This window comes from Homo sapiens, chromosome X (assembly GCF_000001405.40).
Source record: "Homo sapiens chromosome X, GRCh38.p14 Primary Assembly".
Taxonomy (NCBI): Eukaryota; Metazoa; Chordata; class Mammalia; order Primates; family Hominidae; genus Homo; species Homo sapiens.
This window is the reverse complement of record NC_000023.11, coordinates 144,120,750-144,409,107: the sequence shown is the minus strand read 5'-3', so window position 1 is coordinate 144,409,107 and position 288,358 is coordinate 144,120,750. Positions and strand designations below refer to the sequence as shown.

Here is a 288,358-nt window from a genome sequence, read left to right as displayed (position 1 = left end):
AAACTCTCAGATCTTGTGAGAACTCACTCACTATCATGAGAACAGCATGGGGGAAACCACCCCCATGATCCAATTACCTCTCTCTGGGTCCCTCCCTCTATACATGAAGATTATGGGGATTACAATTCAAGATGAGATTTGTGTGGGGACACAGCCAAACCATATCACTGTACTTCTGGGGGAAGATCAACAATGTTTATTTTACCACTTCAGTTTTTTTTGTAAACAATTCATTTTACAGATAAATGTAAAATTTCAGAACCTAGAAATAAGCATCCTAAGTATGTTTATTAGTTGGATGCTAATTACTGTATCTTGAAATAATACACTCATATAGGGGTCTTACTTGGTTTATTATCAGCAGCAATATCAGTATCACTACTTAATATATTGTATACTACACAGTAATTAAGGCCAAGGCCAAATTCCTCCTGAAAGGAATCTATTTGATGTGGTACTTCAGAGCTTTGGTGAGGATTCTGCTGCCTCAGTTATTTTTCTGGTTGCAGGTATCTTGATTATTGTAAGCCCAAGACTCATTCCGGTAATCTCTGCTTAAGAGCACAATATTCCCAGACAACTTTTATAAGCAGCATCAAGAAATGCTGACTAAACTCATTCATAGCGTTGGCAGCATGGAGGAAAGTTCCTGAGTTGCTTACATTGAAAAAAATCTTTGCAATTTACAGTTCTGTTAATTATTAGATAGGTCAAATATTTGCTGGTACTAAGAAAAAAATTCTTCAAAATATGAATTGGATGTGGCCTAGATCCAGAGGCTTAGGGTTATATGAATCAAATATGACAACATTGCAAAAAAACAAGTTAATAGGGTCCCTGCTCTCCAGGGCTATATAAACTAGTCCTTCAAGTTCCTAACTTGGCTTCCTTGAGACAATGATAAACTTTTTTTCTAGTTCTTTGAACACTTATTCACTAGCTCTTTCTGTTCACGCTACTTTCCAACTGGGAACATACCCAAACCTCAAACTCTGATTATCTCTCTGTCTCTGTATCATCTCTTTTGGTTGTCACCTCTCTGGTGGTGACTACTTTGTTTAGATAACATTTTAGCAAACATCTGCTTTGTGATCCATACTGTACTATAATATGTAGTTCTGTAAAGGTGATTAAAACCAGGTGTCTGCCCTTATGGTGTATGCAAGCTGGTGAATGATTAAAATTAGTAAGAAATACAGGTAATGTGGCATAGTGGAAGCAAAGGTACTTGATTAGAATTGAAACAAACATATATTCAAGTCTCAGGTTGATTACTAATTTACTGTGTATTCTTGATAAAAAAACATCTTCTCTTCTCTGTGCTTGATTTCCCCTATTGATGAAGTGAGTGGGTTAGACTAGAATTATCTCAATGTTCTTTAAACTGTAACCATCAACAGACTCAATATGATTTTTAGAGCAATAATCAAATAAACCAGGATTAATTTATTTCATTTTGCGCAAAGTTCCACTGGCAACACTGGCAACAAAATAAATTTCTTGTCTAGAGAAAGGACTTCTGGGGAGCCTCAAAGCAGACAATAACTTTCAACAGGTGCATACCCTCTGTCTCTTATCTCATAAGACACACTCCTTTCCCAGGGTACAGAGAAAGGGAGCAAGTATCTAAAGAAAAATGTTAGGATTCTTTTCCTGGCATATGGGGAATCTCATTTGAAGGACATTTTTTTTTTTTTAGTTATACCTCTGGAAGTGAGTTGTAGGTTCAAAGTGTTTGTAGATTTTAAATAATTTTAATATTAAAAATTGCCCTCTAGAAAGTTTCTACAAATTTTCATCCCCTTGCCAACATTTACTTATATTGTGTTTGGTCTATTTCTTTGATCTTTGCCACACTGGTAGTTTAAACCATCTTTTGCTTTTTATGACAGTGCTGATAATCACTGTAAGCTTTCTCTGCTCCAAGTAAGCCCAGCTCTGTTTGAGGGGTGGGTAAAAATATGTTATTAAAGCTTTATAGTTTATTTTGAAATCAGGTAATGTGACGCTTCCAGCTTTGTCCTTTTTGCTTAAGATTGCTTTGGCTATTCAAGCTCTTTCATGGTTTCACGGAAATGTTAGGATTTAAAAAATTCTGCGAAGAAAGGCACTAGTATTTTGACAGGAATTGCATTGAACCTGTAGATTATTTTTAGTAGTATTGACATGGACAATATTAATATTAATTAATTAATATTGTTCTGGTATTAATTGTTTCAATTCAGGAACATGTGATATCTTCCCATTTATTTGTGTCTTTGATCTCTTTCCTCAATGTTTTGTAGTTTTCAGTATACAGGTCTTTTACCTTCTTGGTTATGTGCCTATATCATTTTAAACCTGAAATGTATGTGGCTGCTTCTAAGGCAGCCTTTTTTTTTTCCAGAAACAAATGATTTTTGACAGCTAAATAAATTCTATGTTGTAACTTATTTGATTTTCTTCAGAGGTTTAGATAATTATATGTACCAGATGCTTCAATAATGTAGACATATTTCATATTTTTATGGACAAAACTTTTATATCTTTTGATGTTTATTTATTATCAATCTTATGATAGCTTTTACTATCTAAAGATCTATATGACTCAACAATGTGAACGTATTAACTACTTAACAGGGTGGTAATTTTTTATTGAGATTTTACTAACAAAACACTAATCCAAATGCAAGATTTTTCTTATTGTACAAAGGCTATAATTAAAAAGTAAAGTAAGTTTTGAAACAGAGGGAGGGAATTTACCAATTACATTTTGTGTCATGCTCTTTATTATTATTATTATTATTTTTTATTATTATTATTATACTTTAAGTTTTAGGGTACATGTGCACAATGTGCAGGTTAGTTACAAATGTATACATGTGCCATGCTGGTGTGCTGCACCCATTAACTCATCATTTAGCATTAGGTATATCTCCTAATGCTATCCCTCCCCCCTCCCCCCACCCCACAACAGTCCCCAGAGTGGGATGTTCCCCTTCCTGTGTCCATGTGTTCTCATTGTTCGATTCCCACCTATGAGTGAGAATATGCAGTGTTTGGTTTTTTGTCCTTGTGATAGTTTACTGAGAATGATGATTTCCAATTTCATCCATGTCCCTACAAAGGACATGAACTCATCATTTTTTATGGCTGCATAGTATTCCATGGTGTATATGTGCCACATTTTCTTAATCCAGTCTATCATTGTTGGACATTTGGGTTGGTTCCAAGTCTTTGCTATTGTGAATGGTGCCGCAATAAACATATGTGTGCATGTGTCTTTATAGCAGCATGATTTATAGTCCTTTGGGTATATACCCAGTAATGGGATGGCTGGGTCAAATGGTATTTCTAGTTCTAGATCCCCGAGGAATCGCCACACTGACTTCCACAATGGTTGAACTAGTTTACAGTCCCACCAACAGTGTAAAAGTGTTCCTATTTCTCCACATCCTCTCCAGCACCTGTTGTTTCCTGACTTTTTAATGATTGCCATTCTAACTGGTGTGAGATGGTATCTCATTGTGGTTTTGATTTGCATTTCTCTGATGGCCAGGGATGGTGAGCATTTTTTCATGTGTTTTTTGGCTGCATAAATGTCTTCTTTTGAGAAGTGTCTGTTCATGTCCTTCACTCACTTTTTGATGGGGTTGTTTGTTTTTTTCTTGTAAATTTGTTTGAGTTCACTGTAGATTCTGGATATTAGCCCTTTGTCAGATGAGTAGGTTGTGAAAATTTTCTCCCATTTTGTAGGTTGCCTGTTCACTCTGATGGTAGTTTCTTTTGCTGTGCAGAAGCTCTTTAGTTTAATTAGATCCCATTTGTCAATTTTGTCTTTTGTTGCCATTGCTTTTGGTGTTTTAGACATGAAGTCCTTGCCCATGCCTATGTCCTGAATGGTAATGTCTAGGTTTTCTTCTAGGGTTTTTATGGTTTTAGGTCTAACATTTAAGTCTTTAATCCATCTTGAATTAATTTTTGTATAAGGTGTAAGGAAGGGATCCAGTTTCAGCTTTCTACATATGGCTAGCCAGTTTTCCCAGCACCATTTATTAAATAGGGAATCCTTTCCCCATTGCTTGTTTTTCTCAGGTTTGTCAAAGATCAGATAGTTGTAGATATGCAGCGTTATTTCTGAGGGCTCTGTTCTGTTCCATTGATCTATATCTCTGTTTTGGTACCAGTACCATGCTGTTTTGGTACCAGTACCATGCTGTTTTGGTTACTGTAGCTTTGTAGTATAGTTTGAAGTCAGGTAGCATGATGCCTCCAGCTTTGTTCTTTTGGCTTAGGATTGACTTGGCGATGCGGGCTCTTTTTTGGTTCCATATGAACTTTAAAGTAGTTTTTTCCAATTCTGTGAAGAAAGTCATTGGTAGCTTGATGGGGATGGCATTGAATCTATAAATTACCTTGGGCAGTATGGCCATTTTCACGATATTGATTCTTCCTACCCATGAGCATGGAATGTTCTTCCATTTGTTTGTATCCTCTTTTATTTCATTGAGCAGTGGTTTATAGTTCTCCTTGAAGAGGCCCTTCATGTCCCTTGTAAGCTGGATTCCTAGGTATTTTTGGTTTTGCCTTTTGTGTGATGATCAGCTGATTATATTGAATTGGGTGCTAGCACATTTTCTTGGTGACATACTCAGTGTGAATTCTGAATTGAACTTCAACCCAGAGTCCAAAAGACAGGGTGAGGAAATAACTGGCCAATTTGGAATTCTCAAGAACAAGTGAAGTATGCCGAAGCTGTTCATCTGGAGGCCATGCTTACAGCAGTACTGGTGAAGGAGGGAGAAGAAGCAGATAAAGTTATTATAATAAGAGCAAAACATTAACTGGCTGAAAGGAGGAGCCAGATGAAGAAACACAATTTTAAATCCATCCTATATTTCTAAAACTTAAGTTTTAAAAGAAATGTTATGTGTTTACAGAATTATTTCTTTGGAATAACTTTCCTAACTTTATTTAAGGGGAATTCTATCCCCAAGGGAGAGAAAGTACAACTGCCATGTGATCATATGACTTTTCAATGCTTCCTTATTAGAAGAGAGTTACTATTATAAGGTCCCTGCCATGGATTTGTGAAAAATCCTCCTCATTCTAGAAAAGCAACTCTGAGCTCATATATTATTGAGAATGAATAAGCAGTAGAATTTTTATATACCAAACTGATCATTATCAATGTAGTTATTCAAATGTAGCTTTTCTTTTCAATGTTTGAGGTTAAAATGTCTTTTACATACAGTAGGGCATTGGACATACACATGCATTCATACATGCCCACGCACATAGCCCACACCCTCTATTATGAGAAGTGCATCAATCCAAGCCATCAGATGCACAACATAGCATTTGAAGGTCAGGTCTCAACTATAATGTCACCCTTGAAATCTTCCATTGAATGATACTTTTAATGATTATAGTGACATGTATGATATTTAAGCAATGACTAACCACAGCCTCCTAAGAACAATTAAAAGTCCCAAAGGCAAATTTAAAATGAATGTTATTAGAGGTCACTGCTAAGTAATGAGGGTTTGTTAATGATTTCATTCATTGACCTTGAGTTGTAGTCAAATTTTTTTAAATACACGTTTCAAAAATTTATAATCTCTAGTTAAGTTCTCATTATCTCATTAGTGTTGCTAAAATATTCAGAGGATAAAATGTTGATTGCAAGTGGGTTATTCTGATATCCAGTGAAATGAAAGGATTAGCCATTTTTGAAGGAATGCATGTTTTGGTTTGTACTTCTAAAAATAACTTTACCTTATGGATCAATTTTACCAAAAAGAAAAAGAAAAAAGACAGAAAAAAAGACTCACTGCTTATTTGAGGATGAACATTTGGTTATTTATTTTAAGTAACTAATTCTGAAAATTCAACTTCTGCATTTGTCCAATTTCACTTGTTATAAAAAAAATTGAATGGGAGAGCCAGAAGCTATATTTATGGACATGCAACAGAACAAAGAAATATGGGTATCAAACCAGCCAGTCTAAAATCTGGTTTTAAATAAGAATATTTATCAAACATTCTAAACTTTATGTTTTTGTTAATTTTATTCTTTTTAAAACCAATCAAATAACAAACATTGATGATCTATAATATATTTAGTAAGAGTAATAATGGGATCTGATATTTGTTGAATGCCTACTAAGCAAGATTCTATTGAAATTACTTCTGTTGATGATTTTTAAAAATTATAACATGAAAATAATGCAGTTATTAGCATTTTTATGTTTTACAATTGAGAAAACTGGGGTTTACAGGTTGTGAAGTAATTTGCCCAAAGGCATACAGCTAATTGCTAGCTAAGTCAGAATTCAAACTTTGGTTTGAAGTCCAAACCACAAAGTTAATACAAATAATGGCCTTTGTTCTAAAGTGTCTGATAATCTAATTAGTCTTCCTACATGTATTTCCTGTGCAAAACTGTTTAAAAATGATCTGTGTGGTGAGTTTCATTAATGATGATAATGATTAAAAGCATATATGTGCTTACTATGTGCTACACACCCTACTGATTGCTTTACTTACATTAGCTCATTAAACCTTCAAAAATAGATTTTTCAGGTAAGGAGGCTGAGGCACATGAAGATTAAGTGAGTTTGTCAATGTCGGATATCTAGTATATGATATAGTCATAATCAAAACTCGGGTCTATAATACTCCAGATTCTAAAATCTTAACACCTGTACTCTACTATGGATTACTAATGTAACCTGAGAAGGTAAAGATTACATCTTTCCTGTGTTAGAAGAGGGGAAATATGTTTTCACTAAGATTAAGTGGCCAGAGCGGCTCATGCCAGTAATCTCAGCACTTTGGGAGGCCAAGGTGGGTGGATCACCTGATGTCAGAAGTTCAAGAGCACCCTGGCCAACATGGTGAAACCCCGTCTCTACTAAAAATACAAAAATTAGCTAGGAGTGGTGGCGGCACCTGTAACCCCTGCTACTCAGGAGGCTGAGTAGGATAATAGCTTGAACCTGAGAGACAGAGGCTGCAGTGAGCTGAGATTGTGCCACTGCACTTCAACCTGGGTGACAGAGTGAAACTCTGTCAAAAAAAAAAAAAAAAAAAAAAGGACAGAAGGTGTTGATAGACACTTAGGTTGCTTTCAAATCTTGGCTATTGTGAACAGTGCTGCAACAACTATGGAAGTGCAGATATCTCTTTGATATATTGATGTCCTTTCTTTAGTGTATGCACACAGCAGTGAGATTGCTGGATTGTATGGTAGCTCTATTATTAGTTTTTTGAGGAACCTCCAAACTGTTTACCTTAGAGGTTGTACTAATTTACATTCCCACCAATAGTGTACAAGAGTTCCTTTTCACAACATCCTTGTCAGCATTTGTTATTTCCTGTCTTCTGGATATAAGACATTTTAACTGAGGTGAAATGATATCTCAGTGTAGTTTTGATTTGCATTTCTCTGATGATCAATGATGTTGAGGACCCTTTCATGTGGATCTTTGTCATTTATATGTCTTTAGAGAAATGTCTATTCAAAAATTTTGCCCATTTTTTGATTGAATTATTTGATTTTTTTCTACAGGGTTGTTTGAGCTCCTGATATATTCTGGTTATTAATCCTTTATCAAGTGGGTAGTTTGCTAATATTGTCTTCTATTCTGTGGAATGTCTCTTCACTTTTTTGATTTTTTTTTCTGTGCAGAAGCTTTGTAACTTGATCTGAACTAATTTGTTCATTTTGCTTTGGTTGCCTATGCTTGTGCAGTATTACTCAAGATATTTTTGTCCAGATCAATGTCCTGGAGAGTTTCCTCAATGTTGTCATGTAGTAGTTTCATAGGTCGAGATCTTAGATTTAACCCTTCAATCGATTTTGATTTGATTTTTGTAAATGGAAAGTGATAGAGGTCTAGTTTCATTGTTCTTTGTATGAATAGTTTTCACAGTACAATTTATTGAAGAGACTGTGCTTTCTTCATTGTGTGTTCTTGGCAACTTTGTCAAAAATGAGTTCATTTATGGCTGTGTGGGTTTCTTTCTGAGCTCACTATCTCATTCCATTGGCATATGTGTCTGTTTTTATGTCAGTACCATGCTGTTTTGGTTACTATACCTCTGTAGTATAATTTGAAACCAGGTAATGTGATTCCTCCAGTTTTGTTCTTTTTGCTCAGGATAGCTATGCCTATTTTGGATCTTTTGTGATTCCATATTAACTTTAGGATGGCATTTTTCTATTTCTGTGAAGAATGTTGTTTGTATTTTAATAGGGATTACATCAAATCTATAGATTGCTTTAGGTAGTATGGACATTTTAACAGTACTGATTCTTCCAATCCATGAACATAGAATGTACTTTTAATTTGTTGTGACCTCTTCAATTTTTTTCATCAGTATTTTAAAGTTTTCATTATGGGGATCTTCCACATCTTTGCTTAAGTCAATTCCTGCTTATTTGTAGCTATTGTAGATGGCATTACATTTTTTATTTCTTTTTCAGATTGTTCACTGATGGCTTATAAGAATGCTACAGGTTTTTATAGAATTATTTTGTATCCTGCAAATTTCCTGGATTTGTTCATTAGTTCTAGTAGTTTTCTGGTGGACTCTTTAGATTTTTCCAAATATAAGATCATATCAGCCACAAATAAGGTTAATTTGACTTCTTTGATTGCAATTTGTATGTCCTTTATTTCTTTCTCTTGTCTGATTGCCCTAGCTAGGACTTTCCAGGACTATGTTCAGCAACAGTGGTGAAAGTGGGTATACTTGCTGTGTTTCAGATCTTAGAGGAATGACTTTCTGTTTTTCCCAATTCATTATGACACTAACAGAGGCGAAAATGTACAACATTTTGTTATACATGGCCTTTGTTAGGTTGAGTTATGTTTCTTCTCTACCCAGATTTTGAAGAGTTTCATCATCAATAAATGTCAAACCATTTGAAATGAACATACATTTTTTGTCCTTCATTGTGTTGAGATGATGTATCAAATTGATTGATTTGCATATGTTGAACAATCCTTGCATCACAGGGATAAATCTCACTTTGTCATGATAAATAATATTTGTAATGCATTGTTGAATTTAGTTTGTTAGTATATTCTTGAGGATTTTTGCATCAATATTCATCAGAGATATAGGTCTTTTGTATTTTTTTGATGTGCCTTTGTCTGGTGTTTATATCAGGGTAATACTGTCCTTATACATGAGTTTGGAAATATTCTCAACTCTTTTATTTTTTGGGATAATTTAACTAGGGTTGGTATTAGTTCTTCTTTAAATGTTTGGTAGAATTCAGCAGTGAGGTCATCGGATGCCATGCTTTTCTATACTGGGAAACTTTTTGTTATGACTTTGATCTTACTACTTGTTAGTAGTCTGTTCAAGTTATTATTTTTTTTACTAGTGATATGATTTAGTTTCTAGCTTTTATTTTTTGTGTAGCCATTGTATGTTTTTTGGTTTCAGGTTACCATGACATTGCAAACACTATCTTCTAACTCATTATTTCAATATGATTACAAATTAACAGTTTGTATGAACAAACAAGCATGCAAGCCAGAAAAAAAACAAAAAACCTAATCAAACTAAAAAACTAAGCAAAAACGAAATCTTAACTTCATCTCCTGGCTTTTTAACTGTATATATTATTTTGCTATTTATGTCTTGAAAGTTGTTGTATTTGTTATTTTTTATTGATTCATCATTTAGTCTTTCTACTTAAGAATAGTTTACACACCACAGTTACCATGTTATAATATTCTGTGTTTTTCCGTGTAGTTATTATTACCAGTGAGTTTTGTACCTTCAGATGATTTCTTATTGATCATTAATGTCCTTTTCTTACTGATTGAAATACTTCCTTTAGTGTTTCTTGTAGAATAGGACTGGTGACAATGAAATCCCTCAGCCTTTGTTTTTCTGGAAAAGTTTTTATTTCAACTTCATGTTTAAGAAATCTTTTTACTAGTTATATTATTGTTGCCAAACATATTTGAGCTCCATTTTATGTTATTTTTTTTTTCTCTTGCTGCTTTTAGGATTCCTTCATTATCCTTCATCTCTGGGAATTTTGTTCATAAATGCTTTGGGATACTCTTCTTTGGATTAAATCTGCTTGGTGTTCTATAATCTTGTACAGGATACTGATATCTCCTTTAGATTGGGAAGTTCTCTGTTATTATCTTTTTGAATAAACTTTCTACCATTATCTTGTCCTCTACCTCCTCTTTAAGGCCAGTAACTCTTAGATTTGCCATTTGAAGCTATTTTCTTGGGTCCTGTAGGCATGCTTTATTGTTTTATGTTCTTTATTCTTTTGTCTTTTCTGACTATATTTTGAAATTGTCTTTAAGATGACTAATTCTTCTGTTTGATCAATGCTGCTAATAAAAGGCTCTGATGCATTTTTCAGAATGTCAATTGCATTTTCGTCTTTGAAATTTCTGCTTGATTTTGAAAAATTATTTCAATCTATTTGTTAAATTTATCTGATAGAATTCTGAGTTCTTTTTCTGTATTATATTGAATTTATTTGAGTTTCCTCAAGATATCTATTTTGAATTCTTCATTTGAAAGGTCATGTAGCTCTGTTTCTCCAGGAATGGTCCCTGGTGCCTTGTTTAGTTCATTTGGTGAGGTCATGTTTTACTGGTGTTTTGATACCTGCAGGGGTTCATCTGTGTCTGGGAAGTGAAGATTTAGGTATTCATTGCATTTTTCACAGTCTGGGCTTGTTTGTACTTGTCCTTCTTTGGAAGGCTTTCCAGATATTCAAAAGTACTTGAATATTGTGATCAAAGCTGTATCTCCTTTAGGTGGCACCTCAAGCCCAGTAATGCTGTGGTTCTTGCAGACATTTGAAGATAGCACCTTGATAATCTTGGACAAGATCTGGGAGAATTCTCTGGACTACCAAGCAAGGACTCTTTTTCTCTTCTTTTACTTTCTCCCAAACAGAGTCTCTCTCCCTTTCTGTTTTTGAGCCCCCTGAAGTGTAGGGTGATGTGACATAACCACCTATGCGACCAGCCCCACTATGGCTGTTCTGGGTCAGACCTAAAGTGAGCACAACACTGGGTCTTGCTTAATGTTTGCTTGAACTATTATTTGGCTATTGTGTACATTTGCCCACAGCCCTGAGGCTCTAATTTCAGCAGGTGACACAGCCAGACAGGCTTATGTCCTTCCCTTCAGGGTGGTGAGTTTCCCCAGGCACAGGGTAGTTCCAGAGGTGCTGTCCAGGAGCCAGGGACTCATGTCAAAAACCTTAGAAGTCTACTTGGTGTTCTATGGTACTGCAGCTGAGCTGGAACTCAAACCACAAGATGCAGTTCTTCCTACTCTTCCCTCCCTGTTCCAAAGGCTTAGGAGCCTCATCTGTGGCCACCGCCACCACAGGCTCATGGGTAGTCTTGTCAGACCACCACTGATGGTCCCGTAAGGCCTATGGGCCCTCCACTCGGCTTATGGTAAATGTTACCTGGTCTGTGACTCACCCTTCAGGGCAATGGGCTCCCCTCTGGCCCAGTGCAGGACCAGAAGTGCTATCCAAGAGCCAAATCCTGAAATCAGGCACCTGAAGAGCCCACTTGGTTCTCTACCACCCTGTGGCCAAGCTGGTACTTAAAGTGCACCACAAATTCTCCTTTACTTTCTCCTCTGCTTTTCTCAACTATGGGGCAGATGGAGTCTTGCCCCATAGTTAACAGAGATAGGAAGGTTCTGAGTTTCACCTGAAGCCAACAAGTCTCAGGATCTCTTCGTGGCCCTCCACGTAGTACCTGGGTATCACTGCTGGTTATTCAGTGTCCAAAGTATCTTCAGTTAGCAAGAGATGAATACTGCCAGAAATGGGTACTTCCTTTCAATACACCAGGTTCCCTCTGGCCTATGGTGTATCTAGAAATGTCATCCTGGAGCTAGGGCCTTGAGAGGGGTTCCCACAACTCTGACCATTTTTCTATCCTGCAGTGGCTGAGCTGGTATCTAGGATGCAAGACAAAGTCCTCCCTACTCTTTCCTCTCATCTCCTCAAATGGAAAGATTAGGTCTCTTTTGGAGCCAAGGGCTCTGCGACTTTGTGTTAGGAGAGAGGTGATGTAAGCATTTCCTTAGCCACCCCCGCTGGTGTCTCAGTAGGTTACACCCCACCCCCCACTCCAAGTCCCCTGGATCTGGACCCAGTTCAGCAGTAGGACTCACTTGGAGTCGCAACCTACACTATCTTTCATGTTTATTTAGAGACCCAGAGCACTTTAGCCCATGATGGCAAAGCTTGCAGGAACTCAAAATCCAACTGCTGGAATTGGTAATTTCCCTCTGGCTAGGGTTGGTTTAAATGCTCCTTCCATGGGTGGGAATAGGCTGAGTTTAGTCTGGTTTTCCTTTCTGCTATAACAGGACAGCATTGAGTTTAATGCCTCATGATTGCTGCACTTTCCCTCCCCCAGCACACAGAAACGCTCTCTGCTCCATGCCCCTGCTATAGGGTCCTGGGTGAGGGATGATGTTGGTGCTTCAAGGCTGTTTTTTTTTTTTAACCTCTTCAGTGACTTTTCAGTGATATAAATTTAAAACAAGGTACTGTGAGTTCTTATCTGATATTTGGTTATCATAAAGGTGCTTTTTTGTGTAGACAGTTTTTTAATTGGTGTCTTTGTGGGGACAGGTATGATCAGTGAAGCCTCCTATTATGCCATCTTGCTCAGCCTCCTCCTCTCAATGTATTTAATAATAATACATATTTTCTCTCTTAAATTTGAAGAGATCTAGTTTCTAGATGCAGATATGTCTACAGGATAAGCAAATTTGCACAATCTAATTTCTGTATCTCAGTTTTCTCATGTGTTAAATGTAGTTTTATGATACACCAAAAGATCACTAAATTATTTTTCACTTATAAGTGCTAATGTTTGATCTTGTGTTTTGATGTAATTTGAATTAGACACTAACCCACAGGTTTTGTACTTTATTCTAAATCAAAATTACTTGAGGAATATTATTAATATGTAGATTCTTGAAACCCATTCCTAGAGATTCTGATTCTCTAGGTCTGGGTGAAGCCCAGAGTTCTACATTTTAACAAGCACTTCCAATAACTATGTTGTTGATAATCCTAGATTGCCCTAGATTATAAACTCTTTGAGGGCAAGGAATATATATTATGTAACATTGTAAATACAGAGTAGCTACTTTATAATTTGCTGAGTGAATACATGGATTAATATGTTTTACTAGTATGGTAACAAGATAATCAAAACAACATTGAGTTACAGTTGGTTTTAAAATATAAATATATACATATATTCAATAAATATGTATAGACAAATTTATGGCCTTACACAACATAATGAATATCGTTGATATGTGTGAAAAAAATAAATGTCTGTAAAAGTTAATTTATTCAATAAGGAGATCTCAGTAACAAAGATTGAAGGGATGCATAAAATCATTAAAAAAAAAAACCTAAGTGTACTTTTAAGCCATTAGAGTACTGAGTGCCTGATTACAAGGAGCTGTGGAGAGGTGCTTCCAGTTTCCATCCCTGAAATGTCATGGCTCTCTCCAGGTTTGGAGGCGAGAAAAGATGTCCCGCGTGTTTATAACCAAAAGCTGTAAATGGCAACTGTGAAAATGTAGAGCTTAGAAGTATTGGCCATAAAAACAATTTTGCAAAGCATGATAACACTACCTATGTGATAGCTGGAGAAATCACCAATATTAAATTGAATTTTGTTTCAAGTAAAACTATAGAACAACAGAATATCAACAAATAGATAAAAGCTGTGGAAACCAGCAAAGAGCTTGTAGTCAGGAAGGATGGTATTCAAATTGTAGTCTTGCCAAATGTGTAACTTTAGATATTTTACTTCATTACCTTGAACTTCTGCCATCTCATCTTTCAAATTAGCATATGAATATCTCTCTCAAAGAATTGTTAGGAATCTTGGAAATTAAATGAGATATGTTTACCAATACCTGATATGAAATAATAATAATATAGTTTGAATGTGTGTCCCCACCCAAATCTCATGATGAATTATAATCCCCAGTGTGGGAGGTGGGGCCTGGTGGGAAGAGATTAAATCATGGAGCAGGTTTCTCATTAATGGTTTAGCACCATTCCCATGGTGCTGTCCTCATAATAGTGAGTGAGTTCTCAGGAGATCTGGTCATTTAAAAGTGTGTGACACCTTCCCCATCTCCCTCATGATCCTGCTCTGGCCATGTGACATGCCTGCTTTGCTTCACCTTTTCCCATGATTGTAAGCTTCCTAGAGCCTCTTCAGAAGCTGAGCAGATACCAGCATCATGCTTCCTGTACAGTCTACTAAATGGTGAGGCAATTAAAATATTTTCATTGTAAATTACACAGTCTCAGGTGTTTCTTTATAACAATATGAGAATAACCTAACACGAATAGTTAGAGGAAGAAAAAGAAGAAGAAGAACAAGGAGGAGGAGGAGGAGGAGAAGGAAGAGAGGAAGAGGCAGAGGAAAAAAAATTTATTGAGCATTTACCACATCTGAAATATGCTTTCTATGTGTATGACACCTGCTCTCTAAATTAAAACAATGGTCCTGCAAGGCAGGTATTTTATTTTTATTTTTGAGACAGACTCTCACTCTGTCACTCAAGTTGGAGTGCAGTGGTGCTAACTCAGCTCACTGCAACCTCTGCCTCCCGGGTTCAAGTGGTTCTCCTGCCTCAGTCTCCCAAGTAGCTGAAATTATAGGCGCCCACCACCACCCCCAGCTATTTTTTTTTTTTTGTAGTTTTAGTAGAGATGGGGTTTCACCACATTGGCCAGGCTGGTCTTGAACTCCTGACCTCAAGGGATCCACCCACCTCCACCTCCTAAAGTGCTGGGATTACAGGCGTGAGACACTGTGCCCGGCCAGGTGTTATTTTTATAATCATTGTTTTGCAAAATTAAAGACTGGATGTACAGAAAGGGCAATTAGCCAAAGGTCAGACATCTACTAAATGGCAGAGGCAGGATTTAACCCTGAGGAGATATACTACAGAGCCTGAGTTCTTATTCTACACAACCTCTTGGTACTTTACAACTATAATAACTGCTCATTTAGTAAACGTACCTGATTAAGCTTGGTGAAAATTCAATGTAGTAGACTCTATTTATGTTCATCAATATCCAGTGTCTCCCTCTCTGGAAAGATTATACATTCCTACCCTATTGAACTCAGAAGTGGTCATATCATCAGTTGATGTGGCCAATGGAATGTGAGTAGAAGCAATGTTTTCCACTTTAATGTAGAAGCTTTAAAAACAGTATTAGCTGTGCTATGATAAAGCAAAGTTTGTGTTTTCTTCTGTCATTGATAACCGCAATGCTCAAAATGACGATTTTGCCATTAGCCTGTCCTCTGATTAATAATGACATTGATACAACATAGAGGATCAGAATGCTATATTTAACCCTCTAGAGATACATTGCGCGAGTGATAAATAAACATTTTCTGATGTAAGCCATTTAGATTTTGGGGTGGGAATGTTTGCTACTAAAGCATAACCTAGTATATTATGACACATATATCCAGAAAGGTTGAAAAAATAGTAAAAAATAGAAAATGAGCCAGTGCCAGAAAAAATGTAAAATGCAATTACAGAGACAGGATTTTGTACAAGATGACATGATGAAATAAAGCTTCATATACACTGTGTTCTTACGTTTATGGAGAAATCAACTATTCATAGACTAACAGTCTATGCTGACTATGAAGTATATAAGGATAGTCAGGGCAACTTTTAATTTCTACTTGTTCTTTTTTTTGACAGTACCATTTTCATAATTATATTTGTGAGAACATTGTGCCAGTATCGTGACAGATTAGGCTTAAGAAAACAAATGCAGGAGCAAAAACTGGTTCCTCCTGAACTTTCAAACTTGTGGTTATCTGTTCTTAATGCTGCAGCTGCTTTGAATTGTTATGGTGTTATAATCACCAATCAAAGCTGTTTTGTTTTTGCACAAGTGAAAACATAGACTTAATTTCAATCTAGTAGCATCCTCTCAACATAACAGTTGAGGTATCTAATTATCTATCATATTACAGTTCTTTTTTAAGGTCATGAGGGTCTAACTTATTGACAAATTCAAATGTCACTTTTATACCTTACTCTTCTTACTACTAATAGTGGATTCAGTAAAACTTGACATCTAAGATTATGAGCTTCTTGAGGTTAGGGACTGTGTCCTGTACATCTTGGAGAACCTACTGTTAGTATTATTTTGGTAAATACTTATTGAATACCTGAAATTTGCCAGCCAATATACTAGCACTGGGAAATGATAATGAGGAAAAGAAGACAGGCTTGTTGCCATCATGGATTCTACAGACTAGTGGTAGCGGCAGATATTAATCATATTGTTTAATAAATACATAATTAGAAATTGGCATAAGTGATTTGCAGTAAAACAGCAAGATTTCATAAGGTCATACATGATTGAGAAGAAGTAGATCACAGTGCTTGGTACAGTATAGTTAATAGTTTTTGGATGATTTGAACTTCTTATACAATTTGATTGGTTTTGACATATGTATACAAAATTATCACTACAATCAAAATGACCAATATTTGCACACCACTAAAATTTTCCTCAAGTCTGTTTGTATTCCATGTCTCCGTCCACTCCCACCTCAAGGCTGTCACTGACCTGTTGTCACTATAAATTACTTTCTCAAATTTATATAAATTTAATTCCATAAGTACATATAAATTTAATATTGCAGTATGTACTTTTTTTTGTCTTGTTTGTCGTGTTTTTTTAGTTGTTTAAAGTGAGAGGACAAAGCTGATCCCTGTTACTACATTATGGCCAAAGCAGAAATTCCTATTTCTAAAATTTCAGTGTTGCTCTTAAGTTTTTATTTAATCAAAGTAACATAGCAAAAAATCAAAAAAGGGCAAAAAGATTTTTGACATAGACATAAAACAACTCTTCCCTATTTCTCAGTTTTATTCCCCAAAGTTGACATTTTAATTTTTAAAATATATTTTGAAATGATTTAAAATAGGTAGAAAATTAATGTTATAAAGTTGAATACTTCGTTTCTCTCTTTTTTCCCAATTTCCCTCTTTCCATGAGATAACCATACTCTTACGATGTGTCTATCTAATCCATGTCTTTATCATTGTATAACATATTGTACCTTTATAGACAATATAAAGTATTATGATTTATTTTACATATATACATATTTATTTTACTTATATACATATTTACATATGTTCCAAAACTTGCTTCTCACATTCAATATAATTGTTGAGGTATATTTATGTTGATACACACATATACACATACATATATATACACATACATATGAGAGAGACAGAGAGATTTTTGTTTCAATCACTATGTAGTATTTAACTGTAAATGCATACCACAGTTTATTCAATGTCTTACTGAAAGCCATTTGTTTTTGGTACTTTTTGTTAGCATAAACAATAGTGCAATAAACATTGATCTGCCTGTCTTGTGTACTAGTGTGAGACACTAATGGTTGATAGGATATGCATATTTCCAAATATACTAGCTATCACCAAATTCCTCTCTAAAGCGTAAACAACACCAGCATGGCATGGATAATTTTATTTTCCTACATTCTTGGCAACACACTCAAACACTTCATAAAAAAGCCATCATATTTCACCTAATGTAGTATGTGTGAATATTATATTACTGTTGCTTAATTTTTATTTCCATGATTATTAGTGAACACTAGACTTTTTCATATGTTTAGTAGCTCTATGTGTTTTCTTTTGTAGTGTTGTATGAATTTCATGCCCATGTCCTTTAGGCATTTGCCTGTTGGATTTATTGTCTTATTCTATGTGATTTGTAGAAGATTTTTATATGGTTTGAGTGCTGATATTTCCTTGGTTATATGAGTACACTCTCCAAGACTATTGTTTTTTTTTTTAACTAACTTTGCTATGGTGTCCATTATCATACATAAATATAGTTATATTAAATGTAAGACACATCAATATTTTCTTTCTAGTTGACAGATAAAATTGTACGTGATTACTGTGTACAACATGATTTTTGAAATATATATGTACACAAATGCATACATTGTAGAATGGCTAAATTTACTTAATTAACATATACACCACTTCACGAAATTATTTTAGTGGTGAGAACACCTGAAATCTACTCTCTTAGTGATTTTCAAGAATACAGTACAATGTTATTAACTATAGTCACCGTGTTGTAGAAAGATCTCTTGAACTTATTCTTCTTATCTAACTGAAGCTTTGTATCCTTTGACCAACAGCTCCCCAACACTCCCCATCCCTCACTACCCCAGTTCCTGAAGGACCATTCTACTCTCTATCGTGGATATATTTTCTTGATGTTTTTGCATTTTATTTAACTCTTCCTTTCGTATTATAAAGTTTGATATTTGCTATTTTTTAAAAGATTCATTTCTAATGTTTACATTTTAATCCACCTTGATTAGAGCTCTAATTTATGGAAAGCTTATTTTTGTAAAAGCATTAGTTTAATCATTCTGTTTCCATTGATTTTTCATAATAGAAATAATAAAAAACAACCATCATAATAAATAATAACCATTTAATAAATACCCGACACCGTTTTAAATACTTTATATATTATTGACAATAATACATTAGATAGATGCTACCATTATTTCCATTATGTAGTTGAGTAAACTAAAGCACAGAAGAGAAACTAAGTAGCCTCAAACTACATAGTTATTAAATGGCAGAGTTGATATTGAAAACAAAGCAGTTTGGTTGCAGAATCCGTTATGTTTAGCCTCTATGTCATACAATTTTTCTATCAAAATACCATTTATGTTTAGACGTATTATTTCTAACTTATGTTTTTGTTGTACTGTGTGTTCTTTTTCTTTATTTATATACCAATACCATTGTGTCTCAATCATTTATAGTTATACGATGTATGTTATATATCCCAAACCTGACAGAAACAATCTCTCCATTTTTTTTTTAGAATCGTCTCAGCTATCCTTGAACTGTTCCTCTTCCATAGAAGTTGGGAATCAGTGAGTAGCACCAGAAATTTGTTTTTGGAATGTTGGTTGGAATTAAATTGAATTTGTAGATTAATTTAGGGAAAATATATATCTTTGTGATATTATTTCATTCTATCTTTCTATTAATGTATGTCTTTTAATGTACTTAGTACTTTCATGATATAAATGTATTTATCTTATAAATAATATATATGTAACTATAGGTATTTAATATTAAATCAATTTGCATTAAATTTAAATGTAATATACAAGCAGATAGATACATAAAACATATGTGCAAATTAACATGCAGTTATAAAGTGAATATAAATGGAGCTAAATGATGACAACACATGGACACACAGAGGGGGGAAAATACACACTAGGGCTTATTGGAGGGTGGAGCATAGGAGGAGGGAGAGTATCAGGAAAAATGACTAATGTGTACTAGGCTTAATACCTTGGTGATTAAATAATCTGTACAACAAACCCCCATTACACAAGTTTACCTATATAACAAGCCTGCACATATACTCCTGAACTTAAAATAAAAGTTAAAAAAATACAGTTATAAAGTGCAAATCTATTTAAGCTCTACCCTGGTCAAGAAAGGGAACATTGGTAGTATATCACAACACTCTGCATGTCTCTCCATCATTACAATCCAATCCCCCAGTCCTAGAAAATAACTGTGATCCTAACTTTTCTGATGTTGTCCAAAAGACCACTAGGATGGCTAAGTAATAGAAAGGAGAGTTGTACTCATGATAATCAGCTTGCAAACTGGAAACTCAGCTTGCAAACTGGAAACTAAGTCTCTGGTGTGTGCCAAAGATGTTCTGTCTTGGAAGTAAATGGCAGGTCAGGTTCTATGCCTCACAGGGCCTGTATCATGCAATAGAGTCATACATATTCAACAGGTTTTATGGAAAGGCTATATATATTTATGAGGGTGGTCAAGTGCATGTGCAATGGGCAAACATATATGTAATATATATCCAATATTCAGTTTGAGGTGGGGTTTTAGCATTGAAATGAGGTGGAATTTGGCTCTTTACACCAAAAGATGAACTAGAGGACACAGACAGTTTGTGCACAGTCTCTATGAGCTGGTTGAAACTGGCTTGAGGTCTGCAAGCTGCTTATCAGAAAAGAATGTAAGGCTGGTTGCCTGTTTAAGTACAGTTATAGCAGTCTGGGTTGTAAGTTGGAGTGAGGAGGTGTCTGATAATTTGCCTGACAGTTCCAATTGTTAGAGAGTTTAGCAAGAGTGTAGGTTTTCTTGCAGCAGTAAGAGTTTAGGGAGTTGCCATGCCAGCCAAGCCTTGAACCATTTAATCTTAGGTAACGTTTTTTCCCTTAACATTAGGGTAAGTCTTAATTAATAAAGGGACATCTATTTTGGTCTCTCAAATCACAGTGTTTAATTAGTTCCCTGCTTCTTCTAACTTTTTAACTAACTATTTTTTTCAAACATCTTAAAATACAGTTTAGTTTTAGCTAGTTTTACTTTTTATATAAACGAAATTATAATTTTCTGTTGTTTTTCTTTCAGTGTTGCTCGTGAGATTGAAACATATTACTACTTATAGCTGTAGTTAATTCATTTTCATCTCTATATGATATTTTAATTACAAATATGTAACTGTTTATCCATATTATGGATATGTGGGTTGTTTTCAAATTAGGGGCATTAAAAATGTGTTGCTATAAGTGTAACTGTATGTACTTGCTAGTGCGGGAATGCATGAATTTTGTGAAAATTTATACTGAGATGCTTTGCATGGTGCTAAAGATTTAGAGTTAGATTTTTTAGTTGAAAATACACTAATATGTGTTGCAATCTTAATTAAAATTGCATCAAATATTTAGGTTAATTGAGAGATAATGTTGATAAAATTGAGTCTTCCGATTCAAGAATATAGTGGATCTCTCCTTTAAGTCTTCATTCAATAAGATATAAGATTCCTAATATTACCTAGAGTTTTGCACATCTTTTTCTAGATTTATTCCAAGGCACTTTATATGTTTGATGTCTTTTAATAGTTACATTTTAAAAACTGATTTGTTAACAGTTTGTGCCAGATATGAAAAATACAATTGATTTTGTAAATTGCTAATCTAATCTACCAAACTTGCTATATGTACTTGTTAAATGTACAAATATAGTTGTAGAGTATTTTGGGTTTTCTATGTAGACAAAAATGTCATTTACAAGTGATTAACTTTTTTAAAAAAATTGGAATTCTTATACTATTTTTCCTTACTTTACCATGTTGACTAATGATATCATTTGGTTGTGTCCCCACCCAAATCTCATCTTGAATTCCCGCATGTTGTGGGAGGGAGCTGGTGTGAGGTAATTGATTCATGGGGGCAAGATTTTCCCATGCTGTTCTGGTGATAGTGAATAAGCCTCATGAGATCTGATGATTTTATAAAGAGTAGTTCCCCTGCGCAAGCTCTGTCTCTCTTTGCCTCCTGCCATCCATCTAAGACGTGACTTGCCTCTCCTTGCCTTCTGCCATAATCATGAGGTCTCCCCAGCCCCGTGGAACTGTAAGTCCATTAAACTTTTTTTAAATGTAAATTGTCCAGTCTCAGGTATGTCTTTATCAGCAGCATGAAAACGAATTACTACAGCTAATGACTCTAAGATAATGTTGAATATAAATAATTGTGGTGGGCATGCTTGTCTTGTTCTTGATGTCAAGGGAAAGCTTTCAACATTTAACCATTGAATTTAATATTTATCTTTAGGTTTGTATAGATACCCTTTATTAAATTAAGGCAGTTCTTTTTCATTATTAGGTTATTAAGAATTTTTTTGTACTTACCACAAATGGGTTAAAATCATACATTTATCTCTATCTTTGAGGTAATCAAATTTTTACATTTGTACTGGTTAGTATGATGAATATTATTTAATGTTAAACCAAATTGTTTCCTGGAATTAATCTAACTAAGTCATGATATATTTTATTTTTCTATTGCTGTTTTGGTATGCTATTTTAAAATAATTTTTAGATCTATGAGCATGAATGTCATTGGCCTATATTTTTCTTTTCTAAAATATCATTGTTAGATTTTGGTTTCAAGATTTTCTTAGGCATATAAAATGAAATAGAGAATATATCTGTCATTATTCTCTTCTTATTAAAATTGGCGCATGAGTTGCTATAAAATTGCAAACCTTTACCATAAAGTGTCTGATCCAGAAGGCACAACTGCATAATTCTATCAAATATATGAAAAATAATACCACTTTACACAAACGCTTCCATTACATAAAGAAAAAAATCCAATTTGTTATACAGAGGCCAGTGTACCCTAATACCAAACCTGAAGGTAATAGTACAAGAAAAGAAAATTACTGACTCATATCTCTTGTGACAACAGTTGCAAAAATATTTAACAAAATATTAGTAAACCAAATATAACAATACAAAAAAGGATAATGAGTTATGACCAAGCGAGCTTATCCCAAGAATTTAAAGTTAATGTAACATGTGAAAATTAAACGGGCCAGGCACGGTGGCCCACGCCTGTAATCCCAGCACTTTGGGAGGCCGAGGCGTCTGGGTCACGAGGTCAAGAGATCGAGACTATCCTAGCCAACATGATGAAACCCCGTCTCTACTAAAAATACAAAAAATTAGCCGGGCGTGGTAGCGGGCGCCTGTAGTCCCAGCTACTCGGGAGGCTGAGGCAGGAGAATGGCGTGAACCGGGGAAGCGGAGCTTGCAGTGAGCTGAGATCGTGCCACTGCACTCCAGCCTGGGGGACAGAGCGAGACTCCGTCTCGAAAAAAAAAAAAAAAAAGAAAAAGAAAAAGAAAAAGAAAATTAAACAATGTGATTAATAGCATTAACAAAATTAATGAGAAATAGTATATGATTATAGCAATAGATGCAAAAATTTATTCATAATATCCAATACCTTTTTATGAAAAAGCACTCAGTAATATAGGAACAGCAGAGGATTCCCTCAGCCTTCCAAAGAGCATCCATTATAAAGCCTACTGCAGACACCAATGTCAATGAATATTCTCATATATCTATTAAAAATTGTACCGAAGGTCCTTACCTAAATAACAAGGAAATAATAAAAATAAAAAAGGCATGATTATTGAGCAAGATAATGTAAACCTGTCACTATCCACAGACAATATGATTGTGTGTATAGAAAATTCAAAAGATGATACCTATCACATGAACTCAGCAAGGTTTCAGGATACAGGATCAGTATATAAACATAGCGTGCATTTCTTTTTTACTAACAGTAAAACAAATATTAATGATCTTTTAAAATGTAATTTATAATAGCATCAAAAAATAATGAACTTAGGGATAAATATGACAAAAATGTGCAAGACCTCTACCCAAAAACTTCAACAACCTGAACAGAAAAATAAATCTACATAAACACATTAGAGGTTCATCTTTAACATGTTAATTTCCCCCAAATTCATCTATAAATTGAAATCAATGACAATCCAAACCCCAATATCTATTGTTTTATAGAAATTTCCAAGAATATGCTAAAATTGCTGTGCAAATGTAGAAGTTCTAGAATAGAAAACACAATCTTGGAAGATTACAACCTTGGAAAATTACAACCTTGGAGGAATTTTGCTACCTGATTTTAAGATTACACTTACTATAAGGCAATAGTAGTTAAAAAAAATAGCAATAGTAGTAGCTATACGCTGACATCAAGGACAAATAGATAGATAAGTAAAAGAGAAAGAAAAGTCCAAAAAGAGACCCTCACATATATGGATAAGTCGTTTCTGACAAAGGCACTAAAGCAATTCAATAGGGAGAGGGAAGTATTTTCAAGGAATGGCTTAGGAAGAGCTGATATTCATAAGAAAAATATATCACTCATATGTCAGGCCACACACAAAAATTAACTAGAAATTAATTCTAGACATAATTAAGGTAAAAGTTACATTATAAAGTTCCTACAAGTAAATTTTAAGATAACATTTTGCTACTTTGGTTAATAAAATATTTATTAGACAGAATACAACAATAATTACAAATGAATAAGAGATTATAAGCTGGACGTTACAAAATTTAGAAGTTCTATTATTCACCATTAAGAAAATGAAAAGGAGGTAAGCCAAAGACTGGGATGAAATATTCCAAATGACTTATTTTAACAAGTGTTGGCCAGGATGTGAGGCACCTGTAATTATCATACTTTTCTGGTGGGAATGTGGAATAGTACACCTACTTTAGGATATAGTCTGGAAGCTTATTTTAAAACTAAGCACACAGCTACTTTTTGAGCCCAGCACTTCTATTCTTAGACATTTAACTCAAATATATGAAAACATATATCTGAAGAAAGCCTTTTATCCGAATGTTTATAGCAGCATTATGTATAATAGGCCCAAACTGGAACATCCCAATGCCCATTGGAGAATGGATAAATAAACATTGGTGTATCTATACAATAGAGTACTACTAATCAATTTTAAGGAATAAGCTACTGACACAAACAACAATATTAATTACTCTTAGTTTTATCCTGAAAGAAAGAAGCCAGACACAAAAGAGTACATTCTGCAAAAAATAAATTACATGAATTTGAAGACTAGGCAAAACTAATCTAGGGATTGGAGGAATAGAAATAAGGAAAGTGGTTTCCTGTTTGCCTCTGTGGTGGTGGTTAGGAGAATGGAAAGTAGACATCACAACACACCTTATGGTGTGTGTGTGCATGTGTATCATCTTTTTAGGAATGTTATATGTGTATGAAGTCTATCTGTCTATTATCTATATCACTCAAATTGTAGCATAGATCACATGTCATTTTGCAGCATCATTTTGTAAATGACAGAATAAATGTGTGAATGAATCCTTGTACATACAACTTTGTATACTTATTGTGGTACATAATGGCAAAATAAGTTTGATAAATATACCTACTGACCTGTTTACGGGGTGATTGTAAGAACTGAATGAAATAGTCATAGGAATAATGAGATAGCGATAACCATTCACTGAAACTTTAGTATTTGAAACATATACAGCAGGGCCCAAACAAATGTTTATGTTCTTTTCTCTCTTACACTAGAGTCATGATTAAAAGCACTTATAGAAATTTCATGGTGGCTTCTGGCTGCTTAAGTAATTAATAGTTTTATCTGTTTTATGCTCCTTCAGAGGTATAGTTTATCCCTGTTCTGATTTGTAACTAAAGCTCAAAAACGTTTACTGCCATTAAAGCAGGTATATACGTTTTGCCTAAGTCTTATTCTACCCCATCTTAATTTAGAAGTAAATGGCAATGGGAATCTGTTCTAAGCCCAGTGAGAAGTACTTTGTTCTTGGTAGCTCATACTACAACATATTCAATCTACATGCTATTCAGAGGAGAAGTAATACTGACATATTAATTCAATTGGCCTGAATTTATACTGTATTTTTCAAACTGAAAGGCTGAAGCTCAGGAACCAAGATATAAAATAGGTGGTCCAGTAAAACACTGTACATTTTCATAAATAATGTACAGACCAGCTTGCAGTTTTTAAAAAGGTTCTTCTAAGGAAATTTTGCTGCTTGAAGTGGAACATTTACCTTTCCCTGACACCCACTGTAGCACCTGATTATTAGATTGAATGCACTTTGCTGGAAGTATATGAATTTATTTGTGTATGGGGATAAAAAAGGTGCTGCTGGCCACATTACTGAGGAATCTGGTAAACATCTGTACTGCTTCTCTCTAGTGTCAGTCAGGACTGAATGTGGAGCTGAAAAGCAGCAGTGGATTGTATCACTGTTTTCCCCTCCCTCATATCTTGACTAGCATAATTAGATGATACTGTCTTTTCAGACAGACACCCTTACATTTGCCTTTAGTAATGTTTACTCTGCATTTCCTTTGAACAAAATAATGAATTTCATTTCCTTTTAGTCATATTCAGTTTGATCCATTTAGTTCTTTGAAGACCGTCAGTGCAGCTACATAGAAAAGTGGTCTGCCGGGATGAGTTTAGGTTTTTTGACATGAATCTTTTAGGCATATTCATCTTTAACAAATGAGACTTTTGAATATTTCTCACCTCTTTGTATCTGTTTAACACTGATAAGTATTCAATTCTTAGCTTTCTTTCATTGCTGTGTATGTTGATGATCTGTTAGTATAATATTTCTAAACGGACAGTGTGTATGTTTGTTATAGGCAAGCTATAAATGAAAGTTTCCTTCATGTTGATATTTTAAATATATCCTTAAATTTACAAAACATTCTATTCCAGGTAAACTAAAAACTGTGAGCAACAATGACAAAATATTTTTAAATAAGGTTATAATAATTTAGTTATTACGATTGAAGGGATAATAACGGTAGCCTATAGATAAACTGAGACAAGCATTTCTGCCAGTCCTGTAGTCCCCAGTTGATTGGGCAGATATCTGTATGTAGGTACATCTAATGTTTTTGTTTGTCTGTTGTCCTCTGGAGCACTGGGTTGACAACAGAGCCAACCTGAGAGAAGTTTCTAACTGGCTAACTTATACTGCTGTAAGACTCCCTTCAGATGGAACTAAATGGAACTGCCCAACCCTCCTTGTAATCTAGCCAAGTTCTGGATAGGGTAAGTCAGGAACTTATTTAAGACAATGGCATTGATCACACAGGCAGGAGCAATGTTGAAGACAGTGACTTGCTATCAGACTGTAGTTGGAAGACAGATATTAACTCATTTATTTTCCAACTAACTCTCTGTAAAAGTCAACACTATAGGGAAAGGACAGTTTGAGATTCACTTTTCAAAATCTGTTTCAAATCTCCTTTACTTATCTAAGGTCATACCTGCCTGGCCAGTGCCAATGATCTGTCAAATATAGCCCCAGAAATTGTTGATTTAATACAATGTTAGATTAATAACAGAGTGATTTTCCATGGTGAAGCTTGAAAATATTCCCTGAATCACATGGCTGGAAAATATGTATTTATGATTAGCTAAATTTTGCAGATAAGTTAAACTTGCCCTATTAAGTGTCAATAATTTGTTTTAACTACTTCACAGAATTTTAAGAAATAAATTTTATAATATTTATTCTTGCCTTATTAAATAGATGAGTCAAAACATAAGAACTCTTGAAGTCATTGATGGGTCTGCTACTAATCTTATGGGTAACCCTTATCTCAGATTTTGTAACTGTATTAGTCTGTTCTCATTCTGCTAAAAAAAAAAACATATCTGAGACTGGGTAATTGATAACGGAAAGAGGTTTAATAGACTCGCAGTTTCACATGGCTAGGGAGTCCTCACAATCATGGCAAAGGTCAATGGGGAGCAAAGTCACATCTTACATGGCAGCAGGCAAGAGAGCTTGTGCAGGGGAACTCCCATTTATCAAATCATCAGATCTTGCGACACTTATTCACCACCATGAGAACAGTATGGGGGAAACCACCCACATGATTCAGTTATCTCCACCTAGCCCCACCATTGATACATGGAGATTATTACAATTCAAGGTGAGACTTGGGTAGAGACACAGCCAAAACATATTATTCCACTCCTGGCCCCTCCCAAATCTCATGACTTCACATTTCAAAACCAATCATGCCTTCCCAACAGTCCTCCAAAGTCTTAACCTATATTAGCATTAACTCAAAAGTCCACAGTCCAAAGTCTCATCTGAGACAAGGCATGTCCCTTCGCCTATGATCCTGTAAAATCAAAAACAAGTTAGTTACTACCTAGATACAATGAGGGTATAGGCATTGGGTGAATGCACCTGTTTCAAATGGGAGAAATTGTCCAAAACTAAGGAACTACAGGCCCAATGCAAGTCCAAAATCTAGCAGGGCAGTCAAATCCTAAAGCTCCAAAATGATCTCCTTTGACTCCAATTCTCACATCCAGGTCATGCTGATACAAGAGGTGGGTTCTCATAGTGTTGGGAAGTTATGCCCCTGTGGCTTTGCAGGGTACAGCCCTCCTCCTGGCTGCTTTCACTGGCTGGCATTGAGTGTCTGTGGCTTTTCCAGGTGCACAGATCTACCATTATAGATCTACTATAATAGTAGCAAGCTGTTGGTGGATCTACCATTCTGGTGTCTTGAGGACAGTGGCCCTCTTCTCACAGCTCCACTAGGCAGTGTTCCAGTGGGGACTGTATGTGGAGGCTTGTACCCCACATTTACCTTCTGCACTGCCCTAACAGAGATGGTAAAATGAGGGCTCTGCCTTTGCAGCAGAATTCTGCCTAGACATATAGGCATTTCCATATGTCCTCTGAAATCTAGGCGGAGCTTCCCAAACCTCAATTTTTGACTTCTGTGTACCCACAGGCCCAATACCAAGTGTAAGCTGCCAAAGCTTGGGCCTTGCACCCTCGGAAGCAACGGCCTGAGCTCTACATTGGCCCCTTTTAGCTATGGCTGGGACACAGGGCACCAAGTCCCGAGACTGCACAAAGCAGCAAGGCCATGGGCTCAGCCCTCGAAACCATTTTTTCCTTCTATACCTCCTAGCTTGTGATTAGAGGGATGGCCTGGAAGACCTCTGAGTGCCCTGGAGATATTTTCCCCATTGTCTTGGCAATTAATGCTTGGCTCCTAGTTACTTATGCAAATTTCTGTAGCTCTCTTGAATTTGTCCTCAGATAATGGGTTTTTCTTTTCTATTGCATTGTCAGGTTGCCAATTTTCTAAACTTTTATGCTCTGCTTCCCTTCTAAACATAAGTTTCAATTCCAAACCACATCTTCGTGAATACATAAAACCGAATGCTTATAACAGTACCCAAGTCACCTCTTCAATGCTATGCTGCTTAGAAAATTCTTCTGACAGATGCCATAAATTATTTCTTTCAAGTTCAAATTTCCATAAATATCTGGAGCAGGGGCAAAATGCCCCCAGTCTCTTTGCTAAAACATAGCAAGAGTCATCTTTGCTCCAGTTCCCAAAAAGTTCCTCATCTCCATCCAAGACCACCTCAGCCTGGACTTTATTGTCCATATCACTATCAGCATTTTGGCCAAAGCCATTCAACAAGTCTTTAGGAAGTTCCAAACTTTCCTACATTTTCCTGCCCTCTTCTGAGCCCTCCAAACTGTTCCAACCTCTGCCTGTTACCCAGTTCCAAAGTCACTTCCAGCAGCATCCCACTTTACCCATACCAATTTACTGTATTAGTCTGTTTTCGCACTGCTAATAAAGACGCAGCCAAAACTGGGTAATTTATAAAGGAAAGAGCTTTAATTGACCCACTGTTACGCATGACTGGGGAGGCCTCACAATCATGGTGGATGGCACATAAGGAGCAAAGTCATGTCTTACATGGAGGCAGGCAAGAGAGCTTGTGCAGGGGAACTCCCATTTATAAAACCATCAGATCTTGTGAGACTTAATTACTACCATGAGTACAGTATGGGGGAAACTGCCCCCATGATTCAATTATCTCCACCTGGCCCCACTGTTGCCATGTCAGAATTATTGCAATTTAAGGTGTGGTTGGGCAGGGGTACATCCAAACCATATTAGTAACTTATTAAAAAACTGAGTAGTCTTATTATGAATTGTTTTTTCAAAACATGGAGTTTGGCCATGTTGAATTTGTGCTGCCTCCATTGCTCCTGTGAACACCTGTGCAGAGACAGGAACTCCAGCATCTGCTAGCACCCTGCTGCAGCCAATGAGTGTGCACTCTGCCACAATGATGCTGCCACTGCTGCTGGCGTGTGTGAACAAGAACAAAGGCAGGCACAAAGGCCACCAGAACTGCCCCCGCCAATGTCTCCACCCAGTGCCAACACTGCAGCCAAAGTGAAACTAGACAAAGAAAACAATGGAACCTCCCCTATCCTGGGCTGTCACCCTTGCCTGCATAAATATTCACAGAGGATGCACACAGATCTGCATTTGCCAGTGACCTGCTCCAGTACTAACACCACCACAAGCACACAGAACGCACAGTCACCAATAGGAGTCCCCACTGCCTCCCCCCAGCTGTGTTGCCTCCATTGCTGTTTTGAACACCTGCACAGAGGCAGGAACCCCAGCATCTGCTCAACTCTGCTGCAGCCAATGAGCATGCACCCTGCCACTGTGAGGCTGTCACTGCTGCTGGCATGTGTGAACAAGGACCAATCCTGCTACCACCACCCTACAAAATTCTTTGCCCAGCACAACCCATCAGAGTGCTTGACCAGAAGTCTGACAGCTCTTCAGCATCCCCATCACAGTGGGTTTCTAAACTCAGGGAGCCAGAAAAAAAAATTGGAGCCCAATACAAGTTTCCAGAGTCAGAGCATGCAGCACACGGTTATGTCCTGAGCCATAGCTGCCTAAAATCTTCCAGAAATGAAGCCAGTCAACTGAATACACCTTATATCACAATAAAATTCTCAAGGTCATAAAATGGACATAACATATTCAAAGGACAGCAACTTCACAGATTTAAGGAACATCAACCTACAGAGATGAGAGAGAACCAGCATAAGAACTCTGAAAACTCAAAAAGCCAGCATTACTTCTTTCCTCCCAATGACAGCACCACTTCTCCAGAAAGGGTTCTGAAGCAGGCTGAGATGGCTGAAATGACAGAAATAGAAATCCGAATATGGATAAAAATGAAGAACACTATTCCTATTCAACATAGTATTGGAAGTCTTGCACAGAGTAATCAGGTAAAAGAAAAAAAAATTAATGGCATCTGAATAGGAAGCTACTAAGTCACACTATATCCCTTTCCAGACAACATTATTCTATATATAGAAAATCCCATAGTCTTGGCCCAAAATCTCCTTCCGCTGATAACTTAAGCTAAGTCTCAGGGGAGAAAATCAACCTATAAAAATGACTAGCACTCCTATACGCCAACAACAGTCAAGCTGAGATCCAAATCAGGAAAACAATTCCATTCACAACTGCCATAAAAACAAAAAATACCCAGGAATACAGCTAACCAGGAAGGTGAAAGATCTCTACAATCAGAACTACAAACCATTGCTCAAAGAAATCAGAGATGCCACAAACAAATTAAAAAACATTCCATGCTCGTGGATAGGAAGAATCAATATTGTAATAATGGCCATACTTCCCAAAGCAATTTATAGATTCAATGCCATTCTTATTAAACTACAATTGAGATTCTTCACAGTACTAGAAAAAGAAATTAAATTCATATGGAACCAAAAAAGAGTCCAAATAGTGAAGGCAATTCTAAGCAAAAAGAATAAAGCTGGAGACAGTGCACTACCTGACTTCACACTATATTCCAGGACTACAGTAACCAAAAGAGCATGATACTGCTACAAAAACAGACGCATAGAACAATGTAACCGAACAGAGAGCCCAGATATAAGGCTGCATACCTACAACCATCTGATCTTCTACAAAGCTGACAAAAACAAGCAATGGGGAAATGACACTCTATTAAATAAATGGTGCTAGGATAACTGGTTAGCCATATGCAGAAGATTGAAACTGGACCACTTCCTTACACTATATACAAAAATCAACCCACATTGGATCAAAGACTTAAACGTAAAACACAAAACTATAAGAACCCTGAAGACAACTTAAGCAATACCATTCTGGACATAGGAACAGGCAAAGATTTCATGACAAAGATAACAAAAGCAATCCAACAAAAGCAAAAATTAACAAATGGGATTTAATTAAACTAAAGAGCTTCTGCACAACAAAAGAAACTATCAAAAGAATAAACAGACAACCCATAGAATGGGAAATTTTTCTTTCAAACTATGCATCTGACAAAGGTCTAATATTCAGCATCTGTAAGGAACTTAAACAAATTTATAAGAGAAAGGACAAGCAACCCCCGATATGATTTGGCTCCGTGTCCCCACCCAAATCTCATCTCAAATTATAATCCCTATGTCAAGGGAGGGACCTGGTGGGATGTGATTGGATAATGGGGTTGGTTTCTGCCATGCTGTTTTCATGATAGTGAGTGAGTTCTCACAAGATCTGATGGTTTAAAAGTGGCACTTCCCCCTTAGTGCTCTCTCTCTCCTGACACCATGTAAGATGTGCCTGGCTTCCCCTTTGCCTTCCACCTGATTGGAAGTTTCCTGAGGCCTCCCAAGCCCTCTGGAACTGCATGTGAATTAAAACTTTTTTCTTCATAAATTACCCAGGCTCTGGTCATTGTTTATAGCAGTGTAAAAAGCAACTAATACAACCCTCTTAAAAAGTGGGCAGTGGACATAAACAAATATTTTTCAAAACAAGACATATATGTGGCCAACGAACATCTTAAGAAAAAGCTCAACATCGCTGATCATTAGAGAAACGCAAAGAAAAACCACGATGAGATACCATCTCAAACCAGTCAAAATGGCTATTACTGAAAAGTCAAACAATGACAGGTGCTAGCATGGTTGTGGAGAAAAAGGACCACTTAAACACTGTTGCTAGTAGTGTAAATTAGTAAAACCATTGTGAAAAGTAGTGTGGCAATTCCTCAAAACCTAAAAACAGAACTACTTTTTGACCCAGGAATCCCATTACTGGGTATTTAGCCAAAGGAATATAAATTGTTCAATTATAAAGACACATGCATGCGTATGTTCATTGCAGCACTATTTGCAATGGCAAAGACATAAAAGAAACCTAAATGCTCATCAGTGGGGACTGAATAAAGAAAATGTGATACATATACACCATGGAATACTATGTAGTCACAAAAGAAGAATAAGATCATGTCCTTTGCAGGAACATGGATTGAGCTGCAGGCCATTATCCCTAGCAAACTGACACAGGAACAGAAAACAAAGTGCCACATGTTCTCACTTATAAGTTGGAGCTAAATAATGAGAACACATGGACACACAGAGGTAATAACTGACACTGTGGCCTAACGCAGGATGGGGGTGAGAGGAGGGAGGTGATCAGGAAAAATAACTAATGGCTACTAGGCTTCATACCTCGGTGATGAAATAGTCTGTACAATAAAGCCCCATGACATGACTTTACCTATAAAACAAACCTGCACTCAAACCCTTAAACTTACAATGAAAATTAAAAAAGTAAAACAATAGAAATATAATAAAATGATACTGACAAATGTCATGTAGAAGAGGGCCATATAAAAATGTCTTCACATTTTAATATTATTCTGTAACTACTATAAGGCTTATTTACTAACTTTTGGCTCTTGCCTGTGTTCCAGAGCATTGAACTTGTTAGATAAGGGGTTTCTAGGGAAGTAAAGTGCTCTTATGCTTGTTATGAGCTGTATCACCCTCTGCAATTTTCTTTTTTGTTTTTTTTTTTAGACGGAGTTTTGCTCTTTTTGCCCAGGCTGGAGCGCGATGGCGCCATCTTGGCTCACCGCAACCTCCACCTCCGGGGTTCAAGCGATTCTCCTGCCTCAGCCTCCCGAGTAGCTGGGATTACAGGCATGTGCCACCATGCCTGGCTAATTTTGCTGCAATTTTCAAAATTCCATTTTTGTTTGCCTGAATAAATTAAAAAACCCTCAAATCAACTGATTTCCTATAGGAAGGGGATAGTACTATGATCTGAATGTTTGTGATTCTCCCAAATTCTCATGTTAAATTCCTTACCTTTGAGTTGGAGCCTTTCGGAGATGATTAGGTCATGAGGGAGGAGTCCTCATGAATGGGATTAGTGCCTTCATAAAGGAGACCTCAGAGAGCTCCCTCTCCCCTTTCACTATGTGAAGACACAGCAAGAAGGGGCTATCTATGAATCAGCAAGTACGCTCTCACCAGGCACCCAACCATCAGGCACTTTAATTGTGAATTTCACAGCCTCTAGATTTGTGAGAAATAAATGTACTGTTTATAAGCCACCAACTCTGTGGTATTCTGTTATAGCAGCTCAAATAGATTAAGACACATAGTAAAAAGAAATACACATTTATTGACACTCTCTATGTGCTAGATATTTTCATACATTCTTGTATTTAATATGTGTAAAATCCTTGTGAGGAGTGCAACTATGCCTATTTTATCAATGAGTTCACTGACGTTTAGAAAGGTCAAGTACTTCAGAGTAAGGACTTCAAGATAAGGCAAACCTGATCTTAAGATGTAATGCAATCATTTACTTTGGACAATTTACCTCACTTTTTGAGCCTATTTTCTCATCTTAAAATTGAGTAACACCAATTTTATAGATTTTCTGTGGGGAATAAGTAAATTGACACAAGTTAAACAGTCTTACATATGGTTGGCACAGAGGTTGTTTGCAATAAGTTGCTATTATTGTTTTCAACAGTAAAAAAAAAAAAAAAAAAAAGAAAGAAAGAAAAGGAAAAGAGAGGTAACCAGAACTGGATACCTGCTCAAGTTACAAGCAAATAAATTACAAGGTTAGACATAATCCCAAGCCAGGCTTATCTGCTAGCATGCTCTTTCCATAATACTAAAGTGTCTCTCCTCAAGTACACAACATTTTCTGCCAAAAATTTCTCTATTAATAAATAAAGTAATTGTATATAAGTATATATGCCTAGAAATTCATGTGGTAAAAGTAAAAAAAATCTACTAGATAATTTTGGGAGAAATATTGAAATATGTATGTGTGCCTATAACCTATATGATGATTCCCAGTGACAACAGCCCAAAAAACTTGGGAGTTAATATATGGAATCTCTTTATTTATAAAACTAGCTTTAAATTACTTTATCTGCCTGCAATTTCACCAACAACAGCAAATTTAGTCTTGACACTTTCAGGTGTACTTCATCTTACCCGATAGGAAGAGGAATTGAACATTCATGCTGGGACCTAGAGGTCTCTGTTACACAGTCATGATGAACTTATAGTCGTTTATCTTCACAAAAGCACCGTAGGCTGGATATTTTAAGTGGCACTGGGTAATATGTGGATAGTAAACAGAACTCTTGGAGGATGTCCTTTAATGGATGATCTTTTAAAAACACAGCTGTTTTCTATTTCTTAATGCCGAACAAGAGGCCTATTCACATCTCTATGATGTTTTGAGGGCTGACACTCCTAGCTAAAGACTACTGCCTGCTTATTATTTCAAAATGAGCTCTCTAAGGAACTGGAGAGGAAGCCGGATTTTTCCCTGTAAATTAAGTGTATAACTTCCTCAGCTTTCTGTTGACTTCCCCATACGTTAATGTAATAGAGAGTTTCTTAGGGCTACTCTTTCACACACTACAGCCATGCGATAAATTAGTAACAGTTAATTTGATTAGTAAAGAAATTAGCAATAAGGATCTATACCTCTGATCCCTCAAACTTCGCTGGAATACCATCTGTCTTTCCTTCTCACTCTACAGCCATCACTTCTTTTGAAGGGGAAGGAAAAAAAAATGCTAAAAGGCATTGCAGTTTTTCTTCTGTTTATCTTAAAAATACTGTATTTCCTACTTTTCAGCTTATATATTTTCTCTTCTCAGTTCACATCTCCCTCTCTCTCTCTGTTTCTAATTCTCATAATCAGATATGTTCTCTGAATCTAGAAATTTAAAACCTACCTTCTTTTTTCTTCCCTATCCAAGTGGAAGTGTTTGTAGGGAAGGGAAAAAAGAACACAGTTTCAAGTTAATGTTTGAAGCAAATAAACACAGCACATGCCTGTTATATTTGCTTGATCAGGTATTTCAACATGGTACATTCATCCAGTAGATTTAGACTCAAGGCACATCAATAAAAATGAGTGAATATATATATATATATATATATATATATATATGTGTATATATATATATATGTGTGTGTATATATATATATATATATATATTCCAGCTTTAAATTTTGTATGCCTTTTTTATGAGTTATATATATTTCCATCTTATTGTAGGAATCTTTACCAATATGATTACTACAGGGCTCAGAATGACAGCTATATAGTTGGGCGGAAGGCATGAAATTTGTTCTTAATTATGAGATCCACCTGTACAGAACTAATTAAGTGTTGGGCTAATTTATTCACATTGTCATGTTAATGCTTTCAAGAATACTATTGTCTTTGAAATAAGCTAATAATAGCTACAGCTCAAGAGTTAAAAACTGTGGAAATGCAGTTCTATTAATAAAAATATCTGAGTCAAATTGGGATATGTGAAGTTTTCAGATTGAAGTTTATCCATACCATGTCATTTTATTCTTCAGCTTTCTGTCACGCAACTTGGGGGAGTTTACAGAATGTTCATTTTCTTCTCTAACAATATTCCTAGTGAGCACAGAAGAATTTGAGAAGAAAGAATCAACAAACTTGAAGATAGTTAATTGAGATTACTCAGACTGAGATACAATAGAAAGAAAAAAAAGAAGATAAATAAATAGAGCCTCAGAAAGCTTTGGTATACCATCAGACATGCAAACATATTTAAAATTAGAATTCAGAAAAGACAAGATAGAGAAGAGAGAGACTATTTGAGGAAGTAATGACAAAATCTTACCAGATTGAATCCAGATTGAATGACAAACATTATTCTACACACTCAACAAGCTCAATATACTCCAAGTAGAATGAATATAAAAAGATCCACACACAGACATATCATAGTAAAAGTGCCAATAGCCAAAAACAAGGAGAAAATCTTTGAAGTAGCTGGAGAAAAATTATTCTTTACTTACAGAGAAACCTTGATAATTTTAACACTTGATTCTTCAGCAGAGAGAGAGAGCAGAAGGATGCAGTGGGATAACTAATTCAAAGTGCTTAAATAAAAGCAAACAGAAAATGTCAACCAAAAATCCCATATCTAGGAATGATATATTTTAAAAATCTATTTTAAGGTTTATACAGTTTAAAAGACCAGTTATATGACAATAACAGCCCAAAGATGGAGGGAATGAAGATATTTAAGAGCTATGGTTTTGAATTCTCTAAAAAGATAGTTTCACTGGTGAATTCTATTAAAAGTTTTTAAAAATTAACACGAATCCTTCCCAATTATTCCAAAAAATAGGAGAAGAAGCATTTCCAAGCTGATTACCTGAAATACAGATAGTGTTACATTTTTCTTTTCCATCTGGATGCTTCTTTTGCTTGCCTAATTGTCCTGGCCAAAACCACTAGTAAAATGTTGAATAGAAATGGCAGAGGTGAGCATCCTGATATTAGGGTGAAATCTAATCTAATCTTTGGTATTAGCCTGATACCAAAACCAAAGAAATCATAAGAAAAGAAACTCAGGGGTTTCTGCCAGTATCCTTAATCTGTATAGACATAAAATTTGTCAGAAAATACTAGCAAATGAAATCCAGCAAACATATAAAACAGATTATTTATCATGAGCAAATGGGACTTATCACAGAAATGCATGCCGGTTCAACACATAAAAATGAATCAATATAATAAAATATACTAATAGAAAAAAATCACATGTTCCTCTAACTGCAGAAACATTTTTTAAATTCAACAGCATTCTATAGTGGAACAATTAACATATTATGAATAGAAAAACATACTTTGTCAGCTGGAGCAAAGTGCATCTATGCAAAACTCACAGCTCACTTCATTCTTAATGTTCAAAGACTGAAAGATTTCTCCCTAAGATCAGGATGCCCACCTTTGCCATTTCTATTCAACATTTTACTAGCGGTTTTAGTCAGGACAATTAGGCAAGCAAAAGAAGCATCCAGATGGAAAAGAAAGATGTAACGCTATCTGTATTTCAGGTGAAATAATCTTATATATAGAAAATCACTGGAAACCCATGCACATTAAACCCACTCACATGCATATAGGCATGTATGCATGTTTACAGACATATTGCATGGGACTTCATCAAATTTTAAAACATTTTGCTTCCAAGAATACTATCAAGAAAGTGAAAAGATGACTCACATAATTGGTGGAAATTTTTGCAAATCATATATCTGATAAGGGATTACTATCTAAAATGTAAAGAACACTTAGAAATCAATAATAAAAGGACTACCCAAATAAAAACAGGCAGAATATTTGAATAGACATTTCTCCAGGGAGATATACAAATGGACAGTAAGCACATGAAAAGATACTTAACATCATTAGTCATTAGGGGCATGAAAAGCAAATCCACAATGAGGATAATACTTCATATCCACATGTCTGGTTATAACAAAACAAAAAACAAAAACGTAATTTCAGAAGTGTTTGCATGTAAGAAAATTAGAAGCCTCATACATTGCAGGTAGAAATGGAAACTGGTACAGCTGCTGTAGAAAACAGTGTGACCACTCTTCAAAAAGTCAAACATAAAGCTACCATATAATCTAGAAATTCCACTCCTAGGCATATACCCTAGAGAAATGAAAGCATATGCCCATATAAAACCTTGTACAAAAGTATTCACAGCAGCATTATCCATACTCTATAAAGTATAAAAAGCTCACATGTATGCCTTCAATGGAATATCATTTAAATGTCAAAAAGACTAAAGTACTAGTATATTTTACAACATGAGTGAATTTTGAAAATGTTATGCTAAGTGAAAGAAACCAAACACAAATGGTCACATATCGCACAATTCTATTTATTTCAAATGTCAACACTAGGCAAATCCACAGAGTCAGAAAACAGATTAGCGGTTGCTAGGGACTGAGCAGCGGTGGGGTACATGCAGGAATGGAAAGTGACTACTAATATGTGCAGGGTTTCCTTTGGTGGTGAAAATATTCTGGAATTAGATAATGTTGATGGTTACATAACTTTTTGAGTACATGAAAAACCACCAAATTGTACACTTTAAATAGGTGAATTTTATGATATGTTAATTATATGTCAGTTTTACAAAAGAGACATTTAAAAAAGAATCCGTAATTAGGAATCTTCCCACAAAGGAAACAGCAGACACAGACATTCTAAAACAGCTTTCTTCCAAATAATCAGAGAAAGAAAGTAATCCCATTCTTACACGATTTCAAAATATAGAAAAAGGGAATACACCCTATTTAATTTTATAAAACTTGATAAACAAATCAAACACAGATCTTAATAAAGAGGAAAATGAGTGCTATATCACTTAGAAACATAGCTGCAAATATTCAAAATAAAAAATTTGTAATAATCAAAGAATATCTTCTCCCATATTAGATTAATTTGGCCCCCAATCAACCACACCACAGCCTAGTAAGGTCTTAATTGCTCCCCTCTCACTTAGTCTTATATTTATTAGCATTTTACTCTTGGTATAAATTTGTTTTTTCTCTTTTCAGCTCTCTAGATTGAACCTATAGAAACCACCTCCTTACATGATCTTTATTTTAGTTTATAGAAAACCAGACTTAAGCTTCAGTCACAGAAATGTAACAGAGATCAATGGTCAAATAATCAGAATTGCAGGGTGCTTTGTTTTCAGAGGAAAAATTATCTTATTGAGGTAGGAAAAAAACACAGTAGAATAATTATAACCCTAATCCTCATAAGGAAATTGAAAAGATTTGGAAATATTAAAGTTCTTCATCAATGAATCTTTTTTGGATTAGGGGCATGGCTACCAGAAAAATGGTGGGCTTGTATCTGATGCAGCTACTGGATCCTATACACTAACTTAGCAGGCTAGAAAAGACTTTACATTAATGTACCCATTGAATATGAATACTGAGCCAGTAGATAGCTTGGAACATAAGGCAGAAACCAAGAAACCTGGTTCTATTACTCTTATTATCGTTCATGAGAGAATATAGAATGTAACAGAGAAAACTTTTTCCATACCACCCCAAAGTCAAAGCCTTGTAAAGAACTCAGGAAATAATCCATAAAATTTAACTTCACAGGTTTTCTTCCCATTGAACGTCAATTCAACTAATACTTGATTATCAATGAGAAAAGCTTGGCAAAGCTTAAGACATTCTGGGGTACATTTATCTATTTGCTCCAGTCTGTAAGGAAAACCATAACATGGAAATGTTTTAGTTTTCTTTTTTTTTTTTCTTTTTTTTTCTGACATGCCTGTAGAATCCTTGTCTGCTTGATAAATGCCTGGTCATCTGTGATTTGCTGAAATAAAAGTAATCATTCCATACTCTGTGTATGTCTCTCCTCTCATACTTAGCCCATTGTTGTGAGTTCTTCAAACTAGATCGTTAGCCATTTGAAGGCAGATACCACATTGTATACTTCTAGTGGGGAAAGGTAATACAGAGATGAAGACTCAGTTAGACTTGGTTTCAAAGTTTTTGTATCCCATTGCCTGGCTGCATGGCCTTGAGCAAATTATTTAACTTTTCTGTTCCTCCATTTTCTTATTTGTGAAATTGCCCTGCATAATAGTACATTCTCCACAGGATTGCGTGCTTTTAAATGACAAAGCTACAGCACACTGTTTCCATGTGTGTGTATATTTCCTTTTAGTACTCTTCAAAGTTTTTTGTTTCCCTAAATGGATATCAAATTATTTGAATGCTATTTATTGTATGCGCCTTTACCCCTAAATATTTGTATAATCAGACTTATTAAGTTGTTTATTTCTAAATATATATGGAATTTGGGGTCTTAGTTCTGCAACGTGGATAGATTATTTGTTTCTTCCTTTGCCAATACACTGACCTACCAGTTTTGATATCTGGTTGCTGAGGTCCTTCCTTATTCTTTTTTCATGAAATATTCTTATAAGTTCTGAAACATTTAATGGTTCTGATTATATTTTTAAAGAATTGCAATAATAGTATATGCAATTATTCTCATTATAGATAGCTTTAACGGTGCAAAAATATTCAAAATGAAATGTAAAATAACCATTTAAGTTTGAATCCATCTTCTAGCCCAATTCCTATGCGTTTACATGAATCTATACATATTGTTATTCATGTGAGTTTATCCGATAAAATATAACAAGATACATATGGTGATGTGACTTTTGCTGTTCCCATGACACTTAAAAGTAAAGACCAACACTGGGAACAAAGGGCAGGCTTGGAAAACCCACTTTCCAATGAGAACTCTTAAAAATTAGGACCCAATTCCCTCCATGTACACCCTGGGGTTGAAAGGGGATTTGGAGACCTTGGCCTTAAAAATGTACATGTGTGATTGAGAGGCTTTTCCCTGCTCTTGGGGTGATTTTTAAAATATAATGGGATTTAAATCTAAAAGAACATAATAAATTACAGAAACTGCATAAGTTGGTATGCTTACAAAGAATTTCACTAAACACATATTTCTGCAAAGAAATATATGCCAAGTTATATCTAAAGTGATGAACAAATCATTTCCTCATAACATTTAGGACCAACGGCTTTACTGCTACTTATTTCTCTCATTAGCTACATTTATCAGTGTCTTGCCTTGCCTCTGTGTTTCTTTGTCTTTTCTTTTTCTCCTATTTGTTCTCCCTCTTTTTTTTTTTTTTTCTGAGATGGAGTCTCCATGTGTCACCCAGGCTGGAGTGCAGTGGCACGATCTCAGCTCACTGCGTCCTCTGCCTCCCGGATTCAAGCGATTCTCCTGCCTCAGCCTCCTGAGTAGCTGGGATTACAGGCGCCTGCCACCACGCCCGAGTAATTTTTGTATTTTTAGTAGAGACAGTGTTTTACCATGTTGGCCGGGCTGGTCCTGAACTCCTGACCCCAAATGATTGGCCTGCCTCAGCCTCCCAAAGTGCTGGGATTACAGGAGTGAGTCTACACACCCAGCCTGTTCTCCCTCTTCCTAATACTTCATTACTATGCAGAACTCATGCATAATTCCTTCTGGCTGTGTGGAAATCAACACAGGATATTACATATTTATTTCCTTGTCTTCTGATATGGCTAGACCTCATTTTGATATATAGGACCTCAGCACACAGCATACAGAAAAGCAGCATGGATCACGAGTAGATGCTTGAATAGAGAGCTTGAGGCTGGGTTGAGAACACTTAATCAAAGATGTCTCCACAAACTTACAGATGAATACACATCGACTTCCATTAATAGACATTCAGTTATTTTGGCTAAGCATTGCTCTCTCCCCCGACTTCCTATTCTAAAGTGCAAATTGCCCTGGCAGAGATTTTATTAATGATATCTTAACGTGTTTTTCTCATTCACAGAAAAAAGTATTGTGAATTCTGTGAACTCTGTGTTGAAATCATGGCCACATAGAAAAGGGTGAGAAAGAAATTCCTAGAGGGAACTGATTCTATTAGGAATTTAATATATGCCTGATACTATGCTGAGATTTTGTATATATTAACTCATTTAATCCCCAAGAGAGTATTCTGTGGTAGTTTTCCAAAATTGATAGATGAATATACTGAGGCTTAGGTGTTATGTGTTAAATATCTGTTTCCCAACAAAAATTCATGTTGCCACCCTAACCCCTGAGGTGATGATATTAGGAAGTGATTTTTTAGGATATCATTAGGTCATGAGGGTGGGGCCCTCATGACTGAGATCAGTGCCTTTGTGAAAAGGAACTCCAGAAAGATCTCTCACTCTCCTGCCACGTGATGTTATAAGAAGTTGGCAATAAGCAACTTAAAAGGGGCTCCTCATCAGAACCTGTCCATGCTAGCATCCTGATCTTGAACTCTCAGTTTCCAGAACTGTGAGAAGTCAATCTTGGTTATTTGTAAGCCATGAAATGTATAGTATTTTGTTATGACAGCCTGAACTAAGACATTAGGGTTTCAATTATATATAATTGCAGGGAAGTCCTTATTGACAAAGTGACATTTGAGCAAGGCTCTGAAGAAGGTAAGAAAGTGAGCTAAAGATAGCTATAAAATAAATGCACCAATTGACCTAATAATAATATCCAATTATTTCCCTTTCTATCTTATTTGTTTGAAAATTTAACCTTGGTTTTCCATCTCAGCGATTGTTATTTTTCCTTTCCTGAACTGAATAATCTAACATATATTTTTCAATTATATGAAATTGAGGTTCTCTTCCACCCGCTAGAACCCTATGAAGATACTATCTTTAAGATCTACAAAATGCTTTCAATTCTTACTTCCAACATCTAGATTTTGCTGATATGGTTAATAATTTTAGTCACAAATTAACAATTTTCACAGTTCCGATATGCACAATTTTTGGTTATCATGGTTTTATTTAAATAATTCTAGTTCCCCAACAACATAGTTCAAATATCAGTCACCATGATATACTAACTGAAAGTAATTGCATAAAATACTCCACTAATAACCCTTCAGTCCACAAATCATTACATAAATACAAAGTCGTGCATAATAAACAGTCGTGAATTATGTCACTTCTTTCAAGTTTGTCAGTGGTCGCTCACTGGACAGCTGTTCGTGTACAGACAGAAAAGTGTGTGGTTGTGTTGCCTCCTTATCACTCAGGGATAAATGTGACATTATAGATAATTGAAGGAGGAATTGGCCCTCAAAATAGAAATTGCAGCAAAGAAAGGAAAAGTGTTAAACACTGGAAATGAAATTAGAACCAAATGCATAAGCACGTCTATATGTATATGTGTATGCACATTGTGTGTGACTATATATGAATGTGTGTATATATATGTATGTATACACATATATATGTAAATTTTAGATTACGTATAAACTAAAAGGTTCTAGTGGGTGGAATATAAACTTATTTTCATATAATTGACAATCACAATTTCATCTTTGCTTCATCTTCTTCTACCCTGATAATTCTTGTTTTTAATTTGTCTGTCATTTGTTTGTTTAGACTAGGAGTCAGAAAATATTTTGTATAGGGCCAGACACTAAATATCTTAGATTTTGTGGGCCATGTGGTCTCTGTTGCAACTGTTTGGCTATGCAGTTGTATTGTGAAAGTAGCCATATGGAAACAAATGGATGTGGCTGTGTTCCAATGAAAGTTTATTAACAAAAGCAGATGGCTGGCCCAATTGTGCCCACAGGCCAGTTTGGATTAGAGTAATTTCTCATGTATTTTTCTCAAAAAATTTATTTATGTGATATATTCTCTGAATCACTAAAGTGATCTACAAATATTTCTGAATGATTAAAATCCTATAAATATCTATCTATAACCCCAATTGGTGAGTGGAAATCTCAGCTGAATACAAGATTCTTGGGTTGTAATGTTTTTTTCTTAGCAGTATATACATCTTATTCCAATTGTTTTCTTAGACGTACTCTGTCCTCTGTCAGTGTTGCTGATGACAAGTCTGGTGCTAGTTTGATTTCTTTTTTTTTTCTCCTTTTGAAGAGCTGTACGATTTCATCTTTATTCCTGAAATTGAGACATATTATTCTAGTATTCAAAAGTCTATTTGTGTGAGTGTTTTAATCAATTCTTCACTCAGTGACGTTCTTCAATTTGCCAGTTAAGGCTTTTATTTGCTTCCAGCAAATAAAAAAAATAAATAAAGTGATTTTTCTTGCAATATAATTTATTTTCTTGCCTTTTATTTTGTGTATCCTTTGTTTGTGTTTTGGTTTGAGATGACCTTGAGGCTTGAAAATGCTATCTTATAACGAATTTTTTTTAGCTGGTAACAACAGCTTGATTTGCTTGTTTGTTGCAAAAACAAGCAAGCAAAAAGAACACTAACACAAATTCTACACCTTAACATCATATCCCACTTTTTAACATTTCATTGTTTCTATGTATATTGCATTGCATTGTCTATGTCTTGATATGTTGTTATAGATATAATTTTTGATTGGTTTACCCTTTAGTCATGGTACTTAGTATAAGAGTAGTATACACATCACAGTTTCAGTGTTATAACATTTTGTGTTTTTCTGTGTATGTATTATAACCAGTGACTTTTGTACCTTCAGGCAATTACTCCTTGCTCATTAATGTTCTTGTCTTTCTGATTGAAGAACTCCCTTTAGCATTGCTTGTAGGACAGGTCTGGTGTTGATTAAATCTCTCAGCTTTTGTTTCTCTGGGAAAATCTTTATTTCTCCTTCACGTTTTGAGGATGTTTTCCCTAGGTATACTGTTCCAAGGTAAAAGTTTTTTTCCTTCAGTACTTTAAATATGTCATGGCACTCTCTTCTGTCCTGTTAAGACTTCCACTGAAAAGTCTGCTGCCAGCTGTATTGGAGTTCCATTGTATGCTCTTTGTTTCTTTTCCCTTGCTGCTTTTAGTATCCTATTTTTATCTCTTATATTTGGGAGTTTGACTATTAAATGACTTGATATAGTCTTCCTTGGGTTCATTCCGCTTGGTGTTCTATTACCTTCTTGTACTTGAATATTAATATATTTCCTTAGGTTTAGGAAATTATATATTATTATCCTTTTCAATAAACTTCCTACCCCTATCTCTTTCTCTATCACCTCTTTGAGGCCAATAACTCTTAGATTTGCCCCTTTGAGGCTATTTTCTAGATTCTGTATGTGTGTTTCATTGTTTTCTATTCTTGTTTTCTTTTGTCTCCTCTGACTGTGGATTTTCAAATACCTATCTTGAAGCTCACTAATCCTTTCTTCTGCTTGATCAATTCTGCTATTAAAGGACCCAGAGATGCATTCTTCAGTATGCCTGCTGCATTTTTCATCTCCAGAATTTCTGCTTGATTCTTTTAAATTATTTAATCTTTTTGTTAAATTTATTTGATATAATTCTGAATTCCTTCTGTGTGTTATCCTGAATTTCTTTGCATTTCCTCAGGACATCTACTTTGAATTATCTGTCGGAAAGAGCACTTATCTCTATTTTTCCAGGATTGGTCCCTACTGCCTTATTTAGTTCATTTGGTAAGGTCATGTTTTCCTGGATTCTCTTGATACTTGTAGATGTATGTCCATGTCTGGAAATTGAGGAGTCAGGCATTTTTTGGACTCTTCACAGTTTGGCCTTATTTGTAGTATTTGTGGTCGCTTTCTTGGGAATACTTTCCAGATATTGCTAAGGACTTGAATAATGTCACCAAATGTAAGCCTGACGCTAGTATAGTATCACATGACAACAGGCCCTGAAAGAAATCAAATTATTTTACCCTCAAATATATTTATTTGACATATTTTTTAAATGACCCTGCAAAGTTGTCTCTTGTGGGGAAAATGTACATTCAGTAGATAATCTCTTTCCTTTTCCAGGTCTCTTCCCTGATCCAGGAGAGAATTAAATTAAGAGTCTGGAATCTTGTTAAGTCTGATAAGAAACATTTACAATCTATTCTCTCTGAAGCTGGCTCGCTGGAGGCTTCATCTGCATAATAAGTACCTTGATCTCCAAACCCCTTTATCTCAACCAAGACACTCTTTTCTATGGATTCCAGGTATTTAGATAAACATTTTCAACCAGTAGCCAATTGGAAAATCTTTGAATCCACCAATGACCTGTAAGCCCTCCCACTCTGAGTTGTCCCACTTATCTGGACGGAACCAGTGAATATCTTCTGTGAATTGATTGATGTCTTATGTTTCATCAAAATACATAAAACCAAGCTGTAGCCTGACCACCTTGAATATACATCATCAGGACCTTCTGTGACTGTCATGGGCATGTCCTTAACCTTGGAAAAATAAACTTCTAAATTGACTAGGACCTGTTTCAGTTTTTTGTTTTTTTTTTTTTTTTTTTTTTTTGGTTTACAATTGTCATTTTTGCTTTAAAATGGTAACCAAATGCCTGGATTTTGTCATTATATTTTCTCTTTAAATTACGAACAACCATCCAGATCCATGCTTTTTTATAATTACTATTTCTCCTAAATGCCAGAGATATTGTCAGAGACAATGCATTTTCTTCCACCTTTATCTTTACCTTGTTTACAACAGGTGAAAGTCCTAACAATTGCACTGCTACCACATGGCAGCAACTAACAGTACTCCACTTACCACCAGTGATGACGTTCTTAGTGCCAGCCAAACAAGCAGTGATCCAGCACTAGAATCCCATCCTTAATGTCTTCCCAGGACAAATTAGAGTACCATCTGTCTTAGGATGAGAGTGCCTAGAAGGAGCACCTGGGATAGAATCGTGTGTACTGATTTACTGGGGGAGAGCTCTCAGGAAAACAAGAATGAGAAAGCAGGAGAGGGCAGAAGAAAGAGCTAAGTGAGAATGCAATCTCAATTGGAGTTTCCCTTTCAATGATTCAGTGGGAATCTCTAAGTCAAAATTGTGCCACGGAATTGGCCCTACCTTATGTCCATGGGGAAGGCTTTTGTACCCCAAGTCACCCAGGCTTTTGCTGAGGGCTCCTCCTCAAGTATCGGTGGTAGTGGTGATTACAGGTGCCTAATCTACTGGAAAAAAGCAGCTTCTATCCACCTGAAAGCATTTCTCTGGGGAAAGGAAGTAGCTGGGAGAGGTAGCAACTGAAACAGCAGTGAGATCATGGAGCCACCAGTCAGGTAAAGGGGATCTGTGAGGATCCCTTTTTTGTTTGTAGTGATTTTTTTTTTGCACTGATGTCTATTTCATCTGATATTAATACAGCTACTCTCACTTGTGTGATTAATATGTTTATATGCTATATCATTGTCATCCCTTTACGTTCAACCCAACTAGATTGTTTAATTTGCTGTGAGTTTCTTTTTAACAGCATGTAGTTGCGTGGTAGTTCTTGTTTTAAATCCACTCTATCGATTTCTGCCTTTCAATTATTGTATTTAGACCACTTACATTTAAGGTAATTATATTTTAGGGCTTAATTCTGCCATTTTATGTTTGTTTTATGTTTTTCCTCTCTTTATTATTGTTCTTTTATTTTCTTGCTCACCTATGGGTTATTTGAGCATTTTTAAGGGTTCCATCTAGATTTTTCGGCGTGTTTTTGAGTGTGGCTTTCATACTGGTTGCTGCATGTATTATAATATACATATGTGGCTTATCACAATCTAATAGTATCAACATTTTACCACCTTGAGTGAAGTGTGAAAATCTTACCTCCACTTAGGCCCTTGCACCTTTCCTACTTTTAAATATTGATGTCTTTATTATAAGATGATGTTATAATTTTTATTTCAATCATCAAATATAATTCAAAAACACTACGTATATTTCTCATCTTTCCATTGTCCTTTTTTCCTTTCTGATTCTGCAAGATGCCTTCCTTTACATTCCCCTTCTCATTGAAGAATTTCCTTTAGGCATTCCTTGGGGTAGATGTACTAGTGACAAATTATTTCAATCCCTAATAGTCACCTCTTATTAATTGAAATATTTGGCCCTCTATAATATTCAGAACTCCAGTCTTTAATATTAAAGCTTCTCCCTTCCTCAAGGATAGACTGGCTTATGGCTGGATGTTTTAAGTAATAATCAGAGGAGAATAATCTACTTGTTTCTTGTTTTGACTCTGCTGATTCTTTTTCTTCCCTGCTCTGACAAGTCCTCATTATATATTTCAATTTTTGATCACTCTAGGTTTGGAGGAAGAGGAGAGAGAAGAGGTAAGAAGAGATAAACATCATTAATGTAATCTGATAATATTTTCCTCTGGTTATAACACACGTTTAAAGCATCTCTGTGGATTTGGAGGGCGATCAAAGCTACCTTTATGTTTTAGGTATATTGGTTATTGGTATGTTTTTCCAAAATGTCAAGTTTGAATATTTGCCTGAATTTTCTGAGAACCAGGCCAAATACATGCAAAAAAAAAGCGTGTGTGAGTGTATGTGTATGAGTACGTGTGCGTATTTGGCTGGCCATTTGTGTTTTATCTGCAGCCCCCAGAACTCCTGAAAAGCACCTTGTCCCTTCAGGAAGTCTTTTTAGGGAGAAGCTGAAATGTCTTCAGGCTATTTGTCTCGCTTACATGACCCACATTGGGTCTAAGAGAAAACTTTACACATTATTGACCCAACCATAGGTTGAAATACAGCTCCTAATGTGGTTTTGCTAAATTCCTAACACCTCAAGTGGCTGATCACAGCCTCTCACCTTTAGATTTTCTTGGCCTGTGTTGAAAACTGATCTCCTGTGCTCTTCAGTATCCAGAGGATGTATATACAGTTCTCTGAAGCTCCCCTTACAAGGCTTATGGTGACAGAGAAGCAGCCCTTGACTGACTCCCCCCATGACACAGTTCAGGGGCAGGACATTCACTTCCTTTTATTGTCAACTCTACTTTCAGCCTCTCAAGTTCCAATACATTGGAGATAGGTGGCCAGCTAATGGTTGCGAAGCTGGGTTTTAGGTACCCCTTTGTATGTTCTTTATTGGTACTTGAGCATCTCACTTTGTAAAGTGAAAAATAATGACATTTTAAAATCTTGTAACAAACTTATGCATTCCTGGATTTCTTTGATACCTTCAGGATGTAACTCTTTCCCTTCATGTTTCTAACAAACTAAGGGTTTGCATATGATGGCCATTATTTTATGGGGCAGAAAAATATGAGCTGAGCTTCAGTATATACTAGTAAAAGTTATGTACTAAACAACTTAATTTATTGTTCTTATGGTCTATAGTCTACATAGTCTACATAGTAACAACTCATAGTCCAAAAAGATGTTGAATTGGAAATAAAGGAAAGCCATGCGTATATCAGAGAGAGAAAAAGGCTAGAAGGCAAGATGTTTGTGTTTACTATCATGTCTTCCATGAAACTTTAGAGTAACGTGAGAAAAACAATTTATTTGCATAAAGTTTCTTATTTCAAGAGTGGGAATGATAGATACAACCTATTATATAGGAAATATGTGCATGCATATATATGCATATATATGTGTGTGTGTGTATATATATATATATTTCTCGAAATTATGAATGCTATACACCAGAAGCTAATATAATATTTGTAAGTACTTGGAACATACAAAGAATTTTAATGAGAGCCACATTGTAACCCTAGGAAATAGGTACTATCCTTGTCTGTACTTTCAAATAAAATGTCAGTTACCATTTATAAAATGGAAACAGTGTGGCACAGAGACGTTCACTGGATTGTCCTCTGGCTGGCTAGTAAGGTTCAAAAGCAGAATTTGATCCAAACTAGTCTGGTCCTTGAGTCTACGCTTATAACCACTACACCATACTGCTTGAAAACAAAGAGAAAGAACGACTTTTTCTTTTCCCGTGAAGACTTTGCCGTAGTCTCCTCCCACAGTCAGAGTGAATGTGACACCTCAGACTTACTTTCTAAGTGGTCTTTCAGTAGGAAGGATAGTTTGCATCTCCCATATAGAACCCTATAGTCAACTACAATCAGTTAATAATCAACTTATTGAAAACTAGGAATAATCTAAATATGGAGACGCTGGCTATGGAAGAACTTTGTAAGTTTATATATTCCTATATCCTTCCCATGGAGGTGCTGATTTACTAGGTCAAGGAAGTGGTATGGGAATGTCTTTCTTTCTTTTCTTTTTTTTTTTTTTTTTTTTTTTTTGAGACGGAGTCTTGCTCTGTCGCCCAGGCTGGAGTGCAGTGGCGCGATCCCGGCTCACTGCAAGCTCCACCTCCCGGGTTCACGCCATTCTTCTGCCTCAGCCTCCTGAGTAGCTGGGACTACAGGCGCCCACCACCACGTCCGGCTAATTTTTTTTGTATTTTAAGTAGAGACAGGGTTTCACCGTGGTCTCGATCTCCTGACCTCGTGATCCACCCTCCTCGGCCTCCCAAAGTGCTGGGATTAACAGGCGTGAGCCACCGCGCCTGGCCGAGAATGTCTTTCTTAAAAGTGCCTCAGGTGATTTGGTGAGATATTTGTGTAGATGCTAAAGTTAACTAAACTTGGGACTGTATCCAGTGTATAAGTCTCCCTTTCACCTTAATCGAGCTATTGAGCTAAATGCCTTAGATGATATTACTGTTCAATAAAAGTTCAACAAAAAGTCTTACCTTGACTTTTAAAAACTAGAAAGCATTCTAACTGCACTTATTGAGCAATTACTGTGAAAATTTACTCTATGTTCTTACCATGATCACAATATTTTCCTATAGATTACAGAATGTCATGCCACTAAATGTTAACAATACATTTTGGGTATAAACATAGATTTGGATGTTCTAAATGAAGATGTCAGAATCTGGCAGGTTTTTTAAATTTAATTCTTTCAGTATCTTGAAATAGGCACAGGTTTTCTTCTCCAGCAATTTGGCTGTTATTAAAGATCACAAATGCATATTTAGAGACAGTTCTTAGGGCAAAGTGTCAAAGCTGTGGTTGTCACTGACTACAGAATGGCCCTGGGCAAGACACTAACCCATTTCTGGCTATCTCATTCATTATCTGGAACCACAGAATTTATTTTAAGGGAATGTGCTATTAATTCATTGGATACATAAAATCTGTACTTTCAAATAAAATGTTAGCTCTTATTATTATCTACTTAAATAAATAACACAATGCTTTTTCCTTGTTGCTTAAAATTTTTTTGTCAAATAAAGCGGTAGAAAGAGACATTAACTCCAACCACAACTTCCATTACAAGTTGTTTCAAACGATATATTATGTTAGTGACCAGAACAATGAGCTATAATGTAAGGGTCAGTTAGAGAGTTTCTACAAGTCTAGTTACCAAGCACTGATTGACTCTTGACTATCAAGATAACATGTTACATTCTCTGGTAAAGAAGCAAATTCTGAAATTGCCATGGTTTCCTTGGTCTTGCTGTCTGGTCCCTAGCATCTGACTTCATTCCTCAGGCAGGACCACCACCGCCACTCCAGTTCAGTAATTTATACTTGACATGATTCAAGTGCTCTTTTGAACTTGAGTCATTGGAAAGATAACAAAAGAAACCAACCAACCAATGAAACAAACAAACAAAAACCTTATAATACGAAGAGGAAAAAGGCCACTGTAGAATAAAAACTCTATTCAGTTTAAAATATACACTTACATGCCACAAACTCAACAACTGGTAGATAGACAAGTTCTCTTTGTCACCTACAACTCCTTCTGATTAAGCGATTGCTAATAATTTTAACTAGGTTGGCTGTGGAAAGACTTCTGTTAGAGACTGCATCTTTATTTAAGTGTCTTGTATTGCACTTATATCCTGTGGTTTGCTATTCCTATCATGCCTTTAAGAGAGAAAACTCAAAGTCTTTGCATAGGTATTTTTAAACATATATCCTTTATTTTCAGAGTTTTTGGCAATATTTAACTTACAAAAATAGCCTTGCTTTTTCAAATATTTTCTTTGTAGCACTGGAAATCACTACACATTGCTGCAGGCTTTTCTCTACAGCCACAACATTGTGTGTCTTCTCTCCATCAAGATCAGCATCTGGTTTAATGGTGTGCTAATGGATAGATATTTTACACCACTATTTTGGAGTATATACACTTCTCACATCCAAACTGATGCAAGGTTTCTTTTGTAAGTAAGGAAATATTTGACATTAAAAAGTAATCACTTTATTCCCCAAACTATGTATGTCACAATAATACTTTTCTAGGCACTATGTACAAAAGTAAAAAGAATCTCAAAACATCAAAGAGATCTGAGTACAGTTGAGGAAATATAATGCACATTCATCTCAGTGGGGGAAAAAGGACAGGAATAAAGGTAACAAGTTAAGGGGTACTATAGGTAGTATTTTAAACTTCGTCTCTTCTACTTACTAAGTGAGGCTTTGGACAAGTGGCTTAATCTCTTCATGCTTCAGTCTCTTCATCTGCAAAGTGGGAACACAAGTAGTACCTTTCCAATACAATCACTTTGAGGAATAAATGAATTAATGTACTGAATTAATGTACTGAAATTATGTATGTAGCCATATCTCATTTTATTGTGCTTTGCATTATGATGCTTCTCGCATGTCACATTTTTTTTACAAATTGAATGTTTTCAGTAATTCTACCCTGAGCAAGGAAGGCTATGGGCACCATTTTCCCAACAGAATATGCTCACTTCATGTCTCTGTGTCACATTTTGGTAATTCTCATAATATTTGAAAGATTTTTATTATTATTATATCTGTTATGGTGATCTGTGATCAGTGATCTTTAATGTTACTTTTATAGTTGTTTTGGAGCATCATGAACTGCGCCCATATAAGCAGCAAACTTAATAAATGTTGTGTGCTCTGGCTGCTCAGCTGACCATTCTCCGTATCTCTCCCTCTCCTTGGGCCTCCCTGTTTTCTGAAACACAACAATATTTAAATTAAGCCAACTAATAACCCTATAATGGTCTCTAAGTGTTCAAGTGAAAAGAAAAAGTCAAACATGTCTCATTTAAAATACAAAATGAGAAATTATTAGGCTTAGAAGCAGGCATCTTGAAAGTCAAGATAGGCCCAAAGCTGGGCCTGTGGCACCAAATAGCTAGGCAAGTTGTGAATGCAAAGGGAAAGTTCTTGAAGAAAATTGGAAGTCCTACTTCAGCAAACATAAATGATAAAAAAGCAAAGCAGCCTTATTGCTGATATGGAGAAAGTTTGAGTGGTCTGAATAAAAGTTCAAATGAGCCACAACATACCCATAAGCCAAAGCCCAATTCACAGTAAGGCTCTAAGGCTCTTCAATTCTATGAAAACTGAGAGACGTGAGGAAGCTGCAAAAGAAAGCTTTGAAACCAGCAGGCTTTTTTTTTCAGAAGTTTAAGGAAAGAATCTGTCTTCATAACATTAAAGCGCAAGGTGACCTAACAAGTGCTGAGGTGGAAGCTGCAACAAGTTATCCAGAAGATCTAGCTAACATCACTGACAACAGTTGCTACAACAGACAAAAGATTTTCCATGTAGATGAAACAACTTTCTGCTAGAGGAAGATGCCATCTAGGACTTTCATAGCTAGAGAGAAGTCAATGCATGGCTTTAAAGCCTCAAAAGACAAGGTGACTCTCTTATAAGAGGCTTATGAAGCTGGTGACTTTAAGTTGAAGCCAATTTTTGTTTACCATTCTAAAAATCCTAGGCCATTAAGAATTATGCTAAATCTACTCTGACCGTGCTCTATAAATGGAACAAAAAATGTTCATGGCACATCTGTATAAAGTGTGGTTTTATGGATATTTTAAGCCCACTGTTGAGACCTACTGCTCAGAACAAAAGAATCCTTTCACAATATCACTGATCATTGACGATGTATCTGGTCACCCAATACCTCTCATGGAGATGTATGAGGAGATTAAAGTTGTTTTAATGTCTGCTACACAGCATCCATTCTGATCAAGGAGTAATTCTGAATTTCAAGGCTTATTACTTAAGAAATACATTTCATAAGGCTACAGCTGCCACAGATAGTGTTATTATGATGGATCTGGTCAAAGTAAATTGAAAATCTTCTGGAAAGAGTTCATCATTCTAGATGCCATTAATAGCAATTGTGATTCATGAGAGGAGGTCAAAATATCAATGTTAACAGGAGTTTTGAAGAAATTGACTCCAATCCTCATGGATGACTGAGGAATTAAAGACATAGTAGAAGTAGTAATGCCAGTTGTGGTGAAAATAGCAAGAGAACTAGAATTAGAAGTGGAGCCTGAAAATTTGACTGAATTGCTCTAATCTCATGGTAAAACTTGAACAGATGAGAAGTTGCTTTGTGTGAAGGAGCAAAGAAAGCAGTTTATTGAGGTAAAATATATTCCTGGTGAATATGCTATGAACATTGTTAAAATGACAATGGAAGATTAAGAATATTATATAAACTTAGTTAATTAAGCAATAGCAGGGTTTGAGAGGATTGACTCCAATTTTGAAAGAAGTTTTACTGTGGGTAAAATGCTTCAAACAAGACCACATGCTATGAATAAATCTTTCATAAATAGAAGCGTCAGTCAATGTGGGAAACTTTATTTTTATCATAATTTTCATAATTGCTACAGCCATTCCAACCTTCATCAACCACCACCCTGATCAGTCAGCAGCCATCAACGTCAGGGCAAGACCCTCCACCAGCAAAATGATTATGACTTGCAAAACGCCCAGATGATCTTTAGCATTTTTAAACAAGGAAGTATTTTTTATTTAAAGTATATACATTGCATTCTAGACATGATGCTATTACATACTTAATTGACTAGAGTATGGTATAAACATAGCTTTTATATTAACTGGGAAGCCAAAAAATTTGTCTGACTAAATTTATTGTGATATTCACTTTATCATGGTGGTCTGACACTGAACCTGTAATATCTCTGAGCTATGCCTATAAGAGTGCCTGGTTGGAAATGCTTTATGAATATTACATATTTCATTAATTGTAAGGAGTTCAAAGAAGAGAAAAGCCTAATGCCCCTCTTCTGTACTGTAAATGGAACTGTGCTTGTTCCACATACTTGAAACACATGGATAATAGAACAGTATAGAAGTTGATTTAAGCAGTGTGTGTTGCACAAAAGCTGCTAGTACTAAAATTATGGTACTTAGCCAATAGTGTGAGGAAAACATCATAATCCCTGACAATAATCTAAAGGGTTTGTCAGGGTGTACTACAGCTGTTTATTTGCATCATTTTTAGCTTCCAACATCATCCATGTCCTTGGGAATTGAATCAGGAAGCAGTTCAATAGCAGACTCTATTTTGCAGGCACAGGCTCTTCCCACCTCTTGAAAGGTATATTAAGAGAATAAGTAACAAATGGAAGCATTTTCTCTTGCTGGGAGAGCACACCTGGACTTTGCTATTTAATTCAGGAACATTCCCTGCAAGATATCTTTCAATATAATCATGAAAGATGTAAAGTCAGTGCCCACAGTATTGTGGTTTGTTAACCATCAGATCCCCTTAATCATTCAATAAAGCCACCCTGAACAAGAGCAAAATGTGTATTTCCGAGTTATAAAAATTAAATTTACCTTTCTGTTGTAATTTTAACCATTTATGTTGCATTTTCCCTCTTTTAGAATAATTGTTTTTGAGTAAATGGTAAAATAAGTGCCTCTTTAGAGAGCCAGAATGCCTTCCTTCAACATTTTTCTCTTCAACCGGTAAGAATGGCAAGCTTGATTTGTTAGAAACCTTGTATGGAAGCCATCTGTTCTCTTTTAGCTGTGGGACAAATGGTACACCAACTTCCTGTCTTCCATTGTGAATAATTAACAGTGAATCTTAAGGAGATCCTTCTCTCTGTCTTCCAAACAGGTGCATTTTGGTATGTTAACACTCTTAAACCACTGCTTTTCTTCTCCCAGCTGGCAATTTTGTACCTTGAACCAACTCAGAAGATTTATATTCATGAAGCATGTGTTTTTCAAGCTACAACTTATTTCATAGACCACATCAGGTCTTGGTTAAGGCAGCTTGGGATGTGACACAGAGTATTGTCAAAATTAGACTATCAATACATCATGGTAGGGTGTCTTACTTAGATGGGCATTAAATTAAGAAAATACAGGAGTTGCTTCAGGCAAGAGGTGTCTAGAGGTCAACATTAGAAGGGCATGAGTTAAGGCAAAGAGACAGAAGGTCATGACCAAAGTCTCAGGTATGTGGTCTACCAGTTTAAGGAAAGATGTGCACAGCTCAACATACTCAACATACATCCTGGGGAAAATTTTTTTTCTAAGAGATTCTAAAGGCAACTGAAGGTTTTCATCCACAGAACCATTTTGATTGACTTCTCATTCTAATATGATACGGCATGACAGATGGTCTTCAGAGTCACTTTGAGGCTGAGCTAAACCTTTTGAGAAGTTGGTAAATTAATCTCATTTAATTGATTTCCATGTGCTCAGTGTGTAGATCCACCCTTTTTTTCAATGAATCACTTCTCTATGAGACAGTCACGAATAAATAAATGAAACAGATAGTATCATCTTCCAGCTTAAAAATTTTCTTTAAAAAACATAAAACATATTTTGTTTTTAATTGACACATAATTATGCACATTTATTGGGAACAGTGTGATATTTCAATACATGTGTACATTGTGTAATGATCAAATCATTATATTTGGTGCATCTATCACTTCAAACATTTATCATTTCCTTGTGGTTCTCAAGTCCTGATTAAAATTCTGAAATGATTTTCCCTTTGTTCTCAGGATAGCATTCAGAACTTTATCCACGTACAAAGTCCTTTATAATCTCAGACTGCCAACTTCTCCAACCTCATAGCCTGACACTTTCTCTGCTTGCTCTCTGTGCTTCAGTCAGAAGGAAGGGACCAAGCGCATGGTCTCCCAGTAGCTCCATGCACTCTTTTAACCCCAGGCCTGTGCACTGCTCTTTCCTCAGGAGCCAGGTTTTCTATCTTGCTGGCCTGTGTAACTCCCAATTCATCCTCCAGGTCCAGCTTAGATGGCACATTTCCCAGGAAGCCTTCCATGACTTCTCCAGTCTAGATTAAGTTACCTTGTTTTCATGTGCTCTAACAGTACCCTGTATTCCCCTACAGTAGCATTCCTCACATCTGATTTTAAGTATTTACTTATAAGTAAGAAGTTTTTCTCTTCCACTAATTTGATAGTTTACTCAAGAAATACTTTTCTTTGATGTATCTCACTCTCTCCAACATGTAGTTCAAAAATTGGTACATAACAAGTAGCCTACTACTTGCCATGAATAAATGCATGGCAAAATGAATTAGCAAATGAAGAAAAGAAGAAATTTATCTAGAAGCTTTTAATCTTTTGTTGAGTGATACATTAATATGGGCTAACTTGACCTAGAATTCCAAAGAGATGTTCATCTCTTTCAAGAGTCTTCATTGAACTATTGCCACTCGGGCTTCTCTGTCTCCTAGGGTAAGAGAAAGGGACCTTGGTCCTATAAAGCTGTTTTATTGTGTCCTTACTATGTTCATTCTACAACAGGGCTCAGTAAAATGTATGACCTTGAATAACTGTACAGGTTAAGCCTAGCCAATAAACACTACATGCAAGTTTAAATCATAACTCTGGGAGAAAAACAGCACCAAGTGAAAGTTGAGACTCCTGGATGACAACCCTGGACCCAGAGCCTGAGAGACCTTACTTCCCTGAAGGGAAGGACACAGGCCAGGCTGGCTTTGCCAGCGGCTGATTGTAGAACCCCCAGATACTTAAGTGAACATAGGCAGTAGCCAAGGAGTGGTTACAACAGGTCTTGGGTGAGACCCAATGCTGTGTTGGATTCAGGTCTAACCCAACACAACTATGCTGGTGGCGGCCACAACGGTGCTTGTGGCACTCCACCCCCGGGTTTAGGTGGCTCATAACAGAGAGACAGAGGTTGTTTGCTTGGGAGAAAGTAAGAAAACAGAACATGGGTCTTTGACTGGTAATCCAGAGAATTCTGAATCTTATTCAACCAAGTGGTACCTCTACAAAAATATAAAAACTACAGCATTACTGAACATCGGGTGCTGTGATGGTTAATACCGAGTGTCAACTTGACTGTATTGAAGAAAACAAAGTATTGATCATGGGTGTGTCTGTGAGGGTGTCGCCAAAAGAAATTAACATTTGAGTCAGTGTGCTGGGTTTAATCTGGGTGGGCAGAATCTAATCAGCTGCCAGCACCACTAGAATATAAGCAGGCAGAAAAATGTGAAAAGCGAGACTGGCCTAGCTTCCCCAAGGTACATCTATCTCCCTTGCTGGATGTTTCCTGCCCTCGAATATTGAACTCCAAGTTCTTCAGTTTTGGAACTCGGACTGCCTCTCCTTAATCCTCAGCCTACAGATGGCCTATTGTGAAACCTTGTGATCATGTGAGTTAATACTTAAATGTAGATAGATGATAGATAGATAGATAGATAGATAGATAGATAGATAGATAGATAATAGATAGATAGATAGATAGATAGGAGGCCTACTGCATTCCTACTTAATTTATACAAGCAGAAAACTTCTAGGTCGGATGTAAAAAACACTAATTTGAATTATAAAAACAGAGACTCACAGCCCCTCAATCAATTTCCAGACTTGAGCCAGTTTACAGACCCAGAACCCCTTGAATGAAGGGGAGGCCAGGTCGCCCTGAGGAAGGACCTCACTACATTACCGATAATTTATGCGGTGAATCTTTCTCCCATTCTTCTCCAAGGAGACTTTCAGCCCTTTACCAGAGCAACTGTGCATTGGAGAAAGGGAAATGATCAAACATTTTGGGGACTACTGAACACCCCCTCTAAGCTGACATTGATTCCAGGGGACAGAAAACTCACTGTGGGCCTCCAGTTAAAATAGGAGCCTATGGAGGCCAGGTAATTAATAGATTTTTAGCTCAGGTCTGACATACAGTGGGTCCAGTGTGTCCCCAGACTCATTGTGTGGTCATTTCCCCGGTGCCAGAATGCAAAATTGGCATAGACATACGTAGAGCAGGCAGAACCCCCACATTGGCTCCCTGACTGGTAGGTGAGGACTTTTATGGTGGGAAAGGCCAAATGGAAGCCATTAGAGCTGCCTCTACCTTAGAAAAATAGTAAACCAAAACAATATTGCACCCCTGGAGCCATTGCAGAAATTAGTGCCACCATCAAGGCCTTGAGAGATGCGGGGGTGGTGATTCCATTGTACCCCAGTTAAACTCTTCAATTTGGCCTTTACAGAAGACAGATAAATCTTGGAGAATGACAGTGGATTATTGTAAGCTTAACCAAGTGGTGACTCCAATTGCAGCTGCTCTACCAGATGTGGTTTAAGTGCTTGAGCAAATTCACTCATCTCCTGGTACCTAGTATGCAGCTATTGACTTGGAAAATATCTTTTTCTCTATTCCTGTCCATGAGGCCTACCAGAATCAATGTGCCTTCAGCTGGCCAGGCCAGCAATATACCTTTACTATCCTACTTCAGGGGTATATCAGCTCTCCGGCTTTGTGTCATAATCTTATTTGGAGAGACCTTGATCACCGCTTGCTTCTGCAAGATATGACACTTGTCCATTACATTGATGAAATTATGCTGATTGGTTCCAGTGAGCAAGACGTAGCAAACAAACTGGACTTATTGGTAGGCATTTGCATGCAAGATAATCAAACATAAATTCAACGAAAATTCGGGGACCATCTACCTCAGTAAGATTTCTAGGGGTTCAGTGGTGTGGGGCCTGTCAAGATATACCTTCTAATGTGAACAATAAGTTGCTGCATGTGGCCCCTCCTACAACCAAGAAACAAGTACAACACCTAGTGGGCCTATTTGGATTGTGGAGGCAACACATTCTTTAATTGAGTGTGTTTCTCTGGCCCATTTATTGAGTGACCTGAAGGCTGCCAGTTTTGAGTGGGGTCCAGAACAGGAGAAGGTTGTGCAGCAAGTCCAGGCTGCCATGCAAGCTGCTCGGGCACTTGGGCAATGTGACCAAGCAGATTCAATGGTGCTTAAGGTTTCAGTGGCAGATAGGGATGTTGTTTGGAGCCCTTGTCAGTCCCCAATAGGTGAATCACAGCGGAGGCCTCAAGGATTTTGGAGCAAGGCCCTGCTATCTTCTTCAGATACCTAATCTCCTTTTGAGAAACAGCTCTTGGCCTGTTACTGGGCTTTGGTGGAAACTGAACATTTGAGTATGAGTCATCAAGTCACCACGTGACCTGAACTGCCTATCATGAACTAGTTGCTTTCTGACCCATCTAGCTATAAAGTGGGTCGTGCACAGCAGCTTTCCATCGTCAAATGGAAGTGGTATACACGTGACTGTGCTCGAGCAGGTATGAAGGCACAAGTAAGTTACATGAGGAAGTGGATCAAATGCCCATGGTCTCCACTCCTGCCACCCTGCCTTCTCTCTGCCAGCCTGCAGCAATGCCCTCATGAGGAGTTCCCTACGATCAATTGAAAGAGGAAGAGAGCCTGATTCACAGATGGTTCTGCATGATTCGCTGGCATCACCCGAAAGTGGAAAGCTGCAGCATTACAGCCTCTTTCTAGGACATCCCTGAAGGACAGCAGTGAAGGGAAGTCTTCCCAGTGGGCAGAATTTCAAACAGCGCACCTGGTTTGCAGTTTGCATGGAAGGAGAAATGACCAGATGTGCAATTATATACTGATTCATTGCCTATAACCAATGGTTTGGCTGGATGGTCAGGGCCTTGGAAGAAGCATGATTGGAAAATTGGTGACAAAAATTTTAAGGAAGAGGTATGTGGCTGGACATCTCTGGTCAAAAACAGCAAAGATAGTTGTAGTTCATGTGAGTACCCACCAAAAAATGACATCAGCAGAGAAGAGGATTTTAATAGTCAATTGGATAGGATTACCCATTCTGTGGATACCACTCAGCCTATTTTTCCAGCCACCACTGTCATCACCCAATGAGCCCATGAACAAAGCGACCATGGTGGCAAGGATGCAGGTTATGTATGGGCTTAGCAACATGGACTTCCACTTACCAAGGCTGACCTGGCTACGGCCATCACTGAGTGCCCGATTTGACAGCAGCAGAGACCAACACTGAGCCCTTGATATGGCATGATTCCTCAGGGTGATCAGCCGGCTACCTGGTGGCGGGTTGATTATATTGGACTTCTTCCATCATGGAAAGGGCAGAGGTTTATCCTGACTGGAATAGACACTTACTCCAGATATAAGTTTGCCTATCCTGCATGCAATGCTTCTGTCAAGACTGCCATCCATGGACTCACAGAATGCCTTATCTACCATCATAGTATTCCACACAGAATTGCCTCTGACCAAGGCACTTAGTTTACAGCTAAAGAAGTTCACCAGTGGGCTCATGCTCATGGAATTCACTGGTCTTCCAATGTTCCCCATCATCCTTAAGCGGCTGGATTGAGACAATGGTGGAATGGCTTTTTGAAGTCACAATTACAATGCCAACAAGGTGACAATTCTTTGCAAGTCTGGGGCAATGTTCTCTAGAAGGCCATGTATGCTCTGAATTAGCATCCAATATATGGTACCATTTTTCCCATAGCCAGGAGTTATGGTTCCAGGAATCAAGGGGTGGAAGTGGAAATGGCACCACTCACCATCTCCCCTAGTGATCCACTAGTAAAATTTTTGCTTCTTGTTTCCACTAAATTAAGTTCTGCTGGCCTAGAGATCTGAGTTCCAGAGGGAGGAATGCTGCCACCAGGAGACAAAACAATTCCATTAAACTGGAAGTTAAGATAAGATTGCCACCTGGACACTTTGGGCTTCTCCTACCTTTAAGCCAACCCGTTAAGAAGGGTGTTACAGTGTTGGCTGGGATAATTGACTCGGACTTACAAGATGAAATCAGTCCACTACTAAGACAGTAACAGAGTTAAAGAAGAGTATGCATGGAATACAGAAGGTCTATTAGGGCTTCTCTTAGTATTGCCATGCCCTGTGATTAAGGTTAGTGGGAAATTACAACAGCCCAATCCAGGCAGGACTACAAATGACTCAGACCCTTCAAGAATAAAGGTTTGTGTCACTCCACCAGGAAAAATAAAAAATAAAAACAGGACCCGATGAAATGCTTGCCAAAGGCAAAGGGAATACAGAATGGGTAGTAGAAGAAAGTAGTCATCAATACTAGCTACAACCACATGAGGAGCTGCAGAAATGAGGATGGTAATTGTCATGAGTATTTCCTTCTTTTTTTGTTAAAAACATGTTCGTGCATGTATACATTTGTACTAAAAAAAAATCTTCATTTTGTTTCCTTTCTCCTTTATCATGTGACATAAGATTTATTGACTTCACATTAGCATTTAAGAATCGTTAGCTTTGTGTAATATTATTTGGGTTGGGGATTGGTGCATTTCCGCTTGTACAAAAGATAGTTGTATTATGTTAGGCATAATTATGACCTTATTATTGTCTTTATTTGAAGACTATGTATGATGTCAGGAGATATGTATGGGTTCAAGTTGACAAGGGGTGGATTTGTGATGGTTAATACTGAGTCTCAACTTGATTGGATTGAAGGATACAAAGTATAGATCCTGGGTGTGTCTGTGAGGGTGTTGCCAAAGGAGATTAACGTCAAAGTCAGTGGGCTGGGAAAGGCAGATCCACCCTTAATCTAGGTGGGCACAATCTAATAAGCTGCCAGCGTGGCCAGAATATGAGCAGGCAGAAAAATGTGAAAAGAGAGATTGGCCTAGCCTCCCAGCCTACATCTTTTTTCCATGCTGGATGCTTCCTGTCCTTGAACATCAGACTCCAAGTTCTTCAGTATTGAAACTCAGACTGGCTCTCCTTGCTCCTCAGCCTGCCGTCAGCCTATTGTGAAACCTTGTGATTGTGTGAGTTAATACTTAATAAACTCTCATATATATATATGAGGCCTTTCTCATATAGAGAAAGTTCTTTCCCTCTAGATAACCCTGACTAATACAGGTGCCCCATAAAGCACTCAAGCTAAGAGCACAACATCAAAGTCATTTCAAATACCTGGAAAGCCTTCTTAAAAAAGATGGGTATAAACGAGGCCAGACAATGCTGACTACAATGACTCTTCAATCCCCAGACAATGAAGAATATCTACTAGTATCAACATGATCCAGGAAAAGATGACCTCACCAAAAAAAAAAAAAAAAAAAAAAAAAAAGTGGCACCAGCAACCAGTCCTTGAGAAACAGATATGGGACCTTTGGGAGAGATAATTCCAAATAGCTATATAGCTATGTGGAGAATACTCAAAGAAATTTAAGATAGGACAGAGAAGAAAATCATAATTATATCAGATAAATTTAGCAAAGAGATTGCAATAATTAAAAAGAATGAAGCAGGAATTTTGGAGCTCAAAGACGCAGCTGGCTTATTGAAGAATGTACCAATGTCCTTTAATAGCAGAACTGATCAAAAGGAAGAAAGAATTACTGAGCTTGAAGACAGGATGTTTGAAAATATACAGTCAGATGAGACAAAATAAAAAATAATAAACAATAAAGCACATATACAGGATCTAGAAAATAGCCTCAAAAGGGCAAATGTATGAGTTATTAACCTCAAAGTGGAGGTAGAGAGAGAGATAATAGTAGAAAATTTATTGAAAGGAATAATAGCAGAGAAATTTTCAAAGGCAGAGAAAGATATCAATATCCAAGTACAAGAAGGTTATACTAAGCACATTTAAACCAAAGAAGACTATCTGAAGACATTTAATAATAAAACTCAAAATAGTCAAGTATAAAGAAAGAATCTTAAAGGCAGAAAAAGAAAAGAAACAAATAACTTACAATGGAACTTCAAAATATCTGGCTGCAGAGTTTTCACTGAAAACCTTTCAGGCCAGGAGAGAGTGGCATGAATATTTTAAAGTGCTGAAGAAAAAACAAACAAACAAACAAACAAACAAAAACTAAAACACTACAAAACTTTTATTCTACAATAGTATCCAGTGAAAATATTCTTCAAATATGAAGGAGAAGAAAAGGCTTTTCCAGAGAAACAAAAGCTTAGAAATTTTATTAATGCCAGACCTGTCCTATAAGAAATGCTAAAAGGGAGTACTTCAATCAGAAATAAAGGATATCAGTGAGCAATAAGTAATCATCTGGAAGTACAAAACTTACCGGTAATATTATGTACACTGAAAAAGACAGAATATTATAACATTTTAATTGTGGTGTGTAAACTATTCTTATCCCAAGTAGAAAGATTAAACAATGAACCAATCAAAAATAGTAACTACAACTTTTTTCAAGACATATTTAGTACAATGAGGTATAAATAGAAACAACAAAGAGTTAAAAAGCATGGTGACAAAGGTAAGGCGTAGTGTTTTTATTCGTTTTCTTTTTGCTTCTTTTTTTGTTTATGCAAACTGTGTTAAGTTGTTATCAGGTTTAAATAATAGGATTTAGAATATTATTTGTAAGCCTCATGGTTACTTCAAACCAAAACACATACAATTGGTCCACAAAAAATAAAAATCAAGAAACTAAGGATATAATAAAAATTATTTTCACTAAAGAAAGACAGGAAAGAAGAAAGACAAGACCATAAAACGACTATAAAACACATAACAAAATGCAAGAGTAAGTCCTTACCTATCAATAATAACATTACATGTAAATGGACTAAACTTCCCAATCAAAAGACACAGAGTACCTACATGTTTAAATAAAAAAGACTCATTGATACTTTGCCCACAAAAAGCACACTTTACCTATAAAAACACAGATAAACTGAAAATAAAGAGATAGAAAAATATCTTATATACCAATGGAAACCAAAAAGGAGCAGGAGTCCCTGTACTCATATCAGACAAAATAGATTATAAAACCAAAATTATGAGAAGAGACACTGTATCATGGTAAAGGTCACTGTATAATGGTAAAGGGGTCAATTCAGCAAGAGGATCTAACAATTTCAAATATATATTCACCCAATGCTGGAGTACCCAGATAAATAAAGCAAATATTATCAGAGCTAAAGAAGGAGATTGGCTTCAATACAATAGGAACTGGAGACCTCAACACCCCACTTTCAGCATTGTACAGATCTTCCAGACAGAAAATAAAGAAACATCAGACTTTATCTGGACTATAGACCCGATGAATCTAATAGATATCTACAGAACATTTCATTCAATGGCTGCAGAATACACATTTTCTTCTTCAGTACATGCATCATTCTAAAAGGTACTCCATATGGCAGGTAACAAAATAAGTCATAACATATTCAAAAAACTAAAATAATATCAAGCACCTTCTCTGACAGAAATATAATAAAACTAGAATTTAATAACAAGTAATTTTGGAAGCCATACAAATACAGAAAAATTAAACAATATGCTTCTTAATGACCAATTGGTCAATAAATTAAGAAGGAAACTGAAAAAGTTCTTGAAAAGAATGATAATAAAAACACAACATACTGAAACTTATGGGTCACAGCAAAGGAAGTAAAAGGTAAGATTCTAGCTATAAATGCCTACATCCAAAAAGAGAAAAAGCTTCAAATAAACAGTTTAACAATGCATCTTAAAGAACTAGAAAGGCAAGAGAAAACCAAACTAGAAGAAAACAACAATAAAGATTAGAGTAGAAATAAATGAAATAAAAATGAAAAAAATACAAAAGATTAATGAAACACTTTTTTTTTTTTTTTTTAGATGGAGTCTTGCTCCATCACCCAGGCTGGAGTGCAGTGGTGTGATCTCGGCTCACTGCAATCTCTGCCTCCCGGATTCAAGCAATTCTCCTGTCTCAGCCTCCTGAGTAGCTGGGATACAGGTGCACGCTGCCACACCCAGCTAATTTTTTGTATTTTTAGTAGAGATGGTGTTTCACCATGTTGGTCAGGCTGGTCTCAAACTCCTGACCTCAGGTGATCCGCCCACCTCGGCCTCCCAAAGTGCTGGGATTACAGGCGTGAGCCACGGCGCCCAGCCCTTTTTTTTTTTTTTTTGGAAAAGCTTTGCAAAATTGACAAACCTTTAGCCAGACTAACTAAGGAAAAATGAGAGAAGATTCAAATAAATAAAATAAAAATAAAAAGAGACATTGCAACTCATACTGCAGAAATTCAGAGTCCTTAGTGGCTACTATGAGCAACTATATGCCAATAAATTGGAAAATCTCAAAAAAATGGATAAATTCTTAGACATATGCAACCTACCAAGAATAAACCAGGATGAAATCCAAAACCTGAACAGACCAATGCAAAGCATAGTGATCATAGTTACAATAAAAAGTCTTGCAAAAAAAGAAATATCTGGGACCCAATTGAATCCCTGCTGGATTCCATCAAACATTTAAATAATAAGTAATACCAATCCTACTCAGACTATTCTAAATAAAAGAGGAGAAGGAACTATCTCCAAATTCATTCTACACAGCCAGTATCACCCTGATGCCCAAACCAAAGACACAACAACAAAGAAAACTATAGGCCAAAATCTCTGATAAATGTGAATGCAAATACAGTCCACAAAATACTAGCAAACTGAATGCAATAAAACATTAAACAAGATTACTCATCATGACTTAGTGGGATTCATACCAGAGATGCAAATATGGTTCAACATATGTAAATCAATGAGATACATGACATCAACAGTATGAAGGGCAAAAATCATATGATTATCATCTCAATTGATGCTGAGAAAGCATTTGATAAAATTCAACATTCCTTCATTATAAAAACACTAAAAACTAAATATAGAATGAACATGCCTCAGCATAATAAAGACATATATAACAGACCCAAATCTAGTATCATACTGAATGGGGAAAAACTGAAAGTCATTTCACTAAGATTTGGAACATGATAAGAATGCTTACTTTCACCACCATTATTCAACATAGTACTGTAATTCCTACTTTGTCTATATATTATTTTGTTTATTTAGGTAGCTTTTCTCTTGTTATTCTAACTAGAAGATTTTTTTATATATACTTTCAAAAACAAACTTTTTGTTCTATTGATCTTTTATATTGTGCTTTTAGTCTCTATTTTAATAAGTTATTCTTTGATCTTGTGTTTCTCTTCTATTAATCTGATGTTTAAAAAATTATTGAGACTTTTTTGTGTCATAACATATGTTTTATCCTGGAGAATGTTTCATGTGCTGATGAAAATAATGTGTGGATAAAATGTTCTGTGAAGGTTTGTTAGATTGATTTAGTCTAATTTGCAATTTAAATCCAATATTTCTACATTAATTTTCTGTCTAGATGATGTGATTAATGCTGAGAGTAGGGTGTTAAACTTCCCAACTACTACTGTCTTAGCGTCTACCTCCACCTTTAGATCTAATAATATTTGCTGTTTTTTTTTAATTTTAATTTTTTTTGAGATAGTGTCTCACTCTTTTGCCCAGGCTGGAGTGCAGTGGCATGATCTCGGCTCACTGTATCCTCCACCTCCCAGGTTCAAGCTATTTTCCCATCTCAGCCTCCTTAGTAGCTAGGACTAAGGCATGTGCTGCCATGCTCAGCTAATAATTTTTTTTAATTTTTTTTTTTTTTTTTTTTTTTTTTTTTTTTTTTTTTTGGTAGAGATGGGGTTTTACCATGTTTCCCAGGCTCATCTCAAACTTCTGGGATCAAGTAATTTGCCTGCCTCGGCCACCCAAAGTGCTGGGATTACAGGTATGAGCTACCATGCCCGGCCTAATATTTGCTTTTCATATCTTCTGCTACAGTGTTGGGAACATATGTGTTTATAATCATATTTTCTTGCAAAATTGATCCCTTTATCATTATATAATGAGATTTCTTATGTCTGTTTGTACTGTTTTTTTACTTGAAAGCAGTCTTATGTGCTATCAGTATACCTATTCTTACTCACTTTGCTTTCCATTTGCACATAATGTCTTTTCTATTTCTTTCAGTCTGTGTGTGTGTGTGTGTGTGTGTGTGTGTGTGTGTTTCAAAGGAGGTGAGTTTCATATTTTTGGTATGTTGTGCTTCCATTTTAGTTTTCCTCAAGGTATTTTTTATTATTTATTTCATTTTTTTTGTCCCAATAATTGTTCAGAAACATACTGCTTAATTTCCACATATGTGTATTTTTTATTTTTTTTCTGTTAGTGATTTCTATTTTCATACCATTGTTGTCAGAAAAGATACTTGAGATGGTTTTGATTTTAAATTTGTTAAGACTTTTTGGCCTAACATATGATCTGTCATGGAGAATGATCCCTATGCACATAGAAGAATATGTATTCTGTTGCTGTTGGATAAAGTGTTCTGTATATGTCTGTTAGTTTCATTTGGTCTAAAGTGAAGTTCACATTCACTGTATTTTTATTAATTTTCTGTCTGGATGATGTGTCTATGATTGCAAGTAGGGTATTGGAGTACCCTATCCAAGTTATTGCGTTGCAGTCTATGTCTCTCTTCAGATATCTTAATGTTTGTTTTATATATTTAGGTTCTATGATGTTGGGTGCATATATGTTTACAATTGTATTTTCTTAATGAATTTACCACTTTATTGCAGTAGAAAATACCTTATTTATCTCTTGCTACAATTTTTGACTTAAGGTTTATTTTGCCTAAAATCATTATAACTATCTCTAATCTCATTTGGTTTTCATCTGCACGGAATATCATTTTCTATCTCTTTGGTTGCAGTGTATGGGTCTTTTAAGGTGAACTGAGTCTCTTGTAGGTAGAATATAGTTGGGTCGTGTTTTTTTTTTTTTTTTTCATTCAGGCACTCTGGGTTTGAGTGAATAATGTAATCCATTTACATTTGAAGTAATTGTTCATAGGTGAGGATACTCTTCTGCCATTTTAAAAATTGTTTTCTGGGTTTTGTTTTTGAACGCTGTTTCTTTCTTCTTCTGTTGCTTTCTTCCTTTGTGGTTTGATGACTTTCTGTAGTTATAATACTTTGAATATTTTAATAATTATTTGTGTATATTATAGGCTTTTGCTTATAATAGATGATAATGATATCATAGTTATCTAATTATAATTATAATAGTGGTTACCCTGAGGTTTACATAAAAGACATTGAGAGAAATTAGCTAGCTTGCCTTAGGTAGACAGCAAGCAAAGGGTCTCTGGAGAGCCCCTGACCCATGAGTCAGTGCCTCTTTCCCATATAACATAAAAAGCAGCCCAGGAAAAAAATCAAGCTGTGGCATTGATAAGGGAAGTAACACAGGGTGTTGTGCCTGGAGACATGCCTGTGGCTGCACAGATAGGAGAACCTCCAGCCCACTCAGATAAAAACTTGCACAAACCTCCAGCTCATTCAGGTAAGGGAACAAGGCCTGACACACAAATGCTTTTGTCCTTTGTGTAATCAGGAAGCCGCCAGGAACAAATTTATTTTTCTTTTCTGGGCATGAACACTGTGGGCTCTGGTGGGTTCTGGTAGGCACTTGTCCTTTTTGTTTGTTTGTTTTTTGGACTGTGAGCCCAGCCTTTATGAATTATCCCTTCAGCTCCTAATTGGTCCTGGGCCAAGCTTTCACTTCAGCTCCTGATAGGTACTGGGCCAAGCTGAGTAGCCCCTATGAATCATTACTTCAGCTCCTAATTGGTCCTGGGCCAAGGTCCTGGACCAAGCTAAATCATGCTTTCTCCAAAACAGCCCATGGACTACGCGTCTTTCTTCCACTTCCCAAGCCATAAAATCCCCAGAACCCAACCTCATGAAGGGCAACCCATTCAGGCCCCCCTCTCTACTGGCAGAGAGCCTTCTTCTTTCACTTATTAAACTTTTGCCCCAACCTCACCATTGTGTCCATGCTCCTTAATCATCTTGAATGTAAGAAAAAGAATTCTGAGTATTATCTCAGACAATGAGAGACTGCTATAGTGTGGTGCATTGGCGAGACAACAGTATTGTACTTATAATGGGCTATTTTGATTTAATAACTTTAATTTCGGTTGCTTATATAAACTCTACAATTTTATTCCAGCATCACCCTCATTTTATATTTTTTATTTCATACATTACATCTTTTTGTACATTTTATCCCTTAACAAATTATTATAGCTTCAGTTGTATTTAATAGTTTTGCCTTTTAACCATGATATTAGAGATAGAATTAATTTACCCACTAATGTTACAGTATCAAAGTACTCAAATTTAACAACGTACTTTTGTTTTTCAGTTAGCTTTATACTTTCATGTGCTTTTATGTTACCAAATAGCGTCCTCTTTATTCAGCTTTAAGAACTTCCTTTATCATCTTTCGCAGTTCTTGTAATGTAGGTCCAGTGGCTATAAACTGTTTCAGATTTTATTTGTTTCAGAAAATTTTTATTACTTCATTTTGTAAATACAGTATCAATGGGCACAGTATTTTTCGTTGGCAGGCTATTTTTCTTTCAGGATTTTGAATATAACATTCATCTCCTGGCTGGCAAGGTTTCTGCTGAGAAACCCATTATAGTTGTATAGATTTCCACTTATATGTGATGATTTACCATTCCTTTCTCACTATAAACACTCTCTGTCTTTAACTTGGACAAATAGATTATAATGTGCCTTAGTGTGGGGCTATTTGCATTCATCTTACTTGGTTTCCTTTTAGCTTCCTGGATTTGGCTTTTTACCTTCTTCTTCAAGTTTGACGTTTTTTGCCACTATTTCTTTGAATATATTTTCTGTTCTTTTTTATCTCTTTTCTCCTTCAGGCAAGCTGATAATGTGTAAATTGTTCTTCTTGATGGTGTACCAAATGCTATCTTCTCTCTTATTTTTTTTTTCTTTTCACTCCCCATGTTGGATGACTTCAGTGATTTGCCCTTGAGGTCACTAGTTCTTTCTTCTGCTTGTTCTAGTCTGCTGTTGTATATCTTTATTGCATTTTTTAGTTCAATTATAATATTCTTCAAATCTATGGTTTCTGTTTGGTGCTTTTTTATACTCTCTGTTTTTTTGTTCAGGGTGTTAATTTGTTTTTGCACTGCTTCCCTAACCTCACTGAGCATCCTTATGTTCATTAGTTTAAATTTTCCATCAGATAAGTCACATATCTCAAACTTACTCAGGTTGGTTTCTGTGGATTTATCTTTTTGTTTTATTTGGAATATATTTCTCTGTCTCTTAATGTTTGTTGACTCTGTGTGTTGGTTTCTTCTAAAAAATATAGTAGCCACCTCTCCCAGTCTTTTCAGATTATCCTGGTACAGGAGAATAATCTTGCCAATACACTTGGCCAGAGATTTTAAGATGCTTCTCAAATCATTCTGGTTGTTCAGACTGCTGTCTATATTTCTGTGGCCCCTTGAAGATTAAGATATGTTATGTACTCTCAGAACACTGTAACTAGTAAGGCAGAAAACAGATGCTCTAGATGTAGCTGGAAATCTTGAGGTGTTAGATTTTAGTTCCTTCTATCCTCATGTTGAAACTGAGTGTGGGTATTATTTTCCTACTTTCTCTGCACTTAGCCAGGGAGAGCATCTGTGACAAGTATCTGTGGTCACTTCTGTGCTGGACCCTTTCATTTTGGAAAATTGCTGCTGGAAGTGGACCCATTGTATGTTGACCTCATTGTTTTATGTGGTTTAAGGAGTCAGGAATAATTGGCTCTTAAAGTTAGGTCTTCAAAGATACAATTCATTGGATGGGAGATATAGAAGTTGTGGCATTTGGTGCATGGGCAAACTCCTTTGTAAAAAATGCGTAAACCTGTATTGATCACCAAATGAGCTGGAGGAAAAGGGTAAGGACATGCCAAGTTCCTGCTCAGATTGCCTCCGGGCTGCTGTTTGTCTTCAACATTAGCTCTCTGATGGAAGTCTGTTAAAGGCCTGGCTACCAAGTAGCCACTGGAAGTGTATGCAGTAAAACTTTTCTGGAATGAAAATGGGAACAGTTCATCCCAGTCTCTTTTCGACACTGTTCTTAAAATGTGTGGCTCCTGGAAGTGTTTGTGCATCTGTTTAAAACCACATCTTTTTCTATGATTTAAGGAGGCTCACACATGCCTAGTCCCTTTTGCTCTCCAGATATGAGGTTTGGAATGCTGTCCCTCAGGTGGATGCTATAAAAGTTGAGATATTCCGTGAATGGACGAACACCTTCCAGAAGTGATTGGTGAGCCAGAAGTTATTTCTCCGCTGATCTGAGAGAAAGAGCTTAAGAGTGCTGAGTTACTGCTCAGGCTGCAGAAGACTATATTTTGATTACCTTTTAAAGTCTCTGATGCTGATTAGTTAGAAGGCGGGCCATCAAGCAGCCACTGAAAGAGTGTGCCATAAACCCCTTCTGAGGAGATATGGGGAGCTTCCTTTTTAAGGCCATTCTCTGCGTTGCTCCAGTTGGGGGTGGGGATGTAACCCCTATGAGTACTTGCTTACTTTTTAAAAATTACACTATGTTCTGTAATCTAAGGAGATACACACATGCCCAGTGTCTTCTTCTCTTATAGCTAAGAGGTTTAGCATGCAGTTCCTCAAGTGTAAGCGATAAAAGTTAGGGTGCTCAATGCCTGGAAAAACTTCTTCCAGGAGAGCTTAATAAACCTGGGAACTATCACTAGGGTAAGTTAGGGTAGAAATCTTTGGAAGTGCTAGTCGGCTTATCAGGCTGGCAGCAGGGTAATGTTCCAATGCCTCTTTAACTCTCTGATGCATGTTAGTTAAAACTGCAGCCTTCAAGTAGTCATTGGGAGTCTGTCATAAACATCTTCTGGGGTAAAACAGGGAGCTGCATTTTTAAAGCCCGTTCTCTGCAGTGCTCCTGGGGGAAGAAGCCTCTGGAAGTACTTCTGATATGGAAAGGGGGCAAGGAAGTGCTGGGAAGGGAAGGGCATGGTCCCCGGCTAGGGCTCCACCCTCGGGCCTGTATCCAAGAACCTAGGTGAGGACAGGCATTTCTGTTTTCCTACCCAAACATTGCATTTCCCAAGACCACCCTGGCCTGCCCTGTCCCCATCTTGTGCCTATAAAATCCCCTGAGGCCCTAGTGTGCAGAGACAAAAGTGGCTGGACGTCGAGAGAAACACATCAGAGGAAGAACACACAAGTGGCTGGATGTCAAGAGGACGTCGAGGGGAGCATGCTGACGGAAGAGCACAGTGACAGATGCCGGCAGGATGGCAGGCCATTGGCTGGCAGAATGATGTGGAGTTTGGCCGGGGAGGTCAGAGAAGAGCCTGGGCCACTGAAGGACCCAACTCCAAGGGAAAACCGCCTTCTCACTCCATCTCCCTTCTGGCTCCCTCATCTGCTGAGAGCTACTTTCACTCAGTAAAACCTTGCACTCATTCTCCAAGCCCACGTGTGATGCGATTCTTCTGGTACACCAAGACAAGAACCCCAGGATACAGAAAGCCCTCCGTCCTTGCAATAAGGCAGAAGGTCTAACTGAGCTGACTAACACAAGCCAACCTAAGAGAGCCATCTGTAACACATGCCCACTGGGGCTTCAGCTGTAAACATTCACCCCTAGCCACTGCAGTGGAGTCAGGGCCCCACAACCTGCCTGTCTGCATGCTCCCCCTAGAGGTTTGAGGAGCAGGGCACGCAAGAGGCGAGCCACACTCCATGCACATGCCCTGCCAGAGGGATAAGGGAAGTTTTCCTGTTTTAACTGGGCCCTCGCCAGGATCTCCAAAGGTGAGTGTGAGTGAATGTGAAACTGTTAGGTCTGCCTCTCTTCCTAAAACCTGCCACCTCTCTCTCTTTCCCGTCAGTAAGGGTTCTGTTTCCTTTTGCAGTGTTTCGAAAACTCCGCCCTAACCCAGCGGGTCAAAACCCCCAGACTTCAGCTCTTTTCTCTCTCACATACTTTGAAATGGCTCTTATCGCTTTCTTTATAATGTTAAGAGTTTTGCTACAGGCTGTGGCAATGTTACTAAATAAAATGAGCATTTGGCTCAACTGCCAAAGATGCAAATCAGAAGAACTGTTCTTAGAGGTATGGTCCATGCCTCCATCTTGACAGCCACAGGCACGCATGACTCAGGGCACCTCCTGTTATCCTTTTTCCTCCCAGCTGAGGTTCCTGGGATTGCCCGCAGCAGGCAAAGGCCACACCCAACAGCTGAAGAAGGGGGGAGGGGTGGAGGGGGGAGGGGTGGAGGGGGGGGTGGGTGGAGGCGGGAGAAAGCTGCAGCAGTAGCCAAGACCCCACAGGGATAATGGATGGGTGCTTCTCACAGCACCAATGGAACGTTTCTCCCCTAGCCAAAGAATCCAATCAGATCTGAATCGGAAGAAAGATATAAAGATTAGAAAGGCGCACTTGCACTAACCAAGCTATTATTCCCCCAGGATCTCCCCTTTTTGCCCCTTAAACTATGTTTCTCTTTTTTCCCTTTTCTAAGTGAGAGCCACCCCCCGCCCCACCCCCAGCTCTGTTTCTGATAGGAAAGTTAGTGATGGAGCGACCCCTGCCGGCTGATAACTGCAAATTCAGCAGGGCTTATTTGAGACACTCTAAACAGATATAAACAGCCTTTAAAATAGCTTTTGAGGCCGGGCGCGGTGGCTCACGCTTGTAATCCCAGCACTTTGGGAAGCCGAGGCGGGCGGATCACAAGGTCAGGAGATGGAGACCATCCTGGCTAACATGGTGAAACCCCGTCTCTACTAAAAATACAAAAATTAGCAGGGCGTGGCGGTGGGAGCCTGTAGTCCCAGCTACTCGGGAGGCTGAGGCAGCAGAATGGCGTGAACCCGGGAGGCGGAGCTTGCAGTGAGCCGAGATCGTGCCACTGCACTCCAGCCTGGGCCACAGAGCGAGACTCCCTCTCAAAAAAATAAAAATAAAATAAAATAACATAAGCTTTTGAGTCCCAAATTCGATTTGAAGCTTCAGGCTGGGGCCCTAGAAAGAAAGACGAGGTCAAAGGAATCCAAAGCCAGGCAACAGGTACAATGTAAATGGGCAAAACTAATTCCTGCCAACTAAACCCCCCCACCCCATGGAAGGAGGCCATGCTTGATGGCATAAACAGGCCCAGAGAACTCAGTCTGCTGACAGCTGGGAGAAAGGAAGGCAGAGGCGAGGGCGGTTAATTCCTATTCTCCAGGTTTTCCTTGCTTCATGTGTACATACCGCATTAGTACCTATGGCCAGCACCTGTCAAGGTTGCCGGGGCTAAGGGATAAGAGGTGGAAAGTGAAGAAAGGACTCTCGCTTTCTCTCTCCATCTCACTGTGAGTTTTCACTGAAAGAAAGAAGGGAATGAGAGACGCCTCTATTCCTTGTCTTTCAGAATGGGCAACCAGTTCTCTTCACCACCCCCAGCTTATACTCCTCTGGAGTGTATCTTGAAACATTGGAACTGCTTAGACCCTCAGAATCTAGAGGAAACGTGCCTCATTGCTCTCTGTGCAAAGGTTTCGCCAAATTATGATTTACAGGAAGGACTGGCTTGGCCTCAGGAAGGAGCCACTTATTTCCATGCTATATGGCAGTTGGAACTTTTCTGTAGACATGAGGACAGATGGTCTGAGACCCCATACGTGCAGGCTTTCTATAACTTGCAAAGCAATTTACATTTTTGCTGACAATGTAGAATTGATCCAGCCCTTCTGTTTGCAATCTCAAAGAAGGCTTTGCAAGGGACAAGCCCAGGGAATTAAAGATGTGAGTCCCAGACCAATCCTCTGATTCCGCAGCAGAGGAGCCAGATCTCTCCAGCCCAGCTCCTCTGAGTCCACCCCAACCTCCCTGTCCAGCTTCAGCCTCTCACTTGCCCTCTCCTAGAAGTCCTCGCCCTAAACAAGCCCCAGTTTATTGTTGCTCCTCCAACAGATGCCCAGTGAATTTGGACCCAGTAAGGTCCGGGTTCCTTTTCTCCCTATAGAACTTAAAGAAAATTAAGGGGGACCTTGGCAAGTGTTCAGATGACCCTCATAGATATATAGAGGCCTTCCAGAATTTCACCAAGATATTTGAATTCTCCTGGAGATACGTTATTTTGCTTTTGAATCAGAACCTGATGGACACTGAGAAACAGGCCACTCTGCAAGCAGCAGAGAGATTTGGGAATGAGTTTTGTATCACGTATAGCATCAGGGAAGGGGGTGACTATTATCCATCTGGAAGAGAAGGAGTACCAGTGAGTAACTCTAAACGGGATCCCAATGACGAGATGGAAGACTGGAAAAGGAGACACTTTCAGGTGTGCATAATGGAGGGTTTATGTAGGACCAAGACCAAGCCTCTCAATTATGCTAAGTTGTCCATTATTGACCAGGGATTTGATGACAATTCTACTGCTTATCTGGAAAGCTTAAGAGAGGACTTGGTAAAGCGCACCTCTCTGTCTCCTGATTCAGTCAAGGGACACCTAATTCTAAAGGAAAAATTTATTACTCGGGCAGCTCCTGACATCAGGAAGAAGTTGCAGAAATTGGCCCTAGGACCAGATAGCACATTAGAGGACGCTCCTGAAAGTGGTCACCTTGGTCTTTTTTTTTTTTTTTCTTTTTTTTTTAATGAGACAGCGCTTCACTCTTGTTGCCCAGGCTGGAGTGCAATGGCGCAATCTCAGATCACTGCAACCTCTACTTCCTGGGTTCAAGTGATTCTCCTGCCTCAGCCCCCTGAGTAGCTGGGATTACAGGCCACGTGCCACCATGCCCGGCTAATTTTGTATTTTTAGTGAGATGGGGTTTCTCCATGTTGATCAGGCTGGTCTCGAACTCCTGACCTCAGGTGATCCGCCTGCCTTGGCCTCCCAAAGTGCTGGGATTACAGGCTTGAGCCACCATGCCTGGCCCTCAGTCTTTTATAATAGAGACAGGGAGGCCCAGGAACGAGAGAGGAAATACAGGAAAGAGACAGAAGCTTTAGTGGCCATCATGAAAGCCCACAAACCCCAGAATTCCCAGGGTGCACCTGTTAACTGCTAAAGACATGTCAAGAACAGTTATCTCATTCTAAAAGTTTATCTGCTCCCATGCAAGGTTTACTTTCTTTCACCGGGTTGAAACAGCTCGGGGTACAATGTTATTGTTAGTATATTTTACTTCTTAGCTCTGTAACCTTCGGCACTAGATTATTTCCTTTTATAATACATATGTTTAACCCATGCATACTTAGCCTTGTAAAACGTGGTTTTTCTCTGACACCTAGAAGCCATCAAACTCCAAACTCTCAGACCACGGGAGCCTCAGACAATGGCTCCCCTTTGCTAGGAACCCTTAGATAGACCTCTGGGAGGGCCAATTTCAATAAAACAGTGCCTCCTGTCAGCAGGAAGTAGCTAAGACCAGTCATCCATATTCTAATGGCAGCTAAATATACCTCTTCAGAGGGAGAAAATAATATGTAAGGGGGGCAGGGCAGGGAAGTGCTGGGAAGGGAAGGGCCTGGTCCCTGGCTAGGGCTCCACCACCACATCTGTGCCCACAGACCTAGGTGAGGACAAGCATTTCTATTTTCCTGCCCAAATGTTGCATTTCCCAAGACCACCCTGGCCTGCCACACCCCCATCCTGTGCCTATAAGAACACCAAGACCCTAGCAGGCAGAGACACAAGCAGCTGGAAGTTGAGAGGAACACATCAGTGGAAGAAGACACAGTGGCTGGACATCAAGAGGACACCTGCGGAAGAGCTCACCGACAGGCCATTGATAGGAGGAATGACATGGAGTTTGGCTGGGGCAGACGGAGGAGAGACTGGACCACTGAGCAGCCCGATTCCAAAAGAATAGCACCTTCCCGCTCCATCTCCCTTCTGGCTCCCCCGTCTGCTGAGAGCTACCTCCACTCAATAAAACCTTGCACTCATTCTCCAAGCCCACTTGTCCTCTGATTCTCCTGATACACCAAGGCAAGAAACCCTGGGATACAGAAAGCCCTCTGTCCTTGCGATAAGGCAGGGTGTCTCATTGAGCTGACTAACACAAGCCCCCTATAGATGGCTAAACTGAAAAAGCACCCTTGTAACGCATACACACTGGGGCCTCAGGACCTATAGGCATTTACCCAGATGCAAATGTGGGGCCAGAGCCCCACAACCTGCTGGTCTGCATGCTCCTCCTAGAGGTTTCATTAGCAGGGCACCAAAGAAGCAAGCCACATCCCCAACACTCCTTCTGTGAAGGGGACAAGGGAACTTTTCCTGTTTCACTTTCATGCCCACACAAAAACATCATGTTTCCCCTTTGTCCTAAAGAGACTTGTATATACCTAAAGCTCTTTTTTCCCAGATTTCGGAAGTTAGAAATGTAGTCCCTCAGTTGGAAGCTGTACAAGTTGGGGCAATCAATGTGTGAACAACTCCTTTAGGGAGGAATTAATAGAGCTTGGGTTATTGCTGGAGTGAGCTGGATGAGGTGTCTCAGGAAGTGCAAGTCCATGCCTACGTGTGCCTCAGCTTTTCCCAACCATTAGATGTAAATATTTGATCAGTTTCCTGGTAGGTAAGAGTTTTGCAAATGATTTCTGACTTTCTCTTAGACATCATGCCTTAAAATTTCATCATTACGGGCTAACTTTTGTGAAAAGTATAAGGTCTGTATCTAGATTCATTTTTCCTATGGCATGGGTTTGTGAATTTCCACTTGTACCAGCACCATTCATTGAAAAGGCCATCCTTTCTCCATTGAATTGTAATTTTCACTTTTGGTAAAGATCAGTTGACTGTTTTTAGATCTAATTTTATATTATAAGGAAATTTATTATTCATCACAAAACTGAAACCATTGAAAAAATTCCAAGAACCACAGAGGCAGTCTTGTATACCAGAACTTGGCCATCATCTCAATGTTTCTTTTTATATATAAAAAAAAATTTAAATAACTCTGTTTACCCTATGATTCAAGGTACTTTACAATATGTTATTCAAGTCTATCTTTCCAGATTTATACTGACTCTTCCTCCTTGTAATTCTTTTCTCATCACATGGGCAACTCTTTTCACTCTAAATATACCCTATACTTTTCCACGTGCATAATTTGTCTTATGTTATTACATTTGATAGAATTCTCTGCTATCCCAAAATTCTACTTGAAGGATTCTATCCGCTCTTGAGACCTATTTATTTTTATTTTTTTATGTTTTAGATGGAGTTTCGCTCTTGTTGCCCAGGCTGGAGTGCAATGGCGTGATCTCGGCTCACTGCAACTCCTGCCTCCCGGGTTCAAGCGATTATCCTGCCTCAGTCTCCTGAGGAGCTGGGATTACAGGCATGCGCAACAATGCTCAGCTAATTTTTATATTTTTTAGTAGAGACGGTGTTTCGCCATGTTGGTCAGGCTGGCCTCGAACTCCTGACCTCAGGTGATCCACCTGCCTCAGCCTCCCAAAGTGTTGGGATTACAGGTTTGAGCCACCGCGCCCAGCGGAATCCTAATTCTTCTATAAAACAATTCCTGACTACCATGATATGTCTTATTTTGCCTTTGAACCCTCAGAAAGTGATGTTTTTACCTTTTCCAAATGTATATTTATCTCATACGTACATAAATTGTTTAAATTTAATTTTAAAATCTTTTGCTTTCAATGTGTCTCATATATCCCCTTCTTTTTTTCTGTGAAGTAAAATGTATGAGTCATTTATTTATTCATAGCTAAGGATCTCCAAATCTTCTGTTTCAGTAGTTTCTCTTGATTTGTACAGTGATTGAATTACTATGCCCAATTTTTTATCTATAATGTCCCTTGCTCTGATTTAATTACAACATAAGCTTATCACTTCTCCCATTTGGTGGCTATGTACATACTCTTAAATGAGGGGGAACTAAACATTACGATAACCATCCAGTCAGGAGCAAGGTACAGGGAAGTAAATGGGTTAAACTAAGAATTCTAATGTAGACACCACTTAAAAACACACACACACACACACACACACACACACACACACATTACATAGTAAACCCAATGAGCTTCCATTCTCCCAAAGGATCTAGGTGATTTTATTTTGTATTCTCTAATATTTTCTTATATATTATAAGAATAATATCTTCTCTACCATCTAGGCAATTTCAAGCTCATTTTAGGTGTTCAGCTATTTAGCAAAATATTTAATTGTTATAGTAAAACAATGTTTTATAATCCTGAACATGAGTTCATGGATTTATTATCTTTAATATTGTCTGTATTAACCAAATAACCTTTGTATATTTTGTTTGTTATTTTGATTCTAAAGTATGCTTAACCCTTTAGTAGCCATTAAATAAACATTTGTTGAATGAATGAATGAGTCAGACCTGAAACATTAATATTTTCTTGAGTGTTAGTAAAGACTTAAAAACTAAATTGCATCTGTATCTCTGAAGTTAAACATTTGGAATTGACTTTTTTTTTTTACATTTGATCTATTTGAGTATGCATTCTCATTTTTATGTTAATAAAAATATAGATATGATCTATAGAGAAGAAAAGTAACAGAAAGACTATGTCAGGACATGACCAGAAAGCTATATATCAATTTACAGTCTCTCTCAGAGCTATTCCTTCAAATAAATGCGCTCAGAGAACAAATTGGTTTTATTTAGGGTTCAGGTGATGCACATAATTCTGATAATCACACTGGTCCCAAGTGCAGGTCTGATGGAGACTACCTCCTAAAGGTTGGAGTTTGATTTCTGAATCAAAACAAGTAGAAAAAGATAGATTTTAAGGAACTTGATATACGTGTATGTGAATTGGGTATGTGTGTCACTGAATTGTCGTATCTTCCAGAGACACTGTTGCCTCTTCATTGTTACTGAATGTTTTTTAGAAGCTTGGGATCAGAATGGCTGCAAGCACCTGGGTGTCTCTAAAGGAGCAGTTTCTATGTTGTGGGTGGGAGCTAATGCCAAACTGATTTCAGTTACCCCTCTAAATCTTACCTAAGCTCCTTATGACATGAGCGCCTTTGCTAGAAATAACAGAAAAGAGAGAAAGATTAGCATAGCAATGCTCATGTTTTGCAGAATGAATCATGACAAACCTTATTTTGAACCTGTTAACTAAGATTTATGGAAATAATGTGAATTTGATCGTCAACTCTGAATTATTAACATTAATTATTAGTTATTTAATATGTTTCACATTACTGCAAACAAAAACTAAAGCAACTGGACCTAAACATGTAGATTGCTATAGCTTTATTATTCTTGACTGTGAGATATTTGGAACAGCAGTATTCCGTAGATTTTCTTAGTTTATCCATATTCATCTAATAACAAAAGCAAGACATGTAAACCAAATTTTAAGATAAATGATAATCAATATATTATCCTGTTTAAGTGGGGCTTAATCAATTCAAGATTTTACTACCTGCTGGCCAATAAAACAGAGAAAAGCAATTTTAATGGACTTTTCTCACAACGCTTCTTTTTTTTTTAAATAATCTCTCCAGCTATTGTTTACACAACCTTCTCGATTTTCTCTGTATGTAAAACTTATACGGGCTGTGACCAAAGACAAAACCATCTTCTTTTATGATCCCCAAACCACAGTCACTCAGAGACCCAAAATAGAAAGTAATTTTAGTGAGCTCATCCAAGCTTTAGCCTACGCAGTTTCTTTTTTGCACAAAATGACTTGGCTAACATTCCAACCAAGGACCATAAACCAGCAGTGTGCATAGACACTGAGAATAAAGATATATTTAGATAGGTTGCATGGATTAAAGAGGCCTAAACCATCTGTCTTTAACACAGGAGAATGTCATTTTCTTTAGTCAAGGGCCTGGGTTTTCCAGCAATATTCCAACATTTAAGGATGCAAAGAGGTGTTTTAACAATTAGATGTGTATATCGTCTACAGCGAAGTTGTATACATCTGTTTCTCTTATTATTACAGACTGTTATAAACTCAGAACATCTTAGTTATGGTTTCAGAAACAATTTGTTATGGGCTTTTTTTTTTTTTCTTTCATGCTTCCTCAGAAACTGTTACTCTCTGCTATTCTAAGCATACTGTTTTGTAAGAATTTGTTTACAGGTTTACCTCCTTCCCTGGATAGTGAGCTTCTCCAGGGTGGGGAGTGGGCCTTATTTACCGTGTGACCCCAGTGCCCAGTACTTAGTAAGTGATCTATCAGTTTATGTAGATGTGTATTGAATAAACTGCTTATTGTAGAGCCCATGGTGAATAAGGATTGTGTGCCTCAGGGGAGTGATGTAAGGAATAATTCAGGTGGCTTGGCAGCCTCTCATGAGCTAAGATACAATTCTTTAACAGATGCCCCATCTTATAGCAATAGAATTGCCAGATAAAATATAGGACACCAAGTTAAAGTTGAATTTCAAGTAAATAAATATTTTAAAATAAAAGTGTATACCACATATTAAGTCCCAAAAATGGCATCCAAATAGTGCGTATCTTCTTTTTTTTTTTTCTTTAATTTCCTCATTCATTTATTCAAAAATATTTATCAAGTGAAACACTATTATAAAAATATAAAAACTTTGTTTTAATAAATGATTTTTTTTTTATTATACTCTAAGTTTTAGGGTACATGTGCACATTGTGCAGGTTAGTTACATATGTATACATGTGCCATGCTGGTGTGCTGCACCCACTAATGTGTCATCTAGCATTAGGTATATCTCCCAATGCTATCCCTCCCCCCTCCCCTGACCCCACCACAGTCCCCAGAGTGTGATATTCCCCTTCCTGTGTCCATGTGATCTCATTGTTCAATTCCCACCTATGAGTGAGAATATGCGGTGTTTGGTTTTTTGTTCTTGCGATAGTTTACTGAGAATGATGGTTTCCAATTTCATCCATGTCCCTACAAAGGATATGAACTCATCATTTTTTATGGCTGCATAGTATTCCATGGTGTATATGTGCCACATTTTCTCAATCCAGTCTATCATTGTTGGACATTTGGGTTGGTTCCAAGTCTTTGCTATTGTGAATAGTGCCGCAATAAACATACGTGTGCATGTGTCTTTATAGCAGCATGATTTATAGTCCTTTGGGTATATACCCAGTAATGGGATGGCTGGGTCAAATGGTATTTCTAGTTCTAGATCCCTGAGGAATCGCCACACTGACTTCCACAATGGTTGAACTAGTTTACAGTCCCACCAACAGTGTAAAAGTGTTCCTATTTCTCCACATCCTCTCCAGCACCTGTTGTTTCCTGACTTTTTAATGATTGCCATTCTAACTGGTGTGAGATGATATCTCATAGTGGTTTTGATTTGCATTTCTCTGATGGCCAGTGATGATGAGCATTTCTTCATGTGTTTTTTGGCTGCATAAATGTCTTCTTTTGAGAAGTGTCTGTTCATGTCCTTCGCCCACTTTTTGATGGGGTTGTTTGTTTTTTTCTTGTAAATTTGTTTGAGTTCATTGTAGATTCTGGATATTAGCCCTTTGTCAGATGAGTAGGTTGCGAAAATTTTCTCCCATGTTGTAGGTTGCCTGTTCACTCTGATGGTAGTTTCTTTTGCTGTGCAGAAGCTCTTTAGTTTAACTAGATCCCATTTGTCAATTTTGGCTTTGGTTGCCATTGCTTTTGGTGTTTTGGACGTGAAGTCCTTGCCCACGCCTATCTCCTGAATGGTAATGCCTAGGTTTTCTTCTAGGGTTTTTATGGTTTTAGGTCTAACGTTTAAATCTTTAATCCATCTTGAATTGATTTTTGTATAAGGTGTAAGGAAGGGATCCAGTTTCAGCTTTCTACATATGGCTAGCCAGTTTTCCCAGCACCATTTATTAAATAGGGAATCCTTTCCCCATTGCTTGTTTTTCTCAGGTTTGTCAAAGATCAGATAGTTGTAGATATGCGGCATTATTTCTGAGGGCTCTGTTCTGTTCCATTGATCTATATCTCTGTTTTGGTACCAGTACCATGCTGTTTTGGTTACTGTAGCCTTGTGGTATAGTTTGAAGTCAGGTAGTGTGATGCCTCCAGCTTTGTTCTTTTGGCTTAGGATTGACTTGGCAATGCGGGCTCTTTTTTGGTTCCATATGAACTTTAAAGTAGTTTTTTCCAATTCTGTGAAGAAAGTCATTGGTAGCTTGATGGGGATGGCATTGAATCTGTAAATTACCTTGGGCAGTATGGCCATTTTCACGATATTGATTCTTCCTACCCATGAGCATGGAATGTTCTTCCATTTGTTTGTGTCCTCTTTTATTTCCTTGAGCAGTGGTTTGTAGTTCTCCTTGAAGAGGTCCTTCACATCCCTTGTAAGTTGGATTCCTAGGTATTTTATTCTCTTTGAAGCAATTGTGAATGGGAGTTCACCCATGATTTGGCTCTCTGTTTGTCTGTTGTTGGTGTATAAGAATGCTTGTGATTTTTGTACATTGATTTTGTATCCTGAGACTTTGCTGAAGTTGCTTATCAGCTTAAGGAGATTTTGGGCTGAGACGATGGGGTTTTCTAGATAAACAATCATGTCATCTGCAAACAGGGACAATTTGACTTCCTCTTTTCCTAATTGAATACCCTTTATTTCCTTCTCCTGCCTGATTGCCCTGGCCAGAACTTCCAACACTATGTTGAATAGGAGCGGTGAGAGAGGGCATCCCTGTCTTGTGCCAGTTTTCAAAGGGAATGCTTCCAGTTTTTGCCCATTCAGTATGATATTGGCTGTGGGTTTGTCATAGATAGCTCTTATTATTTTGAAATACGTCCCATCAATACCTAATTTATTGAGAGTTTTTAGCATGAAGGGTTGTTGAATTTTGTCAAAGGCTTTTTCTGCATCTATTGAGAATATCATGTGGTTTTTGTCTTTGGCTCTGTTTATATGCTGGATTACATTTATTGATTTGCGTATATTGAACCAGCCTTGCATCCCAGGGATGAAGCCCACTTGATCATGTTGGATAAGCTTTTTGATGTGCTGCTGGATTCGGTTTGCCAGTATTTTATTGAGGATTTTTGCATCAATGTTCATCAAGGATATTGGTCTAAAACTCTCTTTTTTGGTTGTGTCTCTGCCAGGCTTTGGTATCAGAATGATGCTGGCCTCATAAAATGAGTTAGGGAGGATTCCCTCTTTTTCTATTGATTGGAATAGTTTCAGAAGGAATGGTACCAGTTCCTCCTTGTACCTCTGGTAGAATTCGGCTGTGAATCCATCTGGTCCTGGACTCTTTTTGGTTGGTAAACTATTGATTATTGCCACAATTTCAGAGCCTGTTATTGGTCTATTCAGAGATTCAACTTCTTCCTGGTTTAGTCTTGGGAGGGTGTATGTGTCGAGGAATGTATCCATTTCTTCTAGATTTTCTAGTTTATTTGCGTAGAGGTGTTTGTAGTATTCTCTGATGGTAGTTTGTATTTCTGTGGGATCGGTGGTGATATCCCCTTTATCATTTTTTATTGTGTCTATTTGATTCTTCTCTCTTTTTTTCTTCTTATTTGTTGTTTATCTGAAATTTAAATGTTTCTGGGCATCCTGTATGTTTACTTGCCAAATCTGGCAACTCTGTCAATAAGGGTGGATTGCCCAATAGAGCATGGGGTCTGAGACAGTACCCTCACTCAAATGAACTGATATATTTTCCTGTGCAAGTAGAACATATTAATTCAAAGCCTTCATGCCTATGATCTTGGTGATATTCAGTCTGATTAGAATTTCTTTAAAGAAATTAAAAGGTGATAAATATTTTGAAATCTCCCTAATCTGATCTAATAATTTTCTAAGAAGAACTGTACTCTCTGCTAAAAAAAAAAAAAAAAAAAAAAAGAAAAAGGAAAAAGGAAAAAGGAAAAAAAAAAAAGCTATTGACTAGAGAACTCTTAAAATACCTATAGACCTTTAAAGGGTAGAGATATGCAAGACATTGTCAGAAAGAAGAAATATTTAGAGTCACATGATGTGAGTGACACTGAACAAAACAGATTTAGCTAACGTAATAACAGTCAGTTCACGATTTTGCCTTAAGAACCCTTAAGGCCGGGTGCGGTGGCTCACGCCTGTAATCCCAGCACTTTGGGAGGCCGAGGCGGGTGGATCACGAGGTCAGGAGGTCGAGACCATCCTGGCTAACACGGTGAAACCCCGTCTCTGCTAAAAATACAAAAATCAGCCGGGCGTGGTGGTGGGCACCTGTAGTCCCAGCTACTCGGGAGGCTGAGGCAGGAGAATGGCATGAACCCGGGAGGCGGTGCTTGCAGTGAGCTGAGATCCTGCCACTGCACTCCAGCCTGGGCGACAGAGCGAGACTCTGTCTCAAAAAAGAAAAAAAAGCCAAAAAAAAAAAAAAAAACCCTTAAAAAGTGTGCAGCACATTTCAGGTAAGCTTTTTTGGGAGAGGCAGTGGGGAGTATGAGGCAGAAACATAAAGAATTTTCACAAATAACACAATAAATAAGTACATAAGAAATGGCATTTTTGCCATTTGATTTCAAGGGAAGGATATACTCATTTAGTCAATCCAACAGTTTCTAGTCAGCATATGTCATGTGGAATACATTTGAGTTGTGTATCATATTTGGATGAACCTAAAAACTTTTACTTGGTGTAGGCATACCACATGAGTGGGATGAAAATATAGCATATTTTGTTATTCTTTAGTCTATTGTGCACATTAACTATTTCCATGGAATTGAAAGTGCCCCCATGTTCAACCTCCATTTCAACCTAAAATGTTATTCTATATTGTAACTTTATTTTTAATACAATTATAGTGCAAGAATACTATAAATTCCCAAATGTTTGAAAACTTGGTGAATAAATAGCACAGGAAAAAAATAAAATGAATGAGAAAAGCTTTAGGCATTAAGTAAAATATGGTTGTGATGAAGAGGCTTGAAAAGATGTGGAAAGAAAATATTTACCTCTCTTTGGGATTAGCTCACCCTACTGGGTATAAGAAGATATTAAATGCCTACCTGAAGGTCAGTCATCTGAGTTCTCACCACTTTCTAAAGACATATTGTGCCTCTCCTTCTCAACCAATCACCACCCACTATCACGTCTTTTCTTCTTCCCTTGGTGAGTATAGTAAATCCTCACTGCATCACACTTAACGTATAAAATCTTCATTTAAATTGAAATTTGTATGCATTACTTACATGAACTTGAATTTCATTGCTCAGCTTTTATTTATTCTGTGATAAATGTTGAGATATTTTTGGCTGGCGTAGAATGCATAATTATTTTACTATTTAAATTAATACTATTTTAGAAATTCAATGGTTTTTCATGTAGATGCATGGTTTCCAGGAGTATATTATATTTATCAAAAAAGCTTATATGAAACCCATTAGATAAAGGACTTAGCAATGCAGATGATGAAAGGTTATTAAATCATGAATGTGTTTTAATGGTAGAGTTACCAGGTGTATTAGTTTACTAGGACTAGTGTAACAGAGTACCATAAAGTGGGAGGCTTAAAACAAACAAAATTATTGTCTCACAGTTCTGGAGGCTACCAGTCCAAAACCAAGGTGTCAGAAGCCATGGTACTTTTTTTTTTAATACTTTAAATTTTAGGGTACGTGTGCACAACGTGCACGTTTGTTACATATGTACACATGTGCCATGTTGGTGTGCTGCACCCAGTAACTCGTCATTTAACATTAGGTATGTCTCCTAATGCTATCTCTCCCCTCTCCCCCCACCCCACAACAGGCCCTGGTGTGTGATGTTCCCCTTCCTGTGTCCATGTGTTCTCATTGTTCAATTCCCACCTATGAGTGAGAACACGCCGTGTTTGGATTTTGTCCTTGCAATAGTTTGCTGAGAATGATGGTTTCCAGCTTCACCCATGTCCCTACAAAGGACATGAACTCATCATTTTTTATGGCCGCATAGTATTCCATGGTGTATATATGCCACATTTTCTTAATCCAGTCTATCATTGTTGGACATTTGGGTTGGTTGGTTCCAAGTCTTTGCTATTGTGAATAGTGCCGCAATAAACATACGTGTGCTTGTGTCTTTATAGCAGCATGATCTGTAATCCTTTGGGTATATACCCAGTAACGGGATGGCTGGGTCAAATGGTATTTCTAGTTCTATATCCCTGAGGAATCGCCACACACTTTTTAAACAATGGGGATTTTTCCTTCCGTCTCTGGTTTTAGTCTCTGGTAGTTTGCTGGCAAATTTTGATGTTTCTTTGCTTGCAGTTATATAACTCCCATATCTGTTTTTATCAACACATAGCATTCTCTTTGTGTATGTCTGTGTCTTCACACGGCAGTCTTTTTATGAGGAAGTCAGTCATTTTAGATTATGGGCCATCTCTACTCCAGTAAGACCTCATCTTAACTAATAATACTTAAACAGATCCTCTTTTTAAATAAGCTCACATTCTGAAGTACTAGGAGTGAGTTATGACTTCACCATATCATTTTTGGGCAGATACAATGCAACCCATAGAACCAAGTTTCCCTAACAATCTGACAAAAAATTGGAGAAAAGTAGGCAACCTCCATATTTTGTTTATCTAGTCTATCGTTGATGGACATTTATGTTGATTCCACGTCTTTGCTATTGTGAATAGTGTTGCAGTGAATATGTGCATGCATGTGTCCTTGTAATAGAATGATTTCTATTTCTTTGGGTATATACTCAGTAATGGGGTTTCTGTGTTTTTTTTTTAAATTATACTTTACGTTCTGGGATACATATGCAGAACGTGCAGGTTTGTTACATAGGTATACACGTGCCATGGTGGTTTGCTGCACTAATCAACCTGTCATCTACCTTAGGTATTTCTCCTAATGCTATCCCTCCCCCAGACCCCCACCCCCCAACAGGCCCCGGTGGGTGATGTTCCCCTCCCTGTGTCCATGTGTTCTCATTGTTCAACTTCCACTTATGAGTGAGAACATGTGGTGTTTGGTTTTCTGTTCCTGTGTTAGTTTGCTGAGTATGATGGTTTCCAACTTCATCTATGTCCCTGAAAAGGACATGAACTCTTCCTGATTTACTGTAGCCTTGACATCCCAGGCTCAGGTGATCCTCCCACCTCAGCCTCCTGAGTAGCTGGGAGGACTACAGGAAAGTGCCACCACACCTGGGTTATTTTTTGGTTGGTTGGTTGTTTTTCTGTGTTTGTAGTGATGGGGTTTTGCCATGTTGGCAAGGCTAGTCTGGAACTCCTGGGCTCAAGTGGTCTGCCCACCTTGGCCTCCCAAAATGCTGAGATTATAAGCATGAGCCAATGTGCCTGGCCTTTTTTTTCAATCTTTGACTTCTCTAATTTGCACCCTCATGCTGATCCTCATTACCACACACCTTGACTATAACAATTGTCTATTTTCTTTCCTTGCCTTAACTATTTCTGCCCCATAATTCCCTGCATCTGGCACATATTAGGCACCTGACAAGTATTTGGTTAATTAAATCCAATTAAAACTATTAGCCACCACATATTGTGATATTCCCACTTCAGAAGTCACATCTCTATTGTTCAGTATCTGACCCTATATTTTCTAAATCCGGTTTTATTTACCTGTACTCTTCTTAGTGGACTTTAATAGAGTTGCCTAGTCTTCTATTCCATGTATATTTTATGCAACTCTCAGTTCCTTTATACCCAAACAAGACACACTATTAAAGCCTAATAAAGTGCTACTTTTTTTGAAATATTCTTTTAGCTTCTCAGATGACAGAATTTTTGTCCACATCTGACCTCCACAGTGTTGTATTCATGCCACAATGGTGCGCTGTGATGTAAGTATTGGTGTACACAGTTGGGTCACATGTTAAACCAAATAAGCTTCCTGAGGTCAGGGCCCACATTTTACACTATTTTATTTTCCCTGAAGTACCTATCACTGAAATTTGAAGAACTGTTTTATAATTGAGTAAATGGCCTATTAGGATATGAGATATGAATCCTTGCATAAGCTTATTTATCATAAAATTGTTTTTTCTTCTGAGTGGTTGTGGCCAATTCAGAGCTAAGTAGGCCAACTTATTAAATTCTAATCACTTGGCTGAACAAAAGCTGATTTCATAAATCATAGTTTAATAGCCTGTCTGTAATTTCTTTAGGGTTTTTCAGCTGTACAGTAATGCTTGTTTAGCCAGTCAGTTCAATAATTGAAATTATACAGCCAGTAGTAAAGGTAGTAAATAGCCTGTTCGGTTTGGGTCATCAAGCCTTATACTAGAGATTTCTGTGCTGAGATTTCTTGGATAACCACCGTATCTAATGCTATTCTCCATGTACACTAATATCAAACACATTATTTGTTGTTTCTATAAAGGAAGGGAATCCAGGCATGTGATCTTCCTAATGTGCCTTCATATTTTTGGACTTGCAGTCAGATTAGAGATCTTTCTATTCTGCTTCCCATAAATTCACTTAGTTTGAAGAATGTCTGACTCCTCTAAATAATATATCCCTATTTCTTTATCAGAGGCTGCATATGGAGAAAATAAAACCATAGTATTTAAAATTAACTGTAGGGTTTATATTATGACCCTAAATTTTTACTAATAAATCTAAGGACAGATATTATTACACTCTCTCTCCCCCACTCCACATGTGTCCATTTGTGGTAAACTCTTGGTAAGTAATTTCTGAGAAAAATTCCCAATCTTAGGTCACGAACCCTACAGGACAACACACACACACACACACACACACACACACACACACACACACACACATACACACACACACACTGGAGTCAAAACTTTCATTCTTTGGTCATTGTGTCACTAGGCTATTTTCTAGAGTAATTACATCATCTACTTCTAAGATATAACATTGGTGAATGCAACTTAGTCGAATCAAACAATTTGAATTTAGAATGTAATATTGTGGTTAAAATGTAAATGTCTGGTTAGAATCTAGCTCTGTGTATTTAGAGAACTGGTGAGCTATTTTTGCCTATTGTGGCTCAATCCTTGGATGTCTGGCCATGAGGATATGCTTGGAAATTACAAGCGGGTCATAATCAGAATAATTTGTCTGCTCTTTTTCTTTCTCCCCTTTCTATTTTCAACAAGAGGACTACATTCAACTGACTTTATAAGAAGTTGAGACCTCAGTGGCATACTCTCTTGTTTTTCTTTAGGCAGTAAGACAGACACAAGGCTTGTGCTGATGTTAGTACAAATGTTCATATCTCGTATCAGAAATGCTGGCTCTCATTTGGCCAAAGAAGAAAACATCCAAGACTTTTTATAAGAAAACAGATCCCCATGTCTGTAATCCTAGCACTTTGGGAGGCCGAGGCGGGCTGATCACCTGAGGTCAGGAGTTCAAGACCAGCCTAGCCAACATGGCGAAACCCCGTCTCTACTAAAAATGCAAAAATTAACTGGGCGTGGTGGTGCGTGCCTGTAGTCCCAGCTATATGGGAGGCTGAGGCAGGAGAAAAGCTTGAACACAGGTGGCAGAGGTCGCAGTGAGATCACGCCACTGCACTCCAGCCTGGGCGACAGAGCAAGACTCCACCTCAAAAAGAAAGAAAACACATCCCAATATCTACAATATATATCATGTACTCTGTGGAGAGGTAGTGTGCTTTGGGTTGCGGCTCTTACCCACTGGGTTTTGAAAAGATATTAGCAATAGTTCTAAAGCTTATTTTGTCTTTATACTGTGAACCTGTGCCTCTGTATAAAGATCAACTAGTCTAGGGAAGCAAAACATTAAATGATTTTACTTTCACCTTAAACTGGAAAAACTAACCATTTTTCAACCAATAGAGTTATTTAATAAAATATTTTTGGATGTATACCTGGGAGTATTATTATTGGGTTACATGGTAACTCTATGTGTAACTTTTTGAGGAACTGCCAAACTGTTTTTCATGGTGGCTGTGTGATTTTACATCCACACCAGCAGTGTATGAGGGTTCCAGTTTCTTCACATCCTCATCAATATTTTAATTTTAATGTCTACTTTTAATTACAGCCATCCTAGTAGTGTGACGGTCTTGACTTTCATTTCTTTAACAGCTGATAACGTGAAGCATTTTTAATATGCTTATTGACAATTTCTTGACAGAAATGTCTACTCAGATACATTCCTTATTTTTTAATTGGTTATTTTTTGTCTATTTAACATTGAGCTATAAGAGTTCTTAGCAGATATATCTTTGCAAGCATACTCTCTCATTCTGTGGGTTGTCTTCTCATTTTCTTGATGATGTTTTCTGAAAGAAATATGTTTTTACTATTTATAATGTCCAATTCAATTCATCTATGATTTTGCTTGTGCTTTTGGGATCATATCTAATAAGTCTTTGCCTAATTTATGGTCATGAAGATTTACACTTATGTTAATTTCTAAGGATTTCATAGTTTTAGTTCTTACATTCGGTTTCTTATCCATTTTGAGTTTTTTTTTTTTTTTTTTGGCAGAGTCACTCTGTTACCCAGGCTAGAGTGCAGTGGCTCAATCTCAGCTCCCTGCAACCTCCACCTCCCAGGTTCAAGCAATTCTCCTGCCTCAGCCTCCCGAGTAGCTGGGATCACAGGCACCCGCCACCATGGCCCACTAATTTTTTGTATTTTTAGTAGAGATGGGGTTTCACCATGTTGGCCAGGCTGGTCTCGAACTCCCGACCTCAAGTGATCCATCCACATCAGCCTCCCAAAGTGCTGGGATTACAGGCATGAGCCACTGCACCTGGCCTTGAGTTATTTTTTATATGGTTTGAGGTAAAGGTCTAAATTCATTCTTTTGCATTTGGATATTCACTTGCTATAATACTATTTATTGAAGATAATATTTTTCCCATTAAATTATCTTGGCATTTTTATTAAAATTCAGTTTACTATAAATGTGAGATTTTATTTCTGGACACTAAATTCTATTCAGTTGATTATACATGTATATGTATATGTATATCTGTATTGAAACTTCTTATGCTAGTACTGCAATATCTTGATTACTGTAGTTTTATAATAACTTTTGAAATGAGGAAGTATGAGTCCTCTATGTTTGTTACTCTTTTTGAAGATTCTTTTGGCTTTTATGGATTGCTTACATGTTTATATGATTTTTAAGATCAGCTTATCATTTTCTGAAAAAAAAAAAAAAGCCAGCTCGGGTTTTGATATGGATTGTGTTAAATGTGTAGATCCACTGGAAGAGTATTGCCATGTGAATAATATTAAATCTTCTGGACCATGCACATGGAATATTTTTCTATTCAAAGTTACCCTCTTCAATTTATTTTAATGATGTTTTATAGTTTTCAGTGTATAGGCTTTACACTTCTCTTGTTAAGTTTATTTTAGGTATTTGATTGTAAATAAAATTATTTCTTAATTTCATTTTTTACATTTTTACTGGTATAGAGAAATATCATTGGTTTTTCTACATCAATCTTGTTTTCTGCAACCTGGTTGAACTGCTTCTTTTTGGATTGCTAAGGATTTTTTATATACAGCTCATGTCATATGTAAATTAAAAGATATTTGCAATTACTACTTTCCAATACGGGTACCTTTTATATTTTTAAATATTCCTGGCTATTATTTCCAGTACAATTTTGAATAGAAGTGGTGAACACAAACATCTTCATTTTTTCCTTGTTTTTAGGGGAAAAAACTTGCATTCTTTCATCATTAGGTATGATGTTATATTTGAGTTTTTTGTAGATTCCCTTTGTTAGGTTGAGGAAGTTTCTTTCTATTCCTAGTTTGTTTAGTATTTTTTAAACAAAAAATGGATATCATTAAATATATTTTTTACATCTATTGAGATGATGATATAATTCCTGTTCTTTGTTCTTTTAATATGCTGTATTACACTATTTGAATTATGGATATTAAACCAACCTTGAATTTCTGGGCTAAATCTTACTTGGTCACTATACATAATTATTTTTATTTATTGCTGAATGTAGTTTGCTACTGTGTAATTTAGGATTTGTTACACATATTCAAAATGGATATTCATCTCAAGTTTTCTTTTCTTTTGATGTCTTCATCTGGCTTTGGTATCAAAATAACATTGGCCTCATGGAGTGAGAAGTGTTCCATGTTCTATTTTTTGGAAAAGTTTTTGAAGAATTGGTATTAGATGTTCTTTAAGTGTTTGGAATAATTCACTCATTTCTGGTCTTTTCTTTGTTGAAATTTACCTGATTTTAATTTACATATAATTTTTAAGCTATCTAATAACAGTACGCCTTCTGGTATCTATTGCTATCCCCTTTACTGCCTTGAAACTTGAATGGGCATAAATCCTTGTCTCAATTTACCAGTGTTATAGCTAAGACCAGATTATAATATTTAACAATATCTACTGCAGAACTGAGTATAACACAAATAAATTACTCTTCATAAACTGTCCTAAAACTGCATGTTACCTATATTTGCTCATAGAGTCCAGCCAAGTAATCTTACGTTCCTCTTCTCATCTTATCCCCTGGCCTGCCAACATTTTCCTGTAGGTCTTATTATGGTTCGCCTACTTTACTAACCTCGTCCCAAATCCTCGAGATTAGATATAATCAATTTAGTTTTATGAGCTGCATAGATGTTACCTTGCTATTTCTGTATTATCCAGACACTTTGGCATTCCATTTTATAATGAGATCTAGTTTTAATTTTGCAAAACTAAAAGGATCATTCATTTTTTTATCTTACCCTAGAACAAAGATATTTCCTTCTCTCAAAGGAGAATCCATGTCACCATCTCTAGAGAAAAAGGAAATAACAAAGAAATAAAAACATAGTGCTAGTCTAGTCATTTAGATTTTTTAAAACTGTGATCCTGTCATTCTAAGACACATTGGGCCCTATTCATTTAAATCATATCATCATGGAATGTTTAGAAGAAGAAATCTTAGCAATATTTGGATAACTGGCCAGGAGTTCAAGACCAGCCTGGTCAACATAGAGAAACCCTGTCTCTACTAGAAATACAAACAATTAGCTAAGCATGGTGGTGCATGTCTGTAATCCCAACTACTCGCAAGGCTAAGGCAGGTGAACTGCTTGAACCTAGGAGGTGGAGGCTGCAGTGAGCCGAGATCGTGCCATTGCACTTCAGCCTGGGCAAGGGAGTGAGACTCTGTCAAAAACAAACAAACAAAAACAAAAAACCCGAAATACTTAGATAACTGATAATAATTAGGTCAATTAATTACATTGTTGAATAAATTGATACTCATAGAGGTTAAGAATTAAAGTGACTTGCCTAAAATATTGTGGATAACATCAGGTACTTACTAGAACTCAAGATATACACAAATATCCTCACAGACAGTCACACAGACTCCCCATTCAACATATTAAAACTATTTATCGTACCTGAATTAAAAATAATATTTGATTAATGCTGAAAGAAAGGGTGCAAATAACAGAAGCCTTTTTCTTTTTCCTTGGGGTTAACTTTAACTTTTTTATTCTTCTTAACCTACACACTCTTGCCTTTTGCAGTTAATATCTGCTTGTTGGAGCTGTACTACAGTACCTATTCCAAAGTTAAATAACTAAACTCAGCAATATTTGCAAGTTTTATGCTGAATAGAAATATAAAATGATAGTTATCATTTTCAACACATAAGCCTTACAACAACACTTTGAGGTAAGAAATATTATTTCTTGATTATTAACTTTTATATTTATGCATTCATATTAGTTGTACATATTTATGAGGTACATGGGATATTTTGATGTAGTCATACAATATGTAATATCAAATCAGGGTTACTGAGATATGAATCACTTTAAACATTTATCACTTATTTTTGTTAGATACATTCCAATCCCATTTGTCTATTTATTTTTAAATGTATGATAAATGATTGTTAACTATAGTCACCCTATTGTGCTACCAAACATTATATCTTATTCCTTCTATCTAACTGTATCTTTGTATCCATTAACCAACCACTCTTTATCCTCCATTACCTACCACTCTTCCCAGCTCCAGTAACCATTATTTCATCCTCTATCTCCATGAGTTCGTTTTTTTAAATCTCCCATGTATGAATGAGAACATGCAATATTTGTCTTTCTGTGCCAGACTTATTTCACTTAACATAATGACTGCCAGTACTGTTCATGTATTTGCAAATGACAGGATTATATTATTTTTATTATCATCTTGTTATGTATCATTTTATGGCTGAATGATGTTCATATATATATATATATATATATATATATATATATGTATGTATGTATGTATAGATATAACATTTTCTTCATCCATTCATCCATCGGTGAATGCTTAGTTTGCTTTCATTATCTTAGCTATTGTGAATAATGCCACAACAGACATGAGAGTACAGATACCTTTTCAATATATTGATTTCATCTAGGCATATACCTAGCAGTAGGACTGCTGAATCATATGTTTTTGTTGTTGTTGTTGTTGTTGTTTGTTTTTTTTGCTTTTTTTTTTTTTTTTTTTTTGAGACGCAGTCTTACTGTGTCGCCCAGGTTGGAGTGCAGTGGCACACTCTCGGCTCACTGCAAGCTCCGCCTCCCGGGTTCACGCCATTCTCCTGTCTCAGCCTCCCGAGTAGCTGGGACTACAGGTGCCCGCCACCACGCCCGGCTAACTTTTTTGTATTTTTAGTAGGGATGGGGTTTCATCGTGTTAGCCAGGATGGTCTCGATCTCCTGACCTTGTGATCAGCCCGCCTCGGCCTCCCAAAGTGCTGGGATTACAGGCGTGAGCCATCGTGCCTGGCCCATATGGTTTTCTTTTTAGTTTTTTGCGAAACCTGCATATTGTTTTCCATAGTGGCTGTACTAATTTACATTCCTGCTAACAGTATATGAGGATTCCCTTTTCTCTACATCCTCTCCAGCTTTTGTTATTGCCTGATTTTCTAAAGGTTAGCCCATTTATTTTACCACGAAGATCTTTTTCACACAATAAGCAGTAGCAACAGTCAATAGCTTTTGATGATTTTGAGAATGTGTTTTTTAATTTTCTATTTTTTGTAAATTTGTTATTTATAATTTGTGTGGGTACCTAGTAGATGTATATATTTATGGGGTATATAAGATGTATTGATATAGCCATGCAGCGCATTATAATCACATCATGGAAGATTGGGCATTCACACCCTCAAGCATTTATCCTTTGTGTTACAAGCAATCTAATTGCAAACTTTAAGTTAATTTAAAATGTACAATTAAGCTATTAATGACTGTAGTCACTCTGTTTTGCTATCAGATAGTAGGTGTTTTTCATCCTATCTAACTATTTTTTTGTACTCATTAACAGCCCCCACTACCCTTCCCAGCCTCTGGTAGCCATCCTTCTACTCTCTATCTCCATGAGTTCAATAGTTTTTTTTTTTTTTTAGACCCCACAAGTAACTGAGAACATCCAACATTTGTCTTTCTGTACCTGGCTTATTTAACTTAACATAATGATATCCAATGCCATCCATGTTGTTGTAAATAACTGGATCTCATTCTTTTCTGTGGCTGAATAGTACTCCATTGTGTATATGTACCACATTTTCTTTATCCATTCATCATCTGTTGATGGAGACTTTGGTTGCTTTCAAATCTTGGCTATTTTGAACAGTGCTGCAACCAACACAGGAGTGCGGATATCTTTTCAATATACTGATTTCCTTTCTTTTGGGTATATACCCAGCAGTGGGATTTCAGGATCATACGATAGCTCTAGTTTTATTATTTTGAGGAACCTCCAAAGTGTCCTTCATAGTGGTTGTACTAATTTACATTCCCACCAATAGTGTACGAGGTTTCCCTTTTCTCCCCATCCTCACCAGCATCTGTTATTGCCTTTGTGATAAAAGCCATTTTAACTAGAGTGACAGGATATCTCGTTGTAGCACTTCTCTGATGATTAGTGATCTTGAACATTTTTATATACCTTTTCACCATTTCTATGTTCTTTATTGATAAATGCTTCTTCAGATCTTTTACCTATTTTTAATCAGATTTGTTTTCTTTTTTTGTAATGAGTTGTTTGAGTTCCTTATATGTTCTGGTAATTAATTCTTTGTCAGATGTGTTGTTTGCAAATATTTTCTCCCATTCTGTGTGTTGTCTCTTCATTTTGCTTATTGTTTCCTTGCCTTTGCAGACACTTTTTAACTTGATGTGATCCCATTTGTCCAGTTTTGCTTCAATTTCCTGTACTTGTGAGGTCTTAAAAAATATTTGCCCAGCCCAGACCAATGGTCTCTAGAAATTTTCATGCTACAAATCCTCACCATGATGTTCTACCACCTGAAACAAATAGATGAGGCTTCTGAAGAGGATGATATACTCTGGATGAATAGTAATCCATCAAATCTTGGCTACTGTGAACAGTGCCACAACTAACATGAGAGTACAGATATCTCTTCAGTATACTGATTTCCTGTGTTTTTCTGTTTCTTTTTTTTAATTCTCGGAATTTTACCTCCATTTTAGCTGTCTTACAGTGTAACAGCTGAAATTATTTCTATGGCACATCAAAAGTATCCTTGAAGGTCAAACCACATCTGTGGGATGGTAATTTTGTATCATTCTTTCACATGCTGTTGTTGTTACTGCTTCACTGCTCATACACTCATATGCAACATTTCTACTGTGAGCTCTTGGTTTTCTCTTTTAACTGTCTCTTGATTTGATATGTTGTCAATGACAAACTCTACTGGGCTTGGTTATGGTCTCAACTTTTTGTTTAATCTTTCTGCTATTTTCGTCATACCCAGATGTATCATCTGACTCTGGCTCATGATGTGGATCAGTTAACACTCATGAATTACAGCAAAGCCTAGGGCACATACTCTTGTTTATTGTCTGATTCGTTAATACATTCATGAATTCCTGCACATTCAGTTTCATTTTACAAGCGTTTTACAAATCATTTAATGATTATCTTCCTTTGCACTGTAAAGGTAATGATGAGAGAACCCAAGTATTATCTTGAATCAAACCCCAGAAATTTCCTGCCCAATAAGATCCTTCCCCCAACTTGGCTATTACAAGTAATTGCAATACTATTCTTCTAATAATTCAGTCCAAACTCCTGGGAGGCATTCATATTTGATTTCATTCTTTCTTTAGTATCTCACATCTAATCCATCAGCTGATTTTATTGTCTCTGGCTTCAAATCATATACATAATATGGCCACTTATCATCATCTCCACTGTTACCAGCCTAGACCAAGACACTATCCTCTCTTTCTTGGATTATTGCAATAGCATCTCTAATGTCACCCTGCTTCTGTACTTAAAACTCTCTCCAATGTCTATTCTCAGCACATTAGCCAGGTGATCCTTTACAAATGAACATACGTTCATGTAATTCTTCTGCTCAGATTTCTCTTCTGGCTACCCATCTCAACAAAATAACCAAAGTTTTCTACAATAGCTTTTAAGGCCCTTAGAATTTTGCCATAAATTTTTCACTGTCCATATCCCTTACAGCTTCCCACTTCATCCCCACTCAGCATAAGACACAATGGCCTTCTTGCTATTTATTGAAATGACCAGTCAAACCTTTGTCTGGAGACACCACTTGCTGTTCCCTCTGTTAAAAACACTCTTCCTCCCTTAGATATTATTCAAATTGTTGACTCTCTCACATTCTTTAAGTCATTGCCCAAATATTTTCTACTCAAGAAGGCATTACTGACTAACTTTAAAACACACCCACTCAGGCAAGCAAAGTAACAGTGTAAACCCTCATCACTGCTAATAAGTTCATTGGAAAATGTGAGGCCAGGCATCAGTCCTTGTTTCTTGAGCCAGAATATCAATGCAAAAGAACCAGAAAAGAAGGTGCTTTCCACCAGGGCAAAGGCTGCATGCAACACGTTCTCCATGGGTAACGTCTTTGTTCCCAATCCAACACAAGACCCAACCTGCCTTCTTCTTGACACAGGCATCGTTTCAATGGCACTGAAGAGAAATTCCCTTTCTTTGTTATCTTTAATATGTGTCAATAAGGAGATTATTTATTTCAGAATGTATGTTTTCTATAGCAATTTGGAAGCCATAGAAGCAGAAGGTTTCTGTAATCTGAACTTCTTGAACAAATTGTTCCACCAAGTTTTCATCTATTATCCCATCACATGCTGCAAAGAAAGCCAGAATATGGGATATAAAATATCTTTACTCAGGCTTCAGGGCTTCCCAGTGCCAAATGTCCTTGGACAGGTCCACCTCCTGGGCCATCCAGAAAGAAACCTCTACTTTCTTTTACATTTTCCAAATATCATGACAGACCATCAAAGCAGATAGTAAAGTAAGTAATTATCAAAGCTGCTAGGATAGAACATGAGTTCCTCACTGAGGACTTGCCAGTGAAGCTCATTAGGATGAACTGCACTTTAATGAAGTAATACATTGAGTTTGTGGCCGACAGACTTATGTTGGAACTGGGTTTTAAGACTTAATGGAGAGTATTTCACTGCAAGGAAAGATTAAGTTCTTTGAGAAGAGAGTAGGTGAGTATCAAAAGATGACAGTGATATCAAGTGCGATAGATAATTCTTTTACTTTGGATGCCGACTTCTAAATAAGCTTAATATATGCTGTTATTTTGCTGATTTTTTTTCCTCTAATCGAAAAGAAAACAGCTGAAGTGTATCAACTCGCTACACCATCAATTGTCCATAGTGTTCATTAACAGCATCTTAAAACTGTATAGTTACCTCACAATCAATACCGTTGATTTATAATGCTAGTGGTATCACCTAGAAAGAGAGAAATTTTAAGACAAAAGCTACTCAAATTCTTTTAAAAGAGCTTGTCCAGTTTTCGCTTTTGTGGGATTGCAGTGACAGTGGTAGTCTTGGCTTTAAAGTGAGTGGCAACCCTCTAGTGAGCTTGGGCCAGTAGGATTAAACATTCACATCCTAGCGCAGGCAGTTGAAAGATGCAGCCCACTGCTCCAAACAGATTTTAAAGTTTACTTAACTAATTTGTATATAAAATTTTTGCTTTACAACCACAAACATTGTTTGTCCTGTCAAGGTACTAGCCTAGTTTATTTGGTTTCTACACCAAATACAAAGTATTCTATTGACCACCAACGGGAATTAATTTGAAATTTACTAAATAACTAAAGTAATTAAACTCGTGTAGACTAAGCATGTAATTTCTAAGTTTTACTTTCTTTAATGAATTGAAATACTGTTTTTTCAACTTTAAAATCAATCCTGTGCATACTTAGGTATTAGTCGGGTGGTACCACATAAAAGACAGGTTGTTATTTATTTATCCTGTAGTCTAGGTAGAGTGTCATGAGATTCCATGCCCCACATGAGGTAGAGTACTATGGGTAAGAGTTGGATAAAAGATAAAGGGGTATCTTTCAGGGCAAGAAGATTCTAACTTACATCATTGGAAATTTAGGCTTGTTCGGCCAGGCGCAGTGGCTCACGCCTGTAATCCCAGCACTTTGGGAGACTGAGGCGGGCGTATCACGAGGTCAGGAGATCAAGACCATCCTGGCTAACACGGTGAAACCCCATCTCTACTAAAAATATAAAAAATTAGCCGGGTGTGGTGGTGGGCGCCTGTAGGAGCTTGCAGTGAGCCAAGATTAAGCCACTATACTCCAGCCTGGGCAACAGAGTGAGACTCCGTCTAAAAAAAATAAATTAAATAAAAAATATAAAAAAATGGAAATTTAGGCATGTTCTGGGTCTTAGTATGTGTGAGGGGCCCTATCATCATTTTATTTCTCATATTTTGTTTTCCCCGACTTCTAGTTCATATGAAAAAACCCTTGAAGTGTGTTTTATACGTGGGAGCTAAGGTGGTATTGTAAATTTTCAAGTCATCCTTGAACAAAATGAACCAGCTAAGATCTTGCTTCTGTTAAATGGTAAAATCAGGACTGAAGTTGTATCTTCTGAAGGTTGTTTTTTCTTGTTTTGTTTAATTTATGTGTAAGTAGGTACTATTGAGTTAATTCATTTATATTTACTACATCATTTTTAGAAAACATTTTTTATTATTTATTTCTTTTTAGATTTTACCTGTAGTTTATCCTTTGAAATACTCACCAGGTAGTGTGTTATAATTCTAGCATTTGTCTAAATGTGAGCATCACATGGTGGAGTCGTGAACTTCAGTAGTATAGTCTACAAGTTATTAATATATTTTCCATCCAAATATTAATTTCAGAAGGAAGTATGAACTAATATATATTCTTAAGAGGGCTAATTTGAATTAATCTGGCTTTATGTTTGGAAAAAAATGCTGAGACATTGCATGAAAGAATTAAATTTTGATCACCTTTGTTAATTGATTGTATTGTATACTGGTTGTTTAACATTTGACCTGTTCTATTGTCAGTTTTCTTCGTTATTTATTTTGTAGTCAATTTTAAAATTCCCATGAGACCTTTTTTTTATTTTTATTTTTCTTGGAGATGGAGTCTTGCTCTGTCGCCCAGGTTGGAGTGCAGTGGAGCGATCTTGGCTCACTGCAACTTCCGCCTCCCAGGTTCAAGCAATTCTCCTGCCTCAGCCTCCTGAGTAGCTGGGACTACAGGCGCACACAACCACGCCCGGCTAACTTTTTGTATTTGAGTAGAGAGGAGGTTTCACTGTGTGGCCCAGGCTGGTCTCCAGCTCCTGAGCTCAGGCAATCTTCCCGTCTCGGCCTCCCGAAGTGCTAGGATTACAGGCGTGATCCACCACGCCTGGCCTTCTATTTTTTAATTGTTACTTAAAGTTAATAAAACCAAATTATATGGTCAAAAGATTCCTCAGGGATGTAGAACTAGAAATACCATTTGACCCAGCCATCCCATTACTGGGCATATACCCAAAGGATTATAAATCATGCTGCTATAAAGACACATGCACACGTATGTTTATTGCGGCATCATTCACAATAGCAAAGACTTGGAACCAACCCAAATGTCCAACAATGATAGACCGGATTAAGAAAATGTGGCACATATACACCATGGAATACTATGCAGCCATAAAAAATGATGAGTTCATGTCCTTTGTAGGGACATGGATGAAATTGGAAACCATCATTCTCAGTAAACTATGGCAAGAACAAAAAACCAAACACCGCATATTCTCACTCATAGGTGGGAATTGAACAATGAGATCACATGGACACAGGAAGGGGAACATCACACTCTGGGGACTGTTGTGGGGTGGGGGGAGGGATAGCATTGGGAGATATACCTAATGCTAGATGACGAGTTAGTGGGTGCAGCACACCAGCATGGCACATGTATACTTATGTAACTAACCTGCACAATGTGCACATGTACCCTAAAACTTAAAGTATAATAATAAAAAAAAATAAAAAAATGAAAAAAAATAAAAAAAATAAAATAAAATAAAAAATAAAACACTCCCACTCTCACCAACATCCTTCCCGCCTCCCCGAACACAAACGCACACCTGCCACTTCTATCCCTCTTCCCTTTTTCTTGCTCCTTGAAGCATATCATTGTACATGCACTGTACACACACCCTGTTTTACCTATTCATTGAATATATTTTTCTGAACCTTACTAGAATATAAGCTCCACGAAGGTAAGCTGCACATATTTTCTTTTTATTTTGTTCACTGCTGTATCTATACCACCCACAAAAGTATCTGGTACAACATAGAAGTCACTGACTATTAAATGAATGAATGTGTGATTATATGAGTATAATTAATTTTCAAAAAGCAATTACATTTAGAGTACCTTTATAAAGAGAAAATATATACAAATCCATTGGAACATCTGGGAATAAATTTAGGATTTACATGAAGAAACTCAAAATGCTTCCTTGGCATATAAAAGGTGACTTGATTAAAAGGATGTTCCAGTGGGGTTGTTCTCATGTTCCAATGTGGAAAGCCTAAATAATAAAAAAGGCAATATAATTTAAAAATTAATTTACATATTTAAAATAATGAAATTATATTTCCTGATACATCCCAGCACCTAAAACAATTTTTGTCACCTCAATAAATATGTGTTAATAAATGACCCCTGCTTTCAAGGAGCTCACATTCTAGTGAGGTGCATAGAAGTGAACAGGTCAAGGCATGTAAACAAAAAAAAGCAACACGTAAACAAGATAGACAATCTCTCTCTCTTCTGTGTCTCCATAATGATGAATACCTTACTTTGTTGTAATGATATGCACACATATATGTCCTCTATTATGCTTAAATCCGTTTTTATTGAAACTATCCCTTTATCATTTATATCGCTTTTCTTATCATGGAACTTTAAACATAACAGAAACTAAAAAAAAAAAAATGCATATTGCTTTGTCTCCTATCACTTCTTAATGTAACTTTTATTGTGGCCATAATAGATGTCTCTCTCCCCACCCACCATGCACTGATATACATCTAAGTATAATTGTTTCTTAATTCCCCACCCTGTGAAATTCTAACCTTCAGAGGCCCAATCTAAATCATCTCTTGCTTTTTGAAATATCCTCTAGTCTCTCAGGAAGATTTAATCACCTCTTCACCTCTTTGTTTCTGTAAAATTTGTTCATAATGTTGTCAATTACAAAGATGAAGGCAACTTCCTAAGTATGTGAAAGCCACAGGATTTAATGATCCTGGTTCCTTGACACTAAAGAATACCACACACGCGTACCAGTCCTGACAATTTAATGGAGCAGAGCTAGGACACCAGCCCACACATTCAATTCAGAAAGAAATAAACAACTATCTTATTTGGGATCTTTGCTACCCTCATCCAAATATACAGCTTGAGATTTTTAAAATATTTATCAGATCATATCTCATCAACACTTTGTTCACAGTAAAATACAATCTCCTAAGCAGCTTACAAAGCCCTGCATGATCTGGCCCCTGGCAATCTTCCTTACCTTTTTCTATCAACATGCCCTCACTGACTCCTCTGCTTTCGCCATAGTGTCCTTATTGTTGTTGCTCAACACACGAAGCTTATTCCCATTTTAGGGTTTATGCACATGAAGGTCTTTCTCTGGCTAAAGCACCTCTCCCAGATACTCCATTGGCTCACTTTGTCACTTCATTTATAACTCTGTTCAAATGTCATCTCCTTAGAAGCCTATGCTGACCATACAATCCAAAATGTTCTTATAGCACCGAGACCTTTACCCTTATTTAGTTTCTTCATGGCACTTATCACTGCCTGGAATTATATTTTATATATGGTTGTTTATTGTCTGTTTCCATTGCTAGAATGTTAGCTCTATCAAGGCAGCATCTTGGTCTGCTTTATTTACTGTTGCATCACTAGGGCCTAGTATTGTACTAGTCACATTGGAGATTATAAAATTGTTTTTGAATGAATGAATAGATGTATGGACTTGGATAAGCTCAGATTGCTCAAGTATTCTTACTTTGTTGACTAAATCTGCCTCATATTTGTTTTTGTCTTAAATGTAATAGCTTTCCCTATTTTTGTTTTGTTTCGTTTCATTTTATTATTTATTTTAATTATCCAACAACCCTGTGAGGGAGAAAGGCATGCTCACTTTTTTAATTTAATTTATAGATTAAGAAACTAATCTAACTTAAAGTAAGTTTAGTAATTTATCTCAATTATGACAGCTAATAATAGTAGAAGCAGGAATTCATGTCTGACTGGTTCTGGAGGCCATGCCCTTTTGCATACACAACTCTACATTTTTGGAAAAACCCTCAACACATCTATTATTTTTCCACATAATGCCTCTTGAATATTGATAATAATAATCACCCTTACTTATACTTGTTCACAGTATATTTGTTCATTTTCTTTAACCGTTTCCCTTATAATTTCCCAATTACACAGTATCCTGGCTTTTCTCATCTAGATGCACTCCAATATGTACATGCCCTTTAAAAGGCAGAGCTCAGGTATAAACAGTCTTTGAACTGTGGCCTGACTAGTCACAATAACAGAAGAATTATTAATTTAATACTCTGAGATCTGACTTTTTATTATTGTAGCAGCTACTTGCATTGGATGCTAAGAAGACAACTGGAGAACACCACTGGATATTGTGATTAACTTTGTCAGACAAAGAGTTTCCTCCATTTCACCTTATAGTCATTGATTGAAAATCTATTTCGTGTAAGCAATCTAAATATAAAAAAATTAATTTATTATTCTTAGAATTTATCTTGTTTATTTTATTCAGCCTATCAGTCCAGGTTGTTAGGATCATTATGGATCTTGGTTTTTGTCTTCACTCTATTCTGTAAACCATCACGGAATCATCTCTAAAATAACTCCCTTTTAAATATCATTTGCTCAGTCAAAATATGTAAAATCATTATATTTGACTTACTTAACTTGACATTTAAGTATAGTTGATCCCATTGCCCAAGTCAGATTTGTAGTCCCAGAATGTCCCCTCTGCCTAGTCAGAATATTAACTTCCAGTCCCATTTTCACCAACAAATAAGACTATGTCTATTTTTCTTTGGTCACTTTGAATGTAGGCACCATTTCACATTATTTAGCTCTTAACTTTTATTTTAGTTTTGTATTCAAAGGTGGTTTCTAAGCAGCAGATGGACAAGGACTAAGTCTTATGATTATGTATGTACCCATGATACAACCATAGATCTAGATGTATTGCAGATGCCCTGCAAATATTTTGTTTATGAGCAATCCTTTAGAGTGTCAATGATCAATCCATATTAACCTGCAAGTTCTAGGATATATGGGAATATAAATCTGCTTTTGCTTGCAATTGTATCCTCAGTGCTAAATGTAGAACGTGGTAAATAGCATATGATCAGTCAGTGTTTGGCGAATTAGTAAATGGAGGTAGAAAGAACAGCATGGGTGAACACTCTAATCAAGGTCACGTTTTAAAAGCCAGAATTCATCTCAGCATCCATCCAATCATTTACCAAGCATTTACCGAGTGTCTATGTGCCAGGTACTCTTTTTGGCCTTCAAACAACTTACTTTCTAGTTGAGAGAGATACAATAATGGACTAAGAATCAAATAAAATTATTCAGATAAAGACATGTGCCCAGGAAGAGTATAGGACAGGGTGATTATCTTGATGTGACAAAAATTGACATGGGGATTACTCAACAATTAATTTTCTTTGCAAAGAAGAGTATTTATGAAATGATAGCCAGGTTCTTAGAGCCCACTCCTGGAACTTCCAAGAAACAAATGCTATAGGAATCCTTCACTTGAGGCCTTCTCTCCTTTAATTATCTGAGCTGTCTATAGTGGTTTGATTAGTGTTTCCCCAGAATTTGTTCATCGGGATTAGGGTGGGCCCTAATCAACTGACTAGTGTCTATTAGAAGAGGGAAATTGGGATACAGACACACACAGAGGAAAATGCCATATGAAGACACCGAGACACACAGGTGGAAGAAGATGTGATAACTAAGGCAAAGACTAGAGTGATACAACTGCAGGTCAAGGAATGCTAAGGATTACCAGCAATCGCGAGAGCTAACAAGAGGTAAAAAATAATCCTTCCCTAGGACCTTTCAGAGGAAAGAGGACCCAATCCATCCATTGGCTTCAGACTTCTATCCTTCAAAACAATAAGAGAGTAGATTTCTGTTGTTTTAACCCACCCAGTTTGTAATACTTTGTTATGGCAGCCCTAGTAAGCGATTATGTTGCCACAGCTCTGGAAGTGTTTTCCTTTGAAGTATATACTTCATACTAATTGCTAGGCAGGATTTTGGCTTAGAAAACTAGGAAGCATGGCTGTTATTTGCATGTTTAAGTATTTCTGCCGTAGATAGTACTCTTTGGTAAAATTTGTGTGCCTGACCTTTCATTAATGCAATTGAAGGACTTCCCACAGATAAAAGTTAAGGAGTTAAAACAAACCTAGGTCAAATCTTAGAGCATAAAGCATCAAAGGAAATAAGAACATTATTTGCCATTCATGATTTATACCTTTACAGTCAAGAAAGGCTAGAAATTTTAGCATAAATTAATAAAATTGTATAAAGCCCCGTTCAAAGTCATCCCAAATGCACAAATGTAAGGAGGAAGCAACACGATACCTTGGCTTTGGAAATGAACAGTCCAGGCTTGAATCTTGAATCTTATTTCCTCTATGTTCTCACATCTGATCTTGGTCAAGGCACTTAATAGCTCTGAGCCTCAATTTTCCAAGCTATAAAATAGGAATAATGACAGCTTTCCTTCAGTAATTTTATGAAAAATAGAGAGAATGTAAAAAAGTGCGTGTTAAAGTCCCTGACAAATGTTATGTCCTCCATAAACAGTAGCTATTATTAAACTAGGTTAAACGAAAATTGAGAAGTATAGGAATACCTGTTTCAGAGATATAAACTAGATTTGGGAAATTATTTGGGTTATAAAATGCAAAGGAAAAATTAATTATGTTCAGTTTTGATTTAATTCCATCCACAAAATTAAACTTTCAGAGTCTTTTCTTCCGTCTGGTCTTCAAGTTTCTTATACTATTAATTGATTGATTTTTTCCCATTAGCTCTGCTGAATGTTTAACGCTTATTTGATCCAGTTTTGTTTTAAATCTAATATATTCATGAAGTCTCTTATAGTATTTTATTGCACATTGTCAATTCCCTAGCTTTGATATTAGCCATAGCTAAAGAGAAAATTCCTCAATTTAGTGGTGAGCATTTGTAGTAAAGTTTGAGACTGAATCTACTGCAAAGCTAAAAGTGGTGATTGATTCAGACTTATTTCAAATGTCAGAGTTTTCTCTTTAACTTTATCCAATGGTAGGGTACAAGAGCAGATTAGGAAAAAAGCAGCAGAAAAGACTTCAGATGGGTTAAGGTGTTCTGACATCATTGCCAACTGTAGTGTTCTGGTTTCTTTTTACCCATCCCAATGACACCATGTCCCAGTGCATAAGTATCGTGGCATTTTGCAAAAACGTTTCAAGTCGAAGTTTCTTTAGTTGCCATATTCGTCTTGCTATCTTCTTCCCACAGATGCTCTCCTCACACTGTGTTCCCTTTGAAGTAAGGTAGCCAGAAATCTTCAGCAGGGAGGGAGCAAGCAAATTGCAAGAGTTCGAACAGTTTGTTTTGCTTACTGTCTGCTCATTTGGGAGCTTTTAGATCTGTCAGGCTGCAAAACAAGTTCTGCATTCAAACACTTCACCAGAGATTTGGGGAGTAACTTAGCAATAATTGTCTTGAAGCTGAAGAAGAAATATTAGCACAATTAATATTACACCAGCATCAAACATTAATATCAAGAGACAGTATAGTGTAGGATATCTGTTTTCAAAGTGTGGTCTAGAGGTGACTGGTGGTCCCTGAGATCTTTCTAAAGGATCTACGAAATCAAAGCTTTTCCATAACACTAAAATCTCCCATGCCTTTTGCATTCTTTTTCTTTAACAAGTGTAAAGTGTTTCAAATGCTCCATGGCATGTGACATCGCAATAGGCTGAATGTAGAAGCAGATATGAGGGTCCGACCATCTATCAAACAGGGCCTTAAAGAGATTTGTGATAATGTGAAGCCATAGCACTTTTCTCAATAATTTATTTTTGGAGAATGTAATTTTTCCATTAAAATGTTCTGCATGTGTGGATGTAATGGTTTTGTTATAGCTATTTTAATTAAGACTTTTACTTTTAGATGATTTATTGTATATTCACATGAAAGGAGTTGTAAGAAATAATGAAGGAAGATGATGTGTATGCTTTACCTCATTTACCTTGATGATCTGGCAAAACTGTAGTATCATATCACAGCCAGGATATTGACATGGATTCAATCAAGATGTAGGATATGCAGAACCACAAAAATGGAGATCTTTTTATAGCCACACCCATTTCCCTTCCTCTGCTGTAGCTCCTGGCAACCTGAATCGGTTCTCAATTTCTGAGAACCAATTCAGAAATTAACACAAATAACAGTATTTCTGCTAATTCAATGAATTAATAAATAAGCATAGCTCCTGGCAACCTGAATCTGTTCTCAATTTCAGTGAGTTAATAAATAAGCATTTTTATTTCAGTTTAATTTTTCATGTGGAAATGATTGGTGGGCATAACTCACAATAATAAAAGGTCCTTGGGACATTCACATATTTTTGTCAGTGAACTGAGATGCTGAGACCAAAAAGTCTGAGAAATGCCAGAGGTACAGTTAGGAGGAGCACAGACTCTCAAGACAGACTATATGGGCTTGACTCCCAGCTCTACCACTTTCTAGTTGTTAATTGGGCATGTTATTAGCCTCTATATCTATCAGTTTAATGATCAGATTAGATCATTAGGATTCAATGAGTTTGCCATTTAGGTGACCTAGAACAATGTTTGGTAGGTAATGACTATGAAAGTGTTAGAAGTTATTTCTTTATTAGGTGCCCAAGGTCTAGCCTTGGTCATGGGTGGGTTTGCCAACTAAAAGGCAGCAATGCACCCCTACCCAACCCCAAGTACTTGGAATAATTTCCTTTCTTTTCTGTTCATGTTCAAATCCTACCAATTTTAAATGATAGGGCAAATTATACTTCTTTCACTCGCTGTTTCTTGAAATCCTTTGCACTCTATGAAAACCCAGGTCACTCATTGTGGTTCTTACCCAAGATTGTATTTAATTACGTACTATGCTAGGTGAGTCTTGAACTATTTCACATGTGGGTCTGTCTTGACAGCACAACTAGATTGTAAGAGTCTGAGACTCTTAGAGGTTTTCCTTTATTCTCCTTATTGCCCTACATGCAATCAATGCCTAGGATATCCCTTTTGAATGAATGAAACATGTCAAAAAATAACTATATTAATTTTGAACCTAAACTTTCTATTTGATAAAGAATTCCAAGATTGAGGAATCTACCAAACTCAGTCCTTTATAAAATAATCTTTGAAAATATTTACTAAGCAAGGTCCAAGTTAATTATTGAATTGTGTTGGGAACAATTATTTAATTTTATATCACAAAGAAATTATAGTTTTACAACAGGTAAAAAGAATGAAAAAATGTGAAGAAAAATTATAAGGTTAAACTGATGTAAACTCATTTCTCAATATCTATTAGAAATAAGAATATTCTCTCTCTGTATGTATGTGTATATATATTTCACTACAAAAACAGAGTTGTGTTACTAAGCTACCACATTCAAAAATATGTGGGCTGTTTCTGTTCATTAAATGTATAAACGTACCCATATAAGGCTACACATACACAAATAACAAAAGAAAAATGTCAATCTAAGTCATATCCTGATTCGTGGGTAAACCTCACAGAGAGTAACAACATCCTTACACAATGCACATGCTTTATTCCTGTATGTGAGAATGTTTTACACATGAAAAATGGAAAAGTAAAACAACAATGTAGAATACAAGCTCAACATAAACCGAGAATAACCCAAAATGTCTGATAGAGTAACAACCTTAACTTGTAGGAGAAATACATATGCTAAGACCCTGGGGAGTAGAAGGCTTTTGGGCCTGGTGCCAGGGTTAAAACTGATATTATGGGTGATCATACAGCTTGGTGGCTCATTTTAGTCAGTCTTTAACACCACAGACCTCCCAACTCCAATGCTTCCAATGTTAAACTGTAATAACACCACAATAGCCTAGGAATGTCAATTACATATCAATAAAATCACATGACTATGTTTATGCTGTCCTTCTATCTAAGCCACAAGAATAATACCCTTGGAAACTTACTAAAATTTTACACTTGTGTTCAATGTTGATAGAATAATGCTCTCTCTATTTTCCCCTTTTTCTACTCATTCAGTAATACTTGAATATTGTCTTGTTAATGCTCCCTCATATAGCACCAGCCATAAATCTTTATTATGGCATGTGTCACATTAGTCTACTTATTAGTTTCTATGTGTCCTTTCCCCCAAGACTGAGTTCTTAGCCCTATCTGATGTCACAGAAACCTTTAAAAGTCCCATTAAAGTTCTGGATTCAAGCCACAGGCAGTGCAGGAGTAGCATACAGCAGTAGTTTAAGTGTGTAGACTCTAGAGACGCACTGCCTGAATTTGAAACCCAGCTCTGCCAGGACACTATGACCTTGAGGAAGTTACTTCATCTCTCTGCAATTCAGTTACCTCATTTGCAATAGAAGCATAATAAAAATGGTGCAAACGTAACAGAGTTTTTGTGAAGATGAACTGAGTTAATGTATGTTAAGCATTTAGAATAGGGTGGAGCCTATATTGAAAATAAATGAATGAATCATACCTATGTCATTCTGCATAGCATTTTACAGTGTTTGTAGACTCTGTGGTCATATATGGACCCATAAGACTTGGAGGGTCACAGAGATAAACATGAGAGAAAAATATACTTGTATTTTATTTTAACCACTGTTTTTGTTTTGCTCTTTGAAATAGGCAATAAGATGCCACATTTTACAGACTGGCAAGCTAAAATTTATTGAGATCCAATGACTTGTCCAAGATCACACCCAACTAGTAGGTAACCAACCTGATGTTCAAAGACAGGTATGTCATACTCCAAACCCTATTACCTTTATATTATACCACACTATCTATCTCACATTACTACTTGATTTGAGGCTTTATCCCTGACCTACTGAGTGAGACTATGGGTTGGATATGACCACCTACTCATATGCTGAAAAACCTCACCAATTATTTTGATGAGCAATCAGAATAACTTTTGTAAAAAAAAAAAAAATAGTGCTTAGTACCATTAAAAATAATTTAGTAAAAAATACCTAGGTGATTTTCCTTTGCTTTATATACTTGCTAGTAATTGATCCATTTTTAGTTATTACAATTACTGATATTTCAAACCTATATTTCCTTCTGCATTTCCTTCTTCTGCGTAGCTCACTACAGCATTTGTTGTTGTGTGCTGGCGGTGGTCATGGTGATACAGCTATTCTCTTGTCTTTTTGGCTTTTGCTCTTCTCTCTGATGAACTGACTGACAGATTATGGTTAAGGGAAAGGTGGAAACTACCAGGGGTAATAACTTGAGTTTAGAGGCCAGAAGAATCAGTACCTAGTCCAATTCAAGAAAGTTATCTGAGGCAAAATGGAGTGAAAGCAAACTGATTGTGAAAGCGGGATTCAAGACAGAATCAAACAGAACCGATAGCTTTGAACTAAGATCTTTAACAATATCTTGGCAATTCTCCTGAGAGCCTACACCTTAAAAAAAAAAGTCTGATATTGCTTGTTGCTCAGGAATTCTCTAGTGAAATCTATGCAAAGGCCATGACAGTGCTAGACTGATCTCTAGCACAGAAAGCTGACACATATCATATCCAAAACCCTCGGGGACTGTGATCATAGGCTCATGCCTTCCATCTGGGTCCCAGATGGGATTTTTTGGAACACTGGTGAATTTGGCAGGATTTGAAGCTCTTCCTCACTAGAGCTAACACAGGGGTCTTGGCATCAGAGAATTTGATAACTGTTCTTTCCATTGAGACTGGTGTAAGAGAGATCCTCACAAAGGTATCAGGTTTTAAGACATTCTTTAATATAAAAACATATTTATGGCATTAATTTCTACATAATGCTGTCTCTGCCAAAATAAAGGCATTTGTTGCAGATGTTTGAGTAAAAGCAAATTTAACTGCAAACTGGATTCAAGGTCAAGGGCTTAGGGCTTTCATGTTAAGAGTGAACGTCTAGAGAGAGGATGTTTCAGAAATCAGGTGGACAGGCAAGATAACAAAGTCAAGTGAGGAGTCAAAAACTTAGGCAGTCAAAAATGTTAACATTTGTAGAAACAGAAGAGGCACAGAAATGTAGATATTTAATAATCTAGTCAAATATTTGGGAATGGGATGGGCAGAAAATGTCTGTATACTAAATATTAGCAGCAGGAAACATCTAAGTTCACAGATCAAGACGTTTATGAGTCTCACTTAAGAATAAATCCATTCCTTTGGGGTTTTCCCAGAGCCTGTTGAGAGAAAATAGGTAATTGGGATCATCTGATTGAGGTCAAAAGTTATGTTATTGGATGAAATAAATGGCTTTATACAGATAAAATATAATTTTGCATACATTTAAATCAACATTTATTAAGGTCTTCTGGGCTGGACCTCATTCTCGTTCATGACGGAATATATATAAATAAGTTGTAGTCCTTCTTCTTTATAATTCACTGTCTTTTATGGAGAAAAAATGTCTGTCATCAACAGTTAGACTACAATATTTTATGAAAAATGACATAATGATGTACAGGTTGTTATGGAAGTCCAGAGAAAGGTAGATAGATCAGAGAAGACTTCATGGAAGAAGTGTAACCTGGGCTGAGGTTTAGTCAGGTGAAGAACTGGATAGAGGCAAAATATAATATAAGCTGAGGGAAAAATAAAAAGGCATGAAAATTTGAAAGATATGGCTGTTTTGAGGATTTATTTATTAAGTATTTACTGAGCACTGAAATTGTGCCAAGAACAGATCTAGGTATTAAGAATATAGTTAAAGTTGAGACAGACAAGATATTTAACTCATGAATCTTGCAGTCTATTGAGAGAGACAGACAGCTAAATGGAAATTTAATACAGTGTGATAAGCACTTTGGAATGGAAATAGCAGAGTACCAAAAGAGCACAGAAGGAGGATATTTTCTGAAGAATGGGGGAGAAGGAAGGAGGCAAAATGTCTAGGAAAGCAACCCTTAGAATGCAACTGAGTCTTGAAGGATGAGTATGAATTAACCAGGAAAAAATTTGGAGAAGTACCAACAGTGGAAATAACAAAGACAAAGAAAATAAGGCAAAGGAAAACCTAGAGTCTTCAGGCAACTGTGAATATTTTTGGCATCTGAAAATTTTTGTAGGAGAGTTGTTTGAGTGATTGACCATGAAGTCTAGGTTGGAAAGAGAAAGTCTTTAAACTCAGAGTAAATGAAAATAAAAGGCAGAAAGGTTTTCTAAACTTTCTAAACAAAGGAGTAAAGGGCCGGGTGCGGTGGCTCACGCCTGTAATCCCAGCACTTTGGGAGGCTGAGATGGGCAAATCACAAGGTCAGGAGATCGAGACCACCCTGGCTAACATGGTGAAACCCTGTCTCTACTAAAAAAAATACAAAAAATTAGCCGAGCGTGGTGGCGGATGCCTGTAGTCCCAGGTACTCAGGAGGCTGAGGCAGTAGAATGGCGTGAACCTGGGAGACCGAGCTTGCAGTGAGCTGAGATGGCACCACTGCACTTCAGCCTGGGCGACAGAGTGAGATTCTGTCAAAAAAAAAAAGAGAGAAAAGAAACAAAGTAGTAAAGAAACTAGAAATATGGTTGGTTGGAATTAGTGTGTGGAGAATATGATTCTATTATAAAAGGATAAAAGGTAGAGATATTCTGGTTGAAGACAATAATCTGACTGTGACAAGAGAGTGTAGAGGACGTGAAAGTCACTAGAGATGAGTAAGAATCCTAGAGGTCTATGCATTGGATATATTTTACACATAGATGTGGAGTCACATAGATAAGTGACAGGATTTGGAATAAGGAGAAGGCCAGGTACCCAAGTCTTTAGCCCACAGAATCCATAGATAATAGCAACACAGAAGAATACAACGTGGTGTATATAGAACACATGAGATTTTACAAGAGGATGGAAATGACATTGGAAATGGAAATAAATACAGATTTCACTTGCTATCCTGGCGGCACATCATGCTGTAGGACGTGCAGATGGACTCAATGGACAGCTGGTTTTCAGTTAAGACAGAAGATAAAGAAATGCATAATTAAGGGGTTAAACTTGCAAAGCAATTCAACTGTCAAGAGCACAAAGAAAGAATTTCTGGGAGAAGGAAGCAGAGGTTAGTCAAGGGGGATGAAGGGTCATAGCAGGACGGGGAGAATGTGATGGAACAGGTTGAAAGAATACCTGCACAGGGAGCAGTATACAGCTTGGCAAAGACGAGAAGTCTGGTGGGTTTAACTAGATTTACTATTCAAAAGGGGAGGCTGAATGCATCTGGATCAGACCCAGTGTAGGCTGTGGGAGTCATTGCCCCAGCAGCAATATGCATCTGCTGAACACTGGCCAACTGCAACACTGCGTCATCCCAATTTCCTCTTCTGTTTGTTAGTCTCTCTTTCCTGCCTGACAAGTTCAGGCCAACTTAACACAAGGTTGAGTTTTCTAATGAACCTCATTTCTTCTGTAAGGGATCTTTACTGACATTCAGTAGGCTGCTTCTCACAACACCTGCTACAAACCCTTTTAAGTGTAGATTCTAAGCAAAACCCACAAGAAAAAAACCCAAAGCTCTAACTGCTTCACAACTGCTCAATCCTTCTCTAGAGAATGAGGCCAGAGTGACTTAAAACACATTTATGCCTTCTCCAAATTTCTGCGTCTCAGTGGGATCTATGTCTCATATACAGCATACAGCTGCTTTGCAGGGAAACTCCTCACAAGCCCAAGAGTCCAAAATTGTGAGTGAATCCTGTGTTCCCAAGTTGCTCTTTCTCCCTACTTAGTTGTGTACATTCATATTTCTTATTTATCTTTCATCTTAAAACTTAGATGCCTTTACATTATATACAATTGATTTCTAATTTTCAGCTTGGATTTGCTAAACAATGCCCAAGATAGATGTTAATATGCATTCATTTTTCATGTTTCAATTTGTAGAGATCCCAATAGCGCTTTACATTTACAGATTTTTTTTTTCTCCTAAATGCTTAAGGCACTTAACAAGAAACTATTTACCAACCTCATAACGTCCTTGGAGATAGACATATGATACCTAACTGCTGCACCCTCAAAAACGCATTTTCACTTAGAATAACCTTTATTGAAAACAATATCTGAGCAACTATCAGCTGAATTTTCTGGATTTATGTACAGTAATTTAGCCTATCTCTAAATCTTCAGTATACCTTCCATGTCCACAATGAAGTTATTTATGAGTTTGAGGCTTGGTTTGCACCATGTTTTTAAATTAAATAATCTTATCCTTTTCATATCCAATGTTGATAACAGAGCTAGAGAAGATTTTCAAAACACAGAGTTGACATAACATGGAGACTTTAGATTTTGTTATTTTAGGAGACAGTATGCAAAAAGAGCACACTAGTATGGTAGAAAGAACATGGCCCCATGCACCAAAAACTTTGACCAATTTAATTTAATACATATTCATTTGTTGTCTGTATCCATAAGGATTGGCTTGACTGCAATTAACAGGAAAATCCCAAAGGAACAGTAATATAAATACTGCAGACCTTTTTTCCATATAAAAGTCCGAGGGGAAGGCAGTCCTGGCTTGACCTGTCACCTGTGCTCCATTAGGTCCACAGGAACTCAATTTTATTCCAGTTCAATACTCTGCCTTTCTGTACCTTCATAGATCAAGATGATAGTTGTATTCCAAGCAACAGGAAAAAGGAAGACATAAAGAACAAGGACAGACTGGGTGTTTCAGCCATTTCTTACAGGAAGTTCTTAAGAACAGCCACAAAATATGACATTTTTATATACTCGCTGTTGTCCAGAACATCATCACATTATCACATCTAACTATTAGGGAGTTTGGAAAATTTAATCAATCAATTGGAGCAGCCATGTGCTCAGACAAAAGTTCTATTACTATAGAAAAAGGGAGAACAGATGTTAGAAGCAAACTAACAGCCCATTGCAATAATGGTTACCTGAAATCTCTACAGTGAGAGTGTTTGCTTTTTCACTAAGCTGCTCTTTGACCATGGGCAAGCCAATTTTTATTTTTGGACCATAATTTTCACTGCCATGTAAGAGAATTGTACTGAATGGTCTTCAAACTCTCTTCTGTTTCTAATAGTCTGTGGATAAATAAGTGAATGGCCAGATGAATAAATAAATGATATCAAAGTGGCTTAAGAATCTTCAGAAAGAGTCCAATAGGCTCAACAAGTACATTAGATCCATGCTCTGGGACTCTGACTTAATTACTGTGGACTTAAGCAGGTCTCAAGGCAATGAATGACTCTTTTTAATCAATAGGTATTTAATTCCTTAGTTATACAATATATGTATTTAGAAATGTACAAAACACAAATTTATACTTTAATAAATAGCTATTTTTAAAATCACGTGTAGTCTTATCTCAAGCCAAAAAATATATAATGCATTGCCAGCACCTCAATAGTCTCTCATGTGTCCCTAGTAGATTACAAACCTCTCCTTTCCTGAAAGGTTCTAAAGCTTAGAGATAATGTTATCATAATTATTGTGATTAGCTTCCTTATTTTCTTCACAGTTCTACTACCTAAGTATGTATCTTTAATTATTATAATTTAGTTATTTTTACTTTTGAAACAGAAGACCAAAATAATTTTGTGTATCTAGTGATACAGATCTGAATTTCAAATTATGTTTGTGAGATCCATACACATTGCTGTGTATAGCTTTATTCCGCTCACTTTGATTGCTAATTGGTTGTATTAGTCCATTCTCAGACAGCTATAAAGAACTATCTGAGACTGGATAATTTATGAAGAAAAAGGTTTAACTGACTCACAGTTCTGCAGATTTAAAAGAAAGCATGACTAGGAGGCCTCAGGAAACTTACAATCATGGTGGAAGGTGAAAGGGAAGCAAGCATGTCTTACCATGGCAGATCAAGAGACAGAAAGGGCAAAGTGGAAAGTTCCACACACTGTCAAACAACCAGAACTCATGAGAACTCACTCACCATATGAGAAAAGCAAAGAGGAAGTCCATCCCCACGATTAAGTCACCTCCCACCGGGCCCCTCCCCAACCCATGGGGATTACAGTTCAAGATGAGATTTGAGTATGGACATAGAGCCAACCATATTATTCTTACCCAGCTCCTCCAAAATGTCATTTTTTTTCACATTGCAAAGCCAATCATGCCTTCCCAACAGTCCTCCAAAGCCTTAACTCATTCCAGCATTACCTCAAAAGTCCAACAGGCCCCATGCAATTCCAAAATCCATCAATGCAGTCATTAAATCTTAAAGCTCCAAAATAATCTCCTTTGACTCTGTATCTCATATCCAGGGCACGCTGCTGCAAGTGGTGGGCTCAACAGCCTTGGGAAACTCTGTACCTGTGGCTCTGAATGGAATGGCCCACGCAGCTGCTTTCATGGGCTGGCATTGCATTCTTGTGTCTTTTCCAGGTACACGGTGCAAGCTGTCGGTATATCTATCATTCTGGTATCTGGAAGATGGTGGCCCTCTTTTCACAACTCCACTAGGCAGTGCCCCAGTGGGGAATCTTTGTGGGAGTTCCAACCCCACATTTCCCCTATGCACTGCCCTAGTAGAGGTTCTTCATGAGGGCTCCACCCCTGCATCAGACTTCTTCCTGGACATCCAGGAATCTTCTGAAATATAGGCAGAGTTTCCTAAACTCTTGCCTTCTGTGCACCTGCAGGCCCAACACCATGTGGAAGCCACCAAGGCTTGGGGTTTGCACCCTCTGAAGCAACAACCTGAGCTCTACCTTGACCCCTCTTAGCCACAGTTGAAGCTGGAGCAGCTGGGATGCAGGGCACCATGTCCTGAGGCTGCACAGAGCAGTGGGGCCCTGGGCCTGGCCCAGGAAACCATTATTTCCTCCTAGGCCTCTGGGTCTGTGATGGGAGGGGTTTCCACAAAGGCCTCTGACATGCCCTGGAGACATTTTCCCCATTTTCTTGGCTAATAACAATAGACTCATTTTTACTTACGTAAATGTACGCAGCCAGCTTGAATTTCTCCCCAGAAAATGTTTTTGTTGTTGTTGTTGTTGTTGTTGTTGTTGTTGTTGTTGTTTTTTCCCACTGCTCGGTCAGGCTACACATTTTCCAAACTTTTATGCTCTGCTTTCCTCTTAAAATATAAGTTTTAATTTTAGGGCAGGGGCAAAATGCCACCAGTCTCTTTGCATAGCAAGAATGACCTTTACTGCAGTTCTTAACAAGTTCCTCATCTCCATTTGAGACCACCTCAGCCTGGACTTCATTGTCCATATCACTACAAGCATTTTGGTCAGAATCATTCAACAAGTCTCCAGGAAGTTCCAATCTTTCCCTCATCTTCCTATCTTCTTCTGAGCCATCCAAATTTTTCCAGCCTCTGCCTGTTACCCAGTTCCAAAGTGGCTTCTGCATGTTCAGGTATCTTTATAGCAATGCCCTACTTTCCTGGTACTAATTTTCTTTATTAGTCCACTGTCACAGTGCTATAAAGAACTACCTGAGACTGAGTAATTTATGAAGAAAAAAGGTTTAATTTACTCACAGTTCTGAAGGCTTAATGAGAAGCATGACTGGGAGGCTTCAGGAAACTTACAATCCTGGTGGAACCTGAAGGGGCAGCAAGCAAATCTTACCATGGCAGAGTAGGAGAGAGAGAGAGGGAGAGAGTGAAGGGGGAGGTGCCACACACTTTCAAACAACTAGATCTCATGAGAACTCATTCACTATCACAAGAACAGCGAGAGGGGAGTCTGCCCCCATTATTCAGTCTCCTCCCACCAGGCCCCTCACCCAACACGTGGGGATTACAATTGGAGATTGGATTCAGGTGGGGACCCAGAGGAAAACCATATCATTGGTATTCTATTGTATGGTACATGCTACAATTTATCTATTCTTTCAATGTTGATGACATTTGAATTGTTTGAAAATTTTCACTCATATGAACAGTGCTGCTTTTAATATATTTATGCATGTTTTGTAGTGTGCTTATGTAACATTTCTCTACAGTAGAAATTCCTAACCAGGATTCATTGGACACCAAATAAGTTGCTTGGTCACAGGATTAGAAACTTACGATTTTCATAGTAGTTTTAGCAATTTACATTCCATTCAGCAATAATTTGTGATTTCCTGTTGCTCATCCATTCTGTCTAGCCGTTGATATTGACAGACTTACTAATATAGTCCATCTATAAATGTGAGCCTTATCAACTAGGACCGGTCTGATTTTAGGAAAGACATTAGCAGTATATGTAGCCTTAATTAATATGGAAGCAAACGAGTAGAAAGAAGAGTAGCATTTCTACAATAAGGATTCTTAAACTTTAGTGTGCAAAATATGATGTCACTGGTATATTCATTCATTTATTCATTCATGCAATCAAAAATATTAAGTACCTACTAAGTGGCAGGTATTATGCCTGATGTCATAAAGCTTAGAGCCTTGATGGGAAGAGAGACAACCAAATAATCACATGGATTGACACTAAGTGCTTGAAGTAATGTGCTTCTACAAGAGCACATAAGAAAAGTATAAACTAGGGGAAAGAGTAATATGGCAGAAGAATAGTCCCCACCAATCATCTCCTTCACAAGAACACCAGGTTTTAACAACTATCTACACACAGAAAACAGTGTTAAAAGAACCAAAAATCAGGTAAGCAATAACAGTACCTGGTTTTAACTTTATATCCCTAAAAGAGGTATTAAAGAGAGTTTGAAAGACAGTCTTAAATAGCTGATGCCAATCCTCCCCCATCCCCCAGAAGAGGATGAGAAGCACAAACAGTCTGCCAACCTGGGAGAGGGAGAGCACAGCAAGTGAGGGACTTTAAATTGGACTAAGTGCTGCCCTGTTACAGTTGAGAGAAGTCATGCTGTTATCAGCCAATGCCTGCACATGAAGGGAGCATTTGGAGCTGACTTAGCCAGAGGGGAATCACTCAACCCAACAGTCAGAACTTCAGTCTCTTGGCAATCCTCATCATTGTAGCCAAAGTGCTCTGGGATCCTGGGTAAACTTGAAAAGCTGCCTAACACACAAAAATTGCAATTCCCAGGCAACTCCTCGCACTGGGCTAGGCTCAGAGTCAGTGGACTAGGATGACACGTGACCTAGGCAGACATCAGCTAGAGTGGCTAAGGGAGTGCTTGCAACACTCCTCCCCTAACCACAGGTAGCGCAGCTCACAGCAATGAATGTAGCTCCTAACTTCTGCTTAAAGAGAGGAGAGTGAAGAGTAAAGAGTTCTTTGCCTTGCACCTTGGATACTAGCTCAGCCATCATAGGATAGGGTACCAGGCAGAGTCATGAGGACCCCCATTCCAGGACCAAGCTGCCAAATGGTATTTCTAGACACACCCTGGGCCAAAAGAGAGCCTACCGCGTTGAAGGGAAGGACCCAGTCCTGGAAGGATTTATCACCTGCTGAGCCCTTGGGCCCTGAATAACCAATAACAATACCCAGGGAATACACCATAAGCCTTGGGCTCTGAGATGTGCTGACTGCAGGTATGACCTAGCATACTCCCAGCTGTAGTGGCTACAGTGAAAGACTCCTTTTTTTTTTTTTTTTGAGAAAAACAGAGAGACAAGTAAAGGGGACTTTGTCTTGCACCTTAAGTAGAGGCTCAGCCACAGTGAGGTAGAGAAACAAGCAGGCTCTTGGGGTCCCTGAGTCCAGGCCTAGGCTCTTGGACAGCATTTCTGGACCTACCCTGGGACAGAGGGGAGCCCACCGTCCTGAAGGATGAGTCCTAGGCATGGAAGCATTCACCACAGGCTAACAGAAGAGCCCTTGGGCTTTAAGTGAACATCACTGGTGGCCAGTGGTGTCGGTGGTGGTCGCAGGGAGAGGCTCCTCTGCATGTGAAAACAAAAGAAAGAGTGTGAAGGACTTCGTGTGGTGCTTGTGCACCAGCTTAGTCACAGTAAAATATAAAATAAGATAAATTTCAAAAGTGTTTTACTTAAATTCCTGGAACTCAGACTGCATCTCTGAACCTGCCCAGGACCAGGGGGAGCTCACTGCACTGAAGGGAAGAAAACGAACCTGGCTGGCTTTGCCACCTGCTAATCATAGAGCCCTAGCGTCTTGAGGAAGCATTGGCAGTAGCCAGGTAGTGGTTACAGGTTACAGCGGTCTTGGCAAGACTCAGTGATGTGCTGGCTTCCGGTCTGACCGAGTGCAGTCCCAGTGATGGTGGTTACAGGGAATCTTGCATCACCACGCTCCCAGTTCTAAGCAGTTCAGAAAAGAGAGAGATTGAAAGAGAGAGAGAGAAAGAGAGAGAGAGATACCATTTGTTTGCCAGAAAGTAAGGGAAAAGAATGAGAGTCTCTGACTGGTAATCTAGAGAATTCTTTTGGATCTTATCCATGGCCATCAAGGTGGTACTTCTATGAGTCTGCAAAAACCAAAGCATTACTGGGCTGTGGCCCAAGTCCCTTCTAATACCTGAAAATTTTTTTGAATATCTGGAATGCCTTCTCAAAAAAAAAAAAAAAAAAAAAAACAGGTACAAACAAGCCCAGAGTGTGAAGACTATAATAAATACCCAACTTTTCAATGCCTGGACACTGAAGAACCTCTACAAGCATCAAGACCACCCAGGAAAACACAACCTCACCAAATGAACCAAATAAGGCACAAAGGATAAATTCTGGAAAAACAGAGACTGGTGACCTTTCAGATAATTCAAAATAGCTGTTTTGAGGAAACTCAAAGAAATTCAAGATAACACAGAGAAGAAATTCATAATTCTATCAGATAAATTTAACAAAGAATTGAAGTAATTTAAAAGAATCAAGCAGAAATTTTGGAATTAATAAATGGAATGTATATACTGAAGAATACATTAGAGCCTCTTAATAGCAGAACTGACCAAGCTGAAGAAAGAATTAGTGAACTTGAAGACTGGATATTTTAAAATACACAGTCAGAGGAGACAAAAAAGAATAAAAATAATGAAGTACACCTACAAGATCTAGGAAATAGCCTTAAAAGGGTAAATCTAAGAATTATTTGCCTTAAAGCGGAGGTAGAGAAAGAGATAGCAGTAGAAAGGTTACTCATGGGATAAGACAAGAAGAGATAAGACAAAAGAAGACACAAAGAATGTCATTACATAATGATAAAGTTGTCCCTTCAACAAGACAATATAACAATTGTAAATGTGTATGTACCTAATACTGGAGCGCACAGATATATAAAGCAAATATTATTAGCGCCAGAAAAAGAGACAGGCATCAATACTATAATAGCTGGCATCTTCATCACCACACATTCCGCATTGCACAGATCTCCAAAACAGAAAATCAACAAAGAAACATCAGGCATCATCTGCACTGTCGAACAAATGGACCTAATAGAGATTAACAGAACATTTCATCCACTGGGTATAAAAGACACATTATTCTCCTCAGCATGTGGATTATTCTCAGGGATAGACCTTATTTTAGGTCACAAAACAAGTATCAAAACATTTAATAAATGGAAATAATATCAAGCATCTTCTCCAACCACAGTGGAATAAAACCAGAAATCAATAGCAAACGGAATTTTGGAAACTTTCCAAACACATGGAAATAAAACAATATGCTTCTTAATTACCAAGTTAAGAAATTAAGAAGGAAATTGAAAAAATTCTTGAAACAAATGATAATGGAAGCACAACATACCAAAACCTATGAGATACAGCAAAGCAGCATAAAAAGGGAAATTTATAGCTATAAATGCCTACATAGAAAAGAAGAAAAACATCAAATAAAGAACTTAAGCATGACTCTTAAAGAACTAGAAGATCTAGAGCAAACCAAACCTGAAATTAGTAGAAGAAAATAAATATTAAAGATTGGAGCAGAGACGAATGAATTTGAAATGAACAAAACCATGCAAAAGATCAAATAAAACAAAAAAAGTGATTTATTTCTATTTCTACTTTTTTAATAGAGACAGGATTTTGCCAGGTTGGCCGAGCTGGACTCAAACTTCTCACCTCAAGTGACCTCCCAAAAAGTGCTGGGATTACAGGCGTGAGCCACCATCCCTAGCCCCCAAAAGTTGATTTTTGAGAAGATAAACAAAATAGATAAACCTTTACCCAAACTAACTTAAAAAAAGGGGAGAAACAAAAGATAAATAAAATCATGGATAAAAAAAAGAGACATTACAACTGACACTGCAGAAATTCAAAGGATTATTAGTGGCTAACTTGAGCAATGATATGCCAATAAATTAGAAAATCCATAAAAAAGAATACATTTCTAGAAACATACAACCAACCAAGATTGAACCATGGAGAAATCCAAAACCTCAATAAACCAATAACAAGTAAGATTGAAGCCATAAGAAAAAGTCTTCCAGTAAAGAAAAGCCAGGGGCACAATGGCTTCACTGTTGCTACCAAACATTAAAAATAGAATGTATACCAATCCTACCCAAACTATCCTCAAAGATAGAGGAGCAGGTAAAAATTTCAAACTAATTCTACAAAGCCAGTCTTACCTTGACACCAAAACCAAAGACACATTAAAAAAAACTATAGGCCAATATCTCTGATGAATATTGACATCAAAATTCTCAACAGAATACTAGTAAATTAAATTCAACAATACAATAAAAATATCCTTCATTATGATCAAGTGGGATTTATTTCTGGGATGCATGTGCGGTTCAACATACATAAGTCAATCAATGTGACACATCATATTAACAGAATGAAGGACAAAAACTATATGATGATCTCAATTGATGCTGAAAAAGTATTTGATATATTCCATCATCTCTTAATGATAAAAACACTACAAATGGGTATAGAAGGAACATATTCAACATAATAAAAGCTATATATGACAGACTCACAGTTAGTATCATACTAAATAGGGGAAAATGACAGCACTTCCTCTAAGATCTGAAATATGGCAAGGATGCCCACTTTACCACTGTTAGGAAACATGGTAATGTAAGTCTTAGCTAGAGCAATAGGACAACCAAAAGAAATAAAAGGCAGGCATTCATATTAGAAAATAAGAAGTAAAATTGTATTTGTTTGCAGTTGATATGATCTTATTTTTGGAAATACCTAAAAACACCACACAAAGTTATTATTAATAGAACTGATAAACAAATTGAGTAAGGTTGATGGATACAGAATCTATATACAAAAATCAGTAGCATTACTATATACCAACAGTGTACAACCTGAAAAGAATTCAAAAAGTAATCTCATTACAGTAGCCATAAATAAAATTAAATAACTAGAAATTAACTTATAAAAAGTTAAAGATCTCTACAATGAAAACTATAAAACACTGATGCAGGAAATTGAAGAGGACAACAAAATGGAAAGATATGTCATATCCAGGAATTGAAATAATCAACATTCTTGATATGTCCATACCACCCAAAGCAATGTATCATTTCAATGCTGTTTTTGTTAAAATACCAATGACATTCTTCAAAGAATTAGAAAAAAATTTTTAAAGCTTATACGAACAAAAAGATGAACACTGGCAAGAATCACATTACCTGACTTCAAATTATACTACAGAGCCGTAATAGAGTATGGTGCTGGAATAAAAATAAACATATAGACCAATGGAACAGAATACAGATATCCCAGAATCAAATCCACAAATCTGCAGTGAACTCATTTTCAACAAACTTGCCAAGAACATACACTAGGGAAATCATAGTCTATTCAATAAATGGTCCAGAGAAAACTGGATATCCATATGCAGAAGAATGAAACTAGACCCCTATCTCTCACTGTATACAAAAATAAAATCAAAATGGATTAAAGTCTTAAATCTAAGACTTCAAAATATGAAACTACTACAAGAAAACTTTGAGAAAATCTCCAGAACATTGAGCTGGGCAAAAATTTCTTGCACAGACAACCAAAGCAAAAATAAGCAAATGAAATCATCATATCAAGTTAAAAATCTTCTGCACAGCAAAGGAAACAATCAAAAAAGTGAAAACACAACCCACAGAATGGAAGAATATTTGCAAACCACCCATCTGACAAGGGATTAATAACCAGAATATATAAGGAGCTCAAACAACTCTTTAGGAAAAAAATCTAATAATTCAATGTTAAAATGGGCAAAAAATCAGAATAAACATTTCTCAAAAGAAGACATACAAATGGCAAACAGGCATATGAAAAGGTGTTCAATGTCACTGATAATGACAGTAATGCAAATCAAAGCCAAAGTGAGATATCACCTCACCCCAATTTAAATGGCTTTTATTCAATAGACAGGCAATAACAAATATTGGTGAGAATGTGGAGGAAAAGGAATCCTCATACACTGTTGGTCGGAATATAAATTAGTACAACAGCTACAGAGAATAGTCTGGAGGCCTCAGAAAACCAAAAATTGAGCTACCATATGATCCAGCAATCCCACTGCTGGATATACGCCAAAAAAAAAAGGAAATCCGTATGTTGAAGAGATATCTGCACATCCGTGTTTTTTGTTGTTGTTGTTGTTGTTGTTTTTTGTTTTGTTTTGTTTTGTTTTGCAGCACTATTTACAGTAACCAAGATTTGGAAGCAACCTAAGTGTCCACCAACAGATGAATACATCAGAAAAAATGTGGTTCTTATACACAATGGAGTGTCGTTCAGCCAGAGGAAAAAAATGAGATTCTGTCATTTGGAGCAACATGGATAGAACTGGAGATCATTCTGTTAAGCAGAATAAGCCAGGCTAAGAAAGACAAACATCAGATATTCTCACTCATTTGTGGGATCTTAGAAACAAAACATGGAACTCACGAAGATAGAGAATAAAAGTACGGTTAACAGAGGATGAGAAGGGTAGCGGAGATATGGCGGGGAGGTGGAGATGGTTAATGTGTACAAAAAAAATAGAAAGTATGAATAAGCCCTACTATTTGACCACACAACAGGGTGACTATTATCAATAATAACTTAATTGTACATCTAAAAATAACTAAAAGCATGTATGATTGTATTGTCTGTAACACAAAGGACAAATGCTTAATAGGATAGATACCACATTCTCCATGATGCGATTATTAGAAATTTCATGCCTGTATCAAAATATGTCATGTAACCCATAAATATATGCACCTACTATGTACCCACAAAAATTAAAAAGAAAAAAATAAAAAAGAAACCCAAAAGTGTAAACTCATACTGGGAGATGAGAGAAGTGACTACAGCTGAGAAATGATAAATGAGGCAGGGTTAACAGATAAACGTTGGAGTGAAAAGAGCCTTGTATATGAGCCTAAGGGCGTGGACTAGGAAAAAATAAATAAAACTTTTTCAAGAGTCCACTGTGTATGAGAGGCACTCAGACACCGCCAGTGTGGCTAACTGCAGAGTGAAGGTGAGAGATAAATGAAAGTGAAGGAAGGAATCAGGATATACAGAGACCTAAAGATCATATTAAGAAATGTATTGGCCGGGCGCGGTGGCTCACGCCTGTAATCCCAGCACTTTGGGAGGCCGAGGCGGGCGGATCACGAGGTCAGGAGATCGAGACCATCCTGGCTAACACGGTGAAACCCCGTCTCTACTAAAAATAAAAAAAACATTAGCCGGGCGTGGTGGTGGGCGCCTGTAGTCCCAGCTACTCGGGAGGCTGAGGCAGGAGAATGGCGTGAACCCGGGAGGCAGAGCTTGCAGTGAGCCGAGATCACGTCACTGCACTCCAACCTGGGCGACAGAGCAAGACTCTGTATCAAAAAAAAAAAAAAAAAAAAAAAAAGAAAAAGAAAAGAAATGTATTCTAATTTATAATCTAATTTAGAATCTCTGTAGTGATTCAATTTTTGGGGTGTCACATGATCAGATTTTTATTTTGCAAAGAACAATCTGCAAAAGTGAAGAAAAGAGGCCATGGTAACTTGGTCTTGAATTGTGGTGGAAGATGAATAAAGATAGATAGATACATGATAGTTAGATGATAGATTGATAGAGTGATAGGTAGATAGATAGATACATAGATAGAACAATTTTGTAATTACCTAGTAGGTATAATCAAAAGGATTTGGTGTTACATAGGTGATAGGAAGTGAGAGTGAAAATATCAGAGTTGACATTTCCATTTCTGGCTTTCACACCTGGTTAAATGGAGTCAACATGAACAGAGAAAAAGGAACACTGGAAAAGAACAGGTGCTGGGAAGGGGAGATCATATTTCATCTTGGACATATTGAGTTTAAAGTACCTTTGATACTTGAGTAGGGTTCTGCAACAGACTGCCTGAATTTGAATTTAAGGGTAGCCACTTGTGTAACCCAGGGAAGGTATTTAACACTGTTGTGCCTTAGGTTCTTGATATGTAAAACATAAATAATAATTAATAGTAACCTCATATAACTATTGTAAGGAATAAATACAAAGTGCACAGAGGAGAGCTGGTACTTGCTATGTATTCAAAACATATTAGCTGTTTTTATTTCTGTTGACTATTATTATCTAAGAGGAGATGTAAATTAAGTAGTTGCATATAGCAAGGTTCAGCTGAGAAAAAGCAATGTAGCTATTTACTCTTATTTTATATTACGAAAATTTCCAAATATTTACAAAAGTAGACAGAAAACTAGAATAAGCAACTTGTATGCATGCTGCATCTTCAACAAAGATCAGTTCATAATCAGTTTTATTTTATCTATATGCCCACATACTGTATCTCTATCCAGAATCATTTTGAAGCAAATTCCAGATATCATATCATCTAGTCTATCAAGGTACTAGTATATATGACGATATGCTTTTGAGTGTCAGTTGCATATAGAAAGGCAACTGAAATCCAGGGAGTGGACATGATTGCCAGAAGGGCAAGTGTAGGGTGAGAAGACAAGAAAGCCTTGAGACATTCCAACGTTGGATGGCTGAACAGAAGAGAGTGGGACTACAAGGAAGCAGAGGAACTGCTTATAAATATTTTATTGGTTTCCTTTTTCCGCAGACTGCTATCCTGATTACCCACTTTTGTATCCACATACTGCTGCGCTGCATACACTCCCATGCAGAGGCATCCTATAGGTTATGCAGGATTCTAGCTGATTAGCTCTAAATTCACACTTTTTGGCTTATTACAGAAAAATCATACTATACTTCCCTGGCCAATTCAGCCTTCCCTTCTTCTATATTTCATTCATTTCTCTCTCTCCTCACACCTCCAAAATTTCCTCCTCCTCCTCCAATTTCATGCTCAGATGATGACTGTCTTCATACCTCACTGGAAAACTAAGTCAGTCAGAAGAAAACTTTCCTAGATGTGCTGCACCGTATTCACTCAGCTGCTTATCGTCTTTGAAGAATGTGGTCCTGGGTATTAGGTTTTTGCCATTACTTTTAATGGCAAAAACAGCAGTTACTTTTGCACCAACCTAATATCTCACCATTTGACTATTAGATGCCACATGTTTCATTTCAGTGCACCATCAATATCCGCCTCTCTACAGAATTATTCACATCAGCACAAGAACATTATTTTTTAAGTTTCTTCCATCTCAATCCACAAACAGGCAAAAAAATAAAATGCTTTTCCTGATCCTCCTGCAGTTACTGTCGCATGTCCTTTTTATTGTTTGCAGGAAAACCTCTTGTAAGAAATATCTATATTCACTGTCTCCAATTCTTCACCTCCTATTGCTTCTCAAACCCACTTCACTCAGGCCTTTGTTCCCAGCATTCCACTAAAACTGCTCTCACCAAAATCACCAATGACCTCAACATTTCTAGAATCACTAATAATTTCTCTACTTCACCTTACTTGACTCATCAGCAACATCTGACTCATTTGATCACTCTCTCCTTTTTAAATATGCTGTCTTCACTTATTCTCCAGGATGCTACACACTCTTCATTTTCATTTTATATCACTGAATGCTCTTTCTTGGTCTCTTTTTGGGAAGTTTTGCTTGTCTTCAGCCTTTTAATGTAACACTGCCTCAGGGCCCAGTCCTTGGTCTTTGATACTCAGTTGCTTGGTGATCTCATCCAGTCTCATGTATAAATCAGATGCTTCATAGGCAGCTTGAACCTGACAAGTTTTAGGAAAAAATCTTGGTTTCCACTCCCTAAATCTATTACTCTCATTGTCTTTTATGTCTCAAAAAAAATGGCAGATCCATTTTTCTAGCAGCTCGGGCCACCCACATGGAGGTTATTTTGACTCCTGTCTTCTTCCCATGCCACACATCCAATCCATTAGTAAATTCTGCTGGCTCTACCTTCAATTATATCCAGAATCCTACCACTTCTCTCCATCTGAACTGTTACTGCCCTGCTCTGAGAAACCATTACCTCTCAGTTAAATCACTGGATTAGTTTTCAACGGCTTGCAGCAATATTATATTAGATTTGGGGAGGGGCATACCTCTTCTGACCTTATGCCTGGGTTCCATGTTAGGATTAGTCAGTCTCTGTATGTGGGCTTGCATTTGAGTAAGAATCATATATGGGGAACACTGAAATCAAGGTAGAAATTGTGCACTCAGGGTAGGGATTGCTACTAAGCCAATAACGAAGAGGCAAACCTCAAATCCTTGATTAATTCAGGCAGAGAATTCCAACTGACGGCGTAAAGAGGATGAGTGAGAGCTTATAATAAGTGACAAGAACAAGGCCTGAGTGAAGGGTGCCCTATTTGGGGGTAAGGAACATGTATGCTTGGGGAGAGCCCCGCCCAAAGGAATTCCTGTGCAGAAAAGAGTAAAAATCTGGGTTGGCATTTGTGGTGACTTATGAATAAGACAAGGCAGAAGTAAATAATATCCTGTTATGATTGGAGGAATGATAGAAATTCTTTAATGAGGCAAGAGCAGAGTCATTTAGGACCAGCTGGGGGTAGGGGATTCCTTTGAGATTGCATGCATCTTCTTTGCAACTGGCCATTTGGGTCACGCTTAGAGACCTGCCATTGAAATCCTGATAGTATCTTTATTTATTTATTTATTTATTTATTTATTTTTTTTGAGATACTTTTTTTTTATTATTATACTTTAAGTGTTAGGGTACATGTGCACATTGTGCAGGTTAGTTACATATGTATACATGTGCCATGCTGGTGCACTGCACCCACTAACTCGTCATCTAGCATTAGGTATATCTCCCAATGCTATCCCTCCCCCCTTCCCCCACCCCACAACAGTCCCCAGAGTGTGATATTCCCCTTCCTGTGTCCATGTGATCTCATTGTTCAATTCCCACCTATGAGTGAGAATATGCGGTGTTTGGTTTTTTGTTCTTGCGATAGTTTACTGAGAATGATGTATCTTTAAACATATCCCTAGGAAGCACAAAGACTGAAGGAAAAAAGCTCAGTGTATTTAAGAGTAATTTATTTTCTTTATTTAGACTATTGTCTCTTTATAGAACTACTAATGTAGCACTCTTTCCAGCAAAATTTGAGGGTATGAGAATTCTGATACCAAATTTTGCCCTTTAGGTCTGCATGACTCCACAGGGCAAAGAGAATGGATCTAGATTCCAAGACATGTTTTTGCAGAGGTTAGGAGCTACCGTTGGATCCTGCACTGATTGTTTTTTCCAAACAGAGTTAATCATGACAGCTTTCTCCATTAAACTATGGCTGGAGGCACTGAACAATGCCTGCTGTGCTGGAATGCTCCAAGAAAGCCCACTGAGAGCACTAGCAATGAACAAGTAATAGTATTTGGGCCAATTCTGTTGCACTCTGTAGAAAATTACAAGGACAAAGTTGTCTTGTTGGCATTTTGAATGAGTGTAGGCAGTGATACAAAGTCTTTTCCTAGAATTAATATTCACAAAAACTTGTTAACAATTTAACTATCTTCCTTAATAGCCAAACTAATTAAAAGTGAGCCTTTTCCTTCATATGATGAATTAGTCATCCAAGGTAAGATAATAATGTTGATTACATTTACAGATAATTCTATCACCAGTGGGGAGAAGAAAAGCTAAATATCAATTCTTCAAAATGTGACAGAAGTAAACAACTTTTAGTCACAAACGTTAGTGTTCATATTTTTCATATTTCTAAATATATTTCTCAAATTATATGAAATTTTCAGAGAATGTAATTTATTCTTCAACAAGTATATTTTATGTACTCTTCAACAAGTATATTTTATTTACACATTATACATATTTTTCTTTTAGATTGTACTAAAATGTTTGTTACTATACTAGTTTAATAAAACCAATAAATTATTATGAATAAGGAAAGAGAGAAAGAAATATGAAACATGCACCAGTTAATGAAGCCTTATAGGCAATATGTTTCTTCTTGTGAAATTGGCTTTGTTGTAATATGATTTCTCATAATTAAAGTGTTAATTGTATTTGTAATAACTTTTTGAGATAGTCATCATTAAACCCATTTTATAACTGGAAGAATTGAGGTATGAAAAATTTGATTTTTTCACAATGTCACAACAAAGTTAAAGTTGTAGCCTCAGGAATAGAACCTCAAGATATTGATGTCTTGCTTCCATATAGCAACACACTATGGTATGTGTTTGTATGAATTTGTGTTTGTGTCTTGGGGGTTATTTCCCAATATTGTAACTTTAACTAATTTTACCCTTTAGGAAGGAGAAAAATAACGTCCTACCTCTTTTTATATTCTGGGACCCAGTATGTGACTATATGTATGATAAGAGTAGATATTCCCATAATAAGTTGGCAGAAGATCCTGGGAAATAATTGTTTCAAGAGTTTTTCCAAGGACAGGATCCAGCGCCTTCTCAAAGGAACAGTGTGTCCAAATAAATCTCATTGTACTGATTATCTTAAGTTTTAGTCCCAGGGCGAATGTCCTAGCTGTGTCAATAACTTGCTCTGTAACTTTGGGTAACTCACTGAATCTCTATGCTTCCTTTTAGCACAAAAATCAGAGAATATTTAGATTCTATGCAATGGAAAGTTACATTACACAATGCTGGCTTGAAGGTATACTGATGGTTAATCTGAATAATTAGTTTTATTTTAATTGTTCTGGGATCTTAAACCAATACACTTTCTTCCTCTGCCTTGCTGCTTCTCCTTGCGTAAATTTATTTAGATTACCTCAGGGTTCATGACCCACACAATCCTGATCAGTCTAGAAATATTTACTCCTATGTTTGCTTAGCTGCGGCATTTACCTTTCTAGACACTTTGCAATTAGTGGTGGTTCCTCCTGTGGTTGATAATGTTATTGCCACATATAGAAGCACTGAGAGAATATTGGAAGGCAGCCCAGTGATTTAGTCCACTTGAATCCATTATCAAGTGCTTTTAGGGGTTATATAACCCAGTTCCTCCTAGTTATAGTCCCCTGTTACAAATTAACCATCTGGCTTGGTAGAAGCTGCCTTTTAACTGTTTTTCATTTGGCCTTCGTGCCAAATGTTGGTTCCCATGGAAATGATTTAAAACATGCATTAAAATCTGGGAATGGCTGTGTTTTCTTCATCTGAGGGCTTCCATTGTCTTTATAACATCCAAGTTTTTTCTTTTATTGATAGTTACATAATTGTCACCTGTTCAAGTCACTCCCAGAATAGGCAGGGATGTAGGGGCATGAATCCACTATCATAATTTCTACCTTCCAGGATTATAAGTGTATAATTATGGAGCAAATATATAGAACAAAATAGTTTGCCTGTTACAATTAATGAGTAAAATATTTACAAACTGTTCATAAAAACACGATATTTTATAAGCAAATATTTTAGGGGAAATTCTGAAAGACTAAAATCCCCCATACTCTTAGAAAAATTACTTGAGCAGAGCTGTCTAAGGTGAAATATATTATTTTTCATTGACCAAACATCTGTTTTTCAAACGGTCATGCCCCTTAGCTTTCATACTAGTAGGTGTTAGTGCTCTAGTACCCTTACCCTTTTCAGCAAGTAGCTTTTCTGGAAAAAAAAAAAGTGTATGTGAAACCCTAATTAAGGTATCAGAATATCTTCTACACTTGACATACGAATATATTTTCAAACTCAACTGGTGGAAGCCCTCTAGTAAGCTAGAGCAGCAGATCAATTCCACTATCATACCAGTACCCATGTTCAGGAAAGTTACTGGAATTAAAAAGCAAACATTTAATAACTAATAAAGGTTTAACTATAATTCATTCTGTATGCAGTCAGATGATCTGCAAATTAAGAGCAAAAGAGAAAAAAATGAAAGTGTACGGGGGATAAAAATGGTTTCATGTGGGACATAGACCTGTTTTAGTTAATATACGCATGTGAGAGAGAGTACTCATTTATCAAGAGTTTGAGGGATATGAACTAGTCTATAAATATATTTTTCATAAAAAATGAAATCCATGATTTAATAATGGTATTGACAGTAGCATTTTAGGCTTTTACCGTGTTTGAGTTATTGTGGCAAGCACCGGCCATACATTAATTTATTTAATTCTAATAACGTACCTATGAGGTAGGTAATATCACTATCTCAATTTTACAGATGAAGAAACAAGCAGGGAGAGTTTTGGTGTCTTGTTAAATATCCCTTGTCTAGGTGTATGGTGGCAGTGATAAACCTGGAGTCTAGCATTTCTCTCATTATGCTGACTCTCATAGAGCTAGCATCTCCATGTGTAGCCATTTTGAACAGAACCAGAACATTCTTCCTAACCTTCCTTAAGAGCATCACCAAACATTACTTAACTTTTCTCTGATGGCTGAGAAATGACTTTTTCTGAGAGACCATCCAGACTAATCCAAACGTTCCCTCTAATCCATGTTTACCCTACTCATTACCGCGTGCCTAAATTCCCCAGACATTTATCTCCATGTAGCTTTGTACATAATTTAATCTTACCCAATGCCCATCCTCTGATCTTCCAAAATGTTCCACTGTGCAACTGAAACTCACAGTCCTCATTCAAATTTTCACTACAATTTATCTCTTTATATATTTTCTTCATCTTCTTGGTCTAAATGAAAGCTGGCTTTCTACTGACAATGCAGACTCCCTGCATCCCCTCTCAACTGGTGAGTGATTTTTGCTTTCTTCTTGTCATTTCCTTTCATACTTTGTAGATTTTAACAGTTGATGTTATGAACTGTCACCCAAAAAACTCACTCATTTGTTGAAGCCTTACTCCCTAATGTAATATTTGGAGGTGAGTCATTTGAAAATAAATGTTCATTTTTTCATAAGGGTGGAGCCCACATGATGGGCTTGGTGTCCATTAGTGTCCAAGAGGAAGAGGCTGGCATGCTGGTATCTGTAGTCCCAGCTTCTGGAGAGTCTGAGAAGGGAGGATTGCTTGAACCCAGGAGTCTGAGACTATACTACACTATAATCACACTTGTGAATGTGAATAGCCACTGCACTGGAATCTGGGCAGCATAGTGAGGCTGGTTCTATAAAGAAAATAAAATTAGAGGAATACACGCCAGATTTATTTCTGTTTCTTTCTTCATCATGTAGAAATACAGCAAAAAGGCAGTGGCTGTCTGAAAGTCAGGAAGAAGGGTCTCAAAGGGAATTTGAATCAGGCAACACCTTGATTTTGAACTTCTCAGTCTCTAAAACTCTGAGAAATAAATGTCTGTTGTTTAAGCCATCCAGGCTATGGTATTTGGTTATGACAGTCTGTCTTAGTCTGTTTGGGCTGCAATAACAATCCACCCCATACTAGGTAATTTATCAATAGTATACGTTTATTTTTCAAGTTCTGGAGGCTGGAAGTTCAAAGTCGAGGCACTAGCAGTTTCACTGTCTAGTAAGGGCTTGATCTCTGCTTCCAAGGTGGCACCTTGACTGTTGTGGCCTCACATGGCTGATGCAATGGAGGACAAAAAGGGGCCGAGCTAAGTCTCTCCAGCCCTTTCATAAGATTGCTAATCCCATTCACAAAGTCTCCTTCCTCATGACTTAATCACCTCCTAAAGGCCCCACCTTTTATTATCACCTTGTCTTTTAAGTTCCAATATATGAATTTTGGAAGAAAACATATATTTGAACCATAAATCAAACTTGAGTTAAGACATCTGGATTTCTGATTTATTTTTATGTCTACCGTACCTTCTGTCAACAATCTCAGTATAGATCATACATCCTTGATATCTAGAGTATTTCCATTGGTATTTTATTCCACCTCACTCCAACTACACAATACCATAGAAACTCTCCAGGTCTTGTCATTAGAGATAACAGCCTCAAAGCCCAGACCTCTATTTCAGGCCCCCTCTTTCTGAACAATGCTACCATCTTTTTAGCTCACTTGTAGTACCTCCAGCACCACTTATTTTAAACCAACATGACTTTTAATTGATTGATTATACCACATTTTGTTTCATTGCTCATTCTCAATCTCATGCCACAATTTCCCTTCTTACCCAGTTTATATAGTATGCTAATTCATTAAAATCACTCTCTTACATGTGCCCTTCACTCCCTTATACCTCTGTACTCTGTCTTTCTTGCCAGTTTCCCACAAACCATGAACCTGCCCCTGAGCAGCTCAGTGTTGCCAGAGGAAAGCACATAATTGGGCACTCGACACTGCCTGGTAATCATGATGCCTTTCCCAATGTATTTATTCTCTCGCCCTTCAAGAAGAGCATTTTAAACTTTTCCCCTCCTATTAAAACTCTCTTAGCTTCTTCCACTTTTAACTTTCAACTAAAGGTCTCAGTTTTTATTTCACCAAGAAAGTAGAAATAATCAAAAAGGAAACAGCTCTCACATTCTCACCACCAAGCCTATCAACCTAACAACACCTGTATCCATATATACTGCCCTTCAAATTGTTATACCAGACAAATATGGACTGACATATTCCTACTTGGGCCATGGATCCCCATCTTCTCTGCTATACTCAAAGACTTTGTTCCTACATTTCTTCCAACTTTCTCTACTTTATGATCAATTTCCTCATTCTTATTAGATAATTCCCATCAATAATACCACTTCCTATTATAATCAGCTCCTATCTTTAAAAAAAAATAAAAAGGCAAAGCCCTCTGTTAGAACCCACATCCTTTTTATCCCTAGATGCAAGATACTCTTCCTCCTGATTTACCTACTTTCCTTCATAATCAAAACTCCTATGTCTTACCACCCGTAGCCTCCAGGTGCTCTCCACCACTCCCCTGAAACCACATCTTTCAAGATCACTAGTGACCTCCATCATTCCCAATTGTTTCCACTTACATTGCTCATCTTTTCAGAAGCAGTTTACAAAATTCATCACTCACTTATTCTTAAATTTTTTTTCTGTATTTCGGACGCCCCACAATTGCCTTGCTTGCCTTTCAACTCACATGTTATTTCACTTTACTCTCTCTTTTTGTCTTTCCTCCTCTTTCTAATTTCTAAATAATGGAACATATTTCATGAACCATCCTGTTTTTCTTATTTTATATATATATATTATATATATAATAATATAATATATATTTAAAATATATATTATATATAAAATATATATATAATATATATTTGAAATATATATTATATATATATTATATATATAAAATAAGAAAAAATATATATGAGTAAAAAATATACTCATCCAATACCATGGTCACACATACACTGTAAGAATGAATTTATTTTATGAGTAGATCTCAAGTCCAGTGACTATTGACATCAAGATTCACAAATCTAACTGTATATGCAGTATCTCCACTTGGAAGTCTAAGAGACATTTGGCTTTTGACATGGTTTGGCTCTGTGTCTCCACCCAATTCTCATCTTGAATTATAATCCCCACGTGTTGGGGAAGGGACCTGGTAGGAGACAATAGGATCATGGGGACGGTTTCCCCCATGTTGTTCTCATGACAGTGAGTGAGTTCTCATGAGATCTGATGGTTTTATAAGTGGCAGTCTCCCCTGCACTCTCTCTCTCCCACCTGCCACCATATAAGATATACCTTGCTTCCCCTCCACCTTCTGCCATGACTGTAAGTTTCCTGAGGCCTCTCGGCCGTGTGAAACTATGACTTAATTAAACATTCTGTCTTTATAAATTACCCAGTCTTGGGTAGTATCTTTATAGAAGTGTGAAAACAGACTAATACAGCCTTTGACATGTCCAAAAGAGACCTATATCTACACTCCAGTTCCAATCTCCCATTCCAATATTTTCCATCTTTGTCCTTTTACTGTTATACATGGACTTGATTTTTCAAAAAACCTTTTTTAGGTTCAGGGGTACATGTGCAGTTTTTTATATAGGTAAGCTCATGTAATAGAGGTTTGTTGTACAGATTATTTCACCACCCAGATACTAAGCCTGGTACCCAATAGTTACTTTTCTGCTCCTATCCCTCTTCCCACTCTCCCCGTAAGAGCATAGCTAATCATGGAGGTGAAAAATCTCTACGGTGAGAATTACAAAAGATATGGAACCAAAAAAGAGTGCAAATAGCCAAGATAATTCTAATCAAAAAAGTACAAGGCAGGAGTCATAACACTATCTGTCTTCAAGCTATACCACAGGGCTATCGTTTTTTCTAGTTCTATGAAGAATGTCATTGGTAGTTTGATAAGAATAGCATTGAATCTGTAAATTGCTTTGGGCAGTAGAGCGATTTTAATGATACTGACTCTTCCTTTCCATGAACATGGAATATTATTCTATTTGTGTAATCCCTGCTTTCTTTGAGCAGTGTTTTGTAATTCTCATCGTAGAGATTTTTCGCCTCCCTGGTTAGCTGTGTTCTTAGGTATTTTATTCTTTTTTGTGAAAATTGTGTCTGGAATTGCATTCTTGATTTGGCTCTCAGCTTGGCTGTTTTTGATGTATAGGAATGCTAGTGATTTTTGTATGTTGAATTTGTATCCTGAAACATTGCTTAAGGTTGTTTATCAACTAAAGGGGCTTTTGGGCTGAGATATGAAGATATCTAGATATAGAATCATGTCATCTGCAAGCAGGGATAATTTGACTTGCTCTCTTCTTTTTTGGATGCCCTTTATTTCTTTATCTTGCCTGATTGCTCTAGCCAGGAGTGCCAACACTACGTTGAATAGGAGTGGTGAGAGAGGGCATTCTTGTATTGTATCGGTTTTAAAGGGGAATGCTTCCAGTTTTTTCCCACTTAGTATGATGTTGGCTGTGAGTTTGTCATGGATGGTTCTTAATTTGAGGTATCTTCCTTCAATACTTAGCTTGTTGAGTTTTCAATAAAATATGTAAAATTCTATTGAAAGCCTTTTCTGAATCTATTGAGATGATCTTGTAGTTTTAGTCTTTAGTTCTGTTTATGTGATGAATCATGCTTATTGATTTGTGTATGTTGAACCAACCTTGAATCTCAGGGATGAAGCATTCTTGCTTGTGGTAGATGAGCTGTTTGATGTGCTGCTGGATTTGATTTGCTAGCATTTGTCGAGGATTTTTGCATTGATGTGCATCAAGGATATTCACCTGACATTTTATTTTTCGTTGTGTCTGTGCCAGGTTTTGGAATCAGGATGATGCTTATCTTATAGAATGAAATGGGGAGGAGTCCATACTCATCAATATTTTGGGATAGTTTTGGTAAAAATTGTAAGAGCTCTTCTTTGTGTATCTGGTAGAATTCAGCTGTGAATCCACCTAGTCCTGTGCTTTTTATTTTATATTTTTTGGTTGGTAGGCTATTTATTACTGATTCAATTTCAGAGTTTGTTATTGGTCTGTTCAGGGATTCAAATTCTTCCTGGTTCAGTCTTAGAAAGATGTATGTGTCAAGGGATTTGTTCACCTCTTCCGTATTTTCTAGTCGGTGTGCATACAGGTATTTATAATAGTCTCTGATGGTTATTTCTATTTATTTAAGGTCAGTGGCTATATCTCCAGTGTCATTTCAAATTATGATTATTTGAGTCTTCTCTGTTTTTTATTAGTCTAGCTAGTCATCTATCTATATTTTTTTAAAGAAAAAACATCTACTGGCTTTGTTGATCTTTTGAATGGTTTTTCATGTCTTAATCTTCTTCAGTTCAGCTCTGATGTTGGTTATTTCTTGTCTTCTGCTGACTTTGGTGTTGTTTTTCTCTTGGTTCTCTGGTTGTTATAGTTGTGATGTTAGGTTGTTAATTTGAGATCTTTAACTTTTTAGTGTGGGCATTTAGTGCCATAAATTTCTCTCTTAACACTGCCTTAGTTGTGTCCCAGAGATTCTGGTCCATTGTATCTTTGTTCTCATTTGTTTCAAAGAAGTTCTTGATTTCTGCCTTAATTTTATTATTTACCCAAAAGTCATTCAGGAGCAGGTTGTTTAATTTCCATGTAAGGGTATGGTTTTGAGTGGTTTCCTTAATCTTGAATTCCATTTATATTATGCTGTGGTCTGAGAGAGTGGTTGGTATGATTTCAGTTCTTGTGCATTTGCTCAGGATTGGTTATGTTTGATTATGAGGTCGATTTTAGAGTTTGTGCCATGTGCAGAAGAGAACAATGTATATTCTGTTTAGGGGTAGAGGGTTCTGCAGATTTCTATCAGGTCCATTTGATCCAGTTTTTAGTTTAGGTCCTGAATATCTTTGTTAATTTTCTGTCTCGATGATCTGGCTAGTAGTTTCAGTGGGGTGTTGAAGTCTCTCATTATTATTTTGTGGGGGTGTAAGTCTGTTTGAAGATCTCTGTGAACTTGCTTTATGAATCTGGGTGCTCCTGTGTTGGGTGCATATATATTTAGGATGGTTAGGTCTTCTTGAATTAAACCCCTTACCATGATGTAATACTGTTCTTTGTCCTTTTTGGCCTTTTTTTGTTGTTTTAATGTCTGTTTTGTCTAAAATTAGGATTGCAACCCCTGGTTTTTTTCTGGTTTTTTTTTTGTTTGTTTTTTGTTTTTATTTGCTTGGTAGATTTTTCTTCAACCCTTTATCCTGCAGTCACCCTGTGACTTTTAATTGGTGCATTTAGCCCATTTACATTCAGGTTAATATTAATATGTGTGGGTTTTATCCTGTCACAGTATCTTAAGGTAGTTATTATTCAGACTTATTTATGTGGTTTCTTTATAAGTGTCTTAGGTCTGTGTACTTAAGTGTGTTTTTTTGGGGGGGATATTTTGTTTTGTTTTTTTTTTTGTTGTTGTTGTTGTTTTGAGACAGAGTCTTGCTCTGTCATCCAGGTTGGAGTGCAGTGGAGCAATCTCGGCTCACTGCAACCTCTGCCTCCCAGGTTTAAGTGATCCTCCTGCCTCAGCCTACCGAGTAGCTGGGACTACAGGCGCACAACACCATGCTCAGCTAATTTTTGTAATTTTAGTAGAGACGGGGTTTCACCATGTTGGCCAGGATGGTCTCGATCTCTTGACCTCGGGATCCACCTGCCTTGGCCTTCCAAAGTGCTGGGATTACAGGCATAAGCCACCGCGTCCGGCCTTAAGTGTGTTTTTATAGTGGCTGATAATGGTCTTCCATTTCCATATTTAGTGCTCTTTTCAGAAACTCTTGTAAGAAAGGTTTGGTGGTAACACACTCAATCAGCATTTGCTTTTCTGAAAAGGATCTTATTTCTCCTTTGCTTGTGAAGCTCAGTTTGGCTGGAAATAAAATTCTGTGTTGGAATTTCTTTTCTTTAAGAATGTTGAAAAGCCGGGTGCAGTGGCTCACACCTGTAATCCCGGCACTTTGGGAGGCTGAGGCGGGCGGATCACGAGGTCAGGAGATCGAGACCATCCTGGCTAACACGGTGAAACCCCGTCTCTACTAAACATACCAAAAATTAGCCGGGGTGGTGGCGGGTGCCTGTAGTCCCAGCTACTCAGGAGGCTAAGGCAGGAGAATGGCGTGAACCTGCGAGGTGTAGCTTGCAGTGAGCCATGATTGTGCTGCCACTGCACTCCCAACAGAGTGAGACTCCATCTCAAAAAAAAAAAAAAAAAAAAAAGAATGTTGAAAATAGGCTCCCAATCGCTTCTGGCTTGTACGGTTTCTGCTGAGAGGTCCACTGTTAGTCTGATGGGCTTCCCTTTGTAGGTGACCTGTCCTTTCTCTTAGCTGCCTTAACATTTTTTCTTTTATTTCGACCTTGGAGAATCTGATGATTATGTGTCTTGGAGATGTTCTTGTGAAGTATTTTGTAGGGGTTCTTTGCATTTCCTGGATTTGAATGTTGGCCTGTCTTGCTAGGTTGGGGAAGTTCTCCTGGATGGTATCCTGAAATATGTTTTCCAAGTTGGTTCCGTTTTCCCCATCTCTTTCAGGCATACCAATGAGCCATAGATTAGGTCTCTTTACATAATCCCGTAATTTTTTAAGGTTTTGTTTGTTACTTTTTCCTCTGGCTCCTCAAGGTGAGGAACCCTCTGCACTTGGAGGCTGAGGTGCTCCCAGACTGCTTGTCACAGCACTCCAACGATTGGTGTCAGCCAAGTCACTTCACAGGGTGGTATCAGTGGGATCTGTCCTCATTTGCTTGTGCCAGCAGCAGTGATGGCAGCAGCATGGCAGGGTGCATGCTCTTCAGCTGCGACAGGGCCCTAGTGGGTACTGGGTTGCCAGCCTCTGTGTGGGTGTTCAGAGCAGGAGCAGTGGCAGCATGGCTTCAGGGAACGGGGACCCCCACCTGCAACTGTTCATGTGTTCATATTGGTGGTGGTGTTAGCATAGGGCCAGGGCACTGGTGGGCACACGACTGTATGCACCCTCTGTGCGCATTTACTCTTGCAGCATTGGCTGTTCACGGCAGGGGTGAGTTTGCTGTTCTGCCTGCAGCAGTGTCAACACAGGGGTGGGGTGCTCATGGGGTCAGGGCTGGCAGTCTCTGTACTCACCAAAGTGCCAATGACAATTGCAGTGTAAAAAGGGGAGGGTGGGTGGGGTTCAGTCACACCACCAGCAGTGGCATAGAAGGATGTATGTGCACAGCTGCAATGGCAGGGAAATGAAGGCAAGATCCACCTACACATTCACATGCCAGTGATGTGATATGGGGGATGGCTATGGGTGAGTGTGTGCTGGCAAAGTGCCACGGGGTAGGCTGCAGTGGGGAGAGGGCCCAGGAAGGCTTGTGCATGTCCATGGGGGCTGATTTTCTGGAGCACTCTGCCAGTCAGGTGTGGTCTGCCAGCATAGGAGCCATGATGGAGGCCTCCAGCAGGTACCTGGGGGCTGCATTGCAAGTAGGGCATGGCTAGGCTGCAGCCCCAGGATGGGCCAGCAGACTGAGGGATGCTCTGGTTGAATTGGCCCCATCTCATGAGCAAGACTACCCTGCAGAATTCAGATCCAACAGTTCCTCTAGGGCTAACGTCTCCTATGAGAGCAAGTTGAGCCTAGGGATATGGGAATCCCTCGTCGTGCGGTACTATAAATCCTTTCACACCAAACCCTTTGGTCTCCTCAGTGACTTGAGCTCCGCCCCTACCACTTCTCTAAGCAGCTCTTCCTGCCAATTCAAGGGTTTGTGGTGGTTAAGGGGTCTCTGCCTGAAGGGATTCCAGAGGCCTGTGGCAAGAGCAGATTGCTCCTTGCCTGTTCAACTCACCTCTTCTGCGGGAGTCATTGGAGACCAGGAATGAGTCCTTGTTCCTCTCCCTCTGTATCTTCCCTCCATCTGCTCTCAATGCCTTCTTTCTGAAGATCTGATAGGAGGATGCTGGTCTTCCTGATGTCCCAGTCCCTTGGTGGGAGATGTTCCTCCTGGCCGTGTCTAGCTGGCCATACTGGGGAGACCAGATCTTTATTTGGGTCTGTCTCACAGGGTTCATATTGTGAAAATTCTGTTGAGTCTACCTTCAATATTTCTTCCAAGTTTGGCACCCTCATAAAGTCTCTACAGCCTAACGGCCAAAAGGATCTTGTTAAAAGTTGAGGCAGATCTTAATAAAAGCAAAATTCCAAGTAAGACCCTATGATTCTGTACATTTTGACCTCGTGTTTTATCTACTGAACAGCTTCCCTGCCACTCTCTTAGCTTGTTATATTGGACATCCTGGTGTTTCTCAGAAAACTGGACAAATTTCCACCTCAGAGTCTTTGCACTTACTATTTCCTCTGCTGGGAAGGCTCTTCTTTCAGATATCTTTATGAATCACTCCCTTATCTCTTTCAAGTCTCTGGTCAAATATTACATTCTCAGAGAAGACTCCTCCCACTATACCTTCTAGAAAAACACTTATTCTCTCTAGTTAAAAATTCCTTATCCACCCTCTTTTTTTTTTCCTAACACTTATCTATATATGAAATTGTATTTTATAAATGTATGTTTATTCTATTTTCGTTGTTTTTTACACTACAATGTAAGCCTAAAGAAGACAGATAATTCATCTGTTTTGTCGATTCTTGTATGTCCAAGAACTCAAACAGTGTTTTGCACACAGAAGTTGTTCAATAAATATTTGTTGAATAAGTTATCTTGTTCTTGTGTTCTGCTCAGATGCACCTTGCCTGAGGAGAATTGAATAGCAATGTGACAATGCAATCATCCTTGAAAGTTTATCGTACAGCTAGCCATTGATCAGGCACTCCTAAAACATTAAATGACCCTTTATACCTATGGACAGATTTTAGAAGAAAGAAAATGTCCCAGATACCTCAAATATGCCCACTATTTCTTCACGGCTTGAACATTTTTATAATGAAAAACAAAGATTTTTATTCAAATTCAACTAATTCAGTGAAAATTTTAGGCACTTTTATGTACCTAACCTGATTTGAAAATCAAATTAATGCTATCCATAAGATAGTATTCTTACTTTGCTGATGAGAAAACTGGAACTCTGTGATGTCACAACTTGCTTAAATTTCATATCTTAAGTGACATAGCCAGAACTTAAATTCACATCCTACATACTTTCGACTAGGTCAGGGTGGTGTTATTTATTTGTTAAGTTTTGTTTCTTTTGTTTACTGTTTATGTACTGGAGATAAGCAAAATCTAGAAGAGTTAATACATTGGTCTAAGTGAGTATCAAAATATTTGATACCAGAATTGATTACTGCTAAGGTGCAGTAATAACAGGATGGCACAAAAAACAGCCAGCCATAGAAGAGTGAAAAAGCTACAGCAAAATTTACTCACCTCTTAAATATAATAAAATGTGTGTGTGTGTGTGTGTCTGTGTGTTTAGTATGGACTAGCATACTATAACGTTATGCAAAGATATAACTGAACATAAAATTATTTTATGAAATTATGATGATTAACATGACTATCAGTGAATATCAGCAATATAATAAAACCCTCAGGATGTTTGAATTTCATTGGGCTATTTGTTCATATGTTAAGTAGCCTCAAATAAGCTGTTTTTCAGTTCTTGCATTTTATTTTAAAAATTGTTTTTGGTGAGAATCTTCTCTCTATCTCATCTATTTAAATAATTTATTACAGGTTTCATCATACTTAGAAAGAAAGACATAAATGCATGCATATGTACATTCGTGGTGTACATATGGGACATGTACACCATGGAACAAATGGGACATGCTGTATATATTAGTTTGTAACTTACCTGTTGCCTTTAATATATCACAGTTATAGTTCTATGCTAAGTACATATAGTTATAACTTGTGTTTCTTTGTCTTAAACATTACATGGTTATAATGTGGCTGTATAATATTTTATCTTCCATTCTGTTTATTAACATTATTTTTCTTTGTATTTTTACTTTCTTTTTTTCTATTGCAAACAGTGCTGTAGTGAATATCATAATAGTATTTTTAAGCACTCACACTTTTATACATGTAGGATAAATTCCTAGCATTTGAAATATGGGCTCATAATACATTTATACCTTCTTTTTATTGACACATAATATTTGCACATATTGATGGGTTACATGTGATATTTTGTTACACGAATAGACAGTGTAATGATCAAGCAAGTGTGTTTGGGATGTCCACCTCCTCAAGTATTTATCATTTCAATGTGTTGAAAACATTTCCAATCTTCTCTTTACCTATTTTGAAATATACAATACATTCTTGTTAACTAGTAGTCACTTTTCTCTGCTATCAAATATTAGAACACACTCCTTCTATCTAACTGTATATTTCTACCCTTTAACCAACCTTTCTTTACCTACTTCACTCCACCCCTTTCTGCCTTGGGTATCAATCATTCTATTCTTTACCTCCCTGAGACTAAAATCTTTAGCTCTGTCATATGAGTGAGACGATGCAATATTTGTTGTTCTGTGCCTGGCGTATTTCACCTAACATCATGACCTCCAGTTTCATCCATGTTGCTTTAAGTGACAGATTTTTTTTTTAATTTTTTAAATTTTTATTTTTTATTTTATTATTATTATACTTTAAGTTTTAGGGTACATGTGCACAATGTGCAGGTTTGTTACGTATGTATACATGTGCCATGTTGGTGTCCAGCACCCATTAACTCGTCATTTGGCATTAGGTATATCTCCTAATGCTATCCCTCCCCCCTTCCCCCTCCCCCCACCCCACAACAGTCCCCGGAGTGTGATGTTCCCCTTCCTGTGTCCATGTGTTCTCATTGTTCAATTCCCACCTATGAGTGAGAACATGTGGTGTTTGGTTTTTTGTCCTTGCGATAGTTTGCTGAGAATGATGATTTCCAGTTTCATCCATGTCCCTACAAAGGACATGAACTCTTCATTTTTTATGGCTGCATAGTATTCCATGGTGTATATGTGCCACATTTTCTTAATCCAGTCTATCGTTGTTGGACATTTGGGTTGGTTCCAAGTCTTTGCTATTGTGAATAGTGCCGCAATAAACATACGTGTGCTTGTGTCTTTATAGCAGCATGATTTATAACCCTTTGGGTATATACCCAGTAATGGGATGGCTGGGTCAAATGGTATTTCTAGTTCTAGATCCCTGAGGAATCGCCACACTGACTTCCACAATGGTTGAACTAGTTTACAGTCCCACCAACAGTGTACAAGTTTTTTTTTCTATAGCTAAATATTATTTCATTGTGTATATATACCATGTTTTTGTATTCATTCATCTGTTGATGGACACTTAAATTGATTTCATATCTTTGTGATTTTGAATAGTGCTGCGATAAATATGGTAGTGGAGATACCACTTTGATATACTGATTTATTTTCCTTTGAATAAATACCCAGTAGTGGGATTGTTAGACCATATGGTAATTCTACTTTTAAACTTTTTTTGAGAAATCTCCAGGCTGCCTTCCATAGTGTCTATGCTAATTTACGTTCCCACCAACAGTGTATAAAAGCTCCCTTTTCTTCCCATCCTCACCAGAATCTGTTAATGTTTTGTCCATTTAATAATAGCTGTTCTAATTGGTGTAAAATAATGTCTCACTGCAGTCTTGATATGCATTGTCCCCATGATTAGTGGTGTTGAGTATTTTGTTAAATGCTTTTTGACTATTTTTATATCTTCTTCTGAGAAATGCCCATTCATTCATTTTGCCCACTTTTTCCTTTTTTTTTTTTTTTGAGACAGAGTCTCGCTCTGCTGCCCAGGCTGGAGTGCTGTGGCACAATCTCAGCTCACTGCAACCTCGGTTCCTGGGCTTAAGTGATTCTCATGCCTCAGACCCCCGAGTAGCTGGGATTACAAGCAAGTTTCACCACACCCAGCTTTTATTATTATTATTATTATTATTATTATTATTATTATTGTTATTATTATTCATGACAGGGTTTCGACATGTTGGCCAGGCTGGTTTCAAACTCCTGGCCTCAAGATTCTGCCCGTCTCTGCCTCCTAATGTGCTGGGATTACAGAAGTGAGCCACCGTGCCTGGCCTATGCCCGCTTTTTTAGTGAGATTATTTCTCAACTGCTTTGGTTCCCTTGGATCATGGCCCTCCTCCTGCCGGCGGCGACGGCGACGGCGGCGGCCAGACTTGGGCTGGGGGCGACCGGGCTGCGGTTTTACCTCCATTTTGAGACCGGACTTGCCTCTTCCAACTCGAGATCAATATGGAAGACTATTTTGTGTGTGTGGTTGGTTGGTTTACTGTTGAGATGTTTGAGTTCCTTATATATTCTAGGTACTTGTGCCTTGTCTGATGAATAGTTTGCTAACATTTTATTTTATTTAACATCTTGTTTCTTAACTCTGATTTTTTTCTTTTGCTGTGTAGCTTCTTAGTTTAATATAGTCCCATTTGACTATTTTTGCTTCTGTTGCCAGTTGTTTTGAAGTTTTAGCCATAAAATCGTCATCTATATGAATGTCCTGAAGTATTTCTGCTGTGTTTACTTCTAGTAGTTTTAGAGTTTCAGGTATGTTTAAGTCTTTAGTCCATCTAGAGTTGATTATTTTATATGGTGAGAAACAGGGACCCAGTTTCATTCCTCTCTCCATGTCAATATCAAATTACCCCAGCATCATTCACTAAAGAGTGTATCCTTTCCACAGTGTCCATTCCTGGTGCCTTTGTCAAAAATCAGTTGGCTGTAAACACGTGGATTTATTTCTGGATTTTCTGTTCTATTCTCTTTGGCTACGTGTATTTTTTTATACCTGCACAATGGTGTTTTGGTTGCAATAGCCTTGTGTGATATTTTGAAGTCAGATTGTGTTATGCCCCTAGCTTTGTACTTTTTGTTCAAGATTGCTATGGCTATTAGGGCATTTTTTTGGTACCATACAAATTGTAGCATTTTTTTCCTATTAATGTGAAAAATGGTATTGGTGTTTTGATAAGGATCACAGTTAATCTGTAGAGTACTTTGGGCAGTATAATTTTTTTCAACAATATTAAATCTTCCAACCCATGTACATGTGATATTGTTTTCATTTCTTTGTGTCCTCTTCCATTTCTTTCATCAGTGTGTGTAGTTTTCTTTGTAGATGTATTTCACCTTCTTAGTAAGATTATTCCTACTGTTTGTTTTTATTTGTAGCTATTGTAAATCAGATTTCCTCCTTGATTTCTTTCTCAGCTCAAAGCCAGAGGCATCACACTACCCAACCTCAAACTATACTATAAGGCTACAGTAACTAAAACAACATGAAACTGGGTACAAAAACAGACACACAGACCAATGGAACAAAATAGAGAACACAGAAATAAAGCCACACACTTACAATCATCTGATCTTTGACAAAGTCAACAATAATAAGCAATGGGAAGAGTACTTCATTTTCAATAAATTGTGCTTGGATAATTGGCTAGCCAGAGAAAAAAACTGGACCCCTACCTTTCACCCAACAGAAAAATTCACTCGAGATGAATTAAAGACATAAATGTAGGACCTCAAACTAAAAAATCTTATAAGAAAACCTAGGAAATGCCCTTCTCAGAGAATAATAATTTTGGCTAAGTCCCCCAAATCAGTTGCAAGAAAAACAAAAGTTGAAATATGGGATGTAATTCAACTAAAGAGCGCCCACACAGCAAAATAAATTATGAACAGAGTAAACAGACAACTTACAGAAAGAGAGAACATATTCACAAACTATTCATCTGACCAACTTCTAATATCCAGAATCTACGAAGAATTTAGACTAATCAGAAAGAAAAACAAAGAACCCCATTTAAAATGGGCAACAGACATGAATGGAAATTTATCAAAAGAAGACATACACACAGCCAACAAACAGGTGAAAAACGTGCCCATCATCACTAATCCTCAGAGAAATGCAAATCAAAACCACAATGAGATACCATCTCACACCAGGCAGAAGAGCTATTATTAAAAAGTCAAAAATAACAGATGCTGGCCAGGCTGCAGAGGAAAGGGAACACATAAACTTTTGGCAGGAATGCAAATTAGTTGAGCCACTGTCGAAAGCCATTTGGAGATTTCTCAAAGAACTTAAGGGAGAACTACCATTCAACCCAGCAATCCCTTTACTGGGTATATATCTGAAGGAAAATAAATCATTCTACCACACTCACACACACACTTGTATGTTCATCACTGGGCTATTCACAATAGCAAAGACATGGAATCAACCTAGGTGTCTATCAGTGGTGGATTGGATGAAGAAAATATGCTCCATATACACCATGGAATACTACAGAGATATAAAAATAAATAAAATTATGTCTCATAAAGCAACATAGATACAACTGGAGGCCATTATCCTAAGCAAATTAATGCAGGAACAGAAAACCAAATACTGCATGTTCTCACTTGTAAGTGGGAACTAAACATTGAGCACATATGGACATAAACATGGGAACAATAGACAACGTGGAGTACTAGATGGAGTAGGGAGGGAGAGGGGTAAGAGGTAAGAAAAAAACTACCTATTTGGTACTATACTCACTATCTGGATAATGGGATCCTAATCCCAAACCTCAGCATCCTGCCGTATACCCATGTAATGAGCCTGTATATGTACTCTCTTTATGTAAAATAGCAGTTGAAATTTTAAAAAACCTTTCCATTTTGTTGAATTTTCATATTGGTATTTTAGTCTCTATTTTATCTATTTCTGTTTTGATTTACATTATTTCTTTCCTTTGATTAATTTTGTGTTTCTTTACTTCTTTCTTTTCTAGATCCTTGAGGTGCATCATTAAATTATTTGGAATCTCTACTTTTCTGGTTTAGTCATTTTTTCCTATAAGCTTTTCTCTTATCACTGCTTTTGCTGTATCTCATAGGTTTTGGTATATTGGGTTTTCATTTTCATTTGTTTCAAGACATTTATTGATTTTCTCCTTAATTTCTTTGTTTACCTGGTGGCCATTCAGGAACATGTTGTTTAATTTTCATGTATTTGTAGTATTTCCCAGGTTTCTGTTTTTGACTTCTAGATTTATTCTGTTATTGTCTGAGAAGATACATGATATGATTTAAATATTTAAAAATTTGCTGAGTTTTGTTTTGTGTCCTAACAGGTGGTATATCATGGAGAATATTCCATGTGTCTATAAAAACATTGTATTTTGTAGTTGTTAGATGAAGTGTTCTGTGAATGTCTCTTAAGGTCCATTTGGTCTAATGTGCAGCTTAAATCCAAAGTTTCTTTTATAATTATTAGTCTAGATGATGGGACTAATGCTGGAAGTGGGGTGTTGAATTCTCAAACTAAACTATTATTTTATTAGAGTTTATCTCTCCCTTTAGATCTAATGATATTTGTTTTGTATATTTTGTATATCTATTGCTCCGGTGTTGGGTGCATATATGCTTAAATTTTTTATATTCTCTTGCTGATTTGTCTTATTATTATGTAGGAACCTTGTTTATCTCTTTTAATGGCTTTTAATTAAAGTCTGTTTTACCTGCAATAAGTATAGCTACTCTATTCACTTTTGGTTTACATTTGCATGGAATATCTTTTTCCATTGTTTACTTTTAGTCTAGATGTGTCTTTATAGGTGAGATCAGTTTCTTGTAGGAAATATATATTTGGGCCATTTGTATCATTCATTCAGCCAGTCTATATTTTGAAGTGGAATGTTTCATCCATTTACATCCAAATTTTATTAGTAATAAGAGAACTTATTTTATTAACCGATTTCTGGTCATTTTGTGTATCCTTTGTTCTATCCTTTGTTCCAGTCTCTCTTTTGCTTGACATTGTTGTTTGGTGGTTTTCTGTAGTGGTAAAATTTGAGTCATTTCTCTTTCTTATTTGTGTGTTTGCTCTACTGGTGGGCTTCATACTTTCTTGTGTTTTTAATGATGATACTGTCCTTTCACTTCCAGTGTAAGAGTCTCTTATACATTATTTCTAGAGTCTGTCTAGTGGTGGTGAATTCCCTAAGCTTTGTCTTATCTGGAAAGACTTCATTTCTCCTTCACGTATAAAGGAAAACATTACTGTGATAGTATATTTTTCCGGCAGTTTTTTTTTTTTTTTTCTTCTAGCACTTTGAATATATCATTCATTCTCTCTTTGCCTGTAATGTTTCTGTGGAGAAAGCTGCTGTTAGTCTGATGGGGACTTTCTTCTAATTGATTAGTTACTTTTCTTTTGATGTTTCTACAGTTCTCTGTTTCCAACTTGTGGCAGTTTGACTCCAATGTGCTATTGGAAAGACATTCTTGAATTGTGTCTATTTGTGGTTCTCTGAACTTTCTGTATCTGGATATCTAAATCGCTTGCTAGACTTCAGAAGTTTTCAGCTATTATTTTGTGAAATACATTTACTAGCCTTTCTGTTTTCTCCTGATCTCCTGGGCAACCAAAATTTGAATATTTTGTCACTTAATGGTGTCCCATATGTTATGAAGACTTCGTTAATTCTTTTTTATTCATTTTTGTTTATTTTTGTCTTACTGGATTCCAAAACACCTATAGTCATGTTCTGGAATTATTTATTATGCTTGTTCTTGTCTACTCTTGAAGACTTTGCATGTATTTTATATTTTACTTAATAAATTCTTTTATTCCAGAATTTCTGCTTGTGCTTTATTTGTAATATTTATCTCTTTGGTAAATTTCTCATTCATGTTCTAAATTATTTCTCTAATTTTTTTCTTTTTGTTCTGCACTCTCTTGCATCTCACATACTTTCTCTAATATCATTATTTTAAATTATTTTTCTAAGATTTTATAATGTTTTTATTGGAATCTGTTGCTAGAGAATTATTACGTTTCTTTGGAGGTATCATTTTTCTTTGCTTTTTCAGAATTCTTGTGTCCTTACATTGATATCTGCGTATCTGATATAACATATCTGATATACCAGTTTCTTGAATTTGCTTCCGTAGGACAGGATATTTTCCTGAAGATGCATGTATTTTGTTGGTTAGTGTATCCTTTTATTCTGGGCGCATGCAGTAGCGTAGTTTCTGTATTTTTTTTTTTTTTACTGTAATAGCATCAGAGGTGTCTATGATTTCTTTAGTAGCTTGGATGCAATTGTTATTGGTGGCTATGCTGAGGTTTTGCCAGGAAAAAAGATGCCACATGGGCTTGTCCTTGGGCCCCAGGACAGCCAGTAACTGCATTTATGTTAGTGAGTCCAGTTTGGCCAATTATTGGGTTTCCAATCCACTTGTTTGTATCTCATTATTGGCAGCAGTAAACTGTGTGGGTAGGTAGATTATTGGGCCCCTGGGAAGCAGGCATGTTGTAAATGATGGCAGTAGCAATAATGGATGGCTTCCATGTGTTCTGTACTGCTGTTGGCAGTGTCTGAGACAGACTGGGTGGGTGTCCCAGTCCCCAGGCCTGCAGGTGGCTTATGTGGATAGGAGTCAGCTGTCGAGTTAGTGACAAGAGGGCAGGCCTGATTACAGGTCCTTAGGAGGAGTACTCATGTGCTAATGGTAGATTTGGCTGGTTGGTACTCAGGACTTCTGGAAAATTTGCTTGTGCATTGGGACAATGAAGTTGGGGGGGAATGGCTAGTCAACAGGACCCCTAGTGGTGTTTGCAGGTTCTAGCTGTGGTAGGCAGAGGCAGGGTGATCCCCAGGCCTTGGGTCAAATGCTCAGATGTGGGCAGCAGTGGCTGTACTGCAGCCCTGCTATTGAGGATGGTGGGGTTGCTTTTATTTGCAGTAACTTTAAGCAGGTGTCTGGGGAGTAGGTGCCTTGCTCACACTCTGGTTCTGGCAGTAACAGGCTGCATTGATGATGCTGCAGGCAAGGGAGTTTGTCCTCAGGGTTCTTGAAAGTACATGGTAACTGCTGCTCGGGCAGTGTGGTTGTTGCTAATGACTGATGTTTCAGCCCTGGCAGCAGCATCCAGCTTCAGCAATGTCTACACTTGAGGGATGTCACTGTGGCCCCAAGGATGTGGAGATGCAGGTACTGTTGAGCCCTCAGGAAAGATGCAGCCTGGTGAGGGCTGAGCTCTCAATATAGCATCACGCAGTCACTGTTTGGGATGCAGAGGTTGTGTGGGAACCAGCATGAGCTTCCTCTCTGGACCAATGCTTTCTCAAGGTCTCCATGAAGCTCTCTATGTTAGTCTCAGCGCCTTTAAGGGTTAAGGGACTCCCATGCTAGGATTACAGAAGTCTGCAGTGAAAATATAGAGCACTGGGTGTCTCTTACTTACACTGGGGGAACCTCTCCAGGATCCCACTCAATCCTAGCTGAGCAGACTGCCTTGAATCTCTCTCCTTCTTTGCTTTAGGCATTTGCAGCCACTTCTTTGTTGAATTCCAGTGTTCTCTCTTAAGTGATCTACTCAAAGTATAATTATCTACTCATTATTTTGGTTTTCTTTGTGGAGGTGGGGAGTACAAGGCGCTTCTAGTCAGCCATCTTGAAGTCTCTCTATATTTTCACATTTAAGAGTTGCTAAAAGATTACCCTTCATTTTTTTAACCAATTCACAATCACAAAATGATGAATACATTTTATTTATTATACTTTCATACAAATTGGGTGTTCTAAAACTTTCAAAAAACTTTGTCAGGTGAAAAACCATCTCATTTTATTAATTTTTTCTTTATTAGTGAGGTTTATTAGCAATTTATATCTCTTCTGTAAATTTCCAGTGTATCACTCAGGGTCATGGCCAGAAACATATGACATACCTGTATCTATATGCCACATATGTGGCAAATTTAAAAGAGTTAAATAAAAGTGGCATTTTATAAAGGCAAGTGCATTGTTTTAGGCAATGACTATAAAACATTTGGACTCCAGAAATCTTTATACTCTTAAAATATTTTAAGGGCCTCAATGAACTTTTAGTTATGTGGATTATCTATCAGTATTTAACATATTAGATAACACTGAGTATTTTAATATATATTTTATCTAAAACATGAATAAACCCATTATATGCTAACATAAAAGCATAATTTATGACAAATAACTCTTTTTTTCTAAAATAAAATTAGTGGGAACAGTTGCATTCTTTTACACTTTTGCAAATTTCTTTAATGTCTGGCTTAATATAATATAGCTCTATATTTACTTGTATATTTAATCTGTTGTGGAAAGAGTAAATAACACTTTAACATAATCTTAACATCATCTTGAATGTAACTTTGATTTCCTATTGAGAAGTTAGCTAGCTCGCCTTAGGTAGACAGCAAGGGAAAGGTTTCCAGAGAGCCCCCGACTCAGGGATCAGCTCCTTATTCCTACATAACATAAAAAGCAGCCTGGGGGAAAAAAATCAAGCTGTGGGTACTGACAAGGGACCTAACACACAGGGTTGTGCCTGGAGACATGCCTATGGCTGCACAGATAAGAGAACCTACAACCCACTGAAATAAAAACTTGCACAAACCTCTGGCTCACTCAGATAAGGGAAAAGACCCAACATAGAAATGCTTTTGTCCTTTGTATAATCAGTGGGCTCCCAAGAAAAAGTTTCTTCTCCTTTTGTGGGCATGAACATGGTGGGCTCCAGTGGGTTCTGGTGGACACTTTCCTTCTTTTTTTGGACTGTGAGCCTGGCCTCTATGAGTCATTACTTCAGCTCTTGATTGATTGGTCCTGGGCGAAGGTCCATGGCTGAGTTCCAACTTCAGCTCCTGATTGGTCCTAGACCAAAATCTCCAACCAAGCTGAATCACACTATCTATCTCCAAGACAGCCCACAGAATAAGCACATTCTTTTCCCTTTCCAGTCCATAAAAACCTTGGACCCCAGCCTCATAGTGGGCAACACATTTGGGCCACCCTCTCCACTGCAGAGAGCTTTCTTCTTTCAGTTATTAAACTTTTGATCCAACCTCACCCTTGTCTGCACTCCTCAATTCTCTTGGATGCGAGACAAAGAACTCCTGGTACTATCTATCTCAGACAATGAGAGACTACTCTAGTGTGGTTCATTGGTGAGACTACAACAATGTAGCCAACGAAAGGGTGATAGGATCCTAAGTTGTCACATTTCAGGGACCACTGGTTTAAGGAAACCAATGATGGATAATACAGTACTCCAAGGACAATAACAATGGGGAGATCTTTAACACCACTAGACGTGAAAAGGCAAGAAGTGGCCTAGCTGATAAGGAGAGTTGCCTGACTGGAGCTGTGTTCTTTGGTACAGAGAGACAGCCAACCCATAGTAATACTGTAGGAAGACAACTGGAGTGAAAACTACCCTTCTTCATTCTCTTCTTACCCTCATCTGCTACAGTTTTCCAAATATCATCAGAAGCTAGGGACAATGGAGCTGATTGATGAAATCCATATGAGCCAACCTCTTTAAAGACAGAACTGTAAAGAGAAGGGCAGGGAGTAGATCTAGAAGGGTGAATGGAAGAAAATTAGTGCATCCATTACATTTTCTTTGTCGTTTGTATTGTATTCTTGTTGAACTCTGAGAGCTCTTTTTATATTGGGGTGAATTAATCTTTACTAACTTTGTAGCACTTTTTTACTCATTAAGAACTTACATTGAATGTTGTTTATGAAATCTTTAATAATATTGATTTGCTTTTGTAGTTATGTTCTGAAACCTTCCATTTTTTGTTTAAGTGTCTTCCATTCAAACTTTATTTATGTAAATTTCCTGACATATTCTTTCAATAATTTAATATTTATGCTTAATATGTCTCTAGAATACATTTATTTGTATATGGAAAAAATAGGAGTCTATTCATATTTTATTTCAAACTTGTCCCAAGGTCATCTAATTCATTTATCTCTCTGTGATTTGAAATGTCACCTTTATGATATATTGTATCATGTATCATATGATATATGATATGTCTAATGATATATATCATATATGTTATCTTATATTGAATATGATATATTCAATTTATAGATAGATTTATATATACATATATATATATTTCCAAATGTTTTACTTAATTTCTAATCTGGTTTTCATTACTTGTTTCAGAACTAGCCCCAAAATTTGTAGTTATAATGTTTTTATACTATATTTATTTCAATTTTCTTGAGACATCATCATCTTCTACGTATATAGATACATTTACAGTCTTGTTAACTTTTTTTGTAATGGGAAAATTTAAGCTCTACAAAAAACAGGCATTTCCTTCTATGAGTGCGTGGGTAGAGGAAAGTGTATGTCTTTTAAGGTATAAACTTTCCGATCTACAACTTCAAGGGTTTGTTTTCCTGACTGCTATATCTCATCAAATGGATTTTTAAAAGTTCAGGTTGACAAAGATAAATACCTCCCCAAGAAGTCCGTTTGCTTCAGAAAGAAATATACATATTCCTGTAAAATTATTTTCCAATGCTTACCCAATTTTTAGGAAGGAGGAACCTTTCTGCTTCTGAATTTCTTGTTGTTTTGCTGAGTAGCATAATTTTTTGAGACATAAAATTGAAAAATCTAAGGAACAGGGATTAAAATATTCAAAATAATGTATACATAGAGAAACTGGTGAAGAAAAATAAAATATCCAGAAAGTAAAATGATGAAGTGAGAATCACCAAAGGAGGAATAATCTCATGAAAGCAACTAGACAAGAGAGTTGTGGGAGAAGAGAAAGAGATCAAAGTAGCCATAGTTAGGTATGGATTTAGAACAAAGTGATGAGGAAAAAGTTTTAGAGAGTTTGGCTATGTGATTAGGCTATTTTTCTTCTTTGTATCTTCAAGATTCCATCGAAAAAGATGTACATTGTTCTGAATGCATTTTTAGAGGCCAATTGAAGTTTTATTTCCATGTGTCTCCAAACTGAAACATGCTTTAAATTGAGAATGAGAATGCCCAGTTTTATCTGGGTTATGCCTATGACCATTGGCTATGGCTATTGACTTTTTTTTTCAACTTCTTACTAAGAGTTGTTTCTATCAATTGGAATTTCAATTGACATTCAAGGATAAAAATATTTGATGGAAGATGTGACTCTGTTGGATTTGTCAGTTGTTTACTTGTCCAGCGAAATATTCAGGGTAGAAATACATCAACATTGTTGAGTTTTTAATGGAGTTCTTTAATGGTGTCTTCTTCATGTCTCATTATTAGCTATAACCATGAGTTAGAGTTTATAAAGCATTTTTACACAAATTATCTCATTTTCTCTAAACAAACATTCTGTAAGATAAGAAAAACAGAACTTTGTGTGTGTGTGTGTTTCCTTGTGTTTAATCATCATTTTATTAATAAAGAAACTGAAGGTAAGATAAGTTTAGTGGCTTGACTCTAGAATCAACCGCTTGTGTGTTTGTGCGTGGATGTGTGTTTGTATGAGAGAGAGAAATAGACACTTGTTATGTACACTTCATAATTTTTCCCTACCAATTCAGTTAATTACTGGTTTAACACATATACATTTTCTGGTATAATAAACACTTTACCTTTATGCAGTATGCAACCATAAAATTGGTTTCTATACACTGATATAAGGAGTAATAATATTAGATCATTTTCCTGGCAAATTCTGTTTTAATTTTGATACCTGTGTGTTTTACAAAGCTCCAAGCAATATGATTTGACTATTATATTTGTTATCCTAGCAATAGTAATTTTTGCAATTTAGTTTGCATGGCAAGATTACTAATTTTCAATAGTAAATGGCCAAAGTAATAAAAATGAATCATCAATTGCTTATTGAGTCTAGCTTATCAAATGATATGCCATAAAACCATTTCAAAAGCCAAATTTATAATTAAGTACAAACTATCAATCATTGAATGTACAAAATTCAATAAACATTGGAATGGCACCATCACCTATATATGTGAAATGTCAGGCATGCACCTTTATGTTATTTAGTGTGTCTTAAATTTAGCGCATTTCTGTATGGATTCCAGTTTTCATTTTTGTACAATGTTTCCTAATGGTATTTTGTAGTACCTCATACTTTAAATAGGAGAAGAACTTGCTCTTGAGAATTATACAAAATAGTATAGTTAAAACTTGACATAGCCTTTTGAATTTAGATACAATATTTTAACTGTTAAATGAGAGTGCAATAAATGTTGAAACTTTTATTATGTTTCAGATAGATGAAATATTAGGTCATAGGCTGTTCTACTGAAAAAGGCAGGATTTAACAGGTATTTGTTACTCTTCTATCTGCTTATTTCTCTTCTGTCTGGAATTTACCTCTCACATTTCTTCACACCAAGATATTTACTTCAATTTTTTTTTTCTAGGAACCCTTACCTAACTGTCCTGGCCAACAGTAGATTCTGTTTTCATGCTGGAGGTATTGTTTTGTCTACCTCTCTTTTGGTATGTGCTATTGAATTTTTACATTATTAAATATTGTATGTACATAGTAGGGGTATATATTTATTAGTTACATAAGCTATTTTGATACAGAAATATAATGTGTAAAATCACATCAGGGTTAATACATTAATACAGTATCTATAACCTCAAACATTTATTCTTTGTGTTTTGAACAATCCAATTATACTCATAATTATTTCAAACTGTACAATTAAATTATTTTACTATAGTCACCCAGTTCTACCAAATATTAGGTCTTAATCGTACTTTCTAACTACTTTTTTTACCTCTTAATAATTCCTACTCCTCCTCACCCAGTCACTACTCTTCTACTCTCTATCTCTATGAGTTCAATTGTTTCAATTTTTAGATCCTACAAATAAGTGAGAATATGCAATGTTTATCTTTCTGTGCCTGGTTTACCTCCAATTCCATCTATATTTTTGCAAATGAAAAGATCTCATTCTTTTTACAGCTGAATAGTAGTCCACTGTGTAATGTATTACATTTTCCTTATCCATTCTGCTGTTGATGCACACTTAGGTTGCTTTCAAATCTTAGCTATTATGAACAGTGCTGCAATTAACATGGGAGTGAAGATATATCTTCAATATACTGATTTCACTTTTGGAGGGTATATACCCTGTAGTAAGTTGCTCGATTGTATAGTAGCTCTATCTTTGGTTTTTGGAGGAACCTCCAACTGTTTTCCTTAGTGGTTGTACTAAAATACATTCCTACCAGCAGTGTAAGGGGGTTCCCTTTTCTCCACATTCTCACCAGCATTTGTTATTGCCTGTCTTTTAAATAAAACCAATTTTAACAGGGATGAGATGATGTCTCTTTGTAGCTTTGTTTGCAATACTCTCATGAACAATGATGTTCAGCACAATTTCATAAAACTGACATTTGTATGTCTTCTTCTGAGAAATATCTATTCAGCTTTTTTGCCCATTTTTAATAAGATTATTAAAATTTTCCTAAAAAGTTGTTTGAACTCTTCGTATATTCTGTTTATTAATCCCCTGTCAGATAAAGAGTTTGCAAACATTTACTCTTATTTTGTGGGTTGTCTCTTTAAATTGTTGATTGTTATCTTTGCTGTGTGGAAGCTTTTTAACTTGATGTGATCATATTTGTTCATTTTTACTTTGCTTGTCTGTGCCTGTGGGCTCAAGAAGTCTTTGCCCACTCCAGTGTCCTGAAGAGTTTCCCCAAGGTTTTCTTTTGGTCATTTTATACTTTGAGGTCTTAAATTTTAGTCTTTAATCTATTTTGATTTGATTTTTTATATAGTGAGAGATATGGGTATATATTTACTATTTTGCATGTGAATATCCAGGTTTCCCAGCATCATTTATTGAAGAGACTGTTCTTTCCCCAAAGTATGTTCTTGAAACTTGTAGAAAATGAGTTCACTGTAGATGTTTGGATTTATTTCTGGGTTCTCTATTTTGTTCCAGTGGTTTATGTATCCATTTTTTTTGCCAATTACCATACCGTTTTGGTTACTATATCTCTGTAATATAATTTGAAGTCAGATAATGTGAATCCTCCAGTTTTGTTATTTTTGCTTAAGAGAGCTTTGACTATTCTGAGTCTTTTGTGTCTCCATATACATTTTAGCATAGTTTATTTTTTCTATTTCTGTGAAGAATGCCATGGTATTTTGATAGGAATTGCATTGAATCTGTAGATTGCTTTAGATTGTATAGACATTTTGACAATAATGATACTTCCAATCAATGAATATGGAATATCTTTTGATTTTTTGTGTCCCTTTCAATTTTTTCAAATATAAGATTATATTATCTGTAAACAAGGATAATTTGACTTATTTATTTTTAATTTGGATGCCCTGTATTTCTATCTTTTGTCTGATTGCTTTAACTGGGACCTTTAATACATGTCAAATAATACTGGTGACAGTGGGCATTCTTGTCACATTTCAGGTTTTAGAGAAAAGGCTTTCAGTGTTTCCCCACTCAATATGATACTACTTGTGGTTCTGTCATATGTGGCTTTCATTATGTTGAGTTATGCTTCCTCTATACCCAGTTCTTTGAGGTTATTTTAATCATGAAAAATGTTGAATTTCATCAAATGCCTACTCAGAATTAATTGAAATGATAATATGGATTTTGTCCTTTATTCTCTTGATATTATGTATAACATTTATTGGTTTGCATATGTTCAACTGTCCTTGCATCCTTGGGATGAACCCCGCTTGATCATAATGAATAGTATTTTTAATGTATTGTTGAATTTTGTGTGCTAGTATTTTGTTGAATATTTTTACATCGATAGTCATTTGAAATATTGGTCTGTAATTTTTTTAATTATTATTTCATGTGTCTTTGTCCGACTTTGGTATCAGGGTAATGCTGTCCTCATAGAATGAGTTTACAAGTATTCTTTCCTACTCTGTTTTTCCAGATAATGTGAATAGAATTTGAATTAATTCTTCTTTAAATGCTTGATAGAATCCAACAGTGAAACCACTGGTTTCTGGGCCTGTCTATACTCGTAGACTTTTATTACAGCTTTGATCTTGTTACTTGTTATTGGTCTGTTCAAGTTTTGGATTTCTTCACGGCTCAAACTTGGTAGATTGTATTTGTCTAAGAATTCATCAGTTTCCTCTAGATTTTCTAATTTACTGGCATAGAGTTGCTCAGATTAGCCATTAATTATCCTTTTTAATTTATGTGGTATCGGTTTTCATGTTTCCTTTTTTATCTCTGATTTAATTTATTTGGGTCTTCGCTACTTTTTACTTAGTTACTCTGGCTAAAGGTTTGTCTATTTTGTTTAAAACTTTTCAAAAAAACACATTTTAGTTTCTTTGCATTATTAGGTTATTTATTTGAAGATTTTTTTTATGTAGGCACTTATAGCTATACTTTTTTTAGTCCTGGTTTTGCTGTATTCTGTATGTATTCATATGTTGTGTTTTCATTATTGTTTCTTTGAAGATATTTTTAAATTTCTTTCTTAATTTCTTCATTGACCCACTTGTCATTCTGGAGGATGTTGTTTAATCTCCATGTAATTGTATAGTTTCCAGAATTCCTCTTGTTACTTATTTTTAGCATTATTCTATTGTGTTCAAAGGAGATACATGATATTATTTCAATTTTTCTGAATGTTTTAAGTCTTGTTTTGTGGCCTAAGATAGGCTAGCCTTAAAAATGATCATGTACTGCAGAAAAGAATGTGTATTCTGCAGCTGTTGGATGAAATGTTCTGTTTATACCTATTAAATCCATTTGGTATAGTGAAAATTAAGTCTAGTGTTTTCTTGTTTATTTTCTGTCTGGAAGATCTGTTTAATGTTGAGACTGGGATGTTGAAGTCTCAAGATATTTTGTTGGGGTCTAGCTCTCTCTTTAGTGCTAATAATATTTGCTTTATATATCTGGGTGTTCAATTGCTGGGTGTACATATATTTACAATCATTATATTCTTTTGCTGAATTTACACTTTTATCATTATATCATAACTTTCTTTGTCTCTTTTTACAGTTTTTTTTCTTAAAATCTATTTTGTCTGATGTAAGTGCAGCTCCTCCTTCTCTGTTTTGGTTTCCATTGGCATACAATATTTTTTGTCCTCAGTTTATTTTAAGTGTATAGGTATATTTTTAGGTGAAGTATGTTTCTTGTAGGCAAAATAACATTGCGTCTTGTTTTTTGCTCCATTCAGCCACTCTAAGTCTTCTGATTGGGAATTATATAGTCCATTTACATTCAATGTTTTTATTGAAAATCATTGCATTTGTATATTGAATTTATTTATACATGTATAGTCCATTTACATTCAATGATTTTATTGAAAAGTGATGACTTACTTACTCCTATCATTTTATTTTATTTCTGGTTGTTTGTGGTCTTCTCTTACTTTTTTTTCTTACTGTCTTTCTTTTAGTGAAGACAATTTTCTTTTGTAACGTGATTTAAATTTTGCTTTTTTTGTTTACGTTTTATGGTTTTTTTTTTTTGTTTGAGGTTACCACAAGGCTTGCAAATGCTATCTATCTTATAATTCATTATTTTAAGCTTATAACAAAATAACACTGTTTGCATAAAACAATCAAACCAGCAAAAATAGAACTAATAAGAATGTTACAACTTGAGTGCATTCCACTATTTAATATTCTCTTGTTTCTATCCATGTCTTATTGAATTGACTATGTCTTAAATATTTCTCATATTTGTTATATTTGATTGGTTTGTTTTTATTCTTTCTACTTGAGTTGTTTAAAGACATCAGTTACAGTGTTACAATCTGTGTTTTTCTATGTACTTACTATTAGCAGTGAGTTTTATACCTCCATGTGATTTGTTATTACTCATTAATGTCATTTCCTTTATGATCAAAATACTCTCTTTAGCATTTCTTGTAGGATAGGTCTGGTATTCGTGAAATCCGTCAGCTTTCATTCATCTGGGAAAGTCTTAAGTTCTCATTTATGTTTGAAGCATATTTTCACCAGATATCCTATTTTGGAGTAAAAGTTTTCTTCCTTTATCATTTTAAATACGTCATGCCATGCTCTCATGACCTGTAAGATTTTCACTGAAAAGTCTGCTCCCGGATGTATTTGAGCTCCATTGTATGTTATTTGTTTCTTTTCTCTTGCTGTTTTTATAATCCTTTATTTGTCTTTGACTTTGAAATGTTTGATAATGAAATGCCTTGAGGTAGTCTTCTTTGGGTTAAATCAGCTTGGTGTTCTCTAACTAACTTTATTTCTTCTGATAGAATCGTGATTTATTTCTTCACGTTGTGTTGAATTTCTTTGAGTGAGTTTCTTCAGAATAGTTATTTTAAATTCTATTTCTGAATGATCACATGTCTCTGTTTCTCCAGAATTGTACTCCTGCCTTATTTAGTTTATTTGGTGAGGTCATGTTGTTCTGGATGGCTTGTAGATGTTCTTCAGCGTCTGGGAATTGAAGAGTTAGGTATTTATTGTAATCTTCACTCTCTGGGCTTGTTGGTACCCACTTTTTTGAAAACTTTCCAGATATTTAAAATGTATTGGTTGCTGTTTTCTAAGCTGTATCTACTTTAGGGTGCACTCCAAGCTCAGTAACACTGTGGTTTTTGCAGACTTGTAGAGGTACCACCTTGATGTTCTTGGACAAGACCTAAAAGAATTCTCTGGATTACAAAGAAGAGACTCTTGTGTTTGTTGTTGTTGTTTTCTTACTTTCTTCCAAATGAAGTCACTCTCTCTGTTCTGAGCCACCTGGATATGGGGATGGAGTGACACAAGCACTGCTGTGGCCACTACCAGTATAACTGTGCTGGGTCAGACCTGAAGCCAGCACAGCACTGAGTCTCATCCAAGGCCTGCTGTAACCACTCCCTGTTTATGGCCTATGTTGTCTCAAGGCCCTGGGTCTCTACAATAAGCCCGTGGCAGAGACAACGTGCCCTGCCATTTAGGTTCATGTGTTTTCTGAGGTTCTGGATGTATCCAGAGCTGCCATCTCAGAGAGAGGGACTAGAGTCATAATTTTTAGAAATCTACCTGATACTCTTTTGTAATACGGCTAAGCTGGCACTCAATCTACAAGACATAGTTCTTCCCACTATTCTTCCCCCTTCCCAAAGGCAGATAGACCTCATCCTTTGGCTACCACCACCACCACCACCCAATGATTGGGACTCACCTTTCAGCAGTTTGGGCTTCCCTCTGACCCAGGGCAGGTCTAGAAATGCTGTCCAAGAGCCATGTCCTGGACCTCAAAAGCCCATTTGGTTCTCTACCACCCTGTGGCTCAGGTGGTATCTAAGGTGCAAGAAAAAAATCCCCTTTACTTTCCCCATTACTTTTCCCAAGCAGAAGACATCTTTTCTCATAGCCACCACAGCTGACAAAGTTCTGAGTCTCACTTGATTGTAGCTATTGTCAGAGTGTCACCTAAGGTGCATGATGTACAATCTGGATGTTGTTGCTGGTTATTTAGAACTTAAGGGGTCTTTGTCATCCAGTGATGTATCCTCCTTGGACTGGGTTCTTTCCTTCAGGGCAGTGGATTCTCTTCTGGCTCAGAATGTGTCTAGAATTGTTGTTATCCAGGAGAAAGGAGAGTGGAGAGCAGCTTTTTTTGTTTGTGAGAGAGAGATCTCTGATAAAAGGGGGGAGGTGGCAGACCGCAGCAGATTTTATAGGCAGGCTGGATGGATTTGATCAGGTATGACATCTACATAGTTTGTGGGGGAAGGCTGGTCACCCCACCCTAATCTTATTATGCAAATGAGCTTTAGGATCAGTGCAGTCTTGTCTGCTTCTTACTGTACACATGGCCTACAAAGAGAGGGAAGATGGAGCCACTATCTTGAACATGATTGGCACAACTGCCAGTATCTATGTCTGCAGCTCGATTTCACAGGCTGCTCTTCGTTAGAAAGGAAAATAATATGGGGCTGCTTTTCATTAAAAAGGAAAGCCTTACCAAGAACTCCCATGCCCTTGCTATCTGCTTAAGTAATTCCTTCTTAACTCCTATATCATTACTAAGAAGTCAAAAATCGATATATGCTGGCAAGATCGCAGAGAAAAAGAAACACTTCTACGCTGTGAGTGGGATTGTAAATTAGTGCAACCATTGTAAATGACAGTGTGGTGATTCCTCAATGACCTAGGGGCAGAAATACTATTTGACCCAGCAATCCCATTACTGGGTATATACCCCCCAAAATATAAATTATTCTGTTATAAAGATACCTGCACACGTATGTTCATTGCAGCACTATTCACAAGGGCAAAGACGTGGAATCAACTTAAGTGCCCATCAATAATAGACTGGGTAAAGAACATGTGGTACATGTACAGTAATAGACTGGATAAAGAACATGTGGTACATGTACACTATGGGAAACGATGCAGCCAGAAGAAAGATTGAGATCATGTCCTTTGCAGGGACATGGATGTAGGTGGAAGCCATTATCCTCGGCAAACTATGCTGGAACAGAAAACCAAACACCACATGTTCTTACTTATAAGTGAGAGCTGAATAATGACAACACATGGACACAGGGTGGCAAGGGGAACAACACAAACTGGAGTCTCAGAGGGTTGGCGTTTGGGGGAGGGAGAGCATCATGAAGAATAGCTAATGGATGCTGGGCTTAACACCTATTTCATGAGATGATCTGTGCAGCAAACCACGATGGCACATGTTTACCCATGTAACAAATCTGCACATCCTGCTCATTTACCCAAAACTTTTAAAAATTGAAGAAAAAAATAGAAATAGCACTGAATCTATAAATTGCTTCGGGCAGTATTACCAGGTTAACAATATTGATTTTTCCTATCCATGAGCATGGAATGTTTTGCGAAACATTTAAAATGTCAGCTAAAATATTTAAATGTTTATGTTAATTATTATAGTACAGTCTTTGAAAATCAGTAGATCAGCTACTGAAATGTCTGATTTATTTTTTCCCAGGTTTATTGCGATATAGTTGGTATACAGAAAAACTCCACATAGTTAATGGATTCAATTTGGTAAGTAAGTTTTGACATATTTATACACTTGAGCTGCCATCACCACAAGGAAGCTAACAAACATATGCATAACCTCTTTCCTTGTGTTCCTTTTTTTATTTTTGTTTTTGTGGCAAGAGCACTTGAGATCCACCCTTCTCACAAATTTTTAAGTACACAATACCTTATGTTAATTATAAGCACTATGTAGTACAGCAGATTTCTGGAATTTATTCATCTTGTATTACTGTAACTTTATACCCATTGAAGAACTCTCCCTATCCCCCTACCCCCAGCTTCCGGTAACCATTATTCTATTGTTTACCTTTGTAACTTTAGCTATTTTAGATGCCTCATATAAAAGGAATCGTTCAGTATTTGTCCTTTTGTGGCTGAGTTATTTTACTCAGTATAATGTCTTTCAGGTCCATCTATATTGTTGCAAATGGTAGAATAAAATGCAGTGCCCAGTACTAAATTATTGTCAGGTTTTAGAAAAGTACCCTATTTAGTTTCCAATAGTGAATTACCATAGTGAATGTGTACAGTTTACACAGAGTTACCAAGATGTATACAATGAACAGAATTTCACTTGAACTTGAAGATACCTCTTTAGAATTTTTGAGTTTTCTACAACTAATTAATTTAATGCTAACACTAGTATTAGTTGTCAGTCAATGAAGATATCAGCTAAGACTCCATAGTCAGAAAGTACTAAATGATATGCCGGTGGCCTGAGAGAAACGATGTGTTTATGACTGTGCGTAGTGTGAAAATACAGCACAGACCTCAGGCTAAGTTCAGTTGTGAGTTAAGGATTAAATCTGCAAAGGCAAAAGCCACCAACATTGGAGGTTGCTTGAGTCTCAGTTTATCAGGGAGTAGTTTCCGGAACCTAGCAATCAAATTGAAGACACTGTGTTAGGCATCAAGTAATTCAAGAAATGAGTTATAACATCCTCTGCTCTCAACAGAAAATATCCATTATCCATATTACTCTTGAAAACTCCTGAAAGCTCAAAACAATCACGGAAGAAACAACTCAAGTAATCACTTAAAATATGTGTGTAAATTTTTTAAAAAATTGTATTTATTGCACTTTCACATAAATGACTATCATTAACCCAGAGATTTTTAACTGAGCTATTTTTATAAAGGTGTCCTTCTCCCTAAGTCGTGTTTATTGACTACAAATCAATACTGCAGTAATAATTGTAAGAAGATTCACATTAATATGATACATAACTATAAATACTGGAGAATTAATTTATTTATAAAGTTCTACTCCAGGTCATTGTTTTACTGCCCCTCCTTTCCAAAATGCATTCAAGTTTTATTCAGGCACGCTTTTTCTCATGCTATCTGGCTCTGTATACTTTATGAAAATTTAGTAGTGGTTTCAAAGGGTGTCACATGAAATTCGTAGTGTGGTACATAACGTGTATTTCAGATCATGAGTATGGAATTGTGAAAAGAGTGACTATGAAATAGTTCAAAGTAATAGACTGACAGATTTATATTTTCATGATAAATATACCTTAATAAAAAGAGCAAAACAATTTCAGCTCAAACTTCATAAGTTATTATACGAAATATGGCAAAGGAGAAAATATATGTTCTCTATCCAGAAACTATCCTGTAAATCATACACCAAAAGAAAGACATTAGACTTACTTATAAGATAACATAGATTGATTATTATTTCAGCTAATATTTCTATAATTTTCATGAGAGAATTCTACAAAATAAATATAAAGTTATATACATTCAAACTATATATTTTCTTAAGTATAAAGTTAAAACTATCTTTTCTAATGAAGGAACACATAACCAGAGATATTAAGGTCACAGCCAAATATATTTAGATTCAAAATCAATATTAAATTTGGTAAAATACTTACTTCATGTTTTGTGAGGGTTGTTAGTTATCAAACAAACAAAAATCATCTACCTTAATTATTTTTAAACAACAGATCATAGGATTATTAATTTACCTCAAGCAATTCTTTATATCTTCACCAATATCACTAAGTGGTTTTTGTGCATATAGAATATTTCAAATCACAAAGTATTTACTTTATACCCCTCATATTTTTATCTAATGCCTTCTGAATGAATCTGAAGTGTGAACTAAGCCTAAATACCAAAGATATTTTAAAATTTAAGAAACAAACAGACATGGCCAAATTCCAAGCATAGAAGTGTTTACCTGTGTATGCAGTTTGATATGGTTTGGCTGTGTTCTCATGCAAATCTCATATTGTAGTTTTCATAATCCCCACGTGTCATGGGAGGAACCAAGTGGGAGTTAATAAAATCATGGGAGCAGTTACCCCAATGCTGCTCCCATGATAGTGAATGAGTTCTCACAAGATCTGATTATTTTAGAAAGGGGTTTTCCCCATTTGCTCGGCACTTCTCGCTCCTGCTGCCTTGTGAAGAATAACGTGTTTGCTTCCCCTTCCTCCATGACTGTAAGTTTCCTGAGGCCTGCCCAGCCATGTGGCACTTTCACTCAAATAAACCTCTTTTCTTTTTAAATTATCCAGTCTTGGTAAGTTCTTCATAGCAGTGTGAGAACAACCTAATACACAGTTTAAGGTAATTAAGGGAGTTGTTGATAATTTCTGCTTTTTGAAGAGAAGCTACATTGAGAGGCAGAAATTTTAAAGTTATCAAATTTAATTTGCATATTATGAGAAACAAGAGATTTAATATTTTTACAGTTTGTGGTTAAGAACTGTAAAGTTATTTGTCAAAATTATGAGTACTAGTGATGTCACTCCCAATACTGTAATCATTACTACTAATTATTGAACACTATTCTATGTCAGGCACTGTCTTAGACATATTAATGCATTTGGAATTGTCACAGAACTCTAAGAGATACATGTGATTATTCCTATATATCAGATGAGGCAACAGGGATTTGACAGCATAAAGTAAATTGACCAAAATCACATAGCAATAAAATGGCAGAACCAGTCTTCAAACCGAAGTCTCCCTGATCCCAGCATCATCTCTATAGAACATTCTTTAAAATATATTACAAATGCTCATAGTTCTAGAAACTAATGTTGAAGATGGATATTTACAAAAATTATTAGGGTACTGGATAAAGAGGACTGCTCAGAAAAAGGCCCTATGAAGTGTTTTAGATGATTCATGGTGTGTCTTTCTTTAAAATGAAACCAGATAGTAACTAACTAGGTTATACAGGAAGCAATGACAATCAATCACTAGGAAAGGTAAATATGTAAGCAAACAGGAAAGGCATTCCTTAATTTTTCCCCTTTGAAAGACAACCAATTATTCAAAGCAAAAATAATAACCTTATATTATGGAGTTCACTGCATGCGCAAATGTAAAATATATTAAAATAATAGCCCCCAAAATCGGGGAAATTGATTTTTTCTGTTCTAACGTTCTTCCACTTATATGAATTTTAACAATATGAGCTCTAAGTAGACTGTGATATAAGTATACCTACCGTAATCTGTAGAAAAACAAAACACTTGAAATAAATGAGTTCTAGTTAAACATGCAATAGAGTAATTAAAATCGAATATTTAATATATTTGATTAACCCAAAATATGGCAGAAAAGGAGAAAATTTTAAAAAGATAACCATAAATAATTGCAAATTGTTTGTTAGATTTAAACCCATGCTGATCGATAATTACATTAAGCTCAGAACAATTAAGCAAGCTAATTAAAGGAAAATATTGTAATAAAGGAAACACCTGTTATATAATTGAACTAAACATGGACACCATATTTTGGCCCCTAGGTTGTTTATTTCTCTACAGCAGGCTGAGACCTGTTTTAGCTCAAAAGACAACTCCTGACAAACTCAAATTTTTACACATTCTATTATTTTAAAAATAACCCAAACACACAGATTTTTTAGCCATTTAGGGCCTTCCTACTTTGCATATCCTGCAAAAAAAGTCTCACCTAACAGCTGTTGCCTGTTAAGATAGCACCTTATAATTATGAGACTCCAAGCTGCCATAACCCTTCAGAGCTCTCTAATTCATAGAATCTCCACTGTGCTGCTGACAGACATTACCTAGATACTTAAGTACGCTCTTTGATCCCTCTTTCCCCACTTAAAAGTTATCTTGCCCTCCTCCCCTTTTGTATAATGCCCCCTGTGCCTTAGCCTCTGTATGGCCATTCTCTAAGAGACTTCCCTTCTCATGAAACTCTAAGTGCCATCTAATAAAAGCTTATTGTGTGTTACTACCTACCTCTGGTGATCATATGTTTTCCTTTTTGATCAATCCCCAAATTGCTGAAACTCACTACAAAAATCACACCATGCTGTCTACAAGATAGGCACTTTATCTCTTAATATTTAATTTTAAAATTAAAGAAATGTTGCAAGACCAGTACAAAAAGTCCTATATACCCTTCACCCAAATTTGTTCAGTTCCTCTAATTTTTTAACACTTTATCATATTTTTACTCTTTCTTTTTCCCTACACTTCTCTGTTTCTCTTCCTCCCTGTCTCTTCCTCCCTCCCTCTCTCTCTTCTTATCATCCCTCTTCTCTCAGGATGCATATATGTTGTATTTACATACACACATAAGTGTTCTCTGAATAATTTGAGAATAAGTAGCATCCACTAAAAATTTTAGTGCATTTGCCCAAAATAAAGGGACTCTCTAACATACCCCACTACAATCATCTGAATTAAAACATTAAAAATGATGCTACACTCTCAAAAATATGCAGACCTCATTCAGATTTTACCAACTGCCTAACAATGTCTTTTTTACTTTTTGATCCAGAATATAAGCTAATATTTTACAATATCTTTAATTGTTACATCCTGTTGGATTTATTTTATCTGAAATAGTCAGTCTGACATAGTTTCTCAATAGCTTGAGAGTATTTAAGGTTTCAAGTGTTAAATCTTAAACATTGCAAGATGTCTTTTGATCTAAGTAAGTAAGTAAGTTTATCCAATGCTTAATCATGACAAGACTCAGGTTACTTATTCTTGGCAGACATGATAATGCAGGGACTTCAAAATGGCTGACTGGAAGCATTGTGTGCCTGCTTCCTCCACTTAGAAGAACCAAGATAGACTATAGACAAGCACTCTTGGAATACATTCTCCAAGAGAGAACATGTTAATTCAACATAAAAGTGGCAGGAAACACCAAAAGCAAGGAAGAAGATGGAAGAGAGGCAGGCAGCTTGGCCAGGATCAGCTGGAAGGTGGGAGTGACTTCCCAGTGTGAGGAAAGGGTGAGAGAGGTTCAGCAGCCCACATGTCCAGCATGGACCCATGCAAACCTGGCCACCAGAGAAACCATCAACACTCTTATGGGACAGAACTGCTTTACAGGCTATGGGAGCACTAAGCTCCACACCCTTTTTGAGAATTAAGTGGTGACAGCAAGGTGCTTTTTTTTTTTTTTTTTTTTTTTTGATGGAATCTCGCTCTGTCACCCAGGCTGCAGTGGCGCCATCTCGACTCACTGTAACCTTTGCCTTTCGGGTTCAAGTGATTCTCCTGTCTCAGCCTCCCCAGTAGCTGGGATTACAGGCATGTGCCACCACACCCAGCTAATTTTTTTATTTTTAGTAGAGACAGGGTTTCACCATGTTGGCCAGGCTGGTCTCCAACTCCTGACCTCAGGTGATCCACGTGTTTCAGCCTCCCAAAGTGCTGGGATTACAGGCGTGAGCCACAGTGCCCAGCCAGGAAGGTGCCATTTTAAAACCTAGCCTTTGGCAGACTTAAGGCTATACTGGAACCCAGCAATGCTGGAACTGAGGAACTAGAAAAATTCAAGCTGTTGCTGCTAAGACTGGGGCAGAAGCTGGGAGTGCTGCCACAGCTGTGGCTGTGATGCAATTGAAGCATAGGCTGTGGTTGTTAATGCTAGCAAGTGAATGCCACCAGGACTAGAAGGGCCATAAGCATGGGGTGAGTAGCCACTTAGCCATCAGCTGGGAGGGAAATACTGCAGCCAGGGATGAGGCGTGAGTTACGTGCAAGCTACTTACACAAGGGCTAGGGGTAAGCCCCACCTAGAATGGGACATGAGAGCGACATATGTGCGCCATCCTCCAGCCCAGGCTGTGGCAACCAAGATGTGCCCCAACCTCTCCAGTGGAAGGGCCTCAGTGTGGCTGGCACAATCCCTCAAATAAGTGCTCCACCTGGCCTTGAAGACCACCCCAACCTCACCCACCATTGCCAACTGCTCTCACCATTAGGGGGCCTGAGCACAAGCCTACCCAGTCGGGTTTTGCTACCCATCCAAGACAAAGAACACAGTCAAGGGTCTTGGGGATTGCACAACCTAGTCCACCACTTGGGCCCCTGAGCACTCTTCCCAGGAGCATGAGGTTGGCCCTAAACTTCTGGATGCTACCCTGTCAGCCGGCACATCCCTGAAAGAACCACATGCAGTCTGGACACACTAAGCCCATTGCAAGCCACTGCCAACACTAATGCACACATCTTGGGACCCAGAGAACCATTCCATGAAAGCTACCGCCATCATCCATGCCATGATGGTTGTCTAGAGGCTCAAGAAACTGCTCACCTGCACATCCCACTGCTGCCACCCTCAGCATCTGAGCAAGCTACCTGTAGGTACAAGAATCTTTTTGCTGATAACTGCCATACTGGAGTGTATTAGGCTGTTATTGTTTGCTATATAAATACATGAGACTGGGTAATTTTTTATTAAAATAAAGGCTTAATTGGCCCATGATTCTGCAGGCTTTATGAAATGCATGGTGATGACATATGCTCAACCTTTAGGGAAGCCTCAGGATGCTTACAATCTTGGCTGAAAGCAAAGGGGACGCAGGCACGTCACATGGTGAAAACAGGAGCAAGCAAGTGAGAGAGCGTAGGGCTGAGGTGCCACACACTTTTAAATGACCAGATCTCACAAGAACTCATTATCACAAAAACAGCACCAAGTCACGAGGGACCCACCTCCGTGATCAAAACACCTCTCACCAGGCCCCTCCTCTAGCATTGAGGATTACAATTCAACATGAGATTTGGAAGGGGACAAATATTCAAAGCATATCGTTCCACCCCTGGCCCCTCCCAAATCTCATGTCTTTCTTACATTGCAAAAAACAATCATGCCATCCAAATAGGTTCCTAAAGCCTTAACTCATTCAAGCATTAACTCAAAAGTCCATAGTCTTTGGGTAAAAATATCTGTTCCAAAAAGATAAATCAGCCAAACATACAGGGCTACTGTCCACATGCAAGTTTGAAATTGAGCAGGGTAGTCATTCAATCTTAAAGCTCCAAAATAATCTCCAGTGAATCCATGTCCCACATCCAAGGCATACTGGTGTAAGGGGTGGGCTCACAAGGCCTTGGGCAGCCCCACCCCTCTGGCTTTACAGAATTCAGCCGCCAAGGCTGCTCTCACAGGTTGTTGAATGACTGTGGCTTTTCCAAGGGCAAGGGGCAAGCTGCTGATTGATCTACGCTTCTAGGGTCTGGAGGTGAGTGTCACCTTTTTCACAGTTCCACTAGGCAGTGCCACAGTGGGGACTCTCTGTGAGGGCGTCCAGCCTACATTTCCTTTTTTTTGAGATAGAGTCTTGCTCTTGTTGCCCAGGCTGGAGTGCAATGGTGTGATCTTGGCTCACTGCAACCTCCACCTCCTTGGTTCAAGCGATTCTCCTTGCTCAGCCTCCCAAGTAGCTGGGATTATAGGCATGGGCCACCACACTCAGCTAATTTTTTTGTATTTTTAGTAGAGATGGGGTTTCTCCATGTTGGTCAGGCTGGTCTCGAACTCCCGACATCAGGTGATGCACCCACCTTGGCCCCCCCAGAGTGCTGGAATTACAGGCATGAGCCACCATGCCCGGCCTACATTTCCTCTTGGCACTAACATAGTAGAGATTCTCTATGCAGGCTCTGCCCTTGCAGCAGGCTTCTGCCTGGGCACCCAGGCTTTTCTCTACATCCTCTGAAATCTACACAGAGAATGCCAAACATCATTCACTCTTGCACTCTGTGTGCCTACAGGCTTAACACCACCACTTGGAAGCTGTCAAGGCTTACAGCAGCTTGTACTCTCCAGAGCAGCAGCAGAAGTAGTATCTGAGTGCCTTTAAGCCAAGGCTGGAGCCTGAGCATCCTAGATATGAGAAGCAGTGTCCTGAGGCTGCCCAGGGAAGTGGGGTGCTGGTCCTGGCTCATGAAACCATTATTTCTTCCTAGGTCTCCAGGCTTGTGATGGGAGGGACTGCCTTGAAGGTTTTTGAAATTCCTTTGAGACCTTTATTTTTTCCTCGTTTTCTTGGCTATCAGCACTTGGATCCCTTTTAGTTACGTGAATTTCTGTAACAAGTGGTTGCTCCACAGCTTGCCTGAATTCCTCTCCTGAAAAAATATTTTCTTTCTCTGCCACATAGACAGGGTGCAGATTTTCCATACTTTTACACTCTGCTTCCATTTTAAATATAAGCTCCAAATTTAAGTCATTTCTTTGCTCCCACATCTAAATGTAGACTGTTAGAAGCAGCGAAGCTACATCTTGAACACTTTGCTGCTTAGAAACTTATTTTTTTGCCAGATACCCTAAATCATCACTATAAAGTTCAAACTTTTTCACAGATCACTAGGGCATGAACAGAATGTAGCCAAGCTCTTTGCTAAGGCATACCATGTGTGACCTTTGCTCCAGTTTCCAATAAGCTTCTCATTTCCATCTGAGACCTCCTCACCCTGGCCTTCGCTGTCCGTATCACTACCACCATTTGATCATAACCATTCCAAAAGTCTCTAAGAAGTTTCAAACCTTCCCTCATCTTTCTGAGCCCTCAAAACTCTTCCAGCTTCTGCCTGTTACCCATTTCAAAAGTCAGTTCCACATTTTTACATATTTTTATAGCAATACTCCACTCTCAGTACCAATTTTCTGTATTTTTCCATTCTTGAACTACTGTGAAATAATACCTGAGACTGGGTAATTTATACAATAGAGTTTTAATTGGCTCATGGTTCTGCAGCCTTCACAGAAAGCATTATTCTGGCATCTACTTTGCTTCTAGGGAGGCCTCAGAAAGCTTACAATTATGGCAGAAGATGAAGGAGAAACAAGCATGGTGAAGCTGCATGGTGAAAGCAGGAGCAAGCGACAATGAGAGACAGAGTTGAGCGGGTAGGTGCCACACACTTTTAAATAAGCAGATTTTGTGAGAACTCACTATCACGAAGACAACACCAAGCCACGAGGGACCTGCCCCCATCGTCCAAACACCTCCCACCAGGCCTCGCATCCAGCATTGGAAATTACAATTCAACATGAGATTTTGGTGGGGACAAATATTCAAACAATGTTATGAGGTCAACGTGAACTACCCTGGGCCATAAGAATAGGCACACTCAACCCACCACTGACACTCCTGAGGCCTGAAGACAGGCAAGCCTAGCATCCTAGTCCCCAGCACAAATTTACCAGAGCTTCCAATAATAATCATACTCTAACCAACTAAGAAAATTACACATACCATTAATACCATTTAAAAGCAAAGAAATCGTACAGCATCTAAACTACCGTGCAAACCCCAAATCAAAGCCAATGTACTCTACAAAACCAACACCATAGATACGTCTTCAGGAAAAAAAGTCCTCTTCATGAAAGGAAATTCAAAAATAGGAAAAAGTCACTGTTGTAGCAGATATACCAATATAAATGTAAAAATACCATTAATGCCATTTAAAAGCAAAGAAATCGTATAGCATCTGAACTACTGTGCAAACCCCCAATCACAGCCAGTGTACTCTACAAAACCAACACCATAGATACATCTTCAGGAAAAAGGTCCTCTTTATGAAAGTAAATTGAAAAATAGGAAAAAGTCACGGTTGTAGCAGATGTACCAATATAAATGTAAGGGCACAAGAAATTTTAAAAAGCAAGAAAATATGACACCTACAAATAAACATCATAATTCTCTAGCAATTGAATTTAATCAAAAAGAAAATTTCAAAATTTAGTGAGCTAAAAGAGAATTCTGAAAATCAATACCAAGAAATCAGATACATAATATATGATTGAAAAATATGCTGATGGAATAGATACTGTAAAAAAATAGAAATTCTGGAACTAAATAATTTATTAAAGTAGATACAAAATTTATTTGAAAGCTTAAACAATAGACTAGATCAAAAAGAAGCAAAGTAATGTCTTAACTTGAAGACAGGTCTTTTGAAATAATCCAGTAAGAAATTTTTTTTTACAAAAATTAAAAATGAGTAGCAAAAACTTTGTGACGCTTGGGTCTACATAAAGCAAAAAAAAAAAATATTATATTTATTGGTATTCCAGAGGACAAAGAGAAAATAAAAAGATTATAAACCTACTTAATTACATTATCGATAAATACTTTCCAGTTCGAGTAAGAGACTTACTTAGACTTTCCAATACAGAAAATTTAATAATGCCCAGGTGGATACAACACAAAAGGTCTTCTCCATGGAACATTGAAATCAAACCATTCTAAGATAAATGATAAAAAGTGAAAATCCTAAAAGCACCAAGATAAAAACATCTAGTTACCTATAAAGAAAACCCCATTGAACTAACAGTAGATTTTACAGCAGAAACAGTATGAGAGGTGACAGCGTGCTGGCAGTCCTCACAGCCCTCGCTTGCTCTCGGCGCCTCCTCTGCCTGGGCTCCCACTTTGGCGGCACTTGAGGAGCCCTTCAGCCCGCCACTGCACTGTGGGAGCCCCTTTCTGGGTTGATCAAGGCCGGAGCCGGCTCCCTCAGCTTGCCGGGAGGTGTGGAGAGAGAAGTGCGGGCGGGAACCGGGGCCGCGTGCATTGCTTGCGGGCCAGCGCGAGTTCCGGGTGGGCGTGGGCTCGGCGGACCCTGAACTCGGAGCAGCCAGCCAGCCCCACCGGCCCCAGGCAGTGAGGGGCTTAGCACCTGGGCCAGCAGCTGCTGTGCTCAATTTCTCGCTGGGCCTTAGCTGCCTTCCCGCGGGGCAGGGCTCAGGACCTGCAGCCCGCCATGCCTCAGCCTCCCCCCCTTCTCCATGGGCTCCTGTGCTACCCCAGCCTCCCCGACGAGTACCGCCCCCTGTTCCACGGTGCCCAGTCCCGTCGACCACCCAAGGGCTGAGGAGTGCGGGCGCACGGCGTGGGACTGGCAGGCAGCTCCACCTGCAGCCTCGGTGCGGGATCCACTGGGTGAAGCCAGCTGGGCTCCTGAGTCTGGTGGGGACGTGGAGAACCTTTATGTCTAGCTCAGGGATTGTAAATACACCAGTCGGCACTCTGTATCTAGCTCAAGGTTTGTAAGCATACCAATCAGCACCCTGTGTCTAGCTCAGGGCTTGTGAATGCACCAATGACACTCTGTATCTAGCTACTTTGGTGGGGACGTGGAGAACCTTTGTGTCGACACTCTGTATCTAGCTAATCTGGTGGGGACGTGGAGAAACTTTGTGTCTAGCTCAGGGATTGTAAACGCACCAATCAGCACCCTGTCAAAACAGACCACTCGGCTCTACCAATCAGCAGGATGTGGGTGGGGCCAGATAAGACAATAAAAGCAGGCTGCCCGAGCCAGCAGTGGCAACCCGCTCGGGTCCCCTTCCACACTGTGGTAGCTTTGTTCTTTCGCTCTTTGCAATAAATCCTGATGCTGCTCACTCTTTGGGTCCACACTGCCTTTATGAGCTGTAACACTCCCTGCGAAGGTCTGCAGCTTCACTCCTGAAGCCAGCGAGACCACGAACCCACCGGGAGGAACGAACAACTCCGGACGTGCCGCCTTAAGAGCTGTAACACTCACCGCGAAGGTCCGCGGCTTCACTCCTGAGCCAGCGAGGCCACGAACCCACCAGAAGGAAGAAACTGCGAACACATCCGAACATCAGAAGGAACGAACTCCAGACGCACCACCTTAAGAGCTGTAACACTCACCGCGAGGGTCCGCGGCTTCATCATTCTTGAAGTCAGTGAGACCAAGAACCCACCAGTTCCGGACACAAGTATAGGCTAGAAGAAAATATGATGACATATTCAAAATTAGTTCAATCCCTGTGGAAGTTTGGAGATTTCTCAAAAATTTAAAAATAGAATTATTATTTCACCCAGCAATCTAATTACTAGGTGTATACCCAAAGGTAAATGTATCATTCTGCTAAAAAGAGGCTGGGTGTGATGGCTCATGCCTGTAATACCAGCACTTTGGGAGGCCAAGGTGGGCAGATCACAAGGTCAGGAGATCGAGACCATCCTGGCTAACACAATGAAACCCTGTCTCTACTAAAAATACAAAAATTTAGCCAGTCATGGTGGCATGAGCCTGTAGTCCCAGCCACTTGGGAGGCTGAGGCAGGAGAATCGCTTGTACGCGGGAGGCGGAGGGTGCAGTGAACTGAGATTGTGCCACTGCACTCCAGCCTGGGCAATAGAGCAAGACTCGATTTCAAAAACAACAACAAAAAGATATCTGTATCTGCACATTTATTATAGCGTTATACACAATAGCAAAGACATGGAATTAACCTAGACGCCCATAAATGGTAGATTGGATAAAGCAAATGTGGTATATATATACACCATGGAATACTACACAGTCATAAAAATCATACAGTCATGTATTTTGCAACAGCATGGATGCAGCTGGAGGCTATTATCCTCAGTAAATTAACACAGAAACAAGAAACCAAAGACTGCATGCTCTCACTTATAAGTGGAAGCTAAACATTGTGCACACGTGAACATAAAGACGGGAATAAATACTGAGGACTCAAAAAGGGGGAAGAAGGAGAGGAGACAAGGGCTGAAAAACTACCTACCTATTGGGTACTGTATTGACTATCTGTGTGAAGGGTTCAATTAAAGCCAAAACCTCAGCATCATGCAATGTATCCAAGTAACAAAACTGCACATGTACCCTGTGAATCTAAAATTTAAAAATAAATAAAATCAAAATTTAAAATAATAAAAATGAAAAAAAATACTGGAAGAAAAAAATACTGTCAGCAGAGAATACTATTCAGTGAAATGGTTCTCCATAAATGAACAAAAAATAGTCTTTCTGAGACAAGCTAATCTTGAGGGAATTTGTTATCGCTACACTAGCCTTACAAAAAAATCATCAAAGAATTCCTAAACCTGGAAGCAAAAGGATCACCTTTACCATAATGGAAACACACAAATTACAAAATTCACAGGTAAAAAACAATCACAAAAAGGTGAAAGATAAAAGACTCTAATGGTACTAATACAGAAATCATCGAAACAAAATGACAATCAATAAGAGAAAAAGAAGGGAATAAAGAATATATAAAACAATCAATCAGAAAACAATTAACAATATGACAGAAACAATGCCTCACATAACAATGGCCTCGAAATTAATTAGATTAAATTACCCTCTTAAAGTATATAGATTGACTGAATGGATAAAAAGAACAAAGCCCAGCTATATACTACTTACAAGAAACTGACCTTACCATCGACACACATATAAACTGAAATAAAAGGGCTGGGAAAAATATTCCAGGGAAAAGAAAACTAAAAGCATGCAGGAATAGCTACACTTAGATAAAACAGCCTTTAAGTCAAAAACAGGGAAAAGAGACAAAGAAGGTCATTATGTAATTAAGAAGGGAGAATATATTAGCAAAAATACTAACAATTCTAAATGTAAATGTACCCAACACTGGAGCATCCAGATTCATTAAGCAAGTATTACTAGAACTGAAGAAAGAGACTTCAATACAATAACAGTGGTGGACTTCAACACCCTTCTATCAGCATTAAACAGATAATGCTGGCAGAAAATCAGCAAGAAAGCACTGGATTTAAATTGGACTTTGACCAAAAGTACCTAACAGACATTTACAGAAGGTGACACAAACAAATGGAAAAGCATTTCATGCTCATGGATCAGAATAATTAATACCATTTAAATCACCATACTGCTCAAATGATCTACAGATTCAGTGCAATCCATATCACAGTATCAACAACATTCTTCACAGAGTTAGAAAAAACAATCCTAAAATTCATATGAAACTAAAAAGGAGACCAAGTAGTCACAATCCTGAGCAAAAACAGAAACAAAGCTGGAGGCATCAAATTATTCAATATATATTGCATATATATATATATATATATATATATATATTCAATGTATATTATTCAAAATACATTACAAGGCTATAATAACCAAAACAGCATAGGTATTAGTATTAAAATAGACACATAGACTAATGAAACAGAATACAGAACCCAGAATGAAGCCACATATTTACACTCAACTATGCTTTCACAGAGCCAACAAGAACATACATTGAGGAAAAGACACCCTCTTCAATAAATGGTGGTGATAGATTGCCACATGCAAAAAGCATGAAACTGAACCCCTCTCTCTCACCATATACTAACATCAAGTGTAACAATACATTATAGACTTAAATATAAAACTTGAAACTATGAAACTACTAGAAGAAAACCTTGGTAAAATACCCCTGGACATTGAGTTTGGCAAAATTATTTCATGTAAGATCTTAAAAGCACAGGTGACAAAAGGAAAAATAGATAAATGAGATTGCATCAAGCTAAAACACTTCTTCACAGGATATATACATACAGAGAGGTCAAACAATTAAATAGAAACAAAATAGCAACAAAACAAATTATATGACGTATAAACAAGCAAATATCTAAATAGACTTTTTTTGGGGGGTCAGGAAACAGAGTCTCGCTCTTTCGCCCAGGTTAAAGTGCAGTGGCGTGATCTTGGCTTACCGCAACCTCCGCCTCCCGGTTTCAAGGAATTCTTCTGCCTCAGCCTCCCAAGTTGCTGGGACTACAGGTGCATGCCACCACGCCCAGCTAATTTTTGTATTTTTAGTAGAGATGGGGTTTCACCACATTGGCCAGGCTGGTCTCGAACTCCTGACCTCATGATCTGCCCACCTTGGCCTCCCAAAGTGCTGGGATTACAGGTGTGAGCCACGGCTCCTGGCCTGAAGTTTATAACATACTAAGAGTTCTTAGAAAGTCATCGTGGTGTGTGGTGTTTTAAGCAAGGGGGTAACAGTCAGATTTGCATTTTAAAAGATCACCGTGTGTTGGTACGTGTGTGATCGATTGAGGGCAATGTGAAGCATCTGTTGTACTTAAGCACAATTATAAAATGAATCAGAAAACTGATGCAAGCAAGACATTTTGATGGCTTGGACTAGGTGGTGGTGGTAGAAGTAAAGAGATGTGAATGTGAATGGATTTGAGATATATTTAAGAGATAACATCTGTAAGACATAATGTAAGACTGAATGTAGGGAGGTTGCAAAGATAGTTCCTAGATTTCAGGCATGCATATATGGATAGATAATGGCTCCTTTAACTGAAATAGAGAACTTTGAGAAAAGAATGAGTGAATGAACCTATTCATAATAAAATTATTGGCAATTGAGAAATCAAGAGGGGATGTTTAAATATAATGGATATCTATAAAAATTTATAGGAGATATAATTTTCAATAGTTAAATATTCAAATGCTTCCCTTGAGGTCAAGGAGACTGGACTGCCTGTTATCACCATTCATATTCAATTCTTTACTGGAGATAAAGGAAATAAAAGGCAGAATAATTGGAAATAAAAATTAAGATGTCATTACTTGAAATCATCTTCTAAAATTATAATGTAGCTTATATGCTATATGTTATATTATTAGTTTATATTTTACATATTACACATTTATAAACTGTGTATTATCATTTATGGCTCACGTATATGTGGCAATGTCATTTATAGTAACATAGTAGACTTAAGGTTACTGGATACATAGTTAAACACAAAAGCAATTGTATTCTTTATGTAAGAAAAATATATTAAAATAATATTTTTAAAATATGCAATTTAGTATCAACAGACACTAAATATTTAAGAATTAATACTATAAAGATTTGTAAGATTTATAACCCAAAAACTGAAAAGAACAGACTATTTTAAGTAAAGAACGCAAATATAAATAGAAGAATATACCATGCTTTTAGATTCAGAAAAAATTTGGTAAAGACATCAATTATTTAAAAATTAACCTAAGGGTTTATTACAGTTGCAATAAAACTCAGAGCAGATTATTTTGGGGGAAATTGGTAAACTGATGCTGAGATTCTGATGTAAACTAAACTAATGTGAAGATATTGATCTGCCAAGTGAGGTGCGCCTAAATAAATAGAGATTAGAAATGCTAATTTGGAAGAGACAATACTGTAAAAATGTCATTTATCTCTAAATTAATTTTTAAGTCAGTGTGATTACAATAAAACTCCCAATATTTTTTAACCTTGAAATTCTGATTATAACATATTGCAATTCAAATGTCTGCTACCACCTAAGACAATCTTAAAGAAGAAAAATAAGTAGAACTTCTTCTAGTATAGGCTTGAAGATTTAATAAAAGCTTATACTAATTAAGAAAATGTAACATGTTTACAGAAATAAATCAATGGAAAGAACAGATAGCCCAGAAAAAGACCCATGCATATATGCATATTTGAATTTTAATTGAAGAACCATTAGCAAAGATGTTCACTTTACTCAAGCTGAGATAGTTAGATATTCATTTTGAAAAATATGAATGTATATGCCCACTTCACTCCACATACAAATATGAATCCGGTTGAGTTATAGACCTAAATGTCAAAGGCAAAACTATAAGGCTTTTAAAAGAAAATGAAAGTTGATATATTCATGACCATTAGGTAGTTTCTTAAATAAAACATAGGAACACATACAATAAAAAAGGGGGAAAAAAGTCCACATTAAACCAACTTACATTTACCAAAAATGCCACACAGAGAATAGTTTAAAAAGCACAGAATGAGCGAAATACTTCCAGAACCTATAAGCAACAAAGACTTTGTATCCGAAATATTTTTGCAAAAGATACAAATCAGTAAAAAGAAAGAAAGAAAGAAAACCCAACAGAAAAAGGATATGAATTTTAGTGGCCACTTCACAAGCAAGTAAATCCAAAATAGTAATGAACACAGGAATAGGCCTTATGCATCATTAATATTCAGATAATTAAAATTAAAGTTACATCACTAAATACCTACAGACTTAGCAAAAGTTGAAATACGTTGAAATTGTCTAGAATGCAGATCAAAATGAAATCTCACACTATTGATTGGAGGATAAATTGCTACAACCACTTTGGAAGATGATTTAGCATTATCACACGCCAGGGCCTGTTGTGGGGTGGGGGGAGTGGGGAGGGATAGCATTAGGAGATATACCTAATGTAAATGATGAGTTGATGGGGGCAGCACAGCAACATGGCACATGTATACATATGTAACAAACCTGCACGTTGTGCACATGTACCCTAAAACTTAAAGTATAATAAAAAAAAGAAGTAAAACAAGTATAGTTTTGTGATTCTCAATTAGTCATGATTGTTATAATAATCAAACCTATCAATTACTTCCTACAGCTCGATAAGTGCATAATGTTTTAAATCCAAGGTAACTGAAAATAAGGCGGTGGCTGAAATTACTAGTAGTAATACTGCAGAGGGTACAGGTAATGACACTGTCCTAAAAACTTTATTTCTGTAACAGTATGTTTGTGTGTGTACCTCAAGGAAATGTTGCTTTTAACCTAGAGGCTTAAAAAAAAAAAAACATAGCAGGAAGTATACTGGGATTTTAAATATGATTTAAGGTAAAGCGTCATATATTTACCAGAAAGGAAAAATGTGTGTGTGTGTGTGTGTGTGTATATGTGTGTGTGTGTGTGTGTGTGTGTATATGTGTGTGTGTGTGTGTATATGTATGTACACATACACACACTCACACACAGATACACCTGAAAATAGCCATCGATTTTTCTTGGCCCATAGAAAAGCAACATTAATGCTCTTATTGGCACACTACCAGGGATTTAAGCCATTTTACTATTTCAAGACTTGTGCAACTGTGGTGATAACACTGACAAAGGAACAGAAATTGTACTTCGCTAGGGAAAAGTGGCATTCAATTTTAAAATTTTACACAAAGGTGTTTCAATGAGAATGAATGCCCTGTCCAATATACAGGCTTACAAACCAGTTATTTAGAAATGGGCTGATATCAGCATCTGCCAAAATTCTTCTGAGGTCCAGATTAAATTAATCATAAATGAGAATGAAAACTCATTAAATTTATTGCTGGACCCTGTATTTCTAATTCACAAATACGACACCATATTCTCTGAAAACTTCCAATGACATTGCAAAGGCAAAATATACTTCCAGGATGGATGGATGGATAGATACATAGATGATAGATGATTGATAGATAGATAGATAGATAGATAGAATGATGTTCTTTTGAAAATTCTCTCATGGCCATGGTAATGAGACCAGAGCGAAGGTGACTGCATCCTATAGCTAAAAGATAGAAAACTGGTATCAGCCACAGCAGAAGTAGGCATTGCTACTTTGGCCACTTAAAATAGATAGCATGCTGGTATATAAGCTGGGTAAAAATGAATTTCAGTTCTGAATGTGTGTGATCTTGTATCATGGTCCCTCAAAAGAAAATTGACCATTTATAATTTTTGGTAGTGGGAGGGTGTCTCTGGGATTGTGTGTTCTAGAAAGATTGATAACATTTTAAAGGAACTGAATTATTTTAAAGCATGGACATTTTATATAATAAAAGCAAGCTTCAATTTCAAAACAATCATCTGCTTGCTAAAAATAGAAAGCATCTTATTGAATATAATTTCTATTGGTGTATTTTTAGTATACTGTGTGATTAGTACATGGTATGGTTAGTCAACTGTAAGTAGAAATAGAAATAAATAGTAGAAATGGAAGTTTCTTCTTCTCACCTACCTCCTCCCCACATATTTTTCTCACTTTTGGCTGTCCCAACTGCTGTTAAGCTCACTGAACTTCCTCGTCAGATTACATGTATCTTTCTTCCTTCTGATACACCGGACAGTGACTATGGCACACTGGCACCTACCAGTGCACCATCATGTGTAACAACTGTAAATTGACTAATAGGGAGTTTTAAAGGCATATTTTAATGATGGAAACATTTCAAAAGAGTCCTTAATTCTGATAAGAATTCCCAAAGAACTATGCTATTAGGTGGGCAAAATGAAAGTATAGCTCACATCCCAAAAATAAGCTGTGGAAATATTTCATTCATTCAATATGTCATACCTTTTGTAGAACCAAGTGTTATTGCTTTCATTATTTCTGTTTTTGGACTTCGGAAGACACACTAATGAAAAAGCAGAAGAGAAAGTTAGGCTGTCAATTTTCTATATTTGTCTCTAGTTACACAGTACAACTTCAATAGCATCTTTGCAAAAATATATTTTAGGACTATTTCTGAAAATGCTTAAGGTAATTAATTCAAGCTCAGATTAGAAAATGAACCCATCAGGGATATTACTTCTTAGGAAAAAAATCCCTTCAGATCACAGCCTGCGTGAGAGCAGATATTTTGGGATTTCACTTGATTGGATACTCTTAGAAATATAAAGTAACAAATGTCTATGTATATATTTATATAAAAGTATCTATTTTTCCTTTGTCAAAGAAGTTTCTTCTTTCCATCTACCTCCTCCCCACAATTTTTTCTCACTTTTGGCTGTCCCAACTGCTGTTAAGGCCATTGAACTTCCTCATCAGATTTCATGTATCCTTCTTCCTTCCGATACAGTGGACAGTGACTATGGCACCCTGGCACCTACCAGTGCATCATCATTTGTAACAAAGCACATAACCCCCAACAACTGAATTATATGCTTTCTGAGAGTTAACTGTATTTATTTCAGAGCCTGCTTGCTATTATGTGAATGTTTGTGTCCCCCACAAATTTTATATGCTGAAATCCTAACCCCCAAAGTGATGATAGTATTATGAGGTGGTGATTTTCAGAGGTGATTAGATCATGAGGGCAGAGCCCTCAGAAATGAGATTAGTGTCCTCATAAAAGAGATCCCTGGGAGCTTTCCACCATGTGAGGACACAGTGAGAAATCACTCTCTATGAACTAGGAAGAGAGCCCGCTCCTGACGATAAATCTGCCATCAACTTATCTTGACTACCCCTCCTGTAGAACGGTGAGAAATGAATTTCTGTTGTTTGCAAGCTACTCAGTTTATGGTGTTTTTGTTATAGCAGCTCAGACAGACTAAAACACTGTGTATACTACTTATGTTTATTATTGTAATTACCTAGTTTAATTAAATATTACGTAAATTGAAAAATATGATTTTTTAAAACTAGTGTTATGGCTATTAAAAACAAGAGCAGTACTTTGAGAAGACTCTATGAAAGTCAAAACAAGTTGCTGTCAAATTAAATGTGGGGAAAGAAAAGTATAAAATATTGGGTAAAAATATAAAACTCTTTAAGTGTTCCATACCCAGCTTTCTATACAAGTCTCTAAGTTCCATTTAAAGGAGCAGAAACTGAAAATAGTATTCTTTGCATTTGGCTGAGATTTATACAATCAGGAATAAAACTTGGTTGCATATTCAAGAGAAAAAGGCCTCAGCCTATTTCAAAAGATTGGCAAATTGATGTACATCTATATGTTTTTTACTTTTTAAAGAACGTTTAACTTATATACTTCCAAAATAATGATCTGCTCCAACCATCATTTAATTAACCAAGCAAATACTGGTCACAGTTGGAATAAAGTTCATGTAATATGATAACACTTTGCATTTCTTTCTCTTTTACCTTCACTACCTAGTTATTCTCAGTTCATTTGTATAACAAAGTTTAATTTGTTATAGTAAAATTAGCTGGACAATGATTTCAAAAAACGTGTAACAGAGTACATGTATAGTGAAGTCAACATAGAGTAGAGATAATATCTTTAGAAGATGAAAAAAACAGTACACTGATTGTTGCCTGATAATCAAACGTAGAACTTCTTAAGGGCACAAATATGCATAGAATTATGCTAAGATATATATTGAAATTTCTATTCTTAAGGACTAGAAGAAAAGTAGTAGACGATTCTATCTCAGTTTTGCCACATGAGTTCCAGTACAACTCTTTCCCTACAGATAATTTTTGAAATCGTCTATAATATTCAATAGATGTAGAAATAACACACACAAATATAGAAATACATCATAGAAATATTGAATTATATGTGAATGGACAATCTAATATTATATCATTATTTTCCAAGACCAGATAGTTTTGCAAGCTGAAGCTAGAGAAAAGAATGTAATTGGCAGTAAGTCTGTCTGTGAAGAGCAGAGTGAGAAAGTAAATTTTTTTTATTAATCCAGAATGTCTACATATTGAAGATGAGAATTATTGTAAAATTTTAAAAGACTACCTAATATTATGTCATTATTTGCCAAGACCAAATAGTTTTGGGAGCTGAACCTAGAGAGGAAAATGTAATTGGCGGTTAAGTCTGTCTGTAAAGGGCAGAGTGAGAAAGGAAGATTTTTTTTTTTTATTAATCCAGAAAGTCTACATAATGAAGATGTGAATAATTGTAAAATTTTAAAAGTCTGGGTAATAAAAAAAGTCTGGTTATGTATTTCATATGCAATTAGGTAATAACCATTATTTCTTTTGCTTTAATTGAGATTATAAGCCCCTCTACTTATTTTACTCTCTCAACAAAGACAGACAGGCAAAAAACATTAACATTCATGGAAAAATTGGATCATTTAGCAACCAAATAATAGGTGTCATGGAATTTTCCTTTGAATAAATTTTTTCACATTGGAAATCCAGACACAAAAGAAAATTTATGAATTATGAAAGGATTATAAAAAGAGAGAGAAAATATAATTCTACTTGTATTTCCAGACACATATAAAATTTGACTAGAAACATTGTGGCATAGTAGCAAGCTGGCTAAACTCCCTCCAGTAATAAAACCAACAAAAAATGCAGTCCCTAGGATACAGCCAGAAATACATCAAAACTCAAATATGAAGGTGAGACAGTTCTTGGGGCACAGAGAAGTGAAAACAAACATTCCTTGTAGATGGTAAGAGAATCATACTTCCACATCTGTCATGCCCTTCCCTCATTCTGCCTGGCACCAAGCAGGCAGAAAATTTTCATCAACTCACTCTTTCTTTCTACCCTGGAACAAGTGGGATTGAGGTGGACTGCTAGCTTTTCCACCATCTTGTACTTGCTTTAACCCACAGGAAGCATCAGAGTGTCTGAAGGAAGAATTATCCCTGAAGATAGATAGAGACAAAGGAAGAGGCAGGACTACCAGGCTCAGCCAAATAAACTCTACTTTGTAACCTGGCCAAAGGACACACCAAATCAGAGTGACTGCCCAGCAATGCCACACTGTGGGAGGTTTGTCCCGCAGGTTCCCTGGGCAAGAACCTCTAGCCAGCCTCCTCACACTGCCAAAACATTCTTTTGGGTACCTCCTTCATTCTGGAAGGAAAGAACTCACTCAGATAGCTTACTAGAGCTGAGGTGATTCTGGGCTTAAGGTGCCACCTAAGAGCCAAAAAGGGGCTGTTATCTAACAGCAAAAAACCTCTAAGCAAACATATCTAATAGAAATTAAAATAAGCCAGACAGATAAGACTAGAATAATTGACTAATCCTTCAATGCAAAGATATATACGTACAACCATGAGAAATAACAGCAAACAGGAAAGCATGATGGTTCCATACAGAGAAAGCAAAGAGCCAGTAACTGACAATAATGAGACAACGATATGTGAGTTCTCTGAATAAAAATTCAAAATAGTAGTTTCAAGGAAACTCAGTGATCTTCAAGATAACACAGCAATGCAATTCAGAAATTTATCAGAAGGGGTGGAACAAGAAGGCAGAATAGAAGGTTTCCTTGATCATCCCCCCGCAGGAACACCAAATTTTAACAACTGTCTACACAGAAACGCACCTTCATAAGCACCATCCCCTGGAAACCGCTGCATGACACAGAGTATTTGTGCTTGGGGAGTGAGAATACAGTGATTGTGAGACTTTGCATTGAACTCAGTGCTGCTCGGTCATAATGAAAAAAATCACCTGCCTGTACTTAGTTGATGACCATCAACAGAGGGCGCATTAGAACTGGCCCTAGCCAGAGGGTAGTCTCCTATCCCAGCGGGTGGAACTTGATTTCCTGCACACCTCACCACCTTGGGCTGCAGGGCTACATAAACTTGAAAGGTAGTTTAGGTCACAAGGACTGCAATTCCTGGGCAAGTCCTAGTGCTGAGCTGGGCTCAGAGCCAATGGACTGGGAGGGCACATGACCTACTGTGACACCAGCCAGGGCAGCTAAGGGAGTGCTTGCACCATCCTTCCCCCAACCACAGTCTGCACAGCTTGCGGCTCCAAAAGAGATGCCTTCCTTCCACCTGAGGAGAAGAGAGCTAAGAGAAAAGGGGACTTCTTTATCTTGTACCCTGGATACCAGATCAGCCACAATACAATAGGGCAACATGAGTCTTGGAATTTGTGGATAAAAAACCCCTGTACTAATGAAGAGGATGGAATTCTCAGGCTATCAATAGACCACGCAGACTTTGACTATATGCACCTCAGCAGTTTACATAATATGTTCAAAATTAGATATTTTTTTCAGGGGTTTTGTACATCAAGTACTTCATATTCTCAGGAAATTTCAGAAAGGTAGGCTCTCAAAAAACAAAACTGAATTTATTACCATTCTGGTAAATAAATGTCATGTAAGATTTTTTTGTTCTTCTATTGAATATGCTTAGATATATGCATACCTACTACATTGTATGCCATTGAATATATAAACATCATTAATCAAGCAGGGTGAGGATTTCTGCCAGGTGAACTCTCCTTTCAGCATGGAGCCAACCACAGAATAAAAAGTACTTATAAAAAAAACACAGCACAGGCTGATTAAACACAAACATTGGTAGTTGCAGACTAGGCAACAAAAGTTATATTATACAAGAAGATATGATGTAAGACATGTTCTAAATTTAGAAAACTGAGTAGAATTAAAATTATTATATGGGATATATCACATAATTATTTTCTAATGTTGGGAATGTAGAAATATAATGAGCCCTAGTGAACTAATTCTTTTCTCAATGGCAAACTTTCAATTTCATATGACACAACAATGAAAATGAGTGCAAAACACTCCAACCTGATTTTGTAACAATAAAAAAGAATAACATGTTTCAATGTTCTTAATCTATATAAATCAATATCTATGTGACACACATTTCAAAATATACCTAGCTTACAATAGCTAGATGTTAATCTTTCTAAATAAAACAATAAATTGGCTGCCACCAGGAGCATAAACTTTGATTGTATAAAACATCTTTATTTTATCTTGTAAAATTGGCAACTTTGGTGATTCATTGTTCATGTAGCAGCTTGAAATCATTGCTAAAATGTTGATTATTTTGTTTTACAGTCTCAACCTCATAAACCACTACAGGTGTTGTATTCTAAGAATAATGGGAGGGCAAAATAAAAACTTTAATAAATTTTTGGAAGAGCTATGATACCACTTGCATTATCTTACATAGCACTGTAATGCTTAAAGGGATCTTAAGAAAAGCACAGTGTTATTAAATGGGTATTGAGTGAAGGAAAAATATATTTGAAGCAGTTTCCGAGGAGATTATACATTTCAGATTAATTCAGAATGAATTATAGTGCAACTGTGTGGAGGTAACCACAGTACACTTTAACTTGAAAGAAGCAGTCTATAATATGGACTAAAGATTGAGTTTTGAAGAAATTGTCCCAATATTGTTCCTTACTCTCTCTGTTTTTTTGCAGGTATAGCACTTTTCATTTTCAGTTTCCTGAATGCTCTGCATTTTTCATTTGACAGGCACTTATGTAGATTTAGATATTTTATTCATTTAATCTTCATAATAATGCTATGACAGAAGTTGTTTTTCATTGTTGTGTAACACGTCACCATCAACTTAGTGGCTTACAAACACTCGAACTTACTATCATCACACAATTCCCATGGATAATGAGTTCACCCATTGCTTATCTGTGTTTTGTGCTCAGGGTTTCATGGTCAGCCGTGTCCTCACTGGGAGGCTTGACTAGAACAGAACTGCTTTCTAACCCATTCTGGTTGTTCGCAGAATTCCTTTTCTTGAAGTTATGGAACAGAAGTTCCAAAGGTTTTTTTTTTGTTGTTGTTCCTTTGTTGTTGTTTGTATGTTTGATTGTTTGGTTTGTAGTTGTCAGCCAGGGACCACTCTCAACTCTCAGGTTCTTGCCACAGGACTCCCTCTGTAAACAGTTCACGACATAGTTGTTTGCTTCTCCAAAGACAGCAGGATAACCTCTCTCATTTCAAATATCTCTCTTCGATCTGCTAAAACAGAGTTCCGTATATCATAATGTAATGACTAGAGTGATTACCCCATAATGACACCCATCTCATACATAATGATACCCACAGGTTCAAAGTAAAGGAACGAAGAAAGATCTACCATGCAGCAAATGGAAAGCAAAAAAGAGCAAGAATCACTATTCTTATATCATACAAAACAGACTTTAAACACATAAAAATTAACAAAAACAGAAAACGTCATTACATAATGATAAAGAATGGTACAATCCAACAAGAAGACTTAGCTGTCCTAAATAAATATGCACCCAACATTGGAGTACCCAGATTCATGAAACAAGTTTCACAAAAAGACTGAAAACTAAGCAATAATAATGGGAGACGTTAACACCTGACTGGCAGCGTTAGATAGATCATTGAGGCAGAAAACTAACAAATAAATTCTGGACGTAATTTCAACACTTGAACAATTGGGCCTAATAGACATCTACAGAACACTCCACCCAGCAACCACAGAATATACATTATTCTTGTCCATACACAAAACACATTCTAATATCCACCACACTCTCAATTATAAAGTGAGGCTGAAGAAAGTTTTTTAAAAAAGGAAAAAACTATCACTACACACACTCTTGAACAACAGTACAATAAAATAGAAATCAATATCAAGAAGATCCCATACAACTATCCAAATACATGGAAATTTTAAAAACTTGCTCCTGAATAAATCCTGGGTGAACATCTGAATTAAGGAAGAAGTCAAAATTTATTTGAAACTAATGAAAATAGGGATACAACTTACTAAAATCCCTGGAATGCAGCTAAAGCAGTATTAAGAGGAAAGTTTCTAGTGAAAAATGCCTTCAAGAAGTTAGAAATATATCAAATTAACAATTTAAATGTGTACCTGCTGGAAGTGGAAAAATAAGAGTAAACCAATGCCAAAGCTAGCAGAAGAAAACAAAAACTAAAATTGGAGAAGAAATGAATAAAACTGAGGTACAAAAACAATAGAAAGGATCAATGTAGCCAAGAAATAGCTCTCGGAAAAGAATAAACAAGATTAAATAACTGTTATCTAGAGAGATGAAGAGATAGAGAAATTGCATTATGTTTCTGACAGTCTATTGTGGGACCTTGGGTTTATTAAGTTAATACTTAATGTAATATATATTAATATATTAATATAATTATATTTATATTTTTTATGAATATTTTATATTTTTGAAATATATTAAAAATATATTTTATAAATAGAAATATATTATATATTTATGTTAAAATAATATATTAATTAATATATTATATATTATATATTTGTGTTATATGTAATATATTAATATTATATATTATATAATATTAATATAATTTTATATATCATATATGATTACATAATATAATATATTGTATATATTATATAATATTAATATAATTTTATATATCATATATGATTATATAATATAATATATTAATAAATTAATTTATTAATATATTATATTATATTAATTTATTAATATAATATATAAATATATAATATATTTCCATTTATAAAATATATTTTTAAAATATATTTTTAAATATATTTTAAAAATATAAAAATATTCATTAAATATATTTATACTAATATAATATATTAATATATATTATATTAATATAATATTATATTAAGTATTAATAAACTCAAGGTCCCACAATAGGCTGTCTGCAAGCTTGAGGAGCAGGAGAGCCAGCCCGAGTCTCAAAACTGAAGAACTTGGAGTCCATTGTTTGAGGGCAGGAAGCATCTAGCATGGGAGAAAGATGAAGGCTGGGAGGCTAGGCCAGTCTCACCTTTTCATGTTTTTCTGTCTGCTTTATATTCGCTGGCAGCTGATTAGATTGTGCCCAGCAGATTAGGGGTGGGTCTGCCTTCCCAGCCCACTGACTCAAATGTTGTTAATCTCCTTTGTCAACACCCTGAAAACACACACTTGATTGGATTCAATCCAATCAAGTTGATGCTCAGTATTAACCATCACAGTCTGATAGTATAGTCACTCAAGCTTTTTTTTATTATTTCATGGAAGTTTAATGTTTTTTCATGTTCAACTTATTTCTTTGAATCTAAAGTGAGTATGTTGTAGATAATATATAATTGGATCATGTTTTTCCTATACCTTCTTCCAATCTCTGACTTTTGATTGGGGATGTCTAGAAAATTTACATGTAATGTATTTGCTGACAAGGAAGATTTTTACTACTGTCTTTTCCCTATTTGTGTTATATAAGGTATATTTTTCTCTCAGCTCTTCAACTGCTGTCTTTTTTGTGTTAAATATTGTTACTGTATTATTTTGATTCATTTTTGTTGGTTTTACTCTATATTTTTAATTGTTTCAGTGGCTGCCTTGTGGGTCACAATTAAAATCTTAATTTACACACAACCTAAAGTTAATGTTAATCTTATTTCAATAGCACTATGAGTTTAATTGTGTCTCCCCAAAAATATGTGTTGAAGTCCTTACCCTTAGTATCTCAGAATATGGCTTTATTTGAAATAAGTTGCTGCAGATGTCATTAGATAGGATGAAGTTATACTACAGTAGATTGGGTTCCTGATTCAATATGACTGGTGTCTTCTGAAAAAGATTGATATATGAAGACACAGCAATACAGGGAGAATTCCACGTGGAGATGGAGGCAGAGTTGAAGTGATACATTTGTGAGACAAGGGACACTAAACATTGCTTGCTAGTCATTACCAGGAGCTAGTATAGTAGCATAGAAAAATTTGCACTTATAGCCTGTCAAAAAAAAAAAGAGAACCCTGCTGACACTTTGGTTTCAGACATCGAGATTACAGTACTGAGAGACAATAAATTTCTGTTTTTTGAAGCCACTGAATTAGTAATACTTCCTTACAACTTTCATATATATAAAATAAATTTGCTCACATGATGATTATGGAGACTGCAAAATCCCAAGATCTGTAGTCTGCAAGCTTATGATCCAAGAGAGACAAAGTGTAGTTCTATTATGTGTCTGAAGACCTAAGAACCAGGAGAACCTGTGGTGAAAGTTCAAATCTGAAAGCTGGCAGGCCTGAGACCCAAGAATAATGATATTTCAGTTTCTGTCCAAAAGTCAGAAAATACCAATGTTTCAGCTTAATCAATCTGGCAGAATGAGTTCCCTCTTCATCAGCCATTTTGTTTTATTCAGGCCTTCACTTGATTGGATGAGGCCTACTCACATTAGAGGGGACAATCTTCTTTACTTAGTCTACAGATCCAAATGTTATGTTTGTTTATTTAAATGGATGTATTTTATTTTAAATTGACATATAATAATTGTATATCTTTATGGGGATCACTATGGTGTTTAGATATATGTTTAAATTGTGGAATCATTAAATCAAGCTAATTAGAAAATCTATCACCTCATGTACTTTTATTGTTTAAATATTTAAAATATACTCAGCAATTTTAAAATATATGATGAGTTATTATTTATTATAATCACCATTCTGTGCAATAGATTGCTAAAGCTTATTTCTCCTGTCTAACTGAAACTTTGTACCCCTGAACAAAATCTCCCATCTCCATCTACCCAGCTCTTCCAATCTCTGGTAACCACCAAAGTGATTCAAATATTTATCTCATTCCAGAAACACTTTCACTGACACATCCGGAGTAATGTTTAGTTAAATGGTCTAATCAAGTTAACATATAAAATTAATCATCACAAGTATGTTAGAGGTGATTATGATGAAGGCTTAGAAAGAAAGACAAGAGAAGAGCTGTAGGGAAAGTTTCTACCATCTTAGATAATACATATATAACATCATAAACAGAATGTTGTTAGAGATATCAATGTTAAAAATGCTTCTGGTGATATCTGAGATGTGAAAGAGAAACATGCTAGTGGAAACTGGAAGAAAGATTATAGATTTTATAAAATGACTGAGAACCTGTCTTAATTATGTTCTATTTTTGTGGAAAGCAGAATTTGTAAATGATAAACTTGACTATTTAGCTAAGTAGACTGCTAAGCAAAGTGTGAAAGGAGCAGAGAAGAGGTAATTTTATTTTCATCGCCATCTACATCGCTGTCTTAGAGGCAACGGATGTCTGCAAATTCGGAGTCTTTCTCTCTGGGGCGCTACAGCACAGATTGATTTTCTCTTTGGCCTTTCCCCCTGCAGATACTTAACTTTCCTTGGACTGCTAAGTCAATTTCCACTTGTCTATCTGCTCTCTCCAGCTTCTAAAATCGTGTTTCATTTCTTGTCAGCTGTCATTTCCTCTCTTTTCTTTGACCTTACAGATTTCTGCCTTTAAATATTTTAATGTCATTTTAGTAGGATTTCAATAGGGAACAGCAGTTAATGTGTGGATTAAATTTACCTTGTTGAGTGCACTCAAAATCCTTGACTGGCTGTCAGGGTTCTTGCATGCTCCTCGTTTTGACATTATGAAGTTCTTCCTTTGCTGAATAACCTTTTTGTTGCATATTTGACCTAAACCTTGGGATGGAGTAAACCATTCATTTGCTTATTTCAATATTTTCATTTGTATGCTTTCAGATAAGCTGAACTTGTTCCAATCTGCTATACATAGGTTTGTTTATATCTTTACAGTAAATATCTCAGTTAAGAATTATTTTCTCTTTGTAAAGACATTGTGACTCAGATACTACTCGTAAAGTCTATAGGAACACACAGCTAGTAAATGGCATAATTGAAATTCAAATGGAAATCTGATTCTAAAATATACTTGTAGCAACATAGCTGATTCCTGTTACTGTATCTGCTCCTGTAAATTTTGTAAATTCATTACAATTTTTAAAATATAAAATATTTTCATATATTTATTTAGTCTTTGCTACCATGAATAGCTTCAATGGGAATGATGATTAATTCTAGAATGTGCTTGTCTTTTACATTTCTATGATTTTTAGGGTTAAAATAAACCTTGTTGGTTTACAAATGATTCCTGAATGATTTCTTTCCTCTAAATGCTACAGCACTTCACTACAAGGTCTGCAAAGAAGCTATGTGGGGGAGTGAAGTAGGAGGTGACTGAGATTATGTAATTAAGTTCATATATGTCATAATTTTTCATTGTTCCCACTGTTTTAGAGAAAAGTAACAAAGGAGAAGACATGTGGGCGTGTAGAGAAATGCAAGGTGGAGATATTAATGCTACAGTATAATCTTCTGTGGGTGTTTAGCCTGGGGATGAGAAAACTAAGGAGAACCATGCCAGTTGTGTTGAAATATTTGAAGAGCTGTCATGCAGAAGAGAGAATAGACTTTTTTCTGTAGGCCCAGAGGGTATAACTAACATTAAGGGAAGAAAGTCATAGGGTAGAAAAATTTTATTCAATTTAAGGAATAACTTTCTAATAGTGCATAGTATTGGAACAGGTGGCTGCATAAAGTCCCACGAAGTGTTCATTCTAATGCTGAATACCCATGCACCAAGAATCCTGTGGAAATGATGCTTGCAGGGATTAAAGAATGAAGTAGAATCTAATCTAATATAGCCTCTTCCTACTAGAATGCCAAACTCAGAAAGACTTTCTCTCTGTTCTCTCTTTCTCTCTCTCTCGTGCTCTCTTTGTCTAATTTATCTGTATACCTATTTAATTTCCAAAAAGATGAGATTGACAGAAAGGAAGTGTAAGAGTTAAAAAGAATAATGTGTGTATGCGTGTGCATGTGTGTGTGAAAAAATGGATTTTAAAGGTATTGGATGCCCGTTGAGAATGTTTATATTCCTCTACCCCTTGAGGTTTATGGTTAGCAAAAAAATAGTAACAAAGATAATTTTTGTTATATCTTATTGTATGGCAGAAGGAGATTTCCATAGTAGAATAAAAAAAACTTTTAAATCAGAGATAACCTGGGTTCAAATTCCAACTTTCTCACTTTCAGCTTTTTGACCTTGAAAAAGTAACTGAACCTTTATAAACCTTCATTTTTTTACTATAAAATTTGGATAATAAAGTACCTTAACTGTAGGGTTACTGAGAAATTAAATGAGACAAGTCACATGAAGCACACTTTATATTGCCTAGTATGTAGACAGCAATAATAAATCCTGGCTTCATATATTTCCTTACTTTAGTTTACATTGTTTTTACAAACGTATCACATCAGCTGATAGAATTTTGATGTCGTCATTTAAGTTTCTGGTTATCTGGTGTAGAATGCAACTGTTTTTCTGATTTAAGATAATTCAATCAACAAATTTTTCTTGAGCTCCAATTTTGCTCATTCTACCTTTCTCTCCATGCAAAAAGAAAGTGAGAAATGTCATTTCATTTGGCAATGGTTAAACATAGGCAAACCTTTAGAAATATTTCTTTATTTTAAAATTTGTGCTTGTAAAATACTTAGTTATAATATATGTTTACTAATTTACTGTTTTTTAAAGTTGTTTTATTACGGAAAAACAATTTTGGTGCTATACACCCCAGAGAATACTTTAATGCTCAATTATCTGAAAAAATAATCTATGGTATGCTTTTTCACAGCCCTGCTGAATTCTAGGTACTCTTCCTCGAATTTGTGTGAGAAAATGTGTAGACTCACAGTTTACTTCAGAATTAAAAATATTACTACAGAATACATTCAAATTTTATACCTCTGATTGCAGCATATTGAAATGCTTAAGAAGTTCCATTAGTGCAGATGATGACAACTATGTATGCAAAAGTACCAGAGAAATTTTATGTGTGTTTTTATGCATGTATCTTTGTGTATGGTTACAGTATGATCGTGGCAAATGTATAAGATACACACATGTTACACTTTTCATGCCTGATTAATTCATAAAAGGCATGTGTGTGAGTGTATGTATGTGTGTATTTGCTTATGCTCACTTTCTGTGCTTGTCTAAATAATGAAGATTTTTTTCCTGTATCTATGCTTTCAGAAACCATACCTGACTAACTGGTGGGGAATGTGTATTTACATTTTGCCACTACACTAATTATTTCTGATTAAATTTTCTAGTTGCTTACGTAAATCATGAATTGGATTCTCGTGTTAATTTGACTAAAACTACCAACTAGTAAATATTTTCAATTAAGTGATTTTCTTCATAATTCCCATCAATGATTCTTTGTTCTTGTTTTTTAAAGAATATTTTGATTAAAATACAATAGTGTCGTTGTAAAATGATTGACAAGTATAATGAATGAAATAAAAATAGTTGAAGATTTTTAAACCAAAACAAATTCAGTGATAAATGTTAATATATTTTATTCTAGTTGTTTGTATGTCTGTATGTAGCAGATAAAAGAAAATCTCCATGGGAATTGAGATGCAAATGAGATTGAGACATCATTAGGATAAAAATGTTAGAATCATGAATGTCAGAAAAAAAATTAGTACCTGGTAAACTTGAGGAAATCTTTGTACTTTCCAAAGATAAAAAGAAAGTTGTTGCAAATCAATTTATTTTTATTCCGAAAAGACAAAGTGATCCAGCTGATATACAGTTATAGATAAATGCATGTACAGTCATACAGTGTATATCCTGATGCTTTATATAATATGTGACAGCAAGCTTGTCTTTCTTCTTTAATAATTGTTGAAAATTTAATTTTTGTGACCACATGGTAATTGATTACAAGAAGGGACTATAGTGTGTTTATTTATTCATTTCTTGAACATTTCCATTGCTTTCTACTTTAAAATTGCTTTAACAGTGCTGCAGTGAAGATACATGTACTCAAATATTTTTTAATAATTCTACTAATTTTCATTAATTATATTCCTGGAAATGCATGTAGAAAATTAAATGATATAGATATTTTAAATATTCTTATTACCATATTACTTGATTATTTTTGCCACATTACTTTCTAGAACAGTTGTGTCAATCTGTTTTCTTGTTGGGAAGGTAAAATGCAAACATTAGATGTCTAGAACCCAATAAAAAAGACAATGTAAACAAGTTGTATTAGTTTGTTCTCACACCATTATGAAGAAATACCTGAGACACAGTAATTTAAAAAAACAGAAGTTTAATGGACTCACAGTTCCACATGGCTGGGGAGGCCTCAAAATCACAGTGGAAGGGAAAAGAGGAGCAAAGGCAAGTCTTAGAAGGCAGCAGGCAAGAGAGTATGTGCAGAGGAACGGCCCTTTATAAAACCTTCAGGTCTCATGAGACTTATTCACTATTATAAGAACAGCAAGAGAAAAAAAACCCGCTCCCATGATTCAGTTGAGTCCTGTCAGGTCCATCCCATGGCATGTAGGGATTATGGGAACTAAAATTCAAGATGATATTTGGTTGAGGACACAGCCAAATCATATCATTCTGCCCCTCACCCCTTCCTTTCAAATCTCATTTTCTCACATTTCAAAACACAATCATGCCTTCCCAACAGTCCCCCAAAATCTTAACTGCTTTCAGCATTAACTCAGAAGTCCACAGTCCAATGTGTCATCTGAGAAAAGGCAAGTCTCTTCGGCCTGCAAGCCTGTAAAATCGAAAGCAAGCTGGTTACTTCCTAGATACACGGGGGTGAAGGCATTGGGTAAATACACCCAAATGGGAAAAAATGGCAAAACGAACAGGCTACAGGCCACATAAAAGTCCAAAATTCAGTGAGGCTGTTAAATATTAAAGCTCCAAAATGACCTCCTTTGACTGAAGGTCCCACATCCAGGTCACACTGATGCAAGAGGTAGGCTCCCACAGCCTTGGGCAGCTCTGCCCCTGAGACTTTGCAGGGTACAGACTCTCTCCTGGGTACTTTCACAGCATTTTCCACCCCTGCTGAAAACTTACTTCTGCCTGGACATCCAGGCATTTCCATACATCCTCTGAAATCTAGCTAGAGATTCCCAGCAAGATCACCATCTACATCTGAGACCACCTCAGCCTGGATTTTATTGTTCATTTCACTATCAGCATTTTGGTCAAAGCCATCCAACAAGTCTCTAGGAAGCTCTAAACTTTCTCACATTTTTCTGTCTTCTTCTGAACCCTCCAAACTCTTTCAACCTCTGCCTGTTACCCAGTTCCAAAGTTGCTTCCACATTTTTCGGTATCTTAATAGCAGTACCCCACTCTACTGATACCAATTTACTGTATTAGCTCATTCTCATACTGCTATGAAGAAATAACAAGACTGGGTAATTTATAAAGAAAAAGGTTTAAAGGACTCACAGATTCACATGGCTGGGGAGGCCTCACAATCATGGCAGAAGGCAAAGGAGGAAGAAAGGCATGTTTTACATGGTGGAAAGCAAGAGAGCATGTGCAGGGGAACTGCCCTTTATAAAACCATCATATCTCATGAAACAGTCACTATCACGAGAACAGCACTGGAAAAACCCACCCCCATGATTCAATTACTTCCTGCTTGGTGTCTCCCATGATAAGTGGGGATTATGGGAGTTACAGTTGAAGATGAGAATTGGAGTGGGACACCGTCAAACCATATCACAAATAGTAGAAAAAGACCTACAGCACATTAACATAGTTGCGTTACCACACAGGCTTTAAAATTAAAGTTATTTTTGCATGAAATAAAACACAAGAAATATGTTTTTGCATGAAACAATGAAAATAGTCAATAAAATAATGGAAAGTATGGTAACTTAAATAATTGGATTCTATGAGAAATAACCAAATAAATATTCTAGAGATTAAAAACGCAGTGTCTCAAACTTAGGCCATATAAAATATGTTTAACAGCAAACAGGACATGGCAGAAGACAAATTAGTAAAATGGAAAAGATATCAATGGAAAATAGTCAATATGAAGCACAGGGCAATAATGATTTTTTTTTACTGGACACAGTGTAAGGAAAATGTGAGCACATTAAAATATCTAACATACATGTTGTTAGAGGTACAGAAAGAGAAGAGAGAGAAAATAGAGCAGATGTAATATTTGAATATGTAATACCAAAAATTGATAGACTTCAATTGACAAATTCAAGAATGTGAGTGAACCCCAACCAAAATAAAAACAAAGAGAACCCCATGTATATGCTTAGTCAAATTACTGTAAGCTGAAGTCAAAGTGAAAAAACATATCTTAAAAAAATAGCTGTGATTTGGGAAGAGACATACAATGTTACTTTCAAATCAGCCACAGTAATACTAACAACTAGATTATTTTCCATAAGAAATGGAGCCAGAAGACAATAGAAAGTTATTATTAAAATACTAAGTAAAACAAAATCCTAATAAAGAGAAAGACCTACCAACCTATGATAGTATCCCTAATAAAAATATCACTCAAACTGAAAGCTAAATAAATCATTTTCAAACAAAAGATTGATGAGATAATTCATCAGCAGAATTGCTAAGTGAATTTCTCAAGCTGAAATCAATGATGATACCACATGAGAAGCAGAATCACAGTAAAAAAAAAATGAAGAGTATTAGAAGCTTTAATATATAAATAATTATAAAATAATATTTTAATAATATTGTTAACACAGAAACAACAAAATCTTGGTAGATTTATAATAAATATGTATATAAATATATGACAAATATCACAAAAGGCATGGAAATGGTGCGAATAGTTATATATGCTTTGTAAAATTTGTGCAGTTTTATAAAAATATTAGTACTACTAAAAAATGGTTGATTATAATAACTAGGAATGCATTCTGTAACCTAAAGATGTTAATAAAAATTAATAAAAGAATGTACAAGTAAAACTTAATATAATAGAACTAATTGTATAAGAATGTATGATTAATTGAAAATAAATAAATTTACCAAAAACAAAGAAGAAATAATGAAACAAGTTGCAAAATGGTTGACTTGAACCTACCTATGTTAGTAATTGTTTTAAATGTACATGTACTAAACACTCTAATTGAAAAGCAAACTGTCGGAACAATTAGAAAATACAACTAGATGCTGTTTAAAAAGGACATATATTAACTACAACAACACAGAAAGTCTGGAAGAGAAAGGACAGAAAAGATATACCACACAATCTCTAAATAAAGTTACTGTAGGTAAATATAAACTATATCAAAATATCAGACCATGTTGAAAGTAACAACTTTTATTCTTTGGACCATAAACCCACACACAGAAGAAGATTATTAAAATATGCATTTAACAAAAGATTTTATTTAGAATAGATAAAGAAATCCTGGAAGTCATTAAAAACAAGATAGGCAATTAAATTTAAAACTAAATGGTAGGCTGGATACAGTGGCTCAGTCTTGTAAACCCAGCACTTTGGGAGGCTGTGGTGAGAGAATTGCTTGAGTCTAGAAGTTTGAGACCATCCTGGGCAACATAGCGAGAACCTTTCTTTAAAAAAAAAATAAAAATTAGCCAGGCTTGGTGGTGTGTACTCCAGAGGCTGAAGTGGGAGGATTACTTTATCCCAGGAATTCAAGACTGCAGTAAACTACGATCATGCCACTGTACTCTAGACTGGGTGACAGAGAGTCTAGTCTCTGTCTATAAATAAATAAATAAATAAATATAACATAGTAAAAGAACCTGAACAAGACTTTCAGAAAATGATATGTACATGACCAATAAGCACATAGGATAATGATCAACACAACTAGTCATTAATCGAATGAAAATAGAATCACAATGAGACACTACTACAGACCTACTGATGACTAAAATTAAAAAGACAAATAATACCAAATGTTGACAAGGATGTAAAGGAACTGACAATCCCATATTTTGCCAGTGGAAATATAAATTGCTGTCAGTTTTTCAGAAATAATTTTGGCTGTTTCTACTATATCTAAGAATACATACATCTGGTGAGCCAGCAATTTCACTCCAAGAGAAATGAGTTCTTACCTTCACCATGACATGAGCAAGAATATTCATAACAGTTTTATACATTATAGCCATAAACATAAACTGCCAGTTAAACGAGGAGTTTGAGGAGATTTTGGTTGAAAAGTACAAAGATTTAGTTAGAATGATGAATAAGTTCCAGAGCACTATTGTACAGCATGGTGACTGTAGTTAATAGTTAACATAATGTATACTTTAAAATTGTTTATAGAGTAGATCTTACCTGCCTTCAACACCAAAAAATAATAAGTACGTATGGTGATGGATATGTTTATTAGCTTGATCCCGTCATTCCTCACTTTATACATATATAAAAATATCATATATGCTTCAAATATATATATAGTTTTTTGTTAATTATAGCATAGTGAAGCTGAAACAAGATAAAATAAAATGTGGGGGAGTTTTACCATATGGAGAAGCTGGTAATAGCACAATAACAATAATAATAACAGTAATAATTGTTATATAACCCAAATATTTCAAAGAATGAATGATAGTTAAAAGCTACATATCTTATATTACAATTTTAGTTATACTATTTATCTAAAGAAGCCAAAGCTTAAATATAATTAATTGATATTTTAAAAAGTAAATACTTTTATCGGGAAATGCAGAAAAGAGAGCACTTTCCAGCTTTCAGTAGAAAGCCAGCATTGTCCTGACATCAAAATCTGATACGTAAATTATAATAGAAAACTACAGAAAAATGTCTGTCATGAATATAGATGCAAAAAAATTTATAAAACATTAGGATACAAAATCCATCAATTTATAAAATGTATACTACATCATAACCAAGTGGATTTTTTACCTGGAATTTAATATTGGTTTAATATTTGAAAATCAATCAGCGTGATTCACCATGAACAGAGAAGCGGAGAAAAATCAGAAAATTAGAAGTGCATTTCCTTTATCTGATAAATAACATCTAAGAAAACCTTCAATTTATATCATATTTATTGGTGAAAAACTGAGCTCTAAACTGGGGAAGAAGAAAAGGGTATCTGTGCACACCATTTGAAGTCAAAATTGTAATGAAAGCCATAACAAGTAAGACAAGGTTGAAAAAATATGCAAGGCCTCAGCCTGAGAAGCAAGAATTAAAGCTCTCCTTATATGAAGATTATATGATCATAGATGTAGAATATAGTAAAAAATGCACAGAAAATCTACTAGCACTAGCAAATGACTTTTGCACATATTCAGGATACAGTGTGAATATATAGAAAAAATAGATTTTTTGCTTACTAGTAACAAACAATTGGAAAGAGATTTAAAATATCACTCAAACTAACACAATATGAAACAATTGGATATGAATTTAACAAAATACATGCAAAAATTATACACTGTAACACATAAACATTGCTGAGAAAAAGTTAAAAAGCCATAAATGAGTGGGAAAAGATATTGTATTCATGAATTTGAAGGTCCAATATTGTTAAGATGCCCATATTCATAAAATGTTACATAGATTTATTGTAATCTCACACGAACACGAGGATTTTTAAAAAAATGGTTAAGTGGATTTGAAACTTATAAGAAGCAAAAGACCTATAATGCAGAAAAACAATTTTGAAAAAGAAGCCCAACGTTGTAATACTAACATTAGCAAATTGAAGACTCAATATATAACTGCTGTATATGATCAATTGATTTTCTGACTAAGGTGCTAAGGTAACTAAGTATGGAATTAATAATATGTCAACAAATAGTTCTGAGAAAAACAGGACATCTGTAGATAAAAAAATACATATTTACATTTATCTCACTCCATATACAAAAATGAACTGGAAATGCATCATAGATCTAAATATAACAACCAAAATTAAAAGCTTTTAGAAAAAATTGTAGGAAGATGTTGCTGACTTTGAGGTAGGCAAAGGGTTCTTAGACATATAAGAACAAATTCTAGTCATAGAAGAAAAATGATCTGATACAGCTGAAAATGTCACTATAAGAATTTTATAATACAATCAGAAATATCAACAAGAGAAAGGAATAAGCAGAGGAAAGAATCTCAGTGTTCAAAAAAATCCGTTCTTTGAATCAACTCAGTCAGACAATTATAAAGAAAAAAGAATAAAAAGAATGATTAAAACCTCTGAAAAATATGGGATTACGTAGACACCAAACCTATGACTCATTGGTCATTGTGTTGTGGGAATTGAGGGACTAGAGAGACCAATGTGTGGAACAGGAGAATTTTATTTAGGTGACCACTGGCTCAGTGAACTAACATCCACAGGCTGAGCCCTGAACAAAGACAGGGCTCCACTTTTATACATGCATCTGAAAAGGGTGTGAAATCTGTAAGGCGGGTAAGCAAGCTTACAGAAGCAGAACAAAGGCAGTTTATCAACCAGTGACAGGTTTTACAACTCAAGCCAGGTGTTGCAACTCAGGCATATCTTGTGACCTTCGTTGTGCTGCACAGAAGGGAAAAACAGGAACTTACAAAACTTGCAAAGATAATTGTGAGAATAGTAAGGGGGAAAGTGGAAGCTGAAAGAGAAAAACTTGTTTTTCCCAACCTTGCTCTGGGTTTGGAGGGAGAGACTCTGGAGCCCATTCCTTCTTAGCCTTGGCTCTGCAGATAGTGCTATCAAAGCCTCCACAGAGCCCTGCCCTTCCCTGGGTCTTGGAGTGAGTGAGCCTAGTACAGAAAAACTTGTTTTTCTTTTTATATCTTCTGCTTCAATTGGTGTCCTTGAAAGAAAGTGAGAGAGAGCAAACAACTTGGAAAACATATTTAAGGATATTGTACACAAGATTTTCATCAACACTACTATAGAGGTCAACATTCATATCCAGGAAACTCACATAACCCCTGTGAGATACCATACAGGATGACCATTCCCAAGACACATAGTCCTTGATCCTCCAAGGTCAAAGAAAAAGAAAAAATATTAGTGGGAACTAGAGAGAAGAGACAGACAAATAGAGAAAGAAAGAAGGAAGGAAGGAAGAAAGAAGAAAGAAAGAAAGAAGAAAGAAGAAAGAAAGAAGGGAAAGAAAGAAAGAGAAAGAAAAAGAGAGAGAGGGAGGACGGAAGGAAGGAAGGAAGGAAGGAAGGAAGGAAGGAAGGAAGGAAAAAAAAGAAAAGAAAAGAAAGGAAAACAGAAACAAAATATCAGGCCAACAGTGGATCATTCAGCAGAAACCCTACAAGCCAGAAGAGACTGGGGACCTATATTCAGCATTGTTAAAGAAAAGAAATTTCAACCAAGAATTTAATATCTAGCCAAACTACACTTCATAAGTGAAGGAAACATTAAATATTTATTAGACCAAGAAAATGCTGAGAGAATTTGTTACCACCAGAGCTGCCATATAAGAGTTCCTTAAGGGAGTACTAAATTTGGAAACAAAAGGCCCTAACCAGCTATTGCAAGAATCATTGACAATGTAAATGAACAACACAATCAAGTCATCATAACAACTAGCTTACAACACAATAACAGAATTAAATCCACAGGTATCAATATTAACATCCAATGAAAATGGCTACATGCTCCACCTAAAAGGCACAGAGTGACAAATTGGGTAAAGCAGCCAAACATAACTGTATACTGCCTTCAAAATAGCCATCTGACATGCAATGACACCCATAAGCTCAAAGTAAAGGGGTAGATAATAACTTATCATCAAACAGAAAGAAAAATGAGCAAGGGCTGCTATTCTTATTTCAGACAAAACAGACTTTAAACCAACAATCATCAAAAAGGACAGAGAAGAGCGTTACATAATGATAAAAGTTTCAATTCAAAAATATGTGACTATTCTCTCTATATATGGACCCAATACAGGAGCCCCCAGATTCATCAAACAAGTTCTTAGAGACACACAAATAGACAGATAACCACACGGTAAAACTGGGAGACTTCAACATTCCAGTAAAGGAATTAGACAAATCATCAAAGCAGAAAACTAACAAAGACATTCAGGACCCAAATTTGATACTTAACTAAATAGACCTAACCTCTACCAAACCTTCCACCCAACAACAACAGAATATACATTATTCTCATCTGCACATGGCACATACCCTGAAATTGACGACACAGTTAGTCATAAAGCAATTCTCGACAAATTCATAAAAACTGATATCACACCAACCACACTCTCAGACCACAGTGCAATATAAATAGAAATCAATATCAATAAGATTTCTGAAAATTATAAAATTACATTAAAATTAAACAACCTGCTGCTGAATTACTTTGGGTAAAGAATAAAATTAAGGCAGAAATCAAGAAATTCTTTGAAACTAGTGAAAACAAAGATACAACGTACCGGAATCTCTGGGGTGTAGCAAAAATAGTGTTAAGAGGACAGATTATGACACTAAATGTCTACATCAAAAAGTTAGAAAGATCTAAAATTAACAACCTAACATGACACCTAGAAGAACTAGAAAAATAAGAGGCAACCAACACCCAATCTGCCAGAAGAAAAGAAATAACCAAAATCAGAGTTGATCTGAAGGAAATTAAGAAGGGAAAAATAATGCAAAAGATGCAAAAAACCAAAACTTGGTTTCTTGAAAGAATAAATAAGTTTGATACACTTCTAGTTAGAATAATGGGAAAAATAAGAAGATTTAAATAGAAACATTCAAAAATGAGAAGAACACATTACTACTGACTATACAGAAATACAAAAAACCCTCAGGGACAATTACAATCACATCTATGCACACAAATTAGAAAACCTAGAAGAATTAAATAAATTCCTGGAAACACAAAACCTCCCAAGATTTAACCAAATGTAAATTAAAACCATAAACACACCTCTAAGGAGTTCTAAAATTGAATCACAAATAAAAAGCTGATCAACCAGAAGAAGCACAAGACCAGTTGAATTCACAGTCAAGTAGTACTACCAGACATATAAAGAAGAGCTGGTATTAATTCTACTGAAACTGTTCCAAAAAGTTGAAGAGGAGGCACTCCTCCCTATCTCATCCCATAAAGCCCACATCATTCTGATACCCACACCAGTCAAACACACTGCAAAAAAGGAAACTTTAGGTCAACTTTCCCAATAAACTTAGATGTAAAATTCTTCAACACAATACAAACAAAGTTAATCCAGCAACACATCAAAAAGCTAATCCACCATGATCAAGTAGGCATCATTCCTGGGATGCAAAGTTGGGTCAATATATGCAAATCAATAAATGTGATGCATCACATAAACAGAACTAAAACCAAAAACCACGTGATTATAGATGTAGAAAAGACTTTCAATAAAACTGAACTTCCTTTGTGTTAAAAACCCTTGACAAACTAGGCATCAAAGGAAGATAGCACAAAATACTAACAGCCATCTATGACAAACCCATTGCCAACATAATACTGTACAGGTAAAAGCTAGAAGCATTCCCTTTGAGAACCAGAATTAAACAAGGATACCCACTTTTACAACTCCTATTGAACAAAGTATTGGACATCTTAGGCCCATTCTATTTCCGCAGAAGAATAATGAGATGTTCAACAAAGCTGACGATAAGAAGCAATGGGAAAAGGATTCTCTATTCACTAAATGGTGCTGTGATAACTGGCTAACCATATGCAGAGGATTGATACTGAATTACTTCATTTCCCCATATCCCAAAATCAACTCAAGATGGATTATAGACTTAAATGTAAAACCCAAAACTATAAAAACCCTAGAAGAAAACCTATGAAATACCATTCTGGACATAGGTCCTGGCAAAGGTTTCATAAAAAAAAATCCAAAAGCTACTGCAACAAAAATAAAAATTGACAAGTGAACCTAATGAAACTAAAGAGCTTCTGCACAGTAAAAGAAACCGTCAACAGAAAAAACAGACAATCTACAGAATGACGGAAAATATTTGCAAACTATGCATCCAACAAAGGTCTAATGTTCAGAATCTATAAGACACTTGAACAAATTAACAGGCAAAAAACAAACAACCCCATTTAAAAAATGGGCAAAGGCCATGAACAGAGACTTCTCAAAAGAAGACATATATGTGGCTAACAAGCATATGAAAAATGCTCAATATCACTAATCATAAGAGAAATGCAAATCAAAACCACAATGAGATACCATCTAATAACAGTCAGAATGGCTATTATCAAAAAGTCAAAAAATAACAGATTCTGGTGATGTTGTAGAGAAAACCATTTGACCCAGCAATCCTATCCCTGGGTATATACCCAATGGAATATAAATAGTTCTAACGTAAAGACACGTGCACTCATATGTTCTTCACAGCACTATTCACAATGGGAAATCAACATAGATGCCCATCAGTGGCAGACTGGATAAAGAGAATATGGTACATGTACACCATGGGATACTATGCAGCCATAATAAAGAAGAAAATTGTGTCTTTTGCAGCAACATGGATGGAGCTGGAGGCTATTATCCTAAATGAATTAATGCAGAAAAAGAAACCAAATACCACATATTCTCACTTATAGGTAGGAGTTACACAATGAGTACACGGGAACACAAAACATGGAACAGTAAATACCACAGCCTACTTGAAGGTGGAGGGTATGAGGAGGGTGAGGATTGAAAATCCACCTACTGGGTACTAGGATTATTATCCAGATGATAAAATGATCTATACGCCAAACCTTCACATGTACTCCCAAACCTAAAATAAATGTTGGAAAGAAAAAAAAACACATTATTTCTCAAGAGTGTTTACACAAATAGCACACTTACTGTAAAAGCCAGAAAATGGAAATAACTGACCAATGAAGAAATAAATTGTGGTTCATCCATATGGTGTGTACTGAATTTAAGAGTATCCCCTTCAAAGTTATGTCCACCCAGAAGGTGTGAATAGGATCTTATTTGGATATAGGATCTCTGCGTATGTAGTCAAGTTAAGATGTGGTCATGAAGGATTAGGGTAAATTCTAATCCAGTGACTGGTGTCCCTATAAGAAGAGGGAAACTTCGACACCAATATACTCAGAGGAAAATGGCTATGTAAAGACAGAGGCTGAGATTAGATTTATGCTGCCACAACCTGAAGAAGAGCAAGGATTGATGGTAACTCCCAGAGGCTAGAAGAGGCAAGAAAGAATATTTTGATAGAGCTTTTGGAGGCAATATGGACTTGCCATACTCATTGATTTTGAACTTTTATTCTCCAAGAACTTTGAGATGATAAAATTCTGTTATTTTTAGCTGCACAGTTTGTGGTAATTTGTTATGGCAGCCTTAGAAAGTAGTACATAGAGGATGTTACCCAGAAAAAAACATAAATGAACCCTTGATATACAAAACATGGATGTATTTTAAAAAAAACTTTAAAAAGAAGTTGAAATGAAAAATGCATGTAGTATGAAGTCCTTTATATACAGTTTTAGAAAGGTAAAACTGTTAATAAGATAAAGGAGACCAGTATTTTCCTTTGTTCAGATGTGTGAGGAATTCACTGCAAAGAGCATGAGGTAGTTTTATGAGAAAAAAAGAAATACTCAATATCTTTTTCTATATAGTTATTGATGTATATACATTTGTCAATATAAATCAAATTGTACACTTAAAATGACTGCATTTTATGCTATACAAATCATAGCTCAGTAAAGTTTATTTTAAACAGAAAAGAAATATATGCATTGTAGAAAACTTAAAAATATATTTAAAATGATGTTTATATAATTGTATTAGAAGGAAATCACTGTTAAATTTTGACACAATCATGTTCTATCCTAACTTTCTCACTTGTCACATCAATTTCCCAAATCAACAAGACACTTTAATGGGACTATAACTTTCTAATCTGTATGACAGTTGATATAGTTTGGGTGTCTTCTCTAAATCTCATGTTGAGATGTAATCCTCAGTATTGGTGTTGGGGCCTGGTGAGAGGTGTGTGGATCATGGGAGCACATCCCTCATGAATGGCCTACCAACATTTCCTTGGTGATGAGTGAGTTTACACAAGATCTAGTTGTTTAAAAGTATGTGGTACATCCCCCCTTCTCTCTTGCTCCTGCTCTGGCCTTGTGACATCCCTCCTCCCGCTTCACCTTTCACCATGAGTGAAAGCTCCCTTGAGGCCGACTCTGAAGCTGAGCAGTCGCTATTAATAGCACCATGCTTGTACAACCTGCAGAACCCTGAGTCAATTAAACCTGTTTTCCTTATAAATTACCCAGTTTCAGATATTCCTTTATAGCAATGTGAGAAAAACCTAACACCACAGTCTCATATTACAATCATATAATTTCTTTAAATTTTAAATATAGGTTTGGTAAGCTATTGATTATTGCCACAATTTCAGAGCCTGTTATTGGTCTATTCAGAGAGTCAACTTCTTGCTGGTTTAGTCTTGGGAGGGTGTATCCAGGACCAGATGGATTCACAGTCGAATTCTACCAGAGGTACAAGAAGGAACTGGTACCATTCCTTCTGAAACTATTCCAATCAATAGAAAAAGAGGGAATCCTCCCTAACTCATTTTATGAGGCCAGCATCATCCTGATACCAAAGCCGGGCAGAGACACAACAAAAAAAGAGAATTTAGACCAATATCCTTGATGAATATTGATGCAAAAATCCTCAATAAAATACTGGCAAACTGAATCCAGCAGCACATCAAAAAGCTTATCCACCATGATCAAGTAGGCTTCATCCCTGGGATGCAAGGCTGGTTCAATATACGCAAATCAATAAATGTAATCCAGCATATAAACAGAACCAAAGACAAAAACCACATGATTATCTCAATAGATGCAGAAAAGGCCTTTGACAAAATTCAACAACCCTTCATGCTAAAAACTCTCAATAAATTAGGTATTGATGGGATGTATCTCAAAATAATAAGAGCTATCTATGACAAACCCACAGCCAATATCATACTGAATGGGCAAAAACTGGAAGCATTCCCTTTGAAAACTGGCACAAGACAAGGATGCCCTCTCTCACCACTCTTATTCAACATAGTGTTGGAAGTTGTGGCCAGGGCAATTAGGCAGGAGAAGGAAATAAAGGGTATTCAATTAGGAAAATAGGAAGTCAAATTGTCCCTGTTTGCAGATGACATGACTGTATATCTAGAAAACCCCATCGTCTCAGCCCAAAATCTCCGTAAGCTGATAAGCAACTTCAGCAAAGTCTCAGGATACAAAATCAATGTATAAAAATCACAAGCATTCTTATACACCAATAACAGATAAACAGAGAGCCAAATCATGAGTGAACTCCCATTCACAATTGCTTCAAAGGCAATAAAATACCTAGGAATCTAACTTACAAGGGACGTGAAGGACCTCTTCAAGGAGAACTACAAACCACTGCTCAATGAAATAAAAGAGGATACAAACAAATGGAAGAACATTCCATGCTCATGGGTAGGAAGAATCAATATCATGAAAATGGCCATACTGCCCAAGGTAATGTATAGATTCAATGCCATCCCCATCAAGCTACCAATGACTTTCTTCACAGAATTGGAAAAAACTACTTTAAAGTTCATATGGAACCAAAAAAGAGCCCGCATGGCCAAGTTGATCCTAAGCCAAAAGAACAAAGCTGGAGGCATCACACTACCTGACTTCAAACTATACTACAAGGCTACAGTAACCAAAACAGCATGGTACTGGTACCAAAACAGAGATATAGATCAATGGAACAGAACAGAGCCCTCAGAAATAATGCCGCATATCTACAACTATCTCATCTTGGACAAACCTGAGAAAAACAAGCAATGGGGAAAGGATTCCCTATTTAATAAATGGTGCTGGGAAAACTGGCTAGCCATATGTAGAAAGCTGAAACTGGATCCCTTCCTTACACCTTATACAAAAATTAATTCAAGATGGATTAAAGACTTAAACATTAGACCTAAAACCATAAAAACCCTAGAAGAAAACCTAGGCATTACCATTCAGGACATAGGCATGGGCAAGGACTTCATGTCTAAAACACCAAAAGCAATGGCAACAAAAGCCAAAATTGACAAATGGGATCTAATTAAACTAAAGAGCTTCTGCACAGCAAAAGAAACTACCATCAGAGTGAACAGGCAACCTACAGAATGGGAGAAAATTTTCGCAACCTACTCATCTGACAAAGGGCTAATATCCAGAATCTACAGTGAACTCAAACAAATTTACAAGAAAAAAACAAACAACCCCATCAAAAAGTGAGCGAAGGACATGAACAGACACTTCTCAAAAGAAGACATTTATGCAGCCAAAAAACACATGAAAAAATGCTCACCATCACTAGCCATCAGAGAAATGCAAATCAAAACCACAATGAGATACCATCTCACACCAGTTAGAATGGCAATCACTAAAAAGTCAGGAAACAACAGGTGCTGGAGAGGATGTGGAGAAATAGGAACACTTTTACACTGTTGGTGGGACTGTAAACTAGTTCAACCCTTGTGGAAGTCAGTGTGGCGATTCCTCAGGGATCTAGAACTAGAAATACCATTTGACCCAGCCATCCCATTACTGGGTATATACCCAAAGGACTATAAAACATGCTGCTATAAAGACACATGCAGACGTATGTTTATTGCGGCACTATTCACAATAGCAAAGACTTGGAACCAACCCAAATGTCCAACAATGATAGACTGGATTAAGAAAAGGTGGAACATATACACCATGGAATACTATGCAGCCATAAAAAATGATGAGTTCATGTCCTTTGTAGGGACATGGATGAAATTGGAAATCATCATTCTCAGTAAACTATTGCAAGAACAAAAAACCAAACACCGCATATTCTCACTCATAGGTGGGAATTGAACAATGAGAACACATGGACACAGGAAGGGGAACATCACACTCTGGGGACTGTTGTGGGGTGTGGGGAGGGCGGAGCGATAGCTTTAGGAGATATACCTAATGCTAAATGACGAGTTAATGGGTGCAGCACACCAGCATGGCACATGGATACATATGTAACTAACCTGCACATTGTGCACATGTACCCTAAAACTTAAAGTATAATAATAATAAAATAAAAAAATAAAATTTTAAATATAGGTTTTTAATAGTTTTTGCTTTAAATTATTCAATTCAATTTTACTTATTCTGATACACGGTTTCAGAATAAAAATAATTATTAATAGTGTTTTGCAGTTATGATATTTTTAATTTTATAATTATTTAAAAGTACCTTTTCTTATCTGATATATTTACACATATTCTTGATTGTTTAGATATTATAATGTAGTCAAGGACTCGGTACATCTAGGCTGATAGCAAAACATTCACTCTTGTTCTGATTTGCCTATTATATATTTCAGTGATGATTCATGAAGGTTTTCTTGTTTTTACTTTTTAAAATAATTTCACGTAATTTTAGGTGACAGAATAATTTTTATGTTTCGAAATTAATAAAGGTGAATTAATGTCATGTGGAGATACATTATATATATATATATATTCAAGTGAATTCGTCCAGAAAGATGGAATTTTAAATTTCCATTTCTTAAGTCTCTCAGTAATTTCTAAAATTTCTTAAGATATTATCTGTTATTTGTATTAATTTTTTATTTTATTTTACAATTTCATTGTTTCTTCAAATATATATTTCTATTATATTTTCTAACCTGTAATATCTCATTTATAAGGAAATTATTGATTTTGTATATTTAGTTTATAATCATCCAGTTTACTTCTATTACTTGCAGTATTTTGTAGTTGCCTCTTTTGCATTTTCTATTTTTCTAATCATAGCACCTTAAAATAACGATTATTTTGTCATCAATTTTCAAATAGGTAAATTACTGATTCTTTTCTTATTGTCTGAGCAATACACTCAGACTAGTATTAAATAATCCTGATGACAGTGCATATTATTTCTTGTCTTTTATTCCAATGAAAATAATGTTGGCTCTTAGGTTATGGTAAACTTGCACTGTGGCTAAGAGTATGTCCTATGGAGAAATTCTGCATTTCCTAGTTGAACTTTCAGTGACTCAAACTCCTGAGCCTTTTTCTTCATTTGAAATAAAGAAGCTGATAGTGCCTTATCTTATAGAGTTATTGTAAGGATTAAATGAGGTAACAAATGTAAAATGTTTACTACGGTGGCCAACATATTCTAAGGGCTCAATGTTAGTAACATCAGGTATGAATGCTAAATTAAATGTCTTTCTGTGGACATTTCTTCTGTGGAGCTATTTTTTTCTTATTCTATTTATGTTATAGATAAAATATGATTTAGTATAGTAACATATTCATAAAAGAAAATATAAAGCTATTTTTTCATTGATGAAACAATAATTTCCTCACCACAGAATAGCATCATTTTATACACAAATGAGTTTGATTTGCTAGGGGGGGTTTGTTGAAAATATATTTTAAATTAGCATGTGCATGATCAGGCTGTACAACTTTGTGTTATTATCTATAAGGTCATGGTATTAGTTTTAAACTAGCTTAGCAAAATATAAATCTTAGTTATTTTTATAAGTGACAGAAGAGTTTATACAGCATATTAATTATCCGATCTTGAAATTTTAAATAAATTCTCTGTAAAACCAAATGAAACTAGTGCTATATTTTTAATAATGCTTTATTACCTTTTTCAATGTTTTCCATTGTCATTGTTTCTTTCAAGACTTTTGCTTTAAGATAATTTTATTTTGTATAGAAACTTATACTTTAAATTAGAAATTGTACTTATTAGCATATTTTATTGACAGTATTATCTTATAATTTTAAAATATCTTTATTGTGATTTTATTTTCTTAATGATTAAAATTTGATTTATGTTCGAGTTCTCTTCTTGATTACAATTTCAAAATACTTTTCTTATCATTCATTTTTTCTTATACATTTTATAAACAGTACATTATATTGTGCATAGTGTTTTGTATACTGCTTTTGATCAATTAAGTTCTTTAAACACCATTAATTTTACTTGTATATCATAATTTTCCTATATGTGGTGTTTTTTTGGGGTAATAGCCTCATTGGTATATAATTCACATACCATACAATTCACTTATTTAAGGAGTACAATTCAATGGCTTTTAGGATGTATACGGAGGTAAGAAACCATTAATACAACCAATTTCAGGAGATTTTCATTACTCTTAAATAAACATCCACACTCATTACTTCAATGCTTGCATACCATTGAATTATGCAGGCACAGTGTGGTTACTAAAATATTCTCAATTATTGAACAATTAGATTATTTATACATTATGATATTGTTCCCAACACATAGACATGATAAATATTGGATGTGATGTGAACCCCAAATACATTGACTTGATCATTACACATTCTATGTTGGTAAAAAATATCACATGCATCCTATAAATATGTATAAATATTTCTCAACAATTTTTTGAATTAAATATTCTGATGAACATTCCTGCAGCCCAACTTTGTGTAAGAACGCTATGAGCATACGTGCAAAAATTACCAGATATATACCAAAAGCCTTAAACATCTGGTAACTTTTCATGGAGAAATACCTTCCTTCTAGATCATTCAACCATGGCTATTAGCATTTTTTAAATGGTAAACATTAGAAAAGTCATGTTATATTTGTATATTATTTTGCCTTCCTTCAGGTGATACCAAGTGGAATATTTTTTATATTTTGATTAGCTGTTGTGGTTTATTTTCTGCCTCAGAAGTATATTAAAAGTTTTTTGTTTTTGTCCTTTTCAGTTTTTGAAAATAACCATGTCTTTTGTAACTGTTTTGTATCTTATTTCAGTTGCTGCTCTGTCTTCTTTTTTTAATTAAGGCAATATTAGCCTTATTTTTCCGTGTTTTTAATGACAATGCAGTTGTGTTTTTACTTTTTTAGAAATGATATTCCTAGTTTCTTAGGAACTTGTTTTTCATCAACAGTGGTAATTCATCAAATTGGTAATGAAATTTGTCAACTGAATTTTTAGTATCTTTCCAGATTACCATTGATTTTACTTGATGATATATGTTATTACATTTATTGATGTTAAGCCACTTTGCATGTTAAGCGTAAAACCTTTTTCTAACCAACTTATATTTGGATGACATACCATTGTGTTTTATTTTCTAGAATTCTCATATCTATACTCAAATCTCATTGCAGTTTTTGTGTTATATTTCTGTTTTTTAATATACAGGTATTTCTTGCTTGGCAAAGTGATTAGCATGTTTCGATATTTTTTCTATTGTAGGAGAGTTTGGTTTAGAATTCATAATTTCTTGAAAGTATGGAGATATTTCAGTGTAAAGTTGTCTGGCTTTTCAGATTATTTTGAGCTAAGTATTTGACATAATTGTTTTTTAATTTTTTTTTTTTTTTTTTTTGAGACGAAGTCTCACTCTGTCACCAGGCTGGAGTGCAGTGGCGCAATCTCGACTCACTGTAACCTCCGCGTCCAGGGTTCAAGTGATTCTCCTGCCTCAGCCTCCCGAGTAGCTGGGACCACAGGTGCATGCCACCACGCCCAGCTAATTTTTGTATTTTTAGTAGAGACAGGATTTCACCCTGTTGGCCAGGATGGTCTCGATCTCTTGATCTTGTGATCCGACTGCCTCAACCTCCCAAAATGCTGAGATTACAGGTGTGAGCCACCGCGCCCGGTCCTATCTGAGATAATTTTGATTTTAATTTTAATTCTTTTGAACTTCTATTTTAGATAGGAGGGTATATGTACACGCTCATTACATGGTTGCATTGCACCCAGATAGTGAGCATGGTATCCAACAGGTAGTTTTTCGACCCATGACGTCTTCCTCTTCCCTCTAAAAGTCCACAGTGTCTATTGTTCCCATGTCATAATTTTTATTTTTTTCATAAGTATAGGTTGATTCACAGTTTAGAAGTTTTCTATTTTTTGTTTTGATATCCTGTGGTTTCCTAGAAAATAAGTCATATTTTCTAGATTTCCAAATTCATTAGCAAGGAGTAATACATATTTTCTCATACAATCAATAGTTATTAATACAGCTTCTTGCTATTCCTGATTTATTTGTATTTTATTATACATTATCCATTAAGCATGACAGAGGTTGCTGTAGTTTGTCTTTTGAACCAATTTATAGCTTTAAAAATAAATTAAAATATATTACTATTGTACAAATTGTTAATTCATAGTTTCATTATTTTTATTTACTTAAAAGTACAGATTATTTTCATTATTTCTCAGTAAAAAATGTAGTGATGCTACATGATGAATTTAATTTTGGCAGTTTCGGCTGTAGTCCATGTTTTAGTGAAAATCTTTGTTTTATAATCCTTTTGATATATATTTAGAATCAGTTTGGAATGAACATATGACTGATTGAGAAATGAATTCTGGAGGAATGAAACCAAAGAATACACGTTATTCAGTATCATATATATTTTCATTTGTGGTTAATTGGTACGATTCCAATAACTTCAGAGCTAGAGAATGTAAAAATAATATTGCAGTGTTACACAATCAAATTGAGATGGCATGAGGATTAAAATCTTTATGATAAAAACACAAACACAGAAACAACTCTGGCTTCATTTTTATGTCATGTGTCTTAACCTGGGGTTTAATAACCTAAAAAATAAATCTGGATACCACATCAAAGGGCTTTCAACGAGCTCTACAAAATGACATCCTGGCCAAAATTAGAGGTTTTGGTTTAAAAAGGGTGGAAAATAATTGAGGGTGTGGTGTGTGTGTGTGTGTGTGTGTGTGTGTGTGTGTGTGCAAATAGATAAATATAAGCCCTTTCTTTTATTTTGGTATCAATGCTAGTCCTAGGATACTTTCTCAGAGACCTATGACAAAGTAACTTTGGAAGTTTAATCATTTCTTACAAATTATTTTTTCAGAAAATTGACGTTTGAGTTACAAAAAAACATTAAATATTGCTCTAGTAACAGCATGTATATTGTCTTCACAAAATATTTAATGCCAAAACGATAATTTATGGAGAGAAAAATTGTATTTTCTTCCAAGCATGTGTAGTGAGTGTTTCAAAGGTAATCATGAAGCATAAGATAAACTAAGAAAAATGCATATACTGATAATGTATTTATATAGGAAATAAATAATGATAATACAAATTTACAAAGCTGAGAAAATTAAGGGAATGAATTGTGTCTGTTTTTATTTGAAAAGACTATTATAGTTAGTTGAGATGTAAGGGTTGAAATATGATTGCTATGATTCTTATACTTATCAGAATAATTTTACAGATGACATAGCATACAATTACTAGTATAATTACTACTCACTGCAGGAAATAATTGAAGTCATTTATTAATTTTGAGATTGTTTTTCCTTTTTTCCAAAACATTATCATAAGAGTTTTTCCATCTTTATATGGACAAGTGTATTCAGATTTTTCTCGTTTTTCAGATAGGAATAATATGTGCTAGGCACACAACTGATAACAACAACAAAAAAATAAAAACATGACAACAGGACTAGAGTATATCTACCCATGTGTACAAATGTGCCTGTGATATGAAGGGTGAAGTATTTGCCAACCAAATGGTAACTTGCCTTCTAAACTAGATTCCTTTCAAATCCAATACTTCCCCTTTATACTGACATGTTGGTTACCTACATTCAGAGGAATATTGTATATAGTCATACAACTAGTATTAGTCAGTCAGCATGCTAATTATAATACAATCATCTATGTGGTGAAAACTGCTGATGTAACATATTCAGCTCTGTCCACGTGGGGCTTTCATGCTTTTGGGTATGATGTTCCCTACATCTAAAATGTCCTGGAATCGACAAACTAGCCTTAGAATAATTTCTCATCTTTCAAATCTGACTTTACGTGCCGTTTCACCTGTGAAGAATTTAAATTTTTTGGCCAATCTTAATTTGCCAAAGAAAATTGACTATGCTCTCTCCTTAGTCTTCAACTGTGCCCTGGCATGGCTAAAACTTAATTGAACGTACTTATTTTTGTAATGATAAATCCTTTGAAGTCAAATGCCATGTTCACTTGTTTCGATTCAACATTCCCAACACATTATCTCAAATATTATTTATTGATTGAATAAACGATTAAATGAATAAATGTATTAATGAATGAATAGAAATCAACAAGTCAATTAAGTTAATAAGCTGGTCAGATTTGTCACTTACACCTCAACCACCTCAAAGAAATTGGCTATTACCTTCAAAAGATGAAATATGAGCTTCTTTGGAAGTTATACGAGAAAACAGCATACTTGGTTGTTTTCTTAGGAATGTGTCACAATCATTTCATTATGACACCAACAACATCAAATTGGGCTCTCAATTTGCATTTAAGGGATTGACAAAACTAGGTGTATTACAAAGCTTCGCATGTTGGCTGAGTTGTAAGGACTCAAAAACAATAAATGGGTTCCTAACATGAATTTACCGTAAGACCCAGAAACTTCTCCTCTTTGGTTAATAACCAAACAAAGCAAAATGAGGTATTCAAACTAATCCCTCTACATGAATAATTATAGCAGCACTGTTCACAATAGCCAAAGGGGGAAAACAACGCAAATGTCCATCATCAACTGATAAATGAAAAAACAAATAATGAATTTCATACAATATCATGTTGTATAGCGATGAAAAGAAATGAAGTACTGATACATGCTACACTATGAATCTTCAAAATATTGTGCTAAAGGAAAAAAGCCAGACACAAGAGGTCCCATATTGTATGTTTTTATTTATATGAAATTTAAAGAATAGGCAAATCTGTAGAGACAGACACAGAAAGCAGGTTGATGGTTGTCAGGGGCTGAAAGAAATGGCTGCTTACTGTGAACAGAGTCTATTTAGGGTTGTTAAACAATTGTTAGAACTAGATAAAAGTGGTGGTCATACAGAATTGTGAATATACTAAATGCCACTAAATTGTATACTTTAATACAGTTAATTTTATGTTATGCGAATTTCACCTTGATTAAAAAAATACAGATGGCCGGGCGTGGTGGCTCCCGCCTGTAATCCCAGCACTTTGGGAGCCCGAGGCAGGTCGTTCATGAGGTCAGGAGTTTGAGACCAGCCTGGCCAATATGGTGAAACCCTGCCTCTACTAAAAATACAAAAATTAGCCAGGCTTCGTGGCACACACCTAAAATCCCAGCTACTTGGGAGGCTGAGGCAGAAGAATCGCTTGAACCCGGGAGGTGGAGGTTGCAGTGACCTGAGACTGTGCCACTGTACTCCAGCCTGGTCGACAGAGTGAGACTCCATCTCAAAAAAACAAAAAACAGGCCAGGCGCGGTGGCTCACGCCTGTAATCCTAGCACTTTGGGAGGTCGAAGCAGGTGGATCACCTGAGGTCGAGAGTCCAGACCAGCCTGGCCAACATGGTGAAACCCCATTTCTACTAAAAATATAAAAATTAGCTGGGCGTGGTGGCGTGTGCCTGTAATCCCAGCTACCTGGGAGGCTGAGGCAGGAGAATTGCTGGAACCCAGGAGGTGGAGGCTGCAGTGAGCTGAGATTGGGCCACTGCACTCCAGCCTGGGTGACAGAGTGAGACTACATCTCAAAAAAAAAACAAAACAATAACAACAACAACAGCAACAAAAAACCATAGATGTGGCTATAGGGGAAAAATCAATGAATATGAGGATACAATGAACTCATATGGGATTAATTGATGTTATTTCTCTTTTCTTTATTCACTTTACTAAATTCATGTTTTTGTCTAATCTTCTAAGAATCATGAGAATTGATCTAAGAGTTTACTGATTAGAAAATTTTCCCAAAAGGAAAAAAGATACTTATGTCTTTGTTTTAGGAGTAGCTTCTGCTTAGAAAATAAATGTGAATTTATTACTTAGGTGTCAGAGTGTTTATTTTAATTAGGAAAGAACCTGTCTGTCTCTGAACACTGTACAGCTTCTTTTTAAAAAGCCAAAATTAATTACATATGCCACTGTCATAATACGTAATATAACCTATTGACTCTAGAATTTGAGTTGTTAGCTCTGTCTTATAAATAAATATAATTTTATTGCTCAATGCTTTTTAAAGTGTGAAAGGGGCCATTGATGTCATATTGAAAATGCCTATAAGATGCTTTTACATCTGCAATCTACAAAGAGACATTGATAATGGGACCATAAAAGAATACTTGTGAAGCTAGTCCTTAGTGCCACTGACTTTTTGCAGTAGTTGTGAGCATGGTTCTATGAAGGATTTGATATATGTTGTTGCTTAAGTAGAAGGGTCCATGTTTCACTTGGAATTAATTCAGCCCTTTCTCTTACAGAGGAGCCTCTGCTTCTGTTCTGCTCTAATGACAGCATTCTCATTAGAAAGCCCAGAGGGGTTCTTTAAAAATGTAAATGAGATCACATTACTAGGACTACCCTCAAAACCCTCCAGACTTCCCATTTATTGGACAGAAAAGTTTAAAATTCTTACAGTGGCTTGCAAAGCCTTTTGCCTCTGACCTTATCTTCTATTGCTCTGTGTTCCAGAGATTTTGGCCTCTATGCTATTGATTGTGTATACTAAACATGCTCCCATCTCAAGGTTGTCACATTTGCTGTTTCTACTGCGCAGAATGTTCTTCTAGATATATTTGCATAACTCAATCTCTTAATTTCTTCAAGTCTCTGATGGCATGTCACCTTATTATGGGCGTTTTCCCTAACTATTTTATTTAAAAACAGCAAATTCTCCAGCACATCCTATTTGTTATTGTTTTATTTTCTCCATAATAGTCATAGCCATCTGACATATTACGTATTACAAATTTTTTACATTTATTGTCTGATTCCCTCATCTAGAATATCAGCTACATAAAGCCAGAAATATTTTTGTCTGTTTTGTTCACTGCTGTATTACAAGCACCCAGAAATAGGCCTGCCCTTAGTAGGCACTTAGTAAATACTGGTTGAGTTAATGACCTGCTTGGTAAGTGGTGATTCATTCAATCTAAAGAGTCTGATGATTCATTCCTGCCTGTCTTTAGTTATGAGTAATATTTTTGCCCCTGGTAACTTCCTCTCTGTAATTTCTTTTTGAAATTCCTATTAGTCACATTTATCCAATATGTTGTCACTTTTTTTTTTGTCTTTTGACTCTATTTTTTTAAGAGACAGCATCTTACTCTATCACCCAGGCTGAAATGCAGTGGTGCATTCACAGCTCACCATGGCCTGGAACTCTCGCGCTCAACTGTTCCTCCTGCCTCAGCCTCCTGAGTAACTAGGACTACCTGTGTGTGCCACTACCCCTGGCAAATTTTTTTAAATTTTTGTAGAGACAGGATCTTGCGATGTTGTCCAGAATGGTCTTGAACTCCTAGCCTCAAGCGGTCCTCTCACCTTGGCCTCCCAAAGCACTGGGATTACATGTTGAACCACCACACCTGGCCTTTTAACTCTATTTTCAAGAGATATTCTTGATTATATATTTTATTCTTTCTAATGACTTCCAACTTTTAATTGGTGATGTTTAATTTCTATACATTCTCATTTGTTCTATTACATTTGCTTTTATATAAAATCCTGTCCCTTTTTATTGATGAAATTGGTATCATCCCAAATATACTTGAGTAGCCTAATTATATTTTTCTTTCATACTTCTTCCTTGAATTGTATGTATTTCTCCTAGTGTAAAATATTCAATTTAATCCTTATGCTCTTTCTATTTTGTACAATTTTTTCAAATATGGGTTTATCTTTGATGGTTAGTCATTTTGTAAAAATCAAGGCCTAGGCTGACTATTTGTAGAGCAGATTGTTTCCCTAATAGGTGCCTTCCTTATCTGAAAGGGAAGAGTTCTGTGTAATTGAATAAGTATTGTAGCCTACTCAACTTTTCTTAATTGTGCATTGGAGGACTGGTGAATAACCAACTCACTCTGTTTCTTATCACTTCATAATTAATTGAAACAGAATCGTGTGTGCTGAAAACCTTCCAATGAGCCTAACTTTCCCAGGCTGAACATATTATTATTATTGTTATTATTATTTTGAGACAGAGTCTAGCACTGTTGCCCAGGGCTGGAGTGCAATGGCGTGATCTCAGCTCACTGCAACCTCTGCCTCCCGGGTTCAAGCGATTCTCCTGCCTCAGCCTCCTGAGAAGCTGGGACTACAGGTGCGTGCCACCACGCCCAGCTAATTTTTGTATTTTTAGTAGAGACATAGTTTCACTATGTTAGCCAGGCTGGCCTTGAACTCCTGACCTCGTGATTCGCCCGCCTCAGCCTCCCAAACTGCTGGGATTACAGGTGTGAGCCACTGGGCCCGGTCATGAACACATTATTTCTTTAGAGAACAGTCTTTTGGTAGTAAGCACTGGGATGCTTCTGTATAAACCGGAATGGCAAGTGGCCAGTGTGGTCAGATGCAGCCATTCCTTTTATGTTCCTTTAAATATTCACCTTCTGTGTTGGTACTTCCACCTGCACATCTTCCAGTTCTGACTGTCTGGTATTCCAGAGCTGTGTTAGGAGGATTGGCTTCCACCTCAACTGTCAGTAGCACTTTCAGACTGGCTTCTTTCACTTAGCAATATGCATTTAAGATTGTTCCATATTTTTTCATGGCTTGATAGCACATCCCTTTTTATCACTAAAGTATTCTACCGTATGAATGCACCACAGTTTGTTTATTCACCTATTGAAGGACATGTTGGTTGTTTCCAAGTTTTACAAATATAAATAAAGCTGTTGTAAAAATTCCTGTGCAGTTATTTCCCAGCTTTGAGATATTAATTGACAAATAAAAATTGTACGTATTCAAGTTGTATGTGATGATTTGATATACATATGCATTGTGTCATGATCACTACAATCAAATTAATCAACACTTCCATAACCACACATAGGTATGCTGTCCGTGTGTGTGTGTGTGCGTGTGTGTGTGTGTATAAGGAGGTGAGGAAACTTAAGATCTATCTCTCTTAGCAAATTTCAAGTATACGATATGATATTATCAACTCTAGTCACCATGCTATAAATTACATCCTCAGAACTTCTTCATCTTATACCTGAAATTGTGTACCCTTTTACCATTATCTCCACATTTCCCTTAGGCTTTCAGGTTTTTGTGTGGACAAACGTTTTCCACTCATTTGTGTAAATATCAAGAAGTGTGATTATTGAATTGTATGGTAGCGCTATGTTTAGTTTTGTAAGTAACTGACAAAATGTCTTCCAAAGTGGCTATGCCATCTTGGATTCCCACCAACGATGATTGAGAGCTCCTGTTGCTCTAAATCCTTGTGTTTTAATACAATTTTGTAAAAGTATTATAGTCCAAGAATACGAAATGTGCCCAATATAGAAAATTCAAATTTATCCCTAATCCTATTAAAAAAACTATTTTCTGCTACTATGTGTGTATTTATATATACACAGTCATACAGTGTATATATGTTTGCTTTCTGCCTTTTTCATTTAAAGACACATCATCAAAGAATACCATGTTTTTGCACACTCTTCAGAAGAGCACTTTTTTTTGGGGGGGTGGGCGGGCAGGGAGATGGAGCCTGGCTCTGTTCCCCGGGCTGGAGTGCAGTGGCGTGATATCGACTCACTGAAACCTCTGCCTTTCAGGTTCAAGCAATTCTCCTGCTTCAGCCTCCTGAGTAGCTGGGACTACAGGCGCACGCTTCCATGCCCAGCTAACTTTTTGTATTTTAGTATAGACAGGGTTTCGCGGTGTTGTCCGGCTGGTCTCAAACCCCTGAGCTCAGGCAACCCGCCCACCTTGGCCTCCCAAAGTGCTAGGATTACAGGTGTGAGCCACCACGCCTGGCTGGGGTAGAAGAGCACTTATAATGGTAGATTAATTCTGCATTATTTGGATTTGCTACAATTGAATAGCTATTTCTCCATTGTTTGGAATTAATGTGGTTTTTAATTACCTCATCATAAATAACAATGAGATCAATGTACTTGGGCCTGTTAGAGTCCTCCATCTAAAAATTGGTTGGATTTCAGAATATGCTCAAGTGCTTAGCACTTTTAAGTTTTGAAAGCAGGAAATAAATGTTAAATTAACATTTAGGAAGTTAGAAAAGGCCCAAAATGAGGATCACGGAAAACCCATATATGATACCTACTTTGACCCGGTATTCTAAGCACGTAATTGGTATTAACTCAAGTAATGCTCACAAGAATCTGAGGAGACTTTGAAGCATTATTAGCCCAATTTTACAGCTAATGAAGTTGAGTTTAAGTAATTTGCTTAAGGCATTGTACCTAGCAAGCATGGGATTGATGATTCAAATCTATACAGCCTGGCTCTAAGCAATGGTCTTCACAGTTTCACTCCATTGTTGAGAGAACATTTGACTTGCATGATTTAAGGTAGAATAAAAATCTTGATAGGGCCATATAGATCTCATTATGTCCTCTAGTCTTACATATGGTCTATTGTCTCTTTAGATTACCTGTCCTACATGTAGAGGCATTTGAGTTTGCAGCCCCATGGCAAAGTAATGAAAAACCTATTGGTTATGAGGTCACTAGTGCAGCCTAACAAAGACATGGCCCAGCTGCTTATGTTGCAAGTGTTGGAAAACTGATCAATTTTCTAACATCACTTCCCTAAAAATATATTTTGGTGTGTGGATGAATAATGCTGAATAAATACCAGATAGCTATGTATACTCACAGTTCTGAAAATACATGATCCCCAACACAATTTTAGTTGTGCCTTGGTGCAGACGAATTTTTTCACTTTTATTTCTCTGAGAAACTATTTTAAACCCACACCAACCTCATTAATTTCCACATCAAACAATAGGGCTTTGACTATCAGCAGATGTTTATACTATCTGTTAGCCATAAAAATTTAGGACACTACTCAAATTGTAGGTAACAAACTAATGGCTCTTTTTGCTTGTCATTATCCAACATTTTTGTCGAAAGACCCAAAGTCAAAGAGGATGGTCCATGAACTAAATGAATTACAAATCCATCGAAGGCCAAAACAGAAGAATGTAATTTTAAAGATACTGAGCCTATGCTTTTACAACCTGAACTCCCTACAAAAATGTGAATTCTTATGAAAGACAAATAGAAATTTATTTTCATAGCATAGATTAGGAAAATTATGCACATTTTATAGATTATAGACAAATTAATATCCACTTTATAATACGTTATGGCTTACTAAATAAGTAATGTTTAATTTAATAATTCAAATTGTAAATACTCAATAATATTTAAAATATTTGTATACTTTTTTTTTTTGAGACGGAGTCTCGCTCTGTTGCCCAGGCTGGGGTGCAGTGGTGCAATCTCAGCTCACTGAAAGCTCTGCCTCCCAGGTTCACGCCATTCTCCTGCCTCAGCCTCTTGAGTAGCTGGGACTACAGGCGCCCGCCTCCACGCCTGGCTAATTTTTTGTATTTTTAGTAGAGACGGGGTTTCACCGTGTTAGCCAGGATGGTCTCGATCTCCTGACCTTGCGATCCGCCCGCCTCGGCCTCCCAAAGTGAGCCACCGCGCCTGGCCCAAAATATTCGTATACTTAAAATAGTAGTCAAGGCTAGGCGCGGTGTCTCACGCCTGTAATCTCAGCACTTTGGGAGGCCAAGGTGGGCTGATCACAAAGTCAGGAGATTGAGACCATCCTGGCCAACACGGTGAAACCCCATCTCTACTAAAACAAAAAAAAAAAAAAAAAAAAAAAAAATTAGCGTGTTTTATGACTTTGTTTATGTTCTGGTTGCATATGTACATTCACTTTAAGAAAGTTATTCTAGCTTTACACTTATGAGTCTTGTACTTTTCTGAGTAGATACTGTATGTAGTTCAATAAAAATATACTTCAAACAATATATTTCTAAGGGAAAGGAGTTCTGAAATATAACCATTTTGACATACTAAAATATATACTCCATGAAGCATTACGTTAACTGCAATATAGACACACACACACACACATATGTATACACATATATATGTATTTCCATGTGTACATATAAATTGACATAATCTATGATTGAGTCATACGTACTCAGACAGGCATGGTGGTGCGTGCCTGTAATCCCAGCTACTTGGGAGGCTGAGGCAGGAGAATTGCTTGAACCTGGGAGGCAGAGGTTGCAGTGAGCCAAGATTGCGCCACTGCACTCTAGCCTGGCGACAGAGCTAGACTCCGTCTCAAACAGAATAAAAATAAAAATGAATAGTCACTGTTTAACCTTTCTTGTCCAGTTTTTGTGTTTTTAAAACATCCTGCAGAAATGTGTATCTTTCCTTGGGGTTGCGGGGGTATACCTGTGATATGTGGCTTTTTAAAAAAGCTTTTGCTGCTTTTTTTTTTTCCCTTTTTTTGGAGAGAGAGTCTCACTCGGTTGCCCAGACTGGAGTGCACTGGAGCAATCATTGCTCACTGCAACCACAAACTTGCCTCGGCCTCTTAAAGCACTGAGATTACACGAGTGAGCCACTGTGGAAGGACAAGCTGCTTTTATTTATGCATATTAATTTCTTTATCACACATTTTATTTTTAAAATTATTTCTAGTGTCTTGAGTTTAATGTTCATTTTTTATTTTTCATCCATTATTTTTTCAAATATGAAAGAACTCAACACTATGAATTGTCCATGGAGTATAAATTTGGTTGCCTTTTATAGATTTTTATAGGTAATATTCTAATTATTTCCTTTTATTAATATTTTCTAATGGAAGTTCCACATTTTCCAATTTTGCTTGAGGGTTGCTTATAAAAGTTTTGTTTTTATGGTTGTTTATTTTCACATCTGAGAATGTTTTGTTTTTAGTTTTGTGCATAATTTATAATTGGGTAAACTCTTCTGCAACATCATCTCTACCTCCTACCTTGCATGCTATTCTATAGCCAATCATTTTCTTTTATATTTACCAAATATCTCTTAAATGCAGGCCATAAGTCTGACACCTCACTAGGATGTAATAATATACATGAAGCATACAGTGTATCTGGATTCAATGATCTTACAATGTTGGTCTAGTGGCATACAGTAAACAAATAAGAGCAGGCATGGTAAACATATTGAGATCATATATATATAAAAGTTGAGTGGGGTCACAATTGAGAGACCGTGAGATTTCAGAGAAACTCTTCATAGAGATGAAAGATGAGAAGAGTTTTGAGGGGAGAGGTATTTACCTAGTAGAAAATATTTGGATGGAAACTTTCTGAATAGAGAACAACATTCTGTATTCTAAAATCTAATAACTTTGTAGAGGGCTCCTTCTTCTTCTGTATGATCTCCTATTCTGTGCTCTTTATCCTGTCTTACTTCCATCTCACACAGATACAATTTTTCATTCACTTTCTCTTCTTATTTTAAACTTTTTCCTTCTCACTCAACTCTTTCCTTCCAAATTTATGAATATATCCAGACGGCACTCATTCTAACACACGTGTACACACACATTCCTCCTCTTAACTCTTCATCCTGTTCAGCTCTTGCTCTTGCCCATAATCAGAACTTTCTGTCATGATTTTCTCATTGTTCTTGCTTTTCTCAACTCATCATAATGTGACTCTTATCCCAGGAACGGCAGGAAGTTATTTCGCTGAGATCACCACTGACGATCTAATTGCAAAATCTAATGGGCATCTTTCATTACTCTTACTTTTGGAGGCACACGATCATATTATGCACATATATATTGCCGACACAATCCCGATATTATCTGGATTAAGATTGTTTGCATGTATGTCCCTTAATAGACTAGAAAAATGTGAGGGTAAGAGATATTATGTATTATCTATCTTTGATCTATCTTTGTAGCCCTAATGTTTAGATCAGTGCTTAGTACATAATAGACACTAAAAAATTTAGTGAACTCAGTGGTGCCAGCAATTATTCAGATATTGAGTTCTCCTGGGGAGATTCTTTGTGATGTGCTGATGCATTTAGGTCAACTCTGTCCAATTATCATTTTCATGTCCTAGAGTCATTCTAAACACTCTAGCTCCTGAGCGTATGTATTACTTTAATGATATCTTTACCAATGCTTTGGTGTGTTAGTCCATTCAGGCTTCTATTACAAACTACCATTGACAAGCTGTTTTACAAACAGGAGGAATTTGTTTCTCACAGCTTTAGAAAACCAGAAAGTTCAAGATCAAGGTGCCAGCAGAGTTAGTGCCTGGTGCTGGCCACTTCCTGCTTCATAGACAGCATTTTTTGTTGTGTACCCACATGACAGAAAGGGCAGGTAAATATCTCTGGAGCTTCTTTTTTAAGGGCACTGATCCCATTCATGAAGACTCTACTCTTGATGTAATTATCTCCAAAAGGCCCCACAACCAAATACCCTGACATTGGGGATTAAATTTCAACATACAGTTTTTTGGTGGAATGCAAACATTCAGACCATAGCAACTGACATAAATATGTTGAATCATTCCCTCATTCAAAAGGGGTTTTCCATCTAATGGATGTAGATGTTATGAGTAGAGAATCAGAGACCCCACTGCTGTGGAAGCAGACCCTCCAAATTAGGGCAATTTTTCTACTGGAAGGTTTTGAAAGCTTCAACAGGCCACAATAGTTTCATTTGAGACAAACTCTAATTCCATGTAATATATGTTTAATGTGTGATGTGCAAAGTGTGTTTGTGTGTGTGTGTCTGTGTATGCATAGACACATCCGTGCGTGTCTGTTTATCTCATAGGGATCTTGGTTTTACACCCAAGAAAAAAGTATGGCTTCTCTTAATTCTGCTTCTTCTTACCAGCCCTTAGAATTCAACCTGCTTCCTGTCACAGAAAGGTATATGACTATCTTAAAATATGATTTTATTAGCCCCCTTTTTCTCTATTATGATCTTGGAAACTTGTCATTATTATTCAGATTAGCTTTACTACTGTATTAATGAGATAATTAATGTATGTAAGGATGTATGTGTGAGTGTCAGTGTGTGGGTATTTGCATGCATAATTTTGGTTTTTTCTTGAATTTCACTGAACAGATTTGTCATTTACATCATTTGGATACATAATACATTCCATTTGTGTAAGTGTTTTTTTTTTTTTTTCATCTTTTGAAAATTAACAATGGCTATCTGGAGCCAAAGATTTTACCAGATAGAAATAAGGTTTCTCTTTATTATAGAATTGACATTTTCAATTTTTATTATAAAAAGCAAATTGAAGTCTTTAATTGCCTGGGTTTTATGAATGTATTGAATTTTCTAATTTCAATGTTAATGGATACATATTTCTTTCTAGATTTCTTATCTTTTAAATAATAAGCAACTAGTTTGACATGCCTTTAATCAAGATTTATCATGACCTTATTAGAAAGTTAATGTTTGGAACATTTACTCTCTGATGAACCACCAATTTTGTATTTTACATTTATCTGCAATTTCCAACAGTGAAGAGGTTGTCTGCAAATGGAATTAATTCTTCTCTATTTGGTTATCATCTCCTTTGCTCCAATCCCTGGTAATAGCTAAGCTTGTTCAAGATATTAAACAGGTAGATCAAGGATCTAAATGGTAGGGAAAATTTTCAATTTCTTAAAGTTCATTTATTATGTTGATAAATCTGGCCTCTTTGATAGTTTGTCATTTTCATAGAATTGATTATTCATTAGCACCATTGCAGACCATATAGCTACCATCTTTGCTTAGGTTTTCTAGCCTCTGGATCTGATTGAGAAAGGAAGACATTTGAAAGCATATCTGAGTACACATGACTCAATCATTGATTATGTCAATTTATATCTACACATGGAAATACATATATATGTGTATATATATGTGTGTGTGTGTGTCTATATTGCAGTTAATGTAATGCTTCATGGAGTATATACTTTAGTATGTCAAAATGGTTATATTTCAGAACTCCTTTCCCTTAGAAATATATTGTTTGAAGTACATTGTTATTGAACTACAGTATCTATTCAGAAAAGTACAAGACTCATAAGTGTAAAGCTAGAATAACTTTCTTAAAGTGAATGTACATATGTAAACAGAACATAAACAAAGTCATAAAACAAAATTACTAGTGCCTAGAATCACCCTTATATTTCCTACCAGGCACTCACTTCTTACAATTACAACTTTTGACACCATGTATTATGACTGAACTTTTGTGTACTTCCAAACTTCACATGTGGAAATCCTAATACCCAATGTGATGGTATTAGGAGGTAGGGCCTTAGTTTTAGGTAATGAATGTGGATCCCCCACGAATGATGCTGTGCCTGAATGTTGGTGTCCTCCCCCAATTTGTATGTTGGAACATAATATGCAATGTGGTAATAGGTAAGGGAAAGTAATTAAGGGAAAGTAATTAAGTCATGGGGACTCTACCCCCATAAATGGGATTAGTGCTCTTATAAAAAAGTTTAAAGGAGCATTCTGGTTTCTTCCATGCCTTCCAGCATGTGAGGACACAGCATTCATCCCTTCTACCATGTGAGGACATAGCAAGGGTGTGCCATCTATGAGGAATGGGCCTTCGCCAGACACAAAACTTGTCAGTGCCTTCATCTTGGACTTTGCAGACTCCAAAACTGTGTGATATAAACTTCTGTTATTTATACATTATTCATTCTAAGATATTTTGTTATAACAGCTCAAACGGACTAAGACAAATGAAAATTGCCCTTATAAGAAGATAAACCACGGCTTCTTTTCTTGGTGTTTGGTTTTCAACATGTGAGGACACAGTAAAAAGACATCCTTCTGCATACTAGGAAGAAGGCCATAACCAAAATCCAGCAATACTGGCAATCTTATCTCAGACTTCCCAACCTCCAGAACCATGAGAAATACATTTTTGTTGTTTAAACTATCCAGTCTATGGTATTTTTGCTATAGCAGGTCACTGGGAGGATTCCCCTTCAATGGAATTGAATGCAATTCAGCTTAATCAGTGTTCAAGATATAGCGCTGTTTCTCTGATTACCAGGATTCAGGGGTTCAGACGGAAATTGGAGTGGTGGTAACATTCATTATTACCTCTACTGACCTACAAGCAAAAATTTTGTTTCCTGTTCCTGTGACTTTATGCTCTGCTAGCCTAAAGGTCTTAATTCCAGAGGGAGGGATGTTTCCAGAAAAAGACACAACAATGATTGTATCAAACTGGAAGTTAAGACTGACACCCAGCAATTTTGGGCTCCTCCTGCCTCAGTCAATAGGCTAAGAAGGGAATTACTTTGTTGGCTGGGACGAATGATCCCAACTACCAAGAAGAATATGGACTGTGACTCTACAATGGTGGGGAGGAAAAATATGTATAGAATAATAGAAATCTTGTACGGATTCTCTTATTATGACTGTGCACTGTAATTAAGATCAGTGAAAATCGAAAACAGCCCAATTTAGGCAGGACTATGATTGGCCTAGGCCCTTCTGGAATTAAGGTTTGGTTACCCTGCCAGGTAAAAAATGACAACCAGCTAAGATGCTTGCTGAAGGCAAATGGAATACAGAATGAGTTGTAGAGGAAGGTAGTTAGAAATACCAGCCTTGATGATGTGACCGGTTTCCAAAAGGAGGACTGTCATCATCATGAGTATTCCCTTCTTATTTTGTTATGAATACAGTTGTGTTTATACACAAATACATGTGTGTGTGTGTGTATATATATATATATATATGTATATATGTAAAGCAAATGCCTTTGATTTATTTTCTCTGTTATTCTATAATAATTTAAAATAAAACATATTGACTTTATATTAGTATTTAAATATTGTCAATGTTACATCATAGTATTTGAGTTACGGGATGTCAGGAGAGGAGTAAACATCACTCATTTACTTTACTTTCTCTTGTGTGGAGATCAATGGATTTTTTGTTGTATGCAGAATAGCTGCATCATGTCAGGAGGAATTATGACCATTTTCCTGTCTTAATTTGGAGATTAAGTATGGCTTGAGGAGATGTGTACATGTGCCCAGTTGACAAGGGGTCTTCTTGTTATGGTTCATTTAATGTGTTGACCTGGACTGTGCTAAGGGATGCTCAGATAACTAGTGAATCATTATTGTGGGTGTTTCCATGAGGATGTTTCTGAAATAAATTAGTATATGTATTGGTGAACTGAGTAAAGCTGATGAACCTGCTCAATGTAAATGGGCATCATCTAATCTGTTGAGGGCCTGAATAAAATAAAAAGGCAGAGAAAGGGTGAATTCAATCTCTATGCTTCAGCTGGGACATTCGTCTTCTGCTGCCTGTGAACATAAGTGCTCTGGTTCTTAGGCCTTTGCATTTGGACCGGGACTTACACAGTGTTTCCTCTGGTCACTGGGCCTTCATACTTGGACTTTGTCATTTAACATCAACTCCCCTGATGCTCAGGCCTTTGGACTTGGACTGAAACTATACCACTCTCTTTCTGGTCCCCCAGCTTGCAGATAGCAGAACATAGGACTTCTCAACCTCTGTGATTGTGTAAGCCAATTCCTTATAACAAATCTTATATAGCTAGACATAGATAGATGATAGATAGATAGATAGATAGATAGTAAGTAGATAGTAGATAGATCGATCTTCTCTTGCCCCTTTTTCTCTGGAGAATCCTAAGACAACTGGCTGAACATCTTTTCATGTGCTTGTTTACCATCTGTAGATCATTTTTCAGTGAAATGTCTGTTCATACCTTTTGACCATTTTCCAGTTAGGTTATTATTAATTTTTTACAGTTGACTTTTAAGACTACTCTACATGTTCTGGATATAAATCCTTTGTTAGATACATGGTATACAAATATTTCCTCCCTGTCTGTACCTTGGTTTTCTTCCTCTTAAAAGAATCTTTAGACTTTGATGAAATCTAATTTATAGGTGTGACCATTCGTGCAGTACCCCAGTATGTTGTTATGCTATGACTAACCTGCAGTAAAATCCATCTACCCAATTTATAATTTCATTTATTTTGTTTTTTCAAAATTTCTAGTTAAAACAATAAATTCTAATATTCTAATGAAATCATTCACTTTTTTCTCTTATCTGCCATTATTTGCCTTCCAACTATAATATCTGGAATACCTCAGCTCTGTTATTATTTTATTTGTTAATCTTCCTTTTGGTTATAGGATTCTGTCTTTTGGTAGGAGGAAGTTTTTGATGAAGGCAAGGTATTAGTTATAAACGAAGTTACACACTCCATGTGGTAATATTTTCCTGCACACATAGTTTCGAATTTCCTCTGCTAAGCAGAGAGAATGAGGACTGTTCACTTTAATCTTAACAGAGAGACTGATTTCAATAGGAGCTTCATTGCACTTTTTGTAAAGCTTGGTAGACTTCTGCTTTGACACTGATCCCAGGCTACATACTTTCAACTACAGTGTGACTGAGTCTAGACCTTACAACTGAGAGCCTGGTATCATAACTGAGTTCCCTTCACTGGCTGGTCCTCAGCTTTCCTTTTCATCTCCTGAGCAAAAATAAATTGCAGAAAACTTTACACCACTTTACAGAGAATATCAGCTTAGCTTTTCAGCACCTTGCTACTTGTAGCTTCAGAATTTGGCAAACTTTTTGAAAATAAAACAATACACATTCAATGCCCAGTTTTCTGCTATTTAATATGTTGAACATTTTGTGCCATAAAGCTTTCAATTTTCTCTCTAGTTTGTTGACACTGACAAACACTTTGCTTATACCTCTGTCTTTCAGCAACCATTCTGCCTGAGCAAAGACTGGATTTTGAGCTCTCAGTCCATTTATGACAAAATGGACTCCTGAGGTAAAAGTATCTACTCAACTCTCAGTGTTTCTTCTCTCTCCCAGAATCTTGAGCACTCTGGTCTTGTTTCTGTATTAGTTCCCTAATGCTTTTAAGAAAAAGTTATTTATATTTTATGTAACTTTTCTACTGTCTTTTTCTCTGTGAAGCATTGGTTGGCTTTGAGATACTTTATTTTTTTGTCTTTTTGAAGTACTTTTAAAACACTGAAGCACGAAAACAGAGGCACAATCAGTTTTGTTCATAGTTGCATCTTGCACAAGGATACTCGTATTACATAATAAATTTGGAAGATAAATTTGCTGTTTTCAAATAAGTAACAGACTGCTTTTGTGGAATAAAAAAGTGGAAAATTTGTTTTTTTTGTGTGTATTCACAGAGTCGTTTCTATATTTTATCTAAATTTGTATATTCTAAGTAGAACTGAATGGACAAATCATTTGTTTTGTCCATTATTCATATAATGGACAAATAATTAATCATTGTGTCAAATCATTTGAAGTCAGTAACAAATTTCCTGATTAAATTTTGTTTGCTGCTGTACACTTGAATTTTTAATAACTTTCCAGCTATTAAATTGCTATGTTATAACATCATTTTGAATATTATTGATAAGGATCTTGTTACAAACTGCAGAAATGTTACTAGGTAAAATGAGTGTTTGGCCTAGCCACCACATATGCAATTTAGAACAATGTGATTTCCATTCGTTCATAGAGGTGCGATCCCCACCTCTAGCCAAAGATCCACAGCCATGCAGGGTGCATGGTGGCTCCCCTTCTCACCCCCCTTCCCTTCTGGATGGGGTGCTTGGGCGGATCCACGGCACACACCTGTGTCTGCACATGTGGGGCGAGGGGTATGTTTGCAATGGCCATGCAGGGTGGGAGAGAACTGTGGCTGCTGCCCAGGCCCCAGGGCAGTCTCAGGGGCCAGGGGCCTCACGTGGCTAGTTGGCCAGCATGTCCCACCCGCCATCCCCTCCTGCCATGTGCCCATAGCGTCTTTCCTCCCCGGGCGAGAGGTCCGGCTTTGTCCGAGCCAGAGGAAGGATACAGTGATTTAAGGAATCTATTTGCATAGAGGAAGAGGTTCTTCTCCACCTAAATCGATTTTTTTTCTTTTTCCTTTTCTATGTGAGAGGTTTCTTTTCCTACCTCTGCACTCTGCTTATGATAGGAAAGCAACAGAGGAGCCATCCCACTGGCTAATAACGGCAAATTTGGCAAAGTCTGTCTGGGACTTAATCTAAATAAATCCATGCATCCCCCGAGACACCTTTTTGTCCCAAACTCAATTACAAACTTTGGTTGAAGCCCTAGAAAGGAAAACCAGATCTGAGGGATCCAAAGCCAGGCAACAGGCACAGAGTAAATGGGCGGGACTAATTCCTGTTGATTAAGCCCCTGCTTCATGGAAGGAGGCCATGTTCCATGTCATATATAGATAAGGCCTAGGGAACTCAAGAGATTTCATGACTATGAATTACAGTAAAAAATAAGTACTCTTGCAAAACACAGTTGGATTGTTTGTAACACAAAGAATAAATGCTTGAGAAGATGGAAACCCTATTCTACATGACGTGATTATTTCACATTGCATGCCTGTCAAAGCATCCCATGTACCCTATAAATATATACACTTACTATGCACCCACAAAAATTAAAAATAAAAAGTAAAAATTTAGAAACAAACAAACATACAAAAACCAAAACACATCATACTTCAGTTTTGAAACATTAAGGTCCCAATTATGTTTACTCAAAAATAGGTTTTTAATTTGGTAGTTTTTTCATTTTTGAGTGTGAATATAAGGCCAAGCTTGCTTCTATTCTTATAATTTGAGAATTTAACAAGCATTGTTTATTTGTGCACGTCAAACTCTTTTTTATTTGACATATACAATATAATATATATAATTATAATATTATATATTATAAAATCTCTACTAAATAGATATATTTAGTAGAGATGGGGTTTCATCATGTTGGCCAGGCTGGTCTCGAACTCCTGACCTCAGGTGATCCGCCCACCTCAGCCTCCCAAATTGCTAGGATTACAGGCATGAGCTACTGCGCCCAGCCCCTCACTATCTTTATGAGCAGACACAACAAAGATTTATTGAGTAAATACTATGTTCAGGGCACTATTCCATGTACTAAAGGATTTTTAAAGATAAATAAGACATGGCTCTTATCTCTGAGGTGTTCACATTCTCATGTGAATAGGACAGGCTTATATACAATAGTCTAACACGAGGCATTATGTGAAAAGTATATTTCTTCGCCTCTTCTCACTGCTTAGAAAAGTGTCTAGAACATAGCGTGCACTCAATTAATACTTTCTATTAGCATTAATATTAATCTTGTCATCATTGGAAAAGATATAATAGGAACTGACACTGGAGAAATAAGTCAGGTCCAAATTATAGAAAGATTACTATGGTAGTCAAAATCCCCCACTTCTCATCTCCACTGACACTCCAACCTTGATCTAGATGTGGTTATACCTCCATAATCTCTCACTTTGCCGCACAGTCTCCCCATTGGTGTCCTTGACTCTTAATGTGCACTCCTCCATGTTCAAAAAACAGAACCATTCTTAAAATATAAGTCAAGTCATATGATACTTGTGCTCAGAATCATCAATGGATTCCAAATTAGATAAAAGTATAAGCAAAAAAGCCCTATTTTGTCCTAAAATGCCCTACAGATCTGTGTTCCCACTATTTCTCTGACTTCGTCTTTTACTCCTCTCTTCTTTATTTTTCTCAAGTTACAATGCCCCATTGGTATTCCATAAAAACGGCAAACATACTTCTATCTCAAGTCCTTTGCCCTTGCTATTCCATCTCTCTGGAAAAACTCTTTACCCAAATATCAGCATGACCAACTCCTTCATTTAGTCCAAGTCTCTGTGCAAATACCTCTGTATCAGAGAGTCTTTACCTTATCATCCTATGTAAAACAGCACTCCAAACGACCCTCTTTAAATTTTCAGTATGCCACTCATCACCACCTCAAATATTGTATTCACTGTGTGTTTTACTTTAACTCTTCCCCAACCCTAGATTATAAACTCTGTGACTGAAACCGTAACTATTGTTTGCTACTATATTATCAGCAGTAGAACAGTGCTTGACTCATAGTGAGGTCTTGATGAATTTGGTTGAATGAATCACTTAATCAATTGTCCCAATTTTATAAACTCAAGTTTAAGGTATCTGAAAATTCTAGTCTAATCCCAAACCATATTGATGTATTGGTCCTTATTTAAACCCTTAAAAAATAGGCATTAATTGCTTTATCATGCAGTCTCTTTTAATTAGTGTAATTTTGACTAGATTGATATGCTGGTTTAGTAATTACTTTGTGATTTTATATGTATATGTTACATGCTTGGATTATAATAGAAATGCTAGATTTTAAAGTTACTGAAACCTATAAGAAAGCAGTTTTGTCTTATTTTTTTAAATATAACTCAGCCATCTTTTCTGTACACACACATACACACACAACCTCATAGATGTGGTTTTACCAATATCAATTTAAAGAAGGGCACTATGATGTTTGTTTTAGATCTGTACTTCCTAAATTATCTGTAGTCTAAGAACAGTTTTTCTCTCCATCTACCATGGATTCACACTTTTATAAAATAAAATAATTCATTAATATAAACTTAATAGAGAAAAGCAAAGACATGAGTCAAGTCTATGTTTTAAATGATTAGATTCAAGAGACATAAAGTTTTCTGTAAACATTTCTTTTTTAACATTCTGTTTCAATTTATGTACTTATCACAAACCAGAATCAAACAATTCCTGGATTAGCACTGGTATCCAGACCTAAATTTGAGTAGCATTGCTCTATATATTAAATTTCGAACACCTCTCTACAAAGTATTTATATTCCAGCTTTTTTAAAAGTAAAAACTGACTATAAGAGAAGTTAACGTAATACAGTAAAGACTATTTAACAGGAACATTTGATGAAGTAGATCATTCCCGTCTTCTAAAAACTTTCACTTTCTTTGTTTTTCATTACACCTTGTTCTTCTGATTTGTGTTTTTCACCTCTGATTTGTTTCTTTTCTGTTTCCTTCACTTCTTCTTACTTATCCAAAGATTACAGTATCTTTGAGATATGTTTTGAACTCTCGTCTTTTCTACATCAAAATACACTTCCTGGCTCCAATTGTGAACTATAAAACATCGATTAAAAATGTATATCTAACTTCTGATCTCTCTGCACATTGTCACATTTGACTACTGTATTAATCATTTTTTTTAATGTTATGTATTTTATGATGTGTTGACATCTTACAAAGGCTACTAGCCATGTAAAGACTGCCAGGGCCAGGGCTAGCCAATTCTTTGAGTTAGTAAAGGGCCAGGTTGGGAGCATGTCTTGCATGTGCAATCGAGCCAATCTTTGGTCTATAGCCCAAAGTCTATAGCTCCATTCACAGCCTTGTCTAACTCTTTACACACCAAGCCAAGATTTACCTTGCCCTAAATCACCTAGGGCCAAATATAAAAAAAAACTGGAGACCGTCTTTATACCTCAAGGCCCTTTCAAATTATTCAAACCAGCCAATATTAAGTTGTTTATTCTGTCCGGCCTTGCTTTTCCCATAGAAACCCCCATAAAGACTCTGGCTCTGGATTCCCTTTGCTTCTATCTTTTTCCACGTGAGAAAAGCCTAGCCCTCTGTGGTCCTCTGTGACATTTGGCGACCCTACTCTGTTGGACCTGTAAATATAATCAAACCTCTTCCTTCTAGGCCTTGTTCTTGTTTTCCTTTGCGGCTACACTGACTGTACCACACCACATTTTTCGAACTTTTATGCGTGCCCATATGCCTCACAAACATATATAATTCAACATACCCACTATTGAAATGAACATTGTCTCTTCAAACGTTTTCCTTCTGTTAATATTTCCTACATCAGCAAATGGAAACATACTCTTTCAATAAACACAATTGGGAAACTTTAAAGTCATCCTTGACTAGCCTAGTTTATCCATTTATCTTTTATTATTCAATCAATTGGTAACAAAGTTCTGCCTCCAAAATGTATCTCAAATATCATTTACTTCTCTATCATTTTTACAAATATCAGTATAGTCCAGGACACAATCATCTCCATAATGAAGTCCTGACTGGCTTCCCAGTTTCTGCTCTTACTCATCATTCTGATCTATCTTCCACTAACTGCCACGTAATCTACTTTTTAAAATAGGGTAAGATTGTATCTTGTTTTCCTGAGACAATTGTAATTTTCATCTATTATCTCATATAGTGATTAATGGTACCCCTTCCTTTCTATTAAGTGAGACAGTATGTACAATATATTCTATCTTCACGCTACCTAATAGTCATTAAAATAATTTATTGAGCCATGACAAAGTAATTGGCTCCAGAATAGTTTCATTCTCTTAAAAAACTAGAAAAGCATATTAAATAAGTTCGGGCTGTGGAAAGCAGATAGTAAAGGATAGCAATCACTAAGAAAAGTGAAAACACTGAAGTAAGTCCTATGATCACCCAGGATTTCTCCCTGCGGGTAACTGTAGGCTATGGTGCAAGGACAGGAAATCCCTACATATCGTAGTAGTTCTATTAAATTGAGGATACTGAGTTAAGAAAGCCTTACCAACTGGAATTTGTCAGATAGAGTAATAGAGAAGGGAGGGTGAGAGTAAAAAATAGATTCAGGTCCGGGTGCGGTGGCTCACGCCTATAATCCCAGCACTTTGGGAGGCCAAAGTGGGCAGATCACCCGAGATTGGGAATTTGAGACCAGCCTGACCAACATGGAGAAACCCCGTCTCTACTAAAAATACAAAATTAGCCGGGCGTGGTGGTGCATGCCTGTAATCCCAGCTACTCGGGAGGCTGAGGCAGGAGAATCGCTTGAACCCGGGAGGCGGAGGTTGCGGTGCGCCGAGATCACACCACTGCACTCCAGCCTGGGCAGCAAGAGTGAAACTCCGTCTCAAAAAAAAAAAAAAAAATAGATTCAAAAATGTACATATGGATTCCCTTGGGTCTTTCACTAAATGTTAAGCTGAACATGCACAGGGTGAAATTCCATAAGGCTAGACAGAGAGCAACTGGGAGACAACTGTATGCTGAACAATTCCCAGAATTCACATAGGCCTAAGAGGCATTTTCAGTAGCTAGAGTGGAAAAAACTTGTTTAGCACCTAGGGCATTCAGTGAAGACACCAGAATGGCTATTTCTAAAAAGTAGACCTAAAATGTCCTCAGAGTAAAGGATACTTCTGACTCATGTTAACAACACTTAAAAACAAACCTTAAAAGAATTGAGCTGATGCGCGAAATCTTATATCAACTATTTAAAGAAATAAAGCAAAATCCAGACAACCAATAATGTTACATTATCAAGAAATCAATTAATAATTAGAAGATGTGTTAGGAAGCAGGAAAATATAACATATAACAAAGGGGAAAATCACACAAAAGAAATGAACACAGAAATAACAAACATGATAAACAGAAAAAAAAAACTTTAAAATGGCTATTACAAATGTGAAGAAGGCCTTAAAGGAATATATAAACATACTGAGAAAAAATAGAAATATTTTTATTGTTTTTAATTGTTTTTAGACTTTTCTTCTATCCTTTTTTTTTCAACTTTTATTTTGAGTTCAGGGGTATATGTGCAGGATGTGCAGGTTTGTTACATAGGTAAACATGTGCCATTGTGGTTTTATGCACAGATCATCCCATCACCTAGGTATTCGGCCCAGCATCCATTAGCTATTTTGCCTGATGCTCTCACTCCCCCAACACCAAGCCTCCAACAGGCCCCAGTGTGTGTTGTTCCCTGCCATGTGTCTATGTGTTCTCATCATTCAGCTCCCACTTACTAATATTATTATTTTTTCCGAGGCAGGGTCTTCCTCTGTCGCCCAGGCTGGAGTGCAGTGGTGCAATCTCAGCTCACTGCAACCTCTGCTTCCCGGGTTCAAGTAATTCTCCTGCCTCAGCCTCATGAGTAGCTGAGATTACAGGCACGTGTCACCCTGCCCAGCTAATTTTTGTATTCTTAGTACAGACGAGGTTTCACCATGTTGGCCAGGCTGGTCTTGAACTCCTGACCTCATGATCTGCCCTCTTCAGCTTCCCAAAATGCTAGGATTACAGGCATGAGCCACCGTGCCTGGCCCTCAGCTCCCACTTATAAGTGAGAACATGTGGTGTTTGGTTTTCTGTTCCTGCATTAGTTTGCTGAGGATAATGCCTTCCAACTCCATCCATGTCCCTACAAAGGACATAATCTCATTCCCTTTTTATGGCTGCATAGTATTCCATAGTGTATATGTACCATATTTTCTTTATCCTGTCTACTACTGATGGTCATTTGGGTTTATTCTATGTCTTTCTTATTGTGAATAGTGCTACAATGAACATATGTGTGCATGTATCTTTATAATAGAATGATTTATATTCCCTTGGGTATATACTGAGTGATGAATTGCTGGGTCAAATTGTATTTCTGCCTCTAGATCTTTGAGGAATTGAAACACTGTATTCCACAGTGGTTGAAATAATTTACATTCCCACCAACAGTGTAAAGGCATTTCTTATTCTCAGCAACCTTGGCAGCATCTGTTTTTTTTGTTTGTTTGTTTGTTTTGACATTTTGATAACAGCTATTCTGCCTGGTGTGAAATGGTATCTGTATTAGTCCATTTTCATACTACTATGAAGAAATAAATGAGACTGGATAATCTATAAAGAAAAAAAGGTTTAATGGACTTACAGTTCTGAATGGCTTGGGAGGCCTCACAATCAGGGTGGAAGGCAAAGGAGGAGCAAAGGCTTGTCTTACACGGTGGCAGGCAATGTGAGAGAGCAAGTGCAGGGAAACTGCCTTTATAAAACCATCAGATCTCATGAAACTTATTCGCCAACATGAGGACAGCATGGAAAAAAACCCACCCCATGATTCAATTGCTTCCCACCGGGTTCCGCCCACAACACGTGGAGATTATGGGAGCTATAATTCAAGATGAGATTTGGGTGGGGACACAGCCAAACCATATTAGTATCTCATTGTGGTTTTGATTTGCATATCTCTAATGATCAGTGATGTTGAGCTTTTTTTCATGTTTGTTGGCCATATGAATGTCTTCTTTTGAGAAGTGTCTGTTCATGTCCTTTGCCTATGGTTTTTTTTTTCTTGTAAATTTATTTAAGTTTCCCCTAGACACTGGATACTAGACCTTTGTTAGATGGATACATTGCAAAAAATTTCCCCCATTCTCTAGGTTGTCTGTTCACTCTGATAATAGTTTATTTTCCTGTGCAGAAGCTCTTTAATTTAATTAGATACCACTTGTTAATTTTTGCTTTTGTTCCAATTGCTTTTGGCATTTTCATGATGAAGTCTTTGCCCATGCCTATGTCCTAAATGGTATTGCCTAGATTTTCTTCTAGGGTTTTTATAGTTTTGGGTTTTACATTTAAGCCTTTAATCCATGTTGAGTTAATTTTTGTATATAGTGTAAGGAAGGGGTCCAATTTCAATTTTCTGCATATGGTTTGCCAGTTCTCCCAGCACCATTTATTAAATAGGAAATCCTTTCCCCATTGTTTGTTTTTGTCAGATTTGTTGAAGATCACTTGGCCGTAGGTGTGTGGTCTTATTTCTTAGTTTTCTATTCTGTTCCACTGGTCTATGTGTCTGTTCTTGTACCAGTACCATGCTGTTTGGTTTACTGCAGTTTAATTTGAAGTGTAGTGTAATTTGAAGTCAGGTAATATGATGCCTCCAGCTTTGTTTGTTTTTCTTAGGATTGTCATGGTTATTCAGGGTCTTTTTTGGTTCCATAGGAATTTTGAAATAGTTTTTTCTAGTTCTGTGAAGAATGTCAGTGGTAGTTTAATGGGAATAGCATTGACTCTATAAATTACTTAAGGCAGTATGGCCATTTTTACGATATTGATTATTTCTATCTATGGGCATGAAATATTTTTCCATTTGTTTGTTTTCTCTCTGATTTCTTTGAGCAGTGGTTTGTAGTTCTCTTTGAAGATGTCCGTTACTTTCCTTATTTTATCCTCTTCATAGCAATTGTGAATGAGAGTTCATTCATGATTTGGCTCTTTGCTTGCCTGTTGTTGGTGTATGGGAATACTAGCAAGTTTTGCACGTTGATTTTGTATCTAGAGACATTGCTAAAGTTGCTTGCCAGCTTAAGGAGCTTTTGGGCTGAGATGATAAGGTTTTCTAGATGTAGGATAATGCTATCTGCAAAGATAATTTCGCTTCCTTTCTTTTTATTTGAATACTCTTTATTTCTTTCTCTTGCCTCATTGCCCTGGTCAGAACTTCCAATACCATGTTGAATAAGAATGGTAAGAGAGGGTGTGCTTGTGTTGTGCCACTTTGCAAGGGAAATGCCTCTAGCTTTTGCTCATTTAGTGTGATATTGGCTGTGAGTTTGATATATGTGAATCTTACTATTTTGAGGTATGTTCCTTCAATACCTAGTTTATTGAGAGTTTTTAACATGAAGGGATGTTGAATTTTGTCAAAAGCCTTTTCTGCATTGATTGAAATAATCATGTGTTTTTTGTCTTTTGTTCTGTTTATGTGATGAATCACATTCATTGCTTTGCATATGTTGAACCAACAGTTTATACCCTCTCGGATATGAAGCCAACTGGATCACGATGGATAAGCTTTTTGATGTGCTCCTGGATTTGGTTTGCCAGCCTTTTATTGAAAAATTTTTATATCAAGGTTCATCAAATATATTGGCTTGAAGTTTTTGTTGTTGTTGTTGTTGTTTTGTATCTCTGCCAGGTTTTGGTATCAGGATGATGCTGGCCTCATAAATGAGTTAGAGGGGAGTCCCTCAATTGTTTGGAATAGTCTCAGTAGAAACGGTACCAGCTCTTCTTTTTACCTCTGGTAGAATTCATCCTTTAGTCCTTCTGGTGCTGGGCTGTTTTTGCCTTGGTAGGCTATTTATTAGTGCCTTTATTTTAGAACAATTTCTCAGTCTATTCAGTGACTCAATTTCTTCCTGGCTCCTTGGTAGATTGTATGTGTGCAGGAATTTATCCATTTCTTTTAGATTTTCTAGTTTATTTTCATAGAGGTGTTTGCAGTATTCTCTAATAGCTGTGAGTAGTTCATTGGGGTCAGTGATATCCCCTTTATCATTTCTGATTGTGTATATTTGATTCTGTTTTCTTTTCTTCTGTATTAATCTAGCTAGCAGTCTATTTTATTTTATTTTATTTCTCTTAAAAAAACAGCTTCTGGATTTGTGGGTTTTTTTTTTTTTGAAGAATTTTTTATGTCCCCGTCTCCTTCAGTTCAGCTCTGATCTTGGTTATTTGTTGTCATCTGCTAGTTTTGGGGTTTGTTTGCTCTTGATTCTCTAGTTTTTGTTAAAAAAATTTGTGATGTTAGGTTGTTAACTTGAGTTCTTTTTAACTTTTTGCTGTGGGCATTTAGTACCATGAATTTCCCTCTGAACACTGCTTTAGCTCCATCCCAGAAATTCTAGTACATTGTCTCTTTATCCTCATTAGTTTCAAATAACCTGTTGATTTTTATCTTAATTTTATTATTTACCCAAGAGTCATTAAGGAGCGGATCGCTCAATTTCCATGTAGTTGTGTGGTTTTGAGTTCATTTCTTAATTTTAAGCTCAAATTTGATTGCACTGTGGTCCAAGTCTTTTGCATTTACTGAGGAGTGTTTTACATCTGATTATGTCATCAATTTTAGAGTAAGTGCTGTGGGACAATGAGAAGTATGTATATTATATTTTGTTGTTTTTGGGTAGAGACTTCTTTAGGTATCTACCAGGTCTGCTTGATCCAGAGTTGAGTCCTGAATATCTTCGTTAATTCTCTGTCTCAATGAACTGTCTAATATTGTTGGTGGGGTGTTAAAGTCTCTCACTATTATTCTGTGGGAGTCTAAGTCTCTTTGTAGGTATCTAAGAACTTGTTTTATAAATCTGGGTGCTCCTATATTAGGTGCATATATAATTAGGTTAGTTAGCTTTTCTTGTATTGAACATTTTACCTTTATATAATACCCTTCATTGTCTTTTTTTTATCTTTCTTGATTTAACATCTGTTTTGTCAGAAACAAGAATTGCAACCCCTGCTTTTTTCTGCTTTCCATTTTCTTGGTAGATTTTTCTCCATCTCTTTATTTTGATCCTATCTGTGTCACTGCATGTGAGATGGGTCTCTTGAGGACAGCATACCAATGGGTCTTGACTCTTTATCTAGCTTGCCATTCTGTGTCTTTTAATTGGGGCATTTAGCCCATTTACCTTTAAGGTTAGCATTGTTATGTGTGAATTTGATTTTGTCATCACGATACTAGCTGGTTATTTTGCAGACTTGTTTATGTAGTTGCTTCATTGTGCCATTGGTCTTTGTACTTCAGTGTGTTTTTGTAGTGTTTGGTAATGGTTTCCTTTTTCATATTTAGTGCTTCCTTTAGAAGCTCTTGCAAGGCAGGACTTGTGGTAATGAATTTCCACAGCATTTGCTTGTCTGAAAAGGAGCTTATTTCTCCTTCACTTATGGAGCTTAGTTTTGCCAGGTACAAAATTCTGGGTTGAAAATTCTTTTCTTTAAGAATATTGACAGCCAGGCGCAGTGGCTCACACCTGTAATCCCAGCACTTTGGGAGGCCGAGGAGGGCAGATCACGAAGTCAGGAGATCAAGACCATCCTGGCTAACACGGTAAAACCCTGTCTCTATTAAAAACATACAAAAAATTATCTGGGCGTGGTGGCGGGCACCTGTAGTCCCAGCTACTTGGGAGTCTGAGGCAGGAGAATGGCACGAACCCAGGAGGCAGAGCTTGCAGTGAACTGAGGTCATGCCACTGCACTTCAGCCTGGGCAACAGAGTGAGACTCCGTCTCAAAAAAAAAAAAAAAGAATATTGACTATTGGCTCCTAATCTCATTTGGCTTTTAGAGTTTCTGCTGAGAGGTCCACTGTTAGTCTGATAGGCTTCCCCTTTGTAGGTGACCTGGACTTTCTCTCCAACTGCCCTTAGCATTTTTTCTTTCATTTCAACCTTGGAGAATCTGTTGATTGTGTCTTGTGGTTGATCTTCTCATGGAGTATCTTACTGGGGTTCTCTGCATTTCCTGAATTTGAATATTGGCCTGTCTTGCTAGGTTGGGGAAGTTCTCCTGGATTATATCCTGAAGTGTGTTTTCCAACTTGGTTCTATTCTCCCTATCTCTTTCAGGTAACTCAGTCAGTTATAGATTTGGTCTCTTTACATAACCCCATATTTCATGCGACTTTTTTCATTGCTTTTTATTCTTTTTTCTCTATTCTTGTCTGCCTCTGTTATTTCAGCAAGATCATCTTCCAGCTTTGAGATTCTTTCCTTTGCTTGGTCTATTCTGCTCCTGATACTTGTGATTGCATTGTGAAGGATCTCGTATTGTGTTTCTCAGCTCCATCAGGTTGGTTATGTTCCTCTCTAAATAGACTATTGTTGCTATCAGCTCCTGTATTGTTTTATTATGATTTTTAGCTTCTTTGCATTGGGTTACAAATAATTGTGTATTTTATGTGTCACAAAGTAATATTTTGATACACATACACATTATAATGATGAAATAAGTGTAATTAGTATATCCATCACCTGAAATACTTATCTGTGACAGGAACATTTAAAATTCTCTCTTTTAGGTATTTTGAGATACACAATACATTATTATTAACTATAGTCACCTTGCTGTGCAGTTGAACATCAGAACTTTTATCTCTTATCTAAATATAACTATACCCATCGACCAGCATCTCTAATTTCTCCATCCAAACGCTTACCCCCGCAGCCTCTGGTAACCACCATTCTACTCTCTACTTCTATGAATTTGACTTTTTTAGATTTCATATATAAGAGATATTATACAGTATTTGTCTCTTTGTGCCCGGCTTATTTCACTTAACATAGGTTCATTCATGTTGCAAATTAGAGAATTTTCTATTTGTTTTCATCTTAATGACTGAATCGTATTCATTTTACAATTATATATAGTACTCTACCTTTTAAAATGCCCATAGTTGGACATTTAGGTTATTTTCATATCTTGGTTATTGAGAATAGTGCTACAATAAACATGAGTGTGCAGAAATACCTTTGCCATACCGATTTTATTTCCTTTGGGTATATACATAGTAGTGGAATTTTATAATTATGTCATCATTCTATTTTCGTTCTTTTTAAATTTTTAATATTTAATCCTTGTGGGTACATAGTAGGTACATATATTTATAGGGTACATAAGATACTTTGATATAGGCATGCAATGTGTAACAATCACATCCTGGTAAATGGAGTATGCATCACCTCAAGCATTTATCCTTTGTGTTAAAAACACTCCAGTTATACTCTTTTGATTTTAAAATGTATAATTAAATTATTATTAACCACAGTCATGCCGTTTTCCTGTCAAACACTAGGTCTTTATTCATTCTTTCTATTTTTTTTTTCTTTTTTTTTTTTTAACTCATTAACCATCCTCACATCCCCCCACCCCTGACACACACTGAGTACCCTTCCCAGCCTCTGGTAAATGTCCTCCTACTCTCTATCTCCATTAGTTCAACTGTTTTAGTTTCTAGCTGCCACATATAAGTGAGAACATGTGAAGTTTGTGTTTTCATTCCTGGCTTATTTTACTTATCATAACCTCCAGTTCCATCCATGTTGTAGCAAATGACAGGATCTCATTCTTTTTATGGCTGAATAGTACTCCATTGTGTATATGTACCACATTTTCTTTATCCATTCATTTGTTGATGAAAATTAAGATTGCTTCCCAATCTTGGATATTGTGAACAGTGCTGCAACAAACATGGGAGTGCAGATATCTCTTTGATATAATGATTTACTTTCTTTTGCATGCATACCCAGCATTTGAATTACTGGACTATACAATAGCTCTAATTTTAGATTTTTAAGAAACTTACATACTGTTTTCCAAAATGGCTATGCTAATGTACAATACCACCAAGAGTGTATAAGGGCTCTCTTCTGTATATCCTTGCCAATGTTTGTTATTTTTCACTTTTTGAAAATAGCCAGTCTAACAGATGGGAGGTAAAACTCATTATGGTTGTAATTTGCATTTCTCTGATGATTAAAGACATTGAACTTTTTTTCATATATCTGTTGGACATTCATATGTCTTCTTTTGAGAAAAGTCTATTCAAGTTCTTTACCAATTTATAAGAGTTGTATTTGTTTTATTGTTACTAAGTAGTTTGAGTTAATTGTACATTTTGGATATTAGCCACTTACTGGATATATAATTTGCATATATTTTTCTCATCCTGTGTGTAATCTCTTCACTCTATTAATTGTTTCATTTGCTGTGCAAATGATTTTTAGGTTGATTCAGTGTCTTTTGTCTATTTTTGTTTTTGTTGCTCAAACTTTTATAATCATATCTAAGTATTCTGCCCAGTGCAATATTGTGTTAGGCCATTATTGCATTGCTCTAAAGAAATATCTGAGACCTGGAAATTCATAAAGAAAAAAGGTTTAATTGACTGACAGTTGTGTAGCTTTTATAGGAAGAATGGTACTGGCATCTGCTTGGCTCCTGGTGAAGCCTCAGGAAGCTTTTAGTCATGGTGGAAGGCAACGTTGGAGTAGTCATCTCATATGGTGAAAATGTGAACAAGAGAGAGAGTGGGGGAGGTGCCATACATAAACAATCAGATCACTACAGCAAAGACAGTACCAAGCCATGTGAGATCTGCTTCGATGACATAAACATCTCCCACCAGGCCCCACCTCTAACACTGGGATTATGTCCTTCTGAAATTTCAAAATATAATCATGCCTTTTCAATAGGACCCAAATTGTCAACACATTTTTGAATTAACTCAAAAGTCCAAAGTCTAAAGTTTCATTTGAGACAAGGCAGGTTCCTTCCACTTATGAGTCTGTGAAATCAAAAGCAAGTTATGTACTTCCAAGTTACGATGGGGTACAATGGGGTATAGCTATTGAATAAACATTTCCATTGGAAATTGAAGAAATCAGCCAAAGGGAAGGCCCTGTGCAAGTTCAAAATCAAACAGGGCCGTAATTAAATCTTAAAGTTTCAAAATAATCTCCGTTGAATACATGTCATGCATCCGGGGCACACCAGTGCAAGGGGTGGGCACACTAGTGCAAGGGGTGGGCTCACAAGGCCCTAGGCATTTCCACTTATGTGGCTTTCCAGGTTTCAGTCCCCATGCCTGCTCTCACAGGTTGTTGAGTGGCTGCAACTTTTCCAGGTACAAGGTGTAAGCTGCAGGTGGATCTACCACTCTGGGGGCCTGGAGGATGGTGGCTCCTTTCCCACAGCTCTACTAAGCAGTACCTCAGTGGGTACACTGTGTGGTGGCTTCAACCCCACAATTTACCTCCACACTGCTCTGTCAGATGTTCTCTATGAGGGCTGTACTCCTGCAGCGCACTTTTTCCTGGGGACCCAGGCTTTCTCAAACATCCTCTGAAATCTAGGCAGTTGCTGCCAAGTTTTCTTTACTCTTTTACTCTGTGCACCTGCAAGATTAACATCACATGGAAACTGTCAATGCTTATGGCTTAAAATGTCTGAAGCAGTGGCTCGACCTTATCAGCCTGGACTTTACCGTCCATATCACTATCAATATTTTGGTCACAAACATTTAACCAGTCTCTAAGAAGTTTCACGTTTTCCTTCAACTTCCTGTCTTCTTCTGAGTCCTCCAAAGTCTTCCAACCTTTGCCCATTATCCAGTTCCAAGGTCGCGTCCACATTTTCAGGTATCTTTATGAAAATAACCCATTCCTGGCACCAACTTTCTGTGTTAAGCTGTTCTTGTATTGCTATAAGGAAATACCCGACACTGGGCAGTTTATACAAAACTAGGTTTTATTGCCTCATGTTTCTGCATGCTATACAAGAAGCCTGGTACCAGCATATGCTCAACTTCTCATGAGGCCTCAGGAAGCTTTCATTCATGGCAGAAGGCAAAGGGAGAGCAGGCATTTCACGTGGCAAGAACAAAAGCAAGAAAGATAGTTGGGGGAGAAAGAAGAGATGTCATGCATTTAAACAACCAGATGACCATTACAAAGACAGCACCAAGCCATGCGGGATCTATCTCCATGACATAAACCACTCCCACTAGGCCCTACCTTCAACACTGAGGATTACATCACAACATGAGATTTGGAGAGGACATCGAAACTATATTAAATGTCACACAGTTTTTTCTTTTCTGTTTTACTCTAGTAATTTTATTATTTTAAATCTTATCTTTAAGTTGTTGTTCTATTTTTAGTTGATTCTTATATAAGGGTGAAATCAGGGTTCATTTTTTTTCTTCTGTATATGAATATCCGGTTTTCCCAACAGCATTTATTGTAGAGATTATCCTTTCTCCAATGTGGATTCTTAGCACCTTTGTTGAAAATCAACTCACACTAGTTACGCAGGGTTATTTTTGGACTCTCTTCTACTACATTAATCAATGTGTCTATTTTTAGGCCAGTATCATTCTGTTTTGATTCCTATAGCTTTGTAATATATTTTGAAATCCCATTGTATGATTCCATTAGCTTTGTCCTTTTTGGTCAAGATTGCTTTGAGTATTAGGTGTTCTGTAGTTTCATATGAATTTTAGGATTTTTTTCTAGTTCTGTGAAAATTCCCATTGGAATTTTGATATGGATTCCATTGAATTTATAGATCAATTTGGGTAATATAAACATTTTAACAATATTAATTCTACTAATTCATGAACATGGGATATCTTTTCATTTACTTGCACCTTCTTCCATTTCTTTCATCAATGTTTTATAGTTTTCAGCTTACAGTTTTTCACTTTCTTGGTAAAATTTAATTATAAATATTTTTATTGTATTATAAATAACACTGTTTTTTAAATTTTTTTCTGGTGAGTTAATTGTTAGTGTGTAGCAACACTACTGATTTTTGTAAGTTGGTATTTTATTTTGTAGCTTAACTGAACTTTTAAATATGTTGTAACAGGTTCTTAGTGGAGTCTTTAGGATTTTCTATATGTACATACATTGACAAATCCGAAAGACTCTAATTCTGTAATGGTGGTGGATAAATTAATTATATGTCTATTATAAAGTGTAAAAACAAAACTATTAAAAACAACTAAAGCAACAATAATTTGTTAAGAGGCACATATTATAAAAAGATGTAAAGTATAACACCAAAACAGTAAAAAATGGAAAGAGAGTAAAATTACAGAATTTTTCTCTGCAATCAAAATTCAATTATTCTAAACTTGAAATAGCTTGTTACAAGTATAAAATGTTTCTTGTAAACCTCAGGGTAACCACAAAACAATATTTTATAACAAAACACAAAAGAATAAAAAAGATATCCAAACAATGCGGTACAGAAGGCCATCAAACATCAAAGCAAAAAAGCTAGACAGAAATAAAAAAAAGGCCCTAATAAAACACCAGAAAACAGTTAACAACGTGGCAGTAGTAAATCCTTACCTATCAACAATTACAAAAAAAAAGTATATGAATTAAGTGTTTCAGTTAAAGGGCTTAGTGTAGCTGAAGGAATGAAAAAAACAAAGCCCAGTTATATGCTGCCTACAATAGACTCATCTCAACCTAAAGGCCACTCATATTAAAAGTGAATTGATGGAGAAACACGTTAAAGGGAGACAGAAACTGAAAGAGATCAGGGTAGCTATATTTAATTTATAAAAAATAAACTTTAGGTCAAAAACTGTAAAAAGGGACAAAACAGTTAATGACAAAGTGGTAAGTTCATAAGGAGGAACTAACAATTATATTTGCTCCAAAACTGGAGTACTTAAATACCAAACAATAATAATAAATCGAAAGGAGACATGGAATGTGACACAATAGTAATAGGGTATTTCAACACTCCACTTTCAGCAACAGACAGATCATTCAGACAGAAAATCAATAAGAAAACATCAGACTTAAACTACACGTAAGAACAAATGGACCTAACGGATATATACAGGACATTCCACCCAATAGCAACAGGATATACGTTTTTCTCAAGTGCACAAGGTACGTTCTCCAGGATGGATTATATTTTAGGCAACAACACAATTCTTAACACATTGAAATAAAAAGAAATCATATCAAGTATCATTTTCCATCATAATGGTGTGAAACTGGAAATCAATAACAGGAAGAGTCATGGAAAATTCACAAATAAGTGAAACATAACTAATACACTCCTCAACAACTATTTAGTCAAAGAATAAACTAAACAGGAAATTTAAATAATATCTTGAGAAAACAAGAATGAAAACAGAACATACCAAGGCTTATGGGATGCAGCAAAAGTAGTTCTAAGAAGGGAGTGTATAACAATTAAAATCTACATCAAAAAGGAAGGCAGCTCTCAGATAAACAGCTTAACATTACATCTTAAGCAATTAGTAAAAGAAGAACAGACTAGTCCCAAAGATAGCAGAAGAAAGAAAATAACAAAGGTCAGAGCAAAAATAAGTGCAATAAATACATGAAAAAATAGAAATAAAGAGAATAAGAGTTGGCTTTTTGAAAAGGTGAATAAAATTGACAAAACCTTAGCTAAACTAACTAAGAATAAAAGAGAGAAGACAAATAAATAACATCATAAATGAAGAATGAGACATTACAATTGATAATACAGAAATACAAAGGATCATAAGAGACTATTGTGAAAAATTATATGCCAACAAGTTAAAACACCTGGAAGAAATGAATCAATTCCTAGAGGCATATAACTTACTAAGACTTAATCATGATAAGATGGGAAATCTTAACAGACCAATAACAAGTAAAGAGATTAAATAAAAATTAAAAAGTCTGTTCAAGGAGAAGCCCAGATCCAGATAGCTTCATGGATGAATTCTAATTAACATTTAAAGAACTAATGCCAATCATTCTGAAACTCTTCCAAAAAATTGAAGAGAAAAAGAGTACTTCCAAACTAACTTTACAAGGCCAGCCTCACCATGGTACCAAAGCTAGTACAGTACACTACAAGAAAAGAAAAACTGCAGGCTAATATAACTGATAAACATAGATGCAAAAATCTTCAACAATATGCATATGGACTCCAACTTAGGGTGGTTCAATTTAAGATTTTTTAACTTTATCATGGGGTTATGAGGATCATATCTTCAACAATACATTAAAAGTGTCATCATTTACCATGATCAAGTGGGATTTATCCCTGGGATGCAAGATTGGTTGAACATACATAAATCAATAAATGTGATATGTCACATCAACAGAATGAAGAACAAAATCAACACCATCATCTCAATAGATACAAATGAAGCATTTGACGAAACTTAACATCATTTTATGATAAAGTCTATTAACAAATTAGGTAAAGAAGGACTATTCCTCAACATAATAAAGACTATATATGACAAGCCCACAGCTAACATCGTACTCAGGAATTAAAATTGAAGGCTTTTACTTTAAAATCAGAAAAAAATAAGTATGCCCACTCTCACTACTTCTGTTAAATATAGTACTGGAAGTCCTAGCCAGAGCAATTAGGCAAGAGAGAGAAATAAAGGACATCCAAATAAAAGAGGATGAAGTAAAATTATCTCTGTTTCTTTGCAACCACACTGTTTTAATTGCCAGCAATGACATGATTTTAAATGTCAGTAAAAGGCAAATATGAATTTTTCTTCAAGTACAACAAAATCAAGGAAACTATGTAGTTACTCATCATGTTTTTCAAAGGCTTAATAGAAATTCATGAGACAAAATTAATAAAATAAAAATATAACTCAAGGCCTCAAAAATTTATAATGATTAAGCAATAGAATTATCTACAGTCAATCTAATGTATTTACCTCTACTTATCTCCCCATGGTCCAAAGAACCATCGTCTCAGACCTAAATTATTTCAAAAAAACTTCTAAATGCTACCCCTGCTTCTTCCCTTGCTACTCATCACAGATGATGTTTTACACCACAGGACAAACAGTCTTGCTAAAACGTAGGTCACAGAATCGTTCTTTGTTAAAAATTTTCAGTGTTTTTCTATTTCACTTTTAAAGAAACAAATACATTATAGATAAATTCTAACTAATATTTAAAGAACCACCACACCAAAAATCTCACAGTTTTTAACATCTCTGAATTCATTAATTACTTATTTGACCATGCTGGCCTCTCTTGAAAAAATAAAATAAAATAATATTCTAGGCACGTTTCTACCTCATAGCCCTTGCACTTGCTCCTCCTGCTGCCTGGAACAGTCTTCTCCCAGATATCCTCATGACTTTCCTCCTTACCAGATTCTCGTCTTTACTTAAATGCCCCCTTTTCATTGCAGTCTTCCCTGTCCATGCTACAAAATAATCCTGCCCCTTTATCTTCCTTTTCTACTTTACTATTTGATAGCTTTTATTCCATCAACTACACTACCTATTGCATTTATTAACTTTCTGTCTACACTAATACTACAATGTAATCTGCACGAGTATGTTCTGTGCACTTACGTTAAGTGACCAAATGGCTTAAATTTAGTAGACACTTAAATTTCAATTGAATGAATAAATTTCTTTGGTCCTCTCTAGTGTTGATATTCTGACAGCTAATCATATTATACATAATTGTTTTGTTGATGGAACCACCCTGTTACACGTGATTTTAAGTCTATTCACAAGTCCAGTCCTGGCAAATGTTTAACAACAAGATTTCTGATGAAAAATGCCCTTATTTGTAGAATTTTATTAATTCCATGGTGAACATTCTCTCACCACAAACACGGGATTGAGATAAAATGCACACAACTGCTTTTTATGAGCTGATGTTGGCACAAATTATAGCACAAATTGCATTAACTCATTTAATGTGCTCAATCACCATGGGAGACAGGAGTTATTACTTTGGCTATTTTTCAAATGAGAAACTACAACACAGAGAGGTTAAGCACGTACCCAAGGTCACATAGTTAGAAAGGAATCTACCTGGGATATGCCTGATGATTGACCCGAGAGCTTGTGCTTAGAAAAATTCAGCTATACTTCAGGCCTTTGATAAATTACTTTAAATAAAATTCAGGTTTTAAAATGAAAAAAAAAATTATAGCCATGCATATTCTTTAAGTGTCAGTCAAGGACCTATAAATATTTTTTAAATTTTTTGAATATTTAAAAAATATGTTAGTTTTCCAAGCAAAAGGCCAAGACTGTGTGCTTTGCTTAGGCCATTTTATTTTCAGACACTGAAAATATCTGTAAAAATGATAATACCTCACTCTGGTTAGCCAGAGCCAATTAGATTTGTCAGTATCAGTCTATATCTTATTGATCGAAACCGCAGGTAGTAAAAAACATTCGTGTGTTTTCTAAGTGTTCTTTCTTGTTTTGGATTCCTTGCTTAAATCAGAATCTTACTGAACTAGAAATAAGAAAGTTTAGACTCCCTCCTTGTTTTTAGGAATATAATGTACCTAGCTGAGTGGATTTCTATTTTTCAAAGGCACAATAATCCAGTTAAAATGCAGTGATTCTCTTAGGTACTACATATATTTTACATTGTATAATCATTGCAATCAGCCACCAAATCCATAACTCTCATTAGAAAGCAGTGTTTCTTTTAATACCATTAATTTAGCCTGTTTTGAAGTCCTTATTAAGAATTCACCTAGCTAAACCATGACACTTATATGGATTCGACAAACTTGCTCTATTGCCTCTAGTTCTGAAAATAGATTTTAATTATCATATAAGATTAATTAAAAGAAAAATGTAATTCAGTATTACCTTTATTTTTTACATCATGAAGCACTGAGTAACAACATCTATATACTACGCATATTGTGTATAAAATCAATGAATGTATAATAGCTGTATGGAAAACAGGTTTAAATCTAAACCAATGAACCACAGCACTAAAAAATTAAGCAAATGTTTATTACATCATTTTGGATATTGACCTTTGGATATAGAAAGAAAACATTTTGAAGAAGAATCTGAGTCTCCACATTTTATTTTTAGAGGAGTAGGTACTTCTGGACACCATCTGGTCAGCCCATGGCATTCAAAATAAAACAGTGTTTGGAATATTGAAATTAATTATTAAAATGACAAGGAGAATTTTAAATTTCTAACTTGCAGACATGGGATAATTTTGACTATTTCTGGTATAAAATGACAGGAGGCGTATCTTTCTGGCAGAGTTTTGATCTTGTGAAACAGCTGCAACAGAAACACATGAATGTTTTTCTAAAAACTAGATTTCAATCTCCACTTCAACTTACTGGGTCAACATACATAGGTAAGGCTCTTCAAACCTAGAATGCAAGGATTTAACGATGCTGCTATTAAAAATAATAAAGTAACTAATTTCTTTCACATAAATCATTATTTGTTAATTTTCAAATGGATTATACACCCACATTTTATTTCTTTTTGGAATCAAAAATGGATTTAGGGCCAAGATTTTAGTAGAAAAGAGGTTTCTTTGTAGAAAAAAATATTGCAGAAAAAATACTAGTAAAAACATTGGACACAAAAATATTAGTAAAAACATTGGATGTGATAGAAACAGAAGTGTTAAAAGAAATGAAGAACAAATCGGGGCATGGAAAATGTATTTCTTCTTAAAAATATTTGTAAAAGCATGAGATGCAGCTATCTTTACAATTAAATTAAATGTGTATAAATGGAGAAGACTGAACTATAATCCAAATACTCAGTAATTCTAGTGAAATTTGACATATGATAGATCAATATTTGTGAAAAGAATAGTTTAATCAAAATACTAGGTCAAGTCTCTTCGCAATTTTTCTTTATATAGTTGAAATTAAGAGGGACAGCCTGGAGAATATTCTAAGTGTGGCGGGGCCTATAATCACAATAAAATATTGATCTGCTTTCTCAGATGATGGCATTTTGGATACACACCACTCTAAGAAATTAATCGTACAAAAGCAATAAATGTTCATTTGTGAGATAGTATGTAAAATTCTGATAGAATTTGGTCACTTATTGTTCATTTTTAAAGTCAAGGAATAAAGAAACAGTCTATGAAGAGTTTCAGATAAAAAACCAAATGATAGGCTAAACGTAAAGCTGAGCATTAGTGTTACTTGACATTCTCAGGCAACCTGCAATGTGTTATGAGGCCCTTACTTAATTTTCAGTTTAGATAAGAAAGTTAAATAAATTATCATTCATAGAAGTCATTAAAACAAACTACACCCATGCATTTTCCAGCCAGAATTCACTGTAAAATTTTCATTATGTGAAAAAAACCTGATGAATAAGAATAATGACTTTTTCCATAAGTTGGCACACTTCCCAGGCTAGAACACAGGAGAACCTATCTACCAAAAACTATGTCCTTCTACTCCCTTCAATGAATAAACTACTGTTTTTTTTAAAAAAAGTTTATTTCTCTCACACATTAACAAAGATTAGAAGTAAACAGTTCAAGATTTGCATGGCAACTCTGTGATTATCAGATTATCCTTCTACTGTCAAAATGTCATTTCCACCTTCTGGACCAAGATGGCTGCCTGAGGTCTAGTCATCAGAGCTGCAGTATGATGAACAGGAAAAAATAAAGGATGAAAAAGGGAGCATCCTCGTCCTTTAATGACTCTTTCACAACGTTGCAAACATCAAAGAGTGAACTGATCTTAATCCTTCAAAATAAACAAGAGTCAGGAGGATTTCAATTTGAATCCCAAGTGTATTTTGGGAATATTTTATAAGACTAAAACAAAGTGTTTTATGTTCCATGCCTCAGTTTCTCTAGCTACAATGAAAATATAAAATTCTGTATTATTCATCTTCCTTACTCAGGGGCTAGAGGTGATAACAAGAAGAGATTGATATGCAGTTCAAATATAGACATGTGATAGTGATACTTCATAACATAAAAACAATATTTTATGACTAATGGGCAGAATAAATCCTTCGTCTTTCTGGCACAATATGCATAACTTAAAAGAATGTCAGAGAAAAAAAAACAACATTAGAATGGAAGTTGTTAAGAACTATTTAAATGACTTTATAACCGTGTATAAACTTACCTAGAATAGGGATGCATTGAATTGTTTTAAATAAAAAATTTTCTTAGGTCAGAAGGGAAATCATTTTTGTGACTGTGTGAAAAATACATTCTCACATTGGATACCATTCCACAATTAATCTACTGCCCTTTTTCCTTATGCCCATTATATTACGTATGTATTCTTGGCATTCAAAGACTGCACATGGTATTACTCTGTTTTGCCTATACTTTTAACAATATATTTCAGGACCTTTTTACTGTGATTCTTCAGGATATTTCAAAAAGTATTATGAAAGATGGTAGACCTAGCTGCTGGATAACTGTATTTACTGACAATAAAAATTGGTCCACTTAAATTTTAAGGAGATAAGACAATCTCAAGTGAAATGAAAATCAATAACTGGTGCGTTTTTATCTGACATACTAGCTAAGCCACATATTAGAGATTAAAGTTAGAAATTAAAATGAACACAATATGGTAATTTCTTTTTTGGTGTTAGATGTTCTTTCCTCCATAGAAGAGATGTGTTCTAGACATTTTTTTGTGTGAAATGAATTTATGTTAAGTGAATCTTCCTTTCTGATAGAAAATTAAAAGTTTATTCTGTTGATTATAAAACAAGTTCTTACGGACTTGACCTTTGACAAATCTCCTATTGGTGCTTGGTACCAGCATGAGCTAACTTTATGGCCCAAAGCAACAGGACAGTGTGCTGAGGTCTGGGAGCACCCTCTCCAGAGAATCCCTAATGTCCAAAAATTGGTCAAAATCTAAAATTTATTTTGCTGTACAATTCACCTTTTTTTCTGGAGTTGTATTTGCCTTCAACGAGTAAGGCAAGATTTCCTGCTTCTGTGATGATGGAAGGCCAATAACTCCTTTATGAAGTTTGATTTTGCTCCTGCAGGGAAGATGAGTTTGAGTTTTTTCCTGTTTCTAGGATGATAGAGAGCAGTCTTCAGCCTGAGACCCATCCCTAGGTAAATAGCTGAGTTAGGGTTTTGTCTTGGCTAAGGTGTAACAACCAGCTGGTCTTAATTTCTCTCTACCATTAGAACATTCTGCGATCATATTGTTGGGGTATTTTGTTGTTGTTGTTGTGTGTTCTGGTCTTTCTTCCATCAGATTTGACCAACTCTACCTGACATGGTCAAATTCAAGTGAGAATTCCAAATTATAGGTAATAAAGCTGCTCTAATCTGGTCAAACTTCTTCGCAGCTTCAAAAGAAGAAAAACAAACAAACAAACAAACAAACAAGAAACAAACAAAAGTGCTCGGTTTCTGTGTTTGCTTCCTGTCTTTAAAATAAAATGTTATTTTGTGTACTTTTCTTCCACCCTATATCTCCTTCTCCCTTTGCCATCTGCAGTACCAAAAAAATCTAAAGAAGGCTTCTAGTGACTTGAATCCCTTTAAAGAATTCAAAACAAAGGCACCACCCACTCCTTTTGGGGTGTTCTGTTTTCTTTGTGGAGTTTCAAGAGTCATAGGCAGATTCTTCTTAGGTCTATTGCTCTGTTTTCTTATGTGAAAGGAAAATATCTTGGGCCCCCAATGTTACTAAGCTAAAGAAAAAAATAAAATTCAAGCTTGGAATTTCTTAGGGCAAACCTGCCTTACGTTCTATTCAAAGTCATTTCTCTGTTCACTGAGATAAATGCAAATCTGATAACTTCCTTTAAAAAGGTTAATCAGAAACTCAAAAGACTGCAACTGTTTGTCTCCCACCTACCTGTGACCTGGAAGCCCCCTCCCCACTTTGACTTGTCCTGCTTTTGCTTCCAGTTGTCCTGCCTTTCCGAACCAAACAAATGTTTATTTTACATACGTTGATTGATATCTCATGTCTCCCTAAAATATATAAAAGCAAGGTATGCTCTGACCACCTTGGACACATGTCGTCAGGACCTCCTGAGGCAATGTCACAGGTGGACCTTCTCAACCTTGGCAAAATAAACTTTCTAAATTAACTGAGATCTTTTTTTATCCCATATATGAGCAAGTATTGTACCTAGAGTGGACAAGTCCCTCCTCTTACTTTCAGGAACACCCTACTCTGTCTATAGAGTAGCTGTTCTTTCACCACTTTACTTTCTTAATAAACTTGCTTTTGCTTTGCACTGTGGACTCGGCCTGAATTCTTTTTTGTGCGAGATTCAAGTACCCTCTCTTGGGTCTGGATCAGGACCCCTTTCTGGTAACACTGTTAAAACACAGAAAAGTATTGATGTTGCACCGTTCACATTACCTGAACGTATTGGTCTGTTTTAAGGCATTTCTTGAGATTATGCATGAATTTTTACAATTGGCTTGGAAGGGAGGCAATTGAAGTATGAAAGTGAAGTGTAAGAAAATATATCCTGGACTGGTAGTGCCCTGGCAACTGTGTGCTTGTGTTGAGTCCTCTTCTCCCAATGTAAAGACTTGTTATTTGACATTCAGAGGTATCATCATTAGGACACATTAGCAAAATAGTGTTTTTGATATTGACAAAAGATTATCATGATGCTAAGACTAGCAAAATATTGAGAATTAGCTAGCTTCAACAAGCCTGAAGTGAAGTTATATATGCATATATTAGTTAGCGTTGCTTTCAGGAAAATGAGTATCAAGTTAGATATTAGCCAGTTATGAATGTCTCATTTTAACTAATGCAAGTGATGTTACTGAGTTTTCAACTGAACACATGCAGTTGATGTATTTATTAATATTTGAAGGTAGAATTTGAGACTATTTGATTTCCTGAAGTTTGAAATATGTTTTCATAAATCCTTATTGACAAACATGTATATGTCTAAAATATGTTTTAATTAGTTTAATATTTATTAATGTAACTTTTGACTATACTATAAAAAGTCAAAGGGCACTAAAGTGCTTATGGAGAATAGCAGTCCCATGTGCCACTCCTCCAGAGCAAGCACTTTTAAGTTTTATCTCTTAATTCATGTGTTTGCTTCCACATTTTTGGATAATAGCTTTGATTGCTATGTTTGTATTTTTTCTTTCCATATAATATGTATTGACTTCCTTTTTTGGTAGATGAGAATTTAGTTATCTCACTCTACTTTATCTCTCTTTCAACATTATCAATAGAATTACATTTCAATTTTTCTTAAATTAATATTCAGTGGTTCATTTGTCAGGAGTATGTAAATACTGCCCACAATTGGGCCACATAGGGTGCTGTAGTTACATTTGCTTTTTTGTACAACTCTTTGTCATATCCCAGTGTTAACTTTCCATCTTTTTATTGGCCTAATTCAATTCAATTTAAACATTATTAAATATGTTAGATCTGTAAAAGACCTTTTAATATTATTTTTTCAGGCATTCAAACAAATGAACTCATTGATTCATTTCTTTTCTTTCTTTTTCTCTCAAGGGTTTCTTTTGACATTCTCTGGTCTTCTTGATCTCAGCTGGATCTGGAGCTCTCTAAGATGAAATTGTAGCTGACAATGACTTTCCTCATAAATCTGTAATAGCTTAATATAAGCTATTATATAAGCCTAATAAAGCTTATAAGGGGCTTTCTATATTAAGCAGCTATTCTTTGTATTGCTTACCCTTCTCTTTTCCTAATTTACTACCCGATTTTATGAAGCCCATATGTGGTTGGCAAAATTATTTGAAGGCCTCAAAGATTCCTGACTCCTTATTCCAGTTACTTATCTTGTCCCAGTTATTCAATCAAATTCAAATCTAGGTACTGCTGTGTAAGGATATGGCAGATATATTTAAGTGTTTAAATCAGTTGATCTTAAGATAGGGAGATTATCTGGGTGTGTCAGGGCTAATTACAAGAGCCCTTTAAAATCAGAGCCTTTTCTCCAGCTGGTCATAGAAAAGAAAGTGAGAGTTATGAAGCACAGGAAGACCTCAAGTCAGTGTTACTGGTTTGAAGATGGAGAAGGTCGCATGCTAAGGTATATGGGAATGTGGGCAGCCTCTAGGACATGAAAACAGGGACATTACATCTACTACCATGAAAATTTGATTTTTGCCAACAACCTCAATAAACTGGAAAGCAGATTCCCCCTCAGAGCTTTCAGATAAGACCAGTCTTTCTGGCGATATTGATTTCAGTTTCATGGGACCTTAATCAGAGAATTCAGCTAACTCCAGCCAACCCCAGCTCAGACTTCTCACCTACAGAAATTTGAGATAATAAATGAATGTTCTTTTAAGCTGCTAAATTTGTGGTAGTTTATTATGCAACAATATGAAACTAACATGACATCATTCATCAGTTTCCTGAGATAATTTATAATTTCTTAAATGCTTAAACCTATATTTGATACTGTGTTTAATATCTTAGTTTTTACTTGTCAACATATTCCATATTTGAATATCAAGATACATCTAATGGTCACATACTAAAATAGATTTCTTAGGTGTGTTTGAGGTGAGTACCTTTTTAATCACCTAAGATATGGTGATGGAGTCTGTATAGTGTTGATTCAATTAAAGTTTACATGCCATCAAATGTACCCAAACTTAAACCTAGGAAAAGTGGTAGCAGCATCTTGAAGATACTGTGTTATCTTTTTTGTATAAGTTTATCTATCATTTATAAATACCCATTGTGTTCTAAACATCATGATATAACCTGCGAGGAAACAGCAATTAAAAAGATTAAGTGTGGACTCTAGTGACCAGAATATGCTTTGCTTTGATGTTTTAATAATTATGCAAGCTTTTTTCAAGAATAAGGAATGCGTCGTATACTCATACCTCCTTTCAAAAAGTTGAGCAGTGAAAAAAATTAATCAAAGAATGTATTGTTTTGACTCTATAATGGTAAACAATCAATTTATTTTTTTCTTACTAAATGACTTTGTTGGTGAAACGTAGCAGTTGTCATATTACGACTTCTCTTGCTTCAGAAATTAATGAAAAACACACTAGTCTCCTGAACAAGTCATCTCAGATAACTTTAACAAATCTATTGAAAATAACATCTTGGTTTTTATTGATATTCGAAATAGCACTGGATAAATAAATGCATAAACCTTCTCAGTTTCCCGTTACTCTAAATGGAAAAGTTGTAAAACCATTCCTTTATATTCGCCACAATGGCAGATCTGTTCCATGAATGGTAATGCATGTTTTAAGGTATTAACAAAATTGATTATGTAACCCTAGATATATAATGGAACAGAAGGCTAATGCTTATGCCGATTCTGCCTTAAGTAAAATCCATCTGTTTACTACTAAGGTATCATGCAACTCAGCTTTGTTTGAATAGAACAAGATGAATACTTGAGGCTATTTTCTATCTGCTAAGACAAAAGTGTAGGGAAACACATAGTAAAACTTATATTTTTTAAAGACACGGTTCCCAGCAAACTCTAAGTATTTACTGTCTCTCGAATATGATCAACCCAGAAAAGCCACATGATAGGATACTTGCAAATCTTCCCATAAACCCCAGTCAACAATCATGTGCATACAAGTCCTGGAGACACTCACAGAGAAGCAACTGATTATTGAATTTTATGTGGAAGGAATTGAGATGAACAGTTAAAGGGAAATTTATATTAGATTTTTTCTTATAGGTCTGCAGATGTTTTCTTTTTGGACCATTATAAAAGCATGAAGCATAGCTTTGAAAATGTTATTTTAAAAAATATGTTTCTGACATAATCATTTATTTCTGAAGAAAATGCTTTGTTCATATTATAGTTGATATTTTCAATGAGATGTTTTGATTAGCCTTATCAACTCTTCAGTATTTGCCAAATACCCTCCACCCACAGTCATGTTTCTTTTGTGTATATAGTTCTATTAAAGTCTGGTAATTTTTGAGATCAAGATCAAACAATATTTCATTTGTGAAACCTTCTATAACTGCTGTGCTTTCCTCTGCACTTGACTATGTTTGCTTAAACTTCTAATAGAGTGATTATTTCCTTTTTCCTTGCTATGTTTTTAATGATGTATATTTCCCTCAAGTCGGTCAAATTGCAAGCTCCTTGAAAACAATGATATGCATCAGAACCAGAACCTTCATACAAGACTCACATAGTGGTGACTTCATAAATGCCCTGTTGAATTGAATCTTAAAAAGTAATCCATGTCATCCATCAGCAAGGAAAGAACAATTAGTATATCTTGATTGCGGATCATTTGTTTCCTTAAAATTACCCAGGGAGAAAAAATTGGATGAGGCCAAGAGTATTCCTCATAGTCTGCTAAATATAGCCACAACCTAGGGTTTCATAGGAATAGCAAGAAAAGCTCTTGGACACTTGAAAGAGAAAGAGAAGATACAGCAATGCAGGACTGAGGCTGATAATAATCAGCAAATTTACAAAAGACAGAAATATTTAAAACCCGTAGATTTTATCTCTTTGAATTACTGTTTTATATTTATGTCTTATGTATTACCTACCAGAATGTTGTTCATATTCACATTATATAAATGTGAAAATACTTTGTGAAATTCTAAGGTTACATTGAAATGACTTCTATCATTATTATATTACCTAACCAAATATTGGCTTTGTAAGCATCTCTTTCTGACATCTCAACAATCAATCCCCAAACAACCAATTTCTTTTCTAGTATCCTGCTCTTTAAAAGCACCAAAGTATAGGTCTATACTGTTTCACAGGCAGAAGGTCCCAAAGAAGTTATTAAACATCCCCTCACAGGAAAGACCCTGAAGAAATATCCCTTTGAAGTCATGGCAAACATAATAATTGGCTTGGTAATTAAGGTTTTGTATTCATGTAACAAAGTTTTCAGTAAAGCATTTATTAGCATTTATCAGTACTTAAAGAGGAGTACTCTCAGTTTCAAGAAGACCTCACTATTGTCATAAGATAGAATTGAACCAATATATAATTTGCACCGCAGTATGTAACAAGTCTCTTTTAGAAACAAGACAACCTGCATCTCTTATTTTTTATATTTCCGTTAAAATAATAGATGAGTCGAAAGCCACTTAAGAATTTACAAGAGTTATATTTACAAACAAATTCATACAGATAACACTGTTGTTTTGTGCATTTACAAAACACATTTATTTAGTCTTCCGCATGACAAGCCAGTTAAAGTAGCTTGTTACCAAAAATGTGTTTCAGGAGTTGCCTGGCTCCCTTATAACTTACAAAACTTAACCATTTGTTACCTAAACTAAAAAAGTAGATCAATAATTGTTTTATTTGGAGGAAAGAGTAGCTTCCACGTTAAGAAACGATATCTAAGAGAATATGATCTTCACATCAGTGCTAAGCTCTGTTTCTGCATCTGTGAGTTAAAGTCTGTTAAAATTGCTTCATTATAAATGACATTCAATGACTGAAGGTCTACACAAGAGGAGAAAACGGAGTTCTAAAAAGCCACTGGTACATGCTGAAGAGTTCAGACAACTAAGCAATCATTTTGCCAAACAACTGTTTTACCTATGCCAAATTTCTATCAGGTTCTCGAGGCACAATGAATGCCTTTTTATTTTTAAAACAATTTTTATTTTATTTTTTTAGGTTCCGAGGTACATGTGCAGAATGTGCTGGTTTGTTACATAGGTAAACATGTTTCATGGTCATTTGCTGCACCTATCAACCCATCACATAGGTATTAAGCCCAGTATACATTAGCTGTTTTCCCTAAAACTCTCTCCCCCAACAGTCTCCCCCAACTGGCCCCCGTGTGTGGTGTGCCCCTCCCTGTGCCCATGTGTTCTCATTGCTCAGCTCTCACTTATAACTGAGAACATGCAGTGTTTGCTTTTCTGTTCCTGTGTTAGTTTGCTGAGAATAATGGTTTTCTTGAATTTAATACAAAATAACTTATCTCAAGAGAAAATACGGATAACCTCTTTTGCCCAACACTGAGAATTATGCAACAAAGACAAGGTTGCATTCTAGATGTTGCAGGAAAGTTTCAACTTTATGATTTATGTAATTTTCAGATAATACATTTCAATTTGTGTTCAGTATATAGAACTGATGTACCTCAACATTTCTCCTATGTTTTTCTTTTAACTGATAAGAATGCAGAATACTCAATTCAGAGCCCAATTATTGTATGTAATTATCTGCTATGATTAACAATATCAAAGTCATTGTTTTCATTTTATTGATTTTGTTGTAATTTTATTTTTGATTATTCTCTTTTGCATTATGTGTAAATTTAAAAGCCACAAATCATTTTTTGAAAGAATATAGGACATCGTAATAACTTCCAGAATTCCTTGGAAATTTCCTGAACTCTTTTGTTTCTTAGCCTATTTAATAAAGGCTGTGTACTTTCATAGAATTCACATTTTGTATTTTAATTTTAATCCTAGAATTTGGTTTCTCAGACTTCAATTAATGATTCCTGGAGGGCAGTAAGAAAGGCAGCCTGCAATTTCACAAAATCATTGTTCTATTTGATGATTTGTTATAATCAAATAAGCATTTTTTTAAAATTTATTTATGTCTTTGAGATGGGGGAAAACTTATAAGTAGATAGGCAGTGATGGAACTTAAACATTACTGTATACATTTGAACAAATATATTTAATTGCTAGTTAATATTGTTAGGTTCTGTGTTCCTACCCAAACCTCACATTGAATTTTAATCCCCATAATCCCCACATGTCGTGGGAGGGAACTGGTGGGAGGTAATTGAATAATGGGGGCAGTTTCTCCCATGCTGTTCTTGTGACAGTGAGTTCTCACCAAATCTTATGGCTTTATAAGTGTGTGGCATTTGCCCTGCTGGCACTCACTTTTTGTCCTGCAGCACTGCAAAGAGGTGACTTCCGCCATGATTGGAAGTTTCCCAAGGCCTCCCCAGTCATGCAAAACTGTGAGTCAATTAAACCTTTTTTTCTGTATAAATTACCCAGTCTCGGGTATTTCTTTATAGTAGCCTGAGAATGGACTAATACAGTAAATTGGTACCGAGGTAGTGGGGTGCTGTGGTAAGGATACCTGAAAAATGTGAAAGCCACTTTGGAACTGAGTAACAGGCAGAGTTTGAAATAGTTTGGAGGGCTCAGAGGAAGACAGAAAAATGTGGGAAAGTTTGGAACTTCCTAGAGACTTGGAGGCCTCAGAAAATAGGAAGGTGTGGGAAAGGTTAGAACTTCCTAGAGACTTGTTGGCTTTGACCAAAACGCTGATAGTGATATGGACAATGAAGTCCAGGCTGAGGTGATCTCAGATGGAGATGGGAAACTTGTTGGGAACTGGAATAAAGGTGATTCTTGCAATGCTTTAGCAAAGAGGCTGGTGGCGTTTTGCCTCTGCCTTAGAGATCTGTGGAACTTTGAACTTGAGAGAGATGATTTAGGGTATCTGGGGGATGAAATTTCTAAGTGGCAAAGCATTGAAGAGGAAGCAGAGCACAAATGTTTGGAAAATGTGCAGCCCGATGATGGGATAAAAAAGAAAAACCCATTTTCTGGGGAGAAATTCAAGCCTGCTGCAGAAATTTGCATAAGTAATGAGGAACCAAATGTTAATCACCAAAAGGGAGAATGTCTCCAGGGCATGTCAGAATCCTTCACAGCAGCCTCTCCCATTACAGGCCTGGAGGCCTAGGAAGGAAAAATGGTTTCTTGGGCCAGGCCCAGGGCCCATGCTTTGTGCAGCTTTGGGCCACCGTCCTCCAGACCCTAGAATGGTAGGTTAACCAACAGCTTGTGCTGTGCCGTGCACCGGAAAAGCCACAGACACTCAATGCCAGCCAATGAAAGCAGCCAGGAGGGGGGCTGTATCCTGCAAAGCCACAGGCACGGAGCTGCTCAAAACCGTGGGAGCCGAACTCTTACATCAGAGTGACCTGGATGTGAGACATGGAGTCAAAGGAGATAATTTTGGGACTTTAAGGTTTAATGACTGACCCGCTAGATTTCGAACTTGCATGGGGCCTGTACCCCCTTTGTTGTGGCCAATTTCTCCCATTTGGAGCAGGTATATTTACCCAAAGCCTGTATCCCAATTGTATCTAGGAAGTAAGTAACTTGCTTTTGATTTCACAGGCTCATAGGCAGAAGGGATTTGCCTTGTCTCAGATAAGACTTTGGACTTGGACATTTGGGTTAATACTGAATGAGTTAAGACTTTGGGGGATTATTGGGAAGTCATGATTATGTTTTGAAATGTGAGGACATGAGATTTGGGAGGGGCCAGGTGTGGAATGATACATTTAGGCTTTGTGTCCCCACCCAAATCTCATCTTGAATTATAGTCTCCATAATCCCCAAGTGTCCTGAGAGTGACCCAGTGGGATGTAATTGAATCATGGGGACGGTTTCCCCTTTGCTGTTTTCGTGATAGTGAGGAGTGAGTTCTCATGAGATCCGATGGTTTTATAAGCGTGTGACATATCCCCTGCTGGAACTCATTTTTTCTCCTGTTGCCTTGTGAAGAGGTGCCTTCAGCTATGATTGTAAGTTTTCTGAGGCCTCCCCAGTCATGAGGAACTGTGATTCAATTAAACCTCTTTTCTTAATAAATTACCCAGTCTCAGGTATTTCTTTATAGCAGCATGAGAACACACTAATATGCTAGCTTAAATTAGCAAACCATTTAAAATCAACTACCCCAATGTGGTGAATCATACCTTTAGCCCAGATATTTCCTCTGAATACCAAGGACATGTTTCAGTGGGCCTATTCAAAATCTCCACTTGGATGTGTCCAGGGCTTCACATGCTTAAACTCCTGGTAGATGCTATTATCATGATCCTCTTTCACATGTAGTACTCCAACAGTCTCCTAAGTATTCTACCTTCCAATTTATTATCTCTGCAGTAACAGGACTGCCTTTTTTTCGAATTGCAAATCTAATCAAACCTCATCATCATCTACAATCTTCTACAATTAAATAACTTCACATCACTCTGTGGTTAAAAGAACAAAAATAAAAACTTTGGATCATGACCTTCAAGTACCTGTGGCTTCCCCTTACCACTTTAGCTTCATCTTCAACTGTTTCCCCATGATTTCTACTCTAGTCATGCTGGCCTTCTCATATGCCCTTGTACTTGGAAAGTTCCTACCTACCATGGGTTCTGGAATAGTCTTCTCTTCCTCTTTCTCTTCTTATTCATTCTTACTTTATAGATATCACCTCCATCAGCACAGTCCCAGAACTTCACCTTCCCTGAATTCCAAGTCTAGGTCAAAACCACTCATGACATCAGGTCCTTCTCTTTGTGGTTATTTTATTAATATCTATTGCTTCTTATGAGATTTTAAGTAATAACGTAAGGAATTGTGTCTATTTTTTCTAAAAGTTGTATCTAATTTCCAAGCCTAATGCTTGGTTTATAGTAGGTATTCAATATAACATTCATTGGATGAATGAATTGGGGTTAATAGAAAGATGTCAATCATTCTAAATGAAGTCATTCTAAATGTAACAATCATTCTAAATAAAAAAAATTATTTAGTAATGATGTTTAATGAAATCTTATTACTTTATTTCTAAAACCTAGCTAGTAAAAAATTGACACTAAAATGAAGAGAAAAAACATGTTTTAGAAATATGGGTTTAAACCAATGATTTGAATAAAGCACTGGGGTAAGCAAGAAAGGGTTTTGGATAAGTCCAGGATAACATGACAAGTGCTAGGTAATTTGGAGATGGAGGAATTCTAAATCAAACTCCACCTCTTTATAACTCTCTGGAGGCTCAGTTTCTCTATTGATGCTTACAGTGAAACAGCATCCTTTAATAGCTATATTGAATTTTTAAACCATTGAGTAATTTGTAGCAGCTTTCTATACAAGTTAGTGGTCTCAGCTGTCAGTGGATAAGACAAGTTCTACTAGCTTCTGTCTTAAAACATAATTTTAGAAATGAAAATTCTGGAAACTGTGTTTGATGAATGTAAATATAGCCTAGCTGAAACTCTAAGACATTGGAACTCTGATTCTCCTTGAAGAGAAATTGCCATTTGCTACAGAGAATAAAATACATGGAGATTAAAATATGCTGTGCTGGTGATTTTAAAAAGCCATCAAGAGAATTAAGTTAAAAATCAAAGATGAAACTGATGAAAGCCAGACCCCTGTCTCATTGGGTACTCCTCTCTAGGGTAGTTAAGATACCTGGATGGCCAAAAGAAAAAGCTACATAGGCTATGTTCAGAGAATGTGAAAACAGTATTTCTGAATAATAGGATCTTTACAATTTTTATTTCATTAGTGAAAGTCTTTCATTATTTCCCAGTATTCTGCTTTCATCTATAATTTTCCCTCAGATGGCCACCTACATTAAATAAAACAAATGGTACTATAGTGTCACTGACTGAGAATTGTGAAGAATTTGGGGATCTAGAGTCGGAAGAACTCTAATCCAATTTAGTCAACATCAGTGTACAAATATGCACATTGAATTAGATTATGGTTGTCCTCCAGGTGGTAGCATTTAACCTCTGAAGGAGGGGTAAAATGTGATTTTAAATGTTCAAGTATTCTGGGACTTCTTAAAGGCTGTGAGATATTGTGAAGTTTAGTTATATTAATAAAGATATTGGTAATGCATTTGCAACTATGATTTTGTAGAAGAAACCTTGCAGAAAAAAAGATACTAAGTAAAATGTAGATATGAAGTTTAGATGCAATTACAAAAATTGCTCATATTAAAATATTATTGTATTAATAATGCACCCTTGTAAAGCATGGTTTTAAATGTTGAAGTAAAACAAATTACTTTTTATCATATGAAATAGTTTCATTTTTAATTGATTCCTTTACACTGAAATAAATACAGCAATTAAATTACACTTAAAGATATGACATAATAAAAATATTTCTTGCCTTTAGTTTGATACGTAGGTATAGATGGTTTTTAAACTTTTAAATAGTGTTCACCTTTCTAACTCTTGCTTTGGCAAATATGGAAAATATTAGGAGGAAATGCCTTTGAGAATTACTATTATCTAGCGTGAATTTTAGGACACGGTTAGTAATAGAACTGAGCATTTAATTATAAGATAGCTGGTGATGGTAAGACACGAGAATGAAAAAAATAACCATTAATATAATTATTTCCAAAATATAGAGATCATTAAAGTTTAGAATCTATTAATAAGCATTTTTACTCAAACTTCAAATCTTATATTAATTAATTTTGCCTTTATTCTAGCTAGAATAGTGTAATACAGCAGACCATTTCTGAATAATAAAATGTGGCATAAATGAGGTGCTGCCACAGCACGCATTGGATTAACAGAGGATAATTTGGGACCCTGACATCTTAAGCCAGGATAACAGACGCAGGCTACATTTACCTTAAGTGGAGATGAAAACACTAATCATTATAGCCATTTGCTGTTAACAGATACTTTACAGTATTTATTGCTTTTCTCCAAGAATGGCTTCATAACAAACATTATAAACACGTTGCAGGCCCACGGGAAAGATTTGCAGTCAAATGCTGTCTCACGCTAAATTAGATTAACAGTTTCTTACTCGTCTCCAGGCCACCCCCCACTTTGTATATATACCAGCTCATCTCATGTCCTTAGCAAATACCGTTTATTTTTACACTCAGAATTATAATACATATGCCAAGATCAACAAATAGAGAGACAGTGAGCCATAGGTTCCTCCCCCCAGACATATGATAAGTATTAATAATTGAGTACAACACTCCTTTCCACTGATCTTTATCTGATCTTCATGCCAAAACCTTTCTCAGTGTAGTATTCCAGGAAGCTACTAACAAGTGATGCAACCTCATATGTTGAAACCTCTTTGCTATTGTGGGTCTATGCCAGTACTTTCAAGTCTCTTTGACTTTATAGCACATGTAGGTCATGAAAAATGTGGACAATACTTTGCATTAACAGATAAGGCTGCCCATAACTAGAGATCATGAATCTGTGGGTTAGAGACCACCCAGAATGCTCATGAGATACGATAGCTCAGAACCCACTTGCTGAGCTCTGACTGATCAAGGTATTGGCACAGTCTATCCAAAAGTAGAAACAACACTGGCAGGGCAGGATCTGACATCAAGTAAGGTTTTCTTTATTCTGTATTTGCTGTGAGTGTTATTAGCTGTCAAGCTGTCTTCATAATTGTAAGACAGTTCACAACATCATAAAAAACTTATTTTCCCAAGCCATGGATTAGGTCTTTGGATTCAATTAATCTGATACAGGTATGACAAAGCATTCTCTTTTCAAACAGTTTATCTTAGAGATACCTGCAGAATTTCTATTAGCATATATTTCCGTCTACTCTAGTGCTAATGATCCCATTATCTGGCTATGTGTTACTGTAATTGAAATTAGCTACAGTTATATCCATCATCTTAGCCCTCATAGTCACAGATAAACAATGTGGATTTATAGCAATTCTACCTTGGCATTGAAAAGGTATCCCTTTCAGTTTCTGCCTTCAGGTAAAATGTATACTATGTGGCTTACTATTTCTGATGTGTTGATTCTATACCCTTTTGAAACATTTTTTTTTTGAAACTAGTATTTTGGATCTGATATTAAAATTCGTTCTGACCTCAAATTCATTTGCATTACAGTGTAATATTTCCTCCGTAATTTATGTCATATATGATCTAGAAGGGGAGGTATGTATTAAAATAATTATCTCATTCAATGCAGATAATAGCTTTAAAATATATCGACATGCTTTTCCTTATAATTTTTTGTATTCAGCTTGAGCTCCCCTCCCCTGACAAAGAGCCACCCACTTATTTCCTGAAAGAAGGGGGTGGGTGGGTATATTAAGATTATTATAACAAGAAAGCAAAGACAGATAGTTTGGTTTTTAGATTTTGGTTCCCAAAACAGGGCACAGTGGTCAGATGTGGGTATATTGGCTTCTTCCTCTGTATGGACACACTACAGAGGAGAGTTTGGCAGTATTCTCAGAGCAGGGAAAGTCTGACAGTAGCCTGGGGAAATGGAAATAATCATAAAGATTCCCCACATTAGCCTAACTCTGGAGCGACAAGGTGCCACACAGGCATTAAGTTAGGAACGCCTGAGAAAGACGTCTTGAATCTGCATTTAAGGGCAGACTCTAAACAACCCTATTCATTCCAGATTGATAGGAAGAAAGTAGCCAAGATATTTTTACCAGACCCCTAAGGGTTGGGAAAACCAGTAAATCAAAATTAGTCTGGGACTGATGAAAAGAAGCCACAAAATACAGAGATCTCACAGTCATAGGCCATGGCAGGAACATGAACTTCAGCAACATATATCTGCGTGGAGGACAAAATTTTGTAAGAGGTGGAGCTGCATTTCAGTGTGCTCTGTCACAGGACACGAACAGAGACACCTCGCTGAACTGGAGACCAGTAGATATTCAGAGCACATTCTGCAGTTCACAGGATTCTTCCCTAAGATACTAACTTTGAAATAGAGAATATGGCAGGCCTACTGAAAGCAGGAAAGAGCATCCCGATAGGGAATTTGAATGTTGTATTAAATCCGAAGTGTCAGGTCTATGTGAAACAAACACCAGATAAAAACAAAATAAGACAAAAACTATTTCAACTTGAATAAAACAAATACTTTAAGAAAAAAATCAATTGAGCTATAATTTACATACCACCAAATGTATTCATTTTCAGTGTATGATTCAATCATTTTTAGTAAATTTACAGAGCTGTACAGCCGTTACCAATTCCGATGATGAGGAGGGGTGGAATGGGGGCAGGGAAATTAACAATTAAAAGTAACTCACTTTTACAACATTTCAATCACTTTATTATACATACGCATACAGTTATGCATATATACACAGATTATATTTATGAACATTTATATATATATAAACATAATGAACCTCTTCTATAAAAAAGTGTTTATTTTTCATTATTTTATCAATTATTTATATAATTCATTCATTTAATGATTTTTATATTGAGAAATATGGAGAACACAAAGTAGAATAAAATTGTCTTTCTGTTTAAGAATTTCATAGCTTGGTGTGAAAGATAGTCACGAAAACAAATAATGACAGTACTTGATGAAAAGTTTTATGACAGATGTATTCCCTGGAATTATTTCATCTCTTTCATACTCCTTACAACCCTATGAAATAAGCCAAGCATATGAATATCTACATTATATAGATAAAGACTCTGTAGACCACAGCAGTTATAGTAGCAAACATAGTGAGAGGAAAAAACAGAAGTTAATTCTAGATTTTTTGATACTTAAAACATTCACATATATTTGGCCTTAAAGACAGTAGATTTTCTCTACCGAAATGTAACCCAGTTTTTATAAATGTTACTGAGGCATGCTTTTTTTTTATTTTTGTGGAATTTGTTATTATTTTTCAACCTACAATAATCTATTCAATACCCACTCTGCCAAATACCGTGCTAGCCATGTGGCGCCTCCAGGATTAGAAGTTCCTTTGCTGTTATCAGTTCTTATAGAGTGATGTTGAATTGTAGGAATGTGAGAATTTGGCCTCCTTACTGATAAGAAAGACTATTAGGAAACTTTCCAACCTGTTGGAGGCAAATGAGCGTTAATGCAAAAGTTGACTTAGAAAAAGCTTTATTCTAATTCCAGCTTGGCCATATTCTAGTTGCGTGAATTTCAGCAATTTGCTTTGTCTCTCTAAGCCGATTTTTGCTTTACAATGGGGATACAAATACCAACCTAACAGGTGAAAAGTAAATGTTATATAATAAAAGTGCTCTTTATAGTACCTTCCTCATAGGAGGTACCTCTTGATTATTTTTAATGAATGCATTAGTACACCTAAATCACCTGCATATATTTCTGAACCCTCTAAGCGGTTTATTGTGCCTTGAGTTTTTAAAAACATAATAATAACCTGTAATCCTAGCACTTTGGGAGGCTTAGGCCCAGCTATTCAGGAGGCTTAGGTGGGAAGAGCACCTGAGCCCAGAGAGGTTGAGGCTGCAGTGAGCCATGATTGCACCACTGAACTCCGGCCTCGGTGACAGAGTGAGACCTTGTCTCAAAAAATAAAAATACAAGTATAAAATAATGATGCAATCCCTGCCTTCTGGTAGCTTACATTTGATAAATTAAGCTGAAAAGAATTGTGGGTATGAAATAGGAAACAAGCAGACAAGTTACATGAGTCACTTAGAACTTGAGTTCTTCTTATAATATGGGTTCAAATTACCTGTTGCCAGGTTTAAGGTGAATCGTTTACCATACTGTTTTATTTTCCATGGTCTAAACTGAAATGTATGCACTAAGGTCAGAGAACCAAATATTAGCTTTAATTACACAATAGATATATTAGAGAATGCCACAGACTTTTTACTGTTTTCCTACAAGTCTAAACCTTGGCCCCTACATGTGGGGATAATTGGGTCTGCAATCTAGTTGCTTGCATAATCCTAGCTTGCCTTACAGTGTAGTGAGAGCTCCAGGTAAAGAGCACAAGTGAGCTTCAACATTTATTCATTTTCCCCTCGCACTGGGGAAACTCGCACCAAGGGGTTAGAGTCAGATTCTTGCCATCTAACCAATCAGATGAATCACTCCTGCTCACATAGGGAGAAGCTTGTGAGAGATAGAGGAAGAGCAACAATTTCTACCTACAGAAATTATTTTACAGCCTGCCATTAGGTGTCCAAGGAGAGAGAGAGAAAGTTTCACTCTACACATCTGAGGTAGAAGTTTGATAAGAATTAAATGAGGGTGTATATAAAACACCGAGAAAACTGCCGCCCCTATATTACCTGCTCAGTCAAAGGTAATATACTCTGATGTGTACACAATCTACATTTGCAGGAAGAATCCTGAGACCCACAGCAAATCAGCAATGCTCCTCATGGGAGAACTCCAAATCATACCCCATCTCTGACTCTTAGGACCTTTGATAAGATGGTTATCTTATCAAAGATAAGAAGGGGAAGAAGGGGTTGCTGTGGGCTGTAGGAACTGTGAGGGCCTCAGAGAAGTCATATTTTGAACTGGTGAGTCAAACCTTGAGGAGAATGTTAACATAAAGAGCTTCTCCTGTCTCCGTCAAGAGACATAACCTCTCCAGTCTCCGAGCTAATTCAGGGGCTTGAACCCATGGCCTTTGGTCAACTTCGAGCTCTAATATCCAGAGGTGGTATTTGTATTGGGTTACCTGACAATGACTGGACTAACTTCCTCCTCCGACACACACCAGCAGGTGACTGGGCCTCCCTAAACACCTCATGATTCTTCTTCCACAGCCTGGCTTTTGAGTAGGACTTATTCCACAACTGAACAGTTGGAATTGCTTCTGATCATATGTGCTGAACTGCTTAGCATTTATTTAATTCTCATTTCTTACTGTGTCCTTAAATCTCTCGATTCTTAACTAGAAAAGTGGAAGTCAAGAGGGAGCACTACTTTGATTGTCTCCACCCATTTCAAAATATCAGGAGGTAATAAAGGGGGCTGTCTGAAACCTGAGGAGCTTCTGTACTGTTTCTGACTGAGAAGTAGGGATCAGAGCTGAGTGTCAGGTATGAAATTATTTTCAGTCTCTGGCTTGCTCCAGCCTCCAAGTTCTGTTCACGTCATGCCTTCTCAGACTATTAACAGAAGGAAAAGCTGAGGTTGTTTTTATTGTTCTTTGTTTTGTTTTTTTAAAATAAAGTAAAAACAGAATGATCAGAACATAACACTGCTGCTGAATGCACAAGGAACCATCTTATCAAAGGTCCTAAGAGTCAGGGATGGGGTATGATTTGGAGTTCTCCCATGAGGAGCATTGCTGATTTGCTGTGGGTCTCAGGATTCTTCCTGCAAATGTAGATTGTGTACACATCAGAGTATTGGCTGCCACAATCAGAGGGAATGTAGGCATTTCAAAGAGTTTTCAGTTTATGCGTCAGCAATTGCTGAAAACTCACCCTTCAAAGTACAGATATTACTAATGCCCTGTTTCTGCTCTTAATTGCTAATTATACAATCTGTGTAAATGCAAGATATGTGACTCCTCCAGCTCTGCAAATGTCTTTGCAGCTGCCTGTACACTCAAATTAAAGCCCAATGCAGCTGTCCTAGAGGTAGTTTTATGTGATTCCCTGAATGGACAAATTCTATTTTGAATGCTGTTAGGAGTCTCTCCCTGCACCACTCAAAAGTCACTTACATTACGGTTGCTTTCTTCCTGTTCAGCATGTCTTCTCTTCCTGGATGAAGTGAGAAATTGCCATTTTGCTGTTCCTTGCTCACTTAAATGTGAGTTACACAAGCCTTTTTAAAATTTCATTTCCTCTCAGGAAATGTTTTAAAATATATAATTTATTTCTTTTGGTACCCATCCAGAAAAGTATATTTAGCTCTTTTTAATGCATTGCCTATATAGAATGTGATTTTTTTCTTGAGAGCCTTATTTCATTGAGTACAAACCTCCCTTTATATTTCTAGCACATTAATGTTATAAAAATTAGTACTTTCCCATACCCTGAGGAATCCAGGTGTCAGCAAGTGTTACCAAAACTTGGGCATATGATTAATTGGCTTGAGCCCGGATGACACACCCTGTGGTAGCCTAACACACTCTTCAAGACGTTCATCAGTTCACGGAGATATTTTAATGATCACCACTGACATGGGAATCTTGCTCCGATGAGTCCTGTCTCTGTTCCCTCATAGTATCAATTCAAATACATAACACAGCTTCTCTCTTGGTTTTCATAAAACATGCCACAAACTCTTTGGAAATGTAGTCGAGTTTATTCAAGGTTTGTGAAGGATAGAGACTGAGGAAAGAATTTGCATTTTCAAAGTACCAAAAAGCTTAATTTCAGTATTAGATATCTGTATTCTAAAAACGCTCACCAACCACCCGTCTCTGGAGTATTTGCACAGACACTTTCCTTCCATGCAGTTTCTAACATCACACCATCATGCCATACTGGCTACTTTCTCTTCTCTTCCTCTTCCCACTTCTCATACCCTCCATCCAGTACTGCATGGAGAAATCCAAATTCTTTGCCTCATGTTAGGCAGATGTGTTTGTCTCTCTCAGCCTTGATTCTCAAGCCTGCATATCCAAACCCATACAGCTACACAGACGTGAAAAATGAATTTCTAAGTAGAAATACACGGGATTCATCTTTTTAGAGGAGACTTGTAGGTACAAAGAATTATTTTTCTTTCACTGTTATACTTGCATCAACTGTTTGTTGTGAGTTCTTTTATTCATTCAACAAATACAGCTGCCCTCTCATTCTCTGTATCCACTGATTTCCCATCTTTGGATACAATTAACCACAAATTGAAAATATTTTAAAACCCCAACAAAATAGCAATTACAACATAAAAATTATACAGATAATAAATGATAGAGTACAATAACTATTTGAATAGCATTTACGTTGTGTTAGACATCATACGTAATCTAGAGATGATTAAAGTATACAGGAGAATGTGTGCAGGTTATTTGCAAATACTATACCATTTCATATAAGGGACTTGAGCATTCCTGGCTTTTGATATCCACAGGGATCCTAGAAACACTCTCCCATGGATAATGAGAGATGATTGTATTCTTTTAATGCCTATTATGTAGCAAACTTCAAGTTAGCACTTGTTCTGGGATAAATTTGTACCTGTTAATAGGAGACAGTATAAACATAGTAGAAGGAAGCCTTAGACACAGAGGAACTTGATTCTAGTTCTGATTGATTCATGCTTTCACTTTTTCTTTCCAAAAATGGTTGATGTAACCTACTCTGTTTCAGCAAGATATTAGATACAGGGAATGCTGAAATTATTTAGAGCCCCTACTCTCAAACATTGTAGAATAGAGTAGGAAAGACAGATGTATATGCTGGACCGTAAACTGAGCAATCTGACCTTTATACAAATCAAGGTCGAATGTGTCTTTTTTTTTCAGAGGCTGTGTTTACTTTTGACTAGCGAAGAGCTTTCAGAAAATTAATGTTTTCTCAAATGAAATCGATTGGCAGAAATCAGAGGGATAGAGGAAATTTATTCAATGCAGAGTTGACTTAAACTGCGGTGAATGTTTACTTTCTGGGGTCAAAAATGCATGTACCGGTTTCTTTTTTGTTAACATTTAATATTTCCTGTTATTAATAAGGAAATGTTGCACCTGAAGTAAATTAAATCAAGATGGAAAGTATAATTTCTTTGAAAACAATAAAATTGTTACTGCAGATGTTATTAAACTATTAGTCAATGTAATTTTGTCAGGATTATGTACTATTGATTAGGAAATAACCTGATGAATCATTTGGAAGGATGCTTTTTATTTTTAGCTTTGACTAACAGGAGTGTTTGACAGAAGCAAGTTAAAATAGTGTGTTATACTGCTACAGCTATGCGAATTTACATTAAATGCTTTATTTCAGTATTTTAGTATTTGCTGTTAATAAAGAAAATTAGGAATCTGAACTCATTTTAGTTGGCCTTTGAACACTTTGAGTTTATGAGTTTGAAAACAACTTCAAATTAAAGATACATTGTGATTTCACTGGGGAACTTTGGGTCTTTAAAAATTCATCTGATGGAGCATGGTGCAGTTAGGCCAAGTTTGCAAAGACATATGAATCTGGATCATATGGACCAAAACATTTGCTTCTCAAGTAAAATCTAGCTAGTCCCTTTTTTCCATGTTACATATGTCTGAATTTAAATCCCCTATGTCTTCCATCTCGAAGATACCAGGTTGCTTTTTTTTTTTTAGCTCTGAATTGTTTCCACCCATTATCTTTTTAAAGAATTCTTCGATTGTATTTCCCTTTTATTATAAAAGCACTGTTTTATAACTTTTACATACCAATCTGTCTCCAGTACCAATACTACCTCTTTTATGAACAACCTTTGTTTAGCTGTCTTATTCACATATGTACCTATGTGCCTTTGCATATTTTCAACTCTCAATAAATGCTTTTTGAATAGAATTCCCATAGCTAATTAAAAGTGTCAGCTATTAAAATGGACTTCACACTTCTTTCTCTTGAGGTGAACAATGCACACTGGGGTCTGAGAAGGTGGTTTCTTAATCTCTTACTCTTAGCAGGATACCCACCTTTTCTTAAGTGCATTCTAAGTTTCTGGAGATATATAGGATTGCAGTCCAGAAGCTGTGCTGTAACTACCAATTCTCCTTAGATTTGAGTGAGGTTAACAGAGTAAAAACATGATGTTTTGTGAATGCGCCTTCTGTATATATGGCACCTTTCTTTATCTTCAGATAGGATCAGTGTTAGTAGATATGGGTTTTCTGTGAAGATAATTAAAAGCCATATAATTTCACAGGTATATATTTGGAGAGGTTTTAAAGACCACATGTCCAAATATATAAGCTTTTGTTTCCACAAAGTCTGGATCCACTCCTTGTGATTAGCCCCATTTTACAGTTGAGAGACATTAAAAGATTATGACTGATCCAGAATTCCAGAGCAATATATTGAGAAAAGTAGAAATAGTACCCTGATTGACGCTTCTTAGTTTCTAGGAGAGAGAAAATTACATGAACCCTTTACAAAAAGAAGACAGAAGATAAAATTCAGAATTTATATCAAATTATTTGGCTCTGAGTCAAATTTCATCTGCAAGAATATTATGTTCCAGGTGTTTGCCATTGGGACAATTTAATGTGTTTAATTAGAAAATATATTTTAAAATATTACTAGGTTACTCAGCTGTCAAAATTATGTAAATAAAATGGTAAGTGCAAATAATTATAAAAATATTTAAATGTCCTTATATGGCTTTTTAGGAAATGTGCTTCATTTTCTTTCTACACAACCCAAATGTCCAACAATGATAGATTGGATTAAGAAAATGTGGCACATATACACCATGGAATACTATGCAGCCATAAAAAATGATGAGTTCATGTCCTTTGTAGGGACATGGATGAAGTTGGAAACCATCATTCTCAGCAAACTATCGCAAGGACAAAAAACCAAACACCGCATGTTCTCACTCATAGGTGGGAACTGAACAATGAGAACACGTGGACACAGGAAGGGGAATATCACACACTGGGGACTGTTGTGGGGTCGGGGGAGGGAGGAGGGATAGCATTGGGAGATATACCTAATGCTAAATGATGAGTTGATGGGTGCAGCACACCAACATGGCACATGTATACATATGTAACAAACCTGCATGTTGTGCACATGTACCCTAAAACTTAAAAGTATAATAATAATAAAAAAATACATTTTTCCTGGGTTCTTCGGGAATGTGATTGTTATAGTTACAAATGTATGCATATTTTTAAAGAAAATAAGGTTGAGTTTCAGCCTAGGCAAACTGCTGAACCCAAAAATCACTGTGAGAATTTTGATTAGTATTCTGTAGATGGTTTTCAGTCTATTTTTGATATTTTAGCTTAGACTTTTGAAGACAGTTGAGAAAGCATTTTTTAACAAAGAGAAATTCATTATTCCTAAATTAAAAGATAAAGAGTGGAGAGTAGATGTATGGTTGACATTTTACAAATCAAATACTTTAGAGTTAATAATTTCTAGCTGACACTCTATGTAACACAGCATTCAGTTGATGGTAATTTGTTATGTTTACTGATCACTATTAAGCTATTAAATTTTTTAAAAATTAATTATTTTATTATTTTCTGCCATGCTAATTGCTTAAAGAAGAAGAGCAGTGATTTGAGTGGTGAAATAAAACAAAATAGAACACAGACAGTTTATTGTCATAATATTTCTAAATTGGAAGTAAGTATAGCCGAATGCCTCTTATACAAGGAGTCAGAAGATCTGCAGTTGTTTTCACATTTAAAAACCTCAGCATCCTTGCACAAATCACGTTGCTTTTCTGACTTTTCAATTCTTCATCTATAAGAATAAATATATATTACTCTTACCTTATCTTCATAGCTTTTGTTAATATCAAATGAGTAATGGAAATGAATAACCTATACAATTGTAAATTAATAATGATGTGGTTGAAGACGATTCAAGGAAATTTTAACAGTCTGTGTAGTGATCCAAATTTGGCTATTCTAAACAATTTTCTAATATTTAAATTGTAAGCCATGCACATTTCATGATTTAAATATCAATCATATGTCCACTTACTCAGCTAATATTTATTTAGCACTTACTGTGGACCAGGCACCATGCAAAGCTTTAGGGGCTCCATGGCCCACCTACACCGCACATGATCATCTTCTAGTGGAAAGAGCTGGAGAGTAACATGTGTGACTCTCATATTATCTATTTTGCTAGAAAAGAGTATGAACATATATGTATACTTTTATATCTTATTGTAATATCCTCTAACTGAAAAATTTATCCAGTAGTTTCTTCTCTATTTTGTATACAGGTCTTTGGCCTCACATATGTAGGACATGGCCCCAGGAGTTTAATAATCACTCAACTGAGTATGTTAATTAGGAATTAAGTAATTGTATTAACAATTTTTTGATTGAAACTAGATTGAGAGCAAAAATTATATAACTATGTGAGATCACCAAACACCCAGAGAAGTCCTGGGAATAACAGTAGTTCAGTAAATGTGGAATTTTCATTTTAAAAAGGAAACTTGTCTGAGGCAGGCGAATCACCTAAGGTTGGGAGTTGGAGACCAGCCTGACCAACATGGGGAAACCCTGTCTCTACTAAAAATACAAAATTAGCGAGGCATGGTGGCGCATGCCTGTAATCCCAGGTACTCAGGAGGCTGTGGCAGGAGAATCACTTCAACGCAGGAGGTGGAGGTTGCAGTGAGCCAAGATTGCACCATTGCACTCCAGCCTGGGCAACAAGAGCAAAACTCTGTCTCAAAAAAAATAAAATAAACTAAATAAAAAGGAAACTTGTTTATATAATGAAGTACTTAGACCCTGTTATTTTTGCCCTGATATATTTTACTTAAAGGAACTTTCTAAATAGATACATGTGTGTGTGTATATATATATATATGTGTGTGTGTATATATATATATGTATATATATTGTATACATATATGTATATGTATATATATGTATGTGTATATATATACACATATACACATATATGTGTATGTATATATATGTGTGTATATACGTATATATATACATATATACAATTTTTGTATATATACATATATACACATATATATGTGTATGTGTATATATATACACATATATATGTGTGTGTATATATATACACATATATATGTGTGTATATATATATATCTCCCTTTTCAACCATATTCCACTATCTCCAAACAGTATGTTTAATATAGTCACTTGTTCTATCGAGATCCCCACTGTTTTCTTGTTACAGCAATGTACATAACTCTATGTGATATGGAGCACAGAAATTTATAATGCTCGTGTTCAGTAAAAGTGGAGAAAGAAGCCATTTTAGGGTATACATAGCACTAATCACAATGCCTAAATATCTTCATAATAAATAACATATAAAGAAGAATGAAAAGGTAGAAGAAAAGAAGGAAGTGAGGGAGGAAGGGAGGGAAAGAGAGAAAGGCAAACTACAGTGGTGTGTACAGAGGTTCATTAAATGATAGAAAGGTAAACAGTGCTCCCTACTAAATCTTTTCATTCTAGTCTCCCAAAATATTAGTGTGGCATCAGCCAATTTCATGTCTAAAAAACTGTCTCAGTTTATTACTAATCACACCAAGAAGCAAGTGTGTTTATAATTTATAATCTATCATCGAGACAAGCTTTTACTGTTTCTAAATTATTTAAAATGATCTGTTTTCTTTGTCTGCCTGTTTATTTAATCAATTTAATTCTTATATATTGTTCTATTTAAAACTTCACTAGTTGACATTTAGTCATTTGCTGTCCCAAGTTTGAGTTGAAGGATGGAATTTTTAATGAGATCCTTTCAATCATTCAACAAATATTTTTATCACCTATACTTCTGGATACTTAGCATATAGCAGTGGAATAAAACGGAGGAAAAAAAAAACTATTATTGTCCTCATTGAAGTTATTTACTAGTAGGAGAAGTGATATGGTTTGGATCTGTGTCACTGTGCAAATCTCATGTCAAATTGTAATACCCAGTGTTGGAGGTGGGGCCCGGTGGGGGTGATTAAATAATGGGGGTGGATTTTGCCCTTGGTGCTGTTCTAGTGATAGTGAGTGAGTTCTTATGAGATCTGGTCATTTAAAAGTGTGTTGCAGCTTCCCCCTCGTCTCTCTTTCTCCTGCTCCAGTCATGCGAAGTGGCTCACTCCCTTTATGCCTTCTACCATGACTGGAAGCTTCTTGAGGCCTCCCCAGAATCAGAAGCCACAATGCTTCCTGTACAACCTGCAGAACCATGAGCCAATTAAACCTCTTTTCTTTATAAATGACCCAGTCTCAAGAATGTCTTTATAGCAGTGCAAGAATGGACTAATACAGGGAGATGTACCCAACGGATGAACGAGTGAAATATTTAAAATGTCAGAAGAAAATAAATACTACGCATACAGATGAACAAAGTAAGGAAGATAGCCTGTGACAATGGAGTGATTTTATTTTAAGTAGGGTGGCCAAAGGACGCTTATTTGATTTAATATTTGAGTAGTGACTTGATGAAAGTGACGAACTGACACATGCAAATATCTAAGGTAAAAGGTTACAGGTGGAGGACACAACAATGACTAAGGCTCCAAGGTGAAAATGTACTTGGAATATTGAGGTAAGGCAAGGAGGCCAGTCCAGCTGGAGCTCAGTAAGCAAAAAGGAAAAGGTAGGAGGTAAAGTCAGGAAGTCAGAAAAAAAATTATATATATATAGGTTATTATAAAGACATTGTCTTCTACTGAATGAAAGTGGAAGCCATTGAAGGGTTTGGAATATAGGAATGATAGAATCTGACAGGATCTGACTTTTGTTTTCAGAGACAAGGTCTCACTGTGTTTCCCAGGCTGGAATGAAGTGGTGTGATCATAGGTCACTGTAATCTTGAACTCCTGGGCTCAAGCCATTCTCCTGCCTTGGTATCCCAAAGCTCTGGGATTATAGGTATGAGTCACCATGCCTGGCCAGATCTTACTTTTTAATGTAATGATTCTGGGATTTCATTCAAGATAGACTAAAGGGTGGTAAAGACTGAAGTAAGGAGACTAGTGAAGAGGCTATAGCAAGACATGGTGGTGACTTACACCAGTATCATAACTGCAGAAGTAATGAGAAGAATTTCCTAACACTCATTCTTGTATATGAGACACACACAATGTCTCGAAGATGACTTAAAGAGTTTTGCCTTGAGGAAATGAAAAAATGTAGTTGCCATTTAATAAAATATGTAAAATTTCAGGAGGAATAATTTTCTGGCATTTTGGAATGGAAATCAGGAGTTGGTAGCAGTCATGCTAATGTTTGGATGTTTACAATTTCATAATGTAGTCTCTATTAACCTTACAAGTCATGTGGTATTGAACATAACTTTCTATTATCCTTAAGAAGCTTCAAAGCACTAATATTTTATAACCATTAAATTTTTACTTGAAACATTTTGGATCAAATTTCTTATTGTTTTTGTTTTTCTACTTTTCACATAGAACTCAAAAAATGGACTTTTAACCTTGGTAGTAATCAGAGGGAGTCTTGAATTTGAAGTGATGCTAAACACCCACACTTCATTTGCATTTATTTACTGCCTTTATTTTTGCAATTTTTAATTTCATAAAGTGTCTCAGGACTTCCTATAAAGGTGTACGTATAAAAATAGTCTCATATAATCACACCATGCAGAGATAACTATTGTTTTCATTCATATTCTTTCTTATCACTCCATAATCCATTCACAACTCACACTTGTGTATTTATTGTGAGAATGTTATATACCAGGAACTGTACTAAATGCTTTACACGGATTGGCTAGTTTAAGTCATACAACAGCCTTTTATCAGTCATGTTATTACTTGCAGATAATGAAAACAAACCACGTAGTTTACACATTAAAAAA

At 36.4% G+C, this 288,358-nt stretch overlaps 1 pseudogene; it reads right to left on the bottom strand.

Annotated features, from left to right (window-relative positions):
* On the bottom strand, positions 99,410 to 99,975 carry RRM2P4 (ribonucleotide reductase M2 polypeptide pseudogene 4; annotated as a pseudogene).